The 243,793-nt window shown below is 42.1% G+C and overlaps 3 long non-coding RNA genes across 3 annotated transcripts; 1 reads left to right on the forward strand and 2 right to left on the reverse strand.

The window, feature by feature from the left end:
* The first annotated feature begins 38,043 nt into the window (after positions 1 to 38,043).
* LOC308579312 lies at positions 38,044 to 243,499 on the forward strand. The gene is made up of 4 exons (XR_014004405.1): positions 38,044 to 38,145; positions 55,756 to 55,863; positions 238,928 to 239,008; positions 243,261 to 243,499. It is a non-coding gene; the product is annotated as an uncharacterized lncRNA (long non-coding RNA).
* Positions 115,904 to 128,393, reverse strand: LOC308579313. The gene is made up of 3 exons (XR_014004406.1): positions 128,184 to 128,393; positions 119,234 to 119,322; positions 115,904 to 115,994 (listed from the first exon to the last, which is right to left on the reverse strand). It is a non-coding gene; the product is annotated as an uncharacterized lncRNA (long non-coding RNA).
* LOC308579308 lies at positions 185,663 to 202,291 on the reverse strand. The gene is made up of 5 exons (XR_014004401.1): positions 202,014 to 202,291; positions 201,696 to 201,848; positions 201,544 to 201,576; positions 187,956 to 188,048; positions 185,663 to 186,550 (listed from the first exon to the last, which is right to left on the reverse strand). It is a non-coding gene; the product is annotated as an uncharacterized lncRNA (long non-coding RNA).
* Positions 243,500 to 243,793: the final 294 nt, after the last annotated feature.

Here is a 243,793-nt window from a genome sequence, read left to right on the forward strand (position 1 = left end):
AATCCTAAAGCAGCAAAATAAACATTGTCTAAAAAAGTAAAATCTATAAATGCAACAAAAGAAAAACAAAATAACAACTGCAATTAACACCATCTTAAAAGAAGGGTCTTTGCAGTCTGCTGAATTGTCATCTCATGTAAATGGTACTCATCGAGTTTTAGTTTACACCTTGATGTGCCTGCAAACACTATAATGCACTATAATGAAGTCTAATGCTGTAAACTTCACAACCTGATTAATGTCTAATGAATCATGCTGAAGATTTGAGCACCCAACAGGTGTGTGTGTGTGTGTGTGTGTGCATCTGAAACTTCATTTAAATATACATCTACAACATACACATTTTGATCATTATTATTTTATCTGAGAACTATATTGCAAAATTCAGAGAAGGGCAAAATTCCAAAGGAAATTGTGTTCTGATTTGAATATTAGACTGGGAGGTGGTGAATTAGGAAACTTTATATTGGAATTTGCAGATACTGAATTTCTCAAGCATGCCTCTTTGCAGCACCAGCCTGTCCAGTGCAACTTCCCTGCTGCCTCTCCCTCCCAGTAAGTGGTGGTGATTCCAGAGCTTGGAGGTCCAGTGCTCAGTGCTGATTCTCATTTCTAGCTTCCTGGTAGGCAAGTCACCATTGCTTACCAGCAGGCAGAGAAACTGGGAGGTCAGTGTGGTGCAAAAGCACTGGCAGGATCCAGGGCTGATCTCGCCATTCCTCCCTCTGCTAGTAAGCAACAGTGACCTGCCTGCTGGGAAGCTAGAAAAGCTGTTGCACCCCTTAGAACAGAAGAATAACCTGCAGCATCACGCCAACAGCCTGTCTAGTCCAGCATCCTCTCCCCACAGTGGTGAAACAGATGCCTATGGGAAACCAGAAACCAGAACATGCAAGTTTGACTATGCGATGGTGAGCTGCTTCTGGAATTGGTAATGCACTGCTGAGACCTTTAAGGGCTAGCATGCCTTTACTCTGTTATTATATATGGTGTGTTGGGGATTTGTTTATATTGTGCTGGTTTTAGAAATGCCTGTTTAAAATGAATAGTATACAGTCTTGCAGGGTTTTAAAATTGTGATTACTTGGTTTGATAACTTCTAAACCTCCTTGTGAAGCATAAACTTAAGAATTGGCCTTTAAAATATTTTAAACAAACTGTTGTTGTTGTTGTTTTAAATCAAAACTTGCTGGTTTAGCCTGGGTTTTTTTGTTCCTATGGAACATGTCAGGAGTATTAGTTATGAAATGCCCTTAATGAGTTCACTTCTGTTTTCCATCCAAGAGGGGACAAAACTTTAATTACTGGTGTCCTTGATTTCTTCCCACTATACAGCAAAATGGAACTATTTCTGCAAAATAAAGGAAACCAGTAATTAAAGTCCATCATCACCAATAGGGAATAGAAGCAGACTAATGAAGGTGTAATTCATCATGACTTATCCAGCTGTGCTCAACAGGCAGGCTAAACCTTCCAGGAGGAAACTGTTAATTAATGTTTCAGGGGACCTTTGCTGAATAGGCCACCGTCGTGAGTGAACATTATAGTAGGACCACAACGTTCTCTAGCTTCTGCTAGATGATACTACATTATATAGTAACAAATGTAAAAAGCAAGACCAGTGGATAACTACATTCTAGTCCAGATGTTGATTTAGGAGGTGTGGATCAGGTTAGTTGGCACTGGAATTCACAAAGAAATCCTCAGAGATCCCTACTTGTGTGTGTGGATACTTGTGTGTGTGGATAATATCTTGGATGTTTCCCATTTACCACACTGCTTCCATACAGCTCTTCTTAGTGAAGCTTAATATGCACGTTACATACATAAACATACATGCTCTTCCTTTCACAGTGGAATCACATTAGTCATGATATTTATGTTATCAGGGTATTTACATTAGATGTTAATAACGATGTGTTGACTTTATCACAACATCTAGCCTGTCTCATAGAAAAAGATGACACAGTGTTATTTAAAACAAAATCAAATTTATCAAACCAGGGAAATGTATCAAGACCCAACTTTTGTTTCAATCTGGATATGTTACGCAGCATGAGTCTTTCCCGCATGCTACCCCAGGACTTCTCATTAAATCTTTTACATTTGTGTTGAATAATGAAACAGGATTGAAATTGATACAGTCATGGCAATGATTTGCCAGGCAGTAACCTGGTCCAAAATTACTTGTATCCAGCCAGTAAAAATCCACCTGACATAGTGATTTGATACAATTGTTGCACAAAAAGGGACGCCCCATTAAAACAAATGCCTTTCTCATCGTAACGGGAATCTCATTTTTCACCTAATGAAGATGCTAACCGTAAAACACATTTCATCCTTCAGACAATCTTGTTATTGCCAGGTAGACAAACAAAATCAAGGTTTTATTACAATGGAGGTATCTCAAATGAGAAGTGGTCTATTACAAAAACAAAAAGAAGATGTAAACCTAGCTATAACTGGAAAGGTTCTCCATAAAATTTAACAAGATGTGTTTCATAAATCAAGGTCTCATTGATAGAAGATTTCTCTATAACTTTTGTCTGCTAATTCTGCTGTTTTATGAGAAAGGGGTATCAACACACACACCCCGCTCTGCCCCACCTCAACTATGTTTTATTCAAACTTAACACTGCAAGAAAATATCCTTCCCTTTATTAGGAAGATAGCAAGCTCCCTTTATATAGAGTCAGACCTTTGGTCTATGTAGCTCAGTAGTGTCTACACCAGGGTGGAGAAACATTTTCAGCCTGGGGGCCACATGGGGTGAACTTCTGCAGGGGTGGACTTTAGTCTTTCTAATTTCAGCTGTGCCTGTGCAAGACCAACATTTGATGCCCCCCACCTCTCACCTTCCATTCTGCACCATACAATTACTTCATAGTCACAATGCCCTGCGGTGCCCCCTAGGCTTTGCGCCCAGTGCAGTGGAATAAATTGTGCTGCCCTAAATATGCCTCTGATGTTGGGGGGCACGTGCCAGTGGGACAATAGATGCAGACAGTAGGCTACAGGCCAGAAACTCAAAAGTCAGAAATCTGCATATACATCTTTCCAATCAGGGAAGCAGCTTTTATTACAGTTTTGTGAGGAGTCTCAAAGGCCAGAAAGAAAGGTATTTGGTGTCCCTTGTCCCAACATTTCCCACCAACAGGGACTGGCAGTTGCCTTTCAGGGTTTCAGACAGGGGACATTCCCAGCACTACTTGAAGATGCTAGGGATTGAAGATGCTAGGGATGCTGGGATTTTTGCATGCAAAGGAGATGTTCTAGCGTGGACTATGGCCCAGGGATCCAGCAACATGATAATATCCCCCATAGCTACAACAGCTACCTCGACATTTCAGCTGCCACAGAATATGGAAACCTTGACTTCTTGTTCAGCTCACATCCATTTAACGTAACCATTTGTCTTTCACTATCACATTTCCAGAGATTGACTTGCAATCCCACAGAGGGATGCCTCTCCCATTAGAGACTTGCTGAAGTTCAAAATCTTCCAAAACTTAAAGCCCTTTTTTAGTTCTGCATACCCTCTGATATTTCCACGGATGAAAGTAGCTTTCCCCAGTTTTCATAACATTAAACCCAATGTCTCAAGTTTTCTGCCCTCTCCTCTGCATGTATAAAAGTAAAGGTAAAGAGACCCCTGACCATTAGGTCCAGTCGTGGCCGACTCTGGGGTTGTGAAGCTCATCTCGCTTTATTGGCCGAGGGAGCCGGCGTACAGCTTCCAGGTCATGTGGCCAGCATGACTAAGCCGCTTCTGGCGAACCAGAGCTGCGCACGGAAACGCCGTTTACCTTCCCGCCGGAGCAGTACCTATTTATCTACTTGTACTTTGTTGTTGTTTTTTTTAATAGATATTTATTGAAGATTTTCCATTTTAGTAGATTAAAAAGCCAAAAAGAAAAAACAAAAAGAAAAATTAAAAACTTATACAGTTTACAATCCTTATTTTCCAATAACATATTTCCCTGACTTCCCCACACCTCCCCTTCTTCTATTCCAATTCAAATTGTTAGTTCAACAAGTTCTTATCCCCAATTTTTTAACCTTTTTATGTTTAATTAATTATAAAAAACCGATTTTACCTTATAAACATCAAAATTTATACATCAGTACTCCTTCTTAAATCCTTTTTCTAAAGTCGACCCAAATTCCCTTCCACGAATTCCCCATTTTTCATACAATGTGTTGCTAGAATTTGGCTTTATCCAGCTCCGAACTTCCAAACGGTCTTAAGAAGTTCTGAACAAAGCCTTTGCAACAATATGCATGTCATCTCTAAATGGGACTACTTTTTTCAGGATTCTTTATTGTGTGGGGCATGCTTGCACACACAGATAAGTGCACAGAAGTTAAGGATGTCAGAGAATTCCAACGAAAATGGAAAATGAAGTGGAAATGGCTGGCGTTTCCATGTTCCCCAACAGACAGGAATAGAAATCAGCCCAGCAATAATGATTGGTATTCATTCATATTGTTGTTTTTTAAATTCTGCAAATGATACATTTTTAATTATGAGGGTTTCGCATTGTTTTGGCTTTCCTTTTACATTCAGAGCATAACTTTCATAAAATAGTGGACAGCAAAACGAATGTAGAATATGGCAGAAACAAAGTACTGCAGCAGAACAAAATGGATGCAGGTTGTGAGAAATATAGGTTGGGAAAGAAATCACTGCCTTTTTACATTCCTAGGAGGTTGGTGGTTGCCTCAATCTCCCCCTACATCCATTCCATGAAGATATGTGTTGGGCTCTTATTTTCCTTCCTCTTGTGTTAACACCCAGTTTCATTCAAATGGGCTAGGCCAAATGCACCTGCTGTAATTGTCTGCCAGCATGTTGGTGTGATTGAATTGAAGCTTTTGAAATTCACAAGATCATCAATAGATATATTCCTTTTCATATTTTTTTTTAAAAGGTGCAAAATTGACAGCTTAATGAGAGAAGCTTCCATCATATCACAATCCCCTCCTCCTCATTAGGAGATACATTAAAGAAGCTCTAAATCTTTTCAGAATTTCCTTTCATGAAAGATTGATATTGATTCAGACTTAATAATGCGTCATTCCATCCTCGGGTGTATGACTTATACTAATATAATACCTAGGTATCATGTGTGGGAGTGTGCAAAGTATGTTTAAGCCCCCATACATATATAATGTCATTATTTAGCTAAAGTATATTTGAAGGGCATACACCCAAATGAACTTGTCTGGGCCCTAAGATTGGCCTCAGAGGTGCCCTCTCAGGCCTGTCACTGGGTGGCAAGTCTCACTCTGCAGAGATTCACAGAATCAGTGGCACCAACTTTAATAAAATATTGGGGGGCCTGCCACCCCGCACCGGAAGGTTGCAGGAAGGATGGAGGAAGGGAGGCTGGAGCCAAGCGAGCGCAACCCAGGGTGAACCCTCCCTTGCCCGGCAGAAGCTGTATTGCCTTCCTCTCTTTTCTATTGCTTCAGAGGCCTGGGCAGCTGGGCTCCAGGTGTGGAAGGCTGAGCTGGGGAGGCTTCCCTGATGACAGCAGGCCTAGCCCAGATACCACCCCTCCTCTTTCCACCTATATGCCAGTAGGTAGTGACCAAGTCCTCTCCCTGGCATGAAGTTCATGGGGCGCTGGGTCCAAGCTGAGGCTGCTGGAGGGAAGAGGCGTGAGGACTCCCCAAGAGAGAGGGTGGGTGGGTGATTATGTGCCTTACCTGTGCTCTCATGTGGTGGTGGCAGAGAAGGAGGCTGGGACCACTTGGCTCGGTCCATTTGGGAGGGCCGCCCCCATTTGGGGGGGCATGAAGGTGTCTGGGCCCCTTAGAGTTGATCCTAACTTGCTAGCCTCCCTCCCACGTTCCACTCTTATGTATCTCTCCTCCTATGTATGTAAGACACAGTGGTTTGACCTGAATATTTTGTGTTGAAAATTTGGATGCTTTGCTGTTGTGTTACTGTGTGTGTTATTATTTCATTAGTCCTGTTTGCTGAACAGGCCTATTCTGTATCTGAAACAAAGCAAGCATTGTAATGGCCTCCATTAAATAGACAGCATTTTATTTCTTATGCATCTTTGTTCTTAAACATTTTCATGTTTAAAAAATGACCCCCATCTCCAAATATTGCTTGTCTCTATGCTGTGGGGAGTCTGCTCTTTATTTATTTATTTATTTATTTATTCCATTCCTTATTCATGGCTTGATTTACATAATAATCCCTTGGTTTATGTACTGTGAATATGATCACATTAGCATAATTACCTAATTTATTGTTTTGTCAGTGATAGTTGACAAGTAATAATAGCCTTAGCTTATTATCACTATTTTCATTCCACACTTTGTGGCCACAAGAAATGGAGATTAAGCAGAAGGCTCATCAGCAGGGGGGTTTGTTCCAAGAGGAAAGGGAGAAAATGAAATAAAGTCACTGTCAACCGCTTAACTAGAGTTCATTCAACATTATTATTTTTTATCAGTATTCCACTAGGGTAGCCAAGTTAGTTTGATGTAATAATGACAAATTTCCAATGAAAACTTCATTTATCTGAAGCATTCTTATCCCACTCTTCAGTCAAAAAGAAAATAAGAAGAGCCTGGTGGATCAGGCCAGTAGCCTATCTCCATCAGCATCCTGTTCTCACAGTGGCCAACCAGTTGCCTAAAGGAAGCCTGCAAGGAAGACTCCCCTCTCCTGCAGTTTTCAGCAACTGGTGTTCAGGAGCATATTGCCTCCACCAGTGGCGGCTGAACATAGCCATCAGGGTTAGGAGCCACTGATGGCCTCACCCTTCATGAATCTGACTAATTCAAGTTGGTAACCATCACTGCCTCTTGTGAAAGCAAATTCCATAGTTTAATGGTGTGCATTGTGAAGGAATACTTTCTATTATCTGTCTGGACCCTTTTGACATTCAGCTTCATTGAATGTCCAATGAATAATAAAGGTTCATAATAAAGGGGAGGTGTAAAAAGGGTGGTGGGAACAGCAGCTGTTTAAGACCCCAGGTATTCCTATGGATGGCTATTCAAACAATGCATTATCAGTTAGTGTTCTGACTTCACTAACTGGCTAAAAACAGTGATAAGGAGGAGAAGGCAGGCCAGCTCATTTCTCAGCAATCACTTACATGACTTACTTGCATGTTTTACATCACTTACTTGCATGTTTTGCTTCAGAAATGACTTTATAGAGAGGGGCTAGAGGTTTAAAAAGAGAGCGAGAGAGAGTGTGTAGTGTCTGAGTGCCCTAGAATCATAGAATCATAGAGTTGGAAGAGACCACAAGGGCCATCGAGTCCAACCCCCTGCCAAGCAGGAAACACCATCAGAGCACTCCTGACATATGGTTGTCAAGCCTCTGCTTAAAGACCTCCAAAGTAGGAGACTCCACCACACTCCTTGGCAGCAAATTCCACTGTCGAACAGCTCTTACTGTCAGGAAGTTCTTCCTAATGTTTAGGTGGAATCTTCTTTCTTGTAGTTTGGATCCATTGCTCCGTGTCTGCTTCTCTGGAGCAGCAGAAAACAACCTTTCTCCCTCCTCTATGTGACATCCTTTTATATATTTGAACATGGCTATCATATTACCCCTTAACCTCCTCTTCTCCAGGCTAAACATGCCCAGCTCCCTTAGCCGTTCCTCATAAGGCATCGTTTCCAGGCCTTTGACCATTTTGGTTGCCCTCCTCTGGACGCGTTCCAGTTTGTCAGTGTCCTTCTTGAACTGTGGTGCCCAGAACTGGACACAGTACTCCAGGTGAGGTCTGACCAGGGGCATCAAGGAAGACCTTCATGATCATCATAACACCAGTGATCGACCTCTGGTGTAGACAGTAGAGAGCTGCACAGACAAATTGGTCTGACTCCTCATTCTTTTGGAAGCACAAAAATCCCATAAAAGAGTGTAATAACATTAGAACAGCCATAAACACAATTCTAGCAATTGTCATATAATGCAGTGGGGGGGGGGGGCGGAGATACTCTGCACACATACGCACACACAAGTACCCCAACTGAAGATGTGCCCAACTGGGCTCTAGATCACAAAGCCTTCTGTATATTGCAGTAGGCTTGCCAGCTTCTTTTGGTACCACAGGACTCCTTGTTGTTTTTGAAATATTGAAATGCTGCTGGCATGCATCTGGAATGTAAGAATACTGCTCAGCCTCTTCCTTCTTATTAAGGCTTGAGCACCATGGAGTGAGTTAAGTACCATGCTAATCCCTCCATTTTCAATTCTCATCTAATCAGACTTTTAAGGGGGTTTACCACCTGCAGTGATCCTCAACAGCTGGTACAAGTTAACCACCCCACAGAGCAGGGAGAAGATTTGTCTTTCTTGTCTTTCTTTCTTTCTTTCTTTTTTTGAAGAAGAAAAAAAACCCTACAAAAAGAAAATTATTTTAACAGACTTTAGCATTGCTTCTTACAAACGTAGGAAACGAACTCCTTTATCGGCACCAGGGACCTTTTGAACTCCTATATGTTATCACCCGCAGGACTTGCACATCCCATACACACAACTGAACATAAATGGAGCATTTCAAGGGAGCTCCTTTCCAAGTGGAGTGGCAGGAATACCTACCTGTCCGAAAGGAAACTGAAAAGACTCTGTCCTAAAGTTGCACAGTTCCAGCAGCAGCATGGCATTGAACAGGCCCACCCCATAGTTGCATGTCTGACTTGGCAAAGAGAGGCAGGAAGGTGAAGCTCTAACAAGGAGCCATTAGTGGCAATAATCTCTTTCTGCTTTCCTAAAGGTGTCCTGTTATTCTGTAGCTGCAAAGGGATGGTGGGAGCAGCGTACTGTTAACCTGGCCATCATTTTGCAGCCTCCATGATGTCCCAGGTCTAGGGCCATTCTGGGAGCATTAATAGCAGCTGCTTCCCTCCCACCCAAATAATGAAGGCAGAGAGGAGAAGGCACTGGTACATTACCTTTTTCTATGGACAGCCTAGTCTAGCTTTCCTAGCTTTGGGGGAAAAGTGAGTTCCATGCTAGGGGTTCTTTAGGAAAGAAACTGCTATTAATAATGAATTAACATGTGCCATTAAGGTAAGATGGGGAATATGCAGGAGAAATTATTTTAATGAGATATGGAGGGTGTTTGTAGAATTTGTACTGTTAAAACGGAAAGGGGTCAAACCATCACACAAGGTGTTGAAATTTTGGGAGGTTGGATAGTTATAATGGAATTGTTTCAGTGGTAGGGTGCACAATATTATTCATATTTATTTAGGATTATTATTTTGTCAAAAAAGAAAGAAAGAAATTGAATATAATAAAGCTGGCAGTATCATAGTGCCATTATCTCTGATACAGCCGCATTCGGAATACTGTGTACAATTCTGGTTGCTGAATCTCAAAACATTGCAGACCTGGGAAAGGTTCAGAAAAGGGCAACCAAAATTATCAGAGGGCTGATGCAACTTCCTTATGAGGAATGGTTGCACCATTTAGGGATTTTTTTGTTTAGAAAAAAGGTGCGTAATGGAGAACATGATAAAGGTGTATAGGGTTATGTATGCTGTGAATAAAATGGATAAGGAAAGGTTTTTCCTTACCATAATGCTAGAACCCCTCTAATGAAGACGAATGTTAGAAGTCTGTAAAAGGGAGGTCCCATACTTCTTCACACAGTGAAAAGTTACACTATGGGCTTTACTACCGCAATTGTAGTGCTTGCCACCAACCTGAATGACTTCTAAAAGGGGGTAATACTAACAATGGCTACATGGAACAATGTATTGGGGGCAATATGCCTCTTAATACAGGTTACTGGGAATCATAAGTGAAAAGAGTGCTGTTGCACTCCAACCCTGCTTGTGAGCATCCCAAAAGCATCCGTTTGGTGACTGTGAGAACAGGTTGCTGGATTAGGTAGGCTATTACTCTGATCCAGGTGGGCTTTTCCTATCTTCACTTGTATTCACCCCAGGAGATTGGGGGTGGAAAATCTCAGAAAATGTATTCTGAGAATTATTTTTGTCTCAGTTGAAGTTTTAAGAAGGGATCAGACACATTCATAGAGGAGGAGAGAATTAAAGAATTTTGTGATTAAGCAGTCTGTAACTCCTTCACACACACATATATATATATGAATGCCTTTTAGTCATAGAGGCGGTGTGTTACGAATTGTTGTTCCGGGGGGGGGGGGGAGAGAATGAATGAAGGGCTATTTCCTTCATGCCCTTCTTATATTCCCAAAGGCATTTGATTGGCTCCTTCTGAGAAGCAGGACGCTGGTGTGGACAGACCGTTGGTGTGATCCAGCAATGCCTCTTTGTTCTTCATTGGATAACTTAAACCTAGAAGCACTTGGGACCTGTACAAGAGACTTCCACTTTTGCTGAACTCTTTGAAACAGTGTAGGGGAGAAAAATCTCAACAGGACAATACCCACCCATGATTCTTCTTTTTGTTGTTGTTTATGCTTAGACATTCTTCTCTAGGAAACAGGATCATGCTGTTCCATTTTCTGTTTTTTTGCTTTTCTTGGAGTCTTAACATATTGCAGTGTTGATGTCCAACAGAGTATGTGAATGACTGTAATATACTTCAGTGCCTTTCAGCATTATTTTCCATTCCACAGAAGACCCAAAGGTCAGGTTTATGATGTCTGACTCCTGCTCTCACACTTGCTCTTCTGCATGATGATTCTGGTGATAAATATTTCAATAGGATGCAACATTTAATTCTGATGAGGATGCAAATCTAATATCTTTAAACATTTTTCGTGTTATAGCAAGCAATGATGTTCATATTATACATCCCCCTCCATGTAGGTATAGTCAGGAGAAGGTTTGAAATCTGATTTCTGCGGCAGGGGAGGAGGAACCTTAGGGGTAAAATCTGTTGATTTAATTCTATGTTTTTCAGTACACTGTTTTCAAAAGCATTTTTAAAAATAAATTTATTAATGTTATATTATTACAATTTGTAGCCAAAACCATTATAATCAAACATCCTTGTTTCTCAAGAAAAGAAATAATAAAGGGGGGGGGGGAATAAGACGAAAGGTGAAGGGGGAAAGGGACAACATAGCAAAGAACTCTGTAGTACCATGGATAAATTAAAGGGGGGGGACCCATCATTTACAAAAGCATCTTTTTAACAAGCCCAGTACAAATGCTTGTGTATGAAATGATTGAATATAATGACTAGCTGGCTCAGAATAATATCTGAAAAGGCACATAATGTATCGACCTTGCTGAAGCTAAGTAGGTATGGTTCTGGTTAAAACTTTAATGGGGTTTCCTGGGGTCCCCATAAAAACTTTGAGCTTCATGGAAGGAAAGTGGGATATAAATAGGTAAAAGTAACCGAAGCAGAATGTCCTGAGTATCCAAATATACCTCCCATATATACTTGTGAGCAGTGCTGTTTTCCTAGAAAAGAAGGTGCCGGAGCTCACCACGACTTTCTCCCTTGTTCTTTTAGAATGGCAATGGCACCCACCTGAGAGGTGCCGGAACGGAGCTCCAGTGAGCTCTGGCTGGAAAAAGAAAGCTTCACATATTCCCACTTAACTCCTCCCATTTTCGAAACTGACACTCTTAACAGGTGCCACATTATACTTGTTCCATATTTGCAAGAAATGACTTTTAGTGTGGGAATCCCTTGCAGATGACACACTGCTGTGGATACACCTGGCTGGCTGTCCTCAGGGACTGATTCACATGGGGACATTAAAAGACTGATTTCTTGGGTTTTGTCTTTCAAACTACCAGGGTACATACTTAAGGGGGCCATTAAAAAGAACGGTACTCCTCCCCACCTAGTAAATTCACAACAATATTGTCCCCTGCTTGGTATCAACCCTATCCCTTCAAACATCTAAAAACTCAATTGTTTACTCTGGCCTATTTAAATGCTTAATAGTGCTATCCTGCCCAGTTGCTGAATTGCTGTTTAAAATTATGGGATGCTTTACAAAGTATTGTGATTTTTTTATTTATTTATATTATCCGATTAGGCTTACTGTACTTTGATTTTATCATATATTTAAATTGTCTTGACATTGCAAAATTTCAAAAAGTGCAAATTTCAGAGCATGTCTCTGCATCGATTATCGCATTGTTTCATAAAGTGTAGATCTGGTAGGTTCACTTTTAAATATGAACCAATTCAAATTTAACTCCCATCCCTATGTGTGACCAAATATCTGTGCCACAGGCATGCATTCAAATGTTTGCTTTCTCTCTACTATTTTAATTTTATTCTTCTTCTACAACCTTCAAGAAGCTGAGGAGGCTTTAAGGGGCTCTGGTACTGTACTGAGTCAGCATCACTTGAAGGAAAGGTCTTCTCTTGACCTCTTGACATGGAAATGTATGCAATATTTAGAGGCACAAGCAACTTAGTGTTCTGTGGCAAAAACTGACTGAACCGTAGCAAGTATCTTCCACATCTGGTCCTGAGGGAGATGTTGAGGTGCCCAAATGCATTGACCTGCTTGTCCGTTGCTTGCCAGTAAAAAAGAAATGAGACTGTGTAACTAACTGATTTGTGGTGCATAAACTTCCCCATTTTTGCTGAGGCTGCACAATCTTGTTTCTTCCTTGTGATTATGTTCCCACTGGGAACTGCTGCATGTGTGGCCTGTAAAAAGGGAAGATTTTATCTCATATATATATGTGTGTGTGTGTGTGTTCATTCATGAAGCAGTATGTGTGTTTTATTATCTTTGGATTATAATTGTCACAGTTTTGTCTTCCTATCCCTCTCTTTATTTAACCTTATTTGTTTTAGTAGCATAGCAACAGAAAATAAGAAAATGCCAAATAGGTTTTTCCCAGTCTTTGATGGCGCATTCCATATATTACCTCATCAATCAGCCTGTTATCTCTGACAAAGATGTGATATTGCTCAAATAATCTCTTTCCACCTGTAAACAAAGATAGGGCTGATAATATTTTTTAACTGCTAGTTATTTGACTTCTCCAGCATTGTGGTTTCTTCATTTCCTCACATTAAAAAATAAATTATAGTTTGTGCATAAAAATCAGAACACAGAATATTCTTTTTTTACAAAGCAAATCTTGCACTTTTTAAGGATGTTGTGTAACACCTTTAACAAATTCACTTTTCTGAAGCCTGAATAGATTCTCAAATAGTTTTTGAACCTGCCTTCTAACACACCTTGGTGTCAGAATATTGTGATTTCCTTAGTCAGAAAATGAAAGGCAATAGCAGAAATTGTAACCATTGCTGCACTGACTTTCTGCACTGCAATTTGTAATGGATGATTTTTCAAACATTATACAATGTTTTATTCAAGGAAATATTAAGAAGGCTGAATAATTTTGCCTCTGCTCTCAGATACAAAAATCAAAAGGGGGAGTATCACTCCACACTAAGTCAATTTCAAGGGCTTGACTTAAACTTTCAGAGAGAACTGACTATGGACATGTTTGGCATTTCTCCCAAGCTATTTGCCGACCCTGACCCCTTCTTGCAGTACATTTGACATCTCAAATGTATGCAGAACCTTAGACAGATTTGCTAGGATGTAAAATTCATACCTGCCATAACTAGAATGTTTGGAAGAAAGGCCTTCATTTCCTCAGACCCCCCCAGCCCCCTGTGATTATTAACCCAGCTTCGTATTGGAAGGAGAAGGGGGAGAAGGAGAAGGAGAGGAAATAATGTTTATTTACCTAAGAATATAAATTGACCTTGCTGGTTCAGGTGAATGACCCATCTAGTCCAGCATCCTGTTTTCACAATGGCCAAGTAGGTGAGACACTCAGAAACAGCCCTGAGTGCAAGAGCACTCTGCCAACCTACAATTCCCTGCAATTGATATTCAGACAGTGCAGATGGAGCATAGCCATAGTGCCTAGGATTCATTGATAGCCTCATCCTCCATTAATTTGTCTAATCTAGGTTTAAAGCCATCGTGGTTGGTAGCCACCACTGTCTCACTTTCACACACCCCATCCCTGTGAGGGTGAATTACATAGCGTACCATGCCTTATAAATCCTTCCAAGGAGACTTACAACATACAATGTTAAGATTAATTAACAAAATTGTACAGTGATGTTAAAATATAACAATTTATTAGGATCCTTGCCCCAGGGCACTTGGTGATAGAAAGAAAAAGGTAGGAATATAAGAAGGCATCAGTTTCCATAGCATCCTTTGTCACATGAACTGCTGTTTCCGTTCAGCTTCGGTTCACTTTCCACCAAGAACTACGTTATTCAACTTGATGTCCACGGTGGTGAAATCACATAGCTTAATAATTAATTTCATGAATTATATTCTTCCACCCCATCATGCCAATGCAAAGGAAACACAATGTAAATTGGGGAAAATGCAATCAATTACATACTACAGTGGTAGCTCAGGTTACATACGCTTCAGGTTACATACGCTTCAGGTTACATACGCTTCAGGTTACAGACTCCGCCAACCCAGAAATAGTGCTTCAGGTTAAGAATTTTGCTTCAGGATAAGAACAGAAATCAGGCTCCAGCGGTGCAGCGGCAGCAGGAGGCCCCATTAGCTAAAGTGGTGCTTCAGGTTAAGAACAGTTTCAGGTTAAGAACGGACCTCTGGAATGAATTAAGTACTTAACATGAGGTACCACTGTACTCACAGAGTTAAAAACTGGCATTGATCTACTCCCTTTTTTGGGGTTTAGGTTCAGGTCAAAGTTGTTGAGCTTTTTGGGGGGCAGACAGGGATCTACAGTGATCTACCACAGACGTCCAGTGATCTACCGGTAGATCACCATCTACCTCTTGGACTATTGAACAGTTTCAGGTTAAGAACGGACCTCCGGAACGAATTAAGTACTTAACCCGAGGTACCACTGTACTGGTAAACTGAAAGCAGTGGCAAGAGTGAATACCAGTTGCCATCTGAGAGCTGAATAAAGAGGCAGATGTCTAGGCTGGATGGAGCTATGGGCCAGTTTCATGTTTAAACCAACCCCCCCCCCCCACACACACACAAACTGTGATAGGGGAAATGCTAAACATATTAGGTGATGCCTGCAGCCAAGAGGGCAACAACACCTGTCTGTGGGAAATGGGATACAGTGATACCTCCTACCCCTTTCCCAGCCACCTCTCCCCAGGGGGCCATAACTCCTGGTGGCTGAGGCAGGTGGCCTCCAAAGCAGTCCCTATCTCAACTTGGGACCCCATGGTCCTGTGATGTTTCATAGGAACACCGAAAGCTGCCTTGTACAGAATCAGACCACTTCTTCCTCAAGAGCTACATTGCCTTTACAGACAGGCAGTAGCTCTCCAGTGTTTTGGAGTATCTCTCAGTCCAACCCAGAGATGCCATGGAATCAAAGGTAGGACCCTTGGCCTGCAAAGCTGATGGTCTGCCGCTGAGCTGCATCCCTTCCTCCAGTGTTAACCACTTTGAAATGGTGGAAAGATGAGATATAAACCTAGGCAGCTCCAGTGGGTGGGATAAATAAGGATAAATGTCCTTCAGAAAAGTACATTGAATCCCCTTGGGTTGCTTGAAAGAAATACAAATTGTAACCTAGGCTTCCCTAACCTGTAGTCCAATCAGCTGTCTAGAGATGATGGAAGTTGTGAGCCTTGAATTTTTAAATTGTAGATGAGATTGCAGGCAGAGACTGTATTTTTTAAATACACTGTACGTAGCTTAGTGAGGGGTGTTGGGGGGGCTGAAGAGAGGGCTACAAGAGCTGTGAACACACATCACTTTAACAACAACAACAAAAAGCTAAAGGGATTTATCAAGATTGACACAGATGTAGCTGGACTATGAGGCCACCGCCAACCTTTATGATAATTCCTAAAAATCCCAGAATTTCACATTCAAACATGATGCAGCTGTCTAGCTGTCCAAATAGCACCGGAATTGCTGTTAAATCATATGTTAGCTTTCCAGTAGTCCTGCTGTGACTCATTTAATCTAAACTGAACTGATTGTTCAGTTGGATGATGATGGGCTCTTTAGCAGTAAGGCAAAGTGCAGGGTAGTTTCATATTACTGATTTTATGGAAAAGGGTGTTTTCATTATATTTAACCCTGTGAGACTTGGATGTTTTTGTTTCATCTAGTGGGGCAAATAGAATCCTGTATCTAAATGCAGCAGAAAATTTAAGTACCCAACCAGAATAACTGATTTGTCTGATGCTTTTTTCCTTGCATAGCACTAGACATACCTGGCAGATGTTAGCAAAGAGGTTAAACAGAACATCTGATTAATGTTTTTTTAAAAAATATGTAGCTGTATCCAGCATCCTCTACCATTGCTCAGAATTATTATTGTTGTTTTCATTATTATTATTTACAATTGCTAACCACAAAACACAAGAGGGACCCAGTTGGAGTTTTGTAGCCTAATGGGGTTACATAGTTTTATTTTATTAATTTTTAGCCAGCCAGCCAAAGTATAGCCTTCTGAATTCATTATTTTTATTATTAGGCAAACATAGAAGCAGGAGAATTGATGTGACTTAGCACTCACAGCCTTTTTTTATATCATTTACTTTTTTAAACTTTCCAAGAGTATATGCAAATCAAAACACAGGTATACTTCAAAATCTGCACAATTTCAAACTTTGTGATGCACTGATTGCCTTAATAAAGAAACTGGTCTGCTGATTAATTTTTATGAGGAGTTTAAAAAATCCAAAGACAATCTTAAACTGCTGGAGAAATGTGAAGAACTGAAGACTGGAAAAATGAGAAACTTAACAGATTCATCCATCCCTACTCTCCACACCTTTCAGTGAGGATCCTTCTTTAAGGGGCCTCCACACCTTAAAGAAGACCACGAGAAGCTGGTCTGAGTTCAGGATTTTGGCACAGAAACAAGACTGGTTTTAAAAGCTACTCCACATGCCAATGAACTCAGTTTCAATTTTCATCTCTCTTGGTAGTCACCATATAACAGTCTTTGCTACTGAATGCATTCTTTAAACTTGTGTGCCAGGGCATTGCAAGCAATGATCCATCATCATGCAGCATAATTCTCCCGTATTTTGAATCCCCTAGTGCCTGTATATTGTTTGTCTCACAGGGAAGGAGTTCCAAAACTGACACACAAGCTTGTGGCAACAATGTTTTTTCTTCGCCTGGCTCTGAGTTATGTGTATTTTAAATGACTTGCATTATAGAAGGAAATCTGTTTTCTCTCATCAAAAGGATGAGATGGAACATCCTTCGGTTGCTAATTTTGAAGACTTAGATTCTCCCTTGAGCAGCTGTCAGCTATGATGTATTGCATAGGTACTTTCCACTAAACTCATTATAAAGTGATTGGCCTCCAGGAAGACATAACAGTGCTTTGCAGCTGACTTGGCAGTGTCAAATCTTATCAGATGGTGAGTGCCAATGGAGTAAAGGGGATTAAACTGATAGGTTGCTACTGTGAAGCCTGCCGCTTCCCAACCACCCTTGTTGATCAATATTGACATTTCTGAAACCTGTCAAATTTCAATCATTCTGTATGGTGATTATCATGCCACATAGATAGTTAAATGGTGGCTTTTTTGTTTTTTAATAAGACCTTACAAGATAATGTATTGAGGGGGTGTTAAGTACTTTTTTTTTAAAGAGGCAAAACTGCTACTATAGTCTTGTTCTATAGCTTGGAAAACTTGGCTAATGTTTACATTTGCCAGTCATTCATAAAACTTAGTAGAACTATTGGGGAAAGCATGAAAAATTGATGTTTTCTTAGTGAATCCCACTGCCAACCACGTAGCAACATTTCTTCTTGATTTCTATCATACACAGGAAAAATGTAAGCTTTGCCACCTAATTCAAAGCAAAGATGTTCATGTTAGAAAGATTGGGGTGTATCCAATCTTAGTCACTTAGTGGTATGCCTGTTCCACTGGCAACACGGGGGAAGAAATTTGCTTCAGTTTGGACGTAAAGGCACACCTACTAAATTTGCACTTACTGAAACACAGCAGCCCTTCAAGATGTGCACTTCTCCAAATTTTTCAGTGCAGTTCTCCAGCCAAAAAATATGTACTTCCATATACTAAAGTAACCTGCGCATTAAAAATTCACATATTGGTGAAAATAACAACATAAAAATGTATTCTATTGGTGAAAATAAAAATATTGGGGAGAATAATTCTGTGAAGTTCATTCTTTATCTAAAGAAACAAGACAGCTCAGAAGGCCAAAGCTAGAGAGCACAGCAACTGGGCTGTTCTCTGCCACAAACTCTTTCAGCTCACTAAACCCTGTTACCTCTTCTGCTTCCAATGTCTCCTCCTCCTCCTACTCTACTGTCTCTTCTTCCTATGACCAGTCACCTTTGTCAGGGGTGTCAACTTGATCACAAATAATATAAATCAACAGTTTAAGAGCATTTGGAGTATAAAAACACACACATAAAAATAAAAAAAGAGGACTGACTTAGCTAGCCTTACCAGAAACCAGCTCACCAGCCTGGCAAAAAGTTGGTTTGTTGTAAAAGTAGACAAATCAAGATGGATTAGAGAAAGACAGGTGTGTGTCAAACATGAGGCAAACATGAGGTAAATAAGGTTTTTTTGCACACCAGAGACAGGACCCACCAACCAGGACTCAGGGGCTTGACTTCTCCCCCAGTCAGGAATTATTCTTTGACACCTCAGCTGTGAGCCATTACACTAATTGCATCTTGAAAGGTCTGGAAAGATACCTGAGAAGGGGATAGGCATGGGGTTAAGGGCTCTTAGATTACCAGGCATAAGGACTCAGTTTACTCTCCCAGACCACCCTCTGACCGATGTAATCCTGACACTGCATGCAGGCTTTTTTCTACCCAATGCCATTTTTTTCTATCCAAAAGCCACTATCGCTGCTTTTGCCTAATTGCTCTGGAAAGCCTCTCCTCCTCCCAGAGGAGAGGTGTTGTGAGCGGGAGCCATTCCTCTGTCAGCAGGGGGGGGGCTATTCGGTCCCCTGCGTCATTTTCCCGGCTGCCGCACCGTGCCCATCAGGCCAGCCAATAGGGTTGGCTTGGGGGCGGGGTCCAGCCACATTCAAGTGGCCACGGCAGCCCTGTGCATCATTCTGCTTTCTGGAGTTGTGGCATTGGAATATGTGCCGTGTGTTGGTGGGCAGGGTGAGGCCAATAACCACCCCTCCCCTTGTTGGGTATTCCATTAAAGGAATCCAGCGGTCGTGGATCCTATCCAATGCCTTGCTGGTGGCTAGGGCCATGACACGACCCCTGGTGACATCAGGGGAAGCTTCCAGTTGTATTTGCATCAACAAGCTCCTCCCACTGGTTGTTAACCTTCAAATGACCCCCCCCTGCTGCGCAGGGGGGGGGGTCATATATAGGTTGTTTGGTCCAATGCCTAAGCCAATACCACCATGCTGTAACCAATAAAGTTATAGCCTTCTTTAGCCCATTAACCTAAAAAACATGTTTCCTTGTGTCTTATTTACCCCTAAGTGGTAAATAAGTGATTGAGGGTGGGGGAAGAGGAAAAACAGGGATAAATAGTGTATTTTAGTGTATTTTCCATCTTTGTTGGAAACCGCCCAGAGTGGCTGGGGAAACCCAGCCAGATGGGCGGGGTACAAATAATAAATTATTATTATTATTATTATTATTATTATTATTATTATTAATAATAATAATAATAAATGGAGGGTTTAATGGTCCTCTATGGTCCTCCAATCATTGTCAGAACTTTCAAAGCCTGCATTTCATGTGAAACAAATCCTGCTTTTGTTACATATCTTTGTGCGTAGTTTGTTTCTTTGAAGCACCCACTTGATAAAAAATGGAAAGGTCATTTGTTGTTATTGTTTTCTGTTATACCTGTCATAATAATAATCATGTTGTGCTTTTATCCACATGAAGTATCCTTAACAGCTCAAGTATTCACTGGCTTGTTTAACTGGAAAATGCTCCGGCTCAATACTATGCCTGTTGAAGCAGATGGACTTGAAGACTGAACTTCCCTTTGTATATTTAGTTAATAAATAAAACCTGAAAGCTGGCATTCAGTCAGCACTTTATTGCATTTCCCGAAAATTACCTAACCTGATAATTTCTGGGTTTTGTGTGATCTTTCATATGGCATTAAGCCACTTCTGGAAATCTAGCAGAAGTTTAGTGTTCATGTTCATGTTCATGTCCATTGCTTCCAGAAAGAAAAAAAAATCCATTTGCAACCCTGTTAACCCAGGAAATTGTAGAAATCTTGCACTGGAATTTTTCTGCTGCTTTCATGGATCATGTTATATAACAAAATTTGGGATAGTATCCTAGTGCACAGTTCTTTACCATTGTTTTCATGCCAGACTCATGGGAGAACAGAAGAATGCTTTTTTATAACTACAATCATACCTTGGTTTTGGAACAGCTTAGTTCCTGAATGTTTTGGCTACTGAACTTTGCAAACCCAGAAGTGATTATTCCAGTTTGCAAACTATTTTTGGAAGCTGAACATTCGATGGGGCTTCCGCAGCTTCCGACTGGCTGCAGGAAGCCGTGCTTTGGTTTCTGAACATTTTTGGAAGTCGAACGGACTTCCGGAATGGATTCCATTCAACTTTTAAGGTACGACTGTATGTCCAATGCCATCCACTGTTGTGTCCTACCATGACTACTGGTGTGAATAAAATGTAGAGTGATATGGCAATATATCAGCCAAAAGGCACAGTTCTGTAACACAACAGGTAGTGCAGTGGGAAAGGAATGCTAGAAACTTGGAAAGAATCACTAACATTATAACCAGGAAAATTAACACATTGTTATTTGTGATTTTATCTGCCTCAATTATGCTGCTAATTTATTGTGCATTTAAAAGTTTACATTTTAAAAATTGCTGCTGTCTCTGGAATTGCCATGTCTGCTGCCAGGATTACAACAGTATATTATGTATGAAGTGCTTTGAAAACCTGAAGCGTACCATACACATGGGAAGTCTTGTTACCCACACCCCAATCTCTGAGCATCTTTTGATACAGTTAAAGCGGGGATCCTGTTGCGCCCCGCCCCAATATGTTGTTGCACTACAACTCTCGTGGACAATGGATGATGGGAGTTGCAGTCCACCAACATGTGAAGGATCACAGGTTCTCCACCCCTGACTTAGAGTCTGGGCCTATATGTGTGTGCTCACATGTACATTAGTAAAAAGCTAATTAACTTTGCCATTCCACAAGACTTGAAGACCCAACATTGGAAGTTGTTGATTTCCATGCAACTCTTTCCCCCCTCTTTTTTTACAGTGTACAGAGCCATCTGTCCCTCCAATTTTTCATCATCAGTCACTTTTTCCTTTCCAACAATACATTGCAGCTGTCTTCCTCCTCCTCCTCCTCCTCCCTGCTTCAGACCTTACTTTTTCACATCCTCCTGCATTTTGAGAAATAGAAATCCTAGGTTTTCAAACATATTTCTATGCAGCTGCAAAGCCTCATTCACATTTTTACAGCCTGAATCATTTTAATGGGCTAATTTATATTTTAGCTGACGACTCCTGCACATCTTAGCTTCAACTGTGAGGAAATATTCAGATATTGAAAGCAAACCTGCTTTGTTCCTCCAGATATTTACCATATATTAAGTCCAAGGGCCAATTTTAACATAGAAATGGCTCCACTGTTTTGACTCTTTAAACCCGGGTGAGGAACTTCAGCCCCGAGGCTAATATTGTTCTCTGGACCCCTATATCAGGCCCTCAGGACTCTCCCCTAGCTGTACACCCCCAGGCCACACACCTTATTGGCACTGCTCCATATAGCTTTCAAATTCTCTCTGTGTTGGTGTCGAAACCAAACACTTTTGGCTAAATGTGGCTTGCTGTATAAAGGTAAGAGGAGTCACTTTTGCTCCTGATCCTATCCACTACTGGCATGTTGTCCCTGGAAGGCTGTCCGTGATGGAACATGGCCTTTCCGGTGCTAAAAACTGCAATCGTTGATTCATAGAATTGTAGGGTTGGAAGGGATCCCCAGGGTAATCAACTCCCTGCAATGCAGTAATCTTTTGCCCCAAGTGGGGCTAGAATCAGTGACCCTGAGATGAAGAGTCTCATGCTCTACTGACTGAGCTATATTTGTCTTTGAATTAAACAGATGGAAAAAATATGTAGTAATTTCCCTACTACAGGTTTTGACCAGGTGTGGGGGATCTTTCGGCCTCCAGGCGTTTCTGAACTCTGACCCTCTTTGGCCTTTGGCAATGCTGGCTGGGGCTGACAGAAGTTCAGCAGCATCTGGAGGGTCAAAAGTTCCTCACACCTACAAATGACATGCTCTTGTGGGTGATGTGGTATCATTGGAAATAATTGCCTTATGAGTCAAAAGTTTTCCAGAAAAATGGCGAAACCTCATGACCTCCATACGGCATTCTTGAATCTCCCATGTAGATTAATTATATTAGTTGTAACTGCTGCAAACTGTCACATTGGCTGACTGTAACTAGTCTCATACCCTCAAACATCTTGAGTCCCCAAATTGAGACTCAGATCTTGCTGTCAGTGCAAGTCACATGGCCTGTGTGAGATCACAGAGCCCAAAATACATGTGGGGGGCCTGTGAGCTGTACATGCACAGCACCCAAAAACACACATTTTGGGGCACCACATGAAATCATGACCCTGAAAAGTGCTTTTTCCAAAGGAAAGTGCTTTCCCCCACTAAGGAACGAGATCTCGGCACAAAACAGTGTGATATCATGGCACCCTCAATGGCCACTGTGTTCTCTCACAATAAAACAGGATGTCCCATTTTTTCCAGGACACTTGCAGTGTATGTAGTCTTGTGAATATTACTAACCAGAATTAAGAAATTAGTAATGTGTAGGTAGCCCTAGTATTCCTGGAGGGGAAAATGGATATGCATTTGAATGTTTGAAGGTAGAGTTAATGAGAGGCACTGAAATGTCTTTTATCTTTTTCAAATTAGGTGACAGTTAATGTTAATCAAAGCATTTGAAGTGCCAAGGTAGATTTGTGAATTTGGAAATGATTGCTTGTTTCAACACCTTATTGAACTATATTATGACTATAGTGTGTAGTTTATTTTTTTGTACACATTTTCATAATTAGGAAAAACATTATGCTGGAAGCATTAATCAGCATGTAATCGATAATGATGAACATGTTTAAAAATACATTAGCAATTGATTAGGCCATCTTAAGCAATAAAACAGGAATTGATCTGAAAATAAATTATGTATATTCCTGCCAAGAAAGTTGCGAAGGAAATATTAACTCTCATATTGCTGGGATAATAAGATTAGGCTTTACCTATCTGGTGCTCTCCAGAGGTTTTTCGACTACAGCATCTATCAACCCCAGCCAACATGGCCATGTAGCTGAAGTTATAGTCCAACACACCCTGAGGCCTCTAGATTAGTAAAGGCTGTTACAGATTGCAAGAGTGTCCTTCTCAGGCCAGCTGATAACAGGTTGGAAGATAGTATCTTCCTTTGGCAGGGGCTTCCTGAGTGGAAAGTTCCAGTTTGGTTTGCAGAAATTTACTGTTTTAATCAGTAAATGTTTAAATGTTATTGTTTAATTTTTGTATTTCACAGTGTCATAGGTGATTCACACCTTACATTCAAAGCCTCATTATACCATTTTAACAGTCATGGAGAACTCAGAGAAACCTAGTTTGTTAGGGAGTGTGTCCTTTAGAGAACTGAAATTCCCATTGCCCTTAGCAAACTACAGTTCCTGGGATTCTTCATGAGTGTCAAAATGGTATAATAGTGCTTTAAATGCATTGTGTAGATGCGGCCTGAGGACTGAGCTGCAAGATAGGAGTTGGGCAGGGACTTAGTTCAACAGACTGCAAGCAGTGACTCAGACAAGCCTTTTATAGTCTTTCTTGTTCAAGAGGCTTCAATGGCCAACTTGGATGGCTGGGCCAGTCCTGAGCCAGGATTTCTAAGCAACAGCTCTAATTCCTCTTCAGACTGGGATACCCAAATCTGACACACAGATATGTAGAACTAGTGGAAGTACTAGAGGAGGAGGACATAATAATGAACAAATTACCTATGTATATGCATAATTGTTCTCTGCCCCAATGGACTTGCAATGTAATACCAGAGCCAAGGAAGACAAAAGAGTTAGGGTGAGGGTCAGTGGGGTAGAATTGGGGGGGGGGGGGAAGCATGCAATATTCTTAGTTGAAAATTTCACGCCCAAGATTTGCATTTGAACTTCTCATTTTATAATTGGGGGGGGGGGATCACTGGGTTGCATCCCATTTACTTCCTTCCATTCAGAGCAGATCCATAGAAATTAATGAACCTGTTAGTAATGTCAATGGGTCTACTCTGAGTAGGATTGAAATTGGATACAACGTATACATAAAACCTCTGGTGCAATTGGAACCTCATTAGTTACAGGAAGTTGCAGCAGCAACTGATAAAAATACAATTTACATCTCATGGACATGGATTGCAGAGATCTGTATTTAGGCTTAACAAAACATCTCCTCTATCCCCACTACCCATCTCACTCAAGGGTGTTTCATAGGATTATTTGAGGTAGCCATTGAGGAAATGGTAAGCAGCATATCACTTCATGAGCTTTACTTTGTTCACAGTTTCTGTTCTCCCATGATGATAAAACTCTGTCCAAGAGAGCTCTTTTTATTCTACCTATCACTTGACACTTGCAATTATCTCATGATGAATGAGGGCATATCATCTGGTCCTTACAGGGTAAATTCAGACAACCATTTATTTCCCAGTGGCCGCTGGCTTTTGCAGTTGTTCTTTGCTGGGAATTGAGGGCAGCTAAGCTGCCTGAAGCTTTTCAGACGAATACTGACTGTGGAGCCTGTTGTTCACTAAGACCCCTTCAGACATCAGTGCTGCTCAATTCCCATCACGTGGTAACTGGGAGAACAAAAGAAAACAAAAGCTGGGGGGAAATCTGTCTACTTACTCACAGTGTTTTGTCTGCCGTAATATTAAACTTCTGAATGCTTGAGGCTGTTTTGAGGTGGAGAAAGGTCTTTGGGGAAGTGTGGAGTGGGTTAGGGTCCTCTAGAAATTGCTTTGTAGCAAAGGCAGCATTTGTATGTGGAAACGTTTTAAATTAATGTATATTTCCAGTGTCCTACATAAGCTTGCTGACATCCTGTTAGCTGTAGCTTGAAAAATTCCATTGAATAGGCATGTATATTTAAGCTAATAATATATTTTTTTACTTGCCCCCCCCCCCCCCGCTACCACAACCTTAATATTTGGAGACCGCTTTGAGTTTTCCCAAGGAAGAAGGATTGGTGGTTAAACCACCTTGGGGACTGTAGATCTGTGAGAAGAATATAGATGGCCTAAAAAAGTCTCTGCACCCTTAACAAGCTACAGTTCCCAGAATTCATTGGGAGGCTGTTTAGAGTTGCCTATTGCTTTAAATGTGCATTGCAGATGTGGGCTTAGACTCAGATATTTGGGGAAAGATCACAAATATGCTACACTGGAAGAGAAGGGGAGGACCCAAGCTGAGCCAGGGTCCACTGGCTTATGAGAGTTCACTGCCCTGGCCCAATAGTTGCTCATGGGTGACAGTGCTGCTAATGAGGCAATGGCTGTTTCTCCATCATGCTGTACTGCTGCCCAGCTGAGATTTGAATTGCACTGTAATAAGAGAAAAATGTTGTAAGTTCAGTCACCTGGGGAAGAGTTTGACTAGAATGAACTACCAGAGAAAGATCTACAATACTGGATAAACTCCACATGTGCATACCATTAGAACCCAAGTTTCTTGCCAGAGGTGATGTGTGCAAAGGCATGTAGTATGCCAATCAAGTCCCATGTGCAGATAACTACTGGAAAGTTCCAGTGCTTCAGTAATGCTAATGGCTGCAAATGAAACTATGGAAGGTGGCACATTTTGAATGTTTCTGAATCTTAATTCCAACTCCAGTATTTTGCCTACAATAATGTGTTTTAATCATTTCAATTTGCGTTTTGTTGTGTGTTGACACCCAAACCCAGAATAATGGCAGAGGTAGCTTCATGCCCTTGAGAGGTCATTCCAAGAAGTGAGACCGACAGAAAAAGTTGCAAAGCACTGGGAAAAAGTTGCAAAGCACATTGCTTCTTGGGAGAAAAGCAATGACAAACCTAGACAGCATCTTAAAAAGTACAGACATCACCTTGCCAACAAAGGTCCATATAGTAAAAGCTATGGTTTTCCCAGTAGTGATGTATGGAAGTGAAAGCTAGACCATAAAGAAGGCTGATCGCCAAAGAATTGGTGCTTTTGAATTATGGTGCTGGAGGAGACTCTTGAGAGTCCCATGGACTGCAAGAAGATCAAACCTATCCATTCTGAAGGAAATCAGCCCTGAGTGCTCACTGGAAGGACAGAACGTGAAGCTGAGGCTCCAATACTTTGGCCACCTCACGAGAAGAGAAGACTCCCTGGAAAAGACCCTGATGCTGGGAAAGATGGAGGGCACAAGGAGAAGGGGACGACAGAGGACGAGATGGTTGGATAGTGTTCTCGAAGCTACCAGCATGAGTTTTGCCAAACTGCGGGAGGCAGTGGAAGACAGGAGTGCCTGGCGTGCTCTGGTCCATGGGGTCACGAAGAGTTGGACACAACTAAATGACTAAACAACAACAACAGCTTCATGCCCTTGAGAGATCATTCCAAGAAGTGAGACCCCAGAAAAAGTTGCAAAGCACTAGGAAATAGTACAAAGGTTATTTGCCACAACCCTCATGAAGAAGACTTAAGATAAAGTAATGGTGGGATGGTTATAAATATTAACTTTAACAACAAAAAATCTGCAAAACCAGTTAATCAAATTATGAAATTATAGGCAGGTGGGTTTCAGTTAACATCTAACAGGGAAACCTCTCTCAAATTCCTGGGCATGCTAAAGAGCTGCATTCTCCCCAGCCCTGGATTAGAAGAAAATGCTCCCTCTCGGTAAGTAAGCCTTGGATAGCTGATCCCAACATGTGCACCCAGAGCCACTTCATCAAGGCATGCACTCCAGGCTTAAAGGGCACCCTCAAGTAAAGGCTATGGAAGATAACCCAATAATGCCTCAGGGTGCCTGTCCATGACATCCTTAAGTTCCCTTACCTGCCCTCACTAAATTCCAACCCAAGCTAATAAATACACACCAAAAGATAAACAGGATTGCCCGACAGTGCTTAGTAAGTGAAAAACAAGAGTACCAAGGGTCGGTCAGAGACTTCCCCTAAAATTCCTGCTCTGGGAACTAGGAAACCTAACACTGTATGGGAAGGGAGGGTGCTGCAAGGAAGAATTAGAAGAAGGAGCTGTTAGGGCCAGAACTGGCTTAAATAGTTGGCCAGATGTCATTTTCCTTTGGACTAAAGTTCTCTTGTGATCCCTAGACCCCTTTCCTTGGGAGGGACCAATTGAAGTTGGTGTATGGGAACAGCATTTTAAGTTAAAAACTAGAACATTGACAGCCCTCAGCCACTTTGTAACATTCATGAGCTAAGCATTGGTTCAATAAAATATGAAAGGAGAATTTTCTTGGATGCCAAGATACTAGTTTGGGGCAAGTACTCTTTGGTGAGACAACCCCAGTGGAGATTTAAAATCACAGAACAGGCAGTAAAGTAAAATATGGAAGTATAGGCTGCAACACGTTTAAGATATGCCCTTTAAAGTGAGTTTCCCTTTCCCCCCAGCATAGGAAAAAACCACATGTTTGGTAAGTTAAAAATGGTTTACTTACAAACTCTCTAAAGATCAGATTCATGTGCTTTTCCACACATCAGTTATTAAAGATGCGCAGGTAGTAAAGCATAGCTTCATTACATAGTGGTTAAAGTTCCTCAATTATTGTTATAGGAACAAAAAACAGACTTATGAAAGCCATTCTCGGGAGGATTTCTTTTCACTTTTCCCTTGTGACCAGCCCAAAAAATATATTGGAACAATCTTTGTGAAAATTGCTTTGATACACCATTGCATATTGGTTATCAATTAACTACTATTGCAGATTAAAAGCCATCAGATGTCAAGTACTGTAATCAAACACCATTAAGCTGCAAACAGAGGTATCACATAAAATATTTGAGTATCCAGAGACATAATCATTTTTAAAGGTTATTTTTCAAGGAGAATCTTGGGAAGCAAATTCATTTTTCAAGAACCAGTTTTCAGAAAAGTGTAAACAGAGATGAAACCCAACCTAGAAATCTTTTAACCTGGCCTGCAGTCTGTTTGCTTTCACATTTCGAGACCAGTGAAGATTTAAAAATGCACACACATACACGGAGGCAAAAATTTTAAATCAATAACAGTAAAGACTTTTAAAAAACAAGCCAGAAGGCCTTTGTTTAACTGAAGCCCTGCTCGGGTGGCATATCTGATTCAGATATGATTGTTCAGTGTTCATTTATTCCTGAACACCAAGAGATTATGGGGGGAAAACACTCTAAAGATTTAATTAAAATCTGTTCTTTTGCATTTAATACTGCCTAATGCTTTTAATTAATCTGAATATCCTTAATTATGCCTGTAATTTTTAACTATGTGTAAATAGCTAATTAAAGTATTAGACCATCCTCAAATGGGAGCCAGAACGAAATATCCAATATTGCATGTGGCTGATTAAAAAGGATTACACGTGCAGCTTTAGGTGCAGGTGGTTATCAAAACCAGCTAGGTTACTTTTAACACAGTTTGGCTACAAGAGGTCGGGGTGGGAGGGAGAGTCTGGTGTCAAGACTAATTTGCTCAGAATAACAGGATTTGTGTGAGAATGTACTGTTTTCATTCAATCTAAAGACCATCCACCCAGAGACAACATCAGTGAACAGAAACATCAAGAAGAATGCTGGATAAAGTGTGCATAGATCAGCTTTCCAGAACCCAGAACCCTCTGTCTGTTGGACTACAACTCTCATCACCCCCAACCAGTGTGGCCAGTTTATGGGAGTTATAGTCTAAAACATCCGGAAAGCACCAGGATGAGGAAGACTGGTGCGGACTATATTTATAGTCTCTGTTCACAGCTTCAGATGAACTTGTGGAGATAGGGTGGGTTCAGCAAATAGAGTTCCTCCCTCCCTGCACACATGAATCCCTGGGAATAAACAGAGTTAAAAGCATTTGGCCCTTTCTCTTGCTGGTGGGGTACTCAGTTCCAGCTCCCTTTACTGTTGGAGTAGAGTGAGAGTTCTTGTTAGCTGTTTTGTGTCTGGAATGCCTCTGTGGCAGAGAAGTGTTAGCAATGTGCTCTCTTTTGTGCAAAGCACCTTTTCTTCCCCCCTACCAGGCTTCCCCTTTCTGAGCTCTGAGTGGCCTGAAGTGCGTGGTCTAAGGCCAAAGAGAGGTTGCGTCCCTAATGATCTGTGTAATGCTGCCCGTGTGGCATTTATGTACCACTAGTTGTGTGCTATGATATGATTGTGGCTTTCGACAGCCCCCATTTTGTTATAGTGGGGTGGTCAGCATAATAGAAGGCAGCTTTTTTGCTTTCCCACTGAGGTCAATGGGAGGGAAGTTATTTGCTTCAGTTCTAGGGCCCATGCAGAGTTCCATCATTGTTGGGGATGTGGCTGTGATTTTGAGATGGGAAACCTGTGTCCCGTCAAATTCTGTGCTTGGCCAATGGTCAGGGATTAAAGGAGTTCTAATCCAGGAACATCTGATTAAGGGCACATGTTTTCCACCTCCGGATGCAACATAAGTGGGGTCCTCCATTGTCCTGCCCTTGGTGTGAACAGCTATACAATGTTATAGCAACTCCACTTGTGTATTTTCAATAGTGGAACAGCTGTCTCCATGGAGTGTTCACCAGTGTATAACTGTTATGTCCAAAGCATATTCTGTGTATCTTTGGTGTAGAAGGGCTTCAATCATATCTTGTAACCTTTAAAACAGTGCAGAGGAATGTTGCTCAGTGGTAGGCCATCTGCTTTGCATGGAGAAGGCCTCAACTTCATTCCCTGGGATCTTTAGGTTGGGGCTAAGAATGTCCCTCACCTGAAACCCTAGAGAGCTACTGCCAGTCAGGGTATACAATAATGAGCCAGATTGATAAATGCTTTGATTGGGTATAAGGCAGTTTCCTATGCTCCCATATTTTATATCCGAGTATACAGTAGGATTACTCCATTAATGTAGCATTGAACCTTAATCTAACGTTGTGAGAGTTCACATTTATAAGAATGAAAGGAAACAGAGTAGAATAATGTTAATACATTAAGCCTGAAACTTACACACATTTAAATTGTGTGCATTCGGCTTTAAGCAGGTGGCAAAGAAAGAAAAACAAATTAGAAAGGGAGGGAAAAGGGCTTTGGCAATCCTACCTGCCATTGTACCCACTGTGTTTTGGCTATATGCAATTTGAGCTTTAGGTGTGATCCCCAGACAGTAACCCCCACATAAGTTGCGGGCTCACTGTATTACATTTATTACATTCTCTGGTAATATATCGTGATCACAGCAGATTATCTCAATTCAGTCCAAACTGTTGTACAAAGAGGAAAAGAGAATATTTTAATATTGTTCATAAGCAATTGCATATATATATATATATATATATATATATATATATATATATACACATATGCAAACCGCTTAGTGTCGTGTGTGTGTGTGTGTGTAGTGTGTGTATACACACACACATATATATATATGTATACACATGACACTAAGTGGTTTGTATAATTAATCTTCTATCTTGCACATTATACCTTACACAGGTGATTGCTTTCTTTCTTTTTTTCCTTTCCTTTCTTTTTTTTTACTTAAAGAATCCCCTTCAGACCCTGGAAAATCTAAAAGGAAAAGTTCAATTTCCTTTGTATTCATTGACATTTTGATGTAATTAACTGAAATGATAATATCTCCCTAAGGATTGGGCAATTATAACTGGTTCAGGGTGTTGTTGTTGTTTTCTTTATGTCATTTCGTATTCAAAACTGTGAAGTTCTCTCCTAAACCATATTAGATTTAGGCTTGGCATGTCCTTTCCCTAATCTAAAAGAACACAGGCTGTTCACAGGATTTCAGCCTACTGCTGGACATGGGAACCTTTGAGAAAACCCTTAAATGACTCATTCAGTATGATACAGGCACAGCACTTGAGTACAGACAGATCCATACAGGGTTCAAATAAACCCCATTTTTATCTGCCCCCTCAGTTCAGGGGGGCATATAGAGGCAATACAAAGAACAATTCAGAGAATTAGGAGGCCCTTGTATGCTTCCCACATCACCTTGTGACCTTGTGAATATAAGATATATTTTTAAAAAATCCTATGCCAGAATAGACCTCTGGGCTCACCCTTTGCCTTGAAAGGTGTTACAGGCACCGGGATTATTAAGTAGTGGGTTGACATAGCAGCCGGCACAGCGATTTCTTCAAGTAGCTCTTTATTAAGATAAGCTGGAATAGAACTGACTGCGAACAGCTCAGCCGGCCTGTATTTATAGGCAGCCGGCTGTCAACATTGTAACCACAACAGCTCAGAGTTCCCGCCTAAACTAACTGCCGCGGACCTGAGTGAAAACTATCTACAGACCTGAGTGAAAACTATATACAGTATCCCCCTGTTGGCCCAGGGTGAAACTACACTACATAACACCCCTCCCCACCGAGATAAGGCGTTAGTTACAATCGTAATGGTTTCCTTATATACAGCACTACGCGTAATGGTTCAATTAGGCACAAAAGCATATCGGTTACATTTCCCATACTTAGACCAACAGTGATACCTGTCCAACCACGTAGTCCTTTAAATGAGTTGGGCGCTTGGAAACTCTGCCAGACCGCCGGGGACTGGTAGCCAAGTCCGGAGGGCCACACAGTACTCGCTGAGGCTGTGGTGCGACCCTAGGTGGCGTTGGAACCAACTCCCCTGGATCCGCTGCTGTGGGTGGAGCCTCCGCAAGTGGAGTGGTCTGAGTCTGTTCTGAGACGGCTTGGTTCGGCTCCACGCTGGCAGTTTGCGAGGGAGGTGTAGGTGGGGCCTCGCCATCTGTACGTGTCTCTTCTGGAGCCGCAAGCGCAGTTGGGGGCACCTCGGTAGTGTCTAAGTCGCCAACCCTGCGCCTAAGCTGGTCTATGTGCCGTCGCCACAAACGTCCGTCCTCGAGTGCCACCTGGTACGAGCGAGGTCCAGTGATTCCCACTACTGTGGCTGGCACCCAAGGGATGTCCCCCACATAGTTCCGGGCAAAGACCTGGTTTCCTGGGACAAATGACCGTGGTGCGTTGGCACAGCCTGGGGGTTCAGCCACGGCAAAGTCTGGGTGTAGCCGGTCGAGCGGTGACCTGAGGCGGCGGCCCATAAGCAGTTCAGCAGGACTCCTCCCTGTGGCCGCATGAGGAGTGATGTGTTGCACGAACAAGTATTCGGCGACCCGCTCATGCCAGTCTCCCCGGTCCAGGCGCGCCAATGCCTCTTTTGTCGAGCGCACCATTCTTTCCGCTTGCCCGTTGCTGGATGGATGAAAAGGTGCCGTTAGGGCATGGCGGATGCCCAGTTCCAAAAGATACCGCTCAAACGTGCCTGACGTGAACTGCGGTCCGTTGTCAGAGACAAGGACATCAGGACACCCATGCGTTGCAAACAGGCCTCGCAGCACCCGGATGACAGCTTCGGTAGTGGTGGAGGGCATCAGGGCGACCTCCAGCCATTTGGAATAGGCGTCCACCACTACCATAAAGGTCCGGCCGTGAAAGGGGCCAGCCAGATCAATGTGCACCCTCGACCAGGGTGTCTTTGGCGTCTCCCAGGTGTGTCCCTTAGCTGCCGGTGGTGCAGGCCTCGACTCTTGGCACGCTTGACAGGCGGATACCCAGGCAGTGATGGCATCGTCCATATTAGGCCACCAGACGTAACACTGAGCCAACGCCTTCATTTTGACAATTCCCGGGTGGCCAACGTGCAGAGCCTCCAGGACGCGCTGACGGAGTCCCTGGGGAATCACGACGCGGTCTCCCCACAGCAGACAGCCGCGATGAGCTGAGAGTTCATGTTGTCTGGTTGCGAAGGGCTGGAACTCCGATGCAAAAGGCCCTTGTGGCCACCCCCTCCACACCCAGTTGAGCACCCGGCTGATGGTGCGATCCTGGGCAGACGCGGAGGCCACAGTGGCAGCCGATACAGGCGCTGCCGGAAGATCCTCAATCAGAAGGAGCGATGAAGCTGGAGCCGGGTCTTCCACAAATACTGGAAGAGGGCAACGGCTGAGGGCGTCGGCATGGCCCATCGATTTCCCCGGGCGATGGATGAGCCGGTAGTGGTAGGCAGCCAGGAAAACAGTCCATCGCAGCATGCGTGGTGAGAGGACCGGTGGAGTTGGACGATCACCGGCGAGGAGGCCCAGGAGTGGCTTGTGGTCAGTGATGAGGTCAAAAGTCCTGCCATAGAGGTATTCATGGAACCTCTTCACTCCAGCCACAAGTGCCAATGCCTCCTTGTCGAGCTGGCTGTAATTCCGTTCCGTCGGAGATAGTGTCCTGGAAAAGTAGGCGAGCGGTGCTTCTCTTCCATCTGGAAAACGGTGACTAAGGACAGCACCGATGCCAAAAGGTGAGGCGTCGCAGGCAAGGACCAGCGGCCTGGATTCACTGTACTGTACCAGCACACTGTCTGAAGAAAGGAGAGCCTTGACCGTGTTGAAGGCCGCCGTCTCTCGATGACCCCAGGCCTAAGGCGTCTTAGTGCTAAGGAGTCGGTGAAGAGGCTCAGCCACTGTGGCTTTGTGGGGCAGGAACACTTTATAAAAGTTTAGCAGCCCCAGGAATGCCTGCAACTCCGTTTTGTCCTTTGGGGTGGGGGCCTGCTGGATAGCGCGGATCTTGGATGTGGTTGGATGAAGGCCGGAGGCATCGATAAGATAGCCCAGGAACTCTACCTGTGGAACGGCAATCAGGCACTTCTCCCTCTTTACCTTGAGCCCGGCCTCCTGGAACCTGGTCAGCACGGCACGGAGGCGCTCGAACAGCTGCTGGTGTGAGTCTGCAGACACCAAGACGTCATCAAAATATGGTACCACGCCCGGAAGCCCTTGCAGGAGACGCTCCATAAGGCTTTGGAAGATGCCAGGAGCCACACTCACCCCGAACTGCAACCGGCGGCAACGGAATGCCCCCCGGTGGGTGACGATCGTCTGGGCTTCAGCAGTGGCATCATCGACTGGCAGTTGTTGATAGGCTTGGGCAAGGTCCAGCTTAGTGAAGACCTTACCCTCACCCAGGGAATGCAGCAGGTGTTGGACAACAGGAACCGGATAAGCGTGCTGCTGAAGTGCCTTGTTGATTATGCACTTGTAGTCAGCGCAGATTCTCACCGACCCATCTGGCTTGACAGGCGTGACGATGGGGGTTTCCCACTTTGCGTGGTCAACGGGCTCCAAAACTCCTTGGGCGATCAGTTTGTCCAGTTGTTCGTCCACCTTAGCCTTGAGAGCAAAGGGAACCCGGCGTGGCTTAAGCTTGATGGGGGCGACTTGTGGATCAAGGCTAAAGGAGATGGGCGTACCAGTATATTGTCCCAAGGTGCCGTCAAAAACCTCGGCAAAGTCTTTGACCAGACCCTCAGTCTCTGCGTTAGAGATGCAGTTGATGCCGGTGACTTCCAGGCCGAGGGCATCAAACCAGTCTAGCCCTAGGAGGCTTGGCCGCTGACCTTCAACCACCACCAACCGGAGCAGGCCCGAAAAATCCTTGAAGGCGATCCGGAACCGGCCAACGCCTACCACGGGAATGTCGTTTCCCTGGTAGTCTCTCAGGTGTACGCGGTGAGAGTCGAGTTGCCTTTTGGATACTCTGGGTACCAGTCTTTTGATGGTGCTCCATGACACGACGGACAGGGCAGACCCGGTGTCGATCTCCATGTCACATGGAGCTCCTTCAATGAGCACCGTGACGTTCAGCTTGCGTCGCGTAGACGAGTCGGTTTGGCCAATCGTGGTTCCAGACGGGCAGCGGCAGTTGGTGAGAGCGAAACAACTTTCCTTGGCAGACTGGAGTGAAGACTTGAACTTGCGAGTCGATGAAGGGGGGGTGTCAGACGGAGCCGATCGGCAGACCTTAGCGATGTGGCCCCTTCTGGAACACCTCCTACAGATAGCGTCTCTGAATCGACACTTGGCACGGGAATGGTCGCCTCCGCAGCCAGCACATTCCGGTTGGCTCTTGGACTTCTGTTGGAGCTTCCTGCGCTCCCGCTTTGTCTGGTGCACGTCATCGTCTTCACTGGAGGATGCCTCATCACTGCTGGCCTCTTCATGATGCACCGGAACTGGCCCCCTAGCAAGACGCGGGCTGCTGGACTTGCGGATCTCCTGGGCGGAGCGTTCAGCAGCTTCTGAGGCCACGGCCTCCTCAATGGCTTTCTGTAGCGTGAGGTCTGGCTTGGCTAGGAGACGTCGTTGCAGATGGATGTCCCGGACCCCGCAGACGATTCGATCCATCAGGGCATCGTCTAAGTCTCGGAACTCACAGTGCATTGCAGCCTGTCGCAGGGCGGTGGCGTAGTTGTTGATTGACTCCCCCTCTGCCTGGTTCCGGTGGTAGAACGCATGGCGGGCAGCAATCTTGGACGGCTTTGGTGCATAGTGGTTGCGGAGCTTCTCTTGGATCGTGTCCCATGGTGTTGCCTGGACTGCTTCAGGCGCAACCAATGCTCGGGCCGTCTCAAACACCTCAGGCCCACAGAGGCTGAGGAATAGGCCCCGCTTCCGATCCACTGATACTGCTGTCAGCTCGTTGGCTTGGAGGTAGCAGTCGAACCGAGCGAGGTAGGAGTCCCATGACTCAGAGGCTGGCGCAAACGGCGGTAGAGGCACAAGTGAAGCCATGATTCCGATGCCGGCGTGAAGGGCGATGGATGGAACACAGTGCTCTAGCCAGAACAGTCAGCTCTGAATTGGTTCTGCCCAGTGATTTCGCTCAGTGATTTCGCTCAGTGATTTCGCTCTGTGATTCAGCTCAGTTCAGAGGCTGGCCGCATCTGGCTGTGCTCTGATGTCCATCCATCCCACCTTCGTCGCCAGTATTAAGTAGTGGGTTGACATAGCAGCCAGCACAGCGATTTCTTCAAGTAGCTCTTTATTAAGATAAGCTGGAATAGAACTGACTGCGAACAGCTCAGCCGGCCTGTATTTATAGGCAGCCGGCTGTCAACATTGTAACCACAACAGCTCAGAGTTCCCGCCTAAACTTACTGCCGCGGTCCTGAGTGAAAACTATCTACAGACCTGAGTGAAAACTATATACGGTATCCCCCTGTTGGCCCAGGGTGAAACTACACTACATAACAGGGATAAAATTCACGGCATGTAATGCCTTAAAAGAAAATATTATGAAAATGATTTATAGGTGGTACACGACCCCAGTCAAGCTAGCAAAAATCTATCATTTGCCTGATAATAAGTGTTGGAAATGTAAAGAGACTGAAGGTACTTTTTACCACCTTTGGTGGACATGCCCGAAGATTAAGGCCTTTTGGGAGATGATATATAATGAAATGAAAAAGGTACTTAAATGTACCTTTACTAAGAAACCAGAGGCCTTCCTCTTGGGCATTGTCGGCCAATTGGTGCTAAAGAAAGACAGAACTTTCTTTATGTATGCTACGACAGCAGCAAGAATACTCATCGCAAAGTATTGGAAGACACAAGATCTACCCACTCTGGAAGAATGGCAGATGAAAGTGATGGACTATATGACACTAGCTGAATTGACTGGCAGAATCCGTGATCAGGGGAAAGAGACGGCGGAAGAAGATTGGAAGAAATTTAAAATCTATCTTAAGAACTATTATAAAATGGATGAATGTTAAAATGTCGAGGTTTGGAGGAAGAAAAAAGAGATTACAGCGACATAAGACTAAGCTGAAGGAAAAATTAGTAAGACGTATGTTTGATAAAATCTAGATAGAAGTTGCTGAAATAATTTTGGACATTGGGATGCACGAAGGGGAGGTATGGGGGAGTCCGAGAAGCAAGGGATATGAAAAAAAAGGTTATGAAACTATGCATGTTTGTTTGTCTTTTTATTTGTTTGTATTGTTTAAAATTTTTTTGTAAAATCAATAAAAATTTTATAAAAAAAAATATGAAAGGTGTTACAGCCAGAAAATCTGCTGCAAATATAAGACCTTTATATAAGTGTCATGCTTTTCTCTACCCCACCTATGCCATGGGGCACAAAAGGTTCCTTATTGCTGAGTTACATGGAGGGGGGAAGAGGGAGCAGAGTGAGAAGAGTAGGAGGAGCAGAAGTGGCTGATAAGTAGAGCAAGGACTGGGATGACTCCACCACCCAAATCTATATTTCTGCATCCAGGGAAGCAAGAAGTATTATTAAAGGGCACATCCCAGTGAGCAAAAGCACATGAGAGGCTATGGAGCAGGACTGATGAGTGGCACAGCCTTGGGTTGTGGGGGGGGGGGATGGCCCTAGGAAAGATCCAAGTGGAAGTCAGAGAAGTCTGCAAGGGTACATACTAGCTACTCTTGCCTTAAACAAGTAAGGCAGGGCAACATGCATGCATGTAATTTTCAGAGCCTAAATGAGTGTCCACTCCTCCCCCCACCCTGTGCCTCTCACCTTGCCCCATGAATTTAGCTGGCCAGGTCGCTGAAAATGTGTGTGATGAGTGGATAGGGGTAATATAGAACTCTTATGCAATTTTTTTTGTGGCGGGGGTTCAGAAAACTTGTAGTATATGAAGCATCTCTATGTAGCATAGAGACTGTGAAGATGGTCCAGTAGCTGCTTCCAAAAGAAATCAGGTTTTGTCTTTTTTAATATTTATATTTTATTAAGAAATCAGGTTTTATTGACTCTGACATGGAGCACCTCTCCCCAGCACACATTATATTGCAGTGCCAGAAAATGACACCGAAACATTATGAACATCTGCCTAGGAGGAACAGTTTTCTGGAAGCTTCTGATGCAATTTGCAAACAGCTGAAGCACTGGAAGAAATTATGCTTATTTAGCAAATCAGCCTCCAAGTATAACAAATATGGGAAGGGAAGTGTGAGAGAGATGAACAACAGGAGTATATAAAAGAAAGACAAATGCTTGCTGCTGTTGCTCATTGGGGTCTGCAGCTGCAGCTTTCTAAAGTGGGAGGGAGGGGTATGTCTGCACTAGCCATGTGCCAGGCTTATCCATCTAGTTCTACACAGCTCAGATGCTCTCTTTATGATGCAGCATGTGACTCTTTCACTGGGCTGCTTTGAAGGTAGGTACAGTCTCTCACTTCTGGTCCAAACCAGTGTGCATACCCATTGAAGGTAGGGACAGATTGATATGTCAATTTGTCTTGGATTCTCATATCCCCCTTTTTATTTGTTTGTTTGCTTTAAAAGTCACAATGGAAATTATTTTGCATTTTCATGCAAATTTCACCTAATATTGTACAGCATACAATTTTGCCGTACTGATTTTTGGAAAGCTATTTTCTTAATATAATGTAGTGTTTCCCAAACTTGTGTCTGCAGCTGTTTTTGGACCATCATCCCTGACCACTGGTCCTGCTAGCTAGGGATGATGGGAGGTGTAGTCCCAAAACAGCTGGAGACGCAAGTATGGGAAACACTCATATAATGCATTCCTGCATGTGATTTTCACCAATATATGCATTTATAGGCATATTTTAACTTTGTATATGTATTTTTGTACAAACTACTTAGCTGAAGAACTGCTGTGTTTTGGTTTGAATTGAGGTCCACCTTCAAATGTGAATTGGATCAAATTTCTCCCCACCCCAATGGAGAGTGATGTAACCTTTGTAGACAACACAACACTAAGTGTTGTCTGCTGGCTTGCTGACTGGCTGCAGTAGTTTGTGCCAGAGGGTGAGAACATATTGGGTGAGAGTATGTTTACCTAGCTGAGATATAAGGTGGCTTGACTGATGGTTTTTCAGTTTCCACATTACAGGGTTAATGACAATTCCTAATGGCTATATCCAGTGTGATGAATGGGTACTTTGTGATTTCATTTTTGTTTTTATACTGTTTTGAGTGATTGCATATGTATTGTAGTTTTATTTAGTTTCTTTTATAAAAAAGAAACTGTTCACTGCTGGGGGGGGGGGGGTTGACCCATATGTGGCATATAAATAAGGCACAACATAACAAGTGGCCAGTAGGGTTTCTTGTTTTTTAAAAGTTAAAAGTTGAACAACAAGGGCCTCTCATTATGGGAGATTGATTTCCTTTCAGGTAGGTTCAAAAAATCCTTACATACTGTTGGTACATGTGTTTGCCTTGATTGACCACCAAATATACTGGATAAATATTTAAGCCTATCAGAGACAGGAGTTGAGGCTACCTGTGATGATCTCATTTCATTTAAATCCCAGGACACCAGTTCCCAGAACTTGTCTTCCCTCTGTTCCATTATTGCTAGTCCCCAATTCCAGATACTGGGTTTTCAGGTTTATTGTTTTTGAACCTAATCTTGTATTCCAACCTACATTTGATTTTCCATAGATTCCTCAACTGGATTCTTATGAGAATTCCTAATTGTCTTAGCCATAACTTTCTTGGCCGCTTTACATTGACTATCAAACCATCAGTTTTGAGTAGACTTGTTTCAGGTTACATTGTTATTAACTTTAAACCCATAAATTCATTTGAGTTTAGTCCCAAGTAAGTGAGCCTAGAATTGTTGCCTTAACTGAAATGAGTAAAATCCTCCTCAGAACAGATCAATTGAAATTAATGGATCCAAGTAGGTCATGTCCATTATTTTCAATGGGTCTACTCTCAGTAGGACTCACACTGGATACAACCCCATGTACCACTAAGGAGAATCTTACCAAATTCTCTATGGTACTAATCCTGAATACATGTGGCAAAAATGGAAATCTGTGACGAAAATATAATTTTGCCATGCAGCTTCTCCAAAGATCTTTGCACTGTAGCAAAGTATTCAGCCTCATGATTTTGAGTTTAAATTTTTGTAATAGTTTTAATCTGAATACTAAGAGTAATAGATTAAGCAGTTTGATGGGAGTGCCTCTCAGATTACTATTTTGGCATTTTATTGTATTTATTTATGTTAAAAGTGTGTAAGTCCCAAAAGGATGAGACATCTGTGTTCTGAAGTTCAGCTGAAACCATTCTATATATAGACGCTTTTGCACAAGAGGGAAGTGTTGGAAAATTCTTCCTAATCAAACTGAAGCAGTGTCGAAGGGAACAATGTGTGAGCTTGCCAGCTGGATTTTTATACAAGGAGATTGAAAACATAATATAATGGAAAAAGGAAATGGCCCTCTCTTCCATTAAAGACCAGCCACAATGGGGAATACAGTGCTCTGTATATTAGCTCTTCAATTTTTGTAATTCCATTACACTTCTCAGCCCCTTTTGTGAGAGGCATTTTGAAGCCAGATCTATAAAATGTGGCCTATATTTTTCCCCTTGTACCAATAATCAAAACATTCCAACTTCAGGTCATTTCTACAACCCATGCACTGTGTTTGTAGCAAGCAATGCAATTTTTAGATTAACAGACACATACCTTTTTATGGGAGGAGGGGGTACACTGTCTACAGGACAAACATATGAATAGAAATTTCAGAAATATATCCCATATTAAAAAGACAGCAACAACAACCACACACACAAATACCCGATGAAATGCTGCAGAAGCTTAAATACCTCATAATATATCATAAGGTCAATGCAGCATTTATTTGCTTATATCTATTTAGAAGGTGGGGGAAATGACAAAATTTAAAATAAAAATTACATGCACTGACATTTTCCATGGCAGGCTGATAATCCCATGGTTTTCAAAATTGTTACGTTCAGTAGCATTTCATTAGTATACTTTTCATTGTACTTATTATTATGCATTATTAATTCAGATCTGTGCCTAGGAGATGTACAGTATGTAATTATTTCTCCTTTCAAAACATAATAGCTTCACACGGTGCTTGTTTCAGTCATGATATTTCATCTCTGAATGTGCCTTCAAACATTCTGGAGCTCTGACAGTAATTTGTATTTGAACAGAAAAGCTGTCAAGAAGGGGCTGTGCTACTATCCATCAGATTTTTAATCCTGACCATACTTTAATGCCAGCGAGCTGGCTGTCCAAGGCACTAAACAAAGATTGAAATTATGCCTTCTGTTCTTTCACTTCAAAGCTGCAAAGTTAGTCTGGAATCCAATAGACCTTTATTATACTCTATTAATTTCGTATTAGTTCTCGGCTATGCCAGATTCAGCTGAAGTGTCACAATGGTTTAAGCATGCAGCCCTGACTCAGAGATCAAAAAACAGAATCTGTCACTTTCCATAATTTTACAGGAGATTCTACAAATGTAAACCCCTTTTCATCCTGCCACCCTTTTAAGTCTTTAATAAGTTTTCTTCTTCTTCAGCAGTTCTGCAGAATCTTAATATCACTCCCAGAAATACTAAATGATATTGTAACTCTCAGCAATTTTATCAGCAATTTAATTAAAGGGTAATTTATACTTAACCTTTACAAATACCTAGGAACCAGTGTTATTGTTGTTGTTGTTTTAAAAAAGTAGATTTGTGTTCAGGACAGGAGGCAAATTTGTTTGAGAATGGATTTGATAGAACTTTTGGATCATGCTAGATAAACTGAAGCCCAAGAAATGAGACATTCTTGACAGGCAAATTACATGTGGATTATCTTCTTGTTAAAATTTCATCACAGAAAATAGTCTAACTATTAACCATGCAAGTACTTTACACGAGAGATTAGCATATTTCCTTACAAAGGGTTACACTTAATTTGGATGCATTGACTTTTTGCCACACGGGCTGACCTTTATGTCTAATCAAAGTACTTTTATATCCAAATCCCCACCCTTTTATCTCTACTGACAGCTTTTAATTTGAAGGTCCATAATAAAGTCTATTAAAATTCAACATGTGCCAGTAGGATATGGCTGGGCTAGCACAGCTTCAGATATAAAACTTGGACTAAGTCACAGTACATTCTAATGTATATCTATTTTCAGTTTGCTAATGGTCTGGAAGACTGGAAAGGGGTTCATGTTTTATGTGTGATGCAATTAGGTGGTCTTACTGTTTAAGTTCATGCATCATCACATTATGATATAAAATTTAAATGATAGAAGCCAAGGAAAATAATCTGGAGCAAGGACCACAAACATCTGGTCACTGCTACAAGATATGGTCACTGCGACAAGATATGACAAACTATTTCAGCCTATTTTGTTACGTTCATAATTCTTTATTGAGTTTGTCAGCAGGATGCAAAGGTAAAACCAATATGTCAGGAGAAAAGAGTTAACCAACATAAGGTTAATTTGCTTTGTGAGCAGTCATGACAAAAAAATCAAGTTTTGGAGGTAATAAAGTCATCTGTGTGGCCAGCAAATCTGAGGGCCAGACACTGTTTATGTCATTAGTACATGCTTGTTATGATAAATATGAGTTGCGGGGGCAGGGGGCGGGGAATTAATGCAGGGGATTCAACCTTTGCCCCCACCACAGTCCTCCACATACTTAACATTTTCTTGAAAAACACACAAGGGCATGAACAGAGCAGACCATGGGACCATGCTTTTAGCCCCATGCCTATCACAGGGTCTCCTTTTTTAACGATTGTCCATTGTGCATGGTTGTCTGAATAGACAAAAATCAACATATGAGCTCCTCCTCACTTGTAGGGGTTCCATAGGATCAGGCCCCCACCCCCCACCAAAAAGCAGGTGTTCTGATAGCATAGTCCCCTACAGATGTGGAGAAACAATATAAGGCTGTTGTTCTTTTTCCAAAACAAGGAGACGGAACATTGGATGTGGGCATAAATGTGGGATTCTGTTCTCTCATAGGCCTCGCAAGTGAGTAACGTGCTCAGGGCTTACAGTGTTCCCGCGGGGGGGGGGGGAGGTTAAAGGAAGGCACCATTGCAAGAACATCAACCTTTTTAAAAAAAAAGGGGGGGAGAAAAGAAACGGTTGAAATGTGTCTCTTGGGGACACTTGGTCATTCAGGTGATGATACTGAAAATCAGTATTTAAAGGTGCATAATTAATCCAGGCACAAATGCAAGCAACGATCTAAAGCTCGTGGGATATATCAAGAGCAGCTACTGAACTGCCGCCTGCTAATTAATGCATGACCTTTTAAAACTAAGTCTGGTAATATAGACTGTTAACTGGTCATGATCTGTAGTTATTGAACTGAGATAGATTGCATTTCAGAGACTATTGAAGCAGAGCCTTATTAGGCCATTTGTTAAAATATCTAAATTCTACTTTTAGCACTTTCTTTCTTGACTGGCATGTTTAATATGCGTAGAAATCTCTCCCTTTTTCTTCTTCTTACTTATCCAAGCTTGCTTTCCTTACTAAAATATATTTAAGAAATTTTGGAATACTTGGTTCTAGGTTATAATCCGAAGGACTGGCAGGGTGCGGAAGAGTGGGTGGCAGAAGCCACGGGACCTGAGGGAATGGGGCAGCAATTTATGGAGTTTTGTGCCTCCCACGAGGCAGGAGCCAGATCTGGAGGGAGGGGAAGAGTCTGAACAGAAGGAGATGGGGAAGGGGGTGCAGGACATGGGGCAGGAGCCAGGGATGGAAGAAGGAAAGAACACATCAGGAGCAGAGGAAGAGATTGTGTCTGGGATGGAAGCCAGCAGAATCCTCTCCTCTGCTGTCACCTAGCACCAGGAGAAGCTTGTAGCAACAGACACAGAGCAACTTCCATGTAGGAGAAGTTGTAGATTGCTTGCATGTATGCTGTCAGATGGGGGTACTTAAGTTTGGGTGGAGGCAGGTGATGCTGTTGCTCCAACAGTCCAGCTCCAAGCACAAGCCTGTGGAGTGGAGGCAAGCTATTTAGTTGACAGAAGTGTGTATGTGTGTACTGTGTGCCTTAAGAGCTAGTGTGTGTGTTTTGGCAACAAAGAATTAAACTACCAGCCTTGTGTCCTCCTTGGGCTGGGTATGCTCAGGACACACACATATACACACACACACACACAAACTTGCATTTTCCCCTAATGATGCCTAAGCAAGCAACAAATAGAGAAGTATATACATCTTCCATTTGGGAAACTTTCTGAGGCAATGGAAGGCATGTTGTAATGCAACTGCGGGGAAAGAGGGCTGTAAAAACACCAAATATTAGTTTTTGGACTAATTAATATTGTAATTGTGAGTGGTTTTTTCTTGTCTGCCAGAGTAGTTTTAATAATAACAGTAACCTGTTATTTAGTAAAAAGCATATACAATATATATAAAAAATATCAATAAAACCAATGACAACCTTTAAAATTTGAAAAAAGCAGCAGGGGCATTGAACAACTTAAGAATGGTAAACAATCAAAGTCCATTGAGATAAGATTGTCTCTTGCTTCCTGTCTTAACTCAAGCAGTGGAGGGGATACTTTTCCAGATCTTGGGCACTGCAGCTCAAAAGGCCAAGTCCTTGCCTTGAAGAAACACCTCCCCCCCCGAAGGTCCAAGAACCATTTATAAGAACTTAGAAATATGTATGTCATGAACACATGGGCTGAGAGTGGGATCACATCTGCTGTCTCCATTCCAAACCTCTAGAGAAGGGTACCTAATGTGATCTCTTCCATATATAGTTGGAATACAACTCTTATCAGCCTCAACCAGCATATTGAAATGTCAAGCATGGTGGCTTTAGCCCAGCAACATCCAGTGGACATTGTGTTGGCTAAACCTGCTCTAGAAATTAGCCCTCTTTCAAGCTCCATGCAATGAGAAGGAGAGCAGGGATGAGCCAAATGGCTCCTACCTCTTCTGCCACATTCCTGTCACCAGCTGCATTGCCTTCCTTACATTATAAATGGAAATTCTGAAGGCAGTGTTCTGGAAGATCATGGTTCTGAGTTGCATAGGGAGTCTATACAACTACAGCAGGAGTTCCCTTCCAAACACATGGAAGGTGGCAAATCCAGCTGTGGAGGTCTATAGGACTAGACAGGGCAAATGAGCTAATAATTCCCCTAATACAATTAGTGGGGAAGTTGAATAAATGAAGAGAACTAGAGAGCATTCCTGCAAGATTGAAGATGATGCTGTTAGGGATATCAGATGATTCTGCCAAAAATGGAAAGGGAAGTGAAAATTGCTGTTGTTTGCATGTTTGTCTGTGGTCAGGAACGAAAATCAGTCAAGTGAATATAACTGGTATTCATTCACATCACTAATATTCTGAAGTCTGCAATGAAATTAAATACTTTTTAAACATTTGTTTTGATGTTTCCTTTACAATGAAACAAATGCAAGTTATGTAACTTACATCACTGATTGTGACAAGTTCAGGTTAGAAGGGGCTGTGTTGTTACACCCTTAACTGCTGGGATTTGAATGCTGGAAAAATACTCAGACTGATGGCATACTGTATCCCAAAATTCCTGAAAACAGAAAGATAAACCTGAGGGAAGGAAGTCTTCTGATGTAATGTGCAAACATACATGAGGACCAGCTCTCCGTGCCCCCAAGAGTGGCATATTCTTGTGAAGAGGGCTAATGTACAAACTAATACATTTTCAGTGATGAGCCTTGAGCTTTGTTATTGCTAAGGAGGCTAAAGAGATTGCTTCCTGGAAACAGCTTTGAGCTGCTTTTCCAGTAAGCAGACAATTTTGCTGAATTATTTCAGGCCTAGAAAATCTTAGATCAATGTCAAGCATTTTGTACTGCCAGCTAAAAAGATAAAATTATATTAGATGCATAGTTTTGCATACAAACAGTAATGCCATCCCTGTAATCCAAAGAGCTGTGCTACTTGCTGGTGTGATCTTAACCATGTCTACTCAAAATTGAGTCCTGTGGATTCAGTGGGGCTGAATGACTGGACAGGACTAAAACCCATGGTGGATGTAGAAAAAAAGGGGATTGCAGCTGCAAAAGATTAAGTAAAAGAAAAGAATAAGGGAAAAATTTGACAAAACTAAAAGCTAGGATTTGCTGAAATAAGTTTGGGAATTGGGATGCAGAAAGGGGAGGTATGAGGAAGTCGGCGGAGTAAGGTTTAAGAAAAAGGGATATGAAATTATACATGTTTGTTTGTGTACTTGTTTGTTTGTAGTGTGTATTGTTTGTGTTTATAAAAACTGTGAAAAACCAATAAAAAATTTATTAAAAAATAAAATAAAACCCATGGTGGATGATTCAGAACTGGGTACAACCCAGTCTGCTTTGCAGAAATTACAAGCAGGATTGCTAATTTTGAAAAGAGAAAGAAAGAAACTCTGGCATGTTGAGAAATGTATGTCCAGTGCTGATGTTCTAAACTCTGGAACAACCAACAACCAGGTTCTCTGTGACAACTTGGTTGTTCCTATATATGTGAGCAGCTAAACTGGCAGCTTCCTTCTAACACACCTCCTATGCATTGAATGTTTCTGCATAATTTCTTAATTCCCATTCTCCTCCTCTTTCTTGAAATAGCTGCAAGCAACTGAGAAAAACCTTTTAAACAGATGTCTTTATTTTCTGCCACGTGATTTAGTAACAGAGCATTCCTAAGAAGGGTCCTAAGAGGCATGGGGCCGTCTATGGACTGTTGCAGGTGCAAGGTGCTCTGTCAGCTCCTGGCTGTTACCCCTGAGAGACACAAGTATGGTGACTTGCACGCACCCCAAATTCCCTATTTTAGGACTTTCTGCAGGCTACCATTAGTGGGAGGACCACCACTGTTAGCATGCCTAGAGGGGAGCCATCTCCACCAGTGCCACTCCTCTTTACCAGTCCGGTGGAGAGGTGGCTGTACTGTACCCTACCACCACTACCACTCAGCTATCAACATGGTGGGTGGGTAGGATTGCAGCCTAATAATACTAAAAATTGACAGGCAAAATAGAAACCTCTGCTTCGGGGGGGGGGAGCTTTTTTGCTTTTAAAAAAATATTGGAGCTCTAAGCTGCAGTCATGAGTTTCCCCAACTAAATAAGAAGTAATCAACAATACAAGTCATAAACCTCAAAAGGGCCATATTGAGCTCCTTCTGCGTAGATGGTGGCTTATGGAGCTATACCAGAGGAGCAAATGCAAGATGAAAGCAGTTTTATAAAATGATGTTCTATGCAAATAGATCTCTAATTCAGTGTTTCAAATTTTAAAAGATATATTAATGATTTAATCAAGTGTTAGTAGCCTCTTCAGCTTCTGCCAGTAATGACAAGAGTTTCCTTTCTAATGTTCACTTCCTGCTGTGCAAATCGGGATTTTAACAAACTACATTAGCTGCAGGCTCTTTGACATGGCATCACACTGAGATAAACACAATTAACAAGATCTATTTAAATGTTCTTTCTTCTGCATTTATTTATTAATGGGTTTTAAGACTTCTGACAATTTCTTTTTACAGTTTTCTAAAGTCTCTGTCTCCTGGACCCATTTAATCTGAAACATTCCTTATTTGGAGCACTATACCCAGAATCTATGGAGCTCTGGGCATTAATGGAAGGCGATCCCCTCCACCAATGTCACAAGTCTTACCTAACAGGTTATATTGTCTTTCCTTATCACTAAAGTGAGGGATGGGGAATATGTGGCCCTCCACGTGTTGTTGTACTAAAACTGCTGTCATCTCCAGAAAGCAAGGTCAACACTCAGAGATTATGGGAGTTGTAGACCAGGAATGGGGGACCTGTGGCCCTTCAAGCTGTTGTTGGACCATAACACTCATCATTCCTGACAATTGGATATGCTAGTTGTGGCTAATGGGAATTGTAATTCAACAAGTGGGATCATCTTAAAAGATGGTCCGGGTTGCGGGCAGGCTCTCAACCCAGTTCCCCCCACCCTGGCGTGGGCGGAGTAATACCGTCACGCCTGGGTGGCACCACAATCACCCCAGACCTATTGGCCATTCATTTTGAGTGGGGTGATTGTGGGGGGGGGTGTATAAAAGCGACATCGCAACGTGTACCAAGCACCTGCTTCACGCTGCTGAACAGAGCTGGGGATCTTCCTCATCTGCATCGTTCGAGGCCGTAGATGATTAAGCTTACAATTTCTTTGCCTTATTTACTCACTTCTTTTACCCTTCTTTTATCTAGCCTTTCCTTCTGGTGCCTGAACCTCCCTCCCCGATCTCCCCACAGGCTCCACTGCCTGCATAACAATTGGCTATGCTAGTTGTGGCTAATGGCAATTGTAATTCAACAACATCTTCAGGGTCACAGGTTATCCATTCCTGATCTAGGTAAATTGGTTAGTTTGCAAAAGAAGTTTGATCTCAGCTTCCAACTGGAAATCATTGAGCCCCATTTAGAGTTAGCAACCTAAAGCATTTGCCCAATGCCTTAGGTACAGTTGCCAACTCTATCTAACACTTAAAATGTATGACAAACCACAGGCTGCAGTTTTTAATACACTTGCTTAGATGAAAGTCAAATTGAATTCATTGGAATTTGCTTCTCAGTAAATTATCAGAATGATATCACACTATAGCGTAGATAATATAGTTGTGCTGATATCGTAAATAATAAATACAGTGACAGCAAACCTCTGCCCTCCCCGCAGATGTTCCCAAACTCTGACTCCAACCAGCCTCAGCCAGGATGGCCAATGGTCAGGAGTGGTGGGAACTGCAGCCCAGAGACATTTGGAGGACTGTTCCGCATTCTTAAACTAGTCAATGCAGTTAGTTTACAATTATTGGACAATTTTTTGACCCCATCTGGAGCTAAGGACTCACAGGCTCCTCATCTGGAGGTTCACATGTTGTCCATTACACTTGTACAGAATGGTATATGCCCCCTGTCCTCAAGAGCATGACAACTGCATCAATCCATCAAATATTTCTTAGTAATCTCACCACTGACCATTCACTCCTCACTTCTTATCTAGATGCTGTCTGATCTGGGGGCTATCACAACATTTTGTGGGAGCAAGATGGAGGCTCCCTACAAGGTTTTACAGTCCATGAGTTCTGATCTTCCTGGGCTTTAAACCTCCACAACAGCCCCTTCTCAAGGCAGTCACCCCCCAACTTGTAGGCAGCAATGGAGTAGGGTGGAACTTTTGGAATCATCCCCATTCTCCCCCACATGATGACACTAGTACAAGGAATTATAATGCCTGAAGAAGGTAATATTCTCTCCTTGATAGATGCACATTAATTCTATTTCTGTAGATTATATTTATTCATGATCATCAAAAGGAGTTTATTATTCCAATATTTGGCTTTCTAGAATTAAACTAAAAGCTTATAAGTCAAAGTCTGCGGTAGAACAAATGTGAGCACAGCCAGGATTTGTTTTTTTTAATGAAAGGAGTTTGTATTGCAAATACACTAAAATATATGGATCATAATATTGATGAGTGTGATGGTCTCGCTTCAAGCTGAGAAGGACTGTTCATGTGCTGCAAGGAGAAACTGTGAGATGCACACCATTTTTAAGTAGTAGATGTCTCTCTCACACAGATTTTTGAACAAAATTGTATCTAGGACAGATGGAATGTCTATATGTTGATTTATTATAAGATTCAGGCATCTTCAGCTAATTAACAATGAAGGGACAGATGTCTTAGTTGTGCATACCCCACCACCACCACAAGAAGAAGTGAAGCAGATTATTTAAATGCATGGTGCTTGTTTTTACAAAGTAGGTGGCTTATTTAGTTTAAAAAATGTATTTTATTCACCAGGGCTTGATCCTAAGATAGCCTATGAAAGTTTAACAGAAGGAATGTTTCCTGTCTCCTCCTTCCTACCATAGCCTGCTGTGAGCAATGAAAACTCTGTCATGGAGCAGTGGTCTTCAGGTGAAGGATGGGCTAGGAAACAATCCTTCTGTTAGGGTGCAATGGTTCAATGCTGATTTTGGGTAAATGCATCCTCCCCCAGCAACCCCCATCAAGCATTGTTTAGTAGTGCCCTTTGACTAGGGACGTAAGGAGGCAGCATTTTCAGTTCCATCCACTGTTGATCACAATCAATAGCTATACTGTTTCTGTTCAGCTATACAGTTGGTCATCTGACAAAAACCTATATCATTCATCTCACTATCTGCAATAGCCAAAATGTATGTAATTAATGTAATTGCATTTCAATGGAAGGGAAATGTCAAAAACTTTACAGAAAGTAATATAATTATTCACATAGCATATGTGGGCAAAAAAATAAAAAAAAATGATGTGTGTGATTTCCATTCCTCACCTTGGATGAAAATGCAAATGGCAGAAATTTCCACTCCCCATTTCTGTTTCTGGTACAATTCTCTGACATCCCTACTCTTGACCCTTCAGAGAGGCTTTTTGTATTTGAACTCTGATCATGCCTCTTGTTTGGGTGGATTGAAGATAAAGAGGAGTGTGAGAGACACTAGTATACTGCACAAAGAGGAAATTTGGTTTCCCCCCTACTGCATTTTCCTCTGGCCCTGCTCACCATGTGGCCTTTGGAAGGCTGCGCAGAAGGGAATGTGGTCCTCAGGCTGAAAAAAGTTTCTCCTGATCTGCATCAAAATAGAGTGGGGAAGTAGGTTGAAAAAGAGGCATCAATTTTGTAAGTTAGGATTGTTCAAGACCTTCCATTGTTGAATTTGTTATCTCTAGATCTTTCAGACCTGAGCTGGTCCTGGAACACTTTCTCACTTTCTGATTGTGTGTAGTGTTGCCCAACAGGTGCATTACTTATACTTGCTGTGAAAAGTGGATGACCTAGATGGTCAGTATAGTGCCAATCTTCAGCCACTGGCAAAAGCAACAGAGCTGTAGTTGTCTGTTGAGACGCCACTTATTCTAGCTGATTCTTCTTGCAGTAAGCCGCAGGACCCAAGATGCTGCATGAGTGGGTAGATCTCGCCTGAAGTAGGCCATAGCTTAGTGGTTCACATTATGTGTTGCATGTCCATTTTTAGCTCCTGGCAGCTCAAAAGAATCTTAAATAAGAATATAAGAAGAGCCCTACTGGATCAGGCCAATGGCCCATGAAGTCCGACATCCTGATTCCACCGTGGCCAGCCAGATGCCTGCAGTAAATCTGTAATCAGGATGTGAGCTGAAGAACACTCCCCACTCTTGTAGTTTCCAGCAACTAATAGCTAAAAGCATATTGCCTTCAACCATGGAGGCAGATCATTGCCTCCAAGGTCTATGGAATGTAGCCTACATCGTGGCTAGTCGCCATTGATGGACTTATCCTCCATGAATTTGTCTAAACCTTTTTTTAACGCCCTCCAAGTTGGTGGCCTCCTGTGGGAGTGAATTCCATAGTTTAGTTATGTGCTGCACGAAGTACTTTCTATTGTCTGTCCTGAATCTTCGAATATTCAGCTTCATTGAGATGTCCACAAATTCTAGTCTTAGGTGAGAGGAAGGAAAACTTTTTTCTCGTCACTTTCTCCATGCCATGAATGATTTTATGAAGTTCTATCATGTCACCCCTTACTTGCCTTTTCTCAAAACTAAAATCGCTTGCATCCACCAAGACCTTTACTCTGCTATTATAGCAGATGGATCTCATGGGGTGTCCAGAGCACAGTATAGTCCTGTTGTGTTGGATGAGTTTCAGTTGGTAAGGCTTGAGGATGTAGACAAGGTGCTTGGATTGCCCAGAGCGACCACTTGCAGCAGGGAGGCAACAGCTGGCTGGGTCAGGGAGGTGACCAACGCCTCTTGATCAATCAATCAATCAATCAATCAATCAATCAAGAAAAGTCCTTACATGCAGTTTAACAGCTGTAGATTCCACTGTAACAGTCCATATATCACCAGAAGCTCTTTCCTTTCCCTTCCTTCCTTCTTTTTTTTTTTTGGGGGGGGGGGTAGTCACCTGTAGATTTTTCTTGAAAGGGTTAGTTTGTCCTCCCTTCAACAGTCACATTACAAGCCTACTTCATTGTTGTCCAGTGCCATGGAGAGTGGTAAATGCATTCTCCGAAACACCCAGAAAAATGGTCATTTAACATTTCCCCCATTCCAATCAATGTGCAACAGGTGATGCAATTGTTCTTGTTATTCCTTTCAAAACAATCTTTACATTTCAATCAAGGTGAGTGACACAACAGTGTAGTCCAATACTCACTTTCAGTTTGTCAAGGAGTGGCTATGGATCAAATACTGTTAGTGAGAGGAATTGATCACTGTATAATTAGTGCCAGTGGACACGTGCAGCAGCTATGAAAGAACTCAATTAAGCATGCTGACAGCAAGAACAGCAATGACTCAGACAATGAAATCTCCCCCTCAGGAGACTGATTAAATTCTTCCTTGGGTCAGGGGAAGGGAGGGGTGGTGGGGGTGATAACCTATATTTTTATAAGGCAGTCCTGAGAGCTCTTGGTTTAGCCCAGCAGGGAGATAGGATGGGATAAATAAACAGGCCACATTATGCCCAGGGAAGAAGCTCAGGTTGACTGCAGATTTACTCTCTGATATTAACAGAGCAATCATATGTACAGAAAGTCAGCGTAAGTTCCAAGCTGTGTTCAGAAGTGTGGGTATCGCTGGCTGAGCTGGCAGAGTGGAAACAAACCTTTAAAATAGCATTTCACTTACACCATCCTTTTCGTTGGTGTTGTTCTTGCTGGGCTTTGTTGAGCTGAAACAGGTTTGGAATAAGTGTCTCTCCTTGCCCCATCCCACCCTCAGCATTTTTGAGGCTTATGCTTGAGAGCAGGTGTGGTGTAGTGGTTGCAGTGCTTGACTAGGACCTGAGAGACCAGGGTTCAAATTCCCACTCAGCCATTAATCTTACTGGGTGACATTGGGCTAGTCATGGGGGGCTGCTAGGGGCGCATTGGAAGATGGCCAACAATACCATCTCTCCGGCTCACACGAGGTAATTAAGAGGCTGTTATGGGAGTATGCAGCCTCCCTTGTTGCCCCAAGGGAATGGGGAACACTGCCTTACCTGCCGTGCCCATAAATCACCCCCGGATTCGAAAGAAGGGGGTGAGGGCACTAGGCACAAAACCCTTGTGTGGGCTCCGGCTCTCCTAGACGCTGTCTCTGATCGTGCACTGGCTGCAGCAGCTTGAAATAAACAATTAGAAAGAAGCATATGCACATATTTCAAGTGAAGAACGGGAGTGAAGACTGCTAATTGAAGAGACCTCTGTGAAAGTAGAGTGACGGGTTGGACTTAACAGGAATATATCATGAAGAAGATACATCAAAGGTTCGGTATGTCGGCAGCGGGACTGGGTGGGGAGCGGGGGAACTTTTTTTCTTTTCTTCTATGTGATTAACCAATAACCCCTCCCCAAAAAAGAACCATCGCGTAAATGACCTAAGCAGGATGATTAAAAACTGTTTGGAAATGAATTACTAACCAAAAGTCTGCCTTATGAAGATTAAGAAAAGAACAAGGGCTTTTGGAATGACGCAGCAATAAAAACAGAGTCGCCATGTTGGCAGGTTCTGTCGAAAGATTGACGACCGGGAAGAGGAAGCTATGGATTTGTTTTTATACTGGATTCCTGGCGAACCTCCTCAGAGGACTGAGAAAGGGAGTGACAGACCTGTGAAGATTAACGACGGTAAGAGTGTTTTTCTTTATGGAAGCAATGATATACGGAAGCCGTCTCAATATGACTCTTGGACGAACGGAAAAACTCACACAGGATTACAATTTGTTTCAACCCGCTTGTGGAGACTATCAGAGAAAGGAAAAATATATGAAAATAACAAGAAGAGATGTGGAAAACAACAAGAAAGGATTGGATAGAATTGTGAACATTATTTGGACAGATTTGTGGACATTAAAGCAGCAGCAAGAAGATGATTAGATCCCCTTCGGAACTTGAAATATGGGTACCCCCAACAAAAATTTAAAATTTGGCTTTGTAATTTGGAATTTATGTGATTTGATTTGATTTGATTGGTCAGTTAATAAAAATTATTTTTTTAAAAAAAGACATTGGACCAGTCACTCACTTTCAGCCTAACCTTCCTCACAGGGTTAGAGCCGCAGAATTGTAGAGTTGGAAGGAACCCCAACGGTCATCCAACCCCTGCAGTGCAGGAATCAAGAAGTAGAGGGGGGAGAAGTATGTGTGCCACCTAGATCTACTATGAAACTAATGAAGCTTTAGCTTTGGGGTCCCTGGTCATGGTATGGCCCCAAAAGTGACTTTCGTCCACATTGCTTTAAAAATTTGGGTTTACTAGACCAAATTTGATTCGCAAAACTCAAATTGATTTTGTTGTTGTTGTTATATAAATTTCAACAATCCCAAAGTTTGTGAGTCAGTGGCTGGAGCTTGGGGTTGTGTGCAGCCCATCCCAGCCTATTTAATTGGGTGGCCAGGTGTCGGCCACCTTTTCGGCCGATCGTGGGCCCGTACAGCTCTCCCAGTGGTGGTCTGTGTGGGGTTGTGGGTTCCATTCCATGTTGGGGGCAACTCCCTAGCACAAGTTCGACCCCACCAGGTTCCTATCAGGTAGCAGGCAGGCTGCCTGATGCAGGATGCATGCCCAATGCCTTTGCCAAACCTACTCTTTCCTGTAATCAAAAAAGTTGTGGCCTATTTCAACCCAATACCATTCTCCTGGGTCATTCTTGTGGCCCTTCCTTCACCTGCCATGGCCCTTACTTAAGAGGGTACCGGAAAACCCAAACAATTGTGGTGTCTGTCATGGAACAACCCTACTGAGGAAGATAACAGTGGTTACCCAGACCTTGCTGCTGGTTGTGAAGGGGTCCCCACAACAGTTCAAGCTTGAGGGTCCACTACTGCCGCAACCTTCAGCTCCTTGGAAAGATGGGATATAATTGTAATAAATACAATAAGCTCCACCAGTTTAAGTTCTGCTGGCCAAAGCAGCATAGCCCCAGCTGATCCAAGTTGAAAGAATTATGCCAGTATAGTCCCAGCTGATCGCTGACAGTCCAAGATCTTCCTATTTTTCAATTCACTCACCCTGGTGTATCTTGATTTATTATTTATAAAATTATTGTTTTTCAATAAAGAAATAAATATGCTTAGAAAGTTGAAGGGATTTTAATCTGTTTTAGTATTTTAACTTTTGTATGTTTTAATGTAGTGTTGTGTTCAGATGAAAGGTTCTGTATGCCAATGTAAGAAAGTCATATCATTTATCCACCCGGTTCAGTAGCGTTGGCACTGATTGGCAGCAACATTCCTGGGGTTTAGGCAGGAATATTTCCCTATTCCAATCTCCAGCCCTGCTTGGAGATGCTAGGGACTGAACCTTGGTTTTTCTGCATGCTAAGCATATGAACTATCACAGAGTTAAGGCCCTTCCCCAACACTCCCTGAATAGCTCCTACGTGCCATTCAAAAGTGCCTGCCTATATTTCTGCAGATGCATCCCAACACACCCCAAAATCAAAAGAAGATGCCTAATCCACTGGTTGTCCCACATTTTATTACAAAACAAAAAGCCTTCATGCATTTAGAGCTTCAGCTTTGCAGTCATCACAACTTGGGGCTGAGTGAGGTTGGGTGGGAGAAGCAATGTGTAATTGATAGGGACAAACATAGTAGCTGACAGTGGTAGCATTTGGCACTGATGTGCATGCAGTTATTCTGACCATGATGACAGCAGTAAACACCATTTTGGTATGCAGGGCAGAGACAGTCCTATCGTTGGGCAGGGTGGTATGGCTGTTTCAGGCAGCAGATGTTAGAGGGTGGGGAGGCAGCTGTAGTCCCACCCAACTGAGCCAGTGATCAGTTTCCAGAGCAACGGACACGACTTATTGGTGAGGACTCCAGTGTGATTTGATAATGTTGAGCACATAGTGGTAACCAGCATTTGAGATCAAGAAACAACAACAACAAAAGCTTGCTTAAAATTCCAGATCTGTGGAAGTATTGTGTCGGCTGGTAAAAATCATATTAATGATTTAATTTCTGGTTTTTCCTGCAGGATCTGAAGTTCCAATTAAAGCTGTGTTTGGACCATTGCTTTATTGCCTGGCAGTGCTTAATCTTTCCTGAAAGCATCATCATTTATCTGAAACAAAAGAAGAACAAGGTAAGGACAGAAAGTAATGAAATGCAGCATAACACATCTGTCAAAAGAGAGCTGGGAGTAGCTTCGGAAAATATAATAATAATAATAATAATAATAATAATAATAATAATAATAATAATAATAAAGAATTCAAGATCAGTGACATTCAGACTTTATTTGTTGGGTGATAAATGTATTCATGTGGTGCATCCTAATTTTTACAAACTGGAGTTTGCCACAGTGATCCAAGCATTTTGGGTTCCGTTTACTTATATGTAGAATCAGATACTCTGGAAGTCAGAGAGGGTACAAAAAAAGCCCAGGCTGATTCTGGGTGAGGGTAATCTGTAGTGCTAAGTGAGTCATTTGTTCTTTGGCATAGATGTTTTCAGTTCTTGAGCATGTTCCTACACAAATTAAGGTTTGAAAAGAGTTTTGAAGAAGCTCTTTGGAGTGGGGGGGGGGGAGTATGCATTGTTTGCTGGCTCTTCAATTTGCCATCGTGGGTTGTATAATTCAGCTGCGGCTTCTAAAGCTTATGAACTATAGCCACAGTTTTATTTCGTAACAGCTGCCTCCTTACATGGTCTGGGGTTCCTCAGTGGTGGTACAACATTGCACATTGCTGGAAGCAAAGGACGAAACACCTGAAGTCCTTTGTGGGTGATTATGCTGGCCAGACCCATGATAAAAGCATGACTTGAAGGGACAAGGTATAGAATCCCCTAAAGTCTTACTAAAAGAGGGATAATTGAAGACCACCCGAAGGCTTCAATCGGTTCAGAATGCAACTATCTGGTGACAGTTAAGGATTGGAGAATATTGGATTTGTTTTTAAATCTTTGTGGCTTATTTTTGTCTTTTGATTGTGTTGTTGTATTGTTTGATTGTGGTTTGTTCTTTTTTTCTAGTTTTTCTTTTTCTTTTTTGGTTTTTCTGTAACTCAAAAATTCTTAATAAATATCATTTTTTAAAAAAAACCAAAAAAAACACACCAGAATGCAACTATCTGGGTTTGCATTACTGAATTTGTATTTAAATGAGAATTGGGACTTGGTGGAAAAACTAATAATTGGACTCCTCTTAGTGGCTGCACATATGGCTATAGTTACATATTGTAAGGTGTAAACCTGAATGCCTGGTACAAGAGAGCATGGTGTATTGCCCTTATAGAAAAAACTGACCCACAAATTAAGACTGGCAGGAAGAGCAAAACAGATACAGTGGTGCCTCGCAAGACGAAATTAATTCGTTCCGCAAGTTTTTTCTTCTTGCGAGTTTTTCGTCTTGCGATGCACGGTTTCCCATAGGAATGCATTGAAAATCAATTAATGCGTTCCTAGGGAAACCGCCTTCAGACCAGGTCCGGGGGCAGTCTGTCACCCCGACCTCTTCTGAAGGCTGGGGGGGGGAACAAGGGCTTTTCTTCCCACCCCCAGCCTTCAGAAGGCTGTTCTGAAGGCTGGTGGTGGGAAGAAAAGCCCTTCTTCCCACCTCCCGCCCCGCAAGCTCCGGGGACAGGAGGGCTTTGCTGCCGACCGCCAGCATTTTAAAAGCCCCTGCTGTCCCGGGGCGATTTTAAAATGCTGGCGGGCGGGAGCGAAGTCTCTGCTGTCCCGGGGAGATTTTAAAATGCTGGGGGTCGGGAGCGAACGCTTCGCTGCCGACCCCCAGCATTTTAAAATCTCCCCGGGACAGCAGAGAAGCAGCCCCCTGCGACCCTCTCCCGGCTGGAGAGGTGACGTGCGCCTATGGCAGGAGCCTCCATAGGCGCGCGTCACCTCTCCAGCTGGGAGAGCGTGCACGGGGCTAAAGCAGCCCCCTGTGACCCTCCCCCGGCTGGAGAGGTGACGTGCGCCTATGGCAGGAGCCTCCATAGGCGCGCGTCACCTCTCCAGCTGGGAGAGCGCGCGGGGGGCTAAAGCAGCCCCCTGCGACCCTCTCCCGGCTGGAGAGGTGACGCGCGCCTATGGCAGGAGCCTCCATAGGCGCGGGTCACCTCTCCAGCTGGGAGAGCGTGGGGGGCTAAAGCAGCCCCCTGCGACCCTCCCCCGGCTGGAGAGGTGACGCGCGCCTATGGCAGGAGCCTCCATAGGCGCGCGTCACCTCTCCAGCTGGGAGAGCGCGCGCAGGTCTAAAGAAGCCCCCTGCGACCCTCTCCCGGCTGGAGAGGTGACGCGCGCCTATGGCAGGAGCCTCCATAGGCGCGGGTCACCTCTCCAGCTGGGAGAGCGCGCGGGGGGCTAAAGCAGCCCCCTGCGACCCTCCCCCGGCTGGAGAGGTGACGCGCGCCTATGGCAGGAGCCTCCATAGGCGCGCGTCACCTCTCCAGCTGGGAGAGCGCGCACGGGGCTAAAGCAGCCCCCTGCGACCCTCCCCTGGCTGGAGAGGTGACGCGCACCTATGGCAGGAGCCTCCATAGGCGCGCGTCACCTCTCCAGCTGGGAGAGCGCGCGCAGGGCTAAAGCAGCCCCCTGCGACCCTCACCGGGACACGGGGAGATTTTAAAATGCTGGGGGTCGGCAGCGAACGCTTCGCTCCCGCCCGCCAGCATTTTAAGATCGCCGGGGGCAGGCGGGGGGAAGGCAGGCGGGGGGGGGGAGCAAAGACTTTTGCCCTCCGCCGGCCTTCAGAAGAGGTCCTCTTCTGAAGGCCGGCTGTGGGCGAAAGTCTTTGCTCCCGACCGCCAGCATTTCCCTATGGGCTTTCGTCTTGCGATGCAAGCCCATAGGGAAATTCGTCTTGCGAAGCGCCTCCAAAACAGAAAACCCTTTCGTCTTGCGGGTTTTCCGTCTTGCGAGGCATTCGTCTTGCGGGGTACCACTGTACATTTGTGGCAGAATGGTGGAACATCGTTTCCTTTACACATTCTTCAGGAAACCAAAGACTAGTTCTTGTGGATCCCTTAATAAGAACAGTATTTACAGATGTATACTGTTATTAGCTGTGGTGTATGTATGTACAGGAATATAAGTTTTCATAAAGTATTGGGGGGGAGATCACCAGGAAAATTAAAAAACACACAAAGCTTTATTATGAAGTTGAAATAACAGTCTAGCAAGAAATATAACTTTAAATAAAATAACAAAAGGAGAGAAAAAATGAAAAACTGTACCAAAAAACAAACAAACTTGAGCTCACAGCTGTTACCACATAAAATGAAGTACATTCCTGAGAGACAACACAGTGAATCAGATTTTACAACAAAAACCAACCTGAGACAAAGAGAATACAAAATGGCCAGCCCAAAACATTTTGGCTCCTGAAGCAAATGCCAAAATGGTGCCCCCTCATCGCCAGGGAAGAAGGCACAAGTGAAAATCTACATCAACAACAAGGATGGAAATAAATATCTACATCAGGATCTGATGCCCCTGTGGATCCTGCCACCTGAGGCAGTTGCCTCACCTTGCCTCATGGGTGGGCTGGCCCTGATACAAATGTTATGAATACCAAACAATGCCATATTTCATCAAGATTTGCCATCCCTGTGATTGACTTGTCATATAAATAGCAAATAGTTGTCAAATGGAGGCAAAATTCATAGGTTTAGCTGCACCCCAAGATACCCTTAATTTATGTGTTATTCTTCCCACAGAAATAAGGATAAACATTGCTTTATTGAACCAAATTGTTAAATAAAAAACTGAGGACTCCTTTCAGCCATGTGATATGGTCAAACAAACAGCTGCTAACAGAAAAAACTGGTTTACATATTAGATCTTTGACTGGAGATCATAGAATTGTAGAGTTGTAAGGGACCCCTGTGGAACTCCCTGCAATGCAGAAATTTCAACTTAAGCATTCAGACAGATGCTCGTTTGGGTCATACTAAGCCAGGGATAGGAAACCTATGGCGCTCCAGATGTTGTTGGACTGAAATTCCCATCATCTCTGTCCATTGGCCATGCAACAGCCTCTGGAGAACAACTAGCTGGATTCAGAGGAGTGGTAGGGGCACCAGCTGGGGAATCCCAAAGGGAAAAAGGCTGAGAGCCAGGTGATTGGTGGTGGGACGATGATGAGCGGTCAGAGTGAGAAGAGGGAGCAGACTGGGAGGAGGAAATGTCAGAAACTGAAGGCGAGACTTAGGCAGCTGTGGGAAGGTGGGGACCAACTGCCTCATAGGGCAGGAAGTGTTGCTGTGTTCTCCTGGCCTGACCTGGCCTGGCCTGGCCTCCCAAGCTGTCTTGTTTCTTTGAATTAAGGGTTAGCTTCACTGAAGCTGTGTAAGTTATTGCTGACGTGCTCCTGACATCCTCTCCTGACAACCACAGGTCCATGTCTCAGCCCCCTGCCATAATTATATCACCCCCTCCTCTCTCTTTTCTCTCTCTCTCTCTCTCTCTCTCTCTCTCTCTCTCTCTCTCTTTCTGCTTCTATGAGTTTATATCTGCTAGTTTAGTAGTCTGATCTAGGTTTTTCTTGCTTTTTTTATTGAGGTTAAGCCTTAATGTTATACTATATATTTGCAACATATCTTCACACATACCTACACCACACCTGCTGTGTTTTTTTTATAGCTTCCATTGTAAACCATCTTGAAGTATCCCAGTAGAAATGTGAGCTATAAATAAACAAATGACTGCTGGTTATATTATTTAGTAATACCTGACTGAACTGAGAGGTGTTTTCATATTTATATGTTTTAACAATTGATAAATAATATTGGTGTGGGATTGGTGGATTGATATTGCATCCTCTGTAATGAGTTTAAACGCTATAATGTCGATATAATCAAAATGAATTCTCTATTGAGATGGGTATATTGCACTTTAAAATGAATTTGTATTTGACTGTTTCTTGTAATGATGCATTAATATGGTTGGGGGTGTTTTTTGCTGCTGTTCTTGCATAGTGAACTGCACTGGACATGTAGGAAATTGCACGTAAAGTTGCATTTGGCATGTGGAAAATTGAAAGGGTGGTGGTAGTAGTAGAACTGAAGATTCCTGAGCCTAACTTGGGCACAGATTAATTCTGTGACTGAAGAAACAAGCTAAACTTTCCAACAATTTTTTTTTTAAGCCTGCAGTTTCATGAGGTGAAATTAGGGAGTAGGCAAATGTTAGATTGAAGAGAAAGTCATTCTTAAAAGAAAACATACATAAGCTCTTTCTGTTGAAAATCTAAAGAAGCTCAGTTGAAGGTTAAGGGAAAGTATTGTTGAAGAAGGTTAGTCAGAGCATAGAAAGTTTTTTTTAAAAAAATAAAGCAAAGAATTAATCTTGTTGATAAGAAAAGATGAATCACTTGGTGACTCTCATAGATTTGAATCATTCATAAGTAAGGTTTTCCAGCACGGAAGTGGCATATTTCTTATTAAGAGCAGCTAATGTGTTGCTACTGCTAATTATCTGTCATATTCTGTGGAGTTGTTGATTCTTATGTTGTTTGCAGTAGTGACTAGTTTTCATCACTGTATTTTATTTTATTTTATGGAATGGGGAGGGGAGGGGAGGAAAGGAAGCATTAAGCAAATATGATTCTTGCCTTCAATCAGTTCTAAAACAGAATGCCAGGTGAGGTGAGAAAGCTTCTGGGTGTGCTTCATTTTTAAGGTGTGTCTAACTCATGGGTGGCCACTGTGCCAGATGTTGGACTACAAATCCCATTGCCAGTGCCTCCAAGGGTCAGAGATGATAGGAGCTGTAGTCCAGCAACATCTGGAGAGCATCACATTTGCTACCCCTAGTCCAAATGATCACTGTAGTTGGGATAGCAAGGTACATGGCCCAAGTCCGAGACTGGACCTGATGGTTCTGAGAAAGCATTGGAGGGACCAGGTTATATCCTCCTAGTTTCAGGGATGAGGGACATGACTAGAGTAGTGGGGTGAAGCTACGAAAGAGCAATACTATCTCTAGCCCACATCCACAGCACTAGATCCTAAAATGCTTCTCGTGCCCTGCATACAACCCTAACCTGGAGAACTTGTCACATGATACTCATAAGCAGTGCTTTTTTCGGGGGGGGCACAGGGGTATGCATACCCCTAAACATTTTGTGAATCTAAGTTTGGGCTCATTGAGGGGCAGTATTTCAATATGAGTCAGAAAATGAGAGTACCCCTAAACATTGTTTTAGAGGGGGCGAGGAGCACTGCTCATAAGGAAGGGCTGATGTAGCACTTCTGTCAGGGAGTCTTGATAACAAATGAGCATTGTTAATTAAAAAGAGGATTCATTGCAAAAACAAACAGAGTTCATCGGAGCGGTGATCACAGCCATCTGTCCATAAATCAAAGATGTCCCTTCTAAGGAGGGTGTTTCCGGTGAGACCAGAAACAGCCAAACTTCCTCTTGTGACGTATTCTGTCTTGAAGACCCCCCATAGGCCTAGACCATGAACTTAGGGGGTCAGCTCCCGTCTGTTCCTCATTCTCTGAGAATGTACTTCTGTGATTCTTCCCACTCTCTGAGCTGCTTTCGTTTCTAGCCCCTGCATTTTGTCCTTCCCTGGCGTGCTGGCAAGCAGCCAGAGGACTCTCCTCAACTCTGCTACCAGTTGGCATTCCTAAGGGCGGGGGGAGTTGGCTCTCAGCTATAAACCTCCTGTCTTGCAGTTAACCCCCTCTCTCCCTGGCTGCTTCCTTCACTGAGAGCTGGCTGCAAACTTCCCATGGGGGCTGGCTCATTCATGACAACTTCCCTCGACTTTATCCAGTATAGAGACAGACAGAAAGAGAGAGAGAGCTTGAGAGAGTATTTATCTCCCCACCAAACCCCATGCATCTTTCTGACCACAGAAATTCATTAATGATGAGGCCCTAGCACAGAAAGACTGATAAGGATTTTAGAAAAGGGGATTCTCGGGGTAGTGTCCATTCCCTGGAACTTAATGCCAATGGGTATACATTTGGCCCCACATCAATGATTACTGCAGATACTACTGGGATTGGTCATACAGTTTTCATCAAATTTGAAAGGTGCCTATTAGAAGTCCAGCTTTCTGGGGAACAACTGGGAGCCTGATTGTTCCATTGCAGATGTGAAAGGAGGCATGTGTTGTTTGTGTAAACCATCTGCACAAGCCAAATTAGGATCCTTGAAGAGCCTGTTTAAACCTGCAGGCCAGAGGTACCCCGCCATTTGCTCTAGACCAGTGTTTCCCAACCACTGTTCCGCAGCACGCTAGTGTGCCGCGAGATGTTGCCTGGTGTGCCGCGAGATGTTGCCTGGAGGGAGGCGGGCGAGTCGGGCGGCGAGAGGCGGGGCGGCGGCGGCGAGGAGAGGCCGCCCAGCGCGGGGCTCTCGCCGTCTGCCTGCCTGGCTGCCTGCGAGCTCAGCGGGCAGCGCCTCCGTCCGCAGCGCCCGCCTCGCGGCTCTCATTCCCTGCCAAAGCTCACCCAGCCAAGCCGCGCTCTCCTTCCTGCCTCGCTTTGCTGCCTCCTCCCCACCCCCACCCCCAAAGCTTGGAGGTTCCCCGGCAAGGGGGAGGAAAAAAATTGAAACTTACACTTTCGTGCGTCCCTCCCGGCGTGACGCTGCGCGCTGACGTCACGGGGCTGTAATGGTGGTGTGCCTCGAGATTTTTTTCATTAAACAAGTGTGCCTTTGCCCAAAAAAGGTTGGGAAACACTGCTCTAGACAACCAGTAGCAAAATTCTTTAACTAAAATTTATTTATTTATTTCTCACTTTCTCGTGATACAGATCTTTCAAATGTGGCTTACAAGTAATATGAATACAGGGTTGTTGTTGTTGTTGTTGTTGCTGCTGCTGCTGCTGTTAAGCAACAACAGCAACAATATGTAACAGCAGCAACACACACACACACACACACACAAGCAAACACATAGCAAGTCACCAGAATCCTTCCCACCAGGTAAACTGCAGAGAGAATCCAGCAGTGACAGGAGCAGACTCCTGATATCTTCTTTGCCTGCCCATCAACTTTCTCCTCTCCTTCCCACAAGGCACTTGGTGGCAGCCCTGTGGCAGGGAGGACAGTCCCACTGGAGCAGGTGGTGGTGACTTCTGCATCAGTTCATCATGCACTCCTTGCCTACATCATAGGAAACTTTCCTTAAAGGTCCCCTAAGCAGTGTAAGAATTTCAGTAGTGTTCCTGGCTTGAAGCAGTAGTAATTACAGAGGCTTGTAGTAATAATGGTGGCTCGAAGATAGAAGATTATAGTAACATACATCTTTTGAAGGTGGGTAGGTTATTATTTCAACAAAACGACGAAGATACAGAAATATATTTAGCCGTTTAAAACCATAGATATGGATCAATTAAAATCGAAACCCTGAAATGCAATTAGATGAAATATAGTTTTGAAGGTTCTTAAATGTCAAAAAGCGAGTTCTGCTTTGAAATCCTATCAAGTGACATTAATTTAAGCTTTAATTAGAAATTTGAACATGGGACCTGCTTACAGGGTTCTGTTTGAATGAAAATTATCCCCATCTTCCTCCCAAAGAACAAAGTTATTGGAGTCTTTCTATTTAATTATAAGAAGCAGCTCTTTGTTTAAATCTTTTCTCACTTCATCAAAGCCTCTGTGGGGAGCAATGTGCTGCAGCCGATCAGCAAATTGACTATCCAATCATATTTTGGGAAAAATTAACTACTTTGAAAAGATTAATGCAATACTCTGATATTGCGATTAATTTGAGCCAGGTTTGTTCTGGAACACCTTTACTGTCAGCAGAGTAATTTCTCTTAGCTTGGAGAATTTTGCTGCTAAAATACTTTTAGTTGCTTTTTTGTTTGATCTTTAAGGGCCATCACTGCAAACAAATGTTGTATCAAGTGAAATGAGTTCTGCTCATACAATAGAAATGCCCCCCTCTCAACCCTCGGGAGCAGAATTGGGAATTGTGTATTTTAGTCTTTGGAAAGTATCAAGTGGTTTGTTGCTATGCCAAAATCAAGTAAGGTTCATCATTCTAACAACCGCTGTTAGAAAAGGGTCTAGACGTGGCTCATGAACCTAGTTCTGCTCCTAGAGAAGCAAATCAGATTTCTTATATAATACAGGGGACTGTATTAGTCCTACTCAGAGACCATATTTAAATCAATGGAGATAACTAACTTAGGTCCATTAATTTCAGTGCCTCTACTTTGAGAATAACTTAGTTGTGTAGAACCCAAAATTCTCATCTGTGACAGACAAGAGAATTCCCCCCACCTAAGATGGGTCATATAGTAGCAGTAACAACAACAAATTTTTCTTTACAATAGATTATACAATTATAAAATCCATTCCAGCCAGAACAAAGGTACAATTCCCAGCACCCTTAACAAATTATAGTTCCCAGGATTCTAGCTCAGTTGGTAGAGCATGAGACTCTTAATCTCAAGGTCATGGGTTTGAGCCCCACATTGGGCAAAATGATTCCTGCATTGCAGGCGGTAGCACTAGGTGACCCTTGCGGTCCCTTCCAACTGTACAATTATTTGAATCTCTTTGATCTTTTGTGGGCAGCAGTATAAATTCAAAAAAAGAGGAGGGTCCCATGAAACAAAATACCTTAAGCGTCAAAAGTAAGGAAGAGTGAGTCTTCAGCATACCTTGCTATGCAGATCGATGCTTCTGTAATTTCTAGGCTTGATATGTTCCATACGTGAAGTCTCTGAAGATGGCCCAGAAGCTTTAGTTGATAGGGAATGCAATGGTTTTTTTTTTCAAAGTGGTGTTGGGAGGTGGGGCTCATAGTCAGTCCCCACCTTCCAGCGGGGCCAGTCTACCCTGAGGGATGGTGAAGCGATTGCATCGGGTGGCAGGTGAAGCAATGTGGATAAATGCTTTCTTATTGTATAATAAAATTGTAAGGTTGTTATCATGCTTTCCTTCATGTGGGCTTCTGTGAAGGGAAGAGAGGGTTGGATGCACCTGGGTTCCAGAAGCACGTTTGTGTCCAAGCACGTTTGTGTGGTAGCTCAAGGTCTGACAACATGCTTACCCTGAGCAAAGCTAGCTATATTACTTTGAGGAAATGAGAAAAACAATTGAACTGGTGACAATTTCTTCTCCAGTTTCCTCTAAAAGTACCCCCTCCGAGGGAGTTGTGCCTCACCTCAAATCTAATGTATTTCAGTAGCAGCTTGAAACTTGTTTTTAAAAACAACAACACCCAAGCATTTGTTGTATTGATAATTCTCTGCTTGCCTCTCTCACTCCCTTCCTCTGCCTCTTTTATTTCTCAGTGCTTGCTGTTTTATGGTATCAATTTGAGCCTGTGCTTGCAGGAGCACTTCCTGCCACTGGGTGTCATATAGGGCTGGTGGGATTGCTCCCTCCCCAATATTGCATCAAATATTCTTTCCCTCTCCCACAATATTGTATCAAAGTGTGGTCAGTTTGTGCAGAAAATGTTACACAACGCTGCCTAAGTCCTGAGTACCACATTCACTTTGAAGTCTCCCAGAGCACAGCAAGCAGCCTGCTTAAGCTCTTAATTTAATTACTGGACATTTATTTAGATTTCTATCTGAAGCACAGCAGGGTAAAGAGGCAGACAGCATGCACTACAATCAAACTAGATCTTTTAAGTGCTCTGTATTTTTTTCCCATCTAGCTGTCCCTTGGCTAATAAGTCTGGTGAGATTCCCCCACCTTTTTTTCTTTTCTTTCCCATTTCTTATTTGTTCTGTTTTCATTTTTTACTTTGGCACTAAACAGAAACTCTGCCTCAAGATCTTAATGCTGAATGTTTCCAGCTGCCTTGATATGCAATTTAGTATTTCTGTTTCTTTATTACACCATCAGTAAGTTAGCCTTGTAAAATGTAATGATGTTTAATTAGACATCCCTAAGAAATGAGAGCAAGCATCATTAACCTTGTCACTTTTCATTAAAATATGTATTTTTTTTTAGTTCTCAAATTGTTTGAGCCAGTATGAGCTCACATCTCTTTTTTTAATAATAAACTTAGATTCATCCAGTACAAGAGAACAACATTTGGAATGATCTCAACTTTTCTCCAAAAATATATGTATTCAGGGGGAAGAGGGCTATTGATGACAATTAGCCATGCTGTGCCCAAGTGCTGTGAGCCCTGCCCCATTGGCCATATCAGTAAACAAGCACCCAGGCAACATTATTGGATTAAAAATCAGACCACAACTTTATTGATTACAGTTGTGAGTTTTGGCTTGGCATCGGGTAGCCAACAACTCCTCCAGCCCACCTGCTGGAGGGATGCTGGGGTTCAAGCTTGATTTAGGCTTGGCCAGTGACTACCAACAACTAGAAACTTACTCAGTGCCCTATCCACCCAAAGTTGTGACAATTACTATGAGGTAGGCAAAATCCTCAGGCAGGCCCCATTCATCCAACGGGGGAAAAATCCATCTCTGGCCCCAAATACGGTGACCATAAGAACCAAAGCAAGGTTGATCTGGGAACAACACAGTTGCAGCGCAGAAGAGTACCATATTGGCCCAAATATAAGCAGCACTTTTTCCGCCAAATTCCTCCCATGCAGAATATAAATGCAGCTTATATTTGTGACCTTACATGGCGCGGTGCCCACCCGCCGCTCCTGCCTCCCCTGAGCCACCTAGGGAAGGGGGGAAGGTCACTGGCAAAGCGGCGCGGCTCCCCCCCATCAGGAGGCAACCCCGTTGTTTTCCTTTTTTCTCCCTCCCCCTTCAATTTTAAAGGTGCGGCTTATTTGATGGCGCGTCTTATATTTGGGGCAATACGGTATATATTATGCATTATGGGAGGGAGATTTGAAGTTGACTGCGGTCTCAGGCTGGGGCTAGCCTGACTTTAAATCCACAGGGAGTAGACCAGAGTGAAGACTGCAGGAGTCTGACCCAGGTCCACCCCTCATGGCTGCACCCCCAAGCCTGCCCGCAATTGGTCTAAAATCTCAGGTGGGCAAATTTGAATCTTGTTGCTGACATGAGAGGCTATAGCTTCTCCTAACAGCTTCCGGAGCCTAAGACCACAGCACAGGACAGAGGATGGCTGCAGAGTCAACACCATGCTACTGAGAAGGGGTGAGCACTTCATGTTTTCAAGTAGCTGCACTTCATGCTTTCCGTGTAGCTGGAAACCACAAGAAGAGAGAGTGCTGTTGTGCTCGGGTCCTGCTTGCAAGTTTTCCACAGGCATCTGGTTAGCCACTGTAAGAGCAGGATGCTGGACTAGGTGGGTCACTGGGCAAATCCAGCAGGTTCTTCTTATGTTCCATCTTGCTCAATATCATCATCATTTCACTGGCAGTGGCTCTCTGAGATTTCAGGCAGGGAATCCTTTCCAGCCCAGTTCTGAAGCTCCTGGGGATTGAACCTGGGACAGTCTTCATGCAAAGCAAGGATGCTACCATTGAGTTATGGCTCTTCCTCCATGTAGATGATGCACATGAAACAAAGACTTGGGTAATTATATCAGCAAAGCAGGCTCCAGAAATATTGCACTAGCTGAATCTCCCAACTGCTTATCAGAGGCAGTCCCACACAGAGCACCCTCTATATTAGCACACACTTTCTACATTAAGAGAGCTTGCTTTTGAAACTGGATAAAAGGTCAAGTAGCAAAGCAAGACTGGAATGTGAAATCAGCCTTATATAGCCCCTCACCTTAAAATGTTGGGTGGGGGGGGGGATGAAAAATAAATGAAAATACTGATTTACAATTTTTCATCTGAGACTTGTATATCATCCACTTAACAGTGTAGTTCATTATTTTTTAATAACACAAAACGAGTTCAGAGCAGGTCATATATTAATAATATGCTGGAATCAGTATATGTGATCTCCTTTTATTTCCCATTTGCAATTTGTTTTCCTTTGTGGGCTTTTTTTTATTCCTCTAGCTAAAAGTGCTATTGCTATTTTAAACAATCACAGGAAAGGGGATGAATCCTGTTCTATTTTATATGTGAGAAGAGGTTGGCACTGCGTAGGCAGGGGTCTACAAAGCCTTTATTCTGGCTTAGAATAACCCACAGGAAGTTGAGGACATCACATCCAGATGAACATACCCAACAGAAGGAAGTTCAAACAAAAACTGACCTTGATAGTCCATTTTGGGCCCTTTGCAGGCTTTGTAGTCTGCAGGATTAATCATCTGTTGCATAAATGAGGTGGGCTGCAGCAGGCACTGGGCTTTTCCCAGAGCAGCCTAACTCATTTCCACACCTACTACAAATTTTTAATTTGTTTCTATGTTCTGGAAGAATGAGATGAGGCACTAGAACTATGAGATAGCCACAATTTTATTTAAGAACATGGGAAACTACCTATTCTGCTGAGTCCCAATGCACAAAGACAGAAGCTCTTACATGTAAGTACCGTAATAAGGAAATCTTTATTCTGGTAAATAAAAGCACAGGCTTGGCAGCAGACATGGGGTTTAGGAATCACAATTCAAAAGTTCAGGAATGATTCAGAACTGGACAGAAGCAATGAAGTTGCCCCAGCAGTTTCGATAGTCCACTCACCAAGCTTTCAAAGAGGAAAAGTGACACACTTACTTCCAAAACTCACTTTGTAAAAATGTCAGGAATGCAAACACATGCTCCTCTGGGGTAGGTTTAGCACTCTCACCCACCTGGAGGTTCAAGCCTTCTACCTGTTACCTGGAGGGGACCATGCAAACTTGAGAGAATTCAGGTCAGACCTGGAAGTCTGGCAAGCCTAGTTCAGTCTCATATACTCCAGTAGCCAGTAAGTATGGTGAGGAATCTAATACCACTATAGCTCACTCTTTACTAAGTCTGGTACAGTCACTTGAATTCTCATCTCTTTGCCTCTGCTAATGGCAAGCTTCAATGTCAATAATTTTTCCTCCCACATGGAGAAATGTATTGAAATGGTCCCAGCTATTTCTTTTCCCAAAGATAGGGTGAATAATTTCAATGTTCAGTTGGAAAACAGCCTTTACCAATGGTGTTATGGACTTTGAAGACACTCGAACTCAGAATACAAGGGAGGAACATGCTAAGAGGAAGGCACGCTTGGCAAATCCACACCATGATCAACTCCCGCCTGGGAACCAATGTCCCCACTGTGGAAGGATGTGTGGGTCCAGAATTGGCCTCCAGAGTCACTTACAGACTCATTGTTAAAACCGTGTTTATGGAAGACAACCTTACTCGGCTATGAGTGATCGCCAAAGAATAATAATTTCAATATATAAAAAACAGAATTCATAAAAAATGAATAGACTAAATATAAAAATGTATTCGGTATAGAAACAAAGAGCAATAAGAATATGTAAGTTCCATTTTTATTTTGTTCTTGTTGTAGATTTTGGTAGCTATCATACTCAAGTATTGACCTGCTGTAACTAGGTTCTTCTGAAGCAACAAATCTCAATAAATCCAGGGTCAATATCCTCTTATTGTTAATGCTTGGAGGATTAGAATGGCTCTCCAGATGTGAAGATTTTGGAGAAAAATGCACATTCAGTATGTGATACCTTTATCAATACTATGTTATTGAATAAAAGAAAAAGGTCAAGCAACAAATAAAACACTTGGATTGATTTTGTATAGTGTGACACTGTGGTTAATGTTTTAGGAGCTACGGTCATGTATTCTGATTCTAGCAGGAGAGCTGTGTAGGAAATTCTCTCTCTGTGTGTGTATTTGTGTGCACACGACATATATAGATTATAGGAGCTGGCACAAAGCCTAGAAAATCTCAAGCAATCTGCACTTAGTGAGGAAGATGGTTTATCTCAGGTACTATATAGAGAAGGGGGTTGATAATGTGTTCCTCCTGGGCCGTGTCCAGAAAGTGGTGGTGGGGGATGAGTGTTCAGATCCCTGGGCTCTCACTTGTGGGGTGCCTCAAGGTTCCAGCCTCTCCCCCATGCTTTTTAACATCTACATGAAGCTGCTGGGAGAGATCATCAGGGGGTTTGGGCTGGGTATCCATCAATATGCGGATGATACCCAGCTCTTAAGGAGATTTCACCCCTCCCATATCCAAGAATCTCCTGAGGAGTCTGCTGATTCTCCAGAGAGGAGGAGGCGTGTTCTGCTCTCTACTTATTCTGCTCCAGCACCACATCAAAGAGTCAGTCAGTCAGTCAGTCAGTCAGTGTCGGAGAGAGAGAGAGACTGAGTGTTGGAGGTAGTGTGTAGAGATAAGGTTGCTGCTAAGAGCAGCTGCAGACACTCAGTGCAGTGCAGCATTCATTTATGCTTAGGCTTATTAATCTCTGTATATAGTTCGTATAGTTGTAGATAGAATAAAGAAGATATTCTACAGAGCTGCTCTCCGAGTTGTTTATATACTCTGCTAGACTCTGCTATACTCTGCTGTGCGACGACTGTCTTCTTGTGGGAGTGAATCCGGTGCTCACAACTCTAAGCTGTGAGTCCACAGCACTTTGACCTGTTCCTGTGCAGAAGGTGGTCTCTGGAAGTGCTACCCAGCTCACCTAGCCCAGTCGGGGCTGAAGTGGATGAGTCCAGTTGGTGGCACTGGCTCAAGGGCAATGCTGACATCTCTACCTTTCTTTTAAATCGGAACCGGGGAAGGCAGTGAAGGTCCTGTGTGAGTGCCTGGAGTCGGTTGCAGGATGGATGGCGGCTAATGGATTGAGGTTGAATCCTGACAAGACAGAAGTACTGTTGTTGGGGGGCAGGGTGTGGGCTGGTGTGGATGACTTCCTGGTCCTGAATGGGGTAACTGTGCCCCTGAAGGACCAGGTGCACAGCCTGGGAGTCATTTTAGACTCACAGCTGTCCATGGTGGCACAGGTCAATTCTGTGTCCAGGGCAGCTGTTTACCAGCTCCATCTGGTATGCAGGCTGAGACCCTACCTGCCCGTGGACTGTCTCGCTAGAGTGGTGCATGTTCTAGTTATCTCCCACTTGGACTACTGCAATGCGCTCTACGTAGGGCTACCTTTGAAGGTGACCCGGAAACTACAACTAATCCAGAATGTGGCAGCTAGACTGGTGACTGGGAGCGGCCACCAAAACCATATAACACCTGTCCTGAAAGGCTCCCAGTACGTTTCCGAGCACAATTCAAAGTGTTGGTGCTGACCTTTAAAGTCCTAAACAGCCTCAGCCCAGTATACCTGAAGGAGCGTCTCCACCTCCAGCATTCCGCCCGGACACTGCGGTCCAGCACTGAGGGCCTTCTGCGAGAAGCCAAGTTACAGGGAACCAGGCAGAGGGCCTTCTCAGTAATGGTGCCCACCCTGTAGAACGCCCTCCCATCAGATGTCAAAGAGATAAACAACTACCTGACATTTAGAAGACATCTGAAGGCAGCCCTGTTTAGAGAAGTTTTTAATGTGTGGCATTTTAATGTATTTTTAATCTTTGTTGGAAGCCGCCCAAAGTGGCTGGGGAAACCCAGCCAGATGGGCAGGGTACAAATAATAAATTATGTTGTTGTTGTTGTTGTTGTTGTTGTTGTTGTTGTTGTTGTTGTTGTTGTTGTTTTCATTCTGTTTATTTATTTCATGTATTTATATCCTGCCTTTCTCTCTCTTAAAGGCGGCTTACAAGATTTAAAAAACATCATTATAAAATGCAAAGTGATAAAACTAAGCTAGTTAAACCCAATAGTTAAAATACATTGAGACAGAGCCTTGAAGCTCTGGTGTTAAACTATAGTTTGCCTTGACAGCAGCTTCATGATCAGCTTTGTCTCTGCCATAGTTTCCCAAGGCCTATCTGAAGAGGAAGGTCTAAGCCTGCCAACAGTAAGATAACGAAGAAGGAGACAATCTAACCTCTCCTGGGAGGTAATTGGACAACATGGGAGCAGCCACAGAAAAGGCTCTCTCTCCACCAACCAGGTTTCTGGTGCTGATGAGACTGAAAGAAGGTGCTCACTTGGAGACCTTAGCACCCACACAGGAGACATGATCTTTCAGGTGTCCTGGGCCCAGTGTTCATTCTAAAGACTTCCCTGACACTCATTGGGTAAGGTTCCTACCAATTTATTCATTTCATTTTCCCAACCTTCCTACCAAGAGCTGAGGGTGGCATATGTATATGCTTTTATCTGCACAACAACCCTGTGATCTAAGTCAAACTGCAATGTTTGTTTCCACATATGAATTGCTTCCCATCTAATATCCTGAAGTGATTTCACAATTTTTAAAACCAGAAATAAAAATAATTACACCAATTATTATATAAAAGCAGCAGTGACAATGGTTAAAAAACAATTAAACACACCTCCACCTATGAAGGCAGTTAAAAAGAATTGCATGTATGTAAAAAAAACAATTTTATCTCCAATAGACTGGTATAAAAATCCTTGCTTAAAAGACCTGTTGAAAAAGGAAGGTCTTCAGTAGGCACCAGTAACACAACAGAATGGCAGCTGTCTGATATGTACCAGGAGAGAGTTTCAAAGTGTAGGTGCTATCACACTTAAAGCCCAGTTCCTATATCTTATGGATCAGACCTTCTGATGAAATGGTATCTGCAGAAGCCCTCTCCCAGAGAGCAAATGGATTGGTTGGGTCGAGTGTGGTGTAGTGGTTAAGAGCGGTGGACTCGTAATCTGGTGAACTGGGTTCGCGTCTCCGCTCCTCCACATACAGCTGCTGGGTGACCTTGGGCTAGTCACACTTCTCTGAAGTCTCTCAGCCCCACTCACCTCACAGAGTGTTTGTTGTGGGGGAGGAAGGGAAAGGAGAATGTTAGCCACTTTGAGACTCCTTTGGGTAGTGATAAAGTGGGATATCAAATCCAATCCAAACTCATACTAGCCCAGATAAGTAACTAGTTACTAGCCCAAGTAAGCTTTGTAGCTGAGCAGGATTTTAAATCCAAATCTCACCCATTTAAGAGTGGGTCCACTCTCAGTGTGATTTAGTAAGTCCAACACACTCACTACAATCACTCTCAGTGAGCCAGTTAACAGGCTTTGAATGAAGTCCTGATGGAAGCAATGGTGCAGATATCCCAGAAATGATATTTATCAGCACAGAGGTAAGCAGAGATTTGAGGTCACAATTACATAGAGCATCACAGACCAAACATTATCTACCTAACCTATGTGACTGAATATTTCTGAAAGGAGTCAATGCCTAGTAGAAGCAAACTTTTTAATGCTTGGATTTTATTTTGGTTTCTCCTTTTCCTCCTTTTTATATATTAAAATGGTGTGTGTGTGTGTGTGTGTGTGTATGTGTGTGTGCGAGAGAGAGAGAGACAGTCAGACAGACAGACTGACAAATAATTTCCATATTATATGGAAATAATGGGCATAAAATTAGAGATGCAGATTTCAGTCATTAAAAGGACTAGGCTGTTCCATAATTATCTCTGTTCTATGGCCCTGTTTGCTGGAGTACATTTGCTTCCTAACAACTGTGTATTCATTTAAAATGACAAAATGTTTTAGAGGTTATGTGTTAATGTGGCAGATCCCAGTCTACAATGTTATCTTGACATTATTAACAGCAGGCATACCTGGAAGAATACAGTAAACACAAGAGAAATCATGAGTGCGGTTCATGAAATCATAAATGGGTTACATTCTTATAAGGAATGCTGTTGATCCTCAGCGAAATTCTCTGATGAATGGCCTATCAGGTTAGACTCAATACTGGAGGAACTAAAACATAAGCTTACCTTGAGTTAGAGCGAGCGAGAAACCGTGATTAAAGTAAAAAAAAGGAGGGGGGAATTGACCCAGTAGTTCAAGGAGAAACAGTTTCATGAAATGTCCCCTCTCAATTTATGCTGAACACAATGGGATTGCGCATGACTCTGTGACTTTATAATTCTGCTCTGTTTAAAACACTTCAGTTACAGACTGTTTCAACCCCTCCTTTAATGTATGATGTCAATGGAATGTTTAACTGCAGAAGGGTTCTAAGGAAGGGGGAAAGAAAAGGAAACTGAAAAAGGAAGAGAAAGAGATGGAAAGAGAGAAAATAAATTTATTTTACTATTTTCCAGAAAAAAGTGATAAATTGAAAGAATTGAGGCAAATGTAGCAGCTTCAGGAAGCTCATTTACATCCTGATCCAGAATTAAACCTCAATCTAAGCTTAAATGCAAAGGCTTTGTGACAGGAATAGAGAGGATGACTCAGTGACTGGTAGTATATTCTGACTCCTTGTAATATTTGGATAACTGTTGTGTGAATAGTTTATTATATATGCACTTGAGCCAGATGCTTTTGGGCACTGGATGCTAATAATTAAAGATGAGCCAAGGTTGGAAATTACATTGATCTAAAAATATTTGATGCTGCAACCTTATGCACACGTGTCTGAGAAATGTAATTGGATATAATTATGAATAAACATGTATCAGATTGCACAACTGAAGCATTAACTATGATAACAAAAGAGTATTCTAATAATCAATAGAATTGATACTTGTGCTAATTACAAAAACAAATTAGCTAACTGGTATTGAAAAACAATGGAATTAACTTTTTAAAAAATAAGTGGTAATGAATTGTAACTTTCAAAAATATTAGACAAGGCAATTATAATTGTGTGTGGCTCATTGAAAAGTTCTCTTTCATTTTTTGAACTGAAAGATTAGGGTCAGCATTAGTATATTTAAAATGAATTTGGAACAGATTCATTGTTCCATGTCTTGCTTCAGTAATGGACTTGATGAGAGCTGACAAAATGAAGCTCAATCCCGGTAAGACTGAGGTGGTTCCCTAGATTGGATGGATGGGAAGTGGCCTGCTCTTCGTGGGGTTACACTCTCTTTGAAGGAGCAGGTATGTAGATCGGGGGGTTATACATGGGGCTGCCTCTTAATACAGTTCAGAAACTTCAGCTAGTGCAGAATTCAATAGCCAGGTTGCTCACTGGGACAAGACGGTTTGAGGATCATATTACACTGATCCTGGCCCGACTGCAATGGCTGCCAACCATTTCAGGGCCTGATTCAAAGTGCTGATTTTTACCTATAACATTTTTAACGGTTCAGGACTGCAATACCTCAAGGACCAGTTCTTGCCATATGAACTGACCCAGACCCTGCAGTCATCATGTTAGGCCTTTTCTTTCCACCTGGCCTGGGAGAGCAGGGCCCTGGTTGGCAACAGTTACAGAAGCTGAACCTATTGAAATGGCCAGAGACCATTTTGGCTATCTCTTATTACAGACCTAGGTCATGGAGTTTCCGCAACCGCCTGCCATGAACCACAACTGGCTGGATTAGCAACAACAACTGCAGATATGTTCTATGTTTTTATTCTCCTGCTAATTATGTTGTTTTAAATGTACATTTTATATTCACCTTCCTTTATTAATTTTTAATGTCTGATCGATGTGTTACATTTTTTATATATGCTGTAAGCCACCCAACCAGAGTGGCTGGGGAAACCCAGCCAGATGGGCGGGGTATTAATAATAATAATAATAATAATAATAATAATAATAATAATAATAATAATAATAATAAATTTTATTTAAAGATAATATTTTAGTTTTCTCTTAATCATGTTGCTTTGAATGTATACTTGGCTTTATTCAGTAATCTGAGTTGTTTTCTTTGACGATTTAAGAGGTTGTATAACACTTCAAGATTTTTTTCTTACAAATATAAAGTGGTATAGAAATGTTAATAATAATAATAATAATAATAATAATAATAATAATAATAATAATAATAATATCCTTGAGCTTTTTTGCCTGACTCAAATGTATCATTAAACTGTGAAAGTCCTTCTTGCTTGCTTGGAAGGGGAAAGGAGAGTTACGCATGTGTGGACGCTTTTAGCTATTGCATGGTTGGAAAGTACAGTGGTACCTCGGGTTACATACGCTTCAGGTTACATACGCTTCAGGTTACAGACTCCGCTAACCCAGAAATAGTGCTTCAGGTTAAAAACTTTGCTTCAGGATGAGAACAGAAATCGTGTTCTGGCAGCGCGGCACCAGCAGGAGGCCCCATTAGCTAAAGTGGTAATTCAGGTTAAGAACAGTTTCAGGTTAACTACGGACCTCCGGAACGAATTAAGTACTTAACCTGAGGTACCACTGTAGTTTTCTGTACAAAGGTACACATTCACATCTATTACTCTGCTCATTTTCACATTTATCCCCTTGATAAAGATATGTGGCCCCTGGAGGAAAATTGGCCCTCAACCTGAAAAGGGTTCCTTGCCACTGCCCTAAAGATTTTACCAAATTGATTTATTTATCTACAGGGGATGAGCATTTTACTTGGGGGTTCTGTTCCCTGTGTAAACCTCTTTGAGAGAAATGAAACGAAGCATCATCATCTGAGACCCTTTTTCATATGTCCCCTTCATGAGTGGATGGAAACCTGAGAATGGACCTTTTCTGTGGTGGCTCCCCACTTGTAGAATGTTCTCTTCAGGGAGGCTCACCATTCCTCTTGTCCCAGGACTTTGGCTAATTAAACAATTTATGGCCTTTTAAATGTGTTTATGGGAAGATATTTACTTGCTTTTTTTGAGATCTCATTTCATATTTTATGTGGTGGACCACCCTGTCACCTTCAAACGAAGGGCGGTATAAAATTTAATAAATAAAAATGTATAAGAGCTGCACAAATTACAGTGTACAAAAATCATACCTAATAATTTTGCCTGCATAATCTGTTCAGCCAGCAAGGATTTTCAATATTTTCCTTGTCCGGTCTCAGTAATTTACAGTGGGACCTTAATATTTTGAGATCTCTGAGTTAGTAGCTGCAGAAGAGCTGCATTTTATTTCCTCTATTTCTCTCCTTCCCTACATCTTTTGCCAATGGGCAGAGACATATTGAATTGCTATCTTCCTTCTGTGTGATTCATTCGCCCCATAAAACAATCAGTTCTCTCCATGGCACTTGCTGTTAATCAAGCTTTCTCCCTCCATTAGAGCAGTTGTTCTTTCCATCACTTTGGTATACATAATCACAAACTTTCCCCATTACCCCAGTGAGTAGGTGTTGCTTACATGCCTGTCAAGGGGATGTTAGTGCACTAGGGTTTTAGCAAGAAATGCTAATGTCAGAATTGTGGCGGCCTTTGTTCATACATCATGTGTTCCTCAGAGAAGCTAATGAACAAAATAATTCAAAGACCCAAATGCACTATTAAAGTGCATCACAATCCTAAAAGGAAGAAAAGAAAAGAACGAAACAGTGAGTCCTTGGGACAAATAAACCTAACATTTCCCAATAACTTTAAACTACATCATGAAGGGAGGACAGAAGCTGCCCTTTTTTCTTTCTTGCAAACTGTTCACAACAAGACCACAATCCCATCCACAGATGCATCTATCAATCAATGCTAATAATCAGTGTATTGCAAAGAAACATTTGTGAATTGCTGCCTGTCTGGGCCGTTTTAGATTATGTGGTGATGACAGGCCATGGGAGGCTTCTGCTTACTGGGACTAATCATTGTAGAGTTGGAAGACATTCAAAGTATCCTCTAGTCCAAGCACGTCCAACAGGTAGATGGTGATCTACTGGTAGATCACTGGATGCCTGTGGTAGATCACTGTAGATCACTGGCTCCCCCCAAAGAAGCTCAACAACTTTGGCTCCCCTAAAAAAAGATCAACATTTTCCCCTGCACCACAAAAGAGTGGGGCTTTCCTTCTCAACAACTTTGACCTGAACCCCAAAAAGGAGGTAGATCACTGCCAGTTTTTAACTCTGTGAGAAGTTTCTTGGGAATTGGCCACCCCTTCTCCAGTCCAACCTCCTGCAATGCAGGAATCACAGCTAACCATCCCTGTAGTGTCAGTTACTGATCATGGCCTTGGGATTTCACTGCATCCCCCTCAATCCTTATTTATTGTGAATGACTATATTATGCACAGCATCAGAGGTAGTAGGTAGCATTGAAAGTAGTGCAAAGATTTATCCTTGTGCAACAGAATGTTCTCTTCTGCCTTGCACTGTAAAGCATATGGGGGTTCCCCAAGTCCTCCAGAGCAGTTTTGGGGATAGGGTGGGGTACACATGGAAAGGGGGGCACCCCTTTTGTTCTATCACCAGTGATTGTGGTAGCACACCCAAGTTCATTGAATACCAGTTCATTGAACTGCGTGCCAGTTTCTGGAGATCACAAGTGGATGAGTACTATTGCACTCATGTTCTGATAGTGGGTTTCCCAGGATGAGCATCTGGTTGGTCACTACAAAAACAAATTGCTGGACTAGATAGGCACTTTGTTTGATCCAACTGATGGGTCTTATTTCAGCTATAATCTATGGTGGACACTCCTGACAGTACCACAACGTAAAAGTCCAGTTTTCTGAGTTTGAAGGAGGGCCTCATCTCTTGTGGCACCCATTTTGTGATATGATCAGCAAGCACTGACAATGGGCTGCTTTTGCAGACCACTAAAATCCTTCCCATCTTCCCCACTGTTTCCAGGCTGTTGATGCTGAGTTCTTTTTGGTGGTGTGGTGGTTCTGGATGTTGTGTGTCTACTTGGATTTTTAAATGGTTGCTAGTTGTTGTTTTCATGGGTGGCACTGTGGGTTAAACTACAGAGCCTAGGACTTGCCGATCAGAAGGTCGGCGGTTTGAATCCCCGTGACGGGGTGAGCTCCCGTTGCTCGGTCCCTGCTCCTGCCAACCTAGCAGTTCGAAAGCACATCAAAGTACAAGTAGATAAATAGGTACCGCTCTGGCGGGAAGGTAAACGGCGTTTCCATGCACTGCTCTGGTTCGCCAGAAGTGGCTTAGTCATGCTGGCCACATGACCTGGAAGCTGTACGCTGGCTCCCTTGGCCAGTAAAGCAAGATGAGCTCCACAACCCCAGAGTTGGCCACGACTGGACCTAATGGTCAGGGGTCCCTTTACCTTTAGTTGCTGTTTTTAATGGCTTTGTGTGTTTTGAGAATCTCTTGGAGATTTATAAAGGAAAAAGTGGCATAGAAGTTTGTTTGTTTGTTTTTTAATTTTATTGATTGATTAAAATATCTCTTGTTATTGCTTGCCTCCGTAACATAATAAAAAGTCACTAACAGTATCTATCCAGCATTGCCTCCCTGACCCTGGGGGAGACAGCCCTGCAGGCTGGTACAGGTATTTGCCCTTCACTCTTCTGTTAAGGGTACCGGGGTACGTGGGGGGGGGGTAGGGGAAGTGAGAATTGGCACCACATCTGATATCTGGTAGCTTTAATTGCAGCTTTTCTTAACACCAGAGCCATTTTAAGCATCTTAAGCATACGTCTTAAGTGTAGTACATGGAACAGTGCATTAAAAATATTAACTGGAAAGAAGTTAGCATACTAGGAATGGGATATATGCCACTGATGGTTCACCATTTCCTTATCTTTTTTGATATTTATTAATGTTAAAGGAAAATATATGTCCATAAACACACTGTGAATGCCATGTGTCCATAATGATCTCCATAATGCTGTAGGGGGAGAGTGAGAAATGGCAGCTGTTGATGGATAGCTTGTAATGGAAATGGAGAAAGAAACTGGTAATGTGATTTCACTTGGATTGCAGTAGGGGGTATTAAAATGCAGAACTCTCACATAAAATGGTCAATACCTGGATCAATGGAATGATCTAAATGGTAGGCTTCCTAGCCTTTTTCTTGCTGTTCATTATGCTATAACTATTCTTCACAGCAGTTAACTGTTTTCTGGAGGACCTTGTATCCTTATTCTTAGCATAAAAAAAAACAAACCAAAAACTACAGGAAGTTTAGAGCATCTTACATTCTGGCAAATTTGCTCCCCCCACCCATGCCTATGTGTGTCCTTCCATACACATACATGTCCATAAATGCACGTTAATATGCACAGTGTCCTATCTTAGACACCTAGGATTGTATCTCTGCAAAAATATAGATGTACAAATCTGTTGATTTTGATTTTCTGAGTTTGTCATTTTTTAAATCATAAATTCAGACCTCAACATTTCCATAGCAATTTGCCATTTTAAAAAAATCCTCATGAGAATTTGCCAGTATTTTAGTGCTCATTTCTCTTAACAAACACATTTTCAAATGCTTTTAAAAAAATTAATATACACATTTGTGCAAGCAATTTACCTAGATATAGTGCATTTTTCATATTATTTTCACTAATATATTGTATGTGGTTTCATGCACATTTCCCCTTAATATATTCATTTTTTGTACATATTGTTTGAGGTACAGTGTGAATTTCAACGGATAGCCTTGCTTTGGTTCATGTACACATTTGAGAAGTGCAAATTAGATATTCTCATTAAAATACAGACAAAATCTAATTTACCACCAATCCCTAATACTACTTTATCCCTTAAAATATGAACAATGGGGAGTGGGTCGAACTAGTTTAAGATTGTTCTTGTTTTTAAATCTTGTATGCTAATTAGGATGCCGATTTCAGGAGGGGAAATACAACTTAAAACCGAAAATGAAAGACAAATGAAGTAGGAAGACAGAATAGGTTGTGACTTGAACTTCTGCTTTCCCTCCCAAGATGGGCATTATTACTTATAATAACTGTAAGGTTTTATCAACAGTTTTTGTCTCTAGCTTGAATCCAAAGGTTTCTTATGTGAGGAGGAGAAAGAAACTGGTGCTAGCACAAGGCAGCCCCACAAAAAATTCCCATCATGCTCCTGTCCCATCCCATGCCCTATCTCAGGTTTAGTAAATATGGTGGCCTCCAGATGTTGTGGGCACCAACTCCCATCAGTTCCATCCAGCATGGGTCAATGAGCAGGGATGAGGACCGTTGTAGTCTAAAATATCTCAATGCCACCACATTGGCAATCCCTGCCCTATTCCAGACTATCCCAGAAGGTCTGTCAGTGCTCATGTGTTTGGGAGAACATCAGGTGGTGGTGGTGAGCAAAGTTCCACCTGCTTTTCTCTAGATCCAGTCCTCTCTGTGTTTATTTTGTTATTTTTGATCATCCTTTTATATGTCCAGACAATGTATATCTCTCATTTAGTCTATACCCACCCCCGAACAATTAATTATGCCCCTTAAGAAGCCTTTCCCCATGTAGGTGAAATTTAGTCTTGTTAAAATTAACAGAACTAAGTTTGTTAACTTGCTGTGCAATTTTTAATGGAGTCATAGAGCTGGAATGAGATTTGTAGGCCATCTTCTCAATCTATTTCTTGGATGCAAGAAATCCAGACAAGAGACTCTCCAAAAGATTGATCTCCACTCCCTGCTAAAAAACAACAACCCTCAGTGAGAAGAAACTAGGACTCCTTAAAATAACTAGCTGGTTATACTGTTGAACTGCTCTAACCATTAAGAAGCTTCTCCTGATGTTCAACCGCAATCTAGCTTCTGGTTACATTGTCAGCATCCGGGGGTCAAAAGGCCAGCTGGCTAGGCCCCAGCTGGATCATCTCCCTCTCAGCCTTCATGCTGCGGAGATTCATCAACCTCTGGCTCTGACGTAAATCAGCGAATCAAGCTTGCTGACTTGAGCACACTATACATAGCAAAGTAAACTGTACAACAGAAGAGGCTGAGGCTGTGGATACATACTAAAACTATGGATTTATTTTACATAAATCAGGACAAAGAAACATGTCGTCTCTCTTGCCATCTTCTCAGAGAAAGTCTCAAAACAAAAACAATACACAGAGCGGAAGTTCCACTCACGGGACCCAGCAATCCGTGCTGGAATGTAAACAGACGTGTGACATTCAACAATCCCATATCTGCAACCAAAGGTGGAATGGAATCTCCAACAAGCATAAGCTCTTTAGATCTACTCCTGACATGCAGCAAAGCAGATAACAAGTCTTTGCCTTCTCCTGTGTGATGCACTCCAGGTAGTTGTAGTTGAAGAGTGCTGTCATGCCCTTCCCTACCCTTCTCTTGCCCAGGCTAGTTTCTTCAAATGTTTCTTGTAGGACCTATTTCCCATATCCCTGACTGTCACCATTGCCCTCCTTTGATTTTGTTCCCATTTGTCTGGCAAGTGCATGACTATCTTTTCTCTAAATCAGAGCCATAATATGTAGAGTCATGCCATCCTCGCTAGTATCATCATCTGCTGATGGCAAACATGGAGCCTCAAACAGCTGAGCCCTTTTAACATTTTATTATGTTGGAAGGAAGCTTCCTTGTACTTTGCACATGAGGACTTCCTTCTGTAAGAGCCCACTTCTGGCCCACACTTTAAAAGGTTTTGGATTTAAGAACAAGCTAGGAAGGGAATTCAGTGTCTTACGGATTGCAGGGCAGGAGTGGGGGACCTGGAGGCCACATGTAACCCTTCAAGCTGCTCTATCTGGCCCTTGGGACTTTTTACCAGGCTACACCCCTCAAGTCCAGGCCATGCTTCACACTGTCCTTGGGTGTTTTTGCCTGACTGGAATGTGTCCTTAAATTAGAATTCTTGATAATGGATGAAGATGGAGAGATGTGTGTGTAATATGGGAGATACGTAAAAAAACCCCCACCACAACAACAACCTATGGCTTTTGCATTAGCCTAGTGCATATGCATGTTGCTCCATGCACCTTTGCCTCTGGCTGCACCCACGTGTGGCCCATAGAAGGTTGCCGTTGAAGTAATGTGTCCCTCAGGCTGGAAAATTTTTCCTGGGGTCTTAAGAAAATATTTTTTTTGGTGTAGGGGATGCAACAGATTTTCTTACACCACTTCTGTGCATCTGAATCTTTACTGGGTAAGGTAGATATTTGGTTTCTGAAAAATGGAATATGACTTTTACAAAAATAAAAACAAGAGAGAGAGAGAGAGAATAAAACCACCATCTTTTATGCACAAAGAACTATATAGGAGATATAAATGCAAGTGTATCAGCACAATATCTGCTCTGTGCAATGTTTATACATGTCTATCCAGATATAACTCCCTTTGAGATCAATTGGGCTCAGTACCAAATAAGTGGGTATAAATTTAAACTCATTTACCTGGGTGTAAGTTCCACTGAATTCAGTTGGCTCTCTAAGCAGACATACATGACTGCACTGTAGGAATTCGAAATGAATATATAAATTCAATTGCTCTGCAGAAGTTTGTTCTTGAAATGATGACTGGAGTACTTCTGACCACCCACTTTCTTAGGGACTGAAATATTCTTAGACAGATAAAAATGGTTTCAACACTCAATGCAGCTTTGGTGGAGGCTACTTCATAACCCGAACCACTAACAACTGAATAATTCCTAGTTTGTTTTCTCTGGGGTGTAGTAGCTCAGTTTATGAACGCACTTGTACTTCACAAATCACTCTCAAGAGCAAAAGGGAGAAAAATGGAAAATCCATTTCCCTGTGTCCCCTTGGGTCTTTATTTAATTTTTAATGAAATCTGGAGGATGCTTCATCAATGGCAACAATAAAGTCGTTTGAACACTCATCTCGGCAACAGGAGGAGTAATTGTTTCAGTGAGAGCGCAGAAATAGGCCTCAAAGGAAAGGCGCTTTTAAAAGGTGGAAATGCTCTGATGGTTACTTAGATTATGTGTGAAAGAAAGTGCATCAGAACAAGGTAGGGTAAAGGCAGTGTGATGCTCTCATATTATAAATGCTAATATTGAAGGAAAGATGGGTTGGGAGTCTATGCTAAGATAGCTACTTGTATGAGCTGCCATTTCCCTAATCATTAGCCTGGGCTCTGAGTTTGCATACCCAGGCCCCAGCGTAAGGTTTAGGCCCAAGGCACAGTTTGAGCCCTTTGGGTCAGAGGATTTTGATCCAGGTGTCCCTAAATTGAGATCTACCCCAACCACCATGCCAGGGACCTATCCCTTTGTGTCAACTGGGCAAAGCATCTTCCACCCCACCTAGAGGGGATTGTCTGAGGGAAAGCAGGAGTGCTAGACTACAGTTCAAATGCCTTTAAGGCCTTCAATTCCAGTGAATAGGCCTTCAAGGACAGAGTGAAGCCTAGAATGGGTGATGAGGCCCTGGAAGCATAACAGACTTCACTCAGGTTAGACTTCATTGCGGCAAGTTATTTACTTGGAAGTTATATTGCCCTGTTGTGCCCTGTGAGCTTCTTATCAAGACCATTTACAAGAAAGCTTCAAAAATATCTATCTGCTTTTCTGGATTTGCGAGTAGCACAAGTGCCCTTTCACTTCCAAATTCAGTGCTACCTACACAATTTTTTTAATATTCAGTTGGCTATTACTAAATGAGTTATCCTTATATTTCACGTGATCTCTACAAAGCTCCTATGGCTAGGCCTTCTTTGTATTGTTACCATCGCTTCTGTGACGTCTGCTGGTCTATGTTAAAACAAAAGCAAACATTTCCTCTCTTTCTTTTCCAGACAAAGCAATGGCATAGGTCTTTGAGGCAGGTTGGGAACACAGTGTGTGATTGCCATTTCCCAGAAACTCCCCCATGAGCTGCTGTTTTGCACCTTTGCAATTCAGGGAAGGAAAATGGTGCTGGGAGAAAGGGTTAATATTTTCCTTCTATTTTAACACATTCCGATTAAGAAAAGGACCCCTCTTAATATGCTGTCTGCATAATTAATTGTTCAGAGCACAAACTGATATCCTTGCACATCCCCCCATATGCATTTGTCCTTTGTTTGCTTCTTAACTGATGAGGCAAACAGAGAACTTCAGTGATTTTTGTTAACTGAATAGGATCACAGATCACAGACAGAAAAGCAGTCAAGGCTTCCACCGCCATCAAAATGAGATCTACTTCAGAAAACAAAAGGGTAGGCTCACAACACATGAACACAATGCACTTTTTCAACTGACTTTTGATTTTAAAACAAAACGAAACCCTTAAAAGAAAACATTCATTTAGGGTAGAGGAAATGCATGTGTTTTCATAAATACATGGCCCCTACCCTTCCGAGCTATATTTCAAAATGTTTTTGTTAGTAATCTTGATCCCTAAAAGTATTGAGGAAGGACTTTAGATCACTGTTAGAGCATTTGATTTGTATGCAGAAGGTCCCAGGTTAAATCTCTAGGTAGGCCTCAGACCCTTGAAGACCTGCTGCCAATGTTGGCAATAATGAGTATGACTCAGGATGAAACAGCTTTCTGTGGTCTTGAGTAAACAGTATATAACATGCAAATTTTAATTTTAAATAAAAAAGTTAAAAATTATTTTTAAAAAAATTATTTAAAAAAATTTAAAATAAAAAGCAGCCTCAGGAGGCTGGCTCTTCAGCAGAGGAGTAAGAGGGGAAGAAGTGCTTCACTCTTTTCCTGCCGTCAGTTATTTCTGCTCAAAAGTGCCTTTTATTTCTGCTTCCCTTCCTTTGAGGTTACAATATAGATACAACATGCCAATGCAAGTAGCAATATGGAGCCCTGCAAAGGGAGTGGAGAGAATAACTGTGTGGAGGGAGATGGTTTTGAGCAAGAAAATCACTGGTTTGGAAAGTCTTAAAGAAGTTTTTTCCATCATTCCTCCATTCAAAACAGTCCCCAGTAGCTTCTATTAATGATGACAAAATAATTTTGGAACAGCATTGTCTTGTGGGCAAACTTCTTGTGGTTGCATGTCAGTGGTGGGTGGGACCAGAGGCAAAAGTAGGCAGAGGGATGGATGCGACTCTTGCCTATTATGCACTGGGTTACATTTTAGGCACACAAAAGCCATGTTTCACACACAGAGAGACAGGCAGATACTTCCTCTCCAGGTAAGCAACAGCACAATTCAAGGGCACAATCTAGGCAGGCAAAAAAAACAAACGCAACGAGGATGCAAACAGGAATGAGAAATAAATGTGATTCAGTTCAGATTTGAAGGTGAACTTACCTAATTTATGCTTCCCTAAAAGCTATGTGAACTGAATGCCAACCATCCTTCAAATTTTGCACTTCTCTGAATTTTGTATTTCAGTTTTCCAGCCAAGTAAAGCATACAAAAATGCACATACCAGGGTAAAGTCTGTATATAAATGCATGCTTTCATGAACATAACATACCAAAATGAATTGTATTAGAAAATTGTTTTGCAAAAATGCACATATTATGCAAAATTGCATATAAAAGTGCATTTTAGGAAGTAATTTACACTGAAATGTTGGTGAATTTTCCTGGGAGCATTTTTTAAAAAATCACAGTAGTGTGGTCATGTGGGAAACTGAATTTAAGGCTAGTGGGAAATCAAAAATTGGAAAAAAGTTGGGAACCGTGACCCTTAAAATCAGTTTCCAGTTTCCTTAAGGAAAACTCCTTAAAATTATTACATAGATTACAAACACACACACACACACACACACACCTTCTATATCATATAATTGTTGAAGGGGTTACAATAAACTTGGTTTATATCATTATTTATGCTGGGAATATCAGTTGGTGCAAGATTTTGGGAATTAAATTTTGACAGAAATGATAAATATTACTAAAGAAACTATAGTTTGTTGTCCAAAATTAATGTTGTTGAATATTTTTGATGATGATAATGTAAATATATTGTCAAAAGAATTGGTTTTATATATGATATTGACAGCACAAATAGTAACTGCAGCTTAATGGAAAACAGTCCAAAATCTGAACTCTTGCTACTGTTGTTGTTTAGTAGTTTAGTCGTGTCCGACTCTTTGTGACCCCATGGACCAGAGCACGCCAGGCACTCCTTGCTACAGTTCACTCTAAATATAGTAGAGAAGATCAAGTGTAATTTGAGATTTCAACAAAGACTAGAACCTCCAGACACATTTTTATATAGTTGGCATTCCTTTATGTCCTATATAACAGAACCATCATTTTCAAGACAACCTTCATCACAAGCCTGACAAATCTGCAACTAAGCTTGATGATCTGAGAAAGTCAGTACTCTTTGCTTGGGCTTTGTTATTTTAACTCATGTACAACTACTCATTCTATGTGCCTGTTTTATAGTTTTGTTTTTCATCTTTTAGTTTTCTTCTCTTGTTATAATAGTTCTCTATGTTTTATATACATTATAAAATGAAATGATAATTTAAGCAATTACAAACAAACAAAAGATGGGAGGGGGGATGCTGAGAGAAACCACATTGACATTTTCTCCTGTACGTAGATGCAGAGCAGGGCCACTGAAGGATGAAGTTTGGGAACAGAAGGGATTATTCAGACCCTTTGCTGCAGGTTGCTAACCCAAATCTAAAGTCCACATTTCCCCCACTAATTTCACCTGTTATTTATTTGTTGCCGGCTGCCATGAAATATTTGTTCAGACTTATTTATTTAAGCAGTCAATTTGTTAACTGCCCTTCATCAGTTACAATACTAGGGTGGCATACATTTAAAAAAGGGTTAAAACCTGTAAGTTCAATGTTAAAGAAACACATGCAAGAACATTTAAATATTTATCAATGTTTTGCACAATAATAGAACCACCACCTTAATCCAGGGGCTGCCAACCTTCCTTGGGTCAGCAGACATATTGGATTTTTGGGGGGGTAGGGGTGGAAGTGCAGTGGGTGGCACTCAAAAAATGGCCCTGGGCGGGCGTGGCAAAAAAACCCAAAATGCCTGCCACATCTAAAAGAGCTAAAAAAACACAAAACACAAATGGTGTGGGCATGCCTCCAGTCAGCCAAACACCCCCCCCCCCCATGGAAAATATTTCATCCACCTCCAGGCTCACAGAGAGAAATATTTTTCACCTTCCATCGTGGAAGGGAGGGTAGGTGTTAAATCCAGGCATCCAGTGAAATATACAATGTTTAATAGTGGGTGCTCAGTGTAGGAGGGAACGGGCCAGTGCACATAGGAAGTGAATGGAAAGAGCAAACGATCTGTGATGCATTGTGGATCTTTTCAGGAGCAGCATACTGGTGGTCACACTGGTTCCTACAGGTATTGTATTGGTGATCCCTGGTTTGATGCAACCAAAACCAGCATCAGTACATCTGACTTTGAATATCACCTATCTCTCCTGAATGGCTTAGCCCAGGCATAGGCAAACTTGGCCCTCCAGATGTTTGGGAACTACAACTCCCATCACCTAGCTAACAGGCCCAGTTGTCAGGGATGATGGGATTTGTAGTTCCAAAAAATCTGGAGGGCCGAGTTTGCCTATGCCTGGCTTAGCCACTCTAATTGTCCCAAGAGCACCTTCACCTACTTCAAAAACCAAGGAGGGAAAGGAGCCATGGGTGAATGTGATTCACGTATTCTCCTTCTCTGTGGGTATTTGCAGTTCTGAAATGGAATACATAAGAAAGCCTGCAATTTGGATGTTACATTAAACCGGCTGCATGAGACTCTTGGAATACATTGGGGAGCTTTGCATATACAAAAGAGGCAACAGTGTTGTGATTTAGTTTTTGAATATAACATGGCATTATCAGTCAGCCTTTATTTCTGGGAGGAGAATTAGGCAGCAGGGAATGTTTTGAAATGCCATGGATACAAGGCAGAATGGTATCAGAACCAGGAGGAATAATAGGTCAATAGCTGACAGATGGCAATGCAAGTCGGAGAGGCTACTGGCAGATGGAATTGACAATTTCGGTAAGGCAGAGCTTTTGGCCACAGATAGGAAACACTGGAAAGAGAGAAGAAGGTCTCGTCTTTCTGATGATACTGCCAATTTGGACACAGTGGGTTATTGCTCACAGTGAGACATATGGTGGAGGGGGGGAGGAATTGATATCCTTCCATGGTTTGGACAGAAATCAGGGAAGGATGCTTTGAGAGGGCTCAGTATCCTACAGAAGGCAATATCTTTGTTGGACCAGCCATTGGCAAGGAAATGCAAGCTTTTAAGTTTTAATGGAGCTCCTTTTCAGACATAAAAAGTGTCCATGGCCATTATCCCCTCTAAGAATGATGGAGGATGGAACAGCGGTATTAAACTCCACTCTCTGTGACTATACTAATGCTCGTAATGCCTTCCTACAGAGAGGAGTTTCAGCATGCATACAAAAGCTGTCTAATGACCAACGAGAGCAAAAGAGTGAGTTTAGGATCAGAGCCAGATATAGTGCTGGGACAGACACCCAGGAAGGTCAATTGTGGAAACAGAGTCTGTGGCAAGCCAGGGCCTGTTTTGAGAAATTTGCATGCAAGTCTGGAATGAAGGGGAAAGTAGGCAGGAAACTGAAGAGCAAAGGAGTAGCGGGGGAGGGTGTGAGTAGGAGACAATAAGGCAGGAATGAGGATATGCAGGCCTGAATGTGGCCCTCTATACCTTTCTATCTTGCCCTCAGAACTCTCCCTAGACCAGACCCACTCCTCAGTCTACACCTCGGTCACATACCCTGCCTGAAATATACTCAGAGTCGAGAGTGGATTACATGCTCTTTATTCAGCTCATAGTGATGAGGAGGAATGAAAGTTTCCCCAAAGTATCTGCTTTATATACATTATTTACACAATGGGCTGCACGTGATTGGCTAATTCCGGGATTCTCCTGTAGGCCAATCAGGTTGTGGATTCACTTCCATCTGGAGCTGGATTGGGTGGCTCCTGCAGACCAATCATACTGCTGCATTGTTCTAGGACCAATCAGACTGCTGCATTCTGAATCCTATTGTTCTAGGACCAATCAGACTGCTGCATTTTGGATCCTATTCAACTCAGTACATAACACTGCTCCAAGCCATGTCCTTCACTGGCTTCAATTTGCATCCTCCTGAGTGTTGTTGCTTATCTTGAATGTGTCCTCTTACTTGCCTGGATGGAGGACAGAGAGGGCTGTGTGAGTGTGTGTAGAAGCTAGCCTGCTGTTACTTTGCCCAATTTTACCTTTGGCCCTGCCAACCTCTGACATGTGGCCCTAGAAATGTTGTTCAAAAGAGAATGTGGTCTTTGGAGTGGGGGGGTCTGTACTCCAGCAATAGTGGAATAGGCTGAAATGCCTTAAACAAGAACCTGGCTGTTGTATTACAAGCTGGTGCATGTTGTTAAAACTAACTATAGTATATGCTTTCTGCATTCACTGCTCTTTGTGAAAATAAATACAAGAAATAAAGTGAGTTTTGTAAGTTGCAGGTTAAGAAATAATGTGGCTGCATGCATTTGAAGCCTTTTAGAAGTTGCATTGAGAATATATGTCTCCATGTGTAGAGTAGAACTATTTTAGAAGATGATAGCCCTCTTCAGGCATTCAAGAATCAAGGTAAAACAACAGGTGAGGTAGGTGCAAGGACCAGTATGCTATTTCTGTCCTCCCACCCCATTTTTTGGCACTTCCCAAAAAAAGCTCAACAAGGTTCCTGCACTTCTTTTTCTAGAAAAAAAGCACTGGTTTCCAGCATAGCCAGTTCTTGTATTTTTGAGTTGTGGCAATGGCCAGTCCACAAACCATGCTGGAGGATATGTTACATCTCTTTGGGAGAGCACTTGGCCAAAGAGCAGGAAGATTCCCTCATACTTTAGTTCAATATATCCCTGGTGGGAAAAATATCTTGGGGGGGGGGATAAGTCCATCAAATGTTGGATACAAATGGAAACCCCATGGATCATGTTCAACTTTGCATAATAATGATATAAAATTGTACAGAATAGACTTGTGTTCATGTTCACCTTCATACACATAGTCCACACTAGTGTTTTTTTCAACCTTGTCTCCCTCCCTGCTGATGTTAGAGTACAACTCCCATTACCTCCAGTCAGCTTAGCCAATAGACAGTGATGACAGGAGTTGTTGTCCAGTAGCATCTAGGATCCAAGGTTGTAGGTGGAAAGTCTACACACTTGAGAAAAAACGAGTCTACATGCCTACAGCTGTGTGCATGTATAGACTCTCTACTTAGCCAGGTACCACAATTGCATATTTTTTTAATGGAGCAACTAACAGCAGTTCACTTAACTCATGGATATTGGGGCGGCCCTCGTCCTCTTCCATGCATAGACGAGAAGGTATGGAGCAGACCTAATGCCTTGAATCTACCCAGGGCAAACCTCTTAAGAGCTGACGTTGGATTTTGTATAGGTTGTGATAGTAAAATAGACCACGCAACCTCAACAAGCAGATAGAGATATTATTATTGACTTCTCCCTCTCCCCATCTCTCTCTCTCTCTCTCTCTCTCTGTGTGTGTGTGTGTGTGTGTGTGTGTGCGCGCAGATATTGGAGAAGGTCTGTAGCTCAGTTGTAGATCATCTGCTTCACATGCAGGTTCAAACCCTGCATCTTCAAAGTCTCAGGTTCAAACCCTGGCATCTCCAGGGAATCTGAAACCTAGGAGGGCTGTTGCATTCTGTGGATAATACTGTGCTAGATGGACCAATGGCCACTTCCCCAAATTCATAAATAACCTGAATACCTTATTTGGTGTGTTGCCAGTTTTCTTCTCCCAGCTAGCTTTTTAAACAGAAGATAGTAGAAAAAAAATAATAATAATCCCCACCAGCACTTTAGAGTGGAACTGTCCGTTCATTGTACCAGCTGCATCTTTCAACCACAGCTGAGTTTCAAAATGAATTTGCCAACAGGAACCAGTAATTGACCTTGCTTTCATATGCACTGTCATCAAATAATCGGAGTATTTTAACGTAGAAGTAGTTCTTGTCTTTCATATCCTGGTCCTCGCTAATAGCTTTAGACACTTCATAATACCTTTTACAGCAAGGTCAGATTAACTGGGTCTTTTATTGGCCAATATTTTACATAGAATCAGTGGACCAAAAACCTGTAATTATGTATGTGAGATAATCTGTTGAATAATTAGCAATGGTTAAGCAGTTGCTATCTTGTAGGCCTCTTTTAGGAATTTGATATAAGAGCATCAAACCATCACATATCCATCAAGGTTTTATTAATAGTGGAATGCACACTAAATGGTGAAAATACGCATGGAAATGTGTCATGGGGGTGAGTCTAGAGTAGAGGTGGGGAAGCTTTTTGGTGGGGGGGGCAGGCTTTTTTTTTATTTCCCCTCCCCTAGCAGACCAAATTTGACAGCTGAGTGGGAGGTTCAAACAGGAGAGCTGGAAAATTTGAAAGCCCTTCATTTAACAAGATTCCTATGCAAATCCTATCCTGTATCACAAAGAGGTTTGAATTATAATCCTACTGAACTGAGCAAAAGTGGGTGGAGCAACAAATGCAAATATTACCTTACTACAGTTTCTACATGCCTTTACATACCCTTCTATACCCTCCATTACAGGTAAGCAAAAGGCACTATCAGAGTTCATGGAGGATGCATCCTGGTGGCTATGGAGAAAGTAATAATTGGAGAGAGGCCTGGATGGTTGCATTTGTCCAAGGTCCCTCCTACCTGGCCTATAAAGGCCGGCGGTTGCTCTCCAGGGTTTTAGATAGAAGGCTTTCCAAGCCCTACCTGGAGATACTGGGGATTGAATCTGGTACCTCCTACATTAAGGGTGGGTGTTATTTTTATCCCAGTGGGCCAGATACTTGTCTCTCTTCATAGGTCAACTTAGACAGATGGATGAGACCACCCACATGTCAATTGTCTGACATCAAACAAACTACCTACCTCTTAAAGGTGGTCCATGGAAGTGTGTGGAAGATTGTGATTTCACTTTCAAGACCACTCAAGGCTTGCAAGAAGCCCTGCACAGTTCTTTGTAGCTGCTGATCATCAGGCTTAAATGCTCTGCCCATCAGCAGGTAGGCAGATAGTTCAAGGCTGGTTTCTGCAACGATCAGCTGCATACATTACTTCCTCATGGGAAGGTTGTTCACACAGCCAAACCAAGTAGGCTTGAACTCACTGCCCATCAGCTGCAGAGACCAACTTTGTATGTGAATTCTCTACTACGGAAGCAGCCATGTTTCTACATGGCCCCACACTTGGTGGGCAAAATTTCATACTCTGATTGCAAGCCCTATCTTCTTCCTATCTTCCCTTTTCCTTTGACCATGTCTATATTATTAGATGGATATGCATTATGTATTGCAGTACAGCCATACCTCGGGTTACAGCTGCTTCAGGTTGCGTTATTTCAGGTTGTGGGCTGCCGAAACCCGGACGTACCGGAATGGATTACTTTTGGGTTTCGGCAGTTGCGCATGTGCAGAAGTGCCAAATCGCAACCCGCGCATGTACAGATGTGCAGGTGTGGGTTGTGAACGCTGTGGGTTGCGAACGTGCATACCGCACAGATCACGTTCGCAACCCGAGGGTCCACTGTAGTTGTTAATTCTAAGTATACATACTTAGAACTCAGCAATAATCAAGTTTGAATTCATGTGATGGTGGGGGAACAATGAGACATAAAAATAATAAATGAGAAACCTTTCATTAGAAAGATTTAAAATGTTCTGTGGCATTTAACTTCAGAAATATTCATTGTTCTTTATGAGCAGAAAACATCTCTGTTTTGTACAGCTAGCACTGATTAAAAAGGGGTGCACCTTGTTCCATTTTTTTTTAAAAATAGGCCAATTTAGTAAGTGTATTAAACTTTCTATACATGACAACTGTTCTCATTTTCAGAATGCAGTTTATCACCTCCATTAGTTCAGATTTCTTATTATGAGCTCAGAAAAGGTTAATGAATACCTTAACAAGGGAGCACAGGTACTGTAATGGAGTGTAATAAGCAAATATGGTGATGGGCTCCTTTTGTTAATGTGATTGCAGTATAAATCCACAACATGTTATAAAAACAGCAGAGGAAGGCATCAAATTGTAAGCATTCATTAGTACGTGGCCTGCAAATATGCTATGGAAATTTTCCTCAATTTTTAGCCCAGGAGGTGGGTTGACTTCAATCTTGGATCTTTCGTGCTCTCTTTTTAATTAGAATACCTGTCAGCTGCTATAATTTTGCAAAATGACTATGCATACTGAGGCTCCTTTAACAGTTACAACATAACAAGGGATGCTGGCACAGGGAGCTGTCTTATACTGAAGTCTACCTAGCTCAGAACTGTCCACACTAATGGGCAGCATCTCTCCAGGGTTCCAGGTAAGGGTCTTTCCCAGCCCTATCTGTCTTATTCTGATGATCAAGATAGTGTCTTCCATTTTGATACATTTGGCAGGGCCCAGGTTAACAACAAGGGACTCCATGGATTGTGCCTTTTTTTAGTTCAAAGCAAGTTCTTGACCAATGTGCTTTGGTCCTTACCCCCAGCTTGGTTCAGAAAGTATGAGCTCATCAAGACTTTTATTTTGTGTCATGTTTCTAAGTACAGGTCTGGACTTGCTCCATATCCAGTTCTTTCCCTGGGAAAACCCATGTTTTACTGCTGGACTGGAGCAAACGGCAATCAGGTTTTCCACTGGTTAACATCAATCCTGATTCAATGGTAAAACATAGGTTTTTCTGGGGAAAGTGCCTGGGAGAAACAAAAAATGCCCAGATATGGAACATTAAAATGCAGGTATGTGCCTGCAAAGTGCAGCACAAAAGGAAGTCTGGGTGAGCCCAGTGTCTGGGGGCTCTTCAGATCAGCCTACTTCAGCTCAGAGTCCCCCAAGCCCTTGTCTGGCTCAGATCCAAGTCAGAAGAGAATTCTCAGTTCTACATGAGCCAAACCCAACCACCAAAGCATCCCTCCCTACCAAACATGCCCCAAAACACCCTCCTTCCCTTGCACCAAGTCTTATTTGTCAAGATCCGCCTTTCTCAATCTTGGGTCTCCAGATGTTGTTGGACTACAAGTCCCATCAAACCTAGTTAGCAGGATCAGTGGTCAGGGATGATGGCAATTGTAGACCAACACAATTTGGGACCCAAGGTTAAGAAAGGTTGGTCCAGATAATAGTGAAAGCAATGCAGGAAGGAAAATTCTAAAAGAAACACCCCACCCCCCACTTTTCTCCTCACATTATCAGCAATCACTTTTAGGTGCCTAAGGTGGTAGCAGTGGATAAGATGCAGAAAAATCCCCTTGCATAAGTTTTCTTGTAGATGTGGTTCTTGGGATCCAGCCTATTCTTTTTTTAAAAAAAAATGTTTTTATTGAGAAAATATAACAAAGCGTATTAGAATGGAAAACAACAAGAGTAATGAAAAACTCCCTCCTCCTTTTCCCATAGCAATATGCATACAAGAACAAAAATGTGCTTCTCCAATAAGAATGTTATCCAATATGCAAGACCTGGAATTGTATGAGATTTATGACTTCAAATGACAGATACCAGAAAACACATCCAAGTGATGAAATTTCATCTGTAAATTCTGCAGCAGTCAGTTATGCCTGGACCAAATATCCAATGTAGTTTGTGGAAGTTTATCTGCACATCCATGATCACTGGTAGAAAAAATGAAGGATCGCCAAGGACTTGGGTTTGATCCCCATACGGGCCATCTGCATATTCCTGCATTGCAGGGAGTTGGACTAAAAGATCCTTAGGGTCCCTTCCAACTCTACCATTCTATGATTCATAAAATTTACACACCAGTTGATTGTAAAACCTCAAAGTGGTTGACAAAAGTTAAAACTTTAAAATAAAATACAGTAAACCACAACTATACTTTAAAGCATAAAAGGTAAAGGGACCCCTGACTGTTGGTCCAGTCGCGGACGACTCTGGGGTTGCGGCGCTCATCTTGCTTTACTGACCGAGGGAGCCGGTGTACAGCTTCCGGGTCATGTGGCCAGCATGACTAAGCCGCTTCTGGCAAACCAGAGCAGCACACAGAAACGCCGTTTACCTTCCCACCGGAGCGGTACCTATTTATCTACTTGCACTTTGACGTGCTTTTGAACTGCTAGGTTGGCAGGAGCGGGGACTGAGCAACGGGAGCTCACCCCATTGTGGGGATTCAAACCACCGACCTTCTGATTGGCAAGCCCTAGGCTCTGTGGTTTAGACCCCAGTGCCACCCGCGTCCCATACTTTAAAGCATACAAAAATTAAAATACTAAAACAGATTAAATTACCTCAGCTTCTAATCATTTAGGCAGGCTTGTCTAAACAAGAATGAGTACAGTGAAGGCAGGTTATTGAATAATAGCATAATATAATGTCACCTGGGCAGGGACAAGTCTAGAGCAACGTGTAAATGGGGCAAAAGTACATGGCCAAACAGTTCTTGATGTGATAATAGGACTCAGTCTGGAATAGGTTTAGGTAATATGGCACCCTCTAAATATCTTTAACTACAACTCCTATGTGCTCCAGTCAGCATGCTGAGTGATCAAGGATGATGTGAGTTGTAGTTATAATAGCTGGAGGGCAGAACACTGGTTCTCCCAGGCCTAGAATGTCCCTGTTTTCATTTATTAAACTTGTCTGCTGCCTTGCTATACCACTTTACCCAGTATTAGAAATAGGTTGGGCCAGTTAAAGTTCAGAAGGTTGAAGAGCTGTTTAGTGGAAGCAACCAGAGGATAATAAAGATATTGACTTGGTTTTAGCTGTGAAATTAGCAAGAAATAGGTGTGTCGTTATGATTAGGTTGCCCTCCTTCCCACTCATGGTGCAGGTTTTCTACCTTCTCATAGCCTCTGCTGTCATAGCTGTTCAGGATGTTGTGTAAGAACCCATACATAGTGATGAAATAACACATCAAATAGAGCTTAAAGTCTTTGCTTTTCTCAATTTAAAATACACACACCCAAGACAAAAGCAACAGTGGTCTATTTATGTCCTGACAATGTAATCTCACAGGTAACACAATGAACCCTGTTCTAAAGGAATTGAAGCTATCGTGCTCCCCCTTATTATTTGTTACAGTGTTATTAGAGAAAACACAGAATATCCTTTATAGCAAACAGACTCCTAAATCACCCTTCACTTTTGTGTAAGAACATTCAGATTGCAAACTAGGAATTTGAATATGAATAATATATGCTACACTTTTGAACTGTGCTTGTTAAATCACCAGCAGCAAGAATGCCTTGCCACATGGGAGGCGGCAGATTGACTTTATTAACCCACCAATTCACGTGCCTTTTTGCTTAGGAATAATAATGTGGCCTGCACCTTATAAGAAAAGAGCATACTTACAAAATGTTGCTCTAGTTAGTTCTGTGCTGGAGGTGAGAGTTCAGATTTCTTTGCATCTAGTCATCAGACCATTGCAAAGCAAAATTTAACAGCATGAAAGTAACAAAAGAAAAGAGTACTTGTCTGATGTTTGGTTTGCTTCTGGATTGGGACATAACAAAAATGGTGACCCATGGAATATAGAGGAAGAAGGCTACTTGTGGAGACGAAGGACTGAGGATCTTGGAGGGAGCTAAAGAGCATGGAGGAGGAAGAAAGGGCTTCTAATTTACTTTAAGTTCCCAAAAAATCTCCCTAAATGAATTTGGCTTAGCAGAATTTTAGCCGGATGGGTTTATCCCGGTCTATTTTCATTACCCTTTCCTCTTTTGGGATTGTTTTGTTGTGTGTGTAATAATTCAGAAGTTAAAACCATTTCTTTAAAATTTTATTTATTTATTAAATTTAAACTTAAATTTGGTTCACAATCCGTTGTGGTCTCCTTGTCTGTGATTTTATCCACCCACATGTAAGAGCCCACACTACATAAAGGGTACCTCAGGGTGGCCCAGGGAACATAGGCTGTTTGGTGGAGGAAGCTGGATGTTAGCTGAATAAAGACTTCCACCTGGTGACAGCGGAAAGGTCACAGGAAGGGAAGTGCAAATGAGAAGGGGACACTCAGTTTGGCCTCATCCTCCTTCCTCACATTCTCCAGGGTATAGCCAAGTACACATGACAAGGATAATATATAACAACTTGAGGCTGTGCACTGGTTTGTATTGCTTACTAATGCTACCTACCCCCTTCCCTGATATTGGAGGTACAAAGGAAATGGGGAGGGAAGCAAAGAGCTTTCATAACACCTCTGCATGGTCCCCTTCAATGTCGGAGGTGGAAAAGAGCCATGTGGGATTGCTTCAAAGAGTAGCCCTGGGAGGGAGAAGTGGTTTCCGTTGAATGGAAACATCCCAGTTCATGACACACCCCAGTCAAGCAAAAAAACTTCTGGTGCAAAGCAAATCCACTGAGGGAGGTGGTCCTAGGGAAAGTCCTGAGGGCCAGATACAGGAGCATGAAGGGCCACATTTGCCCATGGCCAGAAGTTCCCCATTTCTGCTGTAGGTGTTCAAATATATTTAATAAAATAAACAAACACATCAAAGTGTTGTTTTGGTAACTACTGCTTTCCTTTTTTCTTTATGTATTTCAGCAATGTTTATTAAATTACATAGCTAATGATATCTATATACATGGGAAGTTTAGTGAGAGGCTCTTGGCAGAGCCAGAAAGGATCATGTCAGATGGATTTCAATAACTAGCATTATATCTGTTATCAGGGTTCTGTTATTATCTCTTTCTGAATATGATTCTGCTCTGAAAGTGTGCTGGCAATGTAGTTATTGAAAAATTGCAGGCACCCAAGATGTCTGAGCTTAGTGTAAAGCTGAGTGATTACAGCTCTCGCTCTCTCTTTTTTTAAGATAGTCCTTTGACACAGCTTCATAGTATCTCCGCCTGGTATTTAGAGCTGAAGAGCCTAGATATCCGTTCCTAAAATGGCACATGCATTTCTGACTTCTGCTGCTCTCCTTAGAATTTGAGGATTTGTGAGCACAGCAGTTCCATTAGGAATTGGATAATGTAGCATGCACTTTCCACCAGGCTATTTGTATATATGCTTTTGATGGAGCTGAAACGATGGCGTGACCTTCTAAAATGAACCACCAGCCAATATCTTTTCCATGAACACCTGTATCTCATATTTCCAGCTAAGTTATAAATAAATAAGAAGCACACCTTTTAACTTTAAGTGCATTTTGTTTGTTTCTTTCAGGTGCATTAAGAAACCTTTGGCTTAAAAATTTCTTTGTGGTCTTCTGAGCACAGTTGTAAGGGACATGAAAATGGCCATAGTTGTGAACTGAGGCACCTCTATTCACTTTTTTAGTGGTAGACTGAGAGCGACATCATGCGTTTGACATAACTTACTTATTTATTTTTAAATATTGCTTTTCCTCTAAATGGATCCCATGGTGGTGAACAATGAGCATGGATCAGACCATTCCTACGAGATACAGATACAACAAAAGCACCAACATTCACAATGAGAGGCAGCAATGTACCTTAAAAGCTCTACTGCAGACTAAATAAAGTAAAAAGAGAGAAAGCACTAGTGAGTTCTGTCCCCTTTCCCAATGCTTCCATGTTCAAAACAAGGTTAGTCCAGGGACAGCCAGCACAGAGTGCTCTGGATGTTGGTGAACTGCAACTCCCATCATCCATGACTATTGGCCATACTGACCCAGACTGATGGGAGTTGAAATCCACCAACATCTGAAATGCCATAGCTACCCCATCTCTGGCCTATGGCAAAATCTAAGTCAGGCCCTCTAGATGTTGTTGGGTTCCAATTTCCATGGTCAGTAGTCAGTTGTACTTCAGCAGCACCTGGAGACACCACATTTGGAGACACCCTTATTTATGAATGTAAGAAGCCATCATTTTCTGTTCCCCCTTGTATTTGTCACATGCAGCAAGCACTGTTTCTATTCAGATACATGTTGTCTTCTGCAAGAAACTACATTATTTGACTTTCTGTCTGCTGTGGCTTATGTAACTTATGCAATTTACATAATTAATTGTGCAAATTGTCAGCAAAAATATTGATAGCTAAAAATTGGAAAGCCACAAAGGGTTTAAATGCACAAAAATGGTATAGTGTAATTTAGGAGGTATAACTTTCTGAAATATTGAAGCAAAAATTTTGTGTGCCGAGGGGGCAAAATATATGAGACACTTTTATGGCAGACAGGTGGTCAATTATCCAGCACTTGAGAAAAGACTGAAACAACAACAACAACAACAACGAAAGCAGATCAAACCCCATTATTTTTTCTTTAAAAAACAGACAAGCACCAGTAAAGCAAGCAGATGCTCAGATAAATGTATGAGTGAGGACTTCAAGGGGCAGGGGGAGAGAACACACATGTGCATAAGCTCTGCCCTTGCAACCCCACACTCAAGTACCAACTCCATTTCCACCTTCCATGTTTTGTGCACAATGACCTGAAAGGGGATCATTAGCACATTCAACTGACTATACTTAGACACTTCCTTGCAACTGGGAACAGTAGCCTGCAGTGGAGCTAGCACATGCTGAAACTTTAGGCGGGACCTGTGCCATTGCCCCCTCACTTTAAGCCTGCTTACATTGCCCCCAAAGTATGAATGGGGTTACTGGGTACAATGACATCAGAACTGCTATTTCCTTTTTTGAGATGTGTTTTATTCATGTGCGCACACACAATGGTTGCACACAAAGAGAGGGAAGTACTGTACCTGTTTTAATTCTGGAATGAATTTTAGGAATTCTCCTTGTTAGACGAATCCATGAAGAGTAGAATGCAAGGCAGATGGAAACCACAAATAGAACAGCACTCATCAGTCTAGTGCCCTGTAGATGTTGTAAACTATAATTTCAATCTTCCTTGAATCTTGGCCATGCTGGCTGAGGCTGATGTAGCACCAGGTTGGGGAAAGGTGCCATAGAAGAAAGAACAAGCCAGGAATATCTGTTTATTCCTAGATTAGGAAACCATTTCTGAACACTAGAGCACTCTCCCTCCTGCAGTTTTAAGCAACTTGTATACAGAATCATACCACCTTGAGCCATAGAGGAAGATCATAACCATAATGGCTAGGTGTCATTTATAGCCCTGTCTGCCATGAATTTGCCCAATCCTAATTTAAAAGCTATCACTGCCTATGTGCTATGGCAGCTTTCCCAAATCTGGTCCTACAGCTCCCATCAGTTCCAGACAGCATTGTCAATGATCAAGGATTATGGGAATTGTAGTCTAAGACATATACAGGCCAACAAGTTGGGAACTGTTCTATCTATGGGTTCAGTTTACCTTACATTCTACTCCTCAAGGAATCATTCCAAAATTCATTCCAGGATTAGAGTATGTGCAGTTTATAATAAAATATACAATCAGTTCATTAGTTTGTACAAGGCAAGCAACATACATTTTAGTCCAATAATCCACAAAATGGCTTCCCAGGTGGATGCTATCATCTTGTTTTCATCTTTGTCGTTTTTCAGGAAATGGTTTTATGTGGTTTTGCTGTAAGATTATGACACTGTCTTATGAAAAAACTTTTCAATATCCGAATGGGAAAACGTTTCCCATATACAAATTATCCCAGAGGGCTTTTGAACAAGTATTTCCAAGAGCTCCAAATGTCAGCCTCTGGAGTGCTTGTCTTTCTCGTTATATCTTCTTCCAAACACTATTGGAGAAGTGGCTTAATCACAATTATTTTGACTACTGCAATTGCAGGGATGTTTGCAATACTGACAAATTAGGCTACTTTGTCATAAGTACCTCAAATAATTACAGTGCCTGTCAGATGTTTCTAAATCATGCAAATAAAACTCTCTCCCTTTCTTTTTTTCAATACATCCCTGTCTGAATCATGCTATGTATTGTCCTTGATGTCACATTATAACACTTTTACTGCAAATTGATAGAGGTTTGTTGTTGCTTTTAAACAACAAAAACAAAAAGGACTTTCATGACACCATTTGGTTGCAGCTTGCCACGGTTCCATTTGGAAATTGTATTTACCAGCCTGACTTAAGTCTGGGTACAACATGTCCTTAGCCTGTGGTGACACTATGTAGATGTACAGATATACATATTAAGGCAATAGACTGTTTCCAATGCCCTATTCAGAGTAGACCCACTGACATTAATAGATATAACTATTCATTTTGGTGGTTCTACTATGAGTATGACTTAGTTCAGGGTGTTTTGCCGCTTGAGATGAAACAGGTAACAGCAATACCCTGCTGTTACACCAGTTCCACCATACCTGCTCCTGCCACTGCCACCTGCACCACCTGCTCAGCTGCTGCCGAAGATGCCAGCACTGATTTCAGGTGAGATCTTGGCCGAAATTGCCTAGATCTTGCCTGAAATCAGCAGGTGGAGGTGACCTCACTCCACCTAATGTATAGGCTAGCCCTGTCTTAGTTGGAGACAACCTTTATCTTTATTAGGTCAGCAAAAATGTCACAAAATGATGCATAAGCTTTCAAGTTCTCCTGAAATCTTCATCAGGCTAGATAGCAAAGAAATGCAATGGGGGTGGGAATGGCAAAGTGTATTTGGAAGTGTAAGTATTTATTAACACATCCATTCTAAACATATTTTTGGTCAAGTAAATCCTCTTGATTTTGATGGATTTTCCTAAAGATAGCTATAATGTTATCTCATTGATATTTCTGACCACAAGATCTGCAATATATGACAAATTCTAAATCCTCAGTTTGGTGCATGTGTATATATATATATATAATGTTATTTATTTAAACAATTTATATACCACTTAACTTTTTTGGCTCCAAGCCATTTATAAAGATTATAATACAAAATAAAATTTAATTTAAAGGACTGCTTAATTATCTATGAGAATTAACTTTCCCCCCGTTACTACATATGCATTTACTTGACTTAGATTTCAAATTATGCCCACAGAATATTTAACCAGTAAATACTTTCAATAGGGCAACAAATTATTGTGTATATGGATCAGGCCAGATCAAATACTTCATGCACTACATCCTTTATACCTTGCACCAAGGAGTATATTATTCTATTATTTTCAGCATTTCCTAGAAAATAAATCAGGTAATTTCAAAATTAGGTGGTGGCTGGCTGATGTAATCAAATGTGTTGCCTATAAGGTACTTTTACATTCTCTAATAATGAGAAAGTCATGTCCCACTTTTTTTTAACACATGTTGACCACCAATGGGATTAAAAAATAATAATCTAAATGATTTGGGGAACTTTACCATTTTAAGTTTTGATCATTTCCAGTTTTGAATTTATATGTTTTAACTTAATCTTCCATTGTTTTATTTGCGTATGTAATTTATATTGTAATGACCATCTGGCTGATTAATTGGGTGGTTTAGGATTGTAGCCTTATTTTAATTTCCAGTTTATTGTTCAGTTGTTATTGTTTTTAACTGTATTTATATAGGCAACCCAATGATGTAGAATGCAATAGTATAATGCAAGAACAAATACAAAGGTATGGCAACATAAACATTTTATAACCCACAGTTACAAGAAAGAGATTGCAGTTTACAAGAAGAAACAGTAGCAAGGAAAGGATAACAATATTTTACAATTACCAGTTATAATTTCTTTGTGTAAAGTGATTCTCCTTTGAGTAAGCTGTGGGATAGATGATAGACCTATCTGTCTATCATGATAGATAGATGATAGATAGATAGATAGATAGATAGATAGATAGATGATAGATATTCCAATGTGTGTTTAGCAAATGTCTTCCTCAGAATACTCTAGAAAATAGATTCTGGATTGAGTTGCTTGAATCCTGAGATGGGCAACTTGTTGCCCTCCAGATGTTGTTGGACTACAATGTCCATCATCTCTGACTATTAACTAGGGCTTATGGGAGCTGGAGTTCAGCAACATCTGAACAGCTGTGGCTGTACTCTGCAGTCCTCTGCACCCTTACAACCTACTTGCTAGCTAATCAATGAAATAATTGCAGCTGTCTTCTGAGTAAACATGAATAGAACATATTCACATGACAGACAAAAAAAATGTCTTGTAGGAGAAATGTGTAACTTCTTTCAGTAGCATGAGACTGCAGACTTAGGCAGATGAAGGTGTTTTGGGGAGGAGGGAGATGCACAGTTAGCTAGTTGTGTCAGAAAAGGAAGTATGGTTCATGTGGTTGAGGTGAAGCAGGAATGGAAAAAAGGCGAACAAGCAGGCCATACAGCTGTGCAGGGACAGCTGTGCATGGCACATACAAACAGAGAAGTGGGAAGGAAGTGGATGGTATATTTTAATAATAGAGAGTCTCTGGCATGGCCATGGTCATCACTAAGAAAAGCAGAAAGTGTGGAGAGACAAACAATTGTGTATTGTTTTTGGCACCCATCTGTCTCAGGAGACAATGCAAGAATGCGCCTGTGGGGATAACGTCAAACCATTAGAGAGTTACAGCGCATGCTGCTGTAGAAATAGATATGGGAGATACATGTTTTATTGCAGTTGTTGCAGATGAAGACGTCCGGTTTTGCTGCTACAGGTGCACCATGGTGCTTCTTCTCCCTGTGCTCCTCCCAGCAGTCATTCTTCCTCTGGTCACTGCTGTGGATACATAACCTGACTGTCTGTCTCCAGGCACTGCAATTATCTGCAAGAGATTCCCATATAGCAGGGTTAATGTTGCCAGCCTTCATGTTGCTGTTGAAGATATCTTTGTAATGCAGAGCTGGTCTGCCAACAAATATGTATGCCATTGTCTTGAATTACTCATTGGCCTAAGAGATCCAGGCTGACAGGTAACTAAATAGCAGTGCTTCAATGAATGAAGCCGAGTCATTATGTTAGCTCCCTTGCTGGCTGGTTGTTGTTGCTTTGCTGGATCCCTGGGTCCAGATCACAACCTCTCAATCTGTTTGGCTTCTCCCCAGGATCTAACCATTCTGTTGGCCCCAGATCACTGCCTCTCCTCCCACTGCACCCTTCAGAATTCTCCAAGTCTCTGATCTCCTCCCACCTCTCCTCCCCATCTGACTACTCCCACCCAAATGTCTCAACAGGACTCCTGACACACGGATCCAGAACTTAGTTCTGTGTTACTTTCTCCATAGATGCATCTCATTCTTGCCCTAATTCAGTACCATGCGACCCTGATAAGCACATATTCTGGCAAGATGGTTGATAGCAAGATGAATGCATACATTACTTTGCATCACATTTAATATCAAGGTTCGGGAAGAATTACTGTTCCTGACAAAGATCGTTTCTGGTATCTCAGAGAAATCTCATTGATCCAAAGTGTGGGTTTATAATGAAAAGATATTTAAAGCAAGATCTTGCTCTTTCCTGAGATAATATAAAACAAAATTGGACACCCACTTCTTTTTATTGCTAGCAAGTGTAGATATTAACTCTGCATTGCTATTAGGGCTGAGCCAAAAGTGGTCTACCAAAGTTTTCCAGGAAGGAAGGGACTGAAACTCTCCAACTTCTCAGGAGAAGCTTGAAAATTAACCCCTCACCACAAAATCCAGAATTCTGTTTTCTGAAAAATTACAGGTCAGTATTAATTAGTATTACCAGTTGCAGAATAAATGTCAATACATAGTTCAGAGGATTTGCACATATGTTTGCAGATAAGCACAATCCCTGCTCTTCCATGGAAACAGCTCATAAAGGATTGCCTCAGGGTTCAATGCATTGGTGCCATATTTTGTGCCAGTAAAATGCTGGGTTTTTTTGGCATTGCTGTGCCAAAATCTGCCTTCTACTTTCTGAATAGCTTTCATCCCCTTTGAAAAGGTTTTTCCTTTTCCCACTGGGGAGAAAGTGTGGTGGGAAAAGCATTTATATGAGTGAATTACATATACACACGTGCTGGATTACTGCAATGTGTTCTGTGTGGGGCTGCTTGGGCCTTGCCTGGAAGCTCCAGCTGGTGCAGAATGCAGCAGCTAGAATGATGATGGCAGCCAACAACATGTGATACATCTGCTAAAAAGTTCTTCAATGGCTGCCCATATGCTACTGGGGCAGGCTCGAGGTTTTTGTGTTGATATAGAAACCTCTGAAAAACTTGGATTCAGTATACTTTAAGAACCATCTGAGCCCTTATATCCCAGTTTGATCGGTGAGATCATCAAGATGAGTGCTTTTAGTTGTATCCCATGTTACGGAAGAACAACTAGCCTCCACTAGCCTCTACAGCATTTAGGTGTTGCTGGTTCTGTACTGTGGAACTGTCTCTTCCAGCCTTGTTTTGTCAAACATGCTTGCTTTTGACTTTCAGGCATCTCTTGAAGACCTTTTTTCACTGGCAGGCTCTTGCAGTTGCTTTAATTCATTTACTGTTTTGGTGATTATTTTCATTGTTTTAATGGTTTTGTTGTACCACTGCCTTGATATTTTATAATATGGAGGTACAGAAATACTTTTCTAAACATGAATGAATATTATATTAGGTAAAATTGCTTGCAAAAAAATGTGCATACTAGGCAAAACTGCATACAAAATTGCAGCGTGAATTGCTGACAAAATTGCAGGGGGCTTCCCTTTAAAAATATATATGCAGAAATATAGTGAGTGGCTGTTGGAATCCAACTCATATCAGCCTCAGCTGTAATTGCCGGAGGTCAGAGATTATGAGACTGGCAGCTAGAAATGTAAGAAGGCATCACTTTCCATTCTGCCTTGTTTTCGTCTCATGCAGCGCTGTTTATATTCCACTGCAGTTTGACTTCTGCTGTGGAGAAATTGTGTAGCTTATGTAACTTACATAATTAAGTAGCTAAATTATATTTAAAAATCATGCTGTTGTTACATTATGCAATCCCATTCATTTCAGCGCTAAGGAAAAACAATGCAAATGAGGGAGAATATAATCAGTTACATGTTATTTGTGTACTGAAAGCAACAACAGCAACAGTGAATACTGATCATATTCGCTGAAATGATTTCTGTTTCAGACATGGAATGAATAAACAAACACTGCCAGTTTCTGCTCCAATTTTTGTTTTCTTCAGAATTCTCAGACAGCCCTAGCTGTAATCCAAACCATCGGAAAGGTCAAAGGTCCCTCATCTCTGGTTTATACTGTCCTTTCTTTTATTTTACTGCAAGTCTTCTTTTTTAAAAAAGGCATTCATGATTGCCATGTCAAGTCAATGATGTTTCCATCAAATTATAGTGCATACTGTGAATTAGACCAGGTGGTACAGAAGACATAGGTTAGAAAATTAATTAATGTCTCGATGTTGTCTTTTTGCAAACTGAAATCAGCTCTGTTGAGAGCCAACTCAATTTGATTCCTTTTATTCCAGCATTGTTTCCATACCAGCTCATCTTTATTGAGAACTTTGTGATTGTAACAGCTGGTGCTTGAGTTTATTCCCTGCCCTCCCCCTTGTTCTTCATCCTTCCCCCCCCCCTCTTTTGCATTATGTAATTTCGATTGTATATCTGAGATCAGTGACTATCTCATTTTCTTATTGATTTGTAAGATGTCCTGGGAGCCTCTTCACTGAAGAGCAGGGCAAAAAGAAAAAGGTTTAAATAAATAAATAAAATCGACATTTCTTATAAGTACACAGGAACATTAATGAGAAAATCCACTTGTCTAAGGTTAAATATTATCCATACTTTAGAGTAGTCCTGGAATATAAAAGGGATAATTTTTAGCATGCTTGCTTTTCACTCATAATTAAGGTTTAATTGGTGAGTGGTGGCTGCTTTTAATAATTTTGTATTGGGAAATTATAGTGACTTTCTCTAGGGTGCATTCAAGGAGGAAGTACTTTGGTATTGCCTTGTATAAAAGAGAGAAAATATGAAGTCCTCAATATATTATCCCAAATGGAATGTGGCCCTCAACAGAAAAAATAAATGCTGTCCACTCCTGTGTTACCCAAACGCAATATCCATTACGCAAATCCTTTGGAAGCATCTTTAACATCTCTAAAACGAATTCCTTCTGAAACAAGAAGGCTGGGATTAGAACACTCAATTCTTTGAGTTTTGCTGCCACCAGATGCATGGACTCTCGTGTCATTAGGTCATTTTTAGAGAGACTCGGGGGAACTGATGGTTACCATACTTTGAGCAAGCCTCCAGCCAACTACAAGAGTGTGCTAAACTACAATAACAATTGATTCCATTGTGAGGTGAATGATTAATTCCATTGGGATCCAGCCAGTTGGTTGTTGCAAAGGTAACCAAGTGACGGGGTGGGGGATACTGACTCTATTCATAGCATAAAGCTAATGGCTGGCTGGGAGGAAAGAAAAACTTGGGTTAAACAGACAGGGCGGTCAAACAGACATGTATTTCTGAATCCTCAGTGTTAAGAGTCCTTTTATTTCCAATATGCAGTTTTCTTTATGTTGCTAAAATGGCACCAAGGATGAATTTAGAGCCCATGTAACTACCCTAGGCCCCTTGGTGCATTTGTTGGCTGCAGAATTTCATGACAGAATTCACACAGAAGTAATTCTGCATGCAGTCCTTCTAGCGTGTTGCTAATGGCACATCAGTAATCGCTCCTCACCCCATTGCTGCAAAAGTCAACTATTTGGAAGTTACTGTTTTTTCTTCAAGGCACAAAAAATGCACGGAAAGCACAGAAAGCAGTATCCCAAGTAGTCTTCTCCTTTTTGCTGTTGGGGTGCTTCCCCTCACTGCCATCCACTGTTTCCTGTGATGCAGATTTAAGTGCCCAGAGTTTTCTTTTTTTAGAATGAAAAGTTCTCAGGCAAAATTAACATAAAAACAATGTCAGTCATGTTTTTTTACAAACAAAAAACTGGCCCTAGCACAAATAACCCCTGTAGCTATTTGTCTGCAATTGGGCACGTTTACTGTGTACGGGTGCTTATCTGAAGTATGCCATTTTCATACAAATTGCCCATAATGAATAAAGGAGATTAAGTGATTTTTTTTTTTTTTACTACCACAAAAGTTAGTACTCTGAAATTCGACAGGTTTCATGCCCTCGAAAGGGTCTGCCATGCCTACAAACGCCATACAATTCTGCCAAAAATAATAATGAAAAATAGATGGCTACTTTTGGAGGATTTCTTTTTAAAGGTGTCCAGGGCACACATGGACACACACAAATTGGATCTATTTGTGTGACCAGGCCGCGACAGCCACAGGCCCCAGGGATCATAGGAAAGGAATACTGACTCTGACAGCGTGTTATGGAATTAAATAAGGCCACAACTTTATTAAACTTCTGAATGTAGGAAGACCTTGGCTTAGGCCTTGGGTGCGTACCCCTCCCAGCCCCCCAGCTGGGGGAACTGGGGAACATCAGGGTAAATGGGATATGGGGGTGCACTGCAAGATGTATGTGTAGCAGGCAGCCAAGCCCATATCCCCACATGCAGGGTAATTCACTGACGACCTTTCGGTGTATGACCAGTGACACCCATATATATAACCCCTTTAAGAGGGGGACTCTGGAATCACCGCTGCATGGGGGTGAGACACCAAAACCACCACCAGCACCCCATTATAGGAAAGAAAAGTCTAAAGGATTCCACCCAAGACCATAAACCACCTAAGCTGTGACAAATTGCTTTGGGGAAGACAAAACCTGCCAATGCAGGAAAATTTATTTCTGGTCCTTCAACAGCAACCAGTCAAAGACCGCAGCAGCGCCCGCTAAACAGGAAGAAAAAGTTGAGCTGCAAACAAGAAAACATTAAACTAAGGGAGGGGAGGGTGGGTGAATCTCCTGAGCCGACTGCCTGGCTACTGTTGGCTGCACCCCCTATATATTAATGGGACTGGCCCCACCTCCCAGCAATGAAACTTGACAACCTAGGCTGGGCATGAACCTCCAGATATTAACACTGAGAGGCAGGCCAGCCCCTGTTTGCCATTAAGCTCCCTGGGAACTGTAGCACCGCATGCAATCCCACAAAGGGCATCCACAATGTAAAGTGTGAGTGCTCATTGTCTTTAATTTGGAAGGCTTTGTTTTTTCTCTGGTGGAGTTATTGTGCCTTCAGATTTCATTCACATTCACATATGCTAACATGAAAAAGTTACAGCTTTCTTTTTTTAAAATCCCTCAAAATAGTGAATGGAAAGGCACAAAACTTCATTTTTTCTCACTCAGGATTCCGATTCTGTCTTCATGTTGAATCAGAAACATCTAAAGTGCTTTAGTGTGGTGTAGTGGTTAAGAGCGGTAGACTCATAATCTGGTGAACTGGGTTTATATCTCTGCTCCTCCACATGCAGCTGCTGGGTGACCTTGGGCTAGTCACACTTCTTTGAAGTCTCTCAGCCCCACTCACCTTCCAGAGTGTTTGTTGTGGGGGAGGAATAGAAAGGAGAATGTTAACCGCTTTGAGACTCCTTCGGGTAGTGATAAAGCGGGGTATCAAATCCAAACTCCTCCTCCTCCTCTTCTTCTTCTTTCCCCAAGCAGGATACAAAGTGAATCTGGTGCACACCACTGCTAAATATACATGCAAGATCTACTGAAGAATGCTTTGGTTTTTCATATGTTCAATATATGATATCCAGCTGTAAAAAAACTCTGTTTTATTTTTATCATCCTTTCCTCAATTTGATTTAATTAGTAAGTTTTGACCACCTGTCTAATCAGAAATTTTAGTTCTCCGCCCTGCACTTACATAAACGATGCTTTCTGCATTTTAGCATAATAGCACAATTATCAAATGCAGCACTAATTCCTAAGATTGTTTTGGCAAGACCTTTGAAAATTATGAGGGATAAGCTGAAGATTGTGTAGTAAAAATAGTTTTTTAGTGGAGACAAAGAAAGGAAGGAGAGAGAGAGAGAGAGAGAGAGAGAGAGAGAGAGAGAGAGAAGAGGAGGCGTGCTACCACATACCTGTTTAAGGAGGAAATTACATCCATAGGGCAAGAAGGAGAGATTGGGCAAGATAACAGAATAATGCTAAAGCTGGAAGAGCAGAGGGCACAGGAAGAAACATGATAGGAAATAAGGGCCAATCACTGTTTCTTGGCCTAATCTACCTAACAGGGTTTTTGTGAGGATAAAAAGAAAACAAGAACTATGTATGACACATTGAGGTCATTGGAGGAAAATAGTTACCTTGTGGATCAGTACCTCCTTGTACAGTATCTTCCTTTTGGTGGCTCTGCTGCTAACATGGCTGGATGCTTCCACTTCCTGGTTCAGAGGGCTGGAAAGGCATACCTCAGCTGGTTCCATATGTCCACTTGTTTCTAATAGCCACAGAAATGGCCATTTATACTCTAATGTACATATTAGCACATACAGTAGTGCCCCGCAAGACGAACGCCTCGCAAGACAAAAAACTCGCTAGACGAAAGGTTTTTTCGTCCGCGATTTGCCTCGCAAGACGAATTCCCCTATGGGCTTGCTTCGCAAAACGAAGCTTGCCCCGGGGACAGCGGGTCTTCTCTTTTGAAGCAAGGGGCTGCGGGGAGATAGCGATCTCCCTGCAGCCCCTTGCTGCAAAAGACGTCCGGGGGAAGCGGGGAAGCGAAGCGCTTCGCTTCCCCGCTTCCCCCGGACCTCTTCTGAAGCAAGGGGATGGGGGGAGATAGCGATCTCCCTGCAGCCCCTTGCTGCAAAAGACGTCGGATGAAGCGGGGAAGCGAAGCGCTTCGCTTCCCCGCTTCCCCCGGACCTCTTCTGAAGCAAGGGGATGGGGGGAGATAGCGATCTCCCTGCAGCCCCTTGCTGCAAAAGACGTCGGGGGAAGCGGGGAAGCGAAGCGCTTCGCTTCCCCGCTTCCCCCGGACCTCTTCTGAAGCAAGGGGCTGGGGGGAGATAGCGATCTCCCCCCATCCCCTTGCTTCAGAAGAGGTCCGGGGGAAGCGGGAAGCGAAGCGCTTCGCTTCCCCGCTTCCCCCTGACGTCTTTTGCAACTGTTCCGAAGTGGGGCGGGGGGCGGGGTCACCTGCCCCAGCCGCCCCACTTCGGAAAGCTGTTCCAGGAACAGCTCCATAGGAACCTCCATAGGCGCCCGTCACCTCTCCAGCCAGGAGAGCGCGCGCGGGGCTAAACCAGCCCCCCGCGACCCTCTCCCAGCTGGAGAAGTGACGCGCGCCTATGGCAGGAGCCTCCATAGGCGCCCGTCACCTCTCCAGCCGGGAGAGCGCGCGCGGGGCTAAACCAGCCCCCCGCGACCCTCTCCCAGCTGGAGAAGTGACGCGTGACTATGGCAGCAGCCTCTGAAGGATGCACCGAAGCCTGGCGTGGGGGGGGGGCGGAGAGACCTTCTCCCCGCGCCAGCCTTCGGATGGCTGTCCTGAAGACTTGGGGTGGGAGAAGGGTTTTCCTTCCCACCGCCAACATTCAGAATGCTGTTCTGAATGTTGGCGGTGGGGAGGAAAAACCCTCCTCCCACGCAAGCCCCGGGAACAGAGGGAAAGCGCTGCGCGCCTTCCCCTCTGTTCCCGTACCTGTCCTGAAGGCTTGCGGTGGGGAGAAAAGCCCTTCTCCGCACCGCCAGCCTGGCAAGCGGTTTCCCTAGGAACGCATTAATTGATTTTCAATGCATTCCTATGGGAAACCGTGCTTCGCAAGACGAAAAATTCGCTAGACGACAAAAATTGCGGAACGAATTAATTTCGTCTTGCGGGGCACCACTGTACTAAGATACCCCATCTGTAAATCAAGGGCAGAACACAGCCAAGGTTAAGTTATTTCCAAGTGCCATTGATTTTCTGTGGGACCTTGATTTTTGCTAACTGCAGAGCAAACTGTTTATAGTGAGCTAATCCATGCAAATGAACTTAAGCATGTAGCTGGCAGCATAACTTAGAAGCATGGCTGCCAAGGAGAGGATCAAGAAAGAGTATACTTTGGCTGGGAAGGAAGAGTCAGCCCAAGGAGAAGCATCCATAGGATTTAGACTGCAGCACTGAAAAACAAATGTACACACCACAGTAAAAGTTCTCCCATGCAAGCCTCCCGTGAAAATTGTGTTATTGGTTAACCTTATTCACTGCTGAAGGTCCAAGTAATGATTTTGTGTTCCCCATTTTGTCTGAAACACTATGTAATGTCTGAAGAGGTTGAATCATTTCTACTTTTCTCCCCCTTGCATTCTCCAGTAGTTGCACCAGAATAGCACTCTATCAAAAGAAAAGAAAGAAGTGTTGAAAGTCGAATTCCTCTGAAGAAATATTGAAAGGAGCTTCATTCAGTTCAAGCTGCTAAATGGTTTTATTTCCCATTTTGCTTTCCAGAGCTTGGAATGCCATAAAATAAGTTTTTGTGATTTGTGCAGGGCATGAGTAATGAAACACATTTTGTGTTTGCTATGACTACCACAGTAACTCTCTCTAACAGTTCCTAATTGTAGAGAATACACAATAAGATAATTGGGGGGGGGGAGAGCTTTCATTTCCCCCACTATTCAATTGAAATACATAAACAATCTATGATGCCAGACCATAATGCACTGAACACTTGCTTTGTATGTAGGCAGCCATGTGAAGTCAGGTACAAAGAAGCAAACCTATGATTTTTGAAAATGAGGAACAAGTTGACCTCCATCACATCATTGACCTAAGCAAGTATATTTATAATAGGGTTGTGAATCATGTGTTGGAGGTGATCAATAAATACTTCTGAGAAATCTATTATCTTCCTTAACAAAATACTGTTTGCCCAGAAGTTTTTTTAAAAAGAAAAAGAAAAAAGAAGTCTGTCTTTATTTTATTTTATTTTTAAAAAGACTATTATAACTTTTAGCCTGGACCACCAAAAATCATGGTTATAGCGTAAATCCTCAGGATGTAGTGAGTCTCCAGATTGTAACTCCCTGGTAGTAGAGAATACAAAATATCTGCAGAACTGACATCAAGTACACTCAGGCTGCATTCACAGGCAGTTTATTTCATTTCCCAGCTGTTTTCCTAACTGTTCATTTCCACATTCCGTTCGAGCTTTCACATGATAAAGCACCACTTCTGGAAAACTAAAGAATCATAGTGCATGTTTAGCTCTCATTTCTGTGTTATTTCATTCGGAGGGAGGGGGCAGAAAGGGTGAAGGAGTAGTGAAATTGTCCAACCATGTTCGTTGTTATGCCATACCACACCCATTAGTCTGAATTAAATTTACTGAGACATGGCAGCACATAGGACAAAAAGCCACCATTCCACAACACAATGCAATGTAAAAAGAACATTCAAAACTGGGACAGAAACCCTAGCATTAAAATTGAAATAGTACCAGAATATTCCCACTTCTGAATGCACAATCAGAGATGGATTTAGGGTAGTGCAACCGGTTCTGTCGCACTGGGCACCGAGCCTAGAGGTGCTGTGGGGTGTAACAGCTTATAACTTAGTGAATTGAGCAAAATGGAAGGTGATAGTCTGGGAGCCACCAAATTTTGTTTTTTTTTTTTTATAAAATTTTTATTGGTTTTACAACATTTTTGAGAAAAACAAACAAACATTAAAAAAGACGAACATACACGTATAGTTTCAAACATATTTTCATAAACCTTCTTTCTAGGACTTCCCCATACCCCCCCTCTCTGCATCCCAATGTCCATAGTTCAGCTAGCAACTCCCAATTATTACTTTCCAATCTCTATCATCTTAGTCCTCTCTTACACTCTGATCTTATGTCCCTATACCCCTTTGTTTCTGGAAACCACGACATTTTAACATTCGTTAAGTTTATAGTAGTCCTTAAGATAGCTTTTAAATTTTCTCCACTCCTCTTCTGCCGTCTCTTTTCGTTGGTCACGGATTCTGCCTGTCATCTCGGCCAATGTCATGTAGTCCATCACTTTCATCTGCCATTCTTCCAAAGTGGGTAGGTCTTGTGTCTTCCAGTACTTTGCGATGAGTATTCTTGCTGCTGTTGTGGCATACATGAAAAAAGCTCTATCTTTCTTTGTCACCAATTGGCCGACAATGCCCAAGAGGAAGGCCTCTGGCTTTTTAGAAAAAGTACATTTAAGTACCTTTTTCATTTCATTATAGATCATTTCCCAGAAGGCCTTAATCTTCGGGCATGTCCACCAAAGGTGGTAAAAGGTACCTTCAGTCTCTTTACACTTCCAACATTTGTTATCGGGCAAATGATAAATTTTTGCCAGCTTGACTGGGGTCATGTACCACCTGTATACCATTTTCATGATGTTTTCCTTTAAGGCATTACATGCCGTAAATTTTATACCGGTGTTCCATAACCATTCCCAGTCAGCTGACATAAGGGAGCCACCAAATTTTGGCCTTGCACAGGATGCTGCTGAAATTTGAAAGACCAAAGTCCAGCCCTGGCAGAATTATCGTGAATATTATTGCGTTACTTGTCCTGATTATAATACTAGTGGTTCTATCCTGCATTATAACACTTTTTTTACACTGCATTACCCCCACCCTCAATAGACAGACAGACAGACAGACAGACAGACAGATGATATAGATTCTATTTGGGTTGCCATATGACAAGCCCTTTTTATAGTATATCTGAAGGAGCGTCTCCACCCCCATCGTTCTATCCGGACACTGAGGTCCAGCACCGAGGGCCTTCTGGCGGTTCCCTCACTGCGAGAAGCCAAGTTACAGGGAACCAAGCAGAGGGCCTTCTCGGTAGTGGCACCCGCCCTGTGGAATGCCCTCCCACCAGATGTCAAAGAGAACAACAACTACCAGGCTTTTAGAAGACATCTGAAGGCAGCCCTGTTTCAGGAAGCTTTTAATGTTTGATGTATTATAGTATTTTAATGTTCTTTTGGAAGCTGCCCAGAGTGTCCGGGGAAGCCCAGCCAGATGGGCGGGGTATAAATAATAAATTATTATTATTATTATTATTATTATTATTATTATTATTATTATTATTATTATTATTATTATTATTATTATTTTCATGGGTAGAGTTGTCATAGCGATCCATAGTTGAAAGTAAAAGTTGGCAAATGTCTCCTCTTTTTTGCTCTTCAAAATATGGCAACCCTATAAAAACAAACAGAAAAAGAAGAAACATACATGAAAATGTAAAAATAATGTTACTTACAAAGTGGGGCACATATCTACCCTCCACCCTCCTTTTTAACAAACTTTGTTGAAAATGTTAAAAACAATTATCAAACGCTATGTGTTGTCTCAGTTTTTCATCAAGACTGTAAAATATGATGAGACACTAGTTAATATATACATTTGTTTACTTATTTAAAAGTATTTATTTGCGTGTTCAGACCCAGAGAACTCCCCCCTAAATAAACACACATTTTAGTTTTGGTTTTTGGCAGAATTTAGGCCACAACTTTATTGATTAGAGAAAGTGAGTGGTTGCATAAGCTCTGGTTCGACTAGCTCCCTGCACCCTTGCAGGCAGCACTGACCCAGGGCACCAGCATAGGTCAGCCAAGGGTGAACACCTGAGGTAGGTGAAAAGCTCAGGAACAGACTCTGTTCACTCCCCAGATGCTCCCCTGGTCTCATGCATGGGCACAGCCCCCTCTTGGGGGATGACCAAACCAAGTTGAGTCCCTGGATTCCTTTAACAGAATACCCTTCACATAGGGATGGTGAGACCGTTCTTCCATCCCTATCACTTGAACCAGTGCCTATCCGCAACCTTACAAGTTGTGATGATTTGCTACGTGGCAGGCGAAACCCAAATGGCAACAGCCAATCAGCCAAGTGGGGGAAATTCCTGCTGTGCCCCTGTCCCAACGACAGACGACACATGATGGCATAGCTAGGTCAATCGCAAAAGTAGGGAGAGGTGGGCGGGTGTTCTGATGCACGAGCCGAAAGAGGAAGCTCTGGGTCACATGCATAGGTATGTATAGGTCCCTTGATCCGTTTAGACTGCACCCCATTGGCCAAATTAAACCCAGCAACAAGGGACCTACAAATCGGGTGTTTTGGCTGTCCAATATACCCACGCACAACTAGGAGGTCAGTCTCCAGGTCTCATTGCAGCACATGCCCTCTTTTAGGGAGGACACAATATACAACTGGATCATAAAGATATAACAGTTTGCAACAATATAAAATAAAAACTGAACAATAAAATAATAAAAAGTTTAAAATACTTAAAATTAAAATTCTAGTGCGTGGAGGGGAATCATAATTTGTTTGTTGTTTATTTGTCTTGTAATTTATATGCAGAGAATGGTTACAATTCTAGAGAGAAGACAGTGAGTGCACTTCGGCAGCAGATTCACCACTCAAATGCTAGTTGAGTACATTGCCTCTGTTTGGGGGAGCGGCTAAATTTCCACTTACCTGGTTCTCCAGGGGAGTGTGGTTTCTATGGCCAAGGCCTAGTCTCAAAGCTATGCAGTATTCAGCACGGCCATGGGGGGGGGGTACCAGAGCCTTCCCCTATAGTCGTGTGATTTTTGTGGGAAGCACCAAATTGAATTGTCTAATCCGGGAGGAGCTGGGAGGCAGTGGACCTGACTTCGCTCAGGCCTGTGAGTTTTCTATAAATCCAAGCTGTGCCTGGGCCTCCCAGCTCAGACTTTTGTTGGACTTCCCATCCACTTGCCCTGTTCTGAGTGTCCACCCCAAAGTTGAATGGGCCAGTTTGTGTATGGACCTTGCTATGGTATACTTGGTCTCTGAATTTGGGTCCAGAGAGGAATTTGGCCAGTCTGAAGGTTTTCATCTACCTCATAGCAATCGTCACAACTTTTGGCGGATAAGGCATTGCGGTGGTGTTTCCCATCTGGTGGTCCACACAGGGACCGATGGGCCATAGTGGCCTTCTGGGTGGTAACGCTGACAGAACACTCCAATTTAATGCATGACCCTCAATCTAGGGTTGATCCATCAACCAGCAGGATTGATACCTGATACATACCCAATGCCTTCACCAAAGCCTACTTACATCTGCAATCAATAATAGTTGGGCCTATGTCAACCCAGCACTAATGCCCTGCGCCTTATTTCTGCCCTTCAGTGGCCCTGCCTATGCTGCATGCTTCCTACACATGGGTCCACAATAACAGCTCAGGTTTTATGCATCTAGATGTCCTGATCTTATAGGTTACGTAAACCAGACAACCATTGGCATTGGTTGTCCCTTTGTATTATGGAGCATCCTTTGGCTCTGAGTTTATAAAAGAGACACATTTACACTAATAGCCCAACTTTCTGTTATTTTTACAGTTGTGTGTGTGTGTGTGTGTGTGTGTGTGTGTGTGTGTGTGTGTGTTTATGTATTTCAATGTAACCTCATAGCGAATGATTTCTGGGTGGTGTCCATTATTTTTTTATTTTTGAAAATGCAATATTAAAACAATAAAAAGGCAAATGCAGCATAAAAGACAACAAAGAACAGCAGAGGGAGAATAAATAAAATGAATCAATATCATAAAACTCTCATAGCACAAGCAAATCCTAACTTATTGTTCTTAGAACGGGGGGAGGGGGGAGGTCATTTCTCCTCCTCTTAATCCATGAAGGCTTTTGAATATACAAGTGCAGAGGGTAAATCTTTTCTTAAGTGCCATAAAGACTATAACCCTTAAATGGTATAAGGCAACCAAAGCAATGCAACTGAGGTAAAGAAATTTAAATCTTTGATCTATGTAGCTTCTGAAAAAGATGTTTTGCTTAAGCACAGTGTAGCCAAGTATGAATTGACAGAGGTATAATCACTGGTGGTTGGTTCCAGCCTTGTGACAGGTAGGCAGTTCTAGAAAAAGATGTGCACAAGGAATGAGATTCTATTCTGTATGCTTCAATCATTTTTCACTGTGCAGAAAAAGTTATGGGGGAAATGAATGGAGAGTGCATGAAAGCCATATGCATTGTTAGCAAATGAAGACACTGTTTGCATATGATAATTTCCATGTTCACGGGATACCAAATTTATTTAGCAAGGCCACAATCCACATAATTCAGAGAAACTGCTTTGCCAGAACCAAAAGCTTGATGTATTCAAGGTCTTCCTTAAAATGCCGCAAAGAGAAACTTTGCTGCACGAATTAAGCATTCCTTGTGATAAAAGACATTCGTGTTGTTTATAGCACTTTTTTTGTCCCTATATGGCAAAGTGAAAAATGTATTTGAGGCCAAAGGAATAGCATATCTTGGCAGAGCGGCTTAAGCAGATTTCCTATTCACTGAACAGATAAATGAAGCCAGAGAAATACGTTAGTGAAACTGCTGCTTTGAATGCTAGCCCATTGCCTCGTGATATCCTCCGCAGGAAATAGACAATCACAGGTACTCACTGTCAAATCCAGTTTCCAGCTGAGATGCAGAGCCTGCTGCACGCATTGCAATACAACCTCTGTCCTTCTCCCTTTAACCAGTTGTTTCTCTTTGGTATGAAACAAACAAAATGGAAATATACAAGACAGAAACAGTTATTTCTTTCACAGCTGGTGACTGATAATGGGGCGGTTACACCACAAAGATAATAACAGTACAATAATATGTATAAAGATTTTTTTATGAGCTAAATATCTTTAAAAGCAATATGCAGTATCTTTTAAAAAGAATCATATGTGGCATTTGAGTACTATAAACAACAGAGGGTTTGTGACATTATTATTTTTAAGAAAACCACATTTATTATAGCACAAATGTTGACCAGTTGATTTCTACTGACACATGAAATGTTAGCCTGAGTTGCAGGTGTGTGTGTTTGCACAAGCATGTGCACATAAGTGTGTAAGGCTGCCATCATGCAGCCCCAATTGGAGGATTTGTAATGCTTCATCACAATCCTGGATTTGCATGAAGTCAGGGCAGAGTAATGAGTAAAACAGAATGCAGGTTGCACAACACTATGGCCATGGCATAGGAGTGAGAAGAGAGAATTATAGAATTCTAGAGTTGGAATGTGGCCCGAGGGTCATCTAGTCCAACTCTCCAAAGAAAGTGATGGCTTAAAACAATGGCAGATGCTTCAGTAAAGCAAGGATGAGAGAGGGAACGGAGAAGAAAATTGTGGTTTTAAACAACAGCAGAGGTTTGAGGAAAGTACCTTCATATGATGGAGTATTTGAAGGTTCTGCATCCTTTTAACTTAGGCGAACCGATTCACACTTTCAAAATTGCTAGGAGAGTTGGAATGCAGTTATTATTTGGTTTTCACATTGCTCTGAAATTTCTGAGGCTCAGCTCAGAAATGTGCACCAACATGAGTGTTTTAGATTACAATGCATGCAAAAATGCATATTTTATGAAAATGTGTTAATGTGTGTTTTGGATAAGCTTTGCAAAGGAAAGGGCAAGCTGATCTCCTTGAAACATGGGTTCTCTGAATGTCACCAGACCTTATCCTTCTAGCCAATATGGCAACACTAACATACACATGAAACAATGTGGTGCTTTAGAAGAGGAACTTAAGTAAATTGGAATCAAACATTCCAGAATGTCAGTACAGACTTTTCTCACCATTGCCTTTTTGCTATTTTAAGCAATGTGGAATAGCTAATGCTAACCAAGCATAACATAAAAAGCAACTCGTGGCAGAATTAAGCTCAGTGGGCATCTTAACGGAAATGGGTTCAAAATAAAGACCTGATTGAATAATTCAGTAAGTACCATGTGAAGAAACTTAAAAAACACAAGCAACCCCAAAAAACTATTCAAGTCTACAATGATTTGTGATCTAGAATGGAAAGGATTAATCAAGTCTTGCTATTTTCTTTCTCATTCAAATGTGAATCATAGAATCATAGAACTGTAGAGTTGGAAGTGATTGTGAGGATCATCTAGTCCAGACATGTTCAACTGGTTGACTGCGATCAACAGGTAGATCCCTGGGTGATCGTGGTCAATCGCAGAATCCTTATTGATCACGGGATTAAAAAGGAGAGGGTTGAATGTCTTTGCTCCCCTCCCCCCTTTCTCAGTTCCTCCGTTGCATCATGCGGGCGGTCATTTGGCGTTTGTTGATGTTGATTGTGGATACAATGATTGTCTATTTCAGTGTGTGCGTTTGTTAGTTGTGGATTTTTCAGTGAGTGATGTACAGCATTTCCCCATTTAAAAAGCTCAGCAACTCTTTTCTATCCTTCACAAAAAAAGCTCAACAACAACTCTGGTCTGTCCTCCCCTTCCACCCACGCTCCTCCTCCCTCCAATGACAATGGATAGATCACTGCTAGATTTGTTTATACTGGGAGTAGATCGCATTCTCTTGGGGATTGGATGTGCCTGTATCTAGAGGCATACTACCTTTAACAATGGATATGGAACATAGTCATTTTGGCTGGTAGCAAGGACTGTTTTTCAGCTGGAACTCGCCAGGACTCAGTTCCAGCACCTCTCAGGTTGGCACCATTGCCATTGTAAGAGAACAATGGAGATGGTCATGGTAAGTGCAGGCACCTCTTTTTCTAGAAAAATACCATTGGTCAAGTTTGCTAGGGCTGATGCACTTGCAGTTCAGCAACAGCTGGAGGGCCAAAGGAGCCCCACACCAGCATTAGATGATTGTGTGTATTATTTCTCTTATTTCAAACTGTGGTTAGTCAGCCCTGCTGCATTGGAATCTTTCCTGCCCATTCCATGCATGGAGAACTTAACATAATCTAAGCAACAGCAAGGGAAGGAGTTGTTCCAGTGAATGTATCTGAACCCACAGGCATGCCCACCACTCACATTTATTCACACACTTTTGGTAGTTCAAGAGATATAGGATCTTTTGCTAGAGTTATGTGTGTTTGAAATGCAGTTGTGTTTACCCTTAACAATATACCCACAAGACGTTCTCACACAAAAGGAATAATTGACCCCACCTATTGACCCCAATAAAGTCTGTCTTTACAAGAGAATTACTGTAACTATTGTTATGAAATATGCCAGGCTCCATCTCCTCAAATGAAGGGATAACCGCTTCTGTAAATTTATATAATTCTGGCGGAGTTTTAAAACATTATAGACTTACTCTTTGTTTTGAAGGGGCTCCTGTGCCTGTAAATTCCATCCACTTTTGTCAAAAAAAGCGGGAGGTTATGGATCCCCTATTACTGTGAATGGGAAAGGCAGAGCTTTGTATTATAAAGAGTGGTTTGGAACCCAAAGCACAGATTAAAGTGGAGAGAGCGTATACCAACCCAGAAAGGGATCAGATATTTGTATGTGTATACGCACAGAGAGATGCAAGGCAAATCTTTAAGCCTCTACACACCTCTACTATGGTTATAAAGTGGTAAGCTTGGCTCCTTTAATGAGAAAGATGACCACTTTCCAATATTGCTAGCAGCCCCTAAAAAGCATATAGCCTTATCTTTTCTTGTACAGCAATTCCTGGAGGGAACAAGGATAAGACTGTTAAAAATGTATTTTCTAACTTGAGTCAGTTAAGCTGCATTGATAACAGACCTGGGCTTTTTTCCTTTTTTGCCTTGAGATACAAAACCCATTCAGCAGTTTATTTTTATGCTAACTTATAATAATTTATTCGGATGGAAGTGGATGTGTATTTAATGAAATGCATCACAGTGGTCACTGGTTTGTGTTTTTAGAAAAAACCACTGAAGCAGTTTTAGGAAACATAAAAGCAAGTTGGATTGGATGGGAAATGGGCATTTTGGGTGAGGTGACACACCCCTCACTGAGTAAAACAATGTGAAGTCATTCACACATTGAGAGCAAATGTTATACTGCTTCTTTTGCCCTTAGTAGTGCCACATGTAGCCACTTCTGACCAGCTATGCATTGGTGTGATGTCAGTCACACATTAACCCCTGACAGGGTGTGTGCACCAACTTTTTAACCATTTACTATCCAATATTCCCTACCCCACCCCAGGCCTGAGGTTTCCCAGTTGTGAAGAAAGAATTCAAACATGGTTCAGCTGTCTTCTGTACAGAGTTATGGTGGTGCATCTTGTCCCTTGTACCAGGCAGCAAAATATTTTGAGCCAACCCTGATCAAAGCAAGCACGGTTCACCTTGAGTAGCCCCCCCCAAATTTATTCTTGTACCCCATTCCTCTTTTCCTCTTCCTTAGACAGTTCTTCGATAGCTGACTGCTGCAGCTCAGTATAGTAGCTGCTGACATTGATGTCCATACCCTGATCTTCAGCTACAAAGCCTGAAGCTCTGAAAACTTGTGGCAGCGATCTTTCCCTGGAGACCCTCTTGGCCCAGAGGTCACATTTTTCTCCTCACCAGCCATTCAAAACAAATCACAATGGGGGAAGAGGTTGTAACTCAGTGGCAGAGCACAGTTTGTGTCTTAAAGGCCCCAGGTTCAATTACCGTATTTTTTGCACCATAACACTCACTTTTTTCCTCCTAGAAAGTAAGGGGAAATGTCTGTGCGTGTTATGGAGGGAATGCCTACGGGTGGCATGCCTACGGATTTTCCTCCTCTAAAAACTATGTTCGTGTTATGGTTGGGTGCGTGTTATAGAGCGAAAAATACGGTGCCAACATATCCAAGGAAAGTTAGGAAGGAGTATAATGCTGAAGATCTGCTGCCCGTTAGCATTGGGAAAAATTGAACAAGATCAGGGGAGGGGAACCTCAGGCATGGGGCCCAAGTGAGACCCCAAGCCTTTCTGTCTTGAGACTCTCCCCACACCATTGCCCCTCCCTAATGACACTTATGCTGTTTTCCTAGAAAAAGAATGCCAGAACTCACCATGAACACCTCCCTTGTTCTCTTGTAATAGCAATGGTATCCACCTGAGAGGTGCCACCCTAGGCGGCTTCCAACATATATAAAAGCATAATAAAATATTAAACATTAAAAACTTCCCTATACAAAGCTGCCTTCCGATATCTTCTAAAGAGTGTATACTTATCTCCTTGTCTCGGAGGTCACAGAACTCTATACTTTCCAACATTTCTCCAGTGAAAATAGGGATGTCCTAAGGAAAAGCGGGACATTCCAGTATCTAGTCAGAAACCAGGACAGCTTCTGTAAATCCAGGACTGTCCCTGGAAAATAGGGACACTTAGACACTTACACTCCATAGCCACTTTTACCTGGCTGGAATCTCTGACAGCGCCTCTTACTTGCCTGGATGAAGTATACAGAAGGGTGTGTGAGTGTGTGTAGAATGGTAAAATTCATATTTGTTGCTCCACCCACTTTTGTCCAGAGTGCTGCCCAGAAGGAAATGTGCTTCTTGTATTAAAAACATTTCCCCACTCCTAATCTAGATCAGCCAATCACCCGGCTTGGTGCTGAACAGCTTCTCATGTTCCTACAATCTGAAATCAATAGAAACATTTAGTTTCTCCATTTAGTTAAATGGGCACCCTGAGGTTCTCTGAGCAGTTCCTGCCCCCACCGCTCACCAAAACTCTGGTTTCTGTGACTACTCAAAGGAAAAGCTTAGAAACCCCTGATCATCTTCGACCAAAACACTGAGATCCCTACAATTTAACAGTTTTCAGAATGGAAAAAGAGGGAGTTATTGACAGGCAGGAACAAGGCATCCCAGTTTGTGTGCTCTAAGAATAACAGTGAGAGCCAGCCATGTTAAATGAAATAAAGACAAGCTATTGAGCATAGCTTTTAGTTAAGGTCTATTTTCACCCCATTTTGTAAAGTGGTATTCAATTTAGGTAAATTGACAAAGTTCTTTTCAAACACTCATTTTTAGACTGAAACCGAAGACATATATTTATTGTCAAAAGAGCAGAAAGTTTGAGTCTTAGAAGGGAAATAATAATTGGCATAAAACTTGCAACTTTTTTTTGTTACAGAAAGATTCTTTGGGGGGTGGGGAACAATGCACAGAAACTGCAAAGGTATTAATTATCCCAACACTTCACGGATCAGCCCTACGAATGTGCCATCAGGATGTTTCAAACAATCTGTCTTTGAAATAACAAAAGAGCTATTTTTATGAGATACATATTTCCACATTTCCCCCTTACCTTTAAAAAGATTGCAACAGTAGAAGGGAACCATGGAAGTCTCATTGCACCTGAGGATGCTTGTAGTTGTCTAGTGATGTCTGATGGAAGCATTTTCTCCCCTTCTTTATCACTGCAGCATCCCTCCACAGACTCAAAATATTTAATTACACAGCTGGGCAATTTGTGGAGTTGTAGTTAACTTATGGAAACCAATAAATATTTTTCATTTGTTGGTTAAATGTCCACAGTGGGGCTTAGTTTTGCTTAAAATAGGAATGTTCCAATACTGCTACTTTGCTACTTTGGTTCTAGTTCAATAATAAAGAGGCTTAGTTTTTGCCCTTTGGAACAAAAAAAATAAAAAATCAATTTCCTTAACTCCAGTGGGCTTTCTTAACACCGACTCCAAGGATTTTTCATTTAGTTGAGTAGGTTAGTCAAATTTATCTTATTCAAGATAAATGTTTTCTTCGTTTGGCAGAAATATCAACACTTCCTGGGCCTATGTAATCAGGTTTTAATGGAGGCATATGAGAATGCTTCCTTTATAACAATTAATTGAGGACAACAGAGGAGCCCTGCAGGAAAGGACTGACACCCTGCTCTGACATTGGCCAACCAGATACCTATGGGAAACCTGCCAGCTCTGCCTGTCTTATCTGCTACCAAGCCAGGTTCAAGGTTCATGTATTGATTGACAAAGCCCTGAACAACTTGGGGATAACCTGAACCCTTCTATCCCAAGTCAACCACTCACTGAGATCATATGCAGGAGCATCTTTGGTCTTTCCCTGAGTTGGTGAGGCTCATTGGACAACAATGAGAGATGGAGCCTTCAGTGCCATCAGCCCAGTTCTGTGGAACACCCTGCCAATTCAGCCGGCACCGTCTGTGCCAACTTTTAAATGCCTGATGAAAACTTTTCGATTCTGCCAGGTCTATGTGGGAAATTAAGAAGAACACATCCCCCCAACAAGGGTCCATTGATGTTTGTTTTTAATTTCTTTTTATGATTTTATTGTTTGATTTTATGTTTTCATATAGTTGCGTGTCGAGGTCCCCAGGTCCACCCCAATAACTCACACAGCACACAGAATTTTTTGTTTAAGGTTTTTGGCATAATTTTGGCCACAACTTTATTAAAATACAAATTTGTGAGTGGTTGCTTAGGCATTGGTTGCGACTATCTGCCCCCACTGTGGGGGACAGACTGACATTCCGCACAATGTGAAAGTCAGAATGGGGAAATACACTTGGGGGTTACACGGAGCAGGGAATCTGCCCTCACCCCAAATGCAACCAGGAGCTCATTGCTATGGCCCGAGCCCCCTTGACAGAGTGGACAAGCAATAGTTAGCCCCCAATTCCTTTAACGGAATCCCTTGCAGCAGCAGCATTAGAGGGGCAGGCACAGCCAATCCATGCCCCTCAACCAACCAAACCATAAACCAATGCCTAACCGCAACCTTACAAGTTGTGACGATTTGCTACGCAGCAGGCAAAAACCAAATGGCCCCAGCCAATCAGCCAGATGGACAAAATTCCTACCAGGCCCCTGCCCCAAGAGCAGACGACCCCATGACAGGCATAGCAAGGTCAAAGCGAACAACTCTATTCTAGGGAGGGAGGGACGGGCAATCCGCTGCGAAAAGAGGAAGCCCTAGCCTCGTGCAAGGAGTTTTAGCGTTTCTGGCTGTCAATCAATAAATGGCAACATTAATTTCATCCCAACAACAAGGGAAGCCCCAATCGCATCAGTGGCCAATGATCAGTTAGCCTGCCCCCAACTTTGGAGTGTCCTGGCGGCCCCCACCGCAACACGTGCTCTCCATGAAGGAGAACACGCTTTGTCAACTGCTGTGATATATTTTTTCTGAGACAGCATATATAAACATTCAAATAAATAAATAAGATCTCACTGGTAATTCCTCAGAAGTGGCATTCAGATGAGTATTGCCTCTGATACCAGAGGTAGTGCATGGCTATCATGATCTAGAGTAATGGATAATCTTATCCTCCACGAATTTGCCATCCAGGTTGGTGGCCATCATGAACAGTATCTTTTGGAAGTGAGTCCCATAGTTTAATTATCTGCTAGGGATGAGAAAACATTTTTATTTGGATTTCTTTTAGTTTCTCATTGTTCTACTCTTAAGTTTCATTCTTCACATTTCTGCATCAGTCTGTAGCTTTTTAAAATGTTAAGTCCTTATGAAAATCCATTAGCATTTTATGTATCCTTATTACACATGTTTGTATGAATTTTTTCCCAATATACACTTTTTTCAAAGCATTTTTCATAATATATTTTTCTAACACTGGAAATATATTAAGTATGATACTGTGAAACAGGGAAGTCAAATGACATGGTGAAGCCGGGTTGGGTGTGTGTGTGTGAAATGAAGAAGGAAACAGCCCCTCCAAATTTCCTTGTTTTCCAGAAACAGTCCCAGATTTACAGAAGCGGTCCCAGTTTCTGATTTGATCCCAGAATGTCTGACTTTTCTTTAAGATGAAATGTTGGAGGGTATGGAGTTATGTGACCCCCGAGCCAGGGAGATAAGTACCTCTATGACCTTTAGAAGACACCCGAAGGCATGTATAGGAAAACTTTTAATGTTTGATGTTTTATTATGCTTTTAAATGTGTTGGAAGCCGCCCAGAGGGACTGGGCCAACTCAGTCAGATGGGTGGGGCATAAATAATAAAATGGTGATGATGATGGAACAGGATATCCCTATTTTCATGGAGAATTGTTAGAGGGTGTGTGGAAATTTGGGGGCTGGAGGAGAGAGCAAAATCATTTCTGGATTCCCCCACTGCTTTCTCTCTCCTCCCCCCGCAGAACTATTTCCATATCTAGTCAGTATCATTTACTTTGGCCAAAAGCAGGAGCTGAATAAGAAGCGCACCCCTCAGTTGAAATCTTCAAGTGAGTCTTGACATTTTCTCCTTGTCTTTTTAAAAATCCTATGCCGTTTCTGACAAATCACAGTGGATGAGTGAGATTCAAAAGTTCTTTGATTTTGCACAAAGCCTGGATGTACTATGATAGGAATTGTGCGGAAGCTTTGATGATATCTTGTGTTTTCAAGAATATCAGTTTTATTATTAACTGTGGGTTCACAAGGAAGGTACAAGTAAGGCAAATAAAAGAGAAAAAGGAGCATGTCAGCTTCTTTGAGAGTGTTGGAATGTTGTAATCATCAGGTTTTAATACCAGAGGATTTGGGGTTTTGTTTAGAATCATAGAAATGTAGAGTTGGAAGGGACCCTGAAGGTCATCTACTCCAACCTCCTCTAATGCAGGAATGTCAACTAAAATATCCATAACCGATGGCCATCTTACCTCTGTTTAAACACATCCAAGGAAGAAGAGTCTACATCCTTCCAAGGGAGTCTGTTTCACTGTTGAACATCAGCTCTTCCTGATGTTTAGTCAGAATTTCCTTTAATGTAACTTGAATCCATTGGTTTGGGTCCTACCCTCCAGAACATGATCCAGCTTGTCTTTATCCTTCTTAAATGTGGTGCCCAGAACTGGACACAGTACTCCAGGTAGGGTCTGACCAAGGCAGAACAGAGAGGTACTATTACTTCAGATGTAGACCCACGGCAATCTTTGCAGCTGCAATACTTGGTAACAACAGCAGCTTTTAAAGGTTCTGAGACACCAGAGATATTAGAACAATTGGTCAAATCCTTTGAAGCTAAAAAAGGTCTGCAATTACTTGTTATAGATATTTACCATCACCTAATTTTAAGAAATTAGTGGAACAAAGAATTTGAGGTTCCTATCTAGACAGTAGGAAAGTGTTTTAGTTTCTGTAGCAAAGGTGTCTAACTACGACTTGTACAACATAAAATAATATTTAGAATTTACTGAACTCCATTACGTTTAAATAGAAAAGGACTGTCCAAGAGAGCATGTTGTTGGAGATGTTATAATGATAAGACGTCTTTGAAACACATGATTTACAATGTCCTTTGCTTACTAAGTATTGGGAGAAAGTATTAGATTGTTTATTCAGGACTGTGTGGGAAAAGTTTAAATTTTCAGATGAAAATATTCTTTTGAATTACGTTCCTACTATATGGAATTTGACAACTGGACAACATAACTGGATTCTTTGTGCCCTTACTATGACCAAAAGACTGATACTGGTGAACTGGAAAGAGAAAACTATGGTCCTATTCAGTCAATGGATTGAAAATATTGTTCCCCTTTATTCACTTTTTATTTCTGCTTTATATTGTTCAGTTATAATATGCTCCATAAAAAATATAAAACCACAAAAATGCATAACATAGTAACCAACAAAAACATACACATAGTTTAAAAGGCCATAGGTTTTTTATAAATTAGCCAAATACCTTGGAGAAGAGTAATGTTTTTGCCTGTCACCTAAAGATATGCAACAAAGGTGCTAGGCAAGCCTCTCTGGGGAGAGCATTCCACAATCAGGGAGCCACAGCAGAAAAGGCCTGTTTTCATGTTGCCACCCTTTATGTCTTTCCTGAAGGAGGCACATGAAGAAGGACCTCAGTCAAGCATCCATACCTAAGAGAGAGGGGTGTTATGTATTCAGTGGTCTGTGTTTGCCTGAGCTTGAGTCTGGATTAAGGATTCTGAGCCCCTGTGTTTTGTTTTGTTTTGTTTTGTTTTGTTTTGTTTTGATTTGATTTGATGCATGATATCCAATCAGAGAACATTTCAGGATTTGGGCCAGTGTCAATGGTCCTTAAACTCTGAGTTATGATTCGTAGCTTAGGAGTTTAGACAGTCAATAACATTGAGAGTTGGAGTGGCCCAGCCCTTCAGAAATGTATATAAGCAGTTGCTTTGCTCCTGTTGTCCAGTTCTGTTAGTCAATAAAGGTTCTTGCTGTTAACACTGTATCTTGCTCTGTGGGAAACCACCTATACTTCAACAACAGTCCAGCACCTCCACAGGTAAACTCCAGATGTAAAGGAGAAGTAGACTTGTGTGTCATCAGCATATTGCTGACAATATACTCCAAAACTCCAGATAACCCCACTCAACAGTTTCATGTAGATATTACATGGGGGGTAAAATCAAACCCTGAGGAATCCCATGTTAAAGGCTCCAATGACCATCCAAGTTGGACCAGAACTATTGCAAATTGGTTCCACCTACCCCTAACTCAGACTGCTGCTCCAGAAGGATACCATGCTTGATGGTATCGAAAGCTGCTGAGAGCTCAAGGAGAATTAACAGGGACGCCTTTCCCATGTCTCTTTCCCAACAGAGGTCACCATACAGGGCAACCAAAGCTAGGCCAAAACTAGGCCTAAACCCTGATTGAAAAAGATATATAAAATCAGTTTCCTCCAAGAGTGCCTGGATCTGGTCTGTGTTAAGGCTGTAATGTTAGGTCATGGGCCCCACTTAGCAAAGCAGGACTTAATATGGACAGATTTAGCCTGCCTTGATTTAGGATTGAATTAAAATGGCAATATTCCATTCCCCGCCCCTGTATAATGTTTGTTTCCTAGCTGCTGATCATTCACAACCTCTTTCTGGTTCTTGTAGTTCTTGTAAACTATTCTGTCTATGGTAGTTGACTGGTTTTCTCAGTAGCATAAATCTCTACTTAGACCTGCTTCCGAAGGCATGTTTGCACAAGGACTGAGAAGAAACAAGGGGGCTGCAATCTATAGGAAATAGGGAACCCCTTCATCCTCCTAAAGAAGTGCTTTCTCATAACTATGATGAAAGGTTCATTTCTATGGCCAAGACTGATGAATAGTATCAAACTGCAATCCTCAAAGTTTAGCCATGCTGTAAAATTCTATTTGTTGAAAAATATTATTGCTAAGAGCAAGACAGCCTTGGTTTCATTTGAAGCTTTGTTGCTTTGATGGTGAAGTCAAAGTTTGAAAATGTCAGGATTTCAATAAAAAAGATACATAGATTCTTTGTCCCTATTTTTAAAGCATTGTTTGTAACCAGTTCACAATGCTTTTTCAAGAAATGTTTGTAGTACCATAGCCTGAAAACAAGAAGCCTCTTTTATGTAGTCTAAAAATGTCTATAATGAAATCTTCCATAAGCCTTAAAGCTTTCCGGAACTTGAGAAAAGACAAGGACACACATCTGCCTTTGATTGTATCGAACATTTGTTGATGAAAGGACTGTGTAAACTTGAAATGTGGTGGATGACTTGTGGAAGATTTCGTGACATTTTTTTACCATAACTTTTCACTGGTTCTTTTCCTGCAGCTGTTGACTTGTTGCCAATGCAATTTCTACTCAGAGTAGACTTACTGAAGTTAAGAGACACAACTAATTTAGGGCCGTTAATTTTAATAACTATAACTCAATTAGATACAGCCTATTATCTCTGTAGTATCTGTTTGTTCTAGCGGTCAAAGTGTGGTGGGATTGCAGCCCACTTCTTTCTGGTGGATCTACAATCATCCCACTTAGTGCTAAAATGCATACTGTCTCCAACAGTGGTGGAAGAACATAAGCATCATGCTTAGTAGCCACTGACAGAGATATCTTCCATGAATTGTCTTGTTTTAAAGCCATTCAAGTTGATGGCCATCACTACCACTTGCAGCAAATCCTATAGTTTTAACTGTACTGTATCAGTTTTATTTATTGATTCATGGTTTTCCAGTCTGGATTGGAGGGCAAACAGAAAATTATGGTTTGTGTTAAACAAGAAATAATTTGTTGAATTTAGCACTCAGTGGTAGGAGGGAGTGTTTACCAAACTATGGCTTGGCATTACATGAGAACTTAGTCTCAGAATTTCAAAATATTGAATAAAGGCATTCACTTCTGAGGGCATTACTTAGAGGGTGCATTTGATAACATTTATTTGTTTATAGGTGTGATTTCTCACCAGCCCTTCAGTGTAATGTCCCAGAGCAGATTATAGCAATATAACCATACAAGTAGTTTATACACAATTATATAAGCAAGTAAAACAATTCCAAGCAAAAAAAAGCACAGTAAAGATGATAAGATGAGGTGAGAAGAGAAGAGAAGACTTATGGGTTCCACAAAAATACTTTATTTGCTAAGGGCTAGGGTGCAGAGGTCCATCTTCAACATATGACAGAAACTGTATAATGAGGATACTAGACACAGCTCTGTGGGGAGAGTTTCACAATTCAAAGAAAGCCCTCTTCAAGGCCACAATTCCCTACATTTCTGACACTGGTAGAAGTACCAAGAGAACCCTTTCCTTCTGTCTTTTAAATATTGCTGCAGAAACATCTACATCGCATAATGTAAGAGTGAGATGGAATATAATGTGACCAGTTTTTAATGCAGAAATGTCAGTGTGAAGACTTTTCTTCCTTTCTTTTTCCACTAAGGATTTCATTTCTAATGGGATTTTGGTTCTCACTGAAACTAATTTTTTTCTGTCATGTCTGCTTTACTTGATTTTCTTTGGGATAAACTGATAGTCTCCATTTTTTCCTTTTAAGAGCCTTGTAGAAACTGCAGTACTAATGAAGACATTTTTAAGAAATAATATTGTTCTCTATTACCACCACCCCCTGTATACTTTAGTATTTTTGTCCTTTCCAAATATTATCCCTTGTCTGGAGTTGCTTGGAACTCTCTGCCCCGCCCCACCCCCCAAAAAAATCATAACAACATTCTAGCCATCATGACTCATAGCCATTGATAACCTTTTCCTTGTTTAATTGTTTAATCCCTTTTGAAGCTGACCAGAATAGTGACCAGCTACATTTTATGGGAGTAAATTCAGTAGTTTAACTCTGTAGTGTGTGGAAAAAGTACTTCCTTTTGTCTATCATGAATCTCCCACTATTCAGCTTTCGCAGCTACCTTCGCTTCTTATCTCCCCTTCAGCTCCTGTCTCATACTCTCTCTCTCCAAACTGCTGCTTCTTTTACACAAAGCCCTTAAGACCCATCACTGGGGCTCCAGGGAGGATGAGTCACCTTCCCAAAAGAGCTCTTGCATTCATGGGATGATCTCTGTGCATCTTGACCACTAGCTCCCATTGAGATTCAGAGCCATTAAATTCAGTATCCCTAACAAAAGATAGGGCTTGGAGAGGCCAGCATCTATAACAGCAGCATCCGTGACACTTCCATTTAAGCAGCATTGCTAGGTGTAGTCCCATTTCCCTGCAGAACTGGATGTACAATGTGCAAAAATAGAGGAAAATATCATAAACCCACTTCATATCTATTTCAGCACATCTACTGGTGGCTGGTGCTTTATATATCCTGATAGCTGTGACTATGCAAAAGAACATTATCTATACCATTACTTTTTTCTCATAATAAATCTGATTAATTTCTTCAATTTATCATATCTGCTCAGCAAAGGAAGGAGGAAGTGACTTTAGTCGGCTTGAGACTCTAGACTAATCCAGACTTCCTTTTGTGCTGTGTTTCTAGGCTTTAAATCTCTACATAAGAGCATTTTTTGTTTTCCCCCAGTGCTTTCCCTGGGGAAGCCTACTCTTTAGCTCTGATTTGGAGCAAATGGCAATCCGCAGAAAACCCAAATTACTGTTTGTTCCGATGCAGCATTAAAGAGCGGTTACAGAGGGCAATAATAACAAAAAATCACACAGACACAGACAGCACTTTAAAGCAGGGACCTGTGCCTAGAAAGTATGGGTGGATGAGCCCGCAGTTCTGCTGTTGAAAGAAACGTAGTCCAAGTCTTTACTTAGCAGTTTATTTATACATACCTTAAGGCATGGGTAGGCAAACTAAGGCCCACGGGCCGGATCAGGCCCAATTACCTTCTGGATCCTGCCCGCGGACGGTCCAGGGATCGCCGCATGGATCGCCAGCGCGGGCGTTCTTTCTCTTTCCCTCCCTCACACAGCAGCGGCGGTAGCTCCTCCCTCTCTCCTCCTGGCTTCTTCCCGCCCTGCCTAGAGGAGGAAGGGGGCTGGGCTTTGTTGGTGCCAGCAGCAGTAGCGCTTGAGCGGCCACCATTTTAAGCAGCCTCTATCTGGAGCCCTTTCGTGCGCCGCTCATCATCCCTCTGCCACCACCGCCAGCCCCTGCCACTCGCAAGACACAGGTAAGCAGCCACCAGGGCTTGTGCTGCTCTTGCATCCTTATTATTTTTCAAAATATAGTCCAACCCCCCCCCCACAAGGTCTGAGGGACAGTGGACTGGCCCCCTGCTGAAAAGTTTGCTGACCCCTGACTTAAGGGGTTACTTTTACAAATGTACAAACTAACATATTAAATGACAAATATGTCCCAATTAAAACAATGCCACCTTGACCCAGAAAAAGACATGAGCAGTGTTTCTAGTTTTTCCATCATGTAAATCGCATGGATAGGAATGTTTGAGTTCAGATGCTGCATCGATTTTAGTGCTATATTCATTTGAGTATGCCTCCTGAATCACATCAGGACCAGGATGGAAAAATGCGCTCAGATAAGCATCCAGATGCACATATCCCTGAAATCAATGTGGTGTAGATAGACGGACATTATGAGACCATGCATCTGATTTATGTGTGTGGAATTTACTTGCATGCATGGGATCTGGACAGAGGCATTTGCAATTTAAAAACGGCTTGACAATGAAAATAATCACTGACCCTCAGAAATATTTAATGTAATAATAATGAAATGTATTATAACAGTGTACATGTCTACACAGAAGTAAGTCCCGCTGATTTCAATGACGCTTCCTTCCAGGTAAGTAGGTGTTTTATTGATTTATTGATTCTATTTAATTTATTTATATCCCTCCTTTTTTCCAGAACAAGGACTCAAGGTGCCTCACAAACATTAAAACAAACACAGATGAACACAAATAGCTAAAACATATACAGTGGTGCCTCGCAAGACGAAATTAATTCGTTCCGCGAGTTTTTTCATCTAGCGAATTTTTCGTCTTGCGAAGCACGAAATCCCATAGGAATGCATTGAAATTCAATTAATGCGTTCCTATGGTCAAAAAAAGTCCAAACAAAGCCAAATTTGGTACAACAAGAGTTTATTAAGTGCTCTTTAAAGTCACACATACTGTAAAGAGCATTTCAAAAATTGAAGGAACAATAAATTAAGTTTCTAAACATGACAGAAAAACATTTAAAAATCAACAAAGTGTACAGTACATTTTCTAAGACTCTGGGGGACAACTCGAAGAAGGTTCCTCTTTCACTCTTTGCTTCTTGCTGAAGAACCCCCTCCTCAACTGTTCCCCCAGCCACCCACCACACAGAAATTCAAATCCAGAATTTTTTTTAAAAAAACAGCAGAGTGGCCCAGTGGTCACAGAAAATCATAAAAATGCAGGGGGGGGGGAAACAAGCTTCCAGATTCTTGCAAACCCCTCCTCAACTGTTCCCCCAGCCACCCACCACACAGAAATTCAAATCCAGATGTTTTTTAAAAAAAACAGCAGAGTGGCCCAATGGTCACAGAAAATCATAAAAATGCAGGAAAAAAACACAAGCTTACAGATTCTTGCAAACCCCTCCCCAACACCAAGTCCTTGAATTCCAAACACCCCAACCCAAAATCCAAAACCCCCCAAAAAGTTTTTAAAGTTTAACTTACCAAATGGCTGCAAAAGAAGTTTTGGAAAAGCTTCAAAAATCACCAAAGTCTTCAAAAACCTCAAAAAAGGCTACCACACCGCGTTCTATGAGTTGCTCCTCGAAGTCAAGTCACAACTGTATTAACGGTGTTAAGAAAAAGGAAACAAACTTGCAAGACGTTTTCCTTTTTCGTCTTGTGAAGCAAGCCGATAGGGAAATTCGTCTTGCGAAGCAGCTCAAAAAACGCAAAACCCTTTCGTCTAGCGAGTTTTTCGTCTTGCGAGGCATTCGTCTTGCGGGGCACCACTGTAAAAAATAATAGATAAAAAGTAATTAAACTATAAGTGAAATAGATAGATAGATATACATAGAGAGAGATAATAGAGACAGATGATAGATAGATAGATGATGATGATGATGATGATAGATAGATAGATAGATAGATGATAGATGATAGATAGATAGATAGATAGATAGATAGATAGATAGATAGTAGATAGATAGATAGATAGATAGATAGATAGATAGATGATAGATAGATTAAAAGCCCCATTAAAAGCCCTTTCCTTTAAAGCAGTAAGTTCCCAAAAGCCTGCTGTAATAAAATGGTCTTCCCCTGCTGGCATAAAGACAACAAGAAGAGAAACAGGCTAGCACCTCTAGTAATGGAGTTGCAAAGTGTGGGACCAGCCACCAAGAAGGCTCTCTCCCACATCCCTGCCAGACATTCCTGTGAGGGTGGTGGGACTGAGAGAAAGGCCTGCCCCTAGGAATGAACGGAATCTTTCAATAGGATGTCACATGTACACATAGGCGCCGACTCCATGGGGCTTGAGGGGGCCCGAGCCCCCTCAAAAATTCGTTTGGGGGGGCTCTGCCCCCCAATAATCTCCGGCGCCCCTCCAGCAGAGCGCCATCGCCGCCCCTCCCCCAGCCCAAAATGCACAGGGTCGGGCTGCATGCCTCCTGCCCTCCCTCCCGAGCAAAAGCTCCACCCAATTTCTGCTCCGGAGCTGATTAATAGGCGCAGCACGCTCTCCCCTATTTGCTCACGAGGAGGCGGCGCCACTTTATTTGCATATTCATGAGCTTATTTATTATTCATGAGCTTTCCCGGCCCCCCCCCCAATATTTTTTATAAGTCCGCGTCCCTGCATGTACACACCTTAGCTCCTGGGTAAGGAAGGATTTTCAGTTTGAGGGCTCCATTCCTTTATAGGGAAGCTGTCTGGGGACCACATTTTAGTGAATCAGTGAAGCGATAGATGTGATTTTTGCCTCTGTTCAGCAGCCTGCATTCCAGCTACACAAAAACCAGAGGATCCTTCATACACAACACCCCACACATATTTCCATCCTCTAGCCAGACAAGCAAGAGGCATTATCACATACCCTCCAACATTTCTCCAACGAAAATAGTGGTGTTCTACTCAATAATAATAATTATAATAATTATATTATTTATACCCCACCCATCTGACTGGGTTGCCCCAAGACTCTGGGCAGCTTCCAACATATATAAAAACATAATAAAACATAAACAGTGTCCCTATTTTCCAGGGACAGTCCTGGATTTACAGCAGCCATCCCAGTTTCTGATTCAATCCCAGAATGTCCCTCTTTTTCTTAGGACATCCGTCACTAGCTTTGCCTCATTTCCTGGATGTTTTTGCCCAGCTGGGATGTTCCTTGAATTCTGATATTGCATCTTGGTTGTCTAGGTGGTGAATATAGAGAATGTTTGTGTAGAAACTAGCCTTACATTTGTTTGTCTCTGCCCATTTTTACCTCTGGCCTCACCCACCACAGGCCTGTACCCTTGCCCCAAATCCATTTAACTGGAGGGGAGGCACCCTCCATCCACATTTTAAAAGCTTTGAAGAAGGCTGCCAGAATTGCATACCATCCAACTTTTTCAGACCAAAACTGGGATGCGCGTCTTACGGGACGTGCTCCCGGATGAGTCATGTGACCCATGCTTCTCTCTCTCTCACCCTGAAAACAGTGCATTTTGGGGGCAAGAGTACAGCACCTAAAATGGCTACCACAGTCTTGCACACAAAAAAATCTGATGTCTCATTTTTTTCCAGGGCACCTGGCAGGTATGCAATTGTCCACTTGCATAAAGGACTCCCTTCAATTTCTCCCATGTGCACAAGGGTACTTTCTTTTTTTCCTTCCTGTCTTTCAGGAAGAAAGTTTGCTCTGTGTCTCCTGTTGCTGTTCGGTTTTTATTTCTACTATTCTATGTTTTCACCTGCCTCTTTGGCCCTCCCCTCTACTTCACAAATCTGCAGGAAGTGACAGCTGTGACCCAGGAAGGCAAGCTCAATCCATGTTAGGGCACTTGTGGTTCAATAAACGGCCTATGTTTGGTTCCTCCTGGGGACTGTGAAAACAAAGCAAAAGACAGACTACTATAGAATACATGGCAAGTAGACAGCGTTCAGCCTAGGAGGTCACTGGGTTTGATTTAGCCCTGGTGTGTATACAATACTACATTTCCTTATACATATGTGTTTATAAATGCCTGGTCTCCCATGTAATGTGAACTGAAATGGCTGACAATGCTTCAAAACATCAACAGCTGGGGAATTATCTTTCCCAGCAGCCAAGTTTACAAGGTTGTTCTGTTGCTGGGGGGAAAAATGTGTACCATTTTGGAAATTGTATCCAACAGCTCCCGTTTTAAGCTTCTGCAATTTTGAAAAGTGAAAAAGTGAGGGTTAGAATTCCTGTGTGATTTGAACATTTTCTCCAATTTTGGTAATAGAGCACTATTTTTGTTCTACTTTCTCAGTACACATGTGAATCTATTAGACTGCGCTGTGGAAGTAAAAACACACCAATTTAGTGCTGTGTATTATGGATCCCAGTAGAAATGGATTTATGGGTCTTGAATCCACTGTAATGTGAGCTATTTATAGTAAACTGCTGAGAATTTAATAGCCTAATATGTTTATAATCCCAAGAGAATCTGCTATTAAGGCGAGAGAGAGAGAGAGAGAGAGAGGAGAGGAGGGAGAGATGATACACAGTTAACTTAACATCACTGATGCTACTCCTTCTTAGCCTTTTGAGACACACACACACACACTGAATAATTGTGCAAGTTGAAATTTTATATTGTGTTGAGATGAGCAGAACACCCCTAATACACTTCTTTGATAAACTAGAAATATTTATTAATTTACAAGAAATATTTATTAATTTACAAGAGTTTGGAGGGATTTAGGCGGAAGCTTCTATTGGTACACAATAAATAACATCTCATCTTTCAAGATTCAGGTAGGTAGCCGTGTTGGTCTGACACAGTCAAAATAAATTAAAAAATTGTCCAGTAGCATCTTAGAGACCAACTAAGTTTGTTCTGGGTATAAGCTTTCGTATGCATGCACACATCTTCAGATACACTTTCATCTTTCAGTTTGTGTTGCATCCAGGTGCAGTGAATTAATGGTATACTCTCTCCTTAAGTACAATCCATATGAGAAAATGCAGTGAGATGTAGGGTGTTGGGATGCTCTGGGAATTCAAACATGTGCATCTTGAAACAATCTCACAGGAACACTGTATGGGGAGGAAATATATGGCTGTCCCTTGAGGGCAGCATCCTTATGGTGGTCTTTGCCAACAAGAGGACGACTTCCCATGACTTCCAGCGGGCATGTGTGCCCCATTTTCACAATGTGTGGCAAAATAAAGAGGGAGGAACTAGCCCTTCCCTTGCATCACTTTGTAAGACATTATCTGGGGCTATGAATTGTGAAGCAGCACTCAAGTCTGACCTGCACATTAATTCAGGAGGTGTTGATCTGGTGAGTCTGTTTTGGAATCAGAATTTGGCAAGTGAGTCTGGGAGGTACAACCCGCAGACATCATGTGAGCAATTCAGCTGAGCTGTGAAAGGGATCCATGTGTCTCAGAACAGCAATACTTCTGTTCTTACTTATTTGTTTAGAAAGTGTATAAACCGCTTGATCAAAAAACTCTCCTCCTAGGGTCCAGGAGTTCTCCAAGCAGTAGAATTCAATTCACAATACTGCAACAAGCACATGAAAAGTTATCACGATTACATTTTACTTTCAGCCAGTGATCGCTGCCATGGGTAATATGTTGAAACAATACCAGTATCTGCCTGAGTAGTTTCTCAGTGCAATGCCGAGTCTGACAGATTAAAATTCATAGGGCAGTGCCCACCAACCCCTCCACACAGAAAGTGGGACTATACACAAACATATTCCACATAAATGGAAAATACTGAGGATGCATACCGTATATTTCAGAAATGTTGTAAGAAAAAGTGATTTTATGAGCACATTATTCCATAATAGCTGAAAGATAGCAACATTATATGGCAGCATCCCCTAACACCCCCCCCCAACCTCCAGGGATACTACAATAAAATAGAAGTGTAGAAATTAAAAAGAGTGTAGTTATAGCCTACTCTCACATTTATTTTTCAGATGTAAAATCATTATAAGATTTCTGTTTGTGGGTATTTCCCTTTGCAGAGCTGACGTGCTTTGGACAGTCCATTGACAGATATGTAAAAAAATATTTGGGAGGAGAAGGGGGGTAAAAGTCACATATGTCTAGTTTTAGGGACGTGCCTTAAACAGAGCTACAGATTTGTTTATTTTATTATGTATGTCAGGCTTTCATAGAAAATAATGCGCTGTTAGTCTGGATATATGCACCCACAAATGGTTATGGAAGATTTTATTGCACCGTGAAGAGAATTGTCAGATATTGGAAGGTCAAATGGTAAGGAGCAATAGCCCAGCACTAATTGAAATGGCAAGCCATTTATTGCATTCTGACTTAAAAAAACACCAAAAGACCACAGTAAGTAACCATTGGGGGGGGGGAACCTTATTTTTGTGAAAACTACATATCCTGTTTTGGAAGTAAGATCCCCAAACAAATGCCTATTTCAAGGCAAGGAGAAAATATCTGCAAAAATAATTGGAAAGGTTTTACACACTCTCAGTTGAATGGTCAAGGTCTGCATCCATATGGGGGTGGATTTTTAAAAAAGTTTTCCTCTCAGAGTGGCAAGTCAAGCCTCGTGTAATGGGGACTTAATTGTGTCAAAATTGATTGACGTTCACACTGCCTGAGACTTCTGATACCTATATCATACACAACCCTTTTAAACAACATTCTGCACAGGACTTCCGGGTTGACGCGATCTGGAAATGGCGGATTCCCTCCGAGCTGCGGAGGGAATCGGCTCTACTGAGGACGGGTCTTTGCCGCGCCGGCGACGCGGGGACCCTTAAAAACCGCAGGCGCGGAAGCCTGCGGACTGAAGACTCGGCGGGTGCCTTAAGCGCCCCCCCTGATCCACGAAGAGCCTTTTTAAAGGCTGCGGAGAGGATACGGGGGTGGCGTGGCACTGAGAGTCGACCGCTACCTCGGTGGAGCGAAGCCGCGAGCCATGACCAGAGAGCGCTGACTTTCTTCCTTGAAAATCTGGACTGAAAGAATTACCCGTGAGTAAGACGGATTGGGACTTTAAAAATTTTACCCTGAATTGGAGACGACCGGGGTGTGTGCTAAAAGGAAGTCCGCACCCCCCCCCCTTGCAGACGATCTAAGCAACGACATAAGAGCTAAGCTGGAGAGCCTACCCTTGGTGGGGTGAGTTAAAAAGGACACTAACTTTCAAGATTTAGCTAAAGGAAATTTTGTGCTGGAGAGTGGAGTTTTGGAGACCCTCTTTTTGTTTTAAACAACCCCCCCTCCCGGGCTCGGGAACGTCCTGCCTTTGTGCCTGTGTAAGAGCTGCGGAGTTTGACAGCTGTCAAAGCTGCCAAACGGGCAGTTTAAAGTGGAAAAATCACTATCTAAGATCCCTCTGGATTAAGACGAGTTATAATTGAGCCAAAATTGTTGGAAACAAAGTAATAATAATAAGTTAAAGGACTGTTGGAGAAAAGACTAATAAGTAACCAGATTCCCCCTAGGGGGAATTCTGTGAAACTACAATGGATACAATGGCTGTGGATGGAAAGTTACTAGTGGAAATCGAAAGGATGTTTCAATTGGTGGGAATCTTACAAGAGCAGAGCTTAGCCATGAATAAACAACTTATCACTATGACCTTGGGAACAGGCAACTCTGCTGTTTGTATTGAGGACCTGAATGAGAAAGAATCCACAGCTGAATGGGAAACAATGTCTACAGAGGTGGAAGAGACTAAACAAGAAAAAGAGAAAGTAACCTTGGGAAGCAACAACCAAAAGCTGACATCTGTGGAACACAAGCAAGGAGACTCTGGGAACATATCTACCACAAGTCTGCGAAAGACGCAGAAGAAGAAGGAGGAGGTTCTGGGACAATATGGAATACAGGAACTCAAAATAAAGAAATATGATTGGGGCCTCCGTTTGGACTTTGATTTTGAAGATACAGGCTTTGTGGAAATTCTCCAGCAGTTGCTTTCAAATCTCCTTGTGGGAAGAGAATATACTTTGATGGTGAAAGATCTTTTTCCAGGCTCGACGACTGACATAAAGGACTACCAACAAGACCGGCGGAGAGGGACTGAAAGAGACTTGAAAGCCTCGGACGTGAGGAACCCAGGCTGAGAATCTTGATTTTGGATTTTTATTGGGAAGGGACAAAAACCGGGGATGGGAGGGAGGGAAGAGGAGATTCTTAAAAACTCTTAAGACTTTTAGGTTTGGTTAATATGACTTTTAATTAAGATAAAATGAAAAATTGATGGAAGAGAACTTAAGTCCAACTTAGGAAAATCAAATTTTTTTTTATTAGAAAAGAGGTAATAAAATGAATAAGATGGTTAAGAGGAGAAATACCAACTTGCTGATATAATCTTGGGAATTGGGATGCACGAGGGGGGGTGGGGGGAAGTCAGGGAACAAGGTTATGAAGCGAGGATCTGCTGAATTTATACATGTTTGTGTCTTGTGTTATTTTTGTGTCTGTATTGTTTTTATAAAAGCGGAAAACCCAATAAAAAAATTTTTAAAAAAATAAACAACATTCTGCACAGCATTGTTGGGCTTTATTCTTAATAAGTTTCACTTTATAACAAAGCTCTACTCATAGTAGACCCACTGAAATTAATGGATCTAAGTGGACTGTGTACAGTAACTTCAGCGGGTCTAATCTGAGTAGGACTAGCATTGGTTAAAGGCCAAAGTGTTCTGTGCACTGATTTTCTTACTGTCTGTTGGGTGGGGGCGGAGAATTGGGAAGCAAAAAGGTACCACAGTTATCCTGATGCGTGAGACCAAAAAAAGATTGCTGTGAAATGTATTTTAGTCTCCATTATATTACACTCTGAAAAGCAGACTCTGAAAGAACTGGGGGGGGGGGGAGTACAGGTTGCCGTTATATATGCCCATTACTGTGGGTGATGCATTAAAAGGAACATATTTCTCCACTTCCCAACCTTAATGCAATATTTCTGTGAAGTGTCCCTCACATGACCCCTGTATCGAAGTTCTTTCCTCCTCCCCTATCATGGGGCCTAAATATGGTACAGTACACTTGATGAACTCTTCATTTCAGCCAGTGGTTCCATTCCTCTTAGACTTTTGACCTTAATTCCGCCTTCCAGACTGCTATGTATTTGGTTTGATTATTTAGCAAGCTTCATGCTCTCTTGCCCCTATCCTCTTACACATCCCCTCCTTCAAGCAATGCTATAATAAGACATACAGTGGCACCTCGGATTAAGTACTTCATTCGTTCCGGATGTCTGTACTTAACCTGACACTGTTCTTAACCTGAAGCACCACTTTAGCTAATGGGGCCTCCTGCTGCTGCTGCGCCGCCGGAGCACAATTTCTGTTCTCATCCTGAAGCAAAGTTCTTGACCTGAAGCACTATTTCTGGGTTAGCGGAGTCTGTAACCTGATGCGTATGTAACCCGAGGTACCACTGTATTGAAGGATTTTTGCCACAAAGAGCTTCCATGTAGAATCATAGAATTGTAGAATTGTAGAATTTGGAAGGGAGCCTGAGAGTCATCTAGTCCAACCTCTTGGCGATGCAGGAATCTCAACTACATTGTACATGACATATCTTGATACAGAACTGCAGAAACATTTATTCCTGTAGCTGAGGATAACACTGATCATAATCCAATCATAGAACCATAGAGTTGGAAGGGACCGCAAGGATCATCTAGTCCAACCCCCTGCAGTGCAGGAATCTTTCGCCCAAAGCCCAAAGCTTGAACCCACAGCCCTGAGATTAAGAGCCTCAAGCTCAACCAATTTAACTATCTCAAGCCAATGTACATTTGCCTATGTTGTTTTGAAAGCTTCGGAACACAGATTGGGGTCCTGGGATATCCTCAGATCATGATCCTTAGATCATTTACTTTCTTCTCTGGAGCTACAAATGAAGTGCACATGTTTCTTCATTCTGAACACATGAACCCACTGCAGTTTTTCTCAGTTTCTCAACCTTCCAGTCCTAAGTCCAGTTCTTCACATTACTGAGTGTTCACACATTAAATTTTTCACTCTGTTTGACATGTGTGTATCTGTTGTACGGATAGCTGTGTCTGGCCCACTGACCTTGACAAAGGCCTAGACTGGCCCTATAGCCCTACCTGTCTCCCTCTGCTGGCCACTTACCATTTCACCACCACTGACATGCAACTAATACTGGTTTCTATACTTTCCCAACGTTCTGCTCTGGGAGTGGGGAGAGGAGGTAACGAATAATGCATATTTTACATCCCTCTTTTCTGTCTTTAAAACAACTAACAAAATGTTTTTTAGAAAGCCATTAAAGCAAGCTAATGTAGTGAGAAAAGACACATTGGTGATGAAACAAGAATAAAATCAGTTGAGACACACACACACACACACACACGTCTGCCTCAGATGTTTTACAAAAAGGCAGGTGTGAGTTCAGGGCCTGCCACCACCTACTCACTTAGAGCACTAGATACATACACACACACACATTTCTGTGAACCACACTGAGACCTCTGGGTATAGGGCGGTATATAAATTCAAACAACAACAACAACAACAACAACAATAAATTTCAACTTAAGTTTGCAATTTTGTACAAAAATATGAAAAGTGAAGTTCTTCTAATAGTCACGTTTTTGTAAAGCATATTTTCCCTAGTACAGTGGTACCTCGGGTTAAGAACATAATTCATTCCGGAGGTCCGTTCTTAACCTGAAACTGTTCTTAACCTGAAGCACCACTTTAGCTAATGGGGCCTCCCATTAACAGAATTTCTGTTCTCACCCTGAAGCAAAGTTCTTAACCCAAGGTACTATTTCTGGGTTAGCGGAGTCTGTAACCTGAAGCATCTGTAACCCGAGGTACCACTGTATAATGTATTTTCATATGTAATTTTCACTTATGCATGTATTTTTGTGCATGCTTTAACAAAGTACAGTGCATGTACTTGGCTGGAGAACTGCATTGCAAAATTTCGAGATGTGAGAATCTCAAAGGGTGATTTTCTCCCCGTTCCGATTGTCATTATTGTAATAGCCCTTCCTCTTTGTTGTTGGACTACAGTTCCCATCATCCATGATCGCTGGCCATCCAATGACATCTGGAGTGCCAGAAGTGTTCCTCATCCCTTCTCAGAGCCAGTGGAAATTATTTTTAAATTTGAGCATGTGGATTTATTTTCCTAGTGAAAATAGAATAAAACGGGACCATCAAGTTTACTTATTTATAGGCGGCACTGCACTTAACAGTCTGCACTGAATAGTCTGGTCAAAAGGGGGGGGGGACAACCCACAGTAAGTAATGCATAATTTAGTGATCCCTTGAGTTTCCATCTTACAGCTATTTTGTATTTACAACCGCCTGTGAATTTTTAACTTTTGGGGGGGTATTACTGTTTGAAAATTTAATAACGAATACAATAGCCAAGCAAAATATAGATAGTATCACATTGTTATGCTGAAGAAATAAGACTACATAAACATCCATTTCATTGATTCTTTTGTCAAAGGAAACAATAATTTGTATACCACTGTAATCATATGCAGGAGTTAATGCCAGCACAGTTTTATGTTTCCCTGCAAGTTATTGTGTTTTAATCTTTCCAGATACTTCATAATAAATATGAGATCATATTCAAAACGAGAGCATAATTTCGGTGACTTGGAGACAGTTGAGACAAGCATGGAATGCAAAATATGATTCATTCTTGAAAAAGGAGAGGCTATCATTAACATTAATACACTCGCCAACCTACTGTATAGTGTCTCGTGAGTAAATTTGCAGGCAGAGGCAAGAGGAAGCATGTCCTAGGCTGCATTCACAACATACATGTAAAGCATTAGGATACCACTTTAAACAGCCATGGCTTCCCCCAAAGAATTCTGGGAACTCATAAACCAGTTAGTTTGCAAATAATATCAACCCTGCACATATTTCAATTGTGGCCCTGCTCTACGCATATAGGGTGTCTCAACTCATTATTTCTGCTTGCCGATGATTGAAATCATAGGGGAAAGTTTAAAATTAAGGCCATTACATCTTAGGATGAGCCAAAATGTTTCTCCGTCTTCTGATAACTCAGAATTAGACAGTTTCCCCAAACCTAACAGGTTGTGGTCATCTAAATTACAGTAACTTGCAATATACTGTCAACATTTTAGTTGCTGACGTGATTTCTGAAATGGCTTTATTAAATTGAATTGCTTCATTGAGTGCAGTATTGCCTACCCTGGCTGGCAGCTGCTCTGAAGATGAGAATGCTATACGTGGAGATACCAGGAACTGGATGCTGAACATTCTGCACGCCAAGTATGTGCCCTACCAATAAACTGGGGAGGAGTCCATAGATGTTTTTCACAGGGCACTTGCAGTCTATAACATATATTACATTGCTTAGAGTTTCAGGTGATGTTTTGTGTAATGTAATAGATCTTGCCAGTCACTCGGCTTTTGAAGGTGACAATTTCCCTAAGATAAATATAAGTGATACAATGATTGAATTCACAATAACACAATCAGGATGGATGATAGGTGGTTATAGTTCAGTGCTCACAAGTAAATTGCATAGATCTGGAGACTAGAAAGCAATGAATTGGAGGCTTGCTAGTGGCTTTCCCAACGTGATGTGAATTGGCTACCAAGGGGTATCTTTCTTTAACTGCATGGTGACAGGAGCTGCTGGGTGAATTTCACAGAAAAGAAAATCCAGGCTCAGAGATTAAGGTTATGTATTTCCGTTGCAACAGAAACAATCAAGAGGCTTGTGGCACCTTAAAGGCTAACAAATTTTATTACGGTATGAAATGGAGTCTAGCCCATGAAAGCTTATGCCGTATTAAAAGTTGCTAGTATTTTAAGGTGTCACAAGAGGACTCTGTTTTTGTTGCAGCAAACTAACACTGCTACCTCCTTGGTATCTTAGCTGGCTTTTCTTTCTCCTTTCCCCATTAGATAATAGCTTTTGATCGCTATATTCATTTTATCCAGATCATCATTTATGTTGATCTCATGGGAGCCAATGGAGAGTGCTGTTTATAACAACGAGAGGAGCAGGAAATGTTTTAATTTCTGAGGCATAATCCAAACCCTCTCTGTGCGGTGGGGAGGGCAGGCTGCTGTAGGGTTGGGTGAAGGTATCTCTCTTCACTGTCCTGCTGGCTTCTGCCAACCACCACTTGTGGAGTGACACTAGCATAAGTGGTGGGAAAGGCCTCTGTCAGAAACCTTGACTAAGCAGCCAGAGTCAACAGCATTGGCTACCAGTCAGCTACTGAGCCGTGTTGTTAACATACAAAGCCCTGGACAACTTAGGACCAGGTTACCTGAAGACTACCTGCCCCTGTATAGACCTGTCAGATGACTAGATTATCTGGAGAAATAATATTTAAATAAATAAATACAGTGATACCTCGTTCTGGAGGTCTGTTCTTAACCTGAAACTGTTCTTAACCTGAAGCACCACTTTAGCTAATGGGGCCTCCTGCTGCCGCTGCACCGCCAGAGCACAATTTCTGTTCTCATCCTGAAGCAAAGTTCTTAACCCGAGGTACTATTTATGGGTTAGCGGAGTCTGTAACCTGAAGCGTATGTAACCTGAAGCATATGTAACCCGAGGTACCACTGTACATAAATAAATAAATGCTCAATAAAGTCTATGTGCAACTTGATTGTCGAAAAAACCCTCAAAGTAGTTTATAATACTCATGGTACCACACCTTGCAGAATCTCACAGGGACCAAAGAATCAACATGTTCTGCCATTACCCCTTTGCACTGTCAATTCCCTTCCCTCTCCCATATGCATTGCAGTTGCTTCAGAAATCTTGCACATTTTGCCCAGACTTTCCCCAACCCATATGTTCATGCCCTGTTTTATGTATTTGACTCCTCTGAGTTTCTGTTTAACTTGCTTTCCCCATGTTATTTATTTATTTATTATTCTATTTATTGCATTTATATCTCACCGTTTTCTCCAATGAACTCAAGGTGGCATATTGTTGTTGTTGTCGTCGTCGTCCCCCCCCCCCCTGCCCCGGTCCTCATCTTATCCTTGCAACAACCCTATGAGGTAGGTTAGGCTAAGAGGCAGTGACTGACCCAATGTTGCCCAGTGAGCTTAAAGGCTGAGTGGGGATATGGTCAGGTCTTGGTCAGACATGCTAACCACTGGTCGTGCTAGCTAGGGATGACGAGAGTTGTAGTCCAACAACCTCCTGGGACCCAAGGTTGAGAATGGCTGCCACTATAGCACACTGGCTTTTTATACAGCTGTTTTACTGGTTTTGGTTATGTTTTAGGTTTAACATTTGAATGATATACCATTTGTATACCACTTAGAGTTTTCCGGCCACTTCCAGGTCGCCACAATGTGTGCGGTTGCAGTTGAAAGCAATTGGACATGTGTAAATCAATGCTTGCCTGCCTGTAATCCTAGTGTGTCCCCTTCCTCCTCCATGTTGAGTTCTACAAATCATAACACTGAGACTAAGAACAAATATGCCACCCCTAACAGTAGTTGTAAGAAGCCAGGCAGGTGGGCAAAATGAGGTTGGTGGAAAAGCACCCAGTTTGATCCAATGTACGAACCTCTACTGATGCATTGCTTCCCCTTGGCTTTGCAGACACTCTGCTCTATGCATGGGCATTTGGAATGAGGTCTGTGGGGCATGCAACTTTGAGAGTGCATTCATTCTGCAGCTTGGGGCTGGCCCACCCAATGAGGTAAGGTGAGGTGACTGCCTCAGGCAGCAGGATCCACAGGGGCAAAAGATCCAGCCGCCAAGGAATATATCACCCACTGCTGCTGCCATTGCTGTAGCAGTAGTAGCAGCGACAGCTGTGGCACACTCCTTGGAGGCTGGTTCCGCTGCCTCCTCAGCATCCTGCCTACGGTTTTCCCTACAGCAGCCTCTTCATGAATAGGAGGTGCTGCTGGGCAAGAGTCCCACCCTTGTTCCTGATGTAGATCTTTATTCCTCCCTTGTTCATGATGGAAAACTTCATTCACACCTTCTTCCCTGGTCGGGAGGCACCATCTTGTGGTTTACCTCAGGTGGCAAAATGTCTTGGACCAGCCCTGCTCCATACATACACGTTTAATGTAATTTCTGAATGTGGCCCATATAGCCTAAAATTCTCAATCCTCATTTCAAACTGTAAGCAGTTGTTAAGCACTTGTGACTGCATTTACCCACATTCCTCCACTTAGTCCCTTGGCTTCTCCCTCTCGAGACTGGTGCCCAGTGAGAAGGCAGGGAGACCAAGAGGAGGCAGAGCCAATGGCAGATGGATGAGGAGGCTGACAAACAATGTCACATGCAATGTCTCATGAAAGGAAGGAAGCATACAGATAGGGGTTCTCTGAGACCAGGCTGAGCTTGGTGCAGCAGTGCCCCATTTGCCCCATACAGCAGCCACCACCATTGTTTTCCCCAGTTGACTATTTCAGATTGCAGGTTCCTTGAGAGCAGAGACGTTTAATTTCTGCCTGTGTAACCCTGTAGGCACCATATACACTCATAATTAAGAAACTGTGAGTGTGTCCCCCCCCCCCCATGGAATTCTTTGTGCAGCCATGGCTATTGCTCTATAGGCCTTCTGCACCAAGAGAAACAAAGCCCTTTTGTTGGAGCGATCAAGATAAAACATTATGTGTGAACAAATGACTTTGTATATGTCCTGTGCTAGCATCTAATAACAAAAAACACTAAACTGTATCTTTTAAATAAATTAGTTTAATCTGCATTGCCTGGGAGTACAAATGAAAATATTGTGCTATTAAAATTAATTTAATATGTCTTGGAGATCATAAACGAAAGTTAAAGACGGAACACACAGAAGTAAGAATTTGCTCAAGAGGAAAAAAAATGAGTGTTTGCAATAGCCCACTGAGAGAGGGTCTCTTTCTTCTTTGGCGATCACTCGTAGCCGAGTAAGATTGTCTTCCATAAACACAGTTTTAACAATGAGTCTGTAAGTGACTGTGGAGGCCAATTCTAGATCCACACGTCCTTCCACAGTGGGGATGTTGGTTTCCGGGAGGGTACTTACATACTTAAATGCAGCAACATTCATAGTAGCCTCAACACACTGACATGATGTAGCTGCTCTAAAACTTTAATTTCTAGCTACTTTTCTGTTGGGGCTAAGCTTTCAAAGAATGACACTCAGTCTAAAGCAGTGCTTTTTTCTGGGGGGTACGCAGGGGTACGCATACCCATAAACATTTTGTTAATCTTTGTACTTTTGTCCATTTTCTGTATTTATTTCCCCTGACTTGAACTATAAAATGGTGATTTTCTAGAGTCAAAATGAGAGTACCCCTAAACATTTTTTTTAGGGGAAAAAAGCACACTGCTCTAAAGAAATTCAGGGCAAGTGAGACTTGTTTGCTTCTTTGTTTTTAAAAAAATGAAAGAAAAATAAGAAGATGCCTTGTACCAGGTTGAACTTTTATTCATTTAATAATTAATTAATTAATTTAATTAATTTAATTTAATCCATTGGTTCAGTCTAGTATAGAGTAGGTGGCCATTGAAGCATCACTAGGGAAAGGGAAAGAGAAAACCAGTGCTTTTCTTCGGGGGGGGGGGAAGGTGCCAGCACTCACCGTGAAGGTATTTCAGTAAGTGGCACATTTTTAACCATTGCTTTTCTTTGGGGGGAGGGGGTTGCCGCTACTATGTACCCTTGAGTGCCCCCAGAAAGAAAGAAAAAGCACTGGAGAGAATGTTTTGTCATTAAATGTGCATATGCTTTATGTGTATTGCAATTTAAATAGAAATACACCTCACCAGAGTGGGAATGATTATGAACAGGTGATCTGTGAGCCTCCTCAGTCTCCTGCCTGTTGATGGGCAACCTCAAGACCCCAGCCTAGCCTGTTCTCCCTTCCACTGGCAGAGGAAGAGGAGTGCGGGGGGAGTGCACCGCCCCCGGCAGCGCGATCCTGGTAGGGTGCCATCGCGGCTCTGCCCCCACCCGCACTGGGCGCCATGCCCCTGCAGGTGGCATGCCCCGCCCCCAGGATGCGCGCCACACATCTGCGGGTGGTGCACCATTCCCCGGGCTGCGCGCCAGTCTTGCCCCCGCCTGCTCTCCACCTCCCCAGTGCCAGAGCATGAAGCTTCGCCACTGCTCACTTCTTAGTGTTATATTTATACCATACTTGGACTGAACAGTCCTTCAAATAGAGGAGTGTTAAAATTTACAAGTGTAAAAATATACAGGCGTCTCGCCACTTATGCACAATCGACTGCGTACACATGTGGTGTTGGGAAATAATTAAATAAATTGATTAAAACTGTAAAAAGGTATGAAAAGGACAAAAGTGGACTGAAAAGAGTGGTGAAACAGCTAGCAGTTCCAGGAGCCCTTGCAACTGCCATCCCATAAGCCTTTGCACCAACCTTTGAGGCCTGTGGAGAGTTGGGGTTTGAGAAAGGAGGTTTTGAGGGAGCGATTGTGGTGGATTTTTGGCGGAGATTGGTTTTTTAGATAGTATTCCCCACTATATGTGATTTCATGTACAGTTATACCTCAGGTTAAGAACTTAATTTGTTCTGGAGGTCCATTCTTAACCTGAAACTGTTCTTAACCTGAAGCACCACTTTAGCTAATGGGACCTCCCGCTACCGTCACACGATTTCTGTTCTCATCCTGAAGCAAAGTTCTTAACCTGAAGCACTATTTCTGGGTTAGCGGAATATGTAACCTGAAGCGTCTGTAACCTGCTCCCTAATTATTTTAACAAGAGATGCCAGGGATTGTAACTGAGATCTTCTGGGTACAATGCAAAGGGGGCCAGATGCAAAAGAAGATCAGGCTACTGCATCTGTAATAGATGTGCAGAAGAGGGAATTTCAACAGGTCTAGTTTTCATGACAAACTATGTCTGCTATAATTCCCTGTTCTATTAACTATTAAAAGTGCAGGATCCCTGTTCTCTTTGGAATCTCACTACTGCATGAGCCCTGTCACTGAGCTAAAAGGGTGGCTAACTAGATCAGTTGTAGGTAATCTTTGTCCTTCCAGCTGTTGCTGAACTACGACTTCCATTGTCCCTGACCATTGGCTATGCTTGCTTGGGATGATCAAAGTTCTGCAACATCTGGAGGGTCACAGGTTTCCCACACCTGAACTAAACACCTCTAAGATGATGCTATCACAGGTGTATTTGCTGTTTGATGAAACAGACAAATCAACATGTGGAAGGACTTACCTCTTCTGTTAGTGAGTGAAGGTCAGTCTGATGCAAGATTTCATGCATCCATTTCCCAGAACAATTTTGGAGCTACTCCACACCCCTCCTTGATGTCTGAGTCAAACTGGAATGGTTTGGTTTTAAGTATGGGTATCCCCCAAAGCCTGGAAGCCTCTCTGATTTGAAATAACAGGTATATAAAATTGAATTGATTTCAAATGTCCAGTGGACATTCTCCAAATTAATCCAGTTTAATGGGACTCTTTCAAATCTATACATGATAGATGGAGTCTGCCCATCATGACATGTTATATATAATTTATTTACTATTACCATTAATCCTACTAAGTTTGGTATGCAAGCTATGCGAAATTTCTAAAATGCATATTACTAATTCCTCTCAGCCATTTTAATAGCCCACATAAAATTGGAATTTAAAAAGTCCCCACTCTCTTACTTTCTGTTTCCTCTTAGTGCCAGTAATACACTGTGAATATTAAGCAATTTTCAAATCCTAGCTGCAGCAATCTGGTTATTGAAGTGAAAAATTAGCACTTTAAGGGCCTTCTGAGTTCACAATGAGATGTTTCTTATAACAATCTCCCCACCGTTAAATTGGATTCGCTTTCAAGTTGGTCTTCCTCCAGACTAAATTACCACATGTAATTAGCTTACAGTGAAACTTCCAGTAGTCAAATTAGTCTGTCACTTCACACACATCCTGCATTGCTGGGCAATGAGGTCAGCCGTTCTCCTCATTATATCACAAATAGATTAATATAAATGATAATAAATATCTCATCGATTTTTCCCCAAGAAGAGTTGTATAACTTTGCCTAATCTTGAGCATACAAAACTTTAAAACAGAGCCCCATTTCTTTTAAAAAAATAAATAAATAATTAAAATGCTGTGATTAAACATGTTGTGCTAATAAATGTAAATGAAATGTATTAATAAATGTACATTAATAAATGTAATGAAAAATATTTGTAAAGATTAGAAGGAACTTGCAGTTTTTAGGCTCAGAGATCCTTAACTCACTTTTAATTTTATTTTAAATTTCATTTTTTTAAAAAAAAAATGCTAATGCAACAGAACAACAGAACAAAATAAAAACAAAACAAAAACATTGCCTGCCTACATTAACAACCCAAACACACCAACAATCCTTATTTAAATGTATAGATTAATAAAAGCAGTCCAAACAGGAGTGTAAACAAGACTGGTGATAATAAGCCATGTGTTCGAAAACAGAAAGGGCAGTGACATCTGCAGACCACTGTTGGGTGTTCATCTGTCCAGCTTTTGCAACAGAAGTTTCTTAGCTACCACAGAGGCTCACGGGATTCACTTTTGTTGTACATCTGTTAATTCCCACACCGCAATGATATAATTTCAGAGTGTGTGACATCCACAAATATCTAAGATTCCTCAAATACAAAGTTAATGCAAACAATACTTTCTGACCAGAAATAAGACGCCATCACAAGACATGCCCTTGCCACATGCTTCAGTGTTCATGTTCAGTGTTACATTGCCAATAATCTATCTGAACTAACCAAATCCTTCCTATGAAGGCACTGTGGAGTACCTAAAACATCAATTTTTCCTCTATCATTTTTTATTTTAAATCTTTCCATTTTAAATACCACTCAACCACAGTTTTATATAAAATATCACAAGGCAGTAGACAGACTAAAAACACACTATTACAAGAACAAGATCAAACCCATCACCTTTTGTATTTTTCTGTTGTGAACCACCCTGGGATCTTTGGATAAAGGATGGTATACAAATTTAAGAAACAATCAAATAATAATAATAATAATAATAATAATAATAATAATAATAATAATAATAATTTATACCCTCACCCATCTAGCTGGGTTTCCCCAGCCACTCTGGGTGGCTCCCAACAAAAACCTGACTCTTCTTTGTGTGAAATAAGAGTTAAGATACAACCTCTATAGAGGGCTTTTATCTTCTTCTTTTCCTATCTTTTTTCTCTTCTTTGTTTTTATTTAGATTAGTTTGGCTTTTATTGTATTCTGTGTTGAAAACTTTCAATTAAAATTTTATTATAATTGGGGGGAGGGAGCCACATTAGCACAAGATGGTAGACAAAACACATCTGGTTTGAAAGCCCTGTCTAAATAATAGTTTTTAATGCAGGTCGGAGCTAAACATTATAAGTTAAGAGCATTTGCAGATGACCTAGTACTGACTTTGCAAGAGCCAAACACTAGTACGAAAAAGGTCCTAGAAATAATCCAACAGTTTGGCCAGGTAGCTGGATTTAAGTTGAATAAACAAAAAACCAAAGTTTTAGGAAAAAATTTAACAGATATGGAAAAAGAGAAATTCCAAGAGGAGACAGGGTTGACGGTGGTCAAGAAGGTGAAATACCTAGGGGTTTATTTGACATCTAAAAATGTGAATTTGTATAAGGATAATTATGAAAAATGTTGGTCAGAGATTAAAAAAGATCTAGAAATATGGTCAAATTTGAAATTGTCAATGTTAGGCTGAACTGCAGTGATTAAAATGAATGTATTGCCTAGAATGTTATTTTTGTTTCAGACCTTGCAGATTCTTGATAAGATGGAATGTTTCAAGAGGTGGCAGAAAGATATTTCGAAATTTGTCTGGCAGGGCAAAAAGCCCAGAATCAAATTTAAAATATTGACAGACGCTAAAGAAAGAGGGGGTTTTGCCCTGCCGGACTTAAAATTGTACTATGAGGCAGCAGCTTTTTGCTGGCTGAAAGAATGGATGCTCCTCGAGAATACAGACATTTTGGATCTGGAAGGTTTTAACAATGCTTTCGGTTGGCATGCATATCTATGGTATGACAAAATCAAGCTGCATAGTGCCTTTAAAAATCACATTGTTAGAAAAGCATTGTTCAATGTTTGGATAAGATATAAAGATCTGTTGGAAAACAAAACCCCTAGATGGGTGTCACCAGTGGAGGCCAAGGCAGTGAAGAAACTCAATATGGAGGTCGGATGGCCGAAGTATTGGGAAATTTTGGAACAGGATGGAGATAAGTTGAAATTACAAAGTCATGAGAAATTGAAACATAAAGTACAAAATTGGTTTCAATATCATCAAATAATGGAGTTTTTCAAACAGGACAGGAAAATTGGCTTTCAGGTGGAAAAATCAAAACTAGAGACTGAATTGTTAGAACCCAATACTAAGAATTTATCCAGAATGTATAACTTGTTGCTGAAATGGAATACACAGGACGAAACAGTCAAATCGGCTATGATTAAGTGGGCACAGGATGTTGGTCATAACATTATGTCAGCTGACTGGGAATGGTTATGGAACACCGGTATTAAATTCACGGCATGTAATGCCTTAAAGGAAAACATTATGAAAATGGTCTATAGGTGGTACATGACCCCAGTCAAGCTGGCAAAAATTTATCATTTGCCCGATAACAAATGTTGGAAATGTAAAGAGACTGAAGGTACCTTCTACCACCTTTGGTGGACATGCCCGAAGATTAAGGCTTTCTGGGAAATGATCTATAATGAAATGAAAAAGGTACTTAAATGTACTTTCCCTAAAAAACCAGAGGCCTTTCTCTTGGGCATTGTCGGCCAATTGGTGTTAAAGAGGGATAGAATTTTCTTTTTGTATGCCACAACAGCAGCAAGAATACTTATCGCAAAGTATTGGAAGACACAAGATCTACCCACGCTGGAAGAATGGCAGATGAAAGTGATGGACTATATGACATTGGCCGAGATGACAGGCAGAATCCGTGACCAAGGAAAAGAGACGGTGGAAGAAGAATGGAGAAAATTCAAAAGTTATCTTAAGGACTATTATAAACTTGACGAATGTTAGAGTGTTGTGGTTTTTAGAAACAAGGGGATACAGTGATATAAGGTCAGATCACAGTGATAACTAAGACGACAGAGGTTGGAATGTAACAATTGGGAGTTGCTATAAAATTATGGACATTGGGATGCAGAAAGGGGGGGTATGGGGGAGTCTCAGAAAAGAGGTTTATGAAAAAACGTTATGAAATTATACGTGTTTGTATGTCTTTTTAAGTGTTTGTTTGTTCTTAAAAATTCTGTAAAACTAATAAAAATTCTCTAAATAATAGTTTTTAGAAAACCTATAAAAAACAGTAGAGATGACTCCTACAGAATCTCTGTGGGCAAGGAGTTCCACAGGACAGGGCCTGTCACTCTAAACGTTCAGACCCAGGGGAAAAGCTGGCCAGACTTTAGGGGCATGTGGGACCTTCAAACATGTCCATGACAGAAGACCTCAGCAACTGAGGAAGAACACAGACTGCATCATTTCATAATCCTCTTTCATATTTCCCCTTATTTACTTCCCCTACCCAAACTTCTGCTTGAACTAAGAGCAGCCAAGCTGTGTTTTTGTATATAGATTCACTTTCTTGAGGCATTCTTTTTTCAAAAGTATTATGCATTTAAGTAGCTGTTGCCACTGGTCCATCAATTCCAGTATTGTTAACACAGAATAGTAAGGCTATTCTGGTCATGTGTCACCATTGTGGCAGAAAGGAAGCCCATGTGCCCTTAAGAGGCATTTCCCCATGCCCACATGGCTGCATTCTCTTGCCTCTCTCTCCACCAAAAGAAGTCCTTTTTAAGCAAATGGCTTCTTCTTATTCTTCTTTGCAAGCCTAAGTGTGGTGTTGGAGTGTTTCCTTGGGGCAGAATACAGCTTGGGAGGGGACAGTTGTGCACATGTGGTACCCACAACAGTTTCTCTGGTTTGCAAATGTGCCCAAAAGGCCCAGAAAGGTTGGTGACCCCTGGTCCACACTTTGAAGTGAACCAGCTTCGTTCACACTTCCTAGACTAATGCAGGTTGGGACAGTTATCCCTTGATTTTTAGCACTTCTACAGATGTGCTCGAATGTTTGAAGTTGCATGAAAAAGTACATGGATAAAAATTGTGCAAAGAAGAGTATTTTGTGCAAAATACATTTTGAGAGGCAACTGTTTTGTGTGTTTCTTTGCTGTTGTTTTATGCAAGATCCAGAATGATGCACAAACAGGATGTGAACACACTCACAACTGAGATGAGCCAGAAATAGGCACATCCATCTGTTCTTTCTGACCAGAAGGTCTCCAAGATCTAAGGCCTACATGGATTTCAGAGACCTACATGAAGAAGCCAGAGACTAAACTTAGAAGCTCTTGCACGCAAAGTATGTGCTCTGACACTCAGCTATGTCTCCCTTCTTTCTCACTAGATCTGCCGCATTTAGATTCCGAGTGGTGCTCATAGCATGCCCTTCGTATGCATTTACTCTAATTACGGTTCTCACCCTTTGAAGAAATATGTTTATTGTCAGGAGAACAGCAATAAAATTAATCACCATTAGACCTTTGATGCCACTCAGAGAAAATAATTTAAAAACCGAACTTACATAGCAATACCCTTGGATGCTTCACTGTTTCACAGGAAATCTGGATTATTTATCCAGCATTGTTTTAAAGAGCAGATGTTTATTTGCATAAAGCTAAGATTTAGTTAAGGCAATGAAAGGGAAATGTCTTCCCCCACCCCCCATAAAGCTAATATATGGATGGAAGATTTTTGTAAAGCAATCCAAAAACAATCATATGATTTACACTTTTTTTCTTTTACAGCCTGTCTTTTATACTTCCAGAGGTACATATCTTGAATGCATATTCCAATGCAGTTTAGAAAACGGTACTGCATTGCTAGCATGCATCCCTCACCAGTCTTGGTTCACTTCATCCTTGCCTGGCTAGAATGTGTCCTAGATGGAGGATGGAAAGCAGTGTTTGAATATGTGTAGAAATTTGTCTACTGTACAAAGGTAATGTTTCCACTGATCGCTGCACCCACTTTTGCTTCTGGCCTTGCTCACCACTGGCACATGGCACTCAGAAGACAAGGCAACCCTAAAATGAAAGCTCAAATTCTTTCCTGCATAAAACGAGAGGAAATAACATTGCTTGACTTTGTTCACCTATGTCCAACACTCAAATATTAGCTTCTTTTTTCCTCCACCTAGGAAATGGCAAGCACTGCCAAGACTATCATAAAGGTTTCAGTGCAGGCAGTTTTCTCCTGTGACAATTGAGAGCCCTGACCAGCTCATGTTATCGCCTGTCCCTCCACCCATCCCTGTTGCCATAGCTAGGTACAGTTTCCCACTTGTAATGAGTTTCTCTTCTCCCTCTCAGTGCCTCTTACTCATTTTAACCGCTGCAAACTGAGAAGTGAATGAGGTTTTATAACTTTATTGATGTGCATTCAATGAAGATGGGCAATCAAAGAAGTGTATTCCTGGAACTTCATGCTTGACAATATTTGAACATTTTACAAAATGTGGAGCTGTTCCACTTCCCTATACTGTTAGGCAGCGTTTTTGTTGTTATTACAGTATAAACATTTTAATGTTTTTTCAAGAACAAACTAGCAATGGGTTGTAGCCAATGTTAGGCCTACTCAGAGTAGAACCATTGCAATTAATGGACATGACTAAACTAGATTCATTGCTTTCAGTGGGTTTATTAAAGGGCCACTGGTTACACCTAAGCATTTGTTTAAAATGCAAAGGCCAGTTTTCACTTACATATTTTCTCTTCAGAATTGCCAGGGATCAACTTAATTGATAATACACATTTAAAAACCACAATATAAACGTTAATGACTGGGCAATATTTTCACCGATGTAAGTACCATACTTTTTGCACCATAACACTCACTTTTTTCCTCCTAGAAAGTAAGGGGAAATGTCTGCGTGTTATGGAGGGAATGCCTACGGGTGGCATGCCTACGGATTTTCCTCCTCTAAAAACTATGTGCGTGTTATGGTCGGGTGCGTGTTATAGAGCGAAAAATACGGTAATTCCCATATTTTGTTAAACCTTTCTAGATACATGGAGGCATTTCTACAGTGAAGCCTCTTGAAATTTTGCTGAAATTTAACAAAAAGCCAATTTATTTACATTGTTTACTTGGAACATTCTGTTTCTCTAAGAACAGAACAGAACAGAACAGACGAAGAGCCTGCTGAACTGGGACAATGGCCCATGTGGTCCAGCATCCTCTTCTCACAGTGGCTGAAGGGAAGCCTTCAAGCTAGATCTGAGTGCAACAGTACTCACTAGCTCGCTCCACTTGTGATTTCCCGCAACTGGTTTTCTGCGGCATAATGTGTACAGCAGTGGAGACAGAATATGGCAGTTATGGCTAGTAGCCATTGATAGTCCTATCCTACATGAATTTGTCTAATCCTCTTTCAAAGCCATCCAAGGTGGTGGTCTTCATTGCATCTTGTGGCAACAACTTCCATAGTATAACTATGAGGTATCTGAAGACCTTTTTGTCTGTTCTGAATCTTCCAACATTCAGCTTAATTGGCTGCCCCAATGCCTAGAGTTAGGGGCTTCACGGGGGGGGGGGGGCACTTTTCTCTATTCACTTTCTCTCACACCATTCACAGTTTTATTCTTCTTGCTCGCCTTTTCTCTAAACTAAAAAGCCTCAAATGCTGTAATCTTTTTTCACAGAGGAGTTGCTCCAACTCCTTGAGCATTTTGGTTGCTGTTTTCTGAATCTTTTCCACCTCTACTATATCCGTTTTTCTTAAGCAGAACTGTATGCAGAATTCCAAGTGTGAACATACCATAGATTTGAATATTATTTATATACTTATTTACACTCCACCTTTTCCCATTACGGATAAAAATAAGAACTAAAAATCAGAAAAACCAATCCTTAAAATACAATTAAACATTGATAGAGTTAAAACTATATACATCTATAAAATCTCTTTAAAACATACCAATTATTACAATAAAAAACAGCATGGTATCAGCACTTTCATTAAAAGATGTCAGTTACCAAAATTCCTTTGGAACAAGAAAGTCTTCACCTGCCATCGGAAGGACAGCAAGGAGAGAGCCAGTCTAGCTTCTCTAGGGAGGGTGTTCCAAAGTTGGGGAGCCGCCACTGAGAAGGCCCTATCCCGTGCCCCCACCAAATGTGCCTTATGAGGGTGGTGGGACCAAGAGATTAGCCTTCCCTGAAGATCTCAAAACCATGGCAGGTTCATATGAGGGAATGTGGTATTTTAGATAGCTTGGAACTAAGTTGTGCATAATGTCATTAAGACAGTAACAAATTTATTTTCAATTCCTTTTCCAATGTCCCAAGGTGGAATTTTTGGAGGTCTCCAACTCTTCCAACTTTCCATTGGGAGATCTGTTCATTTATTAATTCTCTCTGCTTTCTGTTTCTTAATGAGCTCCTGATTTGCAAGAGGACACCTTTTTTAAAAAAAAAATCCATGACTGCTAAACTTACTCCAGGATCTATGGCAAGGTACTTCACCAAAAGCTTTCTGAAAGTCTTAAGTACAGTGAGCTCGCAATTTGTGCTCACTTTATTTATATGATCACTGTCTTATACTGGGGAGGGGGAGAGGGAGGGTAAATAAATGGAGCCATTCCTCACTCTCTATTTTTTCTCATCCCGCACACCTAGCAGGTCTTCCTGCCACAAAAAGAGCTTTGAACTCTGTGCCTTGCTTACCAAGCTCCTTTGTTTCCTTGGGTTTTCCTTTTTCGTATGTGGTTTTGGGGACATTTGGGGTTCAAAATTCAATGGTTGGGAACAGATTCTAGTTTTTCCCATAGGAACCAATGGAAATCATTGACTCATTATGCAAATGATTTCCTGAGAACGCATCATGTTCTGGTGTGTATGTTGCATCGTATGTTGGTCATACAAATGGGATCCTCCTTAATGAGGGTCCTGGTTGCGCATGGGCCCCTAAGGCACCCCCGCTGGGAGAGTTGTTGCTGGGCGTGGCCCAAGGCTTAACCGTTATGCCCCAGGATCGCACCAGGCTGTTTGGACCAATCAGGGCAGTTGGCGCAATTTCTGGGGCGTGTAAAAGTGGCAGCATGACGTAACTGGGGGCACTTGATTTGCGCTAGCAATCACCCGCCCTTCCTCCCTAATTTTAGTCGGTGCTGCTTTGGCCTTGCTTTGGATTGGGTCACCTGCTTTGGAGCAGGGGCTGGGTAGGAATTTTTCCATTTGGCAGATTGGCTGTATCAGCTTGGTTTTTGCCTACCCCCTTAGCAATTGTCACAACTTTGTAAGGTTTGGCGGTTAGGCATTGGCTTATTGAAGTGTGTGGGAGGGGAGGTGCGGCCATCACCTGCCCCTCCATGAATAAGGGTATTCCGGTAAAGGAATCTGGGGGTCTGGTCCGGTCCGCTTGAGGGGCTGGGGCCATGCCAGGACCACAGGAACTCCAGGGTGAGCTTTGGTTGGTCTTCATCAATGTTGCTCCCTCATTTGGTGTTTACCCTTTCAGACTTCCAGCCAGAGAGGCAGGAGTCAGTTATAGTCTGTTGCCAATGCCTAAGCCAACAACGCTCACTTTGCTGTAATCAATAAAGTTGTGGTCTAAATTTTGCCCAATAACTTAAACTAAAATTACATGTCAGTGTGAAGTTATTTTCATGGGAAGGGCTTGGGGGCCTCAAAGCGCAATGAGTAGACCAATGAGTCCTATCCAGTGTAAATTCTACTTATAATAGACTCATTGAAATTAATAAACACAGCTAACATAGGTCCATTAATTTTAATGGCTCTCCTCTGGGTAGAATTTAGCTGTATGCAGCTTACTATCTGTATCTGGTGTGGTGAGATCTAGCTAGTATGGTGCAGTGATCAGAGTGTTGGACTTAGGGACCCACTTAACCATGAAACTCATTGGATGACCTTGTGTCAGTCATTGTATCTCAGCCTAATGTACCTCACAGGGTTCTGGTGAGGGGGAGATCCATTTATTTTTTTAAAAAAAGTATGCACACATACCCACAGATATACAGTATTATATAGAAACATCATTTGTGGTTTCTCATAACACACTGTTGACAGTCAAATTTCTGAAAAAGTAGTGTTCAGGTCTGTAATCATGTGAATTGTATGTTGTTTCCTGAGTATATAGGAAGAGAGTGATCTTTGTGTTGTTTCTTAGACACCATTGAAGAAAACAGGACTTTTTACAAGCTTGACTACTGTTTTGATGCTCTATCTATATGCTGCAGACTAACCTTCCTGAAAGGAGTTTTTTAAAAAAGCACACAGGGATAGAAAACCACAGGTGTAGCAGGTTGAGTGCAAGACTCCTCTTCTGTGTTTGTTTTTAAAGTAGGTTAGTCCCAATGAGAGTATGCTTATTTAAGCTCAGGCACCATGTTTTGACTTGTTTGTGGCTTGCAACCTGAGCCTTCCTTTTGATCTTCTTTTCTATAAAGATGTAATTAAGGATGGGGTTTTCTTCAATAGTTCACTCAAATACACACACACACACACACACACACACACACATAACCATGGTATGATTCTCATCAAAAAGCACTGCTTCATTGGGGAGCAGTTCCTCTGCAAATGTTTATTTTTTAAAAATATATTTGTGATTTTCAATTATATACATTTCAATAGTCATTGAAACGTCAATAGGTCAAAACTCGACCTATTTCCTACATTTACAGTTGTTCCTTAAATTTATATTTATCATTTCCTGCATATTCTAAATTAACTTAACTCATTCTTTCATTCATCTACTTTAATTATTTACTCTTATGAAACTGCAGGTTTTTACAATAATCCTGCCAATATCTTAATCTTTTGTTTTTTGCTTCATTTTTAATGTTTTTACTGTATTTATATTCAGTGTTAGCCACCCTGAGCCCAGCCTTGGCTGGGGAGGGCAGGGTATAAATAAAAAATTATTATTATTATTAATCTGTTGATAGTTTGTTTGTAAAGACTCAATAAACCACTTCCATTCCTTTTTGAAACAGTTTGTTGCCTTGAGTTCTTATTTTTCCGGTAAGTTTTGCCATTTCTGCATAATCCATGAGTTTTTGTATCCAATCTTCTTTAGTCAGGATCTCTTTCCATTTTGGGGCAAATAACATTCTTGCCACTGTTGTTGCTTACATGAATAATTTTCTATACTGTTTAGGTAGTTCTACCCCTATAATTCCCAGAAGGAAAGCTTCTGATTTGTTTGTTTTTTGTTAGTTTGTTAGTTTTACAAATGATACTTTAAACATCTTTTTCAATTCATTATATATCATTTCCCAGTAAGCTTTAACCTTATTTCAAGACCACCACATATGATAAAAAATACCTTCTTTCTATTTGCATTTCCATCTCTTATAATACTTTCAGGATTGACTCCGTTGGTTCTTCTACAGATATCACCACGTTGTCTGTAAATGCTTTTAATTTATATTGTCTCTGTCCCACTCTGATACCTTTAATTTCTTGATTACATCTTATTATTTGCACCAATACTTCTAAAACTAATATAAACAACAAGGGTGACAACAGACAACAGGTGTCTCATTCCTTTAGTTATTTTGCAATTCTCAGTCAGGACATTATTTACTATCAATTTGGCTGACTGCTCAGTATATACAGTGGTACCTCAGGTTAAGTATTTAATTCGTTCCTGAGGTCCGTACTTAACCTGAAACTGTTCTTAACCTATAGCACCACTTTCGCTAATGGGGCCTCCTGCTGCCACCGCACCACTGGAGCCCGATTTCTGTTCCCATTCTGAAATAAAGTTCTTAACCTGAAGCACTATTTCTGGGTTAGCGGAGTCTTTAACCTGAAGAGTATGTAACCTGAGGTACCACTGTATTGTCCTGACTCCTTTTATAAAAGTGTCTCCACAGCTCATTTATTCTAAAACTTTAAACATAAAATCCCAGGAGACGTTGTCAAATGCTTTCTCTGCATCTAAATTGTTTTTAAGCTGCTTGTTTTTCATTTCTCATTCTATTCTATTACAGTCATACCTCAGGTTACAGACGCTTCAGCTTGCGTTTTTTCAGGTTACGGACGCGCCGAAACCCGGAAGTACCGGAACAGGTTACTTCCGAGTTTCGGCGGCCACACATGAGCAGAAGCGCTAAATCGCGGTTTGCCCATGCGCAGAAGCACTGCTGCGGGTTGTGAACGCTGTGGGTTGCGAATGTGCATCCTGCACAGATCACATTTGCAACCCGAGCGTCCACTGTATATCAGTTATATTCCTAATATTGTCCTTCATTTGTCTTCTTGGCAGGAATCCAGCCTCGTCATAGTGGATTATCTCTTTTTGTACCATTTTCAGCCTATTTGCTAATATATCTGCCAAAAGTTTGTAATCGTTATTCAACAAAAATATAGGTCAATAATTTTTGAGCTGCTCAGGGTCTCTATGTTGTTTAGGAAGTAGAGTTATATAAGCATTCTTCCAAGATTCTGGGAGCACACCTGTATTTAAAATCATATTCATAATGTCCTTTAATGGTAGTATTAGGTAATCTTGTAACTACTTATTATATATTGCTGAGAGTCCATCAGGTCCAGGTGCCTTTGCAAGTTTTTCCTGTGAGATTGCTTGCTGTAATTCCACCACTGTCACTGGTCCATTCAAGATGGTCAGTTTGTCTTTTGATATTATAGATATTCCACTGTCCTCTAGATATTTTTGTATTTCTTCTATATTACCCGTTTAGCTTGATATAATTCTGTATAGAAACTCACAAATTGATCTCTTATTTCTTTAGGGTTTTCCACAACTCTGCTTCCTATATTAATTTTATTTATACAGGATTTTTCATGTCTTTTCTTTATTTGCCACTTTAAATAAATAAATAAAATAAAGTTCCTCTGCAAATGTTGATATGTATTTTTAGTTTTTTTATTGATTACTGTTACAAAATCTGTAACAAAACAATTTCTATCATTTCTTTGTGCATACTGTACATAAATCATAAAACTTGACAAGACAGAAAAAAATGGATCACTAGGGTGCTAAATACAAAACATATTACTTTACAGTACATAATAATGAACTGATTACAATAAACCAGTTCAATGAATTCTTCAATAAATCATCTTGGAAAACAATTGCCTGTTTATCTACGCCATACTGCAGTATATGTTGTAGGCGTTTCTTGTTCATGTATTGTTTCATGTGTATATTTAATAAAATCATACCATGCAGTATAAAAATTATCTTGGTTTTTCTGTCCCCTTACCACCTAACCACATGTTTTATTGCAGTTGGGGCAGATGAAGGTATACCCTGGCATTTCTTCTCTCTATGCTTCTCCCAGCAGTCATTCATCCTCTGGTCACTGTTATGGATACATGACCTGTCTGTCTGTCTCTCTCCAGGCATTGTGATCATCTGCAAGGGATTCCCACACAGTGGGGCTAATGTTACCAGCCTTCATGTCATGTTTGCAGACATCTTTGTAACACAGAGTTGGTCTTCCAATTGGCCTGGTGCCTGAAGACTGCTGTCCATAGAGCACATTCTGCCACCTTCCATTCTCTGTACATGACCAAGCTAGCATAGCTGTTGCTTAGATAGAAGTATGAACATGTTGGGAATGTGGGCTTGGGAGAGCATATCTTTTGTTGAAACTCCACCCTGCATGCGATGCCCAAAATTTTCCTGATGCAGTGCATATAGAAGGCATTGAGGCCACACTCTTGATGGTTATAAGTTGTCCAGAACTCACTTCCACAAAGTAGACTTTCATCTTGGTATTGGTTGTTCTTCCATACCCTTTTGGAGAGGCGAGCCATTGCCATAGCTGCCTTGCCAATACACTTATCTACCTCAGTGTCGATAGAAAGGTGGTGCCCAGGTAGAACCATTGTCTACCACCTCAAGCATGTGGTCACCAATGCTGATATGTGGAGTGCTGGGGATGTCCTGACCCAGGATGTTGGTTTTTGCCAGGCTGATGGTGAGGCCAAACTCCAAGCAGGTTTGGGCAAAACAGTTGATGAGTTCCCTCAGTGTGTGCTGTCAAGGCTACGTTATCTGCAAACAACATCTCTTGGAAAAGGACCTACCACACTTTTGTCTTGGTGTGAACAAACTTCCACCACTCCTTCTCACACTGTCTTCAGTTGACTTGAGGGCACAGGAGAGCAACAGAGAGAAGAATATGATAAAGACAGCTAGAGAGAGAGCTCTAGCTTTCATATTGCCCATACTTCTCTGTATAGAGAAGGTGCCTGAGGGTGAACCATTGTACTGGATAGGGCTGCATATGTTCTTGTGGAAGGATTATCCTATTATGATACATATTGTGATACATTTTTTTCTAAAAAAAATATATGTTTAGGGATACTCTCATTTTGACTCAAGAAAACCACCATTTTATAGTTCAAATCGGGGAAAATAAATACAGTAAATGGACAAAAGCGCAAAGATTCACAAAATATTTAGGGGTATGCGTCCCCCCCAGAAAAAAAGCACTGTATAAGGGGTATTAAATATTAGAGCACTGTTTTATCTTTAGTATAAAAATGATGGCTCATTTGCATGGACAGGCAGGGTCCCCCCAACCCCAGGCAACCCCCGAGCGGAATAATGACTCAAGACAACGTGCTATGGGATTAAAATTGGCCACAGCTTTATTAAGTTTCAGATGTAGGGAGACCTTGGCTCAGGCATTGGGCGTTTATCCTTCCCAGTCCCCAGCTCGGGATCTGGAAGACATCAGGGTTATCCAGAATGTGTGGGGATGGGCTGGCTCTGTAGAACATATGCCCCCCCCCCCCGTTTCACTGCCGTCGCAGGGGAGAGCAATGACAACCTCTAGGTGTACGGCCAATGCCGGACGCCTCAAGACACCTTTAACAGGGAACCTGGGATCACCGCTTCACACCCACCCTCCCATTTGGGAAGATAGACTAAAGGATTCCGCCCAAGGCCTGAAACCGCCAAAGTTGTGACGTTTTGCTACGGGAAAGGCAAAACCTGCCAATGCAGGAAAATTCCTTTCCGGCCCTTCAACAGCAACCATGACGTAGCAGCACCCTCATACCTGTGAAGAAAACGTTAACCTGCAAAAGAAGGCTTAACTGAGGGAGGCCAGGGTGGGAGAAGCTCTGGAGCCAACTGACGCTTCGCAGGTAAGATTCACCTTCTGTTGTGTGGGCAGGGCGGTTCCTCCCCCTACCTGGCTGATCCCCTGGCAACGCCTCCCCAGGTGGGTTTGGGTGATTGGCTGAGATAGGTGGAGACCTCCAGGTATCCAGCCCAAACTACCGGGAGCTGCACTGGGATCCGAGGGGCTGTGTGTGACCATGCAAAAGGTGTCCCCCATTTGATGTGGGGAGTGGTCATTACTAACAGACAAGGGGTTGGTCATTGATCAGAAGTAGACGTAAGGGAGATATTTGATTTCACTTTTAAATATGAACCTACATTTCACCTCCAAAAGCAAGGTGAACTGGAATGCAGCTTTCTATCCTTCAAGATTTGGATTTCTCTGAATTTTGCAGTGCTGTTCTCCAACTTAAAATAAAAAGTGTGTATTGGGAAAGTTTGCATCAAAACACATACTTCAGTTAATACACATATACACAGAAAACATTGTGGAAAAAGTATATTAGGGGAAATATGAACTAAAATTCTGGAAAACAGTTGTGAGGAGTTTGGCGGGGGGGGGGGAGGATCACAAAATAAGTTTTGCATATCTCAAGTTCTAGCTACTGCACTGGATAGTTAAGATCCATCAATCATTCTCACTGACGCATGTTGACATTGAGGTGACTTTAGATTTCACCCTGTCATGCAATATTTAGTAAAATGACGCTTCACAAAGGATGAAAGAATACAACACAAAGTAGAAGAACTATTAAGATAAATAATATCCAAATCTGTTTTAATAATAAAATATAACCCAGCTGCTTAATTTCCATAATAAATATGCGTTGACTTTAATTGCTTTGAAAGACATATAGTTATTGCTTTAGGGCTGTTTGCTTTTTGGGAGGGAGGGTCTCAATACAATATCCAGCCATCTGTTAAGAAATAAATTCCTCCCAAGCTGTGAAATGCTTTAATTACTAGTTATGTCACCAAGTGTGTTTGCTTAAAAATGTGTGTGTGTGTGTGTGTGTGTGTGTGTGTGTGTACACACACACTCACACAAACATATCAAGTCATCTGGTAGCAGCAGAAATGGCCCATGAATGGCTTCTTTTATGGGTTATGAGCCCAAATCAATGAGGAATAATTTGCTTAGGAAACTATTGTTGCAATGGAGCTATGACAAAGTGGCCTTACTGACACAGGGATACAGGAGACTGCTTTATAGCAAGTCAGACCATTGGTAACCCTAGCTCAGCTTTGTATGTGGCACAGTTGCGGATCTTCCAACCCACAGGCCAAACATGGCCCACCAGACCTCCCCATTTGGCTCATGGCACCATAAGGGCAAGCCACACCCATCCCCTAAAGATGGCACCAGGGATTAGGCAGGTAAGGAAGAGGCTTCAAGGGCAGCATTGGTGGCAAAAAGTGAGCTCCCGGTTGCCCCTTTGATGGAGTTGCTTCCACCACCCATCAGCTGGGGGAGGGAAGCAGTTTCCAGAAGCAGGAAGCAGTTTCCATTTATTGGAAGCCACTTCTGCCTCCCAACGCTGCTCCTCAAACCTCTGGAAACCAGAGTTTCAAGGAATAGTGTGGGGCTGTTTGAAAGCCCATTTGAAAGCCGCCCCTACCAAGAAAAGGTTTTCCTCTTGACCAAGATTTGGTTCCTTGCAGGTCTCTAGGTAATAAAGAAATTGGTTCCTTGTGAGAACCCAGCTCTTACTGATGAGATAATATGCTGAGAGCATCTGCATTATCTGACATGTGAAAGCCTTTTTACGTAAAATAGCTTTCCCTCACACTACTGAAACTGGTTTTTTCCTCTTTTTTGTACTCAGCTGGTGTATTTTAAAATTGCTTTAATGATACCATCCACACTTTAGGGCTTAATCAGCAAGCGGTACAAAGATTTATATTTAGTGGGTTGCTTGCATCCCACCTCCTCCCCGTAACACACACACACACAGTGCAGATTCAAGCCTGAGCACCTTTCGGGAGCTTTGTTAAGACCTTAAAAGCTGGCGTTTGGCATTAGAATTGGGAATAGGTTACTTAGGAAACAGTGCCGACAGTTCACTGAGTTAGATGAACTGTTATTCCATTTGGCTGGGTTTGGCTTTGATACCCTCAAGAGTATTCAGAATGCAGAGAAATCTAAATCTAAATAGCAATCAACCAATTGTGTATTTTTGTATTTAAGTATTTTTAGGTACATTCCAAATTACATTCAAATGTAATTTGCAGAGGTCGCTATATTTTGTTACTGCTGCAAAGCATTCAACTATCTAATAATAATCAGGGCTATTTTTGTGACACTACTCACCAGAACCTCAGGGGTTTTTTGCTGCTCATGGCAGCCATTTTCTGCTGGCCCCCCTGCCACTTTTGTCAATGAAGGAATACTGACACCTCATTTTCTACAAAAACTGGTGCCAGGTGACCATCTTTGGAGGGGGAGTGCTGTGTCACATATTGGAGGGGGGACCCCATTCATGTGCTCCTATCCATGCAGCATCTCCTGCTTAAGTGCCACCAACAGTAAAGTAAAGTAAGAATTTTGTAAGGACTAAACTGCAGTGATGTCCAAACTTTTTTCAAAGAGGGCCAGATTTGATGAAGTGAAGGGCTGTGAAGGCCAACCACAGGGCCACAGGTTGAAATTCTTGAGGGTTTTTTAGGATTTTACCCCAGGAAATAAACTGCCAAAGGGGCTGGATTAAACCGACCGGCAGGCCGGATTAGGCCCCTGAAATGGACTTTGGACATGCCTAGACTGAAGTGACAAGACCCTCAAACCTAGGTTTGCTTTTCACAGTGGACTAACCTGATTCAATAGCTTTAGATTTGTTTGTGTGCCAAGGTCCCCAAGCCGCCCCAAAATTAACTCACACTTCACACAGAATTTTTGTTTAAGGTTTTTGGCATAATTTTGGCCACAACTTTATTTAAATACACAAATGTGAGTGGTTGCTTAGGCATTGGTTATGACTATCTGTCCTTGCCCCAGGGACAGAACTGACTTCCGGATTCCAGCGGAAGCCAGTCAGGGAAAACAATATTGGGGAGAAATGAAGCTGGGTAACAGACCCTCACCTCTCCCCGCATGCTCCCAGGGGCTTGGGCGGCCCAAGCCCGATGCCAGGGATTTGGACAAAAGCATGGAATTCCCTTGCAGCACCAGCATTGGATGGGTAGGCACTTACCCCTCCACCAACCAATTTTTTATCCAATGCCTAACCGCAAACCTTACAAGTTGCGACGATTTGCTACGCAGTAGGCAAAAACCAAACGGCACCAGTCAATCAGCCAAATGGGCAAAATTCCTACCAGGCCCCTGCCCCAAAAGCAGGCAACCCCATGACAGGCATAGCAAGGTCAAAGCGAAAACCCCCAGTTCAGGGAGGGTGGGCAGGTAATCCGGTGCATGCAGCAAAAGAGGATGCCCAAAGCTGTGTGTCCTGTATTTAAAACCTTTGTGCCCCACCCCCAAATTGGCAACATCTCCCCAGAAACTCAATTGCCCAATGACTGCCTGTGGCCATCCATTAGGGATGAACACGCTTTGCGGGTCAGAACACAGGTAGATTATGCACTTCTCTCAATCTTACAATACAGTTTTGGTGCAAAAAAGGAAGTGTGCACATAAGTATGTTTTTTTAAGGTGATCAGAATGCATATTTTATAGGAAAATATGTACAGTGGTACCTTGGGTTAAGTACTTAATTCATTCCGGAGGTCCGTTCTTAACCTGAAACTGTTCTTAACCTGAAGCACCACTTTAGCTAATGGGGCCTCCTGCTGCTGCCGCGCTGCCAGAGCACGATTTCTGTTCTCATCCTGAAGCAAAGTTCTTAACCCGAGGTAATATTTCTGGGTTAGCGGAGTCTGTAACCTGAAGCGTATGTAACCTGAAGCGTACGTAACCCGAGGTACCACTGTACTTTATAAAACGTACATGCAAAAATATTTACAATTTAAATTCGGACTTTTCATTAGAATATTTTCTTAAAGATAAAAGTCTGCATAAAACAGATTTTTATCTTTTATGACTGAGCACCTATGATTGAGCATCTATCAAAATGAAACTAAGTTTCTATCAAAATGAAACTAAGTTAGGCTACTTAGTACATCCCTGACTAGAAATGGATTGTCATAAATGTGTACCGTATTTTTCGCCCTATAGGACGCACTTTTTCCCCTCCAAAAATGAAAGGGAAATCTGTGTGCGTCCTATGGGGCAAATGCAGGCTTTCGCTGAAGCTTGGAGAGCGAGAGGGGTCAGTGCACACCGACCCCTCTCGCTCTCCAGGCTTCAGGAAGCTATCAGCAAGCCTGGGGAGCCCGCGGGAGTTCCTGCAGGGCTCCCTAAGCTGCGGATAGCAGCCTGCTGCCCGGAGTGCGGGGCATGCTGAAGCAGAGCGCCCCACGCTTCAGGCAGATATCCGCAGCAGGACTCCCTAGGCTGCGGATAGCAGCCTGCTGCCCGGAGCGCGGGGCGCGCTGAAGCAGAGCACCCCGCACTTCAGGCAGACATCCGCAGCCTAGGGAGCCCTGTGGGAGTTCCCGCAGGGCTCCCTAGGCTGCGGATAGCAGCCTGCTGCCCGGAGCGCAGGACGCGCTGAAGCCACGGCTGGGGGGGGGGGATATATATTTTTTTCTTTATTCATCCCCCCCCAAAACAAGGTGCGTCCTATGGGCCGGTGCATCCTATAGGGCGAAAAATACGGCAATTCCCCTAATCTTTAGCTCTTTCGGATGAAAGGGCAGATCCACGCCATATATTCAAAGCACATGTTTTCCTGCAAAGCATCCTGTGGAGTGGAGTTTGTTAAGGGTGCTAGGAATTGTATGCTTTAAATGAGTATTTAAATGTGCTTTAAATGTGTATTTTTCATTAAAATCTGTGAGAATGTGCCAGCTATTTTTGAACATCAGATTAAAGGCAGATTGAAGATGCCAAATTTTGTGTGTATATAAATATTCGCACACATCCTTTGAAATTGGGGCATGTATGGGTTTTTAATCAACACCACATGCTTCATTAAAAAGAATCCTAAGCAATTAAAAAAGAACTTGACTGCAACTTGCTTAAACTGCACAGAATGCAATGGCTACTTGAATAAAACCACATAGTAATGCCACTCTGTGGCTTTTGTTGCATTATGTCATTTTTCCCATGCTCTTTAGTAGTCTTGGTATGACTGCTCATTCCACTATCTGCTTTAAAAAACCGGGAAAAAAACCTCCTAAACTAGAATTCCACAAACACTTTCGCCTTTTTTTCCTGAGGTTCATATGGGCCTGCATTTTACAACCTTTTACTCTCTAGGCCATAACCAAAAAACCTAGGACCTCATACAGAAATCAAACCTCTCCCTTTGTGCATTCTATCTAAAAGTTTCAATGCAATTATAAGTGAAACACTGAAACATTATTAAAATCAAAAATATACACCTTGGGTCTCTAATTTTTATGTCACTTGAGAAAGTACTCCATCATTCAACTTGCTCTTTCCTGTACCTTTCCCAGTTTTCTCTATCATGATATTATTGTATAGTCAACAGGCTGTAGCAATATATAATCCTAGAAGTGATGCTGCCTCGAGGGATATCTCATTACTTGGGGGGGGGGGCAGAATTATAAGATAAAGTTAAGCAAACTGTTCAAGCAATGTGGTAGAACCAATTAATAGGACCTTTAATGACTCACAAATAATAAAATATTATCTTAGGACACATTATGTACAAATCACAGCAAATTGCTTTCCAGTTCTGCAATTTCATAAGTGATTTTTGGAAAAACTATAGATTCTTATAATGGCACGATGTTACTTGTCATTTTGATTTTCAATCCCTTTTGTAATCATTCCCAGTGTTGAGTATACAAAGTTTCTAGCTATACAAGTTGGTAGCTATCATAAGAATGTACTAGCCCTGCTGGATCAGACCAAAGGCACATTTAGTCCAACTTTCTGATCTCACAGTTACCAAGCAGATGCCTGTGAGAAACCAGAAGCATGAATTGGGTACAATAGCACTCTGCTCATGTGTGATTCCCAGCAAACGATGAGGCATACTGCCTCCAGCCGTGGAGGTAGAACACAGCTATGGCTACTAGCAACTGAGAGCCTTAACCTCCATGAATTTGTCTAAGCTCTTTTTAAAGCAATCCAAGTTGGTGGCCATCATTACATATTGCAAATCCCATAGTTTAATTACGTGCTGTGTGAAGACGTTCAGCCACTTATTGTCGTCATTAAGTGTAGAGAAAGAGCTTATTTAGGCAACAGAGAGCAGCACTGGTGTAGTATAGTGCTCGCAGGCTACACCCTGACCAATGCTTATTCCTTTCCTCAGAAATAAGTGTACACACATATGAGGACATTACAAAATCACTTATAGTCTCCTTTTAGGGTAGCAATAGCTCCTTTTGAGATCTTAAGCAGCTCTGGGCTGGTGGTGCATGGATGGTGATGGGACATGGCAAGTTTAGGCTGTTTCCTGGAGGTCAGGTCTAGCCTAAATTGGTATTAGTGATGATAACCAATTTGAAGTTCCACATGCATAAGAAGAGCTCTCTGAATACAGTGGTACCTCGCAAGACAAATGCCTTGCAAGACGAAAAACTCGCAAAACGAAAGGGTTTTTGGTTTTTTGAGTTGCTTCGCAAGACGATTTTCCCTATGGGCTTGCCTTGCAAGACGAAAAAAACCGCAAGACGAAAAAACTCGCGGAACGAATTAATTCCGTCTTGCGAGGCACCACTGTACCAGGTGTTGGGGCCCAAAAAGAAAAGAAAATCAGAATAGTTGGAAACAGAGGATGGTATTCAATGCTAACCTTACTCAGGATAGTCCCATTGAAGGTAATAAACATGACCAACTTGAGTTCATTAATTTCAATTAGTCTACTCTGAGTAGGACTTAGCTGAATACAACCCAGAGGGTTGAATCCAGTATAATTTTCCCAATATTCCAAGGACTTCCTCTCCTCTCCCTGTTCACCCCAACATCCCCACCAATCTGCCTTGGAGTATTTGTAGAACCCCCATAACAGATTTCAGGGGAGTGGAAGGAGAGGTAGTCCCACTGCAAAGGGAGAAGACCTTGGTGGTATTGGGTACTTGGGGTTGGGTACAACCCTGAAACCTAAAGTAGAATCTTTATAGCACATAGCAGAACAAGAAATTATACCATCGCTTCTGTTTGTCAATTTCTTTTTTTAAAAAAAGAGATTCATACCTCCTTAGAGAGCATTTGGAGAATCTTCCTTGAGGTGGTCTAATAAATCTATTACTGAATATACCGTATCTGAATGTTGCAATATCTCCCAGACCTGCCATGATTATTAGTGCTTAAGCTTATCAGTCTTAATAATTAATACTTGTTTTTACTGCAACTCTGCTTCTCTACTACTTTATATTTATTATAGTGTGTGTGTGTGTGTGTGTGTGTGTGTATATATATATATATATATATATATATATAAAATATAAAATTACAGTACTTTATATTTAGTACAGTTTAATGATAGGGTCAACTGTAATAAACATCTGATTGATGAAATGCATACCATTGCCTAGGTATATATTCCTCAAAGTGAGTGCATGTGTGTGTGTGTGTGTGTGTGTGTGTATGCATGTCATGAGTATGCATCAGCTTTGAAAGTGTCAGAGAGGAGGATTTTTGTTTGTTTTTGCTTCCCCTAGCAATTGCCTAGGACTCCTTAGGGAGGCCAGTTTCATACCTTGAAAATCTTGGGTCTCCACCAAATCCACTGACCTGCACTCTACTACATTCATACACATATTATGCAAATGGATTTTATGATGGGGAAATAAAAAGTGCAGATTATGCAAATGTAAATCAAGCCCTCCAGGTCACCATGAATGTGGACCTCGGTGATTAAGTGTTTGTCTTTGTTTCCTTCTAATGTGTTGCCAGCACAGTTGCAAAAGAGGGAAAAGTCTGGGGTTTTATTTTCTTGCAATTTTGAAAATGTTCCATCTGTCTGGAGAGTTACAATTCATTTAGTCCCACTGTTGCGTCTCTTGAATTAAAATGCTTTCCCTGGCGGTGAATTTTTGGATGTGTATGTGTTTTTCTATTGAGATTCAGCTCTTCATGGAAGTTGACCTTTTAGAGAAAGCTTGCTTCATTGTGAATTGTGGGTGTTAGAAAGGTAAACATATTCAGTACTTGTTATTCAATGAGTTTGGATTTTGAAAGTCATTGTCAATAGGTTAATCCTTTTGTACAGACACTCTCCTTGGCAAAGAGGCATCTTATACAAATAAAGGTTTTACCACAATGCTAATTTTGCAGCCTTTCTGTCAATTGTCAAAGGAATGTATCTCTGCAGAGGTCTTAAAATTGGTTATTTGTAGTTTGCATTCACCTTGTGTCAGCACAGTTCAAAAGAGAGCTTCGGTTGCAGACTGGTTGTAATCTTGACCAAGAAGTCATTAAAACCCAGGGCTTCCATGCAGTACTTTATGGGTTGAATTTGTTCTTTGAAGCCTCTTGCAAATATTTATAAGTGTCGTGGGCATCAAAGCTTTTCCCTAGGAGGGAAAAAGAGAAGAGCAAACACTTCTCTAACGTTAAAGGTCCTTGAGGAAGTTGGGGGGGGTGCCTTCTCTGGTGAAATAGAATTTTCTCTTGAAATCATAGAATGGGAAATCAGGGATCAGAAATAGATCATGAACACCATCTTTGATAGGCTTTTGAGAAATTGATTGATATGCAAGGCCACAATATCACTCAGGTTTCGAAAAAGCAGATATTTAAAGTTATTTATCTTTCTAGATATTCTCTGTCCTTGCATTATGCATTATATTCTGAAACACATTTGCATGCTATGTTTATTTTTATTTTATATAGACAGGATGCTGTAGCATGCCTTCCATATGAATGCTAAATCATTTTTTGCTAATTTATTGGGTCATTTTATCAACAACTAGAAAGGGCCCAATGAGGAATTAAAGTACAGTCCCCAATTTGTGCTATGCATGCCCAATTACTGTAAGAAAAGTTCAAGAAGGTCCCTGCTGTTTTTGAAATTACAACATGATCTAATTCTCCTTCTAAAAATATTTTCATAGGTTTGTGATGGAACTGTGCACAAACAACAACAAAAACCTGCTCTATCCTTCATACTGTCAGTTGATTGCTGAGTATTTCATGGAAGTAAACAACTGTACCACTTGTTGCAGAAAGCTTCCAATTAGAGACTTTTAGGCAAATATCTCACTAATTAGGACTAATTAGGCATTCCTTGCCCTATTTTTCATGCAAGCCAGCAGTGGTTTCCAATTAGAACTCTAGTAGATTTGGGCTGCAATCTTCTATCCACTTACCCAAGTGTAAGACTGACCAATCACCCTCAGTGTGATTTATTTCTGAGTAGATATTTCTTCATCCATACATAAACCAACACATTTGTCTAATCCTCTTCAAGTCATTCAAGTTTAAGACCCTCAGAACACCCTGCAGTGATAAATTCCAGAGCTCATATTCCAAAATTGAGCTTCGTTGGAAAACTCCGGGTTCTAGTGTTAAGAATAAGTGTTAAGAATGAGGCTACTAATAAGCTCATCCCCAGTGTTTTGAGAATTGCGACACTACCACATTTTCAAATTTCTTGCCTTTTCCTTCCTTCCATTGTTTATAAGCTTCCCACCAGGTGCCGTGTGCAAGGCCAAAATTTGATGCCTGTAAGAGAGGCTCTGGTCTTTGGCGTAGAGGTGTGAAGCTCTGGCAGGGTTCTAGAGCCCTTCTATTTCCTTCCCAAAGCAGAGCATGCACTAACTAGGCTTTGGGAAGGAAGCAGAAAGGTGCCCTGCCCAGTTGGCCTCTGTGCCCTGGGGGGCGGGACCAGTTACACTGCCCTAAATCCACCTCTATACCCACCATTTGAAAATACTGTAGCAGTGTACAACAACATCAACAAAAGGATTGAAATAATTAAAGAGCTAAAACAAAACAAAAATATTAAATCCATTTGCAAAGCTTATAGGAACCATATCTAACAATGCTGCCCCGAAAAAGTCTGGTTGGGGGAAAAAGGATGTCCTACCTGAATTTCCAAGGGGAGTGTATTCCAAAGTAATGGATAGAATCACACTAAATATACTTCCTGGACATCAAGAGGGTCTCACTTTGTGATCAAAGGCTTTGAGTAAGAAGCTGTGGGAAGCTGTGGTTATATTCCTATCTCTGCAGGCAGTGCATAAACAGGTTTATTGCTGTGGGATTCTTTATTTTTATTTTTGCAATGATGACCTCATATTAATATTCAAGGAGAGCTGGTTCTTCAGATGCCTACTAGGACAAGAGCTTTTGCCAGACAAATAATTACATGGCATGGTCAGGGAGAATCAATAAACACTGTGCAATTTTACAATTAAGCCTCTTGTCTGAGACAGAGTATGCCCATCATTTCAGCTCTTTAGCAGTTTGAAAAGCTATCATAAAACAATTAATACCTAGCAAAAATAGCAACTAGATTTTATGCAAGCAAGAAGCAAGTTGTTGTTTTTGTTGTGGTGTTTTTTGGATATCTCCTGCCTTACATTGTGATTTATCCCTCAGTCAGAGATAACTTCAAGTATCACACCATGTTTGTGTGGGGGTCATACTGTTCATAACAGTGGCTATCAGTGCTGGAACACTTGCCCAGATACACCCTATGTTGCACAACTCCATAAAAAGGTGTGTTGTAGTCATTTAAAAAGTGTACCTTGCTTTTCATCATCCCAGGAGCCTATAAAGTAAAAATGACATAAAAGTGCACAGCCCTCCACTTCCTTTGGTGCACTCCTCATCCCCACCACCAGCCGAGAAAGAATGAATAAGTGAGGGATAAATGATTGAAGAAAGAGGATGACTGTGGTTCATTTAGATGAATGAATAAGTGTGTATGATGAAGATGATGATTTATATGCCTCCCATCTGACTGGGTTGCCCCAGCCACTTTAGGTGGTTCCCAACAAAAAATAGTAATAGCACAATACAATGCCACATACTAAACACTTCCCTTCAGATGTCTTTAAAAAATCACATAGCTGTTTATCTGCATGACATGTGTTGGGAAGGCATTCCACAGGGCAGGTGCAACTACCAAAAAAAACTACCATTCATACCTGGTATGAATGTACATTTGTGTGTGAGAAAGAGATAAAATATTGTAATGGGTGATTAATGAAAGGGAGGCAGGGAGAGAAGGAGTGTCCCATTCATATATTTTTTGCTTTGACCCCGTCCATTGCCATCGGTATGTGGCCCCTGACCACTTTTGGCCAAGGCAAGAGTGAGGAACTTCCTTATTTTGCACATGAGGCCATTTGTGCTACAGCAAGCCCACCTGTCCTACACCTGATGCTATATGTGGAGCAGGCAGAGAAACGTCTGAGCAAAAGAAGGGTTGAGGCACCACTGATCAGCTAATCAACACAGTGCATGAGACCCAGGTTGTAGTAGAGCTTCTGAGTTGGAGAATGGCAAGGACAGAGGGACACTGGTATTATCGACTCATCTTGTGGATGTTCTTCTGGGTGTGGCCCTGTGTGCAATTCTTCTTCTGATGCAATTCCCTGAAGAAGGTGAATCTGATCGCAGGGTCATGGCAAGCCAAACTGTGCAGATCCAAACTGTGCAGATTCAAGTAACGGTTAGATTTTGTAGTTATATGGGGACTGGGAAGGAGTCATTGTTTATTTGGTTATGTATCCCAGTTAACCCAATTAAAATTAAACATAGTTATTCAAATCTCTGGAGCAATTGCATTTGACTGTTGTGTTCAGGTCTGCTTGCTGCATCTCCAAACGGATATTGTAGAGCTGGAAAGGGCTCAGAAAAGGTAAACCAAAATTTTCAATAAAAAAATTCCTTCCAGTAGCACCTTAAAGACCAACTAAGTTAGTTCTTGGTATGAGCTTTCGTGTGCATGCACTCAAACCCATGCCTGGAAAGTGTTGGTCAAGCGGAAAACTGCTTGGACTCATGCATTCTAGGCATGGGACAAGTGGAAGTGTGGATGAGTCCTTAGAAGACTTTAGAGTTTTAGACAAATTAATGGAAGATAAGGCTCTCAATGCCTTCTAGCTAGGATTGCTGTGTTTTACCTTTAGTATTGGAGGTGGTAAACCTCTGAATACGAGTCACTGGAGAACACAGTAGGGAGTGTGCTGTTGTGCTCTTTTCTTGATTCCTGGGCTTCCCATAGGTGTCTGGTGAAAAGAGGATGCTGGACTAGAGAAGCCTTTGGTCTTATCCAGATGTCATCTTTTTTTCTGGGTTGCCCTACACTCCACATTACATTGAAAGGCTCTGATAAGCTGCAAACTTGGTTTCTGAGACCATGTTGATACTGGATGAGTGGATAGTTGATTCAAAATGGACTCCTGTCCTTTACAGTTGTATACAACAACACAGTCAATATTTAACTTCTAGGCCTTGAAGTCAGAGTATAATGGCAATTGCTTTCATGCCCTAGACTCACAGAGGAAGTGGGTAATGGAAGATGAGCGTGATCAGTCTCCTTCTCCCAGCTGGCTGTGAGGTTGCATTGTGTGACCCAGAAAGTACAGGCAGATCCTCCATTGCTTTATTACTGCATAGCTCACTCTGGCATGTATTTCTCAATTGCCCAGTCATCCCATCTAAGAACTGGTTCTGCCTACTGGCTTTAAGCGTGTGAATGAAGCCTTCGAAGATACACAAGCTCCCTCCACCCTAAAACAAAAACAAAACACCCCAACCCTCACTGATATGTTCTCTGCTTTTCTGTACCCATTACTATAGCTCTGTATTTTCCTGTTGTGGCTCAAGGGAGATTCAGGAAAAGGAGGGATTTGCATTGCAGAAAGAATAAATCCCCTCCTTTCACACTGCAGCCCTGATCCAAAATGTAGGGTCAGGGTGGCTATGTGTCATAGTTTACAGTAAGGATGAACAAAGCTGTCAATTACAGTTTCTTTCATTCTTATGTTCAGTTTTCCACATTCCTGCATCTGTTTGTTAATATTTCTTTCATGAGAACTCAGCATCTTGGTGGACATTTAATAATAATAATAATAATAATTTATTATTTATACCCCGCCCATCTGGCTGGGCCTCCCCAGCCACTCTGGGCGGCTTCCATAAAAACCAAAAATACAGTAAAATGTCACACGTTAAAAACTTCCCTGAACAGGGCTGCCTTAAGATGTCTCCTGAATGTCAGGTAGTTGTTTATCGCTTTGACATCTGCTGGAAGGGCGTTCCACAGGGCGGGCGCCACTACCGAGAAGGCCCTCTGCCTGGTTCCCTGTAGCTTTGCTTCTCGCAGTGAGGGAACCGCCAGAAGGCCCTCGGCGCTGGACCTCAGCGTCCGGGCAGACTGATGGGGGTGGAGACGCTCCTTCAGGTATACTGGACCGAGGCCGTTTAGGGCTTTAAAGGTCAGCACCAACACTTTGAATTGTGCTCGGAAACGTACTGGGAGCCAATGCAGGTCTTTCAAGACCGGTGTTATATGGTCTCGGCGGCCGCTCCCAGTCACCAGTCTAGCTGCCGCATTCTGGATTAGTTGTAGTTTCCGCGTCACCTTCAAAGGTAGCCCCACGTAGAGCGCATTGCAGTAGTCCAAGCGGGAGATAACCAGAGCATGCACCACTCTGGCGAGACAGTCCGCAGGCAGATAGGGTCTCAGCCTACGTACCAGATGGAGCTGGTAAACAGCTGCCCTGGACACAGATTTAACCTGTGCCTCCATGGACAGCTGTGAGTCCAAAATGACTCCCAGGCTGCGCACCTGGTCCTTCAGGGGCACAGTTACCCCATTCAGGACCAGGGAATCCTCCACACCTGCCCGCCTCCTGTCCCCCAAAAACAGTACTTCTGTCTTGTCAGGATTCAACCTCAATCTGTTAGCTGCCATCCATCCTCCAACCGCCTCCAGACACTCACACAGGACCTTCACCGCCTTCACTGGTTCTGATTTAAAAGAGAGGTAGAGCTGGGTGTCATCCACATACTGATGAACACCCAGCCCAAACCTCCTGATGATCTCTCCCAGCGGCTTCATATAGATGTTAAAAAGCATGGGGGAGAGGACAGAACCCTGAGGCACCCCACAAGTGAGGGCCCAAGGGTCTGAACACTCATCCCCCACCACCACTTTCTGAACACGGCCCAGGAGGAAGGAGCAGAACCACTGTATAACAGTGCCCCCAGCTCCCAGCCCCTCAAGACGGTCCAGAAGGATGCTATGGTCGATGGTATCAAACGCCGCTGAGAGATCCAGCAGAACTAGGAAACAGCTCTCACCTTTGTCCCTAGCCCGCCGGAGATCATCAACCAGTGCGACCAAGGCAGTTTCAGTCCCATGATGAGGCCTGAATCCCGACTGGAAGGGATCCAAATGGTCCGCTTCTTCCAGGCGTGCCTGGAGTTGTTCAGCAACCACTCGCTCAATCACCTTGCCCAGGAATGGAAGATTTGAGACTGGGCGATAGTTGGCCATCGTGGCCGCATCTAAAGATGGTTTTTTAAGAAGCGGTTTAATAACCGCCTCTTTCAGCGGGTCTGGGAAGGCTCCCTCATGGAGGGAAGCATTCACCACCCCACGAAGCCCATCGCCCAGTCCTTCCCGGCTAGCTTTTATAAGCCAGGATGGGCAAGGATCCAGGAGACAGGTGGTTGGTTTCACTCGTCCAAGCAGCCTGTCCACATCCTCGGAGGTAACAGATTGAAATTGATCCCACTCAACTTGACTAGACAGAACTCTAGCACTCTCCCGCCCCGGCCCTGCTCCCACGGTGGAGTCTACTTCTTCCCGAATCTGGGCGATTTTATCTGCAAAAAACTTTGCAAAATCATTGCAGGAGAATATGTGGCCCGTACTGGGCCCCGATGTTGCAGGTGGTTCCGCTAAATTGTGAACCACCTGAAAAAGTCTCCTGCTGCTGTTTTCTGCAGATGCAATAGAGGCGGTGAAGAAATTTATCCTAATATATTCATTTTTTGTACAATTTTTCCTAATAGAATGCATTTATGTAGATTGTTTTCATCAATGTATAGATTTTTATGAGCTTCCCCCCTAATTTACATACCCATTTTTAGTTGGTGAATTGCATCACAAAATCTGGCATCATGTGAATTTCAAAGGCTAGCTGCATTTCAGTTTGTGTATTATTTCGGGCAATGAGATTTACACGGGTTCATATTAAAATGCCAGCCAAATGGGATTTTTCTCCCATCCCTAGTTCACAGAGGACAATCCTCTATTTGAAGGGTGGTTGGAGGACTGCTCATCATTTGAAGATATCCTCTGTTTGATGGGCTGCCTAGTGTAGATCCAGATAAAATGATGGATGATGAGAATGGAGCCTACACGGGCCTTGATGTTGCCCATCAACAGTGAGCCTCTGGACAGCAAACTGAGTAGACATATTTGGTCACAGTGCTCCCCAATGCAGTGAGATATATTGCATCTCCATATGCATTATTGTATATATTTCTAGATTTTATCTATACATGTAAATCAGCATATGCAAGGCTTATGCAAATCTGCATCTACTTTGTTCTGGTTATTGTTTTTGAGGCATGAAAGTGACAGTCCTAAATTCACCTCCCCTCCCTCAGCCACTGGAGCCAACTCCAGGGGGCCGTGGGTGATTCAACACCCACAATAATATATTTGCTGGGGCTGGGCCTCCTCAAAGTCAGTGTGCAAAGTTTGAAGCCCTTGTTGCGGGCAGCCACAATATTCGGTGCAAGATGGCACCTGTGCCCTCAGCTGATTTTAGGAAAAGAAATAATGGACCAGGTTTAACTAACGTGGTGCATTAGTGGAAGCACTCCCATAAATATAATGGGGGTTTCTCTGTCTCCTGCTCCCACCTCCCCCAAATTCATTCTGGAGAGACAGGAGGAAAGCGGGGGTTGTTTTGTTTTCCATCTGGTAAGTCCACTCACCCTCTCTTGTGGGCACCAATGCAGACTGGCATTCCCCCCCCCCCCCACTGGAATCCGACATGGGAAGTCCCGGGGACTGTTTCCCAAGGAAAGGAAGTGTCTGGGCTGAGCTTGTTGCCTCGGTAATTGGTCCCACCTGCTAGCCTAATCAGCGAATCATGAGAGGGCATGGGCCACCAGGGAGTGGGATTAACCAGCCTCTCAATATATTGCATAGGCACGTGGAACGATCAGGTTAGCAAAATGTTGAATTACACCCATGTATATTAAGATATCGAGGTATGGGCAAGCTGCATAAAGTGAAGCTTGGCCCTAAACCACGATCCAAGTAAGTAATCTCTCCTCCTTGATCACCACCAGAGACAAATACAGTATTTTGCTGCTACTGCTGTCATAAATCATTTAATAAATCGTATGTCCAAACATACAGACAAGCCTGCAGCTAGAGAAACCATGTTATTTCTCCTCCATGCAGGGAGGCCTGATAAGGCAGGTAAGAAACAGCTAGGGAGAGATGCAGCTGTGGACAGTGAGACATCAGAGTTTCTTGTAACCAAGCGGGAAGTGAAAGCATGAGACAAAAAGAGGGCCTTGTTAAGATATTCCTCTCACGGAACTATGGTTTACAGAGTCATTTAACAGTGTGTATCTCTTCCCAGGGAAATCTGGGAATGGTAGCTCTGAAAGAGAAACAGGGGTACCTTAACAACTCTCAGCAGTCTGAACAAACTACACTTCCCAGGATTCTTTGGGGGTTGCTTGAGGGATGTAGTTTGAAGTGGCATGATAATGCTTTAAATGTATAGTGCCAATGTGTCCGACATTGAACCAAAGCACAGAAGGCAGAAGGTGCTGGGAAGGAACTTGAGGGGCTGGCAGGGTACAGGGTGATGCCTCAGACTATATCCAACAAGAAACTGCTGGAGCGCATTCATGTTAATAGCCTAAGAAACAATCGTAAACTGAACTGTTCAGTGGTTGTCACTACAGGAAGAAAGGTACTCACAACATGGACACCAGACCTCTTGAAATAGCCCTGCCCATGGAATAACTTGTTACAAGATCTTGTTCCCCAGTGAGTATAAATGTGGTGGCGATTTTGCAGAACCCCTGAGAGTACAAATTCCACACACACACCCCAAACACACCTCACCCCACCAGCTACCACAAGGAGAAATAAATCTCCACAGCAACCTGCATTATTAACTACTCGAGCACCCATACATTAGATGAACTCTGGGTCTCGGCTTGCTTTAATGTAGCCACTGTAACCTGAATAGAATGAGGGATGGTTGCGTGAAGCCACGAGGGAATTCCTTTTTTAGATGTTAGAGCCATAGGTCACTGAATGGGTTAATTGCACCCACTTATCTTTTTAAGGCTGAGCTATGATGTTTAGACTAAACCCCTTTAAAGCATTTAATCCCTGACAACTGGTGTTACAGCATTTAGTTTCTAAATGTACAAGGGCTATCAAATTTTATGGTATAACAGAATTAAGGTGTTACGACTAGCAGTGGGAACATACCTATTTTTACCTCTCTAAACTATAAATACTTAAGGTAAAGCCAAGACTGAAGAATGTTTCCAAACCTGTAAAAAAGTAGCTCCTAATTTCACGTTTCAGAATAGAACAGGGAGTGTTATGCTGCAGTATTTTAGAACTACACAGTGCTTTTATTTTAAAGCCTATGGCTGTTCATTGTGCATATGGCTCAGATGCTTAAATCCTCCTTAATGTGAGCTGAAGTGCATGCAGGACTTCAGTGTGTGAGTTTAGTACCTTATAAAGGCCTAAATGTATAGTCTCAGGTTCTGTCAGGAGCTCGGTCCTGTTATTATGCAACTGAATGTTTCCTTGTCATCTGGAGGACAGAAAAATGAGAATGGGCCTTTTCTGCAGTGGCTCCATGCTTGTGAGATGCTGTCCCCAGGAAGGCTCACCTGGCACCTTCATTACATATCTTTAGGCACTAGGCAAAACATTCCTCTTCTCCTAGGCCTTTGGCTACTTAAACAATCCATGGCCTTTTAAACTAGGGTGGGGTATTGTTTTCGTTTGTTACTATGATATGTATTTTTTATGTTTTTATACTGCAAACCACCCAGGAAAATCAAGCAGATAAAGTCCTCACCGCAGTGAACACCATAGAGAATTATTACCATTCATGTCTATGGGAAAACATAAAGTCCTGTTTTTCCATGCAACAGTGCAGTGGGGGAAAAACATCTGTGAAGAACATGCCCCATATTCTGTTCTGTGATCAATGGGGTGAACCTGTCCATTGAACCAGCATAAGAGGGCAGATGGTTGGGGGCTGGAAAATTGGCAGGCTTATACTGTGACGTACCATCCTACCCACCCTAATGGGCTAGACTTCACTGACTGCACCCACTCCCAACCTCCACATTGTTGGTGTATGTGAACAATGACTTCTTCCATGTCTTGACTTAGCATATCTCCCACCTCTGGATGTTCAGAGATTGAGTGTAGGATTTGCTGGGTCATTCACCCTCCCATTGGTTCAAGGATGTAGAGACTGGTGTGACAGTCTCTAGGGCATTGCTTTCCTTATGGTTCTGTTTGCATATCGTGTTGTCTTGTCCTGCCATGTCTATCCTGCTTGCTGCCAGGGGCGGGGAAACTGTTTTAACTGAGAAGAGCATGGGAGTTTAGCATTGTTAATTTCACGTGGATTAATTTTGGGGCAGAATCCCAGCATACGGTTCTTTCCTGCCATTTAAAATTTGGTGTGACCTGGTGTTCCACAGTTCCATAAAGCAACAAACGCTGCTGTGTAAAAGGAACAATAAGACATTGGGACAGAAGCACTTGCTTCTGTGTGCTGGTCCCTCAAACCCTTGAGTACCCCCAGAAGAAAAGCACTGTAACACACTAAACTACATGTCTGAATGCAGCCTTAGTCACATTAATTATTATTTTTAATTGTCTACTCTGAGTAAAACATAGCTGATTGCCTCTCAAGGTCCCCAAGAGCACATACAGAATCTATGCACTTGGAGGTTGTGGGGAGGGGGGCACAACAAGTGTGGTGCTTCTCTCTTCCCCCCACCCAATGCTTTTGGTGAACCTGATATTTCATTATGAAAATGGCTATGATATAAGCAAAAATGAAACCAGCAGAGTTAGTGATATAGCTTCTAGATTGGACCTAGCAGGAAATACCACAATCATACTTCTTCTTCTTCTTTTAAATCTTTCTGTACTTTTACAAGTACTTGTAATTGACAGTGTGCTTCAGCCCCAGCTGTGTTGTGCAGTTTAACATCATGAAGGCTTTCAATTTCCTTTAACTTTCTAATATGTTCCAAAGTCACTTTTTCTTAGGCTCTTGGCATAACCAGTCTTCTTTGAATTATTATAGAACAAACAGCAAGTGGCAGGCAATTCGGAAGAAATTATGTGGTGTTTGAGAATTTAAAAGACCTTTTGCATTTCCTTCTTGCAAATTTGCAAAAAGGAAAAGGCAAGTGAGGGACTAGAAATGAAACTTTAATGTGGATATGATATGTGCCCTTTGCCACTTGATGGAACTTCTGCTGTGCATTTGCACAGAGTCATAATATCTCTGAACAGAAGAAAAGCCTTCACAATTAATATACCAAAACTATATATCAACATTCTGCATATACATTGAATAGGTAAAAAGGGGAGAAAGAACTGCTGTTAGCTCTTTTTATCATTCTATTTCATCAAAATGCTGGTGAATGCTTATTTGCATAATCTCATTCTTTTTATTTTCTATAGAAAAATACTGTGTTCCATAAAACTGTGCACCAAGTAACCACCCCCCACAATGCACCCTTGACCATATTTGTAAAACCTCCTTTGCATACACCTTAGCTTGTCAATATCCTTCTTAAATTGTGGTCCCCAGAACTGGACACAGTACTCCATGTGCTGTCTGACCAAGGCAGAGTAGAATGATGCTATTACTTTCCTTGATTGGGATGCTATACTTCTATTGATGCTGCCTAGAATAGCATAAGCCTTTTTTGCTGCTTCTTCACACCACTGACTCATATTAAGCTTGTAGTCTACTAAGATTCCATTTACATACCAGATGTCTCCTATCTTATACAGTGGTACCTCGGGTTAAGTACTTAATTCATTCCGGAGGTCCATTCTTAACCTGAAACTGTTCTTAACCTGAAGCACCACTTTAGCTAATGGGGCCTCCTGCTGCCGCTGTGCCGCCGCTGCACAATTTCTGTTCTCATCCTGAAGCAAAGTTCTTAACCTGAAGCACTATTTCTGGGTTAGCGGAGTCTGTAACCTGAAGCGTATGTAACCTGAAGCATATGTAACCTGAGGTACCACTGTAGTTGTGCAGCTGGCTATTCCTGACTAACCTTACCTTTGTCCCTATTGAAATTCATTTTGTTAGTTTGGGCCCAGTTCGCAATCTGTTAAGGTTATTTTGAATCTCAATTCTGTCTTCTGTGTATTAGCTACCCCTCACAGCTTGGTGCCATCTGCAAATTGGGTGATCATCCACTAAAGTTCCTTCATCCAGCTTGTTTATTAAGACATTGAACAACAATGGCATTCTTTGGCATCCCACTGATGATGAGGAACCATTAGTGAGCACTCTTTGGGTTCAGTGAGTCAACCCAGCAACAAATCCACCTAACACTTGTCTCATCCAGCCCACACTTTGTCAGCTTCTCTGAAAGAATAACAAGGGGGATTTTGTCAAAAGCCTAACAGAAATCAAGTTACTTTACATCCACAGCAATCCCCTAATCCACCAAGTTTGTAACTCTATAAAAGAAAAAAGTTTTTGAGAAACCCATGCTGAGTCTGAGTAATCGCAGCATCCTTTTCTAAGTGCTTGCAGACTGATTATCTGATTCAGGGCCCTTCCTAGTATTGAGGTCAAGCAGACTGGTCCAGCAGACCTGGGTCTGCTTTGTTCCCCTTGTTGAAGCTGGGGACAACATTTGCCCACCTTCGGTTTGCAGGGACCTCACCTGTTCTCCAAGAATTCTGAAAGATGGTAGACAGAGGCTCTGAGATTACACCTGCTAGCTCCTTTAGTACCCTTGAGTACAGCTCATCAGGTTCTAGAGATTTAAAACATGAGAAATGAAACTATTTGTAACAGTGTTTTACTGAAAATTAATGAAAATATAAATATTTTTTTTTTAAACTGAAATTAAATGCAGCATAGCAATACAAGCAATGTGTCAACATATCTTTTTAGTGGTCACTCAAAAGCCTAGGCAAATATTTATTTATCCGGAGCATTTGTAACCCCCTCTTCAGCCAAAAAGGCTCCCAGAGCAGCTTATATAATGATCAAAACAAGACAGCCCCCACCTGAAGACATACAATCTAAAAAATATGGCACACAAGGGAAAGGGGACAAGGAAGGAAGAGAAAAATCAAAACTCAAGTACCAATTTCTAAATCATGAAATACTCATGCTTTCACCACATGAGTCACACTCATGCTTTCACCACAGATGCAGCTTATCAGCATTCCAACTCTCGTTCAGAAGCCAAGTTAACTCACATGCCCAACGACACCCCAGTTGATCCAGCCTCTTCCCTAACAGCAAGCCCATCTGTAACTAATTGTCCTGGGGGAGTGCCCTCTCCACACCCCATAGGAGCTTTGCCTGTGGCTAGACTCACAGTTAAGTCAGGCCCCACATCATCCCTGCTTCTGAGTGTGCAGTGGTAGCCAAAGTCATTTTGGTCCCTGAGGTGCAATAGCAAATGGCATCCCACTCTCTACCCACCTGTCTAAGTCCATCAACATAGTACAGTAGGCCTCTGACACAAGTTGTTCTGACATCTGAGATGGGGTGGTGGTGATGGTGAGGAAACAAAAATATTCTTCCCCCAGGAAGTAAAATTACAACAACAAATTGAATTTTATTGACACCGCCTATCAGTTGCCTAAGATGGCTGACTCACTCTGCCTGTTGTTAGAGCTGGCCCCAACAGATAGTACCCTCCTCCCAAGTCAAACTGCATGGCACCTCAAGGATGGTCAGGTCCAGAAAAGCGCACAAGTGCCTCTCCCTCGCCTGGCAGTAAAAATGCAGTGATTTTGCTTCCAATTTATGAAATCCCAAATTAGGTGGTTACAGGAAGCCATATCACTCTACCTGTTGGAAAGGCTGGTTTTGAAAGGGTATATTCAAAGAAACTCCCTGAATGATCTGTTATATATGCACCTCAGGAATGATTCAGACTTTGAAGGAGAAAATTTCCCAGCTCATGCACCGTCACACAGCCACCCAACCCTCCAAAGATGCTTCGGCGGCTGATCTTTTTACAGGGTGATCAAGTGGCTTTTATTGAGTTGAATACATTTGCTCACTCAGTTTTGGAGAGTCGTCCTTCATTTATTCTTTCCCTTTGGAAGTACTTTCAGGTGCAAATTGCTGCTATCTGAAGTCTTGAACTGAGAGGCTATTATTCTCCATGCTCAGATTAAATTAATTTTGAACAGTTTAATGCAGCATGTCCGAGCTTCAAGTCCAAGTGGTGTCAAATCTATTTCTCTGCTTTTTTAAGCTGCACCTTCAAGGGCAGTATGACTCATGCTGAAAGTATTCTAATGGATTTTGCTAAGCGTTATTATTTTTGTTTCATTTGCAAGCCATCAGGCAACAAATGATAATCATTTTCTTCGTGAATTTATAGAAAAGGAGGCATCATTCTGAGCCACTCCAAATAGGAATGTGTTTCATTTGCCTTGCTATTCAAATGAAATCAACAGGGTGGGGAACGCAGACGCCATTGCAGTGAGATATATTAAAAGCTAATGGGAAAAGATGAGGAACTTATGCTATGTTTTTGTTGTGCAAAGAAGGAAATACCTTAGATGGAAACCTGTGTAGTAAAATTAAGAGGATTTTATTGGTGGGCTGTCTGGGTCTGGTGTACTGTATCAGGCATGGAGTCCTTGGGGTCCACCAGATGATGCTGAACTATAGTTCCCAACTGCCCTAGCAAGCATGGTCTATTGTCAGGGATAATGGGGCTGCAGTCCAGGACCACAGTTCCCCTGCCCATGAACTACATGGTTCATTGCTGTTTGCTGAGTTGCAAAGTCATCATTATCATCAACATCATCTCCAAAGCTTTCATAAATCTCCCTATTTATTCTCTGCAAGCTGAAGAAGGCTTTGGAACTCTCCATGAAGGAGGTTTCTCTCCCTGTCCATGGATGTTGCCAGCAGGCATCCTCCTTTTTAATTTACATAGGTATTTAGCCTACTGTTCTTTTCTTCTGCCCTGTGTTTTAATCTGCATTTTAATTTAATTATGTTTTTAAAAGCCTGCTTAAAAAAACCTTTTAATCATCTCTTATCAGATTTTTATTATGTTTTTGCTTAATACATTGTGAGGACAAGTTATTTTCCATTATGGATTTTTTTAATTATTAACCACCTTGAATATTCTTTATGCAATGGTTGAGTGTGCAGTGGAGGCTGTTCAATTTGGACGGGTGGGTTACTGCCCCACCAATCTCAGTTTTCCTTGAGCAGTGCTGTAGCTACAGAGATGGGGGTGGTGGCTGGTTTTTTGCCCTGGGTGAAGCCTCCAGACAGTGCCGGATTTACATATAAGCTTAACAAGCTATAGCTTAGGGCCCCACTCTCTTGGGGGGGGGGGCAAAAAATTAAAGGAAAAACAACAACTGAATGTACATTTCCAAAATATAAGGTAAAAAACAAATAAAATAAAACCTACATACAGCAACAGTGCTTTGTGCTGAGTAGGCTCCTGTGATGTAAGTAATGGGCCCGCCTGCTATATAAAGGGCCCCATTACCTTCAGTAGCTTAGGGACTCATCAAACCTAAATCTGGCCCTGCCTCCGGAGAAGCACCATTGAGGCTCCCAGCCTGTGTGTGTGCATGCAAATGCACGTGTGTGGGGATATGCCAAACTGGGTATTTGGCCCAGGTGAAATAAAGCCTACTTTCGTCCCTGCCTTAAGACAGCCCCTACCTGCCTGCGTTCTTACTTACCACTAGTCCAGTGTGTGTTCCTGGCTCTCAGCTTCCTGCTCCTTAAAGTCTCAGTTTAGCCCTTATAGAACTCAGGAGGAAGTAGGATGGAAACAAAACCAGAATTAGTTAACTCTGTCACTGGCTCCACCTCTGGCTATCACTGACTCCAGCTAAGGCTTAGGTGGGCGCCGTTGCTATTCTCAGAGATCAAGGGATGTGTTCATGGTGAGTTCCGGCACCTCTTTTTCTAGAAAAATAGCACTGATTCTAGCTCCACCTACCACTTGGCTCCCTGATTTCTGCCGTACCTGTCTTAGGCTCATAGACTTCTTTTTTGTTGTGTTTCCAGGCACAGGGCTGAAATTTAAAGCTCCATGTCTGAGTGGTTGTTGTTTTTTGTACTGGTGCTTTCCCTGGGAAAACCCACATTTTACCTCTGATTGCCATTTGCTCTGATTCAGCAGTAAGACATGGGTTTTGCTGAGGAAAGCACTGAGACAAAGAAAAAAGCATTGCTTGAACACAGAGCTTTAGAGCACAAACATGTGCCTGGAAAGTGCAGTGCAAAAGGAAGTCTGCATGTGCCCAGAAGGAGCACCAATCACCACTGAGAGCCTGTAACCACATGCAGACACATAGCTTGCCATATCCACATAGACAGCTGATTAAGTCACAAGTGTTGCCAATCACTCATGTAGGAGTGTGATGCACACTTGCCCTCTATCTGCCCAACATGCCTCCCCAATCTGCAACATCATCAGCTGTCCATTCACGGATGTAAGATTCCAGTAGTTCATACACATATGAAATCCTGCGGTTATAGGCCCAGCTTTTGCAGTCAATTCAGTGTGGTAGGTCAGATGGGTAGGCATGAAGGAAAGGCACAATATTTCTGCCACTTCCCTGCACATGCATGGGACTTACCAGGGAACATGTCATCCGATTTTCACCCAATTACATGCAACAATGAGGTTCCCGGCAGCCAGAACCCTATCCCAGAGAGAGGTAGCACTTATGTTCAGTTCTCCACATTTTAGCACAATTTTCTCCAAATGTACCCATTTTGCCTAATACACAAAATTTTTGCAATCCTGCTTTCCTTAACACAATGCCTTTTTTGTATGTTCTTTTCCCTAATACTTGCATTTGTATGCCCTTATCACCCTAGTTTATGCAATTTAGTACACGTGACTTGGCTGGAGAACAGCATTGCAAAACTTGCCAACAGCATTGCCAATCTTATGTTCAGTTATCCACATTTTAGCACAATTTTCTCCAAATGTACCCATTTTACCTAATATACAAAATTCTTGCAATCCTGCTTTTCCTAACACAATGCCCTTTTTTTTGTATGTTCTTCTCCCTAATACAGTGGTACCTCCGGTTACAGATGCTTCAGGTTACATACACTTCAGGTTACAGACTCCGCTAACCCAGAGATAGTACCTCGGGTTAAGAATTTTGCTTCAGGATAAGAACAGAAATCGTGCGGTGGCAGCCCAGCAGCAGCAGCTGGAGGCCCCATTAGCTAAAGTGGTACTCAGGTTAAGAATAGTTTCAGGTAAAGACAGACCTCTGGAACGAATTAAGTTCTTAACCAGAGATACCACTGTACTTGCATTTGTATGCCCTTGTCACCCTAGTTTATTCATTTTAGTATACATGACTTGGCTGGAGAACTGCATTGCAAAATTTGGAAGAGTGTGAATTTTGAAGGTTAGTTGTTTTGGTTCGCATATTGTTTCAGAAAGTGAGATTTAGGCGGGTTCACCTTTAAATGCAAGCTGATTCAAAAAAACATTTTACATCCCTGGTTGTAGGTCATGACAATGTTTATTATGCAACTCAGGAGAAGAGTAGCAACAAAAATCAGGAAAAGGGAGCAACATGTTTTAGAGATTAGAGATTGGAGTGGAGTTGCTCATGATAAGGTGGTCTTCTTCCCATCCCCCAACTTTGGCACAAAAGCATCAAGCATCGCTAGTTACCTTTTCTGATTGCCGTTCTAGCCTCACAGTTTTGCATCTTTACCTCTTTGCCTTTGAAAATTAACTTCACTTATGTTATGGACCCAATAAGAGCCTTTTGACATTAATATCCTGGGGGTTGGAGGGAGAAGTCTTCATGTCAATATCTGATTTAGCTTCACAATCAAGGGCATAAATCCAGTACTGATGTGAGTTAAAAGGCAGTGACTGGAAGCTGCGTCCTCAGCTCTTTTGTCATCTCAGGATAATAGACCATAAATAAGTGCCAATGTCAGCATCTGGGGTAGTCAATCCATTCTCTGCAATAAGTGGCTGAAGCTGCCGGCTTTGTGCTGCACTCACGTGGACTGTCTCAGTTCCCTCCACATGTGTGGTCAGCCAAGAATCAGAGAGTAGAGAACTAAAGATGTCTGAGATGTTTGACAAAAACAGGAGTGGAAATTGCCCATGATAGTCACATGTCAGTGGGTTGTACACAACAGTGGATGGAGCAACATTTATGTATCCATCCTCCATGCAGGCAAGCAAGAACCATTATTAGAGTTTAAATGCACTTTCCAGCAAGGCACTCAGGGTTCAAAGCAGGACCAGTGACTTGGAGAGAGTTCAGATAGAGGGATCTGGGGGGCTGCATTTGCCTGAGGTTCCCCATCCATAACTTAGAGAACTAAAATTTCGTACATGTGTTGTCCAGTAATGTCTTGATTACCAAATACATTTGAAGATGTAGTTGTGCATTATGCCTAATAATAATAATAATAAAAGGTAAAGGGACCCCTGACCATTAGGTCCAGTCGTGACCGACTCTGGGGTTGCGGTGCTCATCTCGCTTTGTTGGCCGAGGGAGCCGGGGTTTGTCCACAGACAGCTTCCAGGTCATGTGGCCAGCATGACAAAGCCGCTTCTGGCAAACCAGAGCAGCGCACGGAAACGCCGTTTACCTTCCCACCAGAGCGGTACCTATTTATCTACTTGCACTTTGATGTGCTTTTGAACTGTTAGGTTGGCAGGAGCAGGGACCAAGCAACGGGAGCTCACCCTGTCACGGGGATTCAAACCGCTGACCTTCTGATCGGCAAGTCCTAGGCTCTGTGGTTTAACCCACAGCGCCACCCGTGTCCCTATATAATAATAATAATAGTTTATTTATACCCCATCCATCTGGCTGGGTTTCCCCAGCCACTCTGAGTGGCTCCCAACAGATTATTAAAAGCACAATAAAACTTCAAACATTAAAAACTTCCCTAAACAGTGCTGCCTTCAGATGTCTTCTAGAAGTCAGATAGTTGTTTATTTCCTTATCTGATGGGAGGGCATTCCACTACAGGAATAGGCATACTTACACACACACCTATTTTTTGTGAATTGTTGCTGGACTTCTTTGCAGAATAGATTTCCTGGAGCATAAGATTACAGTGGTACCTCGCAAGACGAATGCCTCACAAGACAAAAAACTCGCTAGACGAAAGGTTTTTCCGTTTTCGAGTTGCCTCGCAAGACGAATTTCCCTATGGGCTTGCTTCGCAAGACGAAAACGTCTTGCAAGTTTGTTTCCTTTTTCTTAACACTGTTAATACAGTTGCGACTTGACTTCGAGGAGCAACTCATAGAACGCAGTGTACATAGTAGCCTTTTTTGAGGTTTTTAAAGACTTTGGTGATTTTTGAAGCTTTTCCAGAACTTCTTTTGCAGCCATTTGGTAAGTTAAGTTTTTAAAACTTTTTTGGGGGGTTTTGGATTTTGGGTTGGGGTGTTTGGAATTCAAGGACTTGGTGTTGGGGAGGGGTTTGCAAGAATCTGGAAGCTTGTGTGTTTTTTTCTGCATTTTTATGATTTTTTGTGACCATTGGAGCACTCTGCTGTTTTTTCAAAAAAAATTCTGGATTTGAATTTCTGTGTGCTGGGTGGCTGGGGGAACAGTTGGGGAGGGGTTTGCAAGAATCTGGAAGCTTGTGTGTTTTTTTCTGGCATGGAGAGGCTGCCAGTTCTGATGTTTCTGCGGCTGAAGACTTTGCAGCGGAGTTCCTGGAGGTTGTGCAGACGGAGGGCTACGTTCCACAGCAGGTCTTCAACTGTGACGAGACCGGGCTGTTTTGGAAGAGGATGCCCAAAAGGACTTTCATCACACAGGAGGAGGCCAAGTTGCCTGGCCACAAGCCCATGAAGGACCGTCTGACCCTGCTCTTCTGTGCCAACGCAAGCGGCGACCTGAAGATCAAGCCCTTGCTGGTGTACCACTCGGAGAACCCACGGGCCTTCAAGAGACACAAGATCGACAAGGAGCGGCTGAGTGTCATGTGGCGATCCAACAGCAAGGCTTGGGTCACACGTGTGCTGTTTGTGGACTGGGTCAATCTTGCTTTTGGCCCTGCTGTCAAGCAGTACCTGCTGGACAACGACCTGCCGCTGAAGGCTTTGCTTCTGATGGACAATGCTCCTGCCCATCCTAAAGGCCTTGAGGTGGACTTGTTGGAGGAGTTCAGCTTCATCAACATCATGTTCCTGCTGCCTAACACCACGCCACTGCTCCAGCCGATGGATCAGCAGGTCATCGCCAATTTCAAAAAACTCTACACCAAGGAGCTTTTCAGGCGATGCTTCGAGGTGACTGACTGCACCACCATCACCCTGCGGGAATTCTGGAAGGATCACTTCGACATCGTCACCTGCTTGAAGATGATCACCACGGCCTGGAACGGGATCAGCCAGAGAAATTTGAATTGCGCTTGGCGCAGCCTGTGGCCGGACTGTGTGGCACCAAGTGACTCTGATGCACCAGAGTCAACAGTGGTGCAGGACATTGTTGCCTTGGGGAGGACCATGGGCCTGGAGGTCACGGAGGAGGACGTCTGCGAGCTGGTGGAGGAGCACGACGACGAGCTGACCACCGTGGAGCTGGTCGAACTGCAGGCAGAGGCTGCGCAGGAGCAGGCCTCACTGGAAGAGGAGGAAGCAACTGAGGAATGGCTGTCCTCCGAAAAACTGAGGGACATTTGCCTGAAGTGGAAGGAGGTGCAGACTTTTGCAGAGCAGCACCACCCTGAGAAGCACGTGGCACATGACGTTGGGAACATTTTTGATACGAGGGTCATGTCGCCTTTCAGGGAGGTGCTGAAAAGGCGGATGAAGCAGCAGACTATGGACAGGTTCTTGAGCAAGAAGCAAAGAGTGAAGAGGAGCCTTCTTCGAGTGGTCCCCCAGAGTCTTAGAAAATGTACTGTACACTTTGTTGATTTTAAAATGTTTTTCTGTCATGTTTATAAAGTTAATTTATTTTCCCTTCAATTTTTGAACTGCTCTTTACAGTATGTGTGACTTTAAAGAGCAGTTAATAAACTGTTGTTGTACCAAATTTGGCTTTGTTTGGACTTTTTTTGACCATAGGAACGCATTAATTGATTTTCAATGCATTCCTATGGGATTTCGTGATTCACAAGACGAAAAATTCGCTAGACGACAAAACTTGCGGAACGAATTAATTTCATCTTGCGGGGCAGCACTGTAAAGTTATTTATTTTCCCTTCAAATTTTGAACTGCTCTTTACAGTATGTGTGACTTTAAAGAGCAGTTAATAAACTGTTGCTGTACCGAATTTGGCTTTGTTTGGACTTTTTTTGACCATAGGAACGCATTAATTGATTTTCAATGCATTCCTATGGGATTTCGTGATTCACAAGACGAAAAATTCGCTAGACGACAAAACTTGCGGAACGAATTAATTTCGTCTTGCGGGGCAGCACTGTAAAGTTATTTATTTTCCCTTCAAATTTTGAACTGCTCTTTACAGTATGTGTGACTTTAAAGAGCAGTTAATAAACTGTTGCTGTACCGAATTTGGCTTTGTTTGGACTTTTTTTGACCATAGGAACGCATTAATTGATTTTCAATGCATTCCTATGGGATTTCGTGATTCGCAAGACGAAAAATTCGCTAGACGACAAAACTTGCGGAACGAATTAATTTCGTCTTGCGGGGCACCACTGTATAAAAAACCATAAGAGCTGCCCTCCTAAAATTAAAAACAATTCAGAATCTGGTGTAGTTTTGTGCACAGTGGCCTGCAAAGCTCATAGTCTCTGACAGTACAGGAAGGGGAGCATCTGGTTCATTCAAAAACAAATCCCTCTGGGCATTGGGTGAGTTCATATGTTGAGATTCTTCAAATACTGCTACTAAATCTATGGTCTCTCAAGCCTGTGTGGTGAATCAGATGAGAGAAAGACCGAATTCTTCAACACAAACTTTACCAATTTGTATGGACAGATAGGTTTTTTAAAGGGGACTTTTGAAAAAAAAACACACCTCCCACCCCCCCAAAAAAATTATTGTGAGGATGTTTGCTTTTAGAAATACAGAAAATATTTTGCAAGACCCATTACTTAAGATAGTGTTTGTATCACTCTGTAATATTCGTTTTGCCTGTTGAGAGATAGCTCTGTTGCTTTAAGTTCACATTAGATACATTGGATTGTATTCATTTGAAGAGGTCAACACACCCCACAGTTCTGGTTCTGATACAAAGATTGCCAAGCTGTGCTGACCTGCACCTCCAGAGTAATGTGTGGATCAGAACTTACAGCTGTAAGTTCCTGTATACCTCCATGTTGCACAAAAATTCATTCACACCAGCAGGTACTGCAGTGTGAAAGGAAGATTAAACATCAGGATCCAGTCTGCTGAACAGCTGATAAGCAGAGAGATCCAGGAGAATCTCTCCCCCCACATTTCCCACTCCCCATAGCAGCTGTGATCCTGCAGGTTCTGAGTGAGGCTCTGTAAATAGCTTTCCTAAAAATAAAAATAAAATAAAATAAACCTACTTGTGGAGCATCACCACCACTACCACGACCCATCAACTGCTTAACTGTTCAGACAGTCCTGGGGACAGGGTGGGAATGCCACACAAACAACATTCCTTTAGGAAATCTGCCTGTGGAGCATCACCACCAACCACAGGATTGACTCACCAGTTGAGCAATGGATCTGACGATGGGGATGATATTTGGAGTTATTTGGAGTGGATGATGTGTGTGTGTGGGGGGGGGTTCCACAAGCAACTTTCTGTAAGGAAACCAGCTGCAGAATCTTTAATGGGTTGCAGAATCACCTGTTGAAGAGAGGAGACAATGGAAGAGCAGGGAATGAGGCTCCACAATCTGTGGAGAAACCTGAGGGGCTTCAGTTGGTGCACTGCCTTGTACAAACTTCCAGGCTTGCAAGCAGATTCCAGGCTTGCAAATGGATTTTTCCTTGAATCAAATACCACCAAATGAGCACTGAACTTGCGCAGTAATCCATTACGTTCCACTAATGGCTTTTACGCTGTATGAAAACTCAAATATAATGTGCAAAATAAAAGGAAAGCAGAATAAACTGCAGTGTGCATGTAGTCTAGGACTGACATGGGATGCAATGCTTAGTGATCCATTCTTTCATACTTCCTGAATGTTCTCTTTCAGGTTTATTGTATTTCGTTTATTTCATATGGTAAGGAAAACCTCAAAGCGGTTTCAGTCCCACCCTTAACAAAGGGTTTCAACTCCCACTCCCAAGTAGCATGATGAATTTAAAATATCTTGAGAGAAAATGAATGATAAAAATAACTATTTAATTAAAAACCCCTATTTAAATGCAAATTTATGTGAAAGGTTTTGTTTTTTTTAAAAAAGAGCATGTGGAAATGGGATTCAGCAAACCTATGAGTGAATGTGTGTGGAAGTTGCACAGATGGGTAAGGTCCTCTCCTCTATTGAGCCTTCAAGGCAGCTTAAAGGTAAAGGGACCGACTCTGGGGTTGCGGCACTCATCTCGCTTTATTGGCCGAGGGAGCCGGTGTACAGCTTCCAGGTCATGTGGCCAGCATGACAAAGCCGCTTCTGGTGAACCAGAGCAGTGCACGGAAATGCTGTTTACCTTCCCGCCAGAGCAGTACCTATTTATCTACTTGCACTTTGACGTGCTTTCGAACTGCTAGGTTGGCAGGAGCAGGGACCGAGCAACGGGAGCTCACCCCATCGCGGGGATTCGAACTGCCAACCTTCTGATCAGCAAGTCCTAGGCTCTGTGGTTTAACCCACAGTGCCACCCGCGTCCCACTCAAGGCAGCTTAGGAACCCAAAATAAAACCATTCATGATATTATTCAAATGAAACCAAACTAAAATCTATCCAAGTACCATAATCCTGGAAGAGAAATATCAACAGCAGTAAGATAATAGTAGGAAAAAGAAGAAGAGAAAGAAATACCTGCTGAATTCTCAAGATTCTTTTGACTTAGTATCAAAGATTGCAGCTGTGCACACATATACATGAAATGGGAATAAGTCCCATAGAACTCACTGGGGCTTGCTGCTGAATAGGATGTAAGGATGTAATTGTGAATGAAAGTAGGTGAGGGGCATTTCTGTGGGGTGGGTCACCTACACAGAAAAGTTTCTACTCCCATTGCCACTTGCCTAGCTTCCTGAAAGTAGGATTTCCAGACTTAAAACTTGGATGGAGAATCTTTGGCCTGCCATATGTTGCTGAACTGTAAGTGCCCTCATCCTTGGTCACTGGCCATGCTTGCTTGTAGTCTAGAAACATCTGGAGGGCCAAAGGTTTCTCATTCTGCCTTAGATGAAGATCTTAAGGAATCAGCAGGTTCATACAAGAGAAAGCTGTACTTCAGAAGTTCATATTGCATTCTTTTCATCTATAATACATTAATGGAATAAGGCTTCATGATTTATGTGCCACATATTGCCCATTTGCACCTCTGTGTGTGCATAGGAACGTTTATTTATCTATTTGAAACATCCTTCCATTAAAAAAAAAATCCATAAGGTGGATAGAGGTTATTAAAAATCAACATAAAATGTTAAAGCTACAACATTATCAAGAGAACAAAATTTATTATTATTATTATTATATATATATATATATCTCCAGGGATGTGTTTGTTTGTTTTTATAGGAATTTGCATAAAATATCTTAAAGCAATTTCACAATAAAAACAACAATTTCATATATAAAAACAATTGCAACAATTTGATATGTAAAAACAATTCCAATTCCAATATAGACTGAGAAAAAGAACTCCACTAAGACTTGTTGAAAACAGAAATAAGCTCGAAAAACACAGTAAGGGCAGTACCTATCTAGCATTTGTAGAATAGTGGAGATGTACAGTTGGAAGGGACCCTGAGGATCATCTAGTCCAACCCCCTGCAAGGCAGGAATATGCAGCTGTCCCATACAGGTATTGAACCTGCAACCTTGGTGTTATCAGCACTGTACTCTGGTGCTGGGGAGGGACCACTATGCTAAAGGCCTAATTCCTACATAATATAGAGTGGAAGTTCTGATGAGATGGGATCTGCTAGAGGCCCCCTCCTGCAAAGAATAGTGATCAGCTAAATATATAAGGGTTCAGATGATCTTCTAGTGTTAAACCACTCTGCAGATTGTAGATCTGTGAGATGAATACGGTCCAGCTAAGAACTTCCAGAACCCTTAACAAACTAAAGCTCCCAGGATTCTCTGGGAGAAAGTCATGACTGTTTAAAGTGGTATGATACTGCTTTAAATGTATAGTGTAGATGGGGCCTAAAGCTAGACTCCCCCCCCAAAAAAGGCCACCTTATCCAATAAACTAAGGAAAAGCCATTCATCCAATCTTGTAAAATGCTCTGAATGTCCCCCGCCATCCCTTTTACCCCTCTGCCCATGGATTTCCAAAAAATAGCTGGACTCAAAATATTGGCTTAAGAGACTCAAGAGCCAGACAAACCCATTTCCTAGGAAAAAGCAACTTCCAAATTTGGGAATTTGGAGTGGGGAAGGGGATGCTTAACCTTTCTTCAAATAGCTCTCCTGAAGGAAAACAGTTAGTGGCCTTATGCTGCACAAAAAGATCCTTACAGTCAATGTTCATTTCGTGCGAGAGTTCTGTCCCCCGTCCCCCCCGCACATTGGTGGAGCGCATATAAGTGTGCCATGCTCCCATTCCGCCACCATTCTAACCTTTTAATGACTTGTTTTGTGATGTTTTCGGTCACTTCTGGGTTCGGCACTGTGTGCATGTGTGAAATTGTGTGTCTTTTGGGTGCACATTAATTGGTTGTTGCCTGTGCTGGATAAGATCAAAAGGTCCATCAAGTCACATGTTCTCTTTCCAGCTGTCAACAATCAGATGCTTCCAAGAATCACATATGCAAGATGTGAAGTCACTAATCCTTGCCCACTGTTGCCTCTGCACTGCAACTGGTATTCAGAGATAGACTAATTCTGCTTATGGAGGTTCCATGATTGTGCACCACTGATATAACAACAACAATTTATTTATACCCCACCCATCTGGCTGGGTTTCCCCAGCCACTCTGGGTGGCTCTCAACAGAATATTAAAAACACAATAAAACACCAAACATTAAAGACTTCCCTAAACAGGGCTGCCTTCAGACAGGCCCAGATAGAGGGGGGGGGCATGTGGGCCACTTGGCTTGGGCCTCTGATTCCAAAGGGGGCCTCAGCCAACATATTCACAATCGCAGGGGATGCACTGGGGCGAATGCGGAGGCATTTATCCCCAGGGTAAAAAAAGGGGGGGCACATATCTACCTGGCCTGGGCCTCAGCCTGGCTCTGCAAGGCCCTGCCTTCAGATGTCTTCTAAAAGTCAGATAGTTGTTTATTTCCTTGACATCTGATGGGAGGGCGTTCCACAGGGCAGGTGCCACTACCAAGAAGGCCCTCTGCCTGGTTCCCTGCAACCTCTCTTCTTGCAGTGCGGGAACCGCCAAAAGGCCCTTGGAGCTGGACCTCAGTGTCCGGGCTGAATGATGGGGGTGAAGACGCCTCTTCAGGTATACCTCTCCTTCATGAGTTTTTCTTAACGAATGGTCTAACTGTAGCCAAGGACTAAAGCTAACATAACAGAAAGAAAGGGAAAGGAAAGAGTGAAGTGGTAGATATGAAAAGGATTTGACAACAGCAAGGAAAAGCATATTTGTGGGGCGGGGGGACAGCAGAAACAAAAGAAATCAAATTGCTGTCAGTCACATTGGGAGATAAAAGTGCAAGCATTGATACCTTGATGATACTGTAGTGAGCCAGAATGAATAATGCAGAAATAGACATCTTCAAGTATTTATTATCCTTATTATATGTGCTAGAGTGAGTGCATAGAGAAGAGCTGGGATGGGATAAATATGGTTCATTTGCATAGGTGCTCAAAAGACACACACCACTGCTATAACTAGAGCTCATGAATATGGGCTAAAAACAAACTTAACAGATGGATGATGACAGCTTGACAGTGCAAGCCTATGCATGTTTACACAGAAGTAAGCCCCGCCATGTTCAGTGCTGATTATTCCCAGGTAAGTGTGCATTCCTTACTTTCTGGAGAGCAAACTTCACTGAATGCGATGTGTATTTCTTCTGAGTAATCATGCATAGGATTGCACATTAAGTTTGCAATCATATGCACATTTTCTGAAGAGAACTCAGTTGAGCTCAGTGGGATTTCAAAAGCAAGGGGGTCCAAGTAAGTCTTACTCAGACCCATTGAAATTAATGGGCCTAAGTTAGCCATGCCTGTTAATTTTGATGAGTCTACTCTGAGTAGGACTAGTATTGTGTGCAACCTGTGCTGCTGGCCACCCTATAAACCATGTAATGTTGTTATCTCTGGTCTTTTCACTGCAAAGGTGAGTAATAATAATAATAATAATAATAATAATAATAATAATAATAATAAATCCCTATCACAGATTTAAAAGTTCAAATATGTATGAAGCATGCCTTAGTCACCTGGAGAAATGGGGATTTTGGACTAGATAGATTTATGTTCTGAGGGCTGGCTATGATGCCGGGGTCAGGTGGAGTAGCAGTGGCAGTCCCCTTCCTAATTTCCCAGCACATTCCTCTTTGCCAGAGATTAGAATAATGTGTTTCAGAGGTGTGTCATGCACCCCCTAAACTAGACTGCTGCCCACATCTGCACTGGATGATGCTGTGCTGTTGTCAGAATTGAATATTCAGTTGCCAGCCAGCTGCCAGCTGCACATGGAAGGGTGGTGGGACTGAGAATGCTGTCTTATCCTTTAGCTCAGGTGGTAATATTTCTTTGGTTAAGGTTCTGATCCAGGAAGGACCCTCTTCTTATCTCCTCATGGGAGATAATACAATCACACTAAAGTACAATACCATACAGTACACCATCAGGCATGCACAAGCCTCCCACTCCCAGAACTTCATTTGTGGGAGGAAATCAGCAATGGGAAGCTCCCTTGAACGCGACATCCCCTGACAGAAAATGAATAGAGGATGCAATGGGGGCCATAGCTCAGCATTACAGCGTCTGCTTTGCATTCTTGTCATCTCCAGGTAGGGCTGAGAAAGACCCCTGTATGAAACCATGGAGAGCCACTGTTTGAAACCATGGAGAGCCACTGATAGTATGTAGAGACAATGTTTGGCATCTACTGCAATAACCCACCTCAAAGAAACAAACAAATAGCTGAGCAGTCTACTCATTGCCATTCCCCTTATGAAGCCTACATGACAGGATATTCCATTTGCTTGACCATCAGTATAAAAACTGAGATGTTGGCATTGAGCTGTCCATAATGATGTGTGAACCTTTCTCTAAAGCATCCAGAAAATAAATTAAATATCAAGACCTATCACTGCATTCAAGAGCACAAAATCGTTTTCTTCCTTTTGCCAGAACTGCTGCCTTGCACTTGTCCACTTAGAGCACTGGGTGACATCTTAACTGCTGTTCAGTTTTGTATTTTTCTGTCTACTGGATACTGTGGCAACACCTGTTTGTCACTATCCTAAACATTTATGCTTCTTCAAAGGCAGTGTGTGTGTGTGTGTGTGTGTGTGTGTGTGTGCGTGTGCGCGCGCGTGCGCACGCTCCCTTCATTAATATTGGAAGAGGCAATGAAATGTATTCTGTTTGTGCAACCGTCCTGCCTTCTCAAGCATAGCCTTTCCTACTGGGGGGGTGGATTGGATGAGGGCTTTTCCATTACTCAGAATTAGAGGTGTAAGAAGGTGCAGAATAGGAATTATCACAGTTCAATGATACATTTCAGCCAATATAAGGCCAAAAGTAGGGTGTTGAGCAGGACAGCTGAGGTGTTCTCTTTGGGGAGTCGCAAGAGTTGAACATGCATTTGGTACCTGGACCTAAAGATTCCCCACCATTGAAATAGTACAAATAGTTTGGTGCTGTGTGAACTTAACTCCCAAACTACTACAAAAAAAGAAAGAAAGAAAAAAGGTTGAAATGGGGGCAGGGATTTAATGACAGTGACAGCTTTCCAGGATCCCCAGCAGTGTTTGATAACAGAAGTTGGTTGGTTGGTTGGTTGGTTGGTTGATTGGTTGGTTGGTTTAATGCTGACCTTCAGTTGAAAGATTTCTAGTGCTAAAGGTCTAACACAGACTAGCATGCTTTCTAGATTGCTCTGTTTTTAAAAAATATAAGGCTCTGTCGAGAGCTTTATATGAATTACCTAAGAGACTATTCCCTCCCTAAATTAGATACTGAGAAATAAAAACCAAATATGTAAATATAATGTATCCATTACCAAGAAATTAATTTCAAAAACAGATGGGTTTCAGAAGGGCTGTTGCCAAATATTTTTGAGGTTCTTGTGCCAGAGGGCAGTTTGTTCACAACAGAGGAAAATGTATTCCATTAAACTCTGGACAAAAATGATTCCACCCCCCTTCTCGAATGGCCTTTTAATGGGCCATTGGAAACGAGGGCATAAGGATCAACTGAGCATTACACCCCTGAGAAAATTGTGGGCTTATCATATGGGGCCCTTCACTTCTCCAGAATTGAAGAAGGTACATAAAAAGATCTTAACTTTAATAAAAATTAGTGCGCTAGAATAATTAATTCCAGTTCGGTCTCCAGAGACTAAGAACTCCCTTCAAATTTACAGCCTCCTTTCTCTTCACATACGTGAAGCTAGATTTCATTCCATTCCAATTTCAGCTCTCAACAAAAGATACTGAGCTATGCCGGCCAGCTGATGACGAACTCTCATTTTTACATGAGACGAGGGAGTCTAATTGTGCAGCACATAATGTTGCGCAGAACATAATATTCGAGGCACAGGACAAGAGGAAGTGTCAACGAGCCCTTAATCTGTCCTTCAGGGTCTTTGAGGGTAAAATGTTAAAACTTAACAACAAAACTGCTCTTTTGTACTTTGGTTCCACCAAATTTGTAGACCGCCCTTCATCATGTCAACATGGTCCCAGAGTGGTTTATAGCCATGTACAAAATGCAATGGGGAACGTTGAGAGGTTTTGGAAGGGTGAACATGAGTGGATAAAAAGTTCAAGGGAAAAAAGGTAAAGCTTTTAAAATCTGTGTAACTGTGAGAAAGGACAAACTGTGGACAAAGCTGAAGTGTAACTTTTGAATAAACGTGTTTTAATAAGTAAATAAAAATATAAAAGTGATTGACAGACGAGTGGCTCTGTTCACCTGCCAAAGGTGGCCCTTAGCAGTAGGGAGATAACAATTTGGTCTGCTGGGCTAGAAAGGTTCACCAGCCCCTGCTTTATGATATCCCAATCCTGTTCCACTGCTGATCTCAGATGAATTTGTTTCTCTAAAAATGGAAAGCTAAGAAACTCCACCACCCCCCTTAGAGAGTCTGGTTTTCCTGGGAAATATAAGCCTCATACAAAAGTGCAAAAATGCTTTACAGATCAAACTGGACCTTATGCAACCAGTTTTTAAACTTCATTAAGACTATACTTTGGTTTCTCCATTGTTCGCTGAGCTTTAACCTCTATTAGCAACAAGATCAATTTACATTTTCTACTAGTTTTTTTGCCTGAAAATAATAAGCAAATGTTTCCAGTTAGCTATTTTTTCTTTGTTGGTTTCCATATTGAATTCCTGGAGTGTTCTTAAGGTGCAGTTTTGTTCATTTGGTGTGGTGTTGGTGGGACCTAATTAGCCTTCTCAAAACAGCTAAGAGCATTGGAAAATTGGAGAAAGCTGTTGTGAGCAGCACAGTGCATTTGGCATTCTTTGTTAGCCCTACTTTCCTTTGCTAAGCCACAGTAATGAAGGGAGAGATACCAGTGAGGAACTCTAATGTGTTAAGAATCACTGTGTTTGGCTACCAGCAGCAAATTCCTCAGTGGTCTTGTTAAGATGCATAATCTTTGTTCCTTAGTTTTACTCATCTGTCAAATGGTAAGAATGGCTGTTCATCTTACAGGTATAGTTGTCAAAACCAATTAGTTGCATTGTGCAGTACCGATGTAAAGGAATGTCCAGATGTGAGGAAAGAAGGTAGAAATAGAGAAAACTGAAGTGCAAGCCAAGAGCAAGGTGCACAGAGGAAAGGGCAATAATTCAACTACATAGGACAGAAAACTGGGCGGAATAACATCTCATGAGATAACAGCAAGAATTGGAAACACAAATAACTATTGCAATAAAACAAAATAGATGTAAAGGAAATGTATTCCCCCAAACAACAAAAACAATGGGCAGAGATGGTCTGAAAAAGAGCAAATCTCTATGGAAGATGCAGCAGAATGCAGTGGCCAGACTGGCTGACAACATGTGACACCATGATTAAAACAGGTGTAATGGCTTCCCATCTTCCACCGAGTCAAGCTCAAGGTCCTTGTATTAATTACAAAGCCTTGTACAACTTAGGTCCAGGGTAGCTCAGAGATTGCCTCAGCCCTTATATCCCAGCTCAATCACTGAGATCGTCTGCAGAAGCACCACTGGTGTTACCCAAGTTGGCGAGACTCATTTGATAACACCAAGAAATAAAGTCTTAAGTTTCATCAGGCTAGTATTGTGGAACACTATGCCAATAGAGATTAAGCAGGCAATAGAGATCCAAGCCTGGCAAGGAAGCATACTGCATGAGATGCTTATTAAATATACTCCTTTAAAGATGGTTGCATAGGAATCTTGGAAGCTGCCTTATACCAGATCAGGCCATTGGTCCATTTAGCTCAGTCCTGCCTACACTGTTTGCCAGAAGCTCTCCAGCGTTTCAGACAGGTGCCTCTCCTAGCCCTAGCTGGAGCTGTTGGGGATTGAACCTGGGATTTTCTGTACACAAAGCAGATGCTCTACCACTGAACTTCAGTCCTCAGCTAGTGGAGAATATTTACAGATACTGTTTTAAAGGGTTTTTATGATACTGACTATAAAAGGCCTTGAAAAAAACATTTGTTTTGAAATGTGGCATATACATCTTTGAAATAAATCAATAAACACACACTTGAAGCCTTCTATGAAAATGCTGGTTCATTGGTCTCATAATTGTGCTTAAGGGAAAAGTAAGACCACATTGTAAATTCCATTTTACTTTACACATTCAGCCTAACTGAATATACAGTTTCCTCTAGTCTTGAACTAGTTCTTATACCAAATTTAAAATTAAAGTCCCTGCTGAGGAGAGATTAGGCATGGGTATTGGAATGGAAAGGAAGGTTTCTGCCGCTTCACCTGACTGGACCTGGAATCAAGATACAGAGAGATGGGAAAGTAAAATTTCCTTAACTAACTGTGCCTAAGAACTCAAATGTTCTTCCTTTTAAACTAAGCTTGCTTAAGAACAGGAACATGGACTGCATAGATACAGACTGAATGATAGACTAAAGACATAAAACTCTGATGAACATCTGAGCTAGTGAACATTTAACTTTAAAATTGCATTCCTTGATTTAATCATGTTGTGTTGATCTAAGGCCAAATGACACATGATGGAGGCAAGCACATTTGTACGCCCACAGGGCCAGTGTAAAAGGCCAAGACCTCCTACCTGAGTGACAACATTTTCCTAGAAGTTGGTGAGTATGCAGCATTAACAGTATTAAATAAGTATTTTCGGGTTGCGCTCCATGGCGACCCGGAAGTAACAGAGTGCATTACTTCCTGGTTTCGCTGCTCGCACATGCACAGATGGTCAAAATGACATCACGCGCATGCGCGGAAGCAGCGAAACGCTGTCGCATCTTGCATTCTGTTTGGGATGTGAATGGGGCTCCGGAACGGATCCAGTTCGCATCCCAAGGTACCAATGTATTTGAACATCTTTTTCATCTCGTTATAAATCATTTCCCAGAAACCTTTCACCTTTTTACATTCCCACCACAGATGATAAAAAGTACCTTCTTTTCCCTTACATTTCCAACATTTGTTACTTATTTTATAAAGGTAAAGGGACCCCTGACCATTAGGTCCAGTCGTGGCCGACTCTGGGGTTACGGCGCTCATCTCGCTTTATTGGCTGAGGGAGCCGGTGTACAGCTTCCGGGTCATGTGGCCAGCTTGACTAAGCCGCTTCTGGCGAACCAGAGCAGCGCATGGAAATGCCGTTTACCTTCCCGCCGGAGCGGTACCTATTTATCTACTTGCACTTTGACGTGCTTTCAAACAGCTACCAGTTTCACTAGTCAGGAAGCTATAATCTCAAGTGAGTAGAACAGAAATAAATAGCATTGCCCAGGAAAAGAAGAATGGGGGCTGTTCTATTTACTTTAGCCTTTTATTTTAAAACATTTTCTTCTTGTATAAAACAAGCAGGAACAAAAGGTCAAATACAAGGATAGATCAAAAGTCAATAGTTATGCTGATTTAATTCATTCATTAATTTCCCTTCTCTGATAAAATCCAATCTTCTTAATAACAATGCAGGTAAGCAAATAGATGTGCATCTGTTGCTTCCTCCAGTCTCATATTTCAAATCCTTCTCTCTCCCTCTCCCCTTGCCTTGATGAAGGCATTGAACACCTTGGTTACTATCTCAGTTAGAACTCAAGCATGCAAAGCTAGGCTGAGTTGGTGGTTTTCATATCAGGCATCAAAATAACATTCAGACTTGGCAGTCCCCCAACATTCTCTTGAGATTCACACTATTCATTTATTCCTAAATGGGCACCAAAATGGTTTTCCTCTTGAAGTTCTCTGTTAAATGGCTGAAGCAGAGGTGGGAAGCAGTCACCTGGGATCTGTCACACCAGCAGCAGCACACAGCTTCCCTCGTCCTCTGTTGATGCCACAGTGCTGCTTCAGGGTCCATCACTGATGCCAGCTGTGGGCTGCACATATCATCCTCTTCAGATATTGATTACCTGCCAAAATGGCTCCTAAGCAGTTTACAACTTATAAGATCAATCAGGGCTTTTTTTTTCCAGCCAGAACTCAGTTCTAGCACCTCTCAGGTGGGTGCCATTGCCATTCTAAGAGAGCAAGGGAGAAGTTCATCATGGTGAGTTTTGACATCCCTTTTTATAGCACTGAGATCATATAAAACATCCTTAATTAAAAGACAGACAGTTAAAAGACATAAGAATTAAACAGTTGGGGGGGGGGGAGTTAAAACAGTATAACCAGAAGTTCAGGGGAATTCTTGCCTAAACAGGTCTATAGGAGCCAGCCAAATGCCAACTTAAATAGGGCCTCTCATTTTCCAGTAGGGAGGGTGTTCAACAAGACTAGCTGCCATCAGTGAAAGATCCCTTCTCTATGTTACCACAAGCTGATAATGATCAGGCCTTGGCAAAACTAATTAGGTTCCATCAGCTGATTGTAGTGGCCTTACCAGATAGCACAAGACAGTTTTTCAGGTAACCTGGTCAAGAGTTATTTTGGGCTTTCTATGTAAGTAGCAGGACCTTAAAACTGGGTCAATAGCTAATATGCAGCCAGCACAGAACCCACACCACTAACATGATATGTCTGTGGGAGGGGTGTTATTGTTTTGTTTTGTTTTTGTTTTGTATTTTTATATTGGGAACCACCCTGTGATCACAGAATCACAGAGCTGGAAGGGCCATGAGAGTCACCCAGTCCAACCCCTTGTAATGCAGGGATATTTTACTTAAGGTGGGGCTCAGACCCACAACCCTGGAATTAAGAGTCTCATGCTTTGTTGACTGAGCTCTCCCAAGCAACTACTACATCTTCAGATGAAGGTAGGTATAAAAACACCCCAAAAGTTGTTGAGCTTTTTCTGCCTCTAGAATAACAATCTGTACATAATATATACACAGAGAAAGAGAGAGAGATGTGTGACAATATTTGACTTAAAACCTGAAAGAGACAGTACAAAGGAAGAAAGGATAGGCCCTCACGACCCTCTGCCATTTTACTAAAAGTGACCTGGACTTGGATGAAAGTGATCTACACATTTAAATACTTTTTAGTTAATTCATAAAGGTAAAGGGATCCCTGACCATTAGGTCCAGTCGTGGCCGACTCTGGGGTTGCGGAGCTCATCTCGCTTTACTGGCCAAGGGAGTCAGCGTACAGCTTTTGGGTCATGTGGCCAGCATGACTAAGCCACTTCTGGCGAAGCAGAGCAATGCACAGAAACGCTATTTACCTTCCCGCCAGAGTGGTACCTATTTATCTACTTGCACTTTGATGTGCTTTCAAACTACTAGGTTGGCAGGAGCAGGGACCGAGCAATGGGAGCTCACCATGTCACGGGGATTCGAACCGCCGACCTTCTGATCGGCAAGCCCTAGGCTCTGAGGTTTAACCCACAGCGCCACCTACATCCCTAATTAATTCATAGTACCACTCTATTCTGCCTTAGTCAGACCACACTTGGAATACTGTGTCCAATTCTGGGCACCACAATTTAAGAAGGATGTTGACAAGCTGGAATGTGTGCAGAGGAGAGCAACCAAGATGATCATGGGTCTGGAAACCAAGCCTTATGAGGAGCGGTTAGAGGAGCTGGGTATGTTTAGCCTGAAAAAGAAGAGACTGAGAGGAGATATGACGGCCATCTTCAAATATCTTTGTCACATGGAGGAGGAAGCATGCTTGTTTTCTCCTGCTCTGGAGGGTAGGACTTGAACCAATGACTTCAGGTTGCAAGAAAGAGTCCAACTAAACATAAGGAAAAACTTTCTAAGAATAAGAGTTGTTCAGCAGTGGAACGGATTCACACAAGTAGGTGGTAGACTCTCCCTCCTTGGAAGTTTCTGAGCAGAGGTTGGATGGCCATCTGTCATGGATTCTTTAGCCGAGATGCCTGCACTGCAGGGGGTTGGACTAGATGACTGTTGGGGTCCATTCCAACTCAAAGATTCTATGATTGTATGTTTTCGGGCAGGTTTTTTGTTTTGTCTTGTTTTTGGAAAAATAGAAACATTATCAATCCAGGAATAGGAGAAAAGATTTATGCACAGCTCTATCCTTCTCTATCTGGGATGAAAGACATGTTTAGATGAAGCGGAGGGTTCAGTTCCAATCACCCTTCCCTTTTTCTTCAGGGAAGAAGATTACCCTCTTTCTTGGCTAGGCATTACATGTGAATGGGATAGACACATGAATAAACAAATGCATCCATCAATGTCACATTTAAGAACACAAGACTCAGATGACACTGAGTCAGATCATTGGTCCTATACTGATCCTAAATGCAGCATTGCTTATACAGTGGTACCTCGGGTTACGAACTTAATTAATTCCTGAGGTCTGTTCTTAACCCGAAACCATTCTTAACCTGAGGTGCGCTTTCGCTAATGGGGCCTCCCACTGACGCCATGCAATTTCCATTCTCATCCTGGGGCAAAGTTATCAACCCAAGGTACTACTTCCGGGTTACCAGAGTTTGTAACCCGAAGTGTTTGTAACCCGAGGTACCACTGTAGCAACCAGCAGTGGCTCTCTTACCAAATATCTCTCTGCCCAGCACCACCTGGGCCACATTCACACCATACTTTTAAAGCAGTATGTTACCAGTTTAAACAGTCTTGATGTTCCTCAATGAATCATGGGAGCTCTCATTCATTAAGCATGCTAAGAGGAGACCTCAGAGTGGTTTAATAATCAATCCATCTTCTCAGGGAACTCTAGGAATTTTATCTCTGGGACAGGGAAACAACTCTCAGCACCTTTAACAAACTGCAGCTCCCAGATGGGCTATGATTCTGCGGCAGAGCATCTGCTTTTTGCTTAGAAGGTCCCAGGTTCAATCCCTGGCGTCTCCAGTTAGAGATGGGAGGCACTCCCTGCCTGAAAACCTAGAGAGATGCTGTCAGTCAGTGTAGACAGTACTGAACTAGATGGACCATTGAGCTGGCAGTGGCAGAGCCAGAGCTAGCCAATGTAGACAATACTGAGCCAAAAGTGATCAATGGTTTGACCTGGCATAAAGCAACTCCCAATGTACAGATTGTTATTCTAGAGGCAGAAATGGAGACTCTGCACATGACAATGAGCACTGAAGTCACTGCAGGTAACAGCAGCAAAGAAAGGGAAACAGATGAGAAGTCTGGCTCCGAGACCCCCCCCCCACTCCTAATGTCAGCCCAGCCTTGCAAAAAAAAATGTGTACTCATCTTATTTCCTTTTATGCCTTGCTCTCATGTCGACATATCCTAGGCAAAACGAGCCATTCAGCAATAGGTCGTAATTATAACAATGGGCTCGTGTCAGAGTAAAATGTCACTTCTAACAATACATAGAGTGCTGTTGGCCTGTAGTTCTTAGTAGGGAAGCTTGAGGAATTCAGTATTTGCGAATCGTGATATGAACTGACCTGATCCCCTGCCTGCTAGGCTAATGTGAGCATTGAAACATAGCTGCCTGTCAGATTTTATACTGCTCCAGATCTTGTGACACAGTTCTTAGTGCAATAAATAAATAAATAAATAAATAAATAAATAAATAAATATCCAAACGTACTTAAAAGGGTGGGGGAACACACTCCAAAATATGTATGTAAATACTTTTGATGTAGATTTTTTTTTTTAAAAAAAAGCATTTGTAGTGGTTAAGAGCGGCAGTCTCGTAATCTGGGGAACCGGGTTCGAGTCTCCACTCCTCCACATGCAGCTGCTGGGTGACCTTGGGCCAGTCACACTTCTTTGAAGTCTCTCAGCCCCACTCACCCCACAGAGTGTTTGTTGTGGGGGAGGAAGGGAAAGGAGAATGTTAGCCGCTTTGAGACTCCTGAAGGGGAGTGAAAGGCGGGATATCAAATCCAAACTCTTCTTCTCTTCTTCTTAAAATCGCATTAACGCTGGAAAAGAACAGAACAGAACAAATTTATGAATGAACACATGGGAAAGCGGCATGGACCATATATTGACCAATTCATCCATTCATTTTCTCCATAGTATTTCTTAAGTAAGTAATTTCCCCAGGCAAAAATGTTTTACATTTCTAGAATAAGAGGCAGTCCAAAATGGCTGTAATAAGTAGTTCTGGTAACACTGGTTTCAGTTCCTCTCTTAATGTGAAGGAACTCATTTATACTATCATAACACTTCATCCAGTTATTGCAAGAGACATTGACAGTTGTCTCCCCAACAACCTCAGCCTGCCCCTACCTGTCTGACTTCTTACTTACAACCTGTCCAGAGGTTGCCACTGTCTGTCAGCTTCCTCATCCTTAGTCTCCGAGTTGCCTTTGTAGAACTAATCAGGGAAGAGGATAGGGACAAGACAATAGCTAGTTTGTTCCACTTGTTGTTGGCTTTGTCTCCACTTGCTGGTCCACCCCAGCAGCCCCAGTAAACACCAGTCACCACTGGCTAGAGCCTTCATCACCACCACAAAATCCTGAGTGCTTTTCGGCAGGGGTAGCCAATGCAGTGCCCTCCAGATGCTGCTGTCCCATGACACCTGTCATCCCTGACTGGGGATGCTGTAGTCCAACATCATCTCAAGTGCTCGCATTGGCTATCCTTGCTTAACATTATAGATCCCTGTTATGATACTTTAAATTGCTATACAGTTACAGCAAAGTTCAAATTACTAATGCACCTCATGCATTTGCTTTTTGTGAATTTTGGGACATTGACAAAGATAACTATATATTTGAATGTGGTTTTGTCATAATCTGAATAGAATGTAGTTCTTTAAAAAAAAAACTCCTGTGCCATCTATACATTAATTGCCAACTGTTTTCTTCCTGCTTTATTAAAACACAGCATAAATACGCAAATTGTATGATCATTGGCAAAAAAGCAATTATTGGAATTGCTGTTTAGGTGTGTCTGCGTAGGATACAAATTCTACAGCAATTTAAGCACCAGAAAAAAATGTTATTATTCAGTTATTCATACAGAGGAATCAATAAAAGGAGCCACTGGGAATTCATTTAAAAAAATAGATTCAATTACCTAAGCTGGATTTTAAAAAATAGCAACTGTAATGGTGGTTCTCTTTGGATGTCCCTCTTTTCAGACTTATCAGTTCTTTAGTTTATTATATTGCTTTATTTATGAGGAAAATCCAACAGAAAGTCATATTTTAACTCTTCATTTCCCCATAGTGGAAGCAGCTGTCATTATTAAAACATTTATATCCCAACTTTCCTATAAGGAACTCTTTTTAAAAATAATAATATTTTAATTGGTTTTTATATATAGTTTCCAAATAAAACATAACATCTCTCATCTTATACTACATTTTGGCTATAAGCCTAAGACTTCCATCAACCATGTCTAGTGATTTTCGACCTTCCTCTCTTAGTCTTGCATTTCCTAGTCTTAACAATTACTTTTAATAATCCATACTTTAAAGTCCATTCTCCTAATTTTTTTTCCTGTAATATTTCATATATTTCTCCTTACAAAACTTCTTGTAGTCCTACAAGCATAGTCAGCTGATTACAATTGTTTTTAAAATAACCCGTAAATTTACTCCAATCCTTCAAGAATTTCTGGTCCTGCTGGTTTCAAATTCTTCCTGTCATCTTATCCAATTCTGTGTAGTCCATTAATTTCATCTGCCATTCGTCTTTCATTGGCAATTCTTCCTGCTTCCACTTCTGTGCCAATAATACGCTTGCTGCCATTGTTGCATATAAAAACAGTTTTTTATCTTGCCTATTAATGTCCATACCTACAACCCCAGGTAAAAATGCTTCTGGCTTTTTTATAAATGTATATTTCAACATCTCTTTCATCTCATTGTAAATCATTTCCCAGAAACCTTTCACCTTTTTACATTCTCACCACAGATGATAAAAAGTACCATCTTTTTCCTTACATTTCCAACATTTGTTACTTATTTTATACATTTTAGCTAATTTCACTGGTGTAATATTCCATCTGTACATCATTTTCATCATATTTTCTTTCAAGGTATTGCATACAGTAAATTTTATTCCTTCTTTCCACAATTTCTCCCAGTCTTTTAACTCTATATTATAACCAAAATCTTTGGCCCAATGTATTATAACCGACTTAACCTCTTCGTCTTTCAAATGCCATTCCAACAGCAATTTATACATTTTAGACAATGTTTTAAAATTATTATTTAAAATTTCCATTTCAAATTTCAACTTAGTATAACCTAATCCCTTCTTCTTTAAGTCCTCTTTAAACATTTCATTAATTTGGCAATAGTGCCACCAATCATTTACTTATTCTTCCTATAAGGAACTCAAGGTGTTATACAGGATTCTCATCTTCCCCATTTTATCTCTAGATGAAGCTAAGAGAGGCAGTGGGTTGTATACAACTGATGTTTACTCAGAGCAGTCCTATTGAAATTAATGACCATGACTAAAAAAGGACCATTAATGTCAATGAGGCTACTCTGAGTAAAGGTTTGTTGAATACAACCCTAGCCATTATCCCAAGTTCTCCCAGTCCATTTCATGGGTGAGTGAGGTTCTCTTCCAACACCCTAACCGCTATACCACACCTTACTGAGCATCTGTCATGGACTGGCTGATTGCAGGGGAAGAAGGCCGAGAGCCAGGGGATTGGTGGTGGGATGACAATGAGTGGTCAGAGGGAGAAGACCGGGAGGAGGAGGTGTCAGAAGTGGTAACATAGTTTAGTGAGCATGAAGAGTCTGAGGCAGAGAGCAGTCTGAGGCAGAGGCAGAAGCAGAGTAAGACTAAGAGGCAGAGATTAGGAAGGCTGCTGAAGAAGTCAGGGGGTTTTCCCCCTCCTGCTGTGATCAGCTTTCCTTCCCCCACCCCGCCATCTCAGATTACTTGGGAAGGACCCAGGGGAGAAGGACCTTCAAGTCCCTCATTGGGGCAAAATTTGCTGGGAGGAGCTGCTGTGCTCAGCAGGCCTGAGCTGTTTTGGTTCTTTGAATAAATTTACCTTCACTGACACATTGTGAGTTACTGCTGACCTGCTCCTGACACTCACCCTGACACCCTGTGCCTGTGGAACTCCCCACCCACTACATCAGCCCTTCCGCTAATGACTTTCAGTAGTATTCCAAAGTGTTTTTAATTGGCATTTATGCTGGTGCTTTTCGGCTGGTGGATCTGTGGATGTGCTATTTTAGATGTTTCTATCAGTTTTTGTCTATTGGTATGGTTTTCAGCTCCTGCTGTGTTGATTTGTAGATGTATTGTCCTGTTTTAGATGATGCGTCTATTATTTGATGATTTGTAATGTTATAGATTTGTTTCGTATGTTGGGAGCCACCTTGAGAGGACCAACCCTGACAGGCAGACTGTAAATTAAGGAGATAATAAACAGACTGGAAAATCCACAGATTGAAACAGGGCCCCCTTTACACACAAATACTACTCAGCCAAAGTCCAGAATCATCCTGTTATGGTATAGGGTGAGTATATCTCAATGCCCTGGTTCCCACTGAATGATGAACTCTGGTTCAGATTTTGTTTTCTGCTAGAAACTTTGATGTTAACATCAGTACAGTACTACTGTTAGGAGTGTGCAGGTGCTAAACTCCCTTAAATTCCTGATCTAGTAGGTGCTATAATTTAATTAAGGCTTGGGGTGTCAAAAAGCTAAGCTAGCCTAGCCTCCTGTGTGTCGGGCTTCAGGGAATCTGATCCCTCCTACAGTGTCAGCCAAGAAGCAGATAAACAAGAAGATTTCTTACCAAGCATTTTATTCGATATTCACAGAGAACGTCAAAATGCCATCTCTCTTAGATAATGGCGTTGCTCCAAGTAAAGTGCCACCCCCTCCGTCTCTCCTATTATATGTCATCCCTGCATCGGATGACCTGTGCTTTCTGCCTCTGAGCTTTCTGTTCTATTACAGTGGTACCTCGCAAGACGAATGCCTCGCAAGACGAAAAACGTGCAAGACGAAAGAGTTTTCTGTTTTTTGAGTCATTCTGCAAGACGAATTTCCCTATGGGCTTGCTTCGCAAGACGAAACGTCTTGCGAGTTCTTGCGAGTTTGTTTCCTTTTTCTTAAAGCCGCTAAGTCGTTAATAGCCACTAAGCCGCTAAGCCGCTAATAGCTGTGCTTCGCAAGACGAAAAAACCGCATGTCAGGGGTTTAGGAGCAGAGGCAAGGGCAAGGGAGGAAACAGAGAGCGAAGGGGAGGAGGCAGAAGAAAAGATGAGTGATGACGACGACCCGAGATCTCCGAGTCTTTCCAGTGAATCAGAGGATTCACAGAAAGGAGCACCAGTGGCCAGGGCAAGGGGGGAGTTTAGGGGGGCACCCCAGGAAGATAGAGCCAGAGGGGACTCAGAGGAGAGCAGTTGGAAATCGGGACCAGCGTCACCGCTAGGGAGCAGGGAGGAGGAAGGGAGCCAGGGGGCAAGCGCTGGCAGCTCACCACAGGAGGGAGGGCATGAGTCAGGAGTGGCCACACCTCCATCGGGGAGCGAAGAAACGGTTAAGCGGAAAGTGGAAGGTTGGGCGCGCGCGCCAAGTTCAAATGCAGAGGAAGGCGGCGCAGTAAGCAGCCCGGAAAGGGAGCCAGGTCCTAAAGCCCGGCGCAAGGAGGCAGGAGGGTCCGGGTCAGCGTCAGAAGAATCCCGGAAGGAAGAAACCCCGGGGGGCAGAGGGACCCAGAGGAGAACAGTCAGGCGGAAAAGGTGGAGCAGGGCTAGGATATTAAGTTGGTGCACAAGGGGCGGAGAATCAGACGGAGCTTCGCCGATCTAGCTACTAGACGTAGAGTTGCACGCAGCAGCTTGAAAATGGAAACTGTAATTCAATAAAGACTTTTACTTAATGATCGCTGGCTAGCGTGATCCTCTGTGAGCTAGGATCTTCGAGCAGCTCTGACACCGCAAGACGACGAGACTCGCGGAACGGATTAATATCGTCTTGCGAGGCACCACTGTACTCTCATGCATGCCTAGTCCTGGGAGAGGGGGTGTCAGGAATGCTTTCTAAAGACACTGAGTCTGTCAGTTGTCTCTCCCCGGGAGCGTCTTCTACCTGCTGCTTCTTCCCAATTTCTCCCCTCTGAAGCCTCAGAACTATGATCTTCTGCAAATCACTGTTGTGAATCTATACTGTCCCCCTCTTCTCGGGAAAGGTTCAGGAATGGGGTGGCGACCCCCACCATTCCTCCTCAGTCCAGTCCCTGACACTGTGTGAAATGGCAGCAAGATCCTGTGTACTAGGCTGTGAACTAGACACTTCTAAATCCTCTGAAATCAGCATGTGTTAACAGCTAATTAAACCAGGCTTTAATTAGCTAATTAAACCAGGTTTCCTTTAGGACCATTAGGACAACAGAGGCTATTAGGACAACAAAGGTGAGAGCTGTGATGCGCACTAGAGAGGAAGAGGCAGAGCGTGATGTTGGATCTCTGCTTGAATCCTAGGCTATGGGGGAAGCAAGACCCTATTGGAATGCTGATACAGTGATACCTCGGGTTAAGTACTTAATTCATTCCAGAGGTCTATTCTTAACCTGAAACTGTTCTTAACCTGAAGCACCACTTTAGCTAATGGGGCCTCCTGCTGCCGCCGCCCCACCAGAGCACAATTTCTGTTCTCATCCTGAAGCAAAGTTCTTAACCTGAAGCACTATTTCTGGGTTAGCGGAGTCTGTAACCTGAAGAGTATGTAACCTGAAGCGTATGTAACCCGAGGTACCATTGTACTGTGAATACCTCCACCATATGTTCAGGTTGTATATATGTGAACATAAACCATATATCATAAAGGCACCACAGTCTCGGCTGTGCCACATTTCCAAAAGGAAACACAGACCCTGGGTGAGTGCCTGGAACCCTTGGAATCTTGCCATTGCCACCAGGGGGGTGAAACTGTCATTCTGGCCCAGAATGCACCATTGCTGGTGCCAGTTATTTATTTTTGGAACATATTGCTGCTGCAGACACATGGTTCCTGCAACGTTGAGACACCAAGTAGATAATGTTCCTCTAATACCCAGCCTCTCTCCTGCAGACAAGGGATGTAGTAAAAGTTATCCATTTAGCTTTTGGTTGCAGTGCTGCAAGAATCAATTAAGAGCAAAGGATATATGATGGGGAATTCTTCTCTACAAGAAAGCAGTCTACATTATATAACTAATAAAATGATCATTGATCTGTAAAAGTTGCAGAGCTGATAAAGCAAATCCTTCACTAGGGTTTCTGGGACAATTGTGCCCTATGAAGAATGAACTTCAAATCCAGCAGGAAACATCCCCCCCATGTTTTGTTGACGAATTACTTCACATATTTGCTTATGCTTTAAAGTTAACTTGGCTGCCCCCCAAAAGCAACATCTTTTTTTTCTCACCATTCAAATTTTAATTCAGTTCCTACTATTCGCTAGCAAACTTCAACATAACAAGATAATTTGAGCAATCAAGTCACTGAAATTGCAAGGAAGTAAATTGAGGAAGCAAAATCAAATTATTTAATAATTATAGGAATTTCACTTCTTCCCCACTAACTTAAATGAACCTTGAACCCATCATAAATAAATAAAAAATTACTGGTAGATTTTGGTGCAAAAAATGTCGGTAATATGAAGCATAATAGACTCAATAGGTCTTTTTGGGGAAACCAGACTAACACAGCAAACATAACCTTAGTCAGGCAGCAGCAAGTGTAGCATAGCAAATACTGCATCTGAACCCATGCCACATATGCCAGCTGGGGTAAAAGGGGAGGGAGGGAGGGAGGCAAAAGCCTGTTCCATACTGGAGCTGACAGAGTGATCAGGGCCCTATGAGGATCAGTGCCATCAAGCTATGGCAATGGGTCAGGCCTGGGATCCAGTGGAACCCGAGCTAGCTCAGCACCTCCCTGCCAATGAATGTCTCATTTGGGGGCTTTCCATAGGATACTGCCATTTGGAATCTCTTTGGTGGTACTTCCACCCATCTGCACTTTCAGCAGGTGAAACAAGGAACTCCACCCTGGATGGGTGATGATTCTACACGTGGGGAATGGCAGAGTTGTTTGGGCTTAGTGGAAGGAGACTTCCACCCCACCCAGAACAGTGGGTTTGGGATTTGGGTTGCAACATTAAGTGTTAGATATTTGCATTAACTTGCTTTTACACTGAACCTTTAACACTGTTTGGCTGAAGATGAAACTCTCTTAAATTGGTGGACCTGCTTCAGTGGAAATGGTTTGAGTACTGAAGCCAAAAATTGGAGCATGCTTGCAAGGGTTGGTGTTAATTAATTGATGTTTGCAATGCAGATAGGAAATTAACAGATGTATATAGAATGGTTGCCCTGACATCTTAACAGTTTTGACTTTGCAATTAGATTGGATTCCCTTTTGCATTCACATTACTTAGTTTGGGGAATACTCAAAGTCCCTGAACACTGCAGCGACAGTAATTAATTTCTTAAGTAATTATAACATTTTTGATGTGATCACCAATTGAACATTTGTACTGAAGAAGTGAACTTAACAGGTTGAGATGGGTTTTAGTTAAGATATTTGTATCCTTGAAATACAATACTTAGGGAAGGCTACCCCTCAACAGAGGTTCCCCATTGGGCAGCCACCTGTTAGGAACGCTCCTATGCTGAATTTCTTGCAAGGCCCCTTATATCCCCTTGATTCTTTGTCTCCCTTGTTGGTATTTATATTTTTGAGATGCACAGAATTGTCTTCTGTATATAGGAATTTTCATGTTCACGTTCATTTGATTTGATTCATTGCATTTGTATCCCACCTTTCCTTCAAGAAGCTGAAGAAGGCATATGTAGTTTTCCTCCTCTCCATTTTATCCTCAGAGCAATCTGAGAGGTAGGTTAGACTGAGAGGGAGTGACCGGCCTTAGGTCAACCACTGAGCTTCATGGCTGAGTGGGGATTTGAACCCTGGTCTCTCAGGTCATAGTTCAACACCTTAAGCACTACACCAAACTGACTCCTTAAATTTTAAGATAGAGAAATCAAAGACTACTAAGCATGATCATTCTTCTTCCCAAGTATATTATACCATACTATTGTCATTATTTTACAACTATACACAGTCTTAAGCAATCTTGAAACGCAGTTTGGGCTGGGTTACCAATTCAGGTTTGGCGATGAGCTATGATTTGCAGTAAGCATAGTCTGCCCAAGTAAGATAAAATATATCTTGGGGAAGGACCTTGCTCAAAATCTCAGTGTTAAGCTTGTAGCACAGGTTGTTTTTTCCCTTGTTTCCATTTCACTTCTTAACTTTAAAACACTAGTTCAATTTTTTTTTAACTGGATCTGCTTAAAATAGGAACAATTCTTGCCTATGGTATCCATTATTATACATATAATATTGTGCACATATACAAATTTCCTACAGTAACCCTCACATAAACAGATGCAGAGAGCAATGCATACAACTCTGTAAAAATACTTATGCATTAAAATTTATAATATTATCCAGCAGAAATAAAGCAGGGCTGACTTTTCATACATATTATATGTACAAAATGCATTTTTTGTTTATAATTTTGCACAAAATTGGACTTTTTTAAAAAAGTGGTGCATGAGCAGTTTGGACTTAAGTAGGCACACAATGGAAGAGGTAGTCCTATGCAGTCAAACTAGATTAGGTCAGAACTTTCACATTCCATATATAAATCCATTTAAAACACACTCCTCCTCCATCCCTACTTATCCTTATTGCAAACTAGGGACAGAGGGAGGGAACTGAAGCATACGAAGAAGGGGAGGAGAAAAAAGGAGAGAGGAAGGAGTATGAAATCCCAGGGGAGGCCTAATCAACCAAACCATCAGTTCTTCATGACTTCCTAACTAAGCCATTGAACAGAGGGCATCAGAGGGAGGAGAGGAAGTAGAAGTCTATTCTGCTGCAAAAGGACATCGTTGGATGTCATCTGTGGGCTTCCTCGGAAGCTGCCTTAGATAGGGTTGCCATATTTCAAACAGTGAAAATTTGGACAGAAAAGTTGTTGAGCTTTTATTCTTGCCAAAAGCTGTTGAGCTTTTCTAGCAAATTTGCAAAAGAAAACTTTGCCATTTTTGAGCTTTGGCCGGGGGGGGGGGGAGGATTGGCAAAAACGGTACTACCGATATGGGCTGCCATACGTCTAGATTTTCCCGGACATTTGTCTGATATATCCGAATACTGCTGCAGACAGCAGTATTTCAGATATGTCTGGGAAAATCTGGACGTTTGGCAGCCCATATTGGTAATGCCGTTTTTGTCAACTCTACCTTTGTTGTTGTTTAGTTGTTTAGTCGTGTCTGACTCTTCAGGACCCCATGGACCAGAGCACGCCAGGCACTCCTGTCTTCCACTGCCTCCCGCAGTTTGGTCAAACTCATGCTTGTAGCTTCAAGAACACTGTCTAACCATCTCGTCCTCAACCCTACCTTAGACCAGGTCAAACCAACTGATCTGCCTAGCTCAGTATAATCTATACCGACTGGTAGCAGCTCTCCAGGGTTTGAGAAGGGGCTCTCTTCTACCCACTCATTGAGATGCCAGGGATTGGATCAGAGACAATCTGCACGCAAGGTAGATGCTGTACCTCTTAGCTATGCCCCCTTCCCCTACAACAAGAAGAACATACCATTCCTATTAATCTGGCAACTTCCATATATATAATTAAATTCAGTCAAATCTCACTGTTTTCTTTCTCTCTAAATGTTTATTTCCCCTTAAGTTTCTTTCCAGAGTGTCTTTTTGTTTTCAGAAAACCAGGGAAGCAAATCCGACAGCTAGAGAGCTTTAAACTGAAGTAGTTGATCAGCAGAATGTCTCAGGGACAAACACATTCATTCATCTGAATCTTCTTGCAGTATCAGTGAGTTTAATGTAGCAATGCTGTAAATGTACACACACTCACCTTGTGATATGATTCATATCGACACTGGGAAAGACAAATTTGCAAAATCCAGATTATACTGTGTAAATCACACAAATCAGAATCATTTTATTTACAATGTGTCCCAACCGTCACATTACAAAATGAGAGATGGACCTAACCCCATGAATAGAGGGTTTGAAATACTTCATGAAAGAGTGTTACTGCCATCATAAAACTTACAAAACACAACTTGATGGGTGTAAACAAGAAAGTATTTAAATTGCAGCTGCAATTCCAAAGGCCAGTTTTTCATTGTTTTGGGGATTCAGATAGTGTCGGTTAGCATGAACATTGCCCATATTTGTTGGTCCAATCTTGTGGAGAATAGGACATCTGTAGCCCAAGAATTGTCAGTGTCCCCCTATCCTGTTTCCCAGAAGCCTATAGCGTTCCCTGAGCACGAAATATTTATCTCAGTGTGCTGTGTTGGAATGTCAGACTATAACCAGAACAACAGTGATTTGAACATGCTCAGTCATGGTGTTTATTAAGTGACTTGGGTCCAGTCACACATTCTCAATCTAACACATAGAGTTGTTTGGAGAATAAAATGGAATAAACCCACTTTGAATGGTAGGGTGTAAATGTAATGAAATAATAATAATTTGGGGCATGGTTATGGAAGGGGCCATAGCTCAGTGATAGAGCATGTGCTTAGCAAACAGAAGGTCCCAGGTTCAGTCCCCAGCAACTCCAGTTAAAAGGCCCTGGGAGAATAATAGAATTGCAGAATTGGAAGGGACCCTGAGGATCATCAAGTCCAATCCCCTGCAATGCAAGAATATGCAGTTGTCCTATACAAGGATCGAACCTGCAACTTTGGCATTATCAGCATCATGCTCTAACCAACTGAGCTATCCAAGCAGAAGTAATATAACTTCTTTCTTTGCTAGCCTAATAGCCATGCTTTTCATGATTAAAACAACAATAATATTGCTTAAGGTGGGGGGGGGGGTTCCCTTCGAATCCTGTCTCATTAAAGGAGAGGGAACCCCCTGCTCTCATTCTGATTAAGCATTCTGATTGCATCACCCACAACTCAATATTATAATATTTATTTCAGCTGGTTAGACTACAGAGCAGAAATCCTGGTTAGTTGGCAGTCCACATAATATAACTGTTTGCTGTCAAGGATCAAATCAGACCAAGAGAGAGAGAATGTGCATTCAGTTTTTGATCTATTTGGCTATGAATACCTTAAAAGGATCAGAGGATATAGCAATACTGTATGTAATGAGTTCAATCTCCCACTGCTCTAGGCAGAGGTTGAATATGCTATTTGACATATGTCCTAAAGAAGATTGGAACAATTTTAAGAGTAGCTTAGGAAAATCTAGGACTCCATTTCACAGTCTGTAATGGAGGGAGATGATGAGGCCATTTTACAGGGCATTTGAGCTGAGGTATTGAATCATGCTTAGCACCCTCTGGTGAACTCAAACAAATGAAAGCCGTTTCGCCAACACTTCAGAAATATCTACAACTCTTTTTTCCCTCCTTCATTTATTTTACCCTTCACTTAATTGACAGCTTAGACAGCTAGGTATAAGTAGAGAAAGAGTTCTCAGATTTTGTCACAGTCACCCTGTTGAGACAAAGGGATGTTACTATTTTGACTGATCCCACATTGAAGAGGAGGAGGGGAGACTGATTTCAGCTTTGTCCCAGGTGCAAGTTTGAATCTGCCGGAAGTCCAGAATGATACATTCGTGCAAAAACTACTTAGTCACCTGGCATATATCACTCTTTTCAACATGGGGGTTGTAGAGCGCTTTCCCTGCATTCAGAAAGTCTCAGGCTGAATCTGCAGATAGGGCTAGGAAAGACCCCTCCTTCAATCCACGGAGAGCCATTTTAAGAATTATGCATTGCCAATAGTCTAACTCACCATAAGTACATAACTCACCTATGCATTTATGCTCATCACTAGCTCTGTCCCAAGCCAGAAGGGATACATGCATTTTTCAGGTGTATGGCAGTGCAGTGTAGGGAAGACATTGTCCAAAGTTTGGGGGGCAATACCTGCACAACTGGGTGCCTGGATCACCTGGAGCCTTTAAACATGACCAAGATTAGGTATGGAGGTATGGGGGATTTCAGGCCTGGGGGCCAAATGCATCTCCCCATTCTTCTTTAACTGACCGTTGAGACTCTCCTCAGGCTACTACCCCCCCCCCCAGCTATACCCCCTCTTCACAGACCACACCACTCACTGACCTTGTTTCACATACTCCTGGAGTGTTTTTGCCTGGCTAAACCTTGAACTATGATGATGCTTCTTGCTTCCCTGGATGGAGACTAAAGAGAATTGTGTGAGGGGTGTAGAAGGTAACCTACTGTACAAAAGTGAAATTTACCATTGGTTGATCCGCTCACTTTTGCTCCTGCTTCACTGGCATGTGGCCACTGGAAGGGAATGATGCCCTTGTGGTGCTTTACAGATGTCCACATGGAATATTTAATTGTTTAAGGAAGCTGATGGGATGTTGTTGACATGACCAAAAAGTACAATTGTGCTCCTAAGTAAATATAGCATTGCCCAACACACAAATAATGCATCTGTAGGAGTAGGATGTGACCTGAGTAGTATGTATCACTTTTCAGGTGTTGAGAGAGGGTATAACAAATCATTTTCCCCAACCTCCACAACTTTGGCTGTGTGCTCTGGGTAGGCTTCTAATATGTTTCTTCATCACCACTACCTATGGCTCCTATTGCACTGAGGGGTAAGTCTTGGCAATTTCCCTATCACTATAAAGGTTCCTCTGGGTGATCATCTTACCCTGCTTAGTCATTTTATGGCCCTGCCTAAATTGTGACCTAGTTAATTAACTCTTACACTTCCCAAAACCACAAGCAAACCACGATGCCTGCTGTCTTTCAAAATCTGCACTTCTTGGAAAATATTGTGATACAGTGCTCCAGTCAAGAACTGTCTATATTAGGAAGAAGTGTGCATAAAAACACACATATTGATGAAAATATAATACAAAACATGCATTATATTGGGGGAAACTGTGTAATAAAATGTGCAATAAAATGCTGATTAATTTATATGAAGACGTCTTTTTCTAAAAATAAATAAATCACAAACTGACGTGGGAATGTGGTTAACTGATCATAAGCTTAGAAAAACAAGAAACTCAGAGAAACTGAAATTGACAAGTTTATCCATTCCTACCCCAAGTGCAATCAGGTCATCAGGTAAAAATTCATTCTCAAAACAAGCAGCCTTACCATTACACATTTAAAAGGCCATAGAATGTTCAATCAGTTTCTGAGTTCTGACGTCTGTTGGTTAAACTTGTATTTTGAGTCTGAATCAGCTTCATTAAAAATGAAGATCTGTTTCCATTGTTTACTAGTATAGGGACTCAATAATGGCTATAGCTTTTTCTCTTATTGACAGAAGTGGGTGAAATTTGCAGGTATAGGAGCCACCCCAGAGTGGATTAAGCCTGCCATATTGCAGACAGACATATTTTGGGCGATTTGTGTGCAAGTCACCTATAGATTTTGATCAGAATTTTTTTTAAAGGAAATGTCTTTCTATATCACACACAGAGAGAGATACAATTTACAGGCATGGTCACCCCTTCAGATGGTATGAAGCCTCCCAAATTTCAGTACTATTATTACAACTATTATTGTTTTGCCAGTGGGACCTGTGCTTCAGTCCTTGCTAGGCAAGGTGGGCAATACATTATTTTTTTAATAGATGGATCAATATAAGTGCATTGTTCTACACAATGCACAATTCAACTATTTCACCTGTATTTTTGGAGATTCAGCACACAGTGACAGTTGGCATGCAAACTAAGTATGTAAGTACAGATTTATAGATTTATAGATAAACAGCATCTGAAATATGTTTCTATTTTCTTTTTGCTATTTTTGCCATTTTCATGAACTGCAATTATCAAAAGATAGGCTTGTTCTCAAAATCTTTCATCATGGATAGCAGTTCTCCATCACATGAAAATACTTTTCTGTGGGAATACTATCACTTTTTGACCCTGCTGCACGAACTAGCTTTATGGAACAACAGAGCAGGTTCATTTAAAGTTTTGAACTAGGGTTCTTTTTCATTGTCATGGGTTTTTGGCAACTTTTAATGCCATCTGCAGTCAACTCCAGAGCCTCATAATATGCCAATAACACAGGAACATCTGAAACAGAATGTGGTATTTAAGAGCAGAGCGTGTTTTTGTTTCATTGTCACAAGCCAGGAAGGGTTCCTTCTGAGCTTCTCCAAAACAGCTAAGTGATAAGAACATGAAGATTACTATCCGAATCAATTACTGCTGTGATTAAATTAAAGTCATGATGACACTCAAAGGAATTATTTGGCATACAACTTTGATGCTGGAAGTGGTCTTGCATCACACAGAAATAATAAACTGAAGCAACAACCCTGGAGAAAAAGTTTCTGATTATGCCTGTGCATATGGACATCAACAGTGCACAAGGGCAATGCACCCCAAAACAAAGCATAGAAGTTTTAACAGTAGCACCAAAAACAGGGCAAGAACTACAGGCCCAGCTAAACAGTACATGTAATTTACTTATTCCAAAGGCAGCCATGAGGATCCCTGATTTGGATGTAATCTGAAGTAGAGGACAGAGGCAGATTTAGGGGAGCACAACAGGTTCACCCGCCAAGCCAAGAGGGTGCCACAGGGTATACCACAGCAATGATGTGGACTGGAAGGCAAGAGGTGAGGGTTGCTGAATTTTGGCATTGCACGGGGGAACACTGAAATTTGAAAGCCCCCAAATCCACCACTATATAGTGAGAAGACAATCTAATTTTTTCTTGATGCTTACTCACCATTGTGAATTATGTCTCCTCAAGCTGCTATTAGCTGCACAAGGGAAAATATACTTGCACCCAAATCCAGTCCATGCTGCAAAAACTCAGTGCTAGAGTGCACACATTGGATATCAAAGGTCAAGGTTCAATCCCTAGTGTCTCCTTTTGAGGTTAACAATGTAAAGAAAGCCCTGCTGGATGATGCCAAAGGCCCATCTAATCCAGAATCTTATTCTCACAATGGCCAAACATACCTGCAGGGTGCCCACATCCAGCTCCTCCCCATGTGTTCCCCAGAAACTTCTTTGTGTCTCTCTGTGTGGTTTTTTAATTAATTAACATAACTTATTTACCACAAATATTAAAATTGTCAATTAAAAATGGTTTAAACAAATAACTAATATGTTTAAAAGACAATTAAAATTAACAGTAGACTAAAAAGAGATTAAAACATCAGCACCTATGTGCCTGAATAGGCTTGCCTAAGCAATAAAGTTTTATACAGGCACCAGAAATGTTGGAGACCCAAAAGCAGGGTCTGAGCACCACAGTAGCCATCCAGAGCAACAGGTATTCAGAGACAAACTGAGTCCATCTAACCAGGGATGTAACTAGGGGGTGTCGAGGTGGGCCCCCGCCAGGCACAGGAGATTGGGGGGGGGGTGCAAAATCAGCTAAAAATATGTCCATAAATATAAATATTGATTATTGCCTCATAAGAAATGGTTTTAAATAGAGGGTGAATTGAATTGGGGGGGGGGGGTTGGAGGAGAGGCACAAAGAAGAGCTAATTTGTCCCTAGCTAGGTGGCACAGTCTGGACGGTTCTGCCAGGGGCACAAGATCACCTAGCTACGGCTCTGCATCTAGCCCAGTATTATTTACACTAACCAGCAGCGCCTATCCAGCGTTTCAGACAGGGATCTCTCCAGTGGCGTAGCGTGGGGGGTGCAGGGGGGGCCGGCCGCACCGGGCGCAACATCTGGGGGTTAGGGTTAGGGGGCGCAAATCCACGGGTTGGGGGGCGCAAATCCACGGGTTAGGGGGCGCAAATTATTTGCCTTGCCCCGGGTGCTGACAACCCATGCTACGCCACTGGATCTCTCCCAGTCCTATTTCAATATGCTGGGGATTGAACTGGGACCAGGGATAACACACAAAGCTATCAACCTTCCCTATGGTGCAATCTGCCTCTACGCCTGCACAATAATTCAATTGTGCAGCTCCTTGACAAAAAATAAAAATCACAAGGACCTTCAGAAACAAATCCCACTGTTGGATACGGTAGCAAAAAATAGTAATTCTGGAGGTTCAAAAACCATTCCAATGTTTTGAACATGATATTGTGAGCTGCAGGCTGAATAAAGTTTCCCTAACCTTGGTATGTAGGATGACAGCCTGAATCTGCAAGGCAGTATTGCTTGACACAAAGAACCCAGGATAGAGCACACACCGGTGGTTGGTGACCATTGGGTTTGGTAGGGCAGAAGCCAGAGAGGCCAAGAGTAGGTGGAGCCAGAGCCAGTGAGAGACAGAGCCAAGAGCCAATGACAAGAAGAGCCGACTATTTCTGGTTTTGTTTCCATCCACCTCCCGAATTATTTCTACAAGGGAAACATCAAGACTAAGGAGGAGGAACCTAACAGCCAAAGCCACCCCCTGAGCTGGACATAAGTAAGCAGGTAGGTGCTGGTTGAGGGCAGACTAAGGTTGCTGAGTCAGGGCGCCATTCATCCTTATTTACATGCCTCCACTGCAGGCTCAGCTGGCATCAGATATGTCACTCTTTTCACCCATTTTCTCTATACCTAGTTGGTTTTCAGAGAGATAGCAGATCTTGACAGTTGACATGTGGACTTAATACAGATTTATGAATGCTTTGTGTAAACAACACATTGTAGATATATCTCCTGGATGATCCACATTGTCTAAATTTATTGTGCATAGAAAATGGCAAGCGATTCTTATCATATGTCTGCCAAGTAGAGAACTCTTCAAAAATAAACAAAGAAGATACATTGAGGGGCAATTGAAGAGAGGGATGTCCTCCCCATATAGAACAGCTTTCCCCTTATTGCTTTTCATGACTTGGAAGTGATATGCTTGGCGTCAACCTTTTCTTTCCCATTTAAACTCTAGTGTCACCAAATATATCAGGATGAATAAACATATTTTGGTGGTCTTTCTGTTGAAGAGTTGTTAGAATTAGTGTTCCTAAACAACATCGAAAGTGATAGTTTTATGAAGTTGGCATGGGGCGCGTTGCTGAATCACTTTTAATATGGTAATGCTTGCAGTTTACAGTGCTGTTAAGTGCAGTTTGGCAGTTGAGTTTACATGAATATTTCATCCACTAAAGGCCATGAGTCCGTAATTATAAATAGACCTTCTCCGACAGAAGGAGACAGATGAGTCCATTGCCAGTAATTTTCCAAGCTAGCAATAAACTGGTTAAAGACCAAGAGCCAATATTTTCCAACTGGACAGAGACATTTGTAGATCACTTTTAAGAGTTGCACAATTTGGTATTAAATATATGTGTGTTGCTTGCAGTACTGATACAGGTTATTCTGACACTTGCTCTTTCATTTTGAAACCACCAATAGTTATTTGTAGACAGTGTCAAGTTACTGGCACCTAGAAGTACACTGTAGAAAACAAATAACCTATGTCAAGTCCTCCTTTTCAACCTTGGTGGCTTCCATTATTGTCAGTAGTCAGTTAATCAAGAGCATCAGGTCGGGACAGACTTGTGTCAATGCTGGAGGGGCATCTGAAACCATGTGGAAGTCATATTTCATCTGTACACAAGCTGGCAAATGTGGCAGGGCCAAAGAGCTGTAAGAATCCAAGCCATTCCTTCATTGGCCCTCTTCATGGTACTTACCTATCCATCCATCCAGCAGTGGTAAAGTAGGTACAGCAGTTTGTTATCTATGGAATGTTCGGCTCATGGACATAACCATACTAATTCATTACACCATACTAATTCAATGGGACAAGAATTTTATATTGAGTGGCACTGAATAATTAGGCAGGGTGGTCACAGTGGCAGGGTATTGTGGGAACATAGATTTACAAATGGAAAGTTGTACCCATCTAATTTCTACTTGGTGGAGATTCATTGAAATAGTGTCATGTCTATTAATTTCAGTGGGTTGTATGCTACTAAGTCCTGTTTGGAATAGACCCACTAACATGTGTAGTCCTAAATTAATTATGTCATGTAAATTGACTAAAATTTAATGCCCTCCTGGGTTCCTGGTGAGTACCTCGAGTCACTATTGTGATGAAAAGGGATTCTCTAGACTTGTTGCTCAGGGTTTTGGGACCTCTGGACCCAAAGACTTTTTATTCTTAACGGTTGATGTACTGATTTTATCTGCTGCTTGATTGTCTTATTACTGCATTAATTTTGTGAGTTTTATTTTGTTGTAAGCCACTTTGTGAAAGTTATCTCAAGGGTATGGTGTAAATGTCCAAATTAATGGGTAGTCATTTGCCAATATCTGTTATGGGTCACTGTGCTTATGAGATATGAAACTCGGTTTCTAATATCCATGACTGACAGTCTACCCTCTTCGACCACACTGCTACAAAAAATGAAGCATGGCTGGAATTGGGATATTGCTGCTGCTGCTTCTTCTTCTTCTTAAAAAAAGTAGAAAACATTTTTTGTGTTGGGGTAGAAATATCCTTGCTAAGATCCTGTCCATCAAAAGAAATAGAAACCATAGTGTCTTTCAGTTTTTAAAATGTGATGCTGTTGGTAACTAAAATTTGACACTAATATGCAAACTGTCAGAAAGTTGATAGATAGCAATAATATTCAAAGGCACTCAAGGGTCCTTGAGAAGTCTGATTTCTTTGGTCAAATTTTCCAGCTGAAATGCAATTGTAGGTTTCCTAAATCACTTAATTTGAGGGACATTAATAATGCTGCTGGCTATGATAAGATATCACAGAGCGATTGAGCTCTCTAGTTTATCTTCTTGCTGTTTCAACTTCTGTGAGTTATACACACCAAGACATATAAGTTTCTAAAAATTGAATCTGATTCTTTAATCAAAATCTCCAAGAGCAGCATCAACTTCCCCTGGTGTCATCTTGAACCACTGCTTTCAGAGTTCTGCCACAAGATCTGTTCAAAATTTAACATTCCAACACTTTTTGGGCTAATATTTGGAAGCCTATTAACAAAAAGAAATTAGGTATGGTTTTTATATGTAAAAATACAGAAGTATTTACAGATAAGGCAGGTGTGGACAACTGAAAAAAGTAATATTCAGCAAAGTTGTACAGTGGTACCTTGGGATGCAAATGAGATCTGTTCCGGAGCCCCGTTCGCATCCCGAACGGAACACAAGATGCGACGGCGCGTCTGCGCATGCGCGGGTCGCATTTCACCGCTTCCAAGCATGCGCATGATGTCATTTTGAGTGCCTGTGCATGCGCGGGCGGTGAAACCCAGAAGTAACGCACTCCGTTACTTCCAGGTTGCCGCAGAGTACAACTTGAATGCGCTCAACCGGAAGCACATTCAACTCGAGGTATGACTGTACTCAGAATAGAACCATTGAACTCAATTACTTAAGTAAATTGATTTCAATAAACCTAATCTGTATATGACTAACACTGGATAGCACCCCAGGTTTCTAGTTATATTACCATTCTGAAGTGTGTGTGTGTGCGCGCGCATGAGAGAGACTCCTGTCTTTCCCATATCAATATATTCAGTATTCAATCAAATAAATTTGAATTTCCACAACTGCAGGGAGGCCGAAACAATATGGAAATGAGTAGTCCCAGGGTTCCAAAGCCTCTTTTAATAATGAGGCAAGGCTAGGACAGAGGTACTGAGTTCAGGAGCTAGGACTCAGGAGCATAGTTAGCAACCCTGAAGCTGAGATAGGAGGAACATTTTGACAGTCATGGATCTTATAGCCTGGCTTAGAAAGTTAATACCAAAGTGCTGTCCTATGTCTGGATAGTTAAATGTCCAGTGCCAATTTATGCAGTCATTGGTTCCTTCTATGCAACAGGGTTTTGAGCTGCAGAAACGTCTTAGGAGAAAACTCCGGAAGGCTTTACTGATCCACTGAGATCCTTTAATCAGAGCCCAATGGCAGAGGCACCTCCTTGAGTTTCAGGGGATTGAGTTCAGATTCAAGTGTTGACAGATTTATTCCAGAAGGACTGGGGAGTGGATCCGTACCTTCCTCAGAGCTACTATTGCTCTAAGATTGTATATCTGAGAAGCTGCATTGCTCTTCTAAATGCAATAGACAACACAATGTTTGTGTGTGGTTCACTGAATGCTGGCTTATTCCTCTCAGCTATCTTAATAGGAAATGTAAACTTGCTGTGCAAGTGCATAATGTTTCTTAAAGAAAAAGAACAGCACCACGGCTGAGTTTGGTAAGGGCACTTAAAGGCTTGTTTGCCCTCTTAGAAGCTATGGAAAGACATGCTGAGGTGCTCTTTCAGGTGTTACTTCACTGCTAAGCAATAACTGCAGGCCATTCCCAGTTGGTGGGAAAGAGACAGCATGTCAGATAGCAAATAAAAGAAGGAAAGGTAGCCAATTCTCACCTTGTCAGAATCATGGTGACTTATTCTCGTGAAGACCACAGAAGTGAAGCAGCTCCTAATTATATTGGAGATCATTTCCTCACCCCTACAGTCTTGGATTTCACCCTCGATCTTATAATCCAGTACAAGACTAAAAATGTAAGGAGAGTTGGGGCTGGAAGAGGGGCTTTGTTCCTCATTCAGTCGAAACATGAAATGTTTACAGTGGGTGGTAGATACCAGGAAGACAAACTTCAGAAAGGGGTGCTCGGTTCCCAGACTGATTTTACAACCAATCCCTTTCCCTTAGCAAACTTCAGTTTCAAAGACTGTCTTGTGACTGTTTAAAGTGGCATGATGGTGCTTTAAATGTACAGTGTAGATGGGGCCTCACTTTATTATTAAATATTTATTTATATTCTGACTTTTTCCCTGATGGGACTCAATATGGCTTACAGAGAAAAACAATAATCAATAAAAAGAAAAGGAAAAGGAAAATCAATAATTAAAAACAATTAAATGTTAACAGAATCAAACCTATATACGGTATTTTTCGCTCCATAAGACACACTTTTTTTCCTCTTGAAATCTAAGGGGGGAAGTCTGTGTGTCTTATGGAGCAAATGTGTGGTCCCTGGGGCTGGGGGGGGGGACCTGGGCTTTCCCCAACAGTCTGACAAGCTCGCAGCCTTTCCACTGCTCCCCGACCTGCTCTTTGGGGCTGGCGGTGGGGGAAAGCCGGGCTTCCCCCCGCCAGCCCCAAAGAGCAGGTTGAAAGGAACCCGAAGCCTCCGGAGCACAGCGGGAACTCTCACCGCCCTCCAGAGGCTTTGGGTTGCCTTCACTGAATGCACTGAATGCATCTTGTTTTAGAGGGAGAGAACAAGGGGGAAAAAATCTCCCCCTCTCTGCGCAGCGCCCCTTCAGCGAAGCGGCAGGAGAAATGGAAGGGGCTCCGTTTCTCCTGCTGCTTCACTGAAGGGGCGCTGCGCAGAGAGGGGGAGATTTTTTTTTCTTGCTCTCCCCCTCTAAAACAAGGTGCGTCCTAAGGTCGGGTGCGTCCTATAGAGCGAAAAATACGGTACATATATAAAATCTGTTTAGAACATACAAATGAGTACAATATAAACAGCGTGGCGCCAGCTCTTTCATTAAAAGCAGTTGGAACAAGAAGGTCTTCACCTGCCAGCAAAAGGACAGCAAGGAGGGAGCCAGTCTAGCTTCTCTAGGGAGAGAATTCCAGAGTCTGGGAGCAGCCACCAAGAAGGTCCTTTTTTTCCTTTCCTTTTTTTTCTTTTTTTGCTTTAGAGCTCTGCCAGACAGCTGCTGCTAGCCATTCAAAACTTGAGTAATGAGTCTGTAACTGTGTGATGAGTCAACACTTATTCCACCAGTGTAGGCTCAAGGCACATGGGAGACATTTATTCCACAGCCCCAATCAATCGGCCCCTGAGTCTTGTTCTTCAGTGCAGTTCATGACAGGCCCAGCTCAGGTAGTGTCTCCTGTGTTGAGAGAAGCCTCTTTTATCTAGGGGAAGCCTCCGTTAAAAGGAAGGGGGAGACAAATCTTGCTAACTTCCCTCCCTCATGTCATCTCCCACACAGTTCTGACAGGTCCCCCAACTCTCTGGAGAAGGAGGGGCAGAAGGGGGGGTATTAGCTGGAGGGGCAATTGCCAGAATCTGTTTCCCTTTTGTTCTGTAAATACAGCCATCCAATGGATGACAGAGTCTTCCATCACTCTGAGGAATACCAGTGAATACAATATCTTTTGGTGTCTTCTTCAAAAATGCTTGATTTCTTGCTTTAAAGGCAGTAAATATTTAATGAGTATCCGGTGTTATTTATTATTATATTTAATGAGTGTCCAGTGTTATTTATTATTATTAAATGTTATTTATTATATTATTATTATTATTATTATTATTATTATTATTATTATTATTATTATTATTATTATTATTTAAATTATTATTTATTATTAAATGATCTGGTAAAAAGAAAAATACTCCTCTAGTCTCTGCCAAAGCAACACAGAAATAAGTTTTAAATGGGAAAGGGCACCATTACATTGCAGCTACTTATCAGAAAATTAGTGCAATTAAAAGTGGTGTTTAAAGGAATGAAATGTGATTACTTAACCAAAACCATTAGGTGAAAAGTGCAGGAAAGTGGGTTTCAGCTAAACATCGGACTGTGGTTAAAGCAGCAAAATTCTAATGACGCTTGAGCAATTTGCTGTTTGTGAATTCCAATACTAACGAACTGTAAATTGTTTTAACTGACTATTACTTTATTATTACATTGTTGTAAGTCATCCTGAGACCTTATAGTGAAGGGTGGGAATGTAATTATTATCATTATTAAGCTGATCTGACTACAACTCTGAGCATAATGCGTAGGTCAGAAAGGAGCTGTCCATAACATATCACATTTCTCCAAATGTTGTGATGCAGTTCCTGGTTACAAAGTGTATCAACATGTTTTAAGAATCTATTATTTTGAGATGATTTTTGTTTAGAAATGCATATGGTGAGGTGGGGAAAATGCCTATTTAAATGTGAGTGCCTGTGTGGATGCCTATTTAAATATAAACGTGAATGCTTGTGTGGGTTGTTGTTGTTGTTTTAAAAAAAATCAGATTAATATAGAAATGGGAAGGGATGGGTTTGCTTTTTAAAAACTGAAAATTGCACAGATGTGTAATAGACTGATTCATTCATCCCTGCAAAATTCCTTTTACAATTTCTATACACTATTATCAAAATGGGAACATTAATACATTAATGGTGGTGCTGACAGCAGCAGAAGAAATATGAAGCCTCTAACACAACATTTTGTGATTTGAACAGGTATTCCATCAACAGCATCTTGAGCGCTGGCTTTTATCAACCTATTCGCGAGGACACATTTCCAAGTTATTTTGTCCAACTGTGTGATTTTCATTAACTTATGACACCTCTGACCAGGAGCTTTGTTTAAATGTCCCAATGTCAAATGTCTTGAGCTTTGTTTAAATGTCCCAATAGCTCCTTCTCAACAGTTACACCTCCAACTAACCATCCTTCGAGAAAAGAGGGGAGAAAATATCTCCCTCTTTCTGTGTGACTTAATAAGAAAGAATGTATGAACTACATTAGGTATAACTGAAAAGCAATTCAGACAGAAGGTGATTGTGGACTTGAGAAGGTCTTGCTTGAATTCCCTTTGTAAATGAACCTCTTTATCACACTTTTTTATTCTGGATAGAAGCCATAATCTGTATTGCTGACATCATCAAACACATATATTCAGTATGGCTAGCTTGCCTTCCATCTGTCATACTTGTGAATTTATTCTTGGTAACCTAAGGGATAAAGTCATTGCAATGGAAATACCGTAAGATCACACTCTTGACTTCAGGCTCCTTATCCTTCATGGATCCCACTTAAGGAATGCCAAAATGTAAAGTGTAGGATCCCCTAATTTTAATGTGCCTGTGTTGAATTGCCAATTATTAAAATTGTTCAGCATTTGGGAGTGGGGCAATGAAACCTTTCATTGATTATAGTCACAAATTAAAATCCCACCTCGTTTGCATTGTGAAATTAATTGGGAAGGGGGACAAAAAGGAAAGGCTATTATGGAAGTGATGGAGGGCACTTGAAGTGCCCAGTGGCTACTACTAACAATGATTGTATGTTATTTACAGGGTCAAAGATAGCTTGTCTTTGACTGCCAGTTGCTGGGGAACAATAGCAAGAGCACATTGTACTGACCTCCTACTTCTGGGCTTCCCATCTGTCTAGCCTCTGTGGGGGCAGAATGCTGAATTAGATAGACCTTTGATTTGGTCCTACTGGGTTTTTCTTGTGCTCAAGCTCTTCCTATAGCCTGTGGTCGAGCCGTGTTCAACTCACATCTCTCCATAAGCAATTAAAGTGAGAGCTCACTTTTAAAAGCTCCCCTTTTTATTACTCACAGCATCCTCAAGTATAATTGTAACAGAGGATGGTGATGATAGATAGTTAAAGAATTATGCACACAGCAGATGTTTCCAGACAATCTGAAAAATCCCTAGCAGACATGTCATAGTGGGTTGCTGAAACATAATTCTCTATGCTATGTGTAGGAACTTTGGGTTTGCTGTTCCACCATTTATGCTCTAGACAGCTAGCTGGTGATGAGGCCACAACTTTTTCTGTCTTTGTCTATCTCTCTCTGTTCATCAGAGCCAAATAATGGGTTCTTGTTCAGTGTCTGAATATGGATACCACTTTGTGCATCCTTTTACACTTTACAAATCATTATGTAAGCCAGTCCATGTGGAAGGTTTTGATTTTTAAAAAACTGTGAATATATGGTTACAAAGTAAGAAGCAGATTTGCCATCAGATGGAAGCTGTTTGACCCACTTACCGGAATATTTCAGATTACGTGTACATTGTCTAAAGGTGAACACTAATGCCAGTCTCTGGTCTGTTTCTGAGTCTGTTTGCAATTCAAGTTGCCATCCATTATCTTCAAAGCCTTAAGTAGTTGGTGTCAACATATTGAGGCTCACCTCCAACCGTGTGTTCCTACCCACCTACTCAGATCTTCAACGCAGGCCCTGTTCTGAGCCTCACCAATGCATGGTTTGTTGGCAGGCAGGACAGAGTACCTCAGTTATAGCACCCAGAATGCTTCCAGGTGACCTGTTTATTGAGCATTCATCCTGATTTGTTTATAGGGAGATTAAATGATGTTGGCTATTTAGTAAGTATTTGTCATGAAAATATTTATTTATTTGCAGGGCTATTAGATGATGTTGGCTATATAATGAGCATTCCTTCTGATTTGTTTGCAAGGAGGTTAGATTATGTTGCTTCATAACATAGGTAATCCCACATTTTGCAATGCATTTTCCCTTCACTTTCCTTACCACAACAAATATAAACTTTTGAGCAAGTAGTTTTGTTGCAGAGGACCTCCCAATCACCAATAATTCTACAGCCTGAATTTTCTGGTTTTGACTGAATCCCATCTGAATGTAGCAAGTCTGGAAGTGTCCTCAGACTATGGAATTCTGATCTGGAAGATTCATCTGACCCCTTCCCTGATTATCTTGCCAGGAAGGGGAACATGTGACCCTCCAAATATTGTTCAATTCCCATCTTCCCTGGCCATTAGCCATGCTGGTTGTGGCTGATGGGAGTTGGAAACCGCTGGTATCTGGAGGGTCACAGCATGGAAGTCGGACTGTCTACTCCCTCTTTTTCTAAATAAACACAAAATAAGCTGTTATCATTTGTGCCACCTAAATATATGTGTACATTGCCTAACATTTAGATATACATCCCAAACTTGGTATCCTCCAGATGTTTGACTGACCTTGTAATTCAAAACATTTGGAGGGCATCAGGGTGGAGGAGGCTGACTTAGACTGCAATCCTAACTTCATTTACCAGGGATAAGCCCCAATGAATTCAACAGAGTTTGCTACTGACCCACTTGTTGTAGAATCAAACTACTTTGCAAATTCTCACTTTACAGTGTTGAAAGATGCTTTGAAAGCAATCTGGTACTATAGAGTCTCTCTCAACATGTCATTTTCATTGTTATGTTCTTCAGGAAAAAGAGTTTCTGTCTCTGAAGCTGGATCTGAAGTTGAAGCAGGTTGGAAATTAATACCCGAAAGCACAATGAAAAGAGGTAACCTTAAATTTACCAATATAAGGTCAGGATTTGAAATGGTTGAAAGCTTGAGGGGGAGAGATAACAGGAGACACACACACACACACACACACACACTGCATTCATTGATCTCAATATGTGCTGTGTTGTTGTTGGTGATGCAGATACAGGCATAAGTATATTGTTATCAGCTTCCTAAACAGTATTTCTATAACACAGCTATAAGATTTTTCCCACTTAAACGTATCCTTGAGACGATACTTCCACAATGACATCAAGACAAATTAATAGAATGATTATACAATGCCTTATGCTTTTTCCTTTAGCTTATACTTGAGTGTCATTGTCACCTATGATTGACAGCCTCTTTGGGTGCATTGTATACAGTAGCAGTGCATGGTGAAGTAGGGCAGCGTTTTATTTTATTGCTCTTGCTTCCTGAATAAAAAGTATGGTGATGGCGAAGCCAATGCAACATGGTTGCACAAGTGGGACAGCCACTGTCAATCAGATAGTACAGCAAGTGCAGCTACATGCCCCTCCCCGCTGCCACCCCAGTCCAGGCAAACAGCGGTGACACAGGTGTTGAGAGGGTGGCATCATTCTACCAAATGCACCAAATGCATGACTGAATGGACTTCCTTCAGCAGTACTGGATGCAGTGGTGGAGCGTATGCTTCTGCCACCCTGGGTGCATTCGCAGGGAGCCCCCCCAAGGGGCGCAAGGCATGGAAAAAGCCCACTGCAGCTTGCCACAGCCCAGTAGAGGAGAGGGGCAGCAGCTCTCTGTTGCCAACTTTCCACTCTGCCCCCAGGTCAGAAATGACCTGGGAGTGGAGCTGCAGTTGGATACAAGGAAGCTGCCTCAACAGCTCCCTCACACGCCGAAGCCAGGCTCTGATGGTGGGGGCACCTGGTTGCTCCACCTCCAAAAAATGCACTCAGGGCAATGGCCCCTTTAGTACCCCCCCACACACACTATGCCACTGGCTGGAAGGTCATTGTAAGAGAATCCCATTGCAAAACCAGATGTGTACACGACATAGAGAGAGCGATTCAGGTAGGCCGTGTTGGCCTGATGCATCAAAATAAATAAATAAATTTAAAAATTGTCCAGTAGCACCTTAGAGACCAACTAAGTTTGTTCTGGGTATAAGCTTTCGTATGCATGCACACTTCTTCAGATACCAGATAGAGAGAAACAGAAGTGCTGGAACTGTTGCTCATGTATCATCATTTTGCTCTTGGTACAGAGCGAGTAACTTCAAGAGTTAATTACTCCATTCTTACTTATAGTTTATTAGGTGGCTAATCTGAAAATTCTGATTGAGCTTGGTAATTTTAGTTTCTCAGTAGTGTTCTTCCACTTGTATTTTTACTCAGATTGCAGTGACTAGTGTTTTAATTTCGTTTGGCAATTTTACCTGTTTAGTTGTTTGAGTATGTATTGTTTCTTCTAAATCACATTTCAAAGGCCAGTGGCTGATGCAAAGAAGTACCATATTTTTTGCTCTATAAGACTCACTTTTTCCCTCCTAAAAAGTAAGGGAAAATGTGTGTCCGTCTTATGGAGCGAATGCAGGCTGCGCAGCTATCCCAGAAGTCAGAACAGCAAGAGGGATTGCTGCTTTCACCTCTTGCTGTTCTGGCTTCTGAGATTCAGATTTTTTTTTTTCTTGTTTTCCTCCTCCAAAAACTACCCTAGGTGCGTCTTGTGGTCTGGTGCGTCTTATAGAGCAAAAAATACAGTACCTGCCTGCCTACTGTACTTACCTGCCTATCCAGCTATCTATCTACGACCAGCTGCCTCCAGGGTCCAATACCATGCTATCATCTTCAGACCAGTAATTTCCAGCAGATAAAGTAAAATGGGGAAGAGAAAGGTCCTACTCACAGCCCATTGTTGCCCACTCATATTCCATGATTGTGGGGAAAAAAATCTGAACCACTAACATTAAGAAAGAAAGCAAAACAGCATAACATTCACAATGTGACTTCAGGTCTCTAGCAGCAGCAGCAGCAGCCATGCTGCTCATGATCCGCTTTGGGGATTGCACCCCATACAGCTCACATCCATAAAAATGGTTTGCTCCACCGTGTTCTTCCAGGAGAGAGGGGGAGTCGAGATTTTTCTGAGTTTTCTGCGGATCTCCTGTCTAATGAGATAAGAAAGCCTTCAAGTCTCCAGTTTTTATTTTCTCTAATGATTGTTGTTGTTGTTGTTTTGTCTTGTTTTTTGTTTGTTTTATTAATGACTGTCTTTGCTTCTTTTCTTTTCTTCCTGTGGAAGTGATGATGGCACCATGTGCTGTTCCCATTAGTTCCAAGGGATGAACAATAAAGGGGAAGCCAGGAGAGAGATGGCTAACTGTTGCAGGTTGATGAAATTTCCCCCTTGGCAGTCGTAACACTGAGGCATCATATTGCCCAGTGTTTCATCGTTTGACATGCAGGCATTGCAATGTGATCTTGGCAGTAGAATGATGAAAATGATAAAAAGGAGCCTGATCTTAGCTTCCTAGAAGATAACTACCAAGCTTCTCCAAATGTTTATAAAGCTTGTCCAATAGTCAGGATGTGTGCCTTTGATTTTTCTTTTTCCTTTAATGAGATATGCTTACCATTCCTAATCATTATTGCATGTGTTACAAAGATTTAACTGTAACCATGATGAAAGAGTAACTTTTTGCTGGACTTGCACTTTAGTTAGGAAGGCAATGGGAGCTGAAGTTTTTCTATCTTCATACAGAGTGTTTGCTCCTTTTTATAAAGTTAGCTATTCAAAAATACCACACAGAAAGTCAATGGGGACCGTGAAGAATCTAATAAACAGTGGACGTTATTGCTGGAAATAGCAATACAATCTATAGTAACAGGAATGCATAAAAGTGTGTACTGTATGATATAAATTGCAACAATGCTACATAAAAACACATGCGAGAGAGACTCATATTGTAGTCAAAAGGCCACTGAATGACCTGAATATACAGAATTCCCCTATGAAGCTGAATCTTAGATGAGAATATTGTGGGATTGCTTTTATACACACACACACACACACACACACACACACACACACAACCTTGACAGATTAGAGAACTGGGCCAAAACAAACAAGATGAACTTTAACAGGGAGAAATGTAAAGTATTGCACTTCGGCAAAAAAAAATGAGAGGCACAAATACAAGATGGGTGACACCTGGCTTGAGAGCAGTACATGTGAAAAGGATCTAGGAGTCTTGGTTGACCACAAACTTGACATGAGCCAACAGTGTGACGCGGCAGCTAAAAAAGCCAATGCAATTCTGGGCTGCATCAATAGGAGTATAGCATCTAGATCAAGGGAAGTAATAGTGCCACTGTATTCTGCTCTGGTCAGACCTCACCTGGAGTACTGTGTCCAGTTCTGGGCACCACAGTTCAAGAAAGACACTGACAAACTGGAACGTGTCCAGAGGAGGGCAACCAAAATGGTCAAAGGCCTGGAAACGATGCCTTATGAGGAACGGCTAAGGGAGCTGGGCATGTTTAGCCTGGAGAAGAGGAGGTTAAGGGTGATATGATAGCCATGTTCAAATATATAAAAGGATGTCACATAGAGGAGGGAGAAAGGTTGTTTTCTGCTGCTCCAGAGAAGCGGACACGGAGCAATGGATCCAAACTACAAGAAAGAAGATTCCACCTAAACATTAGGAAGAACTTCCTGACAGTAAGAGCTGTTTGACAGTGGAATTTGCTGCCAAGGAGTGTGGTGGAGTCTCCTTCTTTGGAGGTCTTTAAGCAGAGGCTTGACAACCATATGTCAGGAGTGCTCTGATGGTGTTTCCTGCTTGGCAGGGGGTTGGACTTAATGGCCCTTGTGGTCTATTCCAACTCTATGATTCTATGATAAATATACATACATATACACAGTGGTAACTTGGTTTGCAGCCGTTTTGGATTACAACCATGTCAAACCTGGAAGTGTGTGTTCCTTTTTTTGGATTACAACCTTTTTTATTATTATGACCCCTTTTTGGGGGTGGGGAGGCCCCATTGGCAAAAGCGTGTCTTGGGTTACAACCTGTTTTGGTTTACAACCGGACCTCCAGAACGGATTATGGTTGCAAACCAAGGTACCACTGTACAGTGAATGTTATTGGAAATAGCAATAGTATTTTTTTACGTTGTTTATGGGCCTCATAGACTCTTTCTGTATATTGTATATTGGTGGGGGGAGGATCTCCTTTTTTCTTTGTGTATAAAGTTTACTACATATTTTTCTTTCCAGTGTTGCCTCCAGAGACTCCTCAAATCCCTGCAAGCCCTTCAGTCCTGGGCTAGCCAGTGTCCATGCTCCATGTCTGGAGTAATCAACATGGTATTTTCCAGTTATTGTGGACAACAAATCCCATTAGCCTTATCCAGGAAGGCCAGTTGTCAAAGATGTTCAGAGCTGCAGTCCAGCAACCTCTGGAGGGTACCATGTCAACTACCCCTCCTTTGTTCAGCAGCTTGAGAAAACTTTGGTATCTTTACAGGTATTTAGTATTCTTAGAAACTTCAGCATCAATTGTAGAAAGCAAGCCAAGGAATTGGAAATACAAAGTTAGTCAAGGAAATACAATTTGTTCCTTAATATATATGAACCAGCGCGCAATATTCAGTGAAAGCAGAAGGCTAAGATAATGTCTCACATAAATAGACCATGGCATAAACCTTCCAAATATAGGCAAGAGGTGAATATATTTGATGAAACACTTTACAGGAGACGAAAAAGCAAGCCATGTGTTGTGGTTAAAAGGTTGAGGAATTCCACATGCT

The sequence above is a fragment of the Podarcis bocagei genome (genome assembly GCF_964188305.1).
Source record: "Podarcis bocagei genome assembly, chromosome: Z".
Taxonomy (NCBI): domain Eukaryota; kingdom Metazoa; phylum Chordata; class Lepidosauria; order Squamata; family Lacertidae; genus Podarcis; species Podarcis bocagei.